Source organism: Micromys minutus (genome assembly GCF_963924665.1).
Source record: "Micromys minutus genome assembly, chromosome: 29".
NCBI classification, from domain to species: domain Eukaryota; kingdom Metazoa; phylum Chordata; class Mammalia; order Rodentia; family Muridae; genus Micromys; species Micromys minutus.
Genome location: NC_137964.1, coordinates 27531719 through 27812565, shown reverse-complemented (window position 1 = coordinate 27812565; position 280847 = coordinate 27531719). Strand labels below are relative to the sequence as shown.

Here is a 280847-nt window from a genome sequence, read left to right as displayed (position 1 = left end):
CTCACATAAGCTACAGAGTAAATTCAAGGCCAACCTAAAGAACTTAGGGAGAATCTGTTTCAAATATAAAGTAAAAAGAAATATGGGGGTGGGGCTCACTGGCAGAGAGCTGGATGTGCACAAGAACATAGGTCCAATTCTTAGTACCAGGGATGGGACAACCATGGTGATAGTATTATCACACGTAGTGGGTGCTTTCTGTCACACCTAGTGGGCACTCACATGGGCTGAACAGGGTGGGATTCCTCATACTTAAGTCTTTGTTTTTTTGTTTTTCGAGACAGGGTCTCTCTTTGTAGCCCTGGATGTCTTGGAACTCGCTCTGTAGACCAGGCTGGCCTCGAACTCAGAGATATGCTTGCTTCAGCCTCCCGAGTGCTGGGATTCAAGACATGAACCGCCACACCCAACTTGAGTCATTTTCAGATTCCCTAATCCCTCTGACACAACTTACTTAATATGTGTAGTTCAGTAGATTCTGTCTTTTAATTTAGTTTAGTTCAGAACCTAGTGTGATGTCACACAACTCTCATCCTAGTGCCTGGGAGACTGAGACAGGAGCTGGAGATGGCTCAGTGGTTAAGAGCACCAACTGCCCTTGCACAAGACCCAGGATCATTCACAGTGCTCACACCAGCTCACTAACACATGAATCTCCAGCTCCAAGGAATCTGGCACCCTCTTCTGGACTCTATAGGCACCTACACGCATGTGGTACACATAAACTCACACAGGCACACACAAACAAACAAGCAAACAAAGAGCTCAAGGCCAGCCTCTGCCACACAATAATGAGTTCAAGGCCAATATGTGCTGCATGAGATCCTGTCTCAAAAATATAAATAAATAAAAGGCAAACAAATAAACTAATTTTAGAAGGACGCTTCTGATCTCAAATTGGAAAGTATCCAAATGCCATAATAAGAAAGTAACAATAAAAAAAGACATCGCTAAAGAAATAAATGTTGTAAAAGAAGAGCCAAGCCCAGGTGCCTGCAGAGGTATCCCTGACCTGGCTCTGTTGCACCGGGAGGAAACTGGGGTTGTCACCAGCATTGATGTGGTGCCCAAGGCCAGGCAATACCAACCTGAGTCCTGCGCTGGATGCATTCTTCTGTTAGAGGAGAATTGTTTCAGGACCAGGAGACATCCCCTGCATGTAGTAGTGAAAACCCTGTGGGTAAGCTCTAGGGTTACTCACCCTGAGATGGCTGGTGCGTAGATAGGCACAGGCTTAGAGAGATAGATTGGTGGAGAGAGGGAGGGAGAGAAACAGAGGAGGGGAAGTTGTATGGAGGGATCAGAGGAAAGATGAGGAGAGGTAAAAATGAATAATGGATAAATAATGGAGGCATGGATGTGGATGGATGGATGGATGGATGGGTGGGTGGGTGGGTGGGCGGGTGGGTGGGTGGGTGGATGGATGAATGGATGGATGGTTGGATGGATGGATGGATGGATGGATGGATGGTTGGATGGTTGGATGGTTGGATGAATGGATGGATGGATGGATGGATGGATGGATGGATGGATGGATTGATGGATGGTTGGATGGATGGATGGATGTATGGGTGGGTGGGTGGGTGGATAAATGGATGGATGGATGGATGGATGGATGGATGGATGGATGGATGGATTGATAGATGGTTGGATGGATGGATTGATGAATGGTTGGATGGATGGATGGATGGATGGATGGATGGGTGGGTGGGTGGGTGGGTGGGTGGATGGATGGATGGGTGGGTGGATAGATGGATGGGTGTATGGGTGGATGGATGGATGGTTGGATGGGTGTATGGGTGGGTGGGTGGGTGGGTGGATGGATGGATGGTTGGATGGGTGTATGGGCAGGTGAATGGATGGGCAGATATATGGTAGATAAAAAGAGATGGATGATAGATGAATGGTGGGTGATGAATAGATGAATGGATATAGGAATAATAGATATGAATGAGGGGTAGATGGATGATGGATGAATAGAGGGATGGATGATGGGTGGACAGATGATGGATGAACAGATGATGGATGGATGATGGGTGGATAAATGGGGGATAGATGATGGATGGGTGGATGATGGATGGGTGGATGGATGGATGGTGGGTGGATGGATGGGTGGATGATGGGTGGATGGATGATGGGTAAATGGATGATGGATGGGTCACTTGATCATAAAATTAAATAAACAACAAGTGGCCATTCCAGAGTTTCCCTGTCCAGCAGCACACACTTCTATCATCTGTGTAACATCTGGGCACCTGGTTCTCTATAATCTCCACACTTCTAGTTAGACCTGTGGGGCTACAGAGTGAGGGTGTCAGTGGATGTGGTACCCAGGCCCATTTCACTACTGGAAGCCGTCGTAGTAAGTTATCCTTGAACCTTAGAAAGAGGCCATCTCATCCCAAAGTCCAGAGTCACAACCACACCCCCAAATTCCAGAACATGTCACCCACACACTCTCTAAGATCATAGCACCTACCTTCATTTTGTATGGGTGATGCTGTTACAGTGCACAAGAAACCACCTTGACAAATGTATTCCTTGCATCCATGAGAAGCAGGATTTGGTCCAACCTTTTGTAAGTGAACAGCTGGGGTACAGAGCTGCCTCTGGTTCACAGGGGGAACCGTGCACTCGAGAGTATGGGAAGCAGAAACAGATAGGGACGCCAAGGCCTGTCTTGTTCAAGCCCTCATGGTCCAAAACAAACAAACCAAGATGGGGGAGAACTCGGGAAGCCAGCAGGTTGTGCATCCGCACCTGACACCATGGCAGGGACTCCTCATTGCCTGGTCTCCATGTTGCTTAGAACTGTCCCTTTCGTGTGCAGGTGCTGTAGCAGGGAGCCTTCGGGTGCTTCTTGGAAGGAGCAGGAAAGATCTGGGACCTTGAGCCAGCAGAAGCTCCTCTGAGGGGAGCAGAGTCACATCCTGCTGGTGGAGGATGAGGGGCAGGGATCTGCAAGTCGCCTGCAGGGCTGGAGTTGTGCATGATTCTTTCTGTTCCTGGCTAGGAAGGCTGGCAGGGTTGGCTGCAAGCCCTGTCCCTGGAATTTGCTGTCTCAATTAGGATCCAGGATGAGTACAACATCTGACAGGGAGATGGAGAGGCACAGAAAAGAGCAGGGATGGAAGATGTCCAGTCAGGCTGGACTCCAAGAAGCAAAGAGCCAATGACAGGACATGAGAAGAGGCCTCAAAGCCCCATACCTTCTCCTGCTAGGGAGCGGGGAGAATGGAGCCAAGGCCAGGAGCCCAACTCAGGCTGGACCAGCTCTGTCCCTCCTGCCTAGTTCCCAACTCCAGTGACCACCTACCTTGTGCACAGGAGAATGCTAGACATTTGACATATAGTATCTAATCTTCCTTGTAACGGTTACAGAATATATATTCATTCGTTCGTTCACCAATCTGTTCACTCCCACAAAGGATTTCTGAAGTCCAGGCCCTGTCCTCCATCCTGGGGAGTTGTAGGTGTTCTTTCTAAACTGACACAGCCATCTTCCTCTGTGGACTTTAAAATCTGCTTAGAGGATGCTGGGAATAGACCAAAGTGCAGGGGTTTGGGAAGGGGCGGTCTCTAGAATAAGCAGGTGACATTTGGACAGGATAAAGAAGAAAAAAAGTCAAACGGATGGGGGAAAGGTGAACAAGGTCAAGGGAAAGCAATGCAAAGGCCCTGGGGTGGAAACAGCTTGATCACAGGACCGGGGCAGCTGGCTCATGGGAGCAATGGCACACTGTGGGAATCAGAGCAGGAGACATCAGTCAGCAAGGCTGGGCCTGGGTAGCTCTGGATGTGGAGAGGATGTAGGAGTAGGAAAGGTTTGAATTAGGGAGTGATATATAACTGCAGGTGGTTCACCAAGGCCTCTTTGGTAAGGTTCTAGGGGAGTATGTGAGCCCAGGGTGGGAAGATAACATCTTAGAACAAGGGGAGAATATGGCAGCTTGGACCAGTGAAGACAAACAGAAGAGATATAAGACTTGAAATTCAGTTTGGAGATAAAAGCCAGTGGTGGGGGCGGGGGACACAAATATGCTTAAGATCAGAGGAGCAAACAAAAACTTAGATGAAATCTGATCCCCCCCCCCGTGTGTGTGTGTGTGTGTGTGTGTGTGTGTGTGTGTGTGTGTGCATATAGGTGACCCCAAATGCCAGAAGGTATCTGATGCAGCTTTTCTGAACCATTCTATGTGAGTTCTGACAATCAAATCAGGACCCTCTGGAAAAGCAGCAAGAGTTCTTGGTCATGATCCATCTTCTCAGCCCTCTTGGTTTGTAAGACGAGTCTCCCACTACTCTGGGGCTCACTCATTAAGGGAAGCTGGCTGGCTATCGATCCCCAGGGATCCTCCTGTTTCTGCCTTCCCAGAGCTCGGCTCCAAGTGCACTCCCCCATGATTCCTTTCTTCACCTGCTTGCTTCGAATGGAACTCAGGGCTCCATGCTTGCTCAGCAAGAGCTTACCCAGTGACCTCCCCTGCACTCTGTCCCCATAGAAGCTCTCCGTGAGGAATTATATCTGACCTTGTAGCCCTCACAGCCTTCATTCTACCACAGCGTTTTCAGAGCAGCCAACACGGTGTGCAAAGGAAGGGCTGGCGGGTGCCAATAAAACTTTATTTACAAAGACAGGTGGTTGGCCATAAGGGGCTATAGTTTGCTGAATTTAATCTTCAATACCTGGGAACATATAGGTGCAATGACAGATGCTTAGCATTCCTGCACTTAGGTGGCTAAGGCAGGAGAATCACCATGAGTTTGAAACCATCCTGGGCTGTATTGCAAGATATTGCAAAATATCGATCAATAGATAATAAATAAATAAATAAATAAATAGTTCGGTGTGTACAAACAAAGACCTTAGCATCCCCACCTAAGCTAGGAGACCCCCCAGCTTTGCTGAAAAACTCATCTCAAACCCTCTGAGAGGAAGGAGTTGACAAGAGCCCTGCTGGCTGGTGACGGGACCTCCGGAGGTGGGCAGTCCTCGATATCCCGAAGCCATTAGCATCACAGATGTGTGCTGGCGATGCCTACAGACTGTTGGCACTCTGCAAGGTCCCAGGAGGGAGAATGGAACACAGATGCTCTTCCTGGGCAGAGAACGGTCCGGAGGCAGGAGGCAGAGCTGGGGTGGGAAGGCTCACTCCTGTCTGTCATTTGCATCGAGAAGGTTGCCACTCACTGCAGAGCAGACAGACCTTGCTCTTCTGGCTTTGGTTTGCTTGAGGGTTGTGTGTTTTCCTCTTTAGCTTTCTTCTTAAGGTTGCCATAAGCACCTCAGCACAGGCCAGGTCTTTGAGCTGTTCCCATCTTTGTCGAGAGCACAGCCTGGCCATGGTTAATTTGCAGATTCCTTCTCTTTTCCTCACCCATTCCGAACAGGGTTTCCATGTAGCCCAGGCTAGCCTCCAACTCTCTGTATAGCAGAAAATGACCTTGAACTTCTGGTCCTCCTGCCTCTTCCTCCTGAGTGCTGAGAGGACACCAAGCTAGTTTATACCCTGCTAGAGATGGAACCCAGGGCTCAGTAGTACGCTAGACAAATACTCTACCAACTGAGCTACATCCCCAACCTTCTTTTTTTTCTTTTTGCAAAGTCTTGCTATGTAGCCCAGGTTGGGGTCAAACTCCCGATCTGATTCTCCTGCCTCAGCCTTTGAAAGCTGGTGTAAGCCACCAGCATTTGCTTCAGATTCGCCCTGAACCAGGAAGTAAGCAGGAAGTAGCATCTGACTAGGTCATGGGATGCTTTCCCCTACAGTTGCAGCACCTCAGACTCCCTGGGAAAATCCAAAACTCCCCTTTGCAAGGCCTCCCCCCAGGGACCCACCACAGCCATCCAGGGTAGGATGCAGCTATCCGGCTGTTCCAGTCAGTTCTCAAAGTGTGGCTGGAACACAGGACCTGGACACTGGGTGGCCCTCTGCTGGGACAGTTCGGCCTGCAGGGTACATTGGTGACGTGTAGAGATACTTAGGTGATGACAGCTTTGGGTGTGGCGCAGCATCCCAGGGATCTTTTCACCATCTTCCAGTGCACTGCACAGTCCCACAACACAGAAAGAAGGACACTTGCCAAGATGGACCTAGGAAAGGAACTGTTACCTGACAAGACAGGGAAAGACCCAAACGGGCTGCTCTGATGAAAAGAGGTCAGCAAGGCTCCTCTCTCGTCCTTGTGTTCCCCCCAGAAGCCTGTACTGCTTCCTGCCCCATGTGCAACTTCTTCCAGCCCCTCAAATCCCAAGTAGGTCCACAGAGGATACTAAAGCCACCATGGGTGTTTTGTGAAGGGGGAGCAGAACTTATTCCATGGTGCTAGGGAAACTGGGAGCTCAGGCAGGGACATCAAGGGGACATTGATGCTGCTCCACCATCACATAAGAGACAGCAGCTGGGGTCTGGTGACTGGAGCCTGACCTAGTGACTGGCAGCTCTCCAAAAGAGGCTGGTACCACAGAAGATTAACTGCCTAGAAAGTTGTCCTGGTGGGCAGAGGTGGTGTGCCGTGGCTTCACCATCCTTCCAGTCAGCAGACAGAAGGGGAATCAGCAGAGGGTGGGCAACCTCCAGACACAACCTTTCAGCTTGCATTCTAGAACAGTGGTTCTTACCCTCCCTGAGGCTGCGCTTTAATACAGTTCCTCACGTTGTAGTGACCACCCCCCCAACCACAATGTTATTTTTGTTGGTACTGCATTAACTCCATTTTTGCCCTTGTTGTGGATCGAACGGTAAACATCTGATATCTCTCATGGTCCTAGGTGACCCCTGTGAAATGTCACCGCAACCCACATGTTAACACTGTAACCACTACACCAGCTGAGATATAATCCCAGCCCAACTTCAGAGCTGGGAGAGACAGGCCTGATGATATGATTAAAGCCAATGGGGAAGGTGGTGAGGGGCTCCACTTCTGGTCAACCGAAGCCGAGATAAAACTTGGACGAGAAAAGTCCTGTTACCATGGAAGCAGGGCATCCCAGGCAGAGAAATAGCATGTTCAAAGGCCCTGGGGTGGAGCTTCATTGGGTGTGTCTAGAGACAAACAGAACCTAGAGGAAGGTATACTAACAAAAGAGCCAAGGTCTATGGGTCTCACAGACCCCAGTTCTAGTTTAAGAGATATGCAAGGGTGTGTCTGGGCACAGTGGCACATGCCTCTAATGCCAACACTTAGGAGATGGAGAAGACAAGGGAACGAAAGTTGGAGGCCAGCCTTGGCTACACGTTAAGCTGGAGATCAGATGTTTCTGAAAGCCGAAAGAAGGCTTTCCATCAGGAAAACATTTGCCACACCTGTGTGATGACCTAAATTAAGTCCCCAGAAGCCACATAAATGGCAGGCATTTTGCTGAATGTTCGAAATCCCAGCGATGATCAGAAGGAAGGCAGAGATAGGGGCATCCCCAGGGGTTGGCTAACCAGGTAGGCTACTTAGTGCCATTCCACACCAATAGGGAACCTTGTCTCAAAGAATTCAGAATGTGTCCAAGAGCCAGAAACTTCTGACCTCCACATATGTACTCAAATGTGAGAATATGGGGGGCCGGGTGAGACCTGAGCCTCATCTGCCCCATTCCCTAGCCTGAGGTTGTTCATGTTATGCTGTAGAAATGCAGGCCACCCTGGATGAATGAAACATAGCTTCAATCCATTTGGACTTGTGAATTCTCTATCCCCTGAGCTCCACCCTCCCGCCCCCCCCCCAATGAGGGCTCATTATAAGACTGTCAACCCTTCATCTCCCCAAGATTGAATACATATTTCAAATACTAGCCTTCCATATTATTTTTACAATACAGGGAACATTTTAGTATATAAAAACAGAAAGGACTGAAACCCCTGAAACGGTTTAATGTCTACGTATTAGCAATATCAGCTCTATACAAAGCTCCTTCTCCCTCTGGATACACTTCTCTCTCCAGATGCTCTCCCTGTCCCCCTGAGAATGGGTGGCTGCCTCCACAAATTTCAGTATCTCTGTCGATCCTCACAGCTGCCTAGGAAGCCAGAGTCAAGAGAAGATCTAGCTCAGCCCTGTGGCCATTGTCAACAGCATGCAGCACAATGCACGTGACCTCTGCAGAATTCTGTAACAATGTCCTGTTGGGCAGCTGCCTCTGGGTTAGGGTGAAAAGTCTGTGGCACAGAGAGCTTAAGCAATTCCCCTATGGTCACACAGCACATAGGTGGTAATGACAGGGTTTGAACCCATATGGGATCAACTCCTTAACTTTTAACTTTCCTGCTTTGCTGCTTGGATTTTTCTCCTTCCAAGCATGAAGTGGAACTGCTGTGTCAAATGTGTCTTTTCAAGCTACATGTGTCTCCAAGATTTCTACCATGATGTCGTGGAAGGGCTTCTACAGGGTGCTGGGGGAGGGGCAGCTGCGCAAAGGCTGGAGGTAGAAATAGGGCAGGAAGGACAGACAGTTCAAGGTTAGAGGGAGACAGGTTCAGAGGAGGACAAGAGGATGAATTTAAAAGCCAAGCTTTATTTATGAGAGAACTTCTCTTTGAAAAGGCCCCCTCATCCCTGCCTGAAAGGACAAGCTGGTGACACCCTGCCAAGCCCCATAGATTCTTCTCAGAGGTCATCTTTCTCTTAGCAAAGTTGTCCTGTATGATGGCCCCGTGAAGTGCCGAATGCAGGCATATACCTGGGAACCAGGCAGATGGCAAAGACACATGTCACCCAAACACGCGTGGCCGGGACCTGAGGAGGTGGGGAAGAGCACAGCACCTAAACAGACTGTTCCAAGGCACTTTATCTAACCCAGGGGTGTCAAAGCTGGCTGGTCCAAGAGACCTGAACCCTCCGGGACTTCACAGACACTGGAGGGGGTTGAAATATACACACAGGATCCCTTCTCATGGAGGCGTGGATGTGAGTGTTTAAAACCTGCCCACATGGGTCAAGCATGCTCAATGGACCAAGAAAAGAAGGCATCCAGGCCAGGCGTGGACTGCAGCAAAGAACCTGGAGCAACAGTTTAAGGCCTGCTGAGCTAGAGCAGGAGGGCAGGGGCAGGTCAACTGAGGATATCTTTTAGGCTACAGGAGGCCTGGCTCCTTAGCTGGGGAGAGAATGTTTGAATTCTCCCATTTTTTAGGTTTCATTTGTTCTTGCGTTGGTTTTTGATGTTGCATCTCAAGTAGTGCAGGCTGACCTTGAACTCACTATGTACCGGAAGCTGGCCTTGAATTCCTTATCTTCCCACCTCCAGCTCTCAGGTGTTGGGAATCCATTTATGCAATATCTTGTGTGTGTGTGTGTGTGTGTGTGTGTGTGTGTGTGTGTTCTTTATCCCTAGGCTGAGAAACTGAAGACATGAATCCCTACTGACACTGATGGAACTTTCTAGAATCCCATGGCTAGCTGGACATTCCTCCCTACAGTTCTCTTGTGTCCTCTCAGCAACCTGAAAACCAGCTCTAAACCCAGCCATCGATCTATCAAACTCCTCAGCACATCAGAGCCTCCGTTTCTCCATCAGTCCCATGAGGATGATGCTTCTTGACTCCCAGAAATGGGTCTGAGAGAGCAAGTGTTCTCTGTGTTCCAGAAGATGTAAGGCTGGAGGCCACCCCACCCCACTCCTGAGCTTTTAGGGAAGATTAGAAGTAAGTACCAGGAGAGGTGCTGGGCCCTGACTGGTACCTTTTTACCCTGCACTAAGTAGAGAGGAGGCCCAGAGGTTGGGCCAGCAAGCATGGTGTTCAATCAGGATGTAGGGCCAAAAGAGATGGAGAGCCAAAGGAGTGGGACACCTTGCCTAGAAAAACCAGGCACACAAAGACTGCAACAGACAGCGGGGAAGAGCCCAGCGCAATCCTTTAAAAAACAATAACAGCTCAATGACAGATGCCCTCCTCGAGAGAGAGTGGCTCTGGGGCCCTGGCCCTTTCTTCTAATCACTTAAAGACCCCCAAGAGGATGAAGGGGACTCAGGCACAGACCCCCTCCTCCCAAACCTCTCTACACAGAGGTCTTTAAGAGACGCTGGCTCCTTAAAGAGGGCCCCTAATGGGAGGCGGCAGAGCTCCGGGGTGACACCCTTCTGGTCCCAGACAAGGGTCATGAGAAAGGAATTGGTTGCGGAGACTCAGCACATGAGCTCCACCAGCCCGGAGAACGCCCGCCCAGCCTCTCCTGCCAGGAGCCCCACGGCTGGCATGCTCCCCTCCTCCCTCCGTGTATTTATTCTGTGTGCCCCCCCATTGTCTGGGCCTCCCCCTCCACAGCCACCCCTACGGCCCGCCCTCCGCCTGCACCCAACCTCCCTCATAATAGCATCCTTTTCACAGAGACAGATTGTCCAGCCTGGGGACGCACCTGAGGACTTGCGCCCCTTAACAAATGGTCTTTTAATTTTCTACCATAAGGGCAGGGGGAGGGGGGCACGGAATCAATCACACATCCATCTTCATCATCGCTGCCGAGGGACTCTTTTTCCTGGCTGACTGCCCCTGGGGAAGATGGGGTGAAAAGAGGAAGGGGGGCAGCCCGACGGAGGGACCGTGGGGGAGGGGCAGCTGCAGGGAAGCTAGCTGTCTCTCCACACCCTGAGTACCTGACCTACGGGAGAGATTTGAGTCCAACCAGCACAAGCCTGGGAACAAGGTGTTGCTGGGTGGGCAGGTGGGGAAACTGAGGCCTGCCTAGTCTTACAGAGGGAATGGGAAAGAAAGCCGGCACATAAGGCTCTTTGCTGGGTGTAGCTCTCTTTGGAGTCTGATGTTAGTACCATCCCCCACTTGACAGCCGGGGCTGGCCAACCGCACTTTTTCAGCCTTCTCCTCAAGCGGACTAAAAGGGAGTGCCACCTCCTAAGGATGTTACAAAAACTGAGTGAGACTGACCAAGGGCATGCTGGGTAGGCCCAGGCATTGAGGGAGTCTGGGATACAGGAAAGCTGTGTGATCCTTGAAGATCCCTGTACAACTCACAATAATAGTTATGATGGAGATGTGGCTTCCTGGAACCTGGGGTGCTGGTGTCTGTTTTGAGGTCCACTACACTCTGCATTGTCCTTCCTGCTTTCTGTAGGCATACCCCCCCACCTTGAACCCCTGAGGTCTGTGTTCCAGCATCATCTCCCCAGGGGTGGAGGAGGCCTTTATAGATCAGCTCCCCACTGTAAAATAGCTCCAGTTTCTTTTTCTCTAGAGCATAGACAATGGTCTATCACTGTGTGTGTGTGTGTGTGTGTGTGTGTGTGTGTGTGTGTGTGTGTGTGTGTGTGTTACATATATTTGCACGGGTTTTATGGATGTTATGTCTGTCTGGGTAGGTTCTGAAGGCATAGCAGATGCTGGGCCCTAATATCTTCATATGACCCAGGAAATGGGGAGGGTTGTGTGATATTTCTCAGCTGAAGACTTAGAGGCTCCCAGATAGATCCACAGAAGGACCTACATTTGATGGTACCTAGTGACTCCAGATTGTGGCTTCTACTCACCATTTCAAGCTAAAAAAAAGAAAAAAAACAGGGACCCTTGGAGACATGGCTGGCAACTGGGCAGCATCAGGGACATGACGGGAAAGGCTAAAATGCACCACCTGTCCTACACAGACAGTTAATGCTGGAAAATTATGGGGGGCGTGTATCAATCAAGGGTCTCTAGAGTCACAGAACTTATCGGTAGTCTGTATATAGTAAGGGAATTTGTTGGTGGCTTGCAGTCTGTAGTCGTCCAACTCCCCAACAATGGTCAGCAGCAGCTGTGAATAAAAGTCTAAGGATCTAGCAGTTGCTCAGTCCCACAAGGTAAGCAGGCAAAGAAGAGAAAGAATCTTCCTTCTTCCAATGTCTCTATGGAGGTCTCTAGCAGAAAGTGTGTCTCAGATTAAAGGTGTGTACCATCATGCCTGGATCTGGGACTTGCTTTGTCCCAGATGACCTTGAATTTAGAGATCTCCTTGCCTTAGTCTCCTGGGATTCATAGCCACTATGCCTCAAGATCTCCATGTCAAGATCCAGATCAGAAACTTGTATCTCCCAGCCTCACGATCAGGATCACAGCTGAGCCTTCCAATTCTGGACTGTGGTTCATTCCAGATATAGTCAAGTTGACAACCAGGAATAACCACGCCAGGTGGGTAGGATGTTAGAACATAACAGCTGCAGGAAATGGTGTTCCTTGGCCAAATGCAAGGCATCAGAGTGGTCATAGGCAATGACTGCTGTCATCAAGAGAACCTCTGCTGCCATGAGTAAGTGGATGGATGGATGGATGATATATGAACTAATGAATAGGTGGATGGATTGGTGAATAAATGGATAGATAGATTGGTGGATAGATGGGTTGATGGACAGATGGATGGATGAATGGATGGATGGGTGGGTGGGTGGATGGGTGGGTGGGTGGATGGATGGATGGATGGATAGATGGATGGGTGGGTGGATGGGTGGGTGGATGGATGGATGGATGGATGGATGTATAGATGAATGGATGATGGATGGATAAATGGATGGATAAATGGATGCATGGATGGATGGATGGATGGGTGGGTGGGTGGGTGGGTGGATGGATGGATGGATGGATGGATGGATGGATGGATGGGTGAGTGGATGGGTGGGTGGATGGATGGGTGGGTGGATGGATATTTTTCCTCTTTACAAAGAAAAGCCATCTGATAAACCCAGAGGGAATTTGGATTGAGCAAATATGTTTTTAGGAAATATAGTCATGGACCCCAGGGAAAAAATCTTCAAGCAAAGTCTCAAAGTCTGAGAGCCACAGTGTATGTGTCACCTCAAAATATTGCCCCCAAAAGTACTTCTTACTTATAGGAGGGAAAAGAGTGAAGTTCCAGCTGGGAAACCCAGCAGGCACCAGCTAAGCCCTGGCCATGACAGAATTCAGAGCTCGGGCCTCCTGGCATGATGATGCACAGAGATGAACGTGGCATCCAGCATGCAAGGCAGCTGGACACACCTCACCAGAGCCAGAGTACAGTGGCTTCAAACAAATCTCTTTTGTTTTGTTTTGAGACAGGGTCTTGCATAGGCCAGGCTGGCCTTGAACTCACTACCAGCAAAGAATGACTTTGAACTTCTGGTCTTCCACCTCCACCTCCCAAGTGCTAAGATTATGGGTGTGTCCTACCACACTGGGTTTACACAGTATTGTGCAGACCAGGGGAGCGCTCTAGCTACTGAGCCATAGTCCTAACCCAGAATGCAGCTGTTTTAAAAAACATCTTCCTGAGCGGGTGGTCTGGAGGCTTGAACCTGAGAAAACCTAAGATGGAGAACACAGTTCTGTCCAAAGGAGCCTGAAGATACATAACAATTGAATACCCACCCCAACTGGACACAGGTACCTGCATCACGCAAGTACTCGGGGAACTGGGCATGGGTTCAGCAAATGCTCTACCTACAAGCTCTAAACTAACCCTTAAGAAGGGATTTTGCTGCCGGTCCTGACTAGGCATGTGATCAAGGTGTTGTGTCCTCATGGCTCTCCTAACTCTGAGCATCCTTCTGGGACTTTATAAAGAAATGTCTTTGTGTTGTGTGGTAGGAAACAGGCAGTGGATGAAACTAGTAGCTAGATGCTATATGCAATTTACTCTCAAAAAGGGTTTAGAAAAAATAACTGGAGACCATCGGGCGGTAGGGGAGCACACCTTTAATCCCTGCACACACACTGGAGGCAGAGGCTGGTGTATCTCTGAATTCAAGGCCAGCCTGATCTACAGAGCAAGTTCCAGAACAGCCAGGGCTACAAAGAGAGACCCTGTCTAGAAAATGAATTAATTTATTGTTTTTTTTTTTTCTCAAGCTCTTTGCATAGTGGTATTTAAAACTGAAGAAGAAAAGGTAAACTGAGTCCAGCAGTATGGGACAGTTGTGAAGGGAACTCGGGTCCCAGCCAGCATCCACAACCTAGGACACCCATCTCCTGGCCTCCTGCCCAAGATCCAGCAGAGGACAGTTTTTGCCCATGGGGTTGGTTTTTTTAGGGGTATTGGGTGCTATCTGTTTATTGTTCTACCTCATTGCTGGAACAGTGGCTGGTACACAGTAGGCACTTACTAGATATCTATTGCACAAAATTATGACAGAGAGTTACCTCCAAGAGCTGGGGATGGGAGGGACTTGCAGGCGAAGGAGCTTCAGCAGTTAATTGGTCCGCTGAGGTCCAGGGAGTTTTCATAAGAAAGAGGCTTTAGGGAGAAAGCAGGACATGTGGGTTAGGAAACTAAGTTCACAAATTCTCCATCTCAGGGGCTGACTGTGCAGTCTCAGGCCTGACCTGAAGAACAGAATGGGGTTTTCTGCTGGGGCCCTTTACCTGGGAAAGCACAGAATCAACTCAGCCCAATGGAGGGAGAAAGAGAGGGAGGCAGGGAGAGAGAGAGGGAAAAGAAAGGCTAAAGGAGAAAGAGGAGAGAGGCAGGAACAGAGACACAGAAAGAGACAGAGACACAGAGACAGAGAGAAGGAGAAACAGAGAAGAGAGGGACACAGAAAGACAGAGACAAAGAGGAGAGAGCGAGAGAGAGACAGAGGAGAGAGGGACACAGAGAGACATAGAGACAGAGAGGAGAGAGACAGAGAGACAGAGATGGAGAGACAGAGAGAAACACAGAGGTAGAGAGGAGAGACAGAGAGAGAAGAAAGGCCTCCACTGTTTCCCCCCTCCTCCCACTCCCTGCTGGCCCCTCCTCTCCTCCCCTAAATCCATCCCTGAGGGAAGACCGTGCTAGGAGCCCAGGGAGGGCTGCCTATGGGAGGGAACTGAGGGAGAAGGTTAATTAGATGTTTGCATCCAATTTACGTCTTGTTTGTGAACGCTCCATTCTCAGCTGCAGCCCGGGCGGTGCCCTCGCCCTCCATCACATCCCGGGAGTTGTGGCAGCTCCAAAGCCTGTCCCCCGGTCAAAACGGCGCCATTATCATCTTAGCGTTGTCGCCTCTCCCTCTGTAATTATGGAGCTGAGCACTGCCCCCTGCCCTGAGGTTGTGAGAGCCCCTTCTTGCCCTCCCAGGACACCCCATCTGCAGCAGTCCTGGTGAAGCCCGGGTAGACGGGTGCCCACTCTCTTTCACTGTTGGGACCACTGACAAGGCAAAGGTCAGAGATTCTGCAACCCCAGAGGCCTGTTGGAATGAGGACAGAAGCAGCTAAGGAGGACAGGGGCCTAAAGGGGTCCCATGAATTCCTGTTCGGCAGATAGAAGAGTCTTTGGCCATGGGGTGAGGTGGGCAGAGGAGCTAGGGTCCAGAGAGCAGACCACTAGGAGGGACGGACTTAACGCAGGATAGCTAGATGAACCTAAGGGTAAAGCCAGTGTGGTTTGATTGTGTGACCCCATGACAGAAGGAAATGACAAAAACCTTACAAACAGTAGTGAAAACTACTATCACCAAAAGGAGGGAAAGAAAGGGAAGGAGGAGGAAGCAGGAGGAGGCAGAAGAGAGGAAGAAGCGTCTAGAAAGTGAGACTTTTATGCCTCTTGCCTCCTGTGACTCCCCAGTACCTCACAGACCACCCAGAACCTAATAAGTGCTCAATTTGTGTTTGTCGAATGAATGAATGAGCAAAGGAATGACTGACAGCCCTTGAAAATACATTCAATTTAACACTAACCATCCACCACCACGTCCCCAGCCCTTCAGGGAAGGTTCTTTCCTAAAAGTAACCCCAGCCAGCTCCCTTCCATTTCTAGATTTCACCCCACACCCCACAGCCAATGTCTCTTTCAGTGTAGGTCCCAGCCAGGGCCAACTGTGGCCTGTCAGTCACCTCAAGTCTGGAAGGCATGGACCAGAGACCAGATGGAGCCTTGTGCCCATTCTGCCTGTCAGGAGAGCCCCTGCAGGTGGGGTCTGGGGACAGGGTTATTAACCCCTTCACCTATGCCTGTTCCATCTAAGAGGGCTGTGATTTGTGGGCTCTTCCTTCTGGTGAAGTCTCAGGCATTTGCCTAGCAACATCTGGGCCTTACCGCTTGCTCCTTGGGAGATAAAACATGGTTCTGCCTTAATCTCCGAAGCTCCCCTCCCCCTCCTTCTTCCTCTCAAAGAAGCCTAAGAGAAATCTTGTTTTCAGTCGGGGAAACTGAGGCTCAGAGTGAGGGAAGTATGAAGTCTCCAGACAGGTCTGAACCTCCCATGGTTATGATCTTGTGTGTTCCCAGTGGTGGAGCCCCCCAATCTCAGGTCCCCTGGTCCTGCTGCGACTCCCAGGCCCAGGCTCTTTCCTTGTTCAGCTCTCTGGAGAACGTAAGCCACAGGGAGATACAGAGGCCTCCATTTGTGACATTCTCAAGTGCTGATGACCCTGCTTGAAGGTATGAAAGAAAAATTATTCTCTGCCTCAGTTTCCCCTTCTGCCAGCCTTTGGTTTCTGTGGGCAGGAGCCGTCCCCTGGCTGCAACACTGAGGACATTGAAGAAGGGAAGGTAAGTTTTGCCAGAAGGCATCAGATGATGTGGTGCAGTGTGGGAGCATCAGTGGGGGTGGGGGAGCAGGTGGGGGTAGGCAGGGGCAGGGAGTCACATTTCAATACCCATCAACTGGCTTTGTGAGATGCTGGTGGCAACTTCCTCAAGACCCCTCAGCATCTCTAAGAGACCAGATTTTGAAAGACCCCTGAGTTCTTCCCAGGAGACGGATGGTGGGTAGGAACGTGCTGGACTCTGACTGGTAAGTTCCTAAAGTACCTATCCCCACCCCTGCCTGCAGCATACACACCCTATTTCAACTGGGGAGATCAGAGAGTCTCAAGCTGGGAGAAGGAAGGGAGGGGTCCTAATTGCCTCTATGACAGTATAATGGCAGGACTATTAATAAGAGATTAAAATCCAATTCATAATGGGGCCTAATAACTCTTACCGCTGGGCCAGCTGCTGGGCGGGGTGCTGTAATGCAGCCAGCTCAGCCTTGGGGAGGGTCTGGCATGGCGGTGCAGGCCCGTTAGCCTGGAGCTGGGGAGGCTGAAGCAGGAAGATCCTGAGTTCAACAACAGCCTGTGGTACACAGCAAAATCCTATCTCAAAAATAAACTGGGGTCAGCAAGGTGGCTTTACGGCTAAAGGTGCTTGCTGCACGGGCCCAGGATTTGAGTTCGATCCGGGGAGCCCAGGTAAAGGTGGAAGGACAGAACCGACCCCACATCACTGTCCTCTGCCCTCCACATGTTCACCTTCGCACGCACAAACGTAAACTAAATAAATGTTAATTAAAGGGAATAAATATTTGGACAGCAAGGCTGAGGAAAGGAGAATAGGAAAGAATTTCTCACAGGAACAGAGGACGGGGCGGCAAGATGAGATTAGAGATTCATCCTTTGTGGTGATGGCAAAGCTCTAGCAGCTGGGGCAAGCCAGGGAGGCACCCTGTGGGCTGTAGTCTGCTTCTGAGAAAACGTTCATCCTCCTAAGCTGCTGGTGCCCCGTGGACAGCAGCCCTAAGACACCGACACAGTGCACTGTCCCCAACAGAAAGCCAAAGTCCTGAGCCGGCCCCTTCTCAGATGGAGGGCCTCTGCAAGGGACTGCCTCAGCTCTCAGAACCTGGACTTTGGAGGGTTCTATTATGCACCTGCCTCCTGGTGTCACAGTGAAGATCAGCCAGGCCACAGCAGGGGGGATTGACAATCTCAGAAAGAGGTTTATAGAGACCCACCCAGGAGGGACAAGGCAGGGCAGATGTAGGAAGGAAGTGAACGTGAAAGTTGTCCTTGAGAATGGTGACTCTGTAGTCACTGAGTGAGGGGCCCACGTCACAGTGGATAAACACCGTTCCTGAGTTTCTATCCCGGCTCCATCAGGACCAGCCGCATGACTTTGGACAAGTCCTACAACCTTTCTGTGCCCTCCCCTCCCCCATTTAAAATGGAGAGAATACTCACACAGACATCGAAGGGCTGCTCTGAGAAATCAAAACAAGTTGCAAATGAGCTCTTTTGAGCCATTTACAACCCAGATGCAACGGAGAAGCTTGTGCTACAGGGGCTGCATGTGTCTGACTTTACCTGTCAATTTCATAAACAAAAGATGCTGACCGGGGAGGTGGTGCAAACTGCACTGTGCTCACCACACAGATGTGATCTGTGTTGGATCCTCAGCAACTACAGAAGGGGAAATCTGAGTGTATTAGCAGGAACCTGTAATCACACACACACACACACACACACACACACACAGGCACACAAAAATGTTTACAAAGATCATCTAAAACATGTTGCTGTCCAGATAAGCAGCTATGAAGTAAATTATGTGTTTGGTCTGCCTGACAGTGAGGTGGCCCTTCTGGCTGCATCCCACCCAACTGTCTCCAGAGAAACCCTGCCTGGAGTCCTCTCCCTAGCAATACAATAATAAAGATGGAAGTGCAGAAACATTCCACAGTGAGGAAGGCGAGCCTCTGAGCGCCTTCCCTGGAGGAACTCAGATGGGGATTATGCTTCATAGGGCCCCCGTCCCTGCTGCTGGCCTCAGTGACACAGATGGTAACAATAGACCTGGTGAATTTATTGGGCCCCTGTCACAAAGCGATTTGGAAGAGAAACAGGTTGAGGATCAATGGGGAGTGGGCAGGGGAGTGGTTTCAAATGGCTTAGTGGGGGGGGGGACCCTGGCACATCTGGGTTAGTTGTAGACCCAGATAAGTCTTTTGGGAAATGACCTTAATCCTGGCAGTGTAAAATTATTGTACAATTTGGAAAACTGAGAGCATACACACACATGCACCCATGCACACACACGAATGTACACACAGTGCACATACACAGTGCACATGCATGTATCCATATGTGTGCACATGCTCATAGGAGCATGCATGTACATGCAAATGCACACAACATGCATGTACATGAACACATGCATCCATGAACTCACACAGCAGACAAGATAGAAATTGACCCAATGTTATGATGTTCTCCTTCTGTAATCCCAACTATTTTGAGGATTGATTCCCCCATGTGGAAACCCCCCCACCCCTGAGCTATAAGAGTCTTGTTTTCCTCACATCCAATGCTGACCACTCAAACCTCACCTTAGGGGGAGGCAGCCTACGTACATGAAGAAAAATCCTTGCTTCAATCAATTGCTTGCTTTAATTAACTTGGCCATGACGATTTGGGCTGGTGGCCTTTCTCCTCCCGTCGTTGGAATCAACAACAGCAAGTAATGTTTATATCATACTAAACGTGTTAATCTGAAGTTAGACCAAATAAAATGTAAGATTGAAAAAAAGAAAAAAGAAAGAGAGAGAGAGAGAGAGAGAGAGAGAGAGAGAGAGAGAGAGAGAGAAAGAAAGAAAGAAAGAAAGAAATTGACCCGAGAAGAGTCAGAATTCAAAGATGGTGAGATCCAGCCAGAACCACCTCAGCACTTCCTAAATATGAGGTTTCTGCTGCTGCCAGGGGATAAATAGCTACAAGCCCATGGCTTAAAGTCACAAGCATATGTCACCCTACCTTCTGGTTGTAGAGGTCAGAAGTCCCACATATCCAGTTGCCACAGCATCCACAGGACAGTGTCTCTCCACAGGCTCCAGTAACCTCTTTCTGCCTTTCTGTCTTCTTGAGGCTGCCTGCATCCCTCATCATCTTCCATCATCAAAGCCAGCTGCAGTCACTCCTTTGTTCCTGGTGCCTTTGTTTCCCTCCTTACATCCCTGACATTGCTGCCATGCAATTACACAGATCCTTGGGATGCCACTGTACCCACCATAATCCGTAGTCATGTAAGACTCGTGCTCCTTAGTACCATATGCTAAGTCCTCACTGTGCACGGTGATTGTCACAATCTTTTATTCTCCCTGAGGCTGGCGAGCTCATTTCTCCCTTCTTCTAGGAAACTGTGGACTGTCCTTTGGGCAGGCCTCAGGGCCTGGAGAAAGAGGCCTGGGACCCAGCGGGGCCTGAAATCATGATAAACTAACAAACTTCACTCTCTGGCTCAGCTTTCCTGTTCTGTATCCTTAAGAGATGCTGTCTCAGGAAGACATCAGGAGCTACACCCACTTCCCCACCGCAGGCAAAGGGCAAGGGTTGCAAGTGGTTCATCTTTAAGATACAAAGTATCTCCCATCCGTTGGGGCAACACCTCCTGTAACAACCGACCCACAGTAGCCTGGGAACCTTCCAGTCTGGGAAGGCAGCTCCTTTGTGAACAGCCAGCCTGTGGAATCTTAGTTTTGCCAGCCCTTCTGGTGGCACTGATGAGCTCCTGCAGAGCAAAAGCACCCAGGCAACGACCCGAGGGACCAGGCACCGCTGGCTTCCAATACAACTCCACTGTCAAACACAAGTGTGGGTCAGCTTTGTCCAGGGTCTGTTCCAATAAATGGTAAACTTGAGCCTGTGGCGGCAGCTCGGCTTGTGAGTGTGCTGACTACACACTCCTGGGGGCTTGAGTTCAGTCCACACTCCCCATGGAGAAGGCCAGGAATGGCGGTGTGTGCTTGTAACCTCAGATCCAGGAGAGACAGATAGGAGGATCCTGGGGACCCACGCCCAGTGAGAGAGCTGGTGTCACAAAATGAGGTAAAGAAGAGATGGGGGGGAGCCTGACATCAACTTCTGGACTCAAAAGCACATGTGTACACCTGCACATATGGGAAGATGTACACACACACACACACACACAGAGAGAGAGAGAGAGAGAGAGAGAGAGAGAGAGAGAGAGAGAGCATGATGAGCTCGTACATGTGGACAAAGTATCCATCGAAAGCTCTGGCATCCTGAACTTTCAACAAACAGGGGATAAGTATTTGTACCTGGGCAGGGGATGGGGCATGAGCCAGGGAGGCAGGAAGGACATTTTATTTGTTTATTTATTAAAACTTTTTAAACACTGTCTGTATATGTGTGTGCATATACACAAGTGTGTGTGCATGTGCGATTGTGTGTTTGTGATTGTGTTTGTGTGTATATTCAAAGATGACCTGCAGGAGTTGCTTCTCTCCTTCCACAGCATGGGTTTCAGAGACAAAATTCCAACCCTCAGAACTGTTGGCAAGTGCCTTTATGCCTGAGCCATCTCTCGAACTAACAGGAAGGGCATTTTAACCTAGAGACCAGCAGGTGCAAAACACCTAGAGGCAGAATCATGTTTGTAGAGTATGAGAAACCGCCAGGAGAAGGAGATGGACCAATGTAAAGAGGAGACAGGGAGTCAGAGGGTCCTAGAGTTGTAGGACAAGTATCAGGCTTGCAGGCCGTAGCCACATGGCCTGACCTGAGAGTCTGGGGCTGAGAGGTGACAGGAGCAGCTCTTGCCTTGTAGAGGCACTTATGGCCACCGAATGGGGACTGGGCTAAAAACTGAGCTCAAAGGCAGGAAGGCCAGTAGTCAGGAGAGACCCAGGCCTCAGCGGAAGGAAGCAGAAGACATTGGGGGAGGAGCTATGATTCAGGGTCAGTGTTCAAGGTCCGTCTGACCGAATTGTCTGGTGGTCCACCCTGACCCAAGTCTTGCTTTCTATTCCCCTGTGGCTGACCCTGCCCACTCCCCCACCACAGGGAAAATGGCTGTCAAGATTTCTTCTGTTCTTGAGCATGGGGGAAAAAGAAAAGAAAAAAGAAAGCCAACAACCTCTAAACTCATCAATACTGAGCCACGCCAATCTGTCTATCAGTTGACCGCCATCGAGAATGTCATCTAAAAGGAAAATGAAATATTTATAACTTCTTAAGGGACAAGGGCCTTTCCCAAGGTGAGAGCTTCAGGTCCAATCACATTATAACTCCCGTGACAGCACAGCCTCCCTGACTCGGGCTGACATCTCAGGGCAGAGGCCCAACAGAGCTGCAGATCTGACACTCGCCTCAGAGAGAAGGCCCTGACCTGAACCTGGTTATTGACATCATTCAGCTGCTGTGTGACTCAGGGCAAATCAATTACCCTCTCTGAGCCTCGGCAGCTCTGTAAAATGGGATGGCGAGATTACCCATAGGGCTCTTGAGAAGATGAAGTGGGGTGACGTGTGTGAGGGCCCTACGATGTAAACGTGATGTGGTAAAAAGCTTGAGACAGGTATTTTCTGGGGTTGATCTCAGTAAGTAAGTAGAACTAACCACAGGTAGGGCATACCAGAAGGGAGGGATCAGTGTAGGCAAAGGCCTCAGGGAGGAAGGGCCAAGGTGGTAAAGAACTGCAAGGCATGATGGGAAGGTCAGATCCTAGGTGACTTTGCTCCTGTGTCTGCTCTGCAGACTCTCAGATCCTGCCCTCAGGAAGGAGGCTGGAAGGCAGAACCCTCCAGCTTCGGGTAAGGAAAGACAGAACTCGGCCTAATTGTGCTGCCAGGAAGTGAGAGAATCCTGGGAGATCTCAGGAACAGGGTCTTTCTACCCCTGAGGTGCGGAGATTCGTCCCCACTCCTAAAGGAATGGGTCTACACAGCCAAATAAGGCACTTCTCTATGTGTTAGCCTATTACCCACTCGCCTTTCTTCCTGTCCCAGTCAGCTGTCACTATAATTACTCTCTGTAACAAATAAATATGTGGGGACCAGCAAGATGGCTCGGACGACCTGAGTTCAATACCCAAAACCTACATGATGGAAGGAGAGAGTCAGCTGCTGCAAGTTGTTCGCTGGCTTCAACTCATTCAGTATGGCAAGTGCATGCCCCCATACACACACACACACACACACACACCTGCACATGTACATGTACACACACACACACACCTGCACATGTGCATGTACACACACACACACCTGCACATGTGCATGTACACACACACACAGAGTATGCAGACTCTGAAGCTTACAGCAGCCACTGTGCATCTGGCCTCCTCACTCCACACAACAATGATTCCGGTGTGACTTAATCATCCAGGATGTCCAGTTGTGTAGCTTGGATCCAGACTTCCTGAAGGGCACAGGTAACAGACTAAAAGGGAAGTTTGTCATGGAAACATGGAAAAGCTTACACTTCCTCCCCCAGCCCACTGTAAAAGACCAAGAAGCACAATTCTGTAATAAGGGGAAAAGTGGCTACAGACTATAGCATCCCCAAAACTTCATATAAACATGGAAGGACAGATGAACTGATAATAGGTAGATTGGTAGATGCTAAAGAGATGATAGAAAGAAAGAAAGAAAGAAAGATAGATAGATAGATAGATAGATAGACAGATAGATAGATAGGGTCTTAATTGGGGTTTCAATTGCTGCGAAGAGACACCATGACCAAGGCAACTCTTATAAAGAAAAACATTTCATTCAAGCTGGCTTAGGTTCAGTCAATTGTCATCAAGGCAGGAAGCATGACAATGTCCAGGCAGGCATAGTACTGAGAGTTCTACACCTTGTTCCAAAGACAAACAGAAGACTGGCTTCCAGGCAGCTAGGAGAAGGATCTCAAAGCCCACACCCACAGTGGCACACCTACACCAACAAGGCCACACTCCCTGGACCACACATATTTAAACCACTACAGATAGATAGATAGATAGATAGATAGATAGATAGATAGACAGACAGAGGGACAGGCAGATAGATATGCATAGGTGGATAGGTGAAGATATGGATAGAGAGATGAATAGATAGATAAATGGATATAGATAATAGGCACAGAAATCAATATTTGATAGTTATGTAGATTGAAGCCGATGTATAAATGATCCTTGAGTTGGTGGTTGAGAGACTGTAGCCTATGTTCTGAGAAACCGTGGGGGACGTTTCTCTAGCATCGAGATTGAGTGCACAGCCTCGTGCCTTGGTTTCTTCTTGTCTTCTGATGACTCCCCGTGAGTTTACCTGTTTGCCAACATGAGCCCAAGCGTTCTCCGAGTGTGCCTGCAACAGTCCAGCCGGTACCCAGGAACTGAGCAAGCCTGACTGGCTGACCCGGAGCCTACACCTGCCCCAGGGCTTGATGGTCCTAATCCTTTCCACCATAGCAGATTGTTCTCATGCCCGTATGCATTTTCTCAGACAGCCACCGAGTTTCTTCTTGTGTTCTCTTGTCTAGAACTCACAACTTTCTGTCAAAGCCATGAGGTGAGCAGCTTCTCTCTTTTTCTTCTTGTTTTGTGTTGGGTTTTGTGACTTTTTGTTTGTCAAGACAGGGGTTTTTTCCTATAGCCATGGCTGTCTGTAGACCAGGCTGGCCTTGAACTCAGAGATCCACCTGCCTTTGTCCCACTAAGTGCTGGGATTAAAAGCGTGACCCACCACTGCCCAGCCAATTTCTCTTTTCTTCCAGAACAGTGAGTATAATATAATAACCCCTTGCCTGTCATTATCTTGTGCAGAATTCACCTATAAGTTCATCCAAACCAGGTGCCTTTTTGTGGTAGGGTGGGGTGAGGTATAATTGCCCTTAGAGTTACTTTCTGAGGACACTCAACTAGCTTTGGGGATGCCTATCAGAAATGCCTGGAAGGGCTGATGCTTCCAGATTGGCAGAGAACGAACAAAACTGGGTGGTCACTGAGTGTCAGGGTGCAGAAAGACCACCAGGGTTTGCTTTCAATATCACAAGCACACTTAGTTCAGGTGACAGGTCTCCCAACCCTGGCCTGGGGACTTTTTACTTTTTTTTTTTTTTTTTAAATAGGGTGTCACTATGTAGCCTCAGACTCTCTGAGATTCACCTGCCTCTGCCTTCTGTGTTTTGGGACTAAACGCATAAACCACATATTCTGTTTGTGAGCCTGCAGGTGCTTGGTGTTGACACAGGATGCTGTGTCTACGCTATCCTACACCATGCCCAAGGTCTCCTCGGAGCTTAGGCTGTGCTTCATATGTGTATTTTTCTGTGTGTCCACCAATACACACTCCTCCCATCCACCAGGACCCACTAGCACAGCTGTGCACAGCGCCCGAGCACACGCAGAACTGTCTATTTATTCTTTGTATTATCTAAACGTCGCACCATCTCCTGCCTGTGCTGTCTGTGGTGACATTGGTGAGGATGGGGTCTGGGGTGTCTCGAGGGGGGGTGTATCACCTAGGCGGAGTGTCTCATTATGTGGATCTGTTTGCTAAACAAAAACGTGCATGTGTGCACACATGTGTTCGTATGTGTGTGTGTGTGTGTGTGTGTGTGTGTGTGTGTGTGTGTGGAGGGTGTTTCCACCCCGTCTGTCTCCACAGACACCCCACACTGCTTCTGCCTGTTGGCGTCTGTCCCCTGCACCCACGCAGCCTTCCCTCCCCCCCTCCCACATCACCAGTCTGTTTGCAAAGACACCGGCACAATGGGGCCTCGCGTGTGGACGTGCGCGCCTTCCTTTTATTTTGCCCACTGTTCTGTGACAGCAGCAGGCTCCCAGCTACCTCCTCTTCCACAGCGGCGCTCCTTTGGGGATATCAAGGGCAAGCCAGAGAAGGGTTACCTGGAGAAAAGGGTTGCTAGGCAACCAAACACCCACCACCCCGGAGCACCACCAACCCAAAACTCCGTTCCAGGCCTGCAACCAGATTAGCATATTAATGAGGCTGTAATTTCCCCCGAATTGTCTGCGCTGCGCACACTCACCTCACCGCACACTGGCCCAGGAGTTTGCTATGCAAATAAACTGGTTTTACAGACTGCGACTTAATTAACCCATCAAGTCTATCCACCTAACAGGAAAGACAGACGAACTACAGATTAATGAACCCCTGTTTGCCTACCCTTCTCCCCCTGCAACAGCAAGCTGCCTCTCGCCTTTTTCTCCCTTCCTTTCTCTCCCCTGTGGGGTGCCCACAGGCTCACCTGGAGTCCCCCCTTTCTTCCTCCAACCCGGCTTTCCTTGTATCCCCAGCCTCATTCTCTGACCCCTGCCTGGAACCCGAAAGTCCCCACGTCCAGCCTGGCCTCAGGGCTTTTCCAAGGCGTCGGTCCCTTCTCTATCACTGGCTGCCGGAGGAGCAGAGCCCTGTAAATGGAGCGCTGTCTCTTTAACGAGAGGAGCACGCAGGCTTTATTTTTGACTCATAGTTTAGCCTCGGCCCTGATATTCAATCAGCTGAATACAGAGTCGGGAAGAAGAGAGAGCGTTCTCCCCGCCTGCGTGTTAATTAGAAACGCCAGCCCTGGCTGCCGCCCACACTAATCAACTTTGTCCACATCTTGATGGAAGACACACACCCAGGAGGGGTCCTGGGGACTCTCAGGGGGACCCAGGAAGCTGAGCACAGGATGCAGGAGACCCCTCTGGAGGAGGACGCTTTGAACATTCCGCCTTCATCTTTTTTTTTTTTTTTTTTTCTGTCTTCCTGGTTCGCCTCTCCCTGAGGGCAGTGCCACTGCCTCCAGGAAGCCTTCTCAGGGTTATAAATCTAAAGACACCCCCATGTTAGAACATCTCTCCACCATTGCCCCGCCTAACACCCATAGGCGCATACACGCACACAAGCGCGCGCGCACGCACACACACGCGCGCGCGCACACACACACACACACACACAGAAACACACTCACACTCAGAAACCACCTACTGTCTATTTTCCTTTCTGCCAGTTTCTCCTCTGCTTGAAAATCTTGAAGCGCTCCCTTCGACCTGCACCACCCAGTCTCCCTCAGGTGTTTCTACCAACACGTTCAGGCCTGTGGCGTCAACAATGAGTCTAAAACCATCTCCAAATATTCTGCTTCCGGGGCCCGGGGGTCCATGCCCCCAGCTTTTGCCTCCTCTTAATTCTGACCACCCGGCCTAAGGCTCGGCCGGGCCTTGTCTTCTGAACATGGAGCTCCTTGATACAGCCCACCCTGAACTCCTTCCACAGGTCTCACCAAGGATGAGCCGTTCCACCCTGGGTTCCCTGTCCCTATGGTCCTCAGGTCTCCTGGTCTGTGGGCAAGGGACACCAGCAGACAGACCCCACAGTGCTATGCAGCTGTGAAGGCTTCAGCAGGGACTTTTCTGTTCCAGAGGAGCAGGGGGTGGAACCCAGGAGGACAAGAAGCAAACATTCTACCAGACTTTACACCCCTGATCTGGGATATGGATTTTAGTTTTGGTTTTGATTTGTGTGTGTGTGTGTGTGTGTGTGTTATTTTGTTTCGAATGCTTTGCTTTTATTTTATGGGTATCAGTATTCTGTTTCCATGTGTGTCTGTGTGAGGGCGTCAGATCCCCTGGAGTTACAGACAGGTGTGAGCTGCCCCTGTGGGAAGTAAATCTGGGTCCTCTGGAAGAGCAGTCAGGGCTCTTAACCACTGAGGGGATTTTCGGGGGGGGGGTTGGTTTGTTTGTTCTGTTCTGTTCTGTTTTGTTTTTAACTGTTTCTCTCAAAACCAAAGATGTTTTTAATTTAAAAAAAAATTTTTTTAACTTAAAATAGCCAAAAAACAAACAAAAACCTGATGGCTGAGTGGATGGTCTTTGGTCCATGAACAAATAAATGTCTTTCGTATGGATAAAATCACTTTTGCTGGGGCTGGGGAAATGGCTCAGCAGTTAAGAGCACTGACTGCTCCCCCGCCCCCCAGGATCTAGGTTTACTTCCCAGCAACCACGTGGCAGTTCACACTTGTCTCTAACTCCAGTTCCAGGGCATCCAACACCCTCACACAGACATACATGCAGGCAAAACACCAATGCACGTGAAAATAAATAAATAAATAGATAAAATGCATTCTAGAGTTCTTCCTGGGTTCACTTGTTGTGTGATCTTAGGCAAATAACTTGCCTTCTCTGAGCTGCCCTATATATACTTAAAGTGAAGTTGACTATGGCTTTCACGTTTTAGTGAGCACAAAATTTTGGGGTGTACCTGAGTCCCCCAGCTAGTGCTCAGTCATAAATGGAGCTGACAGTTCGTCCCTCTGTTCTCCTCCGGACCCGTGGACACAGCTCTCTCACCCACTGGGCCTGGCTTTGATGTCTCTTACACTGTTCCATCATCCATCATGAAGCTGTTCGCTCAGCCACACAATAGCCAGACACGCAGGAGAGGGGTGCTGACTTGAGAGATAGAAAGTTCTAGGCCAGCCTGGGGTACAAGGAGAGACTCTGTCTTGAAAAACTCAAACGAACAAGTAGAGGAGCAAACATGAGCACAGGCAGACCACACAGGACATGCCATCAGGCATGTGAAGAAAGATACACAAAGGCCATAACAGTGCACATGCTGATATACCACCGACACCTGCTCACAGATGCATGCACACTGACTCTCTGACACACTGCTTACACGGGCATACAGAAGTGCGCATGTGCCAGTGTGCACCCACACCAACACTTAAACTCACAGTCACCTACATACAATGACACCTGCACACACTGATATGTGCACTCACTGGCACCTGCACACACTGACACCTGCACTCACTGACACCTGCACTCACTGACACCTGCACTCACTGACACCTGCACACACTGACACCTGCACACACTGACACCTGCACTCACTGACACCTGCACACACTGACCTGCCCCCACCACACACTGACATTTGCACAGCGCACTGAGCCCTCTGACCTCAGCCGCAGCCCCAGCCTCCCACCTCACTCCAGGCCAGTGTTCATTTGACCTGTCCAGAGGTCACTTCACAGCACTCAAGAACCTAGTGCCCTCCAGTCTCCTCCCAGTATGAATCCACCATCCACTCATCATGCCTGGAACGCCAGCCACGGGGTCTTATGCAGCTGCCCCACCCCCACTCCCACCCCCAGCCAGCAAGTCCACGCTGTAAGGATCCATCCCTAAATCCCTGCCTCTGCCCTGTCTTTGGGCCCCACCCAGGGATTGCTGCACCCACTTCCTACAAGACAGGGCACACCCTGTCTGAGATTGAGAGCTGGGAGGTGGCTCAGTGGGTGGCCGTACGAGCCCGAGGCCCTGAGTTCAGATCCCAAGCGCCCTTATAAAAGTCCAGGCACCTCTAACTCCAGCATTTGGGAGGCTGGTTACAGAGGATCCCCAAGGAATCCGGATGGCTAGACTAATTAAGGTGTCAGGGAGATGCCCTGCCTCAGTAGATAAAGTGGAGTAAGTGGTACTCCAGCCCCATCCCCACCTCACCCCTACACACACACACACACACACACACACACATACACACATGAACACTGCAAAGAAGATGTTTTGAGTAAGGTGCAGGGAGAAGAACTGTATCCACAGAGCATTATTACATTGTTTGAATCGCTTTGGTTCATTAGCTACTGTTGCTAATTTCTTACTGTGCCTCATTTACAAAGTAAACCTTCCCCTGACGTGTGTCTGTTCGCCCTAAACAGGGCTCTGGCAACACTAAATATACGACTCCCCTGCAGCGTAGGCCAGTGAGCCAATGAGTCTATTGATGAACCCCAGCATCTCCCTACACCCAGTCCTCCTTCCAAACTTAACAGATGTAAGTTTGTTCTGCATTGGCTACATTGTCTGTCAGTCCAGCACCGGTGAGTATGGTGCCCTCTACTGGCCCACAGGTGCACCTACACTCATGTGCACACACACCCACACACAGGTCCACAGACCCACAATTAAAATAATCATTTTTAAAGATTTTCATAGGTGTGATCCCGTTCTGTGTCGCCCAGCTGCTGCTTCCTCTCCAAAGTATTTCACAATGACTTAAAGTTCCTCCCAGAAGACGATAAAAACAGCTCTAGCCAAGGCTGCTGCAGAAACACACTTCCATTCCTATGACAACATTAGAACACTTCAAGGCTTCTGAGAAGGAACGCCCATTTGCACGAACCTTCTCTCAGTCCTCCTGTATGACTCCTGACCTGATGGGGCCATGTTGACCATGAACCATGGTCAGCTCCACTGAGCATGCAAAACTGGCTTCTCAAAAGACAAGATTCACTATTCTGAGCACCAAGACCCCTCTGCATGGTTGGCAGGCAGGGAACCCACACAGGACCGGGTGAGTCTCAACATCTCTGACCACTCAAAAGCAACCCAAGCTGATGTCTACCACACCCCAGACTGTCTATACCCTGGAAGAGGTTATCTTTGAAGGTTACACTTACACCTTCCTGTCACCCAGGGAAACTCACAACTCTTAATGCCATCCCTACCCTGGAGTGCTAACAGGAGTCTCAGGAGATAGCCACTCTTCACCACTGTCCCACCCGACCCGTTTTCTGGTGCTTTCTACTAAGTTTTCAAACAGCAAGCCTCCATATTTTCCGAGAATGCCCATAGGAAAACACTAGAAGGAGAATGTGGTGGGAAACACAGAGGAGGAACTGTTGACCTCCCTCCGGGGGTCCCTGTCAGCCACACCCACTGGAGGGCATAGAGAGAGAGCCCAGTCTTGCAGTGCTGAGCCTGGGGAGCCAGACATAGGTATTGAGCAAAAGAGAGATGCCTGGCCAACTCATCTGTGACCTTGTGTTTGTGAGCTACTGTGCTCACTGTGGTCTCCGACTCCTCTCTTACTCAAGGTCGAACCATCTAGAATAGCACAGCCCGAGGCTAACCCAGACACTAAAGACTGAGTACCATGTACCTCCACTTGTACTAAAGGTAGATCTGGGTGTGGGGTGCAGAGGAGGAGAAAGAGGGGGCTCTTCAAGAGACTCAGAATCTTTGAACACATGCAGTTTATCCCACATCCTTGAACCTAGAAACCAGGCCAAAACTCTATCTCCCCCATCACTTCCGGTGCCTCCTAAAACCCCTGGACTCCTGGTTCTCAGCATGTCTGCATTCATTCATTCACCCTCCCACTCCATGTTGGCATTCATCTGTCCATTCATTCATTCCTTGCCCATTTTCACTCATCCATTCATTCATTCATCCTTGCTTGCACTCTCTTTTGTCTGTTAGGATTCATTCATTCATTCATTCATTTCATACTTCATTCATTCATTCTATGCTTGCATCCTATTGGTGCATTAGGCTTGCTCTAATTCCTTCATTCATTCACCCCTGGCTTGCACCCATTCATTCATTTCTTATTTATATCCATCTGTTTATTCATTCATTCCTGTTTCCTTGGATAACATTGGAAGGGACTGTGGGGTTGGGAGAATGAAGGTACAGCAGACACTCAGCACAGGACTAGGTTAGTCAGGTTGCCCTGGCTGAGGTATAAAAGACAGGCAGGGAAGAAGGATTAGAAGCATAAGCCTGTAGAAGGCAGCTTTGGCCAGAGGGAGGAGGGAAGAGAGGGGGAGAGAACTTGAGACCAGTGTGCTCAGGGAGCTATGATCAATCTGACCTATTTTCTCTACTAACAGATGTTTGTTGACTGACCCACTGCTGAGTTCTTTCCCTGAGTTTCCCTGGCTCCAAGGAGTCTGCAGGTCTCCACAGCACCACAGGCTGGTAGTTCTCCTTCTAACAGGAGAATCCGGTCAGTGTAAACTGCACTAAAGACAAATCATCTCCAACCCACAGATGCTGACAGTCAGAACAGAGAGTTCTGTCAGCTCTCCCAAGACCACACAGTAAACCTAGAGGCAGAAATCAGGCCTCGAATATGGGCAACTTATGTAACTCTAGCATCTCCTCCAACCTACTACATCTGCCTTTGGGGACAAATACAGCTTCCAATTAGAGAAACCATGAGGTGCTTAGGAGTAGGAAGGGTTTGCCCAGTCTCATAGGGAGGAAGCAATGGGTCTGGGAGCTTTTCCTGAAGCAAAGTTTCCTCTACCTCCCCCACTTGCAACCACCCTCAGCCACCCACAGTCACCCTCAGCCTCCTATTGCAACCCCCTCCCCCACTCCACCCCCATCCCCACCATGTATCTGTTCCTGGATTCATGGTTAATCGCCTTCCTCCAAACTCCAAGGGCAGGAATGGAGTCTGATCAGTTCCTTCCTCAGCCACCACCACCTTGGGGCTCAACAAATATCCGCTGATCTGTTTGATTCTTTGCTGAGACAGAGAGGAAAGCTTCGAAGGAGGGATGGTGTGAGCCATGGCAAGTACTGCCCATAGCACACAGCAAATCTGCCATCAAGAAACTGATATTGGGCTGGAGAGATGGCTCAGTGGTTAAGAGCACAAACTGTTTCTCCAGAGTTCTTGAGTTCAAATCCCAGTAACCACATGGTGGCTCACAACCATCTGTAATAGGGTCTGACACCCTCTTCTGGTGTGTCTGAAGACAGCTGCAGTGTGCTCCTATAAATAAGGTAAATGAATCTTTTTTTTTTTTTAAAGAAAAGAAAAGAAAAGAAATTGCTTTCAGGGAAGAACCATCTGGAAGATATGTTCGCCAACTTTCCCACAGCCTACAAACGACATAGCCCTCCAGAGCAGAGGAACAGTTCAAAATGGCCACGCCGGGCTGTGGCTTCAGGTCCACCCCCTCTACTTCCCAGATTGGTGCCCAGAGAAGTGGGGTAAGTCTCCCCAGCTCACACAGCAAGGGGCTGATGGGCTTGAGCAGCCTGAGACTACTTAAGAAGGTAAGTAACAAGTGACTGACTATGAGGTAGGGTGAGACTCCATCTTTCCTCTTCATTGTTGTAAGAACTAATGTGATAAACCAACCCCTGGACACCATGTATAGTAAGGAAAAAACAAATCATGTTTCTATATCTTTAATTTTTTTCATTTTTATCATTAATGGTCTATATGTATTGAGTACACCCATACCACAGCAAATATCCAAATGTCAGAGGATAACAACTCTAAGGATCCGTTCTCTCTTCCATTTTGTGGGTCCTGGGTCATCACTCTTGGTGGTAAGCACCTTCATCTGCGGAGCCATCTTCCCTACCCATTTCTTTTGCTTTTAACCTGGCATTTGGAGGAAACCAGACCTGCCGAAGCTGTCATTGGTCTCTTCCTGAAGACACCGATGGTCTGTGAGCTGTCATTCACCTGGTCGGGTCCCTGGAGAACCTGAGAGATGAGTAGACACAAGACAGGACAGACATCTGCTTGGGAGGCTGGAAGGTCCCCAGAATCCCTCGAGATTTAGGCTCTCCCAGTCTCCTTGGTTACCCCAAATATCCCCACTCGGGTGACTTCAGGAAAGTAGAAAGCCAATGAACGACCCTGGAGATTGCAGAAGGGGGCTCTCTTGGTGTTCCCTGATGACCCTAACTTGTTCTGTTAGGGGATCAAGAAGTTGCTTCTATCCTTAAAGAAGCCTCCTCTCTGTTCTCAGGCTCCTTTGTCCCCTCAAGATGGCCACCAACTCTTAAATATACACCATGGTGTGTTTCCTCTGACTCTCTCTGTCTCTGTTTCTGATTCTCTCTGTCTCTCTGTCTCTGTCTCTCTCTGTCTTTCTGTCTCTGTCTCTCTCTGTCTCTCTGTCTCTGTCTCTCTCTCTATTTATTTATTTTATTTGTGTGGACATGCTATGTGTGCTCATACAAAGTTTCGCAACTATGAACCACCATGTGGATGCTGGTTACTGAACCAAGTTTGTGCAAGCAGCAAGCACTCTGAACTACCTGACCACCTCTCCAGGTCTGTTTGTTTGTTTAAGGCTGAGTGTGGGGGTTTGGGAACAGCTCTGTGGTTAACAGCATTTGTTGCTCCTGGAGAGGATCCGGGTTCAGTCTCCAGCATGTACAACAAGGCTCACACCATCAGTTACTCCAGTTTCAGGGGATCCCGTGCCGTCTTCTGGCTTGCTGGGGCACTAGGCATGCTCACAGTACACATAAATACAACAGGGAAACATTCAGACACACAAAATAAAATAAATAAACATTGTATTTTTTAAAACAAGCCAGGTTTGGTAGCTCATGCCTTTAATCCCAGTACCCGGGGACAGAAACAGGAGGATATCTGTGAGTTCGAGGCTAGCTGAGGCTTACACAGTGAGACCAGAAAGAAAAAGTGTGTTTTTTTTTAACAATAAAATAGAAGCAGAGTGACAAATGGATATCGTGTAGGTGACCTGGGGGCTTCCCACTGGCTCCCAGGAAAGTGGAAGAGGCAGTCAGTGAACCTGTCCTCTACCCAGATAATCCTTCAGTGCTCTGACCTCAATGGATGGAACCTGGCCTCTACCACCCCAGGTTCAGTACAGACACTTGGTCCAGGGCTCAGGGGTAATCTCTCCTCACACTGAAGGACTGGCATCCTCAGGTTTCTTGTTTTTGGTTTTGTTTTGTTTGTTTGTTTGTTTTTTATTCCTAAGGGCTTGATCCCAGTGCATAAGTTGTCAATGTTTCTGCTCCGTGAAGACAAGACATTGACTCCAAATGCCTCTGGTGCATTTATTATTCTTTATTCAGTCTTGGCATTTGTCATCCATCACTAAAGGGACACTCACTTGGTGCCAGCACTGTAGGATCCACCCTCATCGACGTGGAGTTAGGAGTTTCTTTTATTGCTATGGTTTCTTTTCTCCCCTTGGTTTCTAAACAATGTGAGCCTTGGGGAGATTTAGCACCTGGCTAAAGCCACTAGGTTTAGCCTACTTTCCATACAGGGAGCATCAAGGGGATGTAAATAAGGAGCTGGGCAGGTTGGAGCTTGTGGAGGGAGGAGTCAGGGCGAGGAGTCTAGATCTCTTCCTCTCCTGATACCCACAGTGACCTATAGAAAGCTGAGCTTGAGGCTCAGTGACAGACACTTTTCCAGTATGGGTAACATGCAGAACTGATCCCAGAACTGTCAAAAAGGTAAAGTTATAAAATTAGAAAATTGTAATAAGAGCTGAGGGTGGGTGGAGAGAGAGGAGAGAGAGAGAGAGAGAGAGAGAGAGAGAGTCCAGCGTACACCAAGACTTGACTTTGATGTCCAGAATTCCATAAACCAGGCATGCGGCTTGTGACTGTAATCCCAGCACCCAGGAGTGTGAAGAAGGAGAATCAGAAGTTCAAGCTCATCCTCAGCTACATATCAAGCTTAGGGACAGCCTGAGCTACATAGTGGGACATCTTAGCAAAACAAGCAATGTCAAAAAGGAAGCAGGATGACATGTGGCTAATGTGTGGAAATTCATGCTGGTGTGGCTGGGTCCTCTTGTCAGGCTCCAAGCAGCTGGGATACAGGATACGGTGGCCATTGATAGCAACATCTGCCACCTCTAAAACAGCCCTTTGCACACAGTAGGTGCTTGTGCTATAGCAACATCTGCCGCCTCTAGAACAGCCCTTTGCACACAGTAGGTGCTTGTGCTTAGCATGCACCTCATTAGCCTTGCATAAGCCACGCCCCCATATCCAGCCATCCTCATGGTTGGGGCCCTGCATCACCATGGTTTGTTCTGGACAACAGACAAGAGATGAAGACACATCCTTGTAGACATTTTTATTTTGTCATAAGAGGGTGCTCTGTGGAACAACATTGGCCATATTTGAGCCAAAGGAAACCCCAGTTAGGTCATCCTCAGCTCTGGGTCCAAGCAAGACTTAATGGTACACACACATAGCTCATGAGGAATGACCCTGAAAACAGGCAGCCTTTCTCCTCTTTCATCTCTTCCAGGCTCAACAGAGTGAATCCACGTGTACCGGTTCAGCTTCTCTTTCCAGAGAAGAAAGGCAGCTCCTGAACAGATCCAGAAACTCCAAGAGCTGGGAGACAGTTCAGTTAGGAAACTGCTTGATGTGTGAGGACGAGGATCTGAGTTGCATTCCCAACACTCGTGTAAAAATAAATAAATAGATAAATAAATAAATAAATAAATAATTCAAGGCATCAGTGCGCGTCCCGGCAGATACAGATAATTCCTGGTGGCTGCTGACCAGACGCTCTAGTGGAATTGGCGAGCTCCGGCTTCAACAGAAGATCCTGTCTCAAAATAAATCAACAAATAAGGCAGAACATGACTCACTGATGCTTGGCCTCCACATACATGAACATACATCCACACGTGTGTGCACACTCATGCATACTGACAGAACACGCAAAGCAATCCATCTGGCACGCGTGGAGCTTTCCAGTTCTGACCTCCCCAAGGCTCCCACACAACCCTGCGAGACAGCCACAATTTCTGTCCCATTGGACAGATGAGGGGACAGATTCCTCCCCACAGCCACCGGCCACCACTGAGCTTCTCCTCACCCTCCACAAATAAAAGACATGGAGGAACAAGGGAGACCCGGACATTAAACCTGAGCCTCCTGTTTTCCTCCCTCTGCCTGCTCCCCTGGTACTCTAACTCCCTTCTCCGTTCCTACTTAAGGCTGTAGAGATACTGAGGCACAGCACAGAGCCTAGTGCCCACTCTGTCTCCATCCCACAGATGCAGAACCCAAAGTACAGGAAGACTAAGGGGCTCACCTAAGTCACGGGGATGGGCCAAGAGCCCCAGAGTCCTGTAACCAGGACATGGATTCTAAGTCTGAACCTATATCCTGTACCCAGCTAATAAAAACTGAGCGCAGAAGCCTTCCACTAAAGGAGGCGTTCTCAACCTTCCTAATGCTAGGACTCTTTAATGCAGTTCCTCATCTTGTGGTGACCTCCCCCAACCATAAAATGATTTCATTGCTATGGTTATGAACCACAATGGAGATATCTGATATGCAGGATATCTGATGTGCAAACCCCGGTGGGTCTCGACCCACAGGTTGAGAACCCCTGCTCTAAAGTGTCTAATGTCCATGTTTTCCTTGAGGGTAGTTTTTCCCGTTATCATGCTCTTACCTATAAGCAAAAAAAAAAAAAAAAAAAAAAAAAAAAAAAAAAAAGATTTGAGAACCCCAACCCTAACGAGTTAAAAAAAAAAAAAACAAAACAAAACTAAGTCACAGATGCTTGGATCTCATCTCTTCTGATCCCCTGTCTGGTGAACATCCTCTTGGGATAATCCCTTTCCCAACCTGGGATCCCACACAGTCAGCTCACAGACCCAAGAAAATGGGTCCCTTCTCAGATCCGCCCATCCATACCTTCTCGCTTTCTGGAGCTCTTAGCCCCTGTCTGCGAGTTTCATTTATTTATTATACATCCAGTCAACAAGTGTGTGTTGAGCAGCTGTGCTGCAGGTACTGAGTCAAGCATAGGAAACCCAACAATCAACAAGACAACCTCACCCTGGCATCGTGGAATGAGTATTATAAGGAAGCTAGACAATATGCAGCCAAATATAACAAGAGGATATATATATCCATATATATGTGGAACAGATAGGTAGGAAGTGGTTGGGGGTAGACCAGCTCTAATAAACTGATGGGGGAGACTGGATGGATGGATGGATTGGGTTGAGCTGAATGACAAAGGCAGGGCCAACCCTGCAAGGATTTGAGGGCAGAAGGGGCCAGCCAAGTGAGAAGGTCCTGAGGTGAGAAAACTAGTCTGTGTGAGACACAGCAGGGGAGCTGATGTGGCTGGTACAGAGAAGGCAAGGGGGGCATGTTAAGAGTGAGAGGCAGGAGCCTTCACAAAAGGCCCCGCACAGCAGGGTGGGAAGTATGGATTTTATTCGAGATGCAGTGAGGAGTTGTTGGAGGGTCAGAGGCAGAATGACAAGCTTTAATGTATGGTTCTAAAATATAACCTCAGACATGGTATAGAGAATAGAAGAGAGAGAAGGGGAGTTAAGAGAGTCCAGTTAGAAGGCTACTACCATAAAACAGGCTGGGTGGTGCTGGCTGGAACCAGCATGACAGGAAAGGGAAGGGGGTGAATGGGAAATGGTCTGGGGACACAATGAACCCAACTTGCTGATGCACTGGAGCCAAGACAGGAGAGAAAGAAGGAATAAAGATGATCTAAGCTGGAGCTCTAAGAGATTGCTCATCCCAACCTGTCAAACACCCACCCAAGCCTGGCAGGGGAGATGTGACTGGCTTCTCGCCACATTTGTGTCTTGTTTCCAAAGTTAGTACTTAGCTACACCAACTTCAGAAGTCCAGACCACAGCCCACAGCCCACATGGTCCAGAAAGCCAAAGAGACTATGCTAAATGAAGAAATAGCATCATAAGCACTCGGTGAGGTCCCCAAGAAAACACAAGTTCTCGAAGCACATTCGTGGGCAGGGTAACAAGCACAGAGCTTGGTTGTGTAACTGTAACATTCATCAGCATCTCTAGGACTCGGTGTCCTTGGGGTAACATGGGAACAAGATCAACATCTACCTCTCTTCAAGCTACAGTAAAGACCAGGAAATCACACACATACACACACACACACACTCTCTCTCTCTCTCTCTCTCTCTCTCACACACACACACACACACACATTACATACACACATTACACAAATTCACACATACATACATATATACACACACACATTATACACACTCACACATACAATACACACACTCACACACATTACACACATTCACACATACACATATACACACAGACAGACACACTCATACACACACACTATAACTATACCCTTGTTTTTTTTTTTATTCTTAGCCAGCCAAGGTCAAGGGCAACTGTCCTGACACCACAAGGTTGTGTATTCTTTGGTGTTCGGTGGTCTTAATGACAAAGCCTCTGGGATTGGAATAAGAAGATAACAGCCAGGGTCTAGAAGAATTGAAGTTCTATTTGTCCCGAGTCACAATGCAGTCTTTGTTGCAAACTGTTCTACTTTGAGAGTTCAGGTCCTTCTGAACCTCACTCCCTGTGAAGTGAATCCATGGACCTAATTGACACCCACAATAAGGAGACTTGGAGGTACTGTGGAGAGCAGATGGAGGGGGTCACCAGGGTGCCTGGGGTGGTGGTGATTCTCTGAAACAACAGAGGGCAAATATTCAGATCCTATGCACTGGCAAAAGTGCTTGGTCCCCAGGATGGAATAGGCTGGGGGGAGGGGTTCAACTTCCCCTACACAAACATATTCAGACATGTTGACACATATAGAGAACTGGTTGCCTATTCATGTGCCGTGCCAAATACCTGTATGACACCTAAAAAAAATGTCTGGAAAATGAAGCACTGGCTAATCCTTTTGCGTCCAAATTTTCCATAAGAATGGTCCCCTTAATAACTCTGAAGAGGGAGGCTGCAGAGATGGCTCAGCAGCTGTCTTCTCTTCCAGAGGACCCTGGTCCAATTCCCAGCACCCACATGATGGCTCACACCTGTCTGTAACCACAGCTCTGGGGCTTCTAACACCCTATACAGACATACATGCAGAAAAAAACACCAATAAGCATTAAAATTAAAGAAATAATAATTTTAAAAAATTCTGAAGTGTTTGGCAGCAAGCCTTAGCATGTCTGAAAGTTTTAGATTGGTTTATTCTCCCACCCTTCTGCCCTCATAAGCCCCACTTCTTCACAGGGTAGGAGTCTAGGTCTGCACCCCTTCACACAAAGTTTCTCTAGCTCTCATATTTCCCTGCCCATGAAGATGTGTCCCCAAGTTGGCATTTTAAAACGCAACCCTCTGCCTCTTCCCCAGAATAAATGCAAGGGCAGATTCCTGGTATTCCTTGTGTTTGGGTTTTATTGTCTTAAATACACACTTCCACTTCTTTGCTGGGAGTAGAGAGGGTGATGAACTGCTTGGAACTATTGTGAGTGTAATTAAAAGAAACCTTTCTTGTGTCCTGTGGAAAGAAGAAATTGCTTTTAACCAGCTGGTTTGCTCTTCAAGATGGATGGATGGATGGATGGATGGATGGATGGATGGATGGATGGATGGATGAATAGATAGACAAACAGACAGACAAATAGACAGACCCCCCCCATTAAAGACTTCGATTCAAAGAAGAAGCCCTCCCAAAAGTGAAATGAACACGGGAGACCCGGAGCAAAGATGGGATCAGAAGGCAGGAAGTTCTGAGAGAGCAGGGCGGTTACAGGAGCCCTTCTGCGCGGCTTCAGCACCGCGGACAGCTCGTGTCTTTGTCTGGTTCCCAACTCCCACGTCCGTACAGAGCCCGGCTGCCACCACTGGCACACCCCTGCCTCCGCCGACAGACCTGCAGGGGAGACAAAGAGAGAACGAGAGGGAGAAAGGGAGGGGGAAGAAGAGACGGGAGAGCGAGCTATAGGCTTTCCAGTATTCCCGTGTCCTCCGAATTTGATCCCACAGCAGCTAGTGAACTGCTTTTAACTTGGTTTCCCGCTCAATCTCGCTTCTAACTACAAAACAGATTAGAGAGGAAATTAGAGGTTCTGAGTGTCCCACAAGAGTTCAGCTTGGGTTTTCAATTCGTTCTATAGCCTCCTTCAGCCTGTCTCTTGACAATGCCTAGACAAAAGGGGGAAAAAATGAAGAAAAATAAACAGGAGACACACATACAGGTGAGGATTACAATTTCCGACTCCAGGCAGGTACATGTTTTCCAAACTAGGGTACCCAGACTCGCTGAGTCTCACCCCAAGATAAGCAATGTCAAAGCCAAGGAAGAGAAAACCAGAATGGAAAGACCCAGAAAGAAGAGAAAGCCTCACCCCGCCCCGCCCCGCGCACACACACATGCATGCACCTCCACAAATAAAGAAAAATTCGATTGAATAGTCTCACGATGAGCGCCAATCCATCTCCCTCGCAAGAATATGACAGTGTTCTTTCTCCCTTTCATCGGCAAAGGGGGGGTCTAATTCCGAGTTCAACAAGGTCACCCACTGAGCCTACTGAAAAATTTTCCCCCAGGTCCTTTCGTATGACCCAGGATAAAAAGGGATTTTTTTTTTTTCTCAAATCGACTCAGCCACAAACCTAGCTTTTCGCAGAGGGATAGAGTAAAAAATGCCAACTTCGGAGGAGACCTAGTCTCTGAATCCTCCACGTTCGGACACCAACACAAACAAGAGCGGGCACCCCTCTAGTCCCGGGTCAACAAAGTTACACCTGCTATGCTATGCGGAAGTAGGCCAGCTAGATACAGGTTTAGCCTCCCAAATTCGTTCCCAGTGAAGCCTTAGGAAAAATGGATAGGTGAGAAAAACTTTCAAAATTAAGGGCCCAAAGGACATCTGAGAACAAGTTGGGGGAGATGGGGGAGAGATTCCCCGACGACCCCTTAAAGCTTGGGGTGTCTTTGGCATGAACTTGAGATTGCTAGAACACACCAACCCAGAGACTCCGTATCGCACCCAACTAGTCTGTAGTCGCCTTTAAAATAAATCACCGCATCCCGACCCTCAAAAAAAAAAAAAAAATCTTCGTTTTTCCTCTTATTTTGAAACAGCATTCTGCCAACCCCCAACCCCACACCCTCACACACATCCTGACCAAGAAACCTGGGAAAGACCACGGAGCCCCGCAGAGCAGCTCCCAGGAGTTTTGGAGCCAGCGCTGTCCCCCGCTGGGGTCCCCACCGAGTCGAGGGCGCTCAGCGGGGGGTAAACACACCCGCCTCGGGAGGCCGGAGCTGGAGTCGCCTCCCGCCCCCTCCCCCTCCCTAGAGGATGGGCGCGGGTCCGCCTCGCCCCTGCCCGCTGTGTGGCTCGGGGTTCAGCCACGCTGCTGTGTAAACCGCCGCTTTCTGAGACGGATCTCCCTTTTAACACCTTCTAAACAAAGGCTAATGAGGCCACCGCATTACTCTATCAACACACAATCATTAGCAACTGAGAAATACACACACGCGTGCGCGCGCGCAAGCACACACACACACACAGAGACACACACACGCACGCACACACACGTGCACACACTCGCGCACTCACACCCAGAGCTGCCAAAGTCGGGCCAATTCTAAAGCTACCCAAATTAGGTTAACAAAAAGAAGGTAGGAAGTGGAGGGGTGGGGAGAGAGGGGGGGGAGGCGGGGAGGGAGGGCGGGAGGGAGAGAACAAATGAGTACCAAAACCAAAACTCAAAAGCATCCTAGGTGTGCCAGGGACTCTTCATTTGAAGGAGTAAAGCAGGCCAACTGCCCTCTTTGGACTTCAGAGAAGCCACTCCCAGGCCCCGTGGATGATTCTACGTGCTATGCAACCAGGGGGGTCCCAGACTTGGGGTTGGGCCCCACCAAGCAGCATCCAGCCCCGTTCCCTGGATAATAGAAGAACAAGATTCTCTGCTGCGCTCAGCTCTCAACCCTGGAGGGTAGTGGAAACCAGCAACCCGGAATTCAAGGACGACCTTAAGTGAGGGGGGTTTCCCCTCTAAGCAAAATGTCAGTTGGCTTACAAGTGGGGAGGGGGAGCGTCGTCTGATCTCTTCCAAGTCCCCTTCGTGCTGAGAGGGATCGAGCCAGGCTTTGGCTTCGGTGGAGCCTAAACTCTGCCCTGTGAACCACTGTCTTACAACCCAAGGATGAGCCTGCTGGTGGTGGTGGGGTCCCAAGAGCTTAAGGGTGGGTCCTCTGAGGAAGGTAAGGAGGGAGGTAACTCCCTGCCCTGCGTACTTGGTATCTCTGGACCATGGGGCCTTAGCATAACCAAAACAGTGCTGAACTTCCCAGGTGTCTTTCACTATCTGGTAACCCAGGGCTGCTGCCGTCCTGTTCCTCTTTCCCTCTTTGTCGCCCCCACCACCCCATCCCACTGCCCAACAGTCTGGGCAGTAGGTTCAGATCTGTAAGGCTCAGATATTGGACCAGATGTTTTTCAGACTTAGCATCTCTCCGCTATGTCTCCGGAAACGGCCTTACTGGTGTTATCTCCCAACCCTCGGAGGGCTCTCCCCAGAAAGGAGAATGAACGGAAGAGGGGGTGAGGATGAAATCCCTGCCGGTTTGGAAATGTCCCGTGACGCCCCCTCCCCGGCCTCCTGCACAGTTTAAAACCCAGTTCATTCCGAAGTGAAGTGTTCATGGTACAGAAGAACCCGGTGGCCTGCAAAGATGCTCTGAAAACCCAGTAGTCCACAGTGTTGCGCTAGGAGAGCACTTCGGCCTTCCCAAGTCGGCACCCGCTTCCCTCTTACTCCAGGACTCGGTCCCTACTTGGACCTGGGCTCCGGACTCCATTCAGGTCTGCGGGTCTTGCGGGAACCCAAGAATTCTCAGCCATTCGCACTCCACCTCATTCTTCTGGGCCTGACCCTGGACCTTGACCCACACAGAACAGCACAGGAGAGCACCCCGCTGGGCTTGGAAACCCAAGGTTCGTGGCTCCTAAGGCAGAGACTGGAGACAGGGTTGTCCTCCAGTACCAGGCGGGCGCTTCGCTCCGGCCTGGTCTCCACGCCCGCTCCTACCCCGGGCCCATGCCTCTGGGCGGCGGGCCGTGCGCGACGGGATGCTGAGTGTCTATGCGCGGGGCCGCCTATATTTACACCCAAAACAAAATAATTACACTCTTGTCGGAGGGAGAAAGCCAGTGATTAGGCGCAGGCTCTTTGCGGCAAAGCAGTTTCTCAGTGGTACACCAGTATAATTTTTCACGGCTGGCTGAAATCAAAGAGGGGAAGTAATGAATCCAGAGAGCAATTTAAATTTACAATTTGTAACGCCGCCGCCGCTGCCGCGCAGACCCGGCCGAGAGCGCAGCTCCCAGGCGCTCGCTGCGTTTGTTTAATGTTAAAGCTTCGCTGGCTCTTGGTGGGGGAGTGGGGGGAGATGAGGATACATGATGGGGGGGTAATGATCGAGGTCGGGAGAGGACCGGCTGCTGCGACACCTGAGATGCTTCCGGGAGAAAAGGGCAGGAGCCGAACCTCCTGGATTCTCCCTCCCACCCCCCGCCCCCGCCCCCTGCGCTGGCGGGACCTCCAGCTTGCCCCTTCTCAAAAAAATTAAAATAAAAAGTAAACCAGGCCATTTTGATGGATCAGAGACTTAAGAAGACTAGAAGGACCCAAGCAGTTGGAGGTGGCCCCTTTCTTGTTAGCTGAAGAATCTCAGAGGGAGAGGGAGGGGAGAAAAGGCGCGACAAGAAAAATGTCCTTTTCGAATGGCTCAAGAGGCACCTCCTTTCTCCACTGCTGTCCAGTGTCCCCATCTGGAGACCGGGAGAAAGACACCCCCCCACGCCCAAGCACTCCGGGCCTTGAAACTCCCACTCCAGCCGGGAGGTGTGCGTCTCTTCTCCAGTAATTAATTACCGAACTCAAGGGAGAATATGCAAGCAACATTTTACTAACTCTACAGGGCTTAAGTGATTGGAAACAGATTATTATCTTGTTTGTCTTTTGTCTGTTTCATTTATCCCCGTACCGTCTGTCGAGCTGTAATGTTGATACTCTTTACTCTAGAAGGGAGATTTTTTTTTATATAGTAAATTCCATCAACATCTTGTATAAGTGACATTGAGTCTTGGCGCATCACCCTGTTAAGACACAAGCGTTTATTAGTTACATATAGGAGGGAATTTCACTGCCGGGTGGCCATCTGTCAGTGCTGTTGGAGTGGGATAGTATATAAAATAGCTGGTCTGCTATTTTTCCGAGAGCTATGGTGATGTGGAGGAAGCTGCCCTGGCTGCCAGGCTGGCATGGGGGGTGTAAATGAGGGTGGACCATATGAATGGGTGAAACACCCGGGTGACTCTGAAGGGCTGTGACAAGGCAAGTCCTTTGAGCCCTTGTGGGGTTTCTATAAGCCCAACCAACCCTCACGTGCTACAGCCATCGGTTCAGCCCCAGGTGGCCCACCCACAGCCAGGCTAGGGGACCCCCAGGGTAGTTGCTCTCCACTCCAGTTCCGTCCTTTGCTGGGGTGGAACTGCACGTTGACATTCAGGGACATTCCAAAAGAAGTGGGCTGATGGGTTTGTCCAAGAGTCTCTGAGACTCAACCAGGGCTGGGTGGGGAGAACTCTGGCTGGGGACACAGGAGTGGCCAGGCACCAGAGATTCCTTCTGGTGGCTTGAGGGAGCGTGTGGCCACAAATGGGGGGAGTGGTAGGGGGTGCCAAAGTGGAGGAGTGAAGCATTAGGGTGTGTGTTTTCCCCACACGCCTCAGCAGCAAGGCATAATGAAAGCGGCCTTTGAAGTGTTTTTGACGGGTGCCAGAGTCCAAATCTGACAAAAAAGCAGAGGGAGAAGGAAGCCACCACCGGAGAGAGGGAAATCCAGAAAGGAGGAGAGGAAGGATGATAGGGGCCAGGGTAACAGGAAAAGGAGAGCTACTGAGCTTAGGAGAGAAGCACTCCAGGAGAATGGGGAGACGAGGAGAAACCTCCGAGAGACAAAGGCGGAGGGCAGTGGGCTCGGCTCAGTGGGCAGCCTATGTCTTCTCTGGGCCCTTCCGCATCCAGTTGGGCATCAAGGAGCACTCGTTCCTCAGGCAAACAGGCTGGGTATTGCCACAGAGCTTCTTTTGGAGGCTTCCGGAATCTCTGTCCACAGGCCTAGGAGGCACAAGTGTGGTCCAGCCTGGTCCTGGTTACTACAGTGCAGGTGCCAGTTTCCCTGACAAAGGAGTGACCAGGTGATGGGCCCACATACAGAGGCTACCCAAGATGGGGAAACACTTTCCCAAAGGTTCAGCTGATGAGACTCTTGAAGTCTTTCCCCCTAATCCATAAAGAGAATCCCTACGACTGATACACAGACATTTCTTCCTCTCCTACAAGAGGCATGTAAATAAAAACGTACTGTACACACACACACACACACACACACACGGGGGGGGGGGCACACACATCGACGAAATTTTGTGTCCAGGCCTCACTTCATTACACATAGGATCTCTAGTAGGAACACACATATTTACACACACACACACACACACACACACACACACACACACATTAAAATATACCTTCCATATCAGGATAAGCACACGCAGGGTAAGCACATGCTTGTTCTGTACTCTTTCACAAACAAGCCTCTCCTCTCACACGACTCTCATAAGCAGACACATAAAGAGACAGACCAACAAAAAAAATTTAATGCACACTTTAACACACAACCCGAGCAACACCACGGGAAATTATAAATAGGAAAATTTGCACGCCAAAAACAAAAAGAAAAAGAAACAAAAGACAAAAATCTCTCCACGCCCCAGGATTTAATCGTGAACACACTATAAATGCAACAAAGTGATCATTTTCAAGCAGTGGGTGTTTACTAACTAACTCAGTAAATATGCCCAAACAAATATTCTCAGCCAAGTCTTGGCACAACTCCTCTATGGCTCCAACCCTTGGGCCCCAGTCCCACACCATCAGCGCTCCTCTCGGCTGCAAGCAGATATCCAGAAACATTCTCCCATCCTACCTCTGCCCGAAGCAGGCAGTGGCCTGGCTGGCCTCACAGAAACAAGGCCTGAACCCCTTCTTCCTTCTAGGCCCAGGCCGCCCCTCAGCAGCATAGCCTGCAAGCTCCCACACACCTGAGAGGCTGCCTTTGGCTCTAGGAGGGAGCCAGAACTTGGGAGCATCTCGGTGGCCCGGGAGTATTTATGGCGCCCAGCCGTGGCCAGCTTCCCTCGCTCTGCAGAGTGACCCACTCGCCACGGTTCCCACCAGCCTGGCCTGGAATATAGACGATGTGGTAGGGACAGTCAGACAGACAGACACATCTTCTCTACCTGCCCGAACACCCATCCCAGGAAGACCACCCACTTCTCCACACCTCCTCCAGTGCCCGGTGAACTGGGCACTTAGAAACGACATTCGGGATTCCAAGAACAGACCAGGTGACATCCCTGAGTCAACCTGGCTGGGGGGTGGAGGGTGGAGGCACGTAATTACCCGCGCTTCCCGCCTTCAGTCTTTCCGTGAGAAAAGCCCTGCTGGGCCCTAGCCCCGTGACTGACAAAAGAAACCACGGCAGGGAGAAGTGCAGGGTCTCCCAACTCCTTCGCTCAGAGCCCGAGCGAGCCGCGGTCTAAAGCCAGAGGGAGCTGGGCGGGTTCGGAAGCCAGGGGACCACGGCGCACTCCCTGCCTGGGCAACTTCTACAGGTTGCCAGGGTAGCAAACCTGGTGGGAGGTCCTCCCTGACTAGGCCTTAGAACTCTGCCCCCAAAAAATATTTGTGGAGAGAGAGAGAAAAAGAACCCTCGTTTTCAGATCGCGCCCCCACCCCTCCAGGCCCAAACTAGAAGGTAAATACTTACTTAGCTTGGGAACCAGGTACTAGCAAATACTCGGCAATACTGATGTCTTGTTTTTTTTGCTCTGTCCTGACCGCAACGCTGTAGCCAATTTAGATATGCTATAAATTTAAGAGGTTGCTATGGCCACGGCGCGCCCATTGGCCGCCCGGCCCCCTACGTGCCGCACCACGTCACCAAATCTGAATAAGGATGCGCGAATTAGGCGGCGGCCAGACAAAGATGAGGATCGGGACTGCTTGAAAGTGGGGGAAAGTGCCGGCGCCTCCGCCAACCCGGAAAGCAGCTCGCCAGTGCCGAAGCCAGCAGTCGCCGAGGACACCTGCTCAAAGCTGGAGCGAGCGCCCGGGCGCGACCCGTGACATGAGGCTGTGACCGCCGCCGCCCTCCACGCCACTCTGGGCAGTGCAGCGCCAGGCCGGAGAGCGTCTGAGGACCTGACCCCGAGAAGTCTTGGTTGATCTGTATCGGACTCGCCCCTACCGAAGCCCACAGACCAGGGAGGCTGAGAGCCACAGCAGCGGGGACCGAGAGGCCCTAAGGGCCCAGGGGCCCCAAAGAGGACGAGGCGGCCGAGCCGCCGGGACGCGCGGCTATGATGGTGCACTGTGCCGGCTGTGAGCGGCCCATCCTCGACCGCTTTCTGCTGAACGTGCTGGACCGCGCGTGGCATATCAAATGTGTTCAATGCTGCGAGTGCAAAACCAACCTCTCGGAGAAGTGCTTCTCCCGGGAGGGCAAGCTGTACTGTAAAAACGACTTCTTCAGGTAAGAGGCCCTGCCGCGCCCCGCTGCCTACCACCGGCTCGCCCGAGCTCCACCCTGGCTCTTTGGGAAATTAAGGGACCAAGAGACGCACTCCAGCTTGGAGGGTGGGTGGGCAGATAGGCCTCTCCGCTCCTCAAGCCCTGTCCTCTGCTTGTGGGATGCTGAGGCTGAGGTGAGGAAGGAGGACGCTGTTTGGCTGCCTCACCTTGGGTCTGCGGGGCAGCAGCAGAGATCGGCCAGATGGCAGAGGCCGGAAGCTCAGCAACTTGCTCTGGGCCCCTTCCCCACACCTGAGTCCCCAGGACAGAAGCTTCAAGACTCCCCTTCCCAGATCCCAAAGGTGCGCAGCCAGGAGTTCAGAGCAGCTGGAAGCGTCTGGTTCCAAGCAGAAATCCTAAACCCAGAGGGTAATCTGAGGACAAACAGAAACTTCCCACTCCCAAAGGACCCTAGCTAAGAAGGGTTCTTCTGGAGATGGGGGATGAGAACCTTCCCCTAGCTCCCAACCTCACCTATGGTTCATTTTCTCCCTAGTTGGAAAGACGCTCAAGAAGTGAAAGCTGGGATCCAGCAGATCTGTCCTGAGATGTCTCATCTCCGTTCCTATGTCCACATGGCCCCTCAGGCAGGCCAGGACCCAGTATCTCTGTGGGCCTCAGTTTCCCCAAATGGAAAATGCTAAGGGAAAGCCTAAAAACACGAGGGGATTTTTCTGGTAGCCGAGCTTTTTGCCTCTCTCCACCCGGCACCCAGACTGGCTTTGTGAGTCTGAATTCCAAGCACTGAGGGGGCGTGATTAGCTCGGCTGAGGAGAAAGGCAGCTGCCTGCCCCAGTGGCCGGGCACTTGGGAATTTGAATAGGAGAAAATGTCAGCCTCGCCTTTACACGTGTAAACTCCCCGGCCCCAGAGGCCCTGGCGCCCCTAATGTGGCATGCTTGCAAAGCACCTAATGATTTTTGATAAGGTGTATATAGCCAATTATGCTGCCGGATAAGGCCAAAAGTGACTTATGGTTTCTAATGCCCTCACTGCATCAATGTCACCCAAATTCCCTCTGTTTGGAGACATGGGTGTGAGTAAATGAAGGGGTTCCCCCCGGGGTTCTGAGCCCTCTTCTTACTCTCCACACAAACTGTACCCCTTCCTTTAGCTTCTGCACCACCTATTGTGTGTGCATGGGGGTACTTTCTTCCAGAGCCCAAGGAAGAAAAAGGATTTGTTCAGAGGCAAGGGAAAGAGGGCTTTGGAGTGATTCCCAGGTCTTGGCTGGGCAAGACTTAAGATTAGCTTCTGTTCTCCCTCTTCTGCTGCCTGCCAGGGCTGTGTGTGTGTGTGTGTGTGTGTGTGTGTGTGTGTGTGTGTGTGTGTGTAAACTGACTTCCTGTTTCCAGAATGCACTCCTCCAAGAGCCTTCTGTTCCCAGCTCCTGATGGCTGGGGGGCGGGGGTGTCTAGTGGATCTCTAGGGTAATACTAGAAAGGAAGAGGAAGGTTCTGGCCTTTCTGCTCAGATCTTCCACCTTGATGCTAAAGACAGACAGGCAGGCAGGCAGACGACAGACAGAGACATGGTGGTCCCATCTGAGACACACACACACACCCCAATCAAGGAGACACAGCTAAAAATACTGAAAACCTACTCCACGGGCATAAAACCCTTTGTAGGTTCCTGAGACCAACTAAAGCAGATTTGGTGGAGACTCGAGGGAAAAGGTGATATTTTGGGACCCCCTACACCCTTACCTACACTCAAGGCTGAACACCACCTCGCCCCCAAACAAGCCCTGACTCAGGAAACCAGAATTAGGCTTCCCCTGGACAGATATAGAAATTACGGATTTCTGGGAAGCCATAGGGGAATGGAAGAGGTCAGTGCTGAAGAGGACCTGGATATCAGTACCACGTCCCCACCTCACACTGACAGGAGCCTTGTATCCACAGGCGCTTTGGCACAAAGTGCGCTGGCTGTGCGCAAGGTATCTCTCCCAGCGATCTGGTGCGCAAAGCCCGGAGCAAAGTCTTCCACCTCAACTGCTTCACCTGCATGGTGTGCAACAAGCAGCTGTCCACCGGAGAAGAACTTTACGTGATCGACGAGAACAAGTTTGTATGCAAGGACGACTATTTAAGCTCTTCTAGCCTCAAGGAGGGAAGCCTCAACTCAGGTATGCTGCCTCTGCCCTTCCCCAGCTTCCCTCGACCGGGCTGCAGCAACCAGCTGGCTCACCCGTGCTTGCCCTGGGCTGAGGCTAGTCTGGTATAATTTCGGCCTGGAATTCATTTGCTAGGGGGCTTCGGGGATGGGGAGACAGGAGCCGGTTCTACAGGGGAAACCCGAGCCAGGCCAGTCTTCTGGGGCCCTCACCAACCCAGTTTAGAACAACAAAAGTCTCCCTTCGGCGTCAAGTTAATGTCCTGGCAAATTCTAGAAGGACCGGCAGGCTCAGACCTATTTAGAAGAAAGAGAGATGGGGTGTGGAATGAGAGGGAACAGTGTGTATGACCTTCTTTACTTCTATTCCTGAAGAAAGGGTTCTTCAGAGGGTGTGCCCCATTTTCCGGGAGCTTGAGGAGGTCCTTTCAAACCAAACCCGGGCTGAAGAGAGTAAGCGGGCGCCGAGTCCAGAGGGAGGGGTGCTCCTTGATTTGGGAGGGAACCCAGCGACCAAGGCAAAGAGCCTGGCCTTCCGGGACCGGTTTCTGAATTGGAGACAAATCGCGCTGACGCTGCTGCCCTGTCCCAATCCATCCATTCCGCAGTGTCATCTTGTACGGACCGCAGTTTGTCCCCGGACCTCCAGGATCCGTTACAGGACGACCCCAAAGAGACCGACAACTCGACCTCATCCGACAAGGAGACCGCTAACAATGAGAATGAGGAACAGAACTCCGGCACCAAACGGCGCGGCCCACGCACCACCATCAAGGCCAAGCAGCTGGAGACGCTCAAGGCGGCCTTCGCAGCCACGCCCAAACCCACGCGCCACATCCGCGAACAGCTGGCACAGGAGACCGGCCTCAACATGAGGGTCATTCAGGTACGACCGATGGGCCAGCCCTCCAGACCAGCGGGCGTACCTCCCGTCGAGCAGCGTCGCCTTGCGTAAAGACAGTGGTGCACCCGAGGTTGGAGACCATCTGGGCACCCTTTGGAGGCGGGAAAATTTTAGCCAAAAGATTCGATTCAGTCCCTCAGTCCTAGCGGTGTCATTTTTTAAAACAAGGTCGCCAGACCTCTCTGAATTCCGTTCACCTCCTCACCCCACCCTAACTAGCTAATGGCTTAAGCCTCTCTGGCCTCCAGGACCCCTTCCTCTTCAAGCACAGAAAAAGGAGATGTCCTCACGCCGTGGCGCTGGCAAAGCGACAATCGGCTGGAGCTTGGCTCCGCAGTGGCGGGGCGAGGTCCTGGCAGGGCAGGAGGCCTTTATAAAGCCGTCTGGCCGCGGGCAAGCCGAGGACCAGGAAGCCGGGGTCTTTATGAATCACCCCACGGGTCCACAAAATCCTTCACCCTTGGCTGGTTCGCCGAAGCCCCTCTCCGCCCCTCCTGGGCTAATCCGGCCCAGCCTTCGCTTGGGGGGGAGTTGTGGTGTGCCCGAGGCGCTAGGACCCAGCAGGACCAGCCCCAGCAGGAGAAGGGGGGGACATTCCTGACACCACCCTCACTGCCCTTTCCTTCGCCCCAGGTGTGGTTTCAGAACCGAAGGTCCAAAGAACGCCGCATGAAACAGCTGAGCGCTCTGGGCGCCCGGAGACACGCCTTCTTCCGGAGTCCGCGGCGCATGCGTCCCCTGGGCGGCCGCTTGGACGAGTCTGAGATGTTGGGGTCTACCCCATACACTTATTACGGAGGTAAGGGGCACCTAGGGACGCTTTGCTACTTGCCCGTCGCACAGCTCTTCTGGGCTTCCTGGAGTTTGGAGCCACGGTAGGGCAGCCCTTATTGTTTTTCCACCCACGCAGGATATACACAAAGCCATTCCTAGACAGACTCATTAGCACAGGCTACTCACCCACAGGTACGCACACCCACACAGGACCCATGGACACACACACATTCACACACACACACACACACACACACACACACACAAGTGAATCAGCTTGAGGTAAGATTGCAGACAGCCATATACAGGTACTTTCCACTCCCCTCAGGAGAGGCACATTTCCCGGGTCATGTGGGGGCAGGGCTGGCAAACGCCAAGCAACCCTCTCTCTCCACCGCCTCACTGCCTAACTTCCACTGTTCGTGGCCTGTAGCATTGGTGAGCGTGAGGAAGACTGGAACCCCGCCGGCTTGAAGTGGGGGAGAAGGGAGCCTGCATGCTCGCAGCTTGCTTCAAAGGCAAGCAATTCTGTTCTGTGACAGGCGCCCTGGCTTCCAAATGGACTGGTCTAGATGTGGGGAGGGAGGGGCTGATGCTCCGGACTGATCTTTGAGTCTGAGGAGAGCGACCGGCTACTTTGCACTGAGGAAGTTGTTAATAGACTAAACCCTGCTTCCTCAGCCCCTTCCTTCTCTTGTTCCCTGGGACTCACGTCCCGTTCCAGCACCCCATCTTCCTCCCAGCTCCTCGGTGTGACTAGTTCCCTGGGGAAGGAAGGGACTGCCTGGCTACCCTCCCCTGTCTCAGAGGCCTCTGTGGGGAGATGCATTTCTCTGGATCCCAAGCCTTTTCAATCTGTGGAGCCATCGGGAGTGCCTAGCCAAGGCCACTGAGCTGTTGGCCTGCTTGGGGGCTCCAAACCCAGTGTCAGAGGCAAAAAAAAAAAAAAAAAAAAAAAAAAAAGCAATTCCCTTTAAAAAGTGGGTTCGGGAACAATGCTGGGGTGGAGAGGCGGTAAAGCCAGCCAAAGCGGGATAGAGAAAGTAAGAAGACCACAGGCCGGACCTCCATATGCCGAAGTCTAAAATTTTAATCTGTAGACCAGGCCGAGGCCCCCGAAAATTGCTGGCAAAACGTGAAACGGGGATTTTAATGTGATGGGGGGGGAGGGCTGATTGGGGAACCGGAACTGTACGGTGATGGGCGTGTCCTAGGGTGTCTAATCTTTCCACCTAGCTTGTCCTCTGTACCAAAAAAAAAAAAAAAAAAAAAAAAAAAAAAAACTCAACACGAAGCCCGGAGATAGTGGGGGCGCTACCAACCTGGAATCTCCCCCCCGCCCCAACCTGAGTAGTTAATCAAGGTTTCTGGAAGACTAGACCACCCTGCACTGCACTGACCCTGCAGACCTGCGGGATAGAGTGGGGGACAGAACACTAGAACCCCCTTTTTCCTCTGAAAACGGGATGGGGGCGCAGGACCTCCAGCCCCCAGCCCGGTAGCCCCGCCTAATCCGCACTGGGAGATCCCGGTAGCGGCGGCCGTCAGCGGGCGAAAAAGGGGCCGGGTGACGGGGCCCGCGGCTCCCCGTGGGAGCTCGGACAAAGCCCCAGCTGCGGCTTTTGTGCCCTTTTCAGACAGCGTTTGTTCCAATTACCTCCGGCCCGGCCGCCATATGGGCGGAGGCGGCGCGCACGGCTCTAGGGCCGCGGCCTTCCCTGCTTAGCGCGCTTCCTTTCCGTTCCTTTGAGGGCCTCCAAATTCGTCTCTCTCAACCTTCCTCGCTTTCGGCCACACTGGAATTTGAGGCTTTTCAAAAAGTAGCTGGCGACCGTTCGCTGTTACCTAAACTACCTTCACTCCAGAAAGGTCTCCAGACAACCTTCCTCCCAACCCCGATTTGGATGTTTCAAGATTTCCGAAAAGAAAAGGGGGGGGGGGGAGAGAGTGTGACGGTGACATTCGGAACCGGCCTGTGAACTCGGACCCCGGAACTGAGCAAAGGGTTAAGTTTTCAGAAGAGACCCTGGCCTCGGGGTCTCCGGTTTTCCCCGCTCTACAAAGCGGGTTGTCCAACAGGCTGTTAGGCGCTCTTGTTGGTGGGGTCCTGCGCCCCAATCTTAGAGGGGCCAATCTGGAGGTGGAGGAAGCTGTGACCCAGGAGGAGGCCAGAGGGTGCTCACAGAAGCAATTTCTTGTGGTGGTTTGAGCGCCTGACCATATGAATCCTGCATCCCTGAATTTGTGGGGTGTGCGGTTATTCGTGTCAAGTCTTCCAAAGGTCTCTGTCTCCAAATACTTCAAAATATCCTGGGCGTCCTAGCAAGACCCACGAGGCTCTACCCACACACCCCCAGAAACCAGCAAGTGGTCCTGACCTGGGGCGTGGGGGCTTGCTGTCACTGAGCTTGGCTTTCTCAGTTCTAGGCAAGGCTAGGGGAGGAGCCTGAGGAGACACTGAGGCTGTCCCTCGCTCTGCGCTCTTTGCGCTCCGGGGTCCAGACCTCCTGCCGGCTCGCTCCGCGAGGCTCTGGCGGCTTCGGGCTCCTGCTTCTCCTGCTGGGGCCGCAACCCCGGTCTGAACCTCTTTGATGCTTTGCGCTGTAGCAGCCGCTTGGTCCCCCGCGCTCCTTTCCGAGTCTTGCAGCCCACCCAGCCTAAAGCGATTCCTGGTCCTCCCGGTCTCACTTTCTCTGAGCGCATCCGTCTTCTTACCCACACAGTCTTTCTTTCACCTTGCACTCTCACCGCGGCTTGTTTGTCTCCCTCTTCTGTGCTTGCGCTTTCGTCTCTGCGTGGACTTCGCTGTTCAGAGTACGGTGGCACGTCAGGGGCTAGTCTCTACAACCTCCCCACCAGCCCCGCGTCGCTGCGGATCTCTCGTTCATCTCCATCTCTCGTTCAGACTTCCCTTGGCTTTGCGCCTCTGGCCTCTACCGGCTATCTTCTCCTCTCCGTGTGTTTGGGAGCCAGCGATTCCTCAGTCTCACCGCCCTCGCTGCCTGTGTCCCTCAGGGCGCTGCTCGGCGCCCTGGTCTCTCCCAACCCCTCGGCCTTTCTGTATTTCTCTCTCTTACTTCTCAGCCTTACTTGTGGCCCTCCCTGGTCTCCATCCATCCTCAGGGTGCCAGGCTTCCTCTCAGAGCCACCTATGTCTCAGTCTAACCTAAGGTCAGTGGTATTCTCTCCCGCGCCCTCCGTACATCTCCACCAAGAAAGATCCCAATCTGGGTGCCTTCACGTCCTCCAGTCCTTTTCGCGTGGTCCCCTAGGTCCCTGCCGGCTCTGGCAGTCTGTCCTCACGCTATCTCTTATCCCTTGTCCCTCCCCGCAGACTACCAAAGCGACTACTACGCTCCAGGAGGCAACTACGATTTCTTCGCGCACGGTCCGCCGTCGCAGGCTCAGTCCCCGGCCGACTCGAGCTTCCTAGCAGCATCGGGACCTGGCTCGACGCCTCTGGGCGCACTGGAACCACCGCTAGCCGGGCCTCACGGCTCGGACAACCCCAGGTTCACCGACATGATCTCGCACCCGGACACGCCTAGCCCTGAGCCGGGCTTGCCCGGCGCGCTGCACCCCATGCCGGGAGAGGTGTTCAGCGGCGGGCCCAGCCCGCCCTTCCCCATGAGCGGCACCAGCGGCTACAGCGGACCCCTGTCGCACCCCAACCCAGAGCTCAACGAAGCGGCCGTATGGTAAGGCCGAGGGACCGAGTTGTCCCTGCCACCAAGCCCGGGACGCCGCCTGGGTAAGCCTCAAGAGTCCTCTCTTTGGGTTCGCACCCACCAGGCAACTCGTATCACCACACCCTCAGAGCTTCGGCACGCGCCTGCGCAATTTCTCGGGACCAAAGTCAATATTCTGGAGGGTCGAGATTCCAAGTACACCCTAGAAGCCCTCCGGACCCCCACCCACCATCACCTCTTTGAACTAAGAGGGGAGGTGAGAACAAGGAGAGAAGGTGGTACTACCCTCCCTGCGAGCCGAGGCATTGTGATATCCTTTTTCTCACTTTCTCTTTAAAAAGAAAGAAGGAAGGAAGGAGAAAAAGAAAGATGTTGAGAGGGAGAGAGAAAAGGGAGAGAGAGAGAGATGAGAAAAGCCTCAGCCGGAGAAGAAAAATGAGGAGGACCGCGGTCAATGGTGGCTTTGCTGGAAGACAAATCCACCTACGAGTTGGCGCCCCCTGGTGGCTCAAGGTCAGCTTGTCTCGGAAGCTGCGGGGTCAGGGCCCGGCCTTCCCGATCCCAACTCCCTGCTCCCCCAAACGCTGAGTCTGAGGGGCCTGGCAGGATTCGAACCCACGCACCCTGCTCTAACCCTGAGCCGGGCGCCAAGTCATTGGGCATTTGCCCACGGATCCCTCTCCCTGCCCGGGGCCTGGAGGCTGGGCCATCAGGACGAACAGTATTATACTTTTTTGGAAGTCGGACGCTCCTAGTTTCCTTATTTTGTATAAAGAAGAAACAAATAAAGTATGTTTTTGTGTCTACTGTTTATTTATTGTACTCTAGTTATCTGGGGCTGAACAATTTTATATTTTTAAGAGGAGGGTAGGGCAGAGTTGGGGAGGGGAGCCAGAAAGAGGTTTACCAAAAAAAAAAAAAAAAAAACACAAAAAACCAAAACACACACAAAAAAATACAAAAACAAACAAAACAAAAAACAAAAAAAACTTTTTTTTTTATAAAAGAAAGATTAATAAAAAAGTCTTTTCTCCCTCAGTTCTGTGTGGTCGTTTTTTTCATCCAGTATCCTGAGGGTTAGGGTAGGTGTCTCCCACACCACCACTTGACAGCTTACAGACTCCCCTCCCCCACCCGCTAGGGTAGTGATTCTCAAACCTATAGCTCGAGACCCCACCCACCCCAGGAAACAAAACCAGCCCTTTCACGGGGCTCACATGAGACCATCAGAAAACACAGATGTTTACATTGTCGTTACATAGTTACAGGTATGAAGTAGCCCAGGGTATCATTCTATGGTCAGGGGTCACTACAACATGACGAACTCTATTAAAAAGTCACAATGTAAGGAAGGTCGAGAACCGCTGAACAAGGGGCTTCAGTTTTTGGTTTTGCTCTTATTGGATGGGGTTTTTTTTCATTTTTTATTTCATTTTTTACCGTGTGTGCACACACATAATGTGTGTGTGCAGAGTCCAGAGGACAACATTCAGGAGTCGGCTCTGGCCTTCCTCTCCGTGGGTCTCAGGGATGAAACTCGTTTAAATCATCAGGCTTTGCAGCAAGCCCTCCTACCAGAGAGGCCTCTTGCTGATCCCATTTGGGGAGTTTCTGTGATGGACAACTTTTCTCTCCTACTTTTATCCAGATCACAAGCCAGTAGGCCTTCAGGATGACTGAGGAATGAACAGGTGCTCGTTTCCGGCTGCCTCGATTACATCAAAAGAAGCATAGTCTGGCATGCTGGGTGTACACCTGAAAACTCAGCACTTGGGAAGCTGAGCATGGCAGGTTCTAGGCCAGTCTGGGCTGCAAAGTGAGACCTTGTCTCAGAGTGGGGGCAGGGGAGATTGGTCGTTTCAGGGGGGAAGCTGGGTGGGATTCTAATTTATTTATTTTTATTTATTTAAAATGCTCATTGGTGTTTTGCCTGCATGAATGATCTGAGTGGGGGGGGGGTGTTAAATCTTGGAGTTACCTTGACAGCTGTGGGCAGCCATGTGGTTGCTGGGAACTGAACTCAGGACCTCTGGAAGAGCAGTCGGTGCTCTAACCGCTGAGCCATCCCTCCAGCCCTGGGGTTCTAATTCCATCCCCGACTGTAGTGCATGGGATTCCAGACAGCTGGAAACAAAAGCAGAAAGTGCTGCGGCCTTGTGCGCAGCAGGTGCAGTCATCTCTAAGGCTGCTGCTAGGGCAAGAATGAGCCTGTGGCTCTCCAAGCCTGCGCTGTCTTTAGACAGATGGGGCTGGCTACGACTTTAGTTGTTGTTGGTGACAATGATGCCGTTGCTGTTTTGTGCCTGGGAACAGATTCTTGCTATATAACCCCAGGCCTCGAACTTGGGGCAACACCTCCTTAGCACAGAGATTACAGGTGTGACTGCTGTGCGAGGGCGGGGGGGGGCTGGGAGGATTGAACCCCTTCATGTATGCTGGGTGAGTACTCTGCCCACTGAGCTTCATATCAGGGCCCTGAATATGATATAGGAGGCCTGAAACAAGGCCTCTCTCTTCTCTGCCTCAGTTTCCTCACTGGAGAAGTGGGTGCTGAGGCAACTGCTTCTTTCCTTCCCTTTCTACTCAGGCCTGATAGGCCTAGAAGGGCAGGAAAGGTGTGGAAATGACTGGAAGGCTCTGCTTTTGGGTCCGCTGTGACTCACGCTCAGGAGGGGGGCTGGCCCACTTCAGCATCGGTGAAGAGGGTTTGGGGATGGGGAGAGTGAGGTGTTTGGAACAAGAACAGGAACCTGTCCAGTTGTCCTTATGGCCCTCAAAAGATGCCCTCAAGGAGGCTAGAATCCCCCCCTTGCACGCAGCTCTTGGACTTTCACCAGGTAACAGCCAGGTGTTCATTATGGAGAACTGTGAGAGTTCAGATCAACAAAAGGCGAGAAAACCCGTCACCCAGGATGCCGGGCCCTGTGGTGAGGTGGACCTCTCAGCCTCTTTTTCCTGGGCATTCTCTCCCCCAAGCCCCTTCTCACGCTTCAAGTCTCTGAGAGGTTAGGTGCTTCCTTTCCCACTGAGGGCAGACAAGGCGGCCCAGCCAGAGGAACACACCCCACAGACAGGCAACAGCTTTTGGGACAGCCCCTGCTCCGGTGGTTTCGGATCCACCTGAAGGTCAAACGGCACATTGGCTACATATGAGAGGTCTAGGTCCAGACCCTGTATGTTCTTTGGTTGGTGGTTCAGACTCTGAGAGCCCCAAGGGTCCGGCTTAGTTGGCTCTGTTGGTTTTCCTTTTTCTTTTGAAACCCAACACTCAGAACATCTTTCAGGTTCGTGACAACATTCTAGACCAGTGGTTCTCAACCTGTGGACAGGACCCCTTTGCGGGGGGGTCACATATCAAATATTTACACTGTGACTCATAAAGGTAGCAAAATTACAGTTACGAAGTAGCAATGAAGTGATTGTATGGGAGAGGGGGGTCGCCACAACATGAGGAACTCTCTTAAAGGGTCGCAGCATTAGGAAGGTTGAGAACCACAGGTCTGGACAGAGCCATGTTTAGTCTTTATTTCCTTGAGCAGATGAACTTCCTGGATTTGTGTAGGTTTTGTTGTTTTGATTTTTAACAAACCTATCAGGCCTTGCCTAGTTCCTGCTGGTTCACCAGCACTAGAATAAACATCCTCACAGTGACTTCTCCTCAAAGGTCCTGGAAGGTGTTGTTACCCCCTTGGGATGCTAACAAAGGTCCAGGGATTTGCCCAACGTCTCACAGCTTCGGAGTGGCAGAGGCGGGACTCAACCTACGCGTGTGTCAGGTCCCCTTTCTATTCCTCTGGGGTGCCCTGGCTGTGGTAGATCCTAGAAGCACTGTTGTTGGGAGAGGGGGTTGTAACCCCTCCCCATCTCCACCAGGACCCCTGATGGTTTTCTGGCAGTGTGTGAGGTTTGCAGAGAGACCCGTTTAGAACAGAGCTGAGGCTGAGGACTCTTCCCTGGCTCTTCTGAAGACAGGATGTGACAATAGCTGGGGATGAGAAAATAAAAGAAAGGATGTTGGGAAAGATGAGAAAGAGTAAAGGAGTAGGAGAGGGGACTCCAGAGGGAAAGGAGGAGTCTCCTGCAGCTCAGGTACCCCAACACCCTGTGTATGAGACACTGGAGCCCCAGGCTGTCATGGAGCTGTCATTCACGGGCACAGCAGAGCTCACACACGGATGCAAGTACACATGTGCAAACACACCACAGACATGTATGGGCCACACCTCTTCCCTTGCAGACACATATGGGCACCAACAGAAGCATCATAAAGACAGATGTTTGAGGGTACACACACCAATCCCTTCAACACACAGTCGAATATACACATAGAGACATACACGCTCTGAAGATGGGCATGTGGTAAAACGCAAAGACACACGCATGCATTGCCTATGAGCATATACACACCAAGGGGCATGTGGCTACACACACACACACACACACACACACACACACATACGTAAAGTGTCTAATCCTGGAGCTGCCCCTCCACTGTTCATACCCTTCAAACAGGGGAACAGAGGAGGGGGCTACCTTTACTCAGAGGATGATTAATCCAGGGGTCCATCAAAATCTCAAAGGGGTTTCAGAAGCCTATTCAGTGGGAAGCTCTGGGTCCCCAAAATTATTTGCTTGGAGAACAAATCCAGAGGACAGTCACTGCTCACCATTCTGAGCCTCCGTTTGCTTTACTGTGAAGTGGGCTCAGGGTGGTTTCATCAAAGGAGTGTGCTAGATATGGAAGAGAAAGATTCAGGGAATTGGTTCCTGTGTTCAGACCTCATTCCCAACTCTCACCCACCCACCCAGGTACACCCACACACACATGCACACCCCACACATACATGTACATACCACAACACACATGTACATGTACACATACACATGCCAGACAACTTAAAGAGTAAGTTCTTGGAGAAAGCCTTACTTGGCCCAACCCACTCTCATGAGCTCATTTTAGCATCCTAGATGCCTACAAGGGCCCAGGGTCACAGGGGGGACAAACTATACCCTCACCTGCCCCAAGACAGTGTCCTACAGGTGCCATTGGAGGGCCAGGGACACTTGGTGAAGCAAAGTCTATGAAAGGCTGGGTGGGGAGCTGGGAAGATCGTGTGTCTCCTAGAACTCACAGTTCTTCTCTTGAAGTAGAACCAAAAGAACGCATCTGCTAAAACGCATGTTTTGGTCCCCAGTACCCATAGCCAGAGTGAAGCCCACAAAGCCTTACATTCATCAGGCTCCCCAGAGGTCCCCAGGTCCCCCCTATACTTGCTGGACTACAGTTCAACCCAACAGCCTTAACTCTTTAGCTTGTGTCTCTCTTGGAATCCAGTCCCCTCCTAGACAAGTATTGTCACCCCCACCTTACAGGAGGAGGTCCAGTCCTAGCAGGTACAGTGAGCTCCCTAGAGGCCACACAAAAAAGGCCAGAGCCAGGTGCTCAGCCAAGGACTTGAGCTCTGAGAGTCTGTGTTATCCCTGAACCCAAAAAGGAACCCAGAACAGCTGTGTAGAGGCAGGGTGTATGAATGGAGGATGGATGGATGAATGGATGGATGGATGGATGGATGGATGGATGGATGGATGGATGAATGGAGGATGGATGGATGGATGGATGGATGGATGAATGGAAGATGGATGGGTGGGTGGGTGGATGGATGGATGGACAAACAGATGGGTGGGAGGATGGGTGGGTGGGTGGATGGATGGATGGGTGGGTGGATGGATGGATGGATGGATGGATGGATGGATGGGTGAGTGGGTGGGTGGGTGGATAGATGGATGGTAGATATGTGCAGATAAAAAGATAGATGGACAGATGAGCGAATGGTGGATGAGTGCTGATAAGGAGATGGACAGATGAAATCCAGGGACTCTTTGCTGGCCATGGTGGCACATGTATATAATCCCAACTACTTTACATAATTCCAGCTACTTCGGAAGCTGAGGCTGGAGGACTGCTAGTTCAAGGCCAGCCCCAGCCTGTTCAAGACTCTGTTTCAAAAGTAAAATAAAAACCAAAAAACCACAAGCAAGCAGCTTGGTTGTAGAACACTCGCTTAGCCCATGCAGGCTCTGAGTTCAGTAACACCCAGTCCTGTGAAGGGGAGGTGGATTCCTGACAGAGCCACTGGTAGAAAAGTGACAGAGTTTGTTTAAAGTCCCCTGCAGAGTTCAACACAGCTAACCAAAGAGACAAAGCACATGAGAGTCACCAAGACCAAAAGACATAAGGACACACCCGATCTCACCCCACCATTTTATTCTCTCTGCCCCCCCTTTTATACCTCTAGTTGATCCTTCCACCGATGTCTCTGATAATGTCCAGCTACCTCCCCAGCACTTAAATTCAAAAGTAAAAAACTTCCAAGAATTAAAGGGGCTGGAGAGGTGGCTCCGAGGTTAAGAGCACTGGCTGCTCTTGCAGAGGACCTGGGTTCGATTCCCAGCAACCACATGGTGGCTCACAACTGTGTACTCCAGCAGAAGGAGATCCTCTGATCTCAGTTGGCAGCTGCCCTCACCTGGCATACACAGGGACAGACAGACATATAGACAGACAGACAAAGAGAAAAATAAAAACAAAAATTAATCTTTAATAAGAATTTTTAAATCCAGGTTATGGTGGCACACACCTTTGATCCCAGCACTTGGGAGGCAGAGGCAGGCTGATCTCTGTGATTTTGAGGCCAGCCTGGTCTACAGAGTGAGTTCCAGGATAGCCAGGGCTACACAGAGAAACTGTGTCTTAAAAAAAAAAAAAGAAACAGCAAAACAAAACAATTTTTTAAAAATACATACAGGTAAGGAAGTGAGTCGAGCTCTGGCTATGTCCCTAGCTTTGGAAAAAGAAAACATCATCTACCCCCCAGTGCCCTTAGAAACATGTGGGCCCTAGACAGTTAAACTCTGACCAGCACTGGACATTAGTTAAGCCATTTGGGCTCCAACGCCAGAATGCATTTGCTTCTGCAGCCCCTGTCCCCTATTCTGCCATTCAGAGCATTAGAGCTGACCCCTTCCCATCCTCGGGACTAATATTTAAGATGCGGAGTGGCTATGGTGGCTCTGCTCTCCAGCCTTGTCATGCAGTAAAAACATATAAACAGGATAAATCCCCTTTGCGGTTCTGATGAGGAGAGCACCAGGTCCCTGACTGGAATTTTAACTCTCGCCTCGGTCGCTGCGCCTCGCACAGCTGATTTATGTGAACCCGGGTGCTCCTCTGCATATCTTTCCTGCTCAGCTCAATGGCAGGGTCCCCTTCCCATCCCATTAGCGTTATTAACACCTGGGCGGCCAATCACTGACAATGAGCCGTCACCGAGATGGACGGAAACATCTCTAACCCCGCATCCAGTCTGGCTTCAGCCCTAACCTAGACCCTCCTGCTTAAGTTCGATCTGAGCAGGTCAGGTCTGTCTCTATCTGCCCACACCCCAACACCGGATAATGGGATCCTGAGAACTTTGGAGGGACATCTTTTACCCCATCACATGCCTATAGCTTCCTGGGGACATATGTGGTGTGACTCTTAGACATTTCTTCACATAAATTCCTCTCAACTTTTCTATTAAGTCATGATTTCTTTTAATTACTCATGTGTGTGTGTGTGTGTGTGTGTGTGTGTGTGTGTGTGAGCACGCACTCACGCACAGAAGCCAGCTGCACCAGACCTCCCTGAAACTGGTGTTACCGGCAGTTCCGAGGCCCATGATGTATGGGTGCTGGGAATCAAACTCAGGCCCTTTAGGAAAGCAGTAGGTACTCTTAATGACTGAGACATCTCTTCATCTCCACACCCCCAGCCCTCTTACATGTTCTTAAATGTTTGATTATATTTGTTTATTGGAGGCGGGGCGGGGCTGCCCGAGGGCTGACACATGTGTGGTGGTCAGAGTGATAATCCTCTTTCTGTCAAGCAAGGATCAAATACAGCAAATGCCTTTACCCTCTGAGCCATCACACACACACACACACACACACACACACACCGATTTTTAATACTTGAAGCATCCAGGAGCATTCGATACACCCACTGGGCCAGGGATGGAATTGAGACCAAGGAAGGACGAGAGTGTGGTCTAGATTCTCACAAAGACTTCACAGTGGTTTTGGATCTGCCAGCCTCATGCTGTTCAAGCTTTGACCCTTGGTGGCAGGAGCCAGAGGCACAGCTGCAGGGGGCAGGGGAGGGGGACATTGCAGACTGTGAGCTCCAGGACAACCACAGGCATGTCCGTTGGATTATACATGCACACCCAAACATCAAACTCAGGTCCCTGCTGCCTCTCTTCCACTGCAGTGAAATCTTCTAAGGTTAATTCTCTTGGTTCAGAAATGTCTGGGAATCTACACTGGGATTCCAGGATACTCTACCAGGTAGAGTACTCGCGCAGGATGCATGGACCCCCCCCCTTGCGCCTTCCATTCCCAACATGATATAAAAAGGACATGGTACAAAACCCTGAAATCCCAGCCCTGAGGCTGAAGAAGGAGGATCAGGAGCTCAAGGCCATCTTCAACTACACTGCAAGTTTGAGGCCAGCCTGGGGTGGGGTATAGGAAATCCTGTCTCATCAAAGAAAAGTGGGGTGGATGAGAACCAGAGGAAAAGAAGAGAGAGAAAACAAATTAGGTCTCCAGGCATGGTGGTGTGTGTATTCAATCTCAGCATTCAAGAGACAGGCAGAAGGAGTTGGGTGAGTTGGAGCCAACCTGGTCTACACAGTGAGTTCTACAACAGCCAGAGATATGTACAAAGAACCTGTCTCAGGTAGATTGATGGATGATAGACAGACAGACAGATATAATAGATAGATGATAGACAGACAGATAAGTAGATAGATGATTGATAGATAGATAGAAGATAGACAGATGATAGATAGATAAGTAGATGATTGATAGATGACAGATGATAGATAAGTAAATAGAAGATAGATAGATGATAGATAGACAAATGATAGATAGATGATAGACAGACAGACAGATATAATAGATGATAGATAGATAGATAGATAGGCAGATAGACAGATAAGTATATAGATGATAGATAGATAGGTAGATAGGTAGATAGATAGGTAGATAGATAAGTAGATAGGTAGATAGGTAGATAGATAGGAAGGTAGATAGATAGGTAGATAGGTAGATAGATAAGTAGATAGATAGATAGACAGATAGATAGATAGATAGATAGATAGATAGATAGATAGATAGGTAGATAGATAGATAGATAGATAGATAGATAGATAGATAGATAGATAGGTAGGTAGATAGATAGGTAGATCGTCAAGGTTATACAAGGGCATGTATAATACAGTCCTATCAGAACCTTCACAAGGGGATCGGCCAAGAAAGACCTGGTAGGGCTAATGATCTCCATTTGCAGCAAAGGGTGATTACTGCCATCTGTTCAATTTTCTTCTTTGAGAAAATGCTTCGAACATTTTTAAGCCAGCACTAACCTGGTGGGGCAGGTGCATGTGCCACTCCCGCTCTCGGGAGGCCCACTGGGTGACACAGTGAGACCCAGAATCTAAAAAATAAATGGAGACCAGGGATATCACTCAGGGGAAGAGTTCTCGCCTAGCATCCACCATGGCATGGGTCTGATCTTAGCTCTGAAAAAAGTAATCGGTAAATATGTAAGTGGCATTTTGTTAGCTTCAGAAACCCCGTTAACAAGGACCTAGCAATCAGAATCTTTTAAAATATTATCTCTTTCCACTTCAGTCTCTTTGGGGATATCATGGGATGAACATGGCCCACCCCATATATTTATTTTCTCTCTCTCCCTCCTCTTCTCCCTCTTCCTCTTCCTCTTTCCCTCCCTCCTCCCCTCTTTTCTCCCCTCCCTTACTCCCTCTCCAGGATGTCTCTGTGTAGCTCTAGCTGTCTTGAAACTCCACACTTTGTAGAGCAGGCCAGCCTTGAACTCAAAGATCTACCTGCCTCTGCCTGCCAAGTGCTGGGATAAGAGGTGTGTTCCACCACCATCCGACACATTTATTTTCTCACTATTTGCCTATATATATCAGTTTACTGCTGTTCTTTTTTGCATGATGGAAAAACAAACAAACAAATCTACTTGGGTTTCTTTAAAGAAGACAGACAAATGCCCTGTGCTGAGAGCCACAGGCTCCCTGGTTAATGCCGGGGACCATTGCGAGTTTCTTCTCCCGAGCTACAGATGATGTCTGCTTTGCATGATGGTCTGGGATCTTTGACATCAAAAGTTAGCATCATCGGGTAAAGCCTCTGTTATCTGGACAAATGGCTCCTGCAGGAGGGGCAAGCCCCACTTCAGTGACTGGCATCCTCTGAAGGCCTGACACCCCAGAAGGAATTCTCTCGTCTCTATTTTCTGAGCCTTCTGGCTGCTTGGAGTAATGCCCTGATGATGACACAGTGTCCTCAGTGTCCCCTGGGCTTCCTTATCAAACAGGCAGAGGGCTCGGCTTGGGAACTAGCTGGAAGCCTCGAAGCCACCTTCCTCATCCTGCCTCTGTCTAATGCTCAGGATTGCCTAGTTCTAGGAAGGCAGGTTTCCAGTTTCCAGTAGGAATGAAACCTTCTTTCCAAAGGACATGGAGAGTAGATCTATTGCTGAGACCATCAAAGACACATCTCGGTGATTAAGAGCACCAACTGCTCTTGCAGAGGACCTGGGTTCGATTCCCAGCACCGATATGTCATCTCATAACTGTCCGTAACTCCAGTTCCAGAGGATCAGACATCCCTTTTGGCCCCCGAGCATACTGACACATACGCAGGCAAACACTCGTAGAGCCGAAAGCTTTCAAAAGAATCTTTAGAGATAATGCAGAGATGGATAAGCCCTTGGAAGATAATATAGGCTGGAGGTGACATTTCAAGAATGTGTCTGTCCAGAGAGCTGGCCCCTAGGTGGTCCCACTGTGCTGAACTGAAAACATCCGTACTTGCAACATCTCAATTTGAGACTGACTTTGGCACATTTGTGTTGTGTTGTATGTATCTCTGGTGTCAGCTAGAAATCCCGAAGACCTCCCCACCCCACCCCTCATACTTATTCAACTACTCACCCAGGGTCTGCACACAGTGTGGCCACAGGATGCTCCTCTAAATCAGGATACAGTCTTGACTATTTGGTTTTTCTGTGTTGTTCAGAAAGACACCATAGCCATGAAAATGAAGGAGTAGTAACCGCAGGTGACAAGAAAAGAGGGTGACACCCAGTGTGGTGGCACACCACTGCCATCTCAGAATTCGGAAGGCTGAAACAGGAGGATGGTGAACTTGAATGTGACCATATAGTGAGACCCTGTCTAATAGCAGAAGGGTAACACAGAGGTTCTAACATCTGTGTTGAGAGGATATTCTGCCCTGATCTAGGAATGCTAGCTTTGGGTACCACAAAAAAAAAAGTCACTAAACATGATAAGTTAACTTTAGAATACATTTTTGAAACAAAAGTGAACAATGTAGCAATATTTTAAGCAAAGGAGAATCTGCCTGACTTGCTTTGAGCAAAGATGTAGAGCCAGGAGGGCCCAGCTACAATGTTTTGTTCTGTTTTTTTTTTAATTCCTGTTTGCATTCTTTAAAATTTTGGGGGGTTGTTTTGTTCTTTGCTTGTTTGTTTTCTCTTCTTCAAGACAGGGTTTCTTTGTGTATCCTCCTGGACTGCCCTGTAACCTCCTCTGTAAACCGGAGGTAGAGATTCATCAACCTCTGCCTCCCCAGGGCTGGGATTAAAGGCTCCTGCCATCACTGCCTGGCACCGTGCCCTTTTATTTTAAAATACACCTGTTTTGTTTTGGTGTGTGTGTGTGTGTGTGTGTGTGTGTGTGTGTGTGTGTGTGTGTGTGTATGCTATGTGTGTCCAGGAGCCCACAGAGAGGGTCCTCTGGAGCTAGAGTTACAGAGGGCTGTGTAAGTGTTGTGAGATTCTCTCTAAGAGCAGCCTGTGCTATTAACTGCAGAGCCATCTCTCCATCCATCTCTCCACTTATCTCTCCTTCTCTCCATCTCTCCATCCATCTCTCCCTCCATCTCTTCATCTATCTCTCCATCTATCTCTCCTTCTATCAATCTCTTCATCTCTCCACCTATCTCTCCATCTCTCCAGCTTCATTACTCTTGTATTGTTTTTCACGTGCAGTGTTCTGCCTGTGTATATGCCTGTTGGCCAGAAGAGGGCGCCAGATCCCATTACAGATGGTTGTGAGGCACCATGTGGTTGCTGGGAATTGAACTCAGGACCTGGAAACTGACCACTGAGCCATCTCTCCAGCCCCAGGCGCATTGTTCTCTTCATTGAGACGCCCAAGGCTGTATTTCCCTGCAGGACAAGTGTCTCCTTGTCTCTCCAGATCCAGATCTGAGAGGCAGGCCTCAGGCCGGAAGGGTCCACAGTGGAGACACTGGAGCCAAGGCCTGAATGAAGCCAACTAGGCTTTGCTGACCTGAGGGAACAGTGTGCCTTACAGAGGAACCCATTAATCACGGCGCTCGTCAACCTTCCTGACGCTTGGAACCTTGAATACAGTTCTTCATGGGGTGGTGACCCCCCAACTGTAAAACTAGTTTGTTGCTCCTCTCTAATTGTGATTTTGCTGCAGTTATGAATCATAATGTAAATATCTGAGTTCTGGGATGTCGAATATTCGACTTCTGAAGGGGTAGCGCCCCCCCCCCCAGGCTGAGAGCCATGACTCTAGAATAAGTTCTGAGGCCTTTGGTGTCTGTGAGAAGACTGCAGGCAGGGCATGGGCTGCAGTTTTGGGAGTCTGAGGAGAGCGGTGGCTGCAAGATCAAGGGGCGATCGATTAAACCCATTCTATAGGCCAAGGGAAGGTGCTGCCCCACATACTCAGCACAGTGAGGGGGGTCACTTCTGTAAGGGAGGGGCATCCATAATCTTCCATGGGTTTAAAGCCCTCTGACATGGGGGCTGGACAGATGGCTCAGTGGTTAAGAGCACTGACTGCTCTTCCAGAGGTCCTGAGTTCAAATCCCAGCAACTACATGGTGGCTCACGACCATCTGTAATGAGATCTGATGCCCTCTTCTTCTGGTGTGTTTGAAGACAGCTACAGTGTGTGTGTGTGTGTGTGTGTGTGTGTGTGTGTGTGTGTGTGTGTGTGATGATTAAAGTCCTCTGATTGCCTGTTGGCAAGCAGACAGGGGTAAAGGCAATATGAACAAGCCGCCAGTCACCCTGGCAGGGGACACACTATTCCAGGAAGCTGTCAAGATCTTACTTTCCACTCTGCAGAAACTAAGGCTCTGAAGGGGGGAGGGTCATCCACCTGCTTTGTAGCCCATTGCCTGCTCTGTGGCCCGTTGTGTGTGTGTGTGGGGGGGGGGTTGGTGATCTGAAAGAACTAGAGGTAGGATTCGAACCCAGGTCTCATTACCCAGCATAGTGCATTTTCTACCTACCTCCACATCAAGAACAAGCCAAGCTGTGACTGACTCCAGTTTCTTTCTGTGTAACGTGAGACTGGTTGTCAAGCCCACTTCCAGGGACTTGGGGAGTCCACTGTACCAGGCCCCGTGAGGTCTCCATCACTTTTACCTCCGAGGAATAAGAGAGACTCCACTTCCCATCCCCAACCCCCTCCCCGCCAGGCTGATTGTGAAAGGAGCAGTTTGGCCATTTGTTCTTCAAACACTGATTTTTTTTTTCCTCTTCAGATCTTTTTGGCGGGGAAGGGTTGGGGACGGCAATCAGTTTTCGGACTTAAGATAAAAAATCGCAGGAAAGGGTCTGCTTGACTCTCTATAATTAATGGGGCGGCCTGTAATAGGATTCTCCTGCCCATGGCGCTCCCAGGAAACACCTTTTTACATAAGATATTGCCCACGCCGGAGTGGCAGTGGGTGATTTATGGGGTTCCCTGCTGCACAAAGCGTCTCCCGGGGTTGCCAACCGCTGGATTTATCAGGGAATTTGGAAGCCGGGCGCAGAGCCCGCCTGTGACATTTTTGGTGGAATTTAAACGGCACAAACACTGAGGAAGAGAGGAGCAGGTGAGTCAGGAGAGAGCTCCGTTCAGACCACAGGGCCAGAGCAGGAGAGTCCAGGGGCCATGATTTATAGCTGGAAGACACGGGCAAGAAAGCCAAGCTATAGACTGAGCATGCGTCTGGGGTAGTGGTTCTCAACCTGTGGGTCACGACCCCTTAGAGGTGGAACGATTCCTTCCCAGGGGGTCCCATTTCAGACATCCCGCATGTCAGATCTTTACCTTATGCCGTATAAGAACAGCAAAATCACAGTTACGGAGTAGCAACAAGATAATTTTATGGTTAGGGGCAGCGGGGAGGTCGCATGTTGGGAAAGCTGAGATCCACTCTGAGTGACTTGGTCTGGCTGGGACCCAGCGGCTTGCTATCCCAGATCTTTGTATGTGTGCTCATCCATCCACTGTGGCCCACGCATACCAGGGGGCCACTCCACGCTATAGGCGGCCAGTCCTCCTAGTAGCCGAGGACTAACTTTACCCTCACTTAAGGAGTTCTGAAGGGGGAGTGGGGGTCTTTGCCCATTCAGTGGCCAAGTTTGCTCAAGATGAAGAGTGACTCGTAAGCTGGACACAGGGCCGAGGAAGGCAGCCTGTGGGTATAGGATCCTGCCTCAGGACCTTTGCACATGCTGCTACTACAGCTCTTCCCATTTCCCCTCATTGCTTTTGGGCCTCGGTACACATTCGACCTTTTCAGAAGTGTGGTTGTGGCTCAGTGGTAAGGTGCTTGCCTAGAGAGTGTAAGAGCTGGCTTGGCTCCCTAGTGCTATCAAAAAAAAAAAAAAAAATTAAAACAGCTTTCCTTCTCACCTGCTAGAGACTCCTATCAACGTGGGCTATGAGCCAGCCCATCAGAAGGTCAGGACTCCTTACTCCATCGTAAGCAAACAGCCTGTGTGGCTTCTGCAACACCCCCTCTCCCGTCTTCCTTGCCTCTCTTTAAAATGCCCTTTAGTAAGACATTGTGTGTGTGTGTGTGTGTGTGTGTGTGTGTGCGTGTGCGTGTGCGAGCGCTCATGCACGCGCACATATGGAAGCCAGAGGTCACCCTCAGGTGTCATTTCACAGGACACCATCCCAACCAAAAGGGCCAAGCAACTGCCAGCTGACTCTTCCTTCCTCCCTCCTCCTTCCTGCTCCAGGGGGATGACTGCCCCTTTGTCAGCGGCAGAGAGTCTGGATGGACCCTGGTAGCTGAGGAGGAGCAGTGGACAGCCAAAAGTAAGGCCAGCAGGATGCGTGTCCACAGGAACACACATTTGCAGACGTGAGTTGCAATGGCCCTGGGCATCCCCAGGCAAATGCCCTCTGGCCTGGATCCAGTTCCAGGATCCATTGTCCTGAGAGCTCAGACTTAATGTCTGGCCCTGGGCATCCCCAGGCAAATGCCCTCTGGCCTGGATCCAGTTCCAGGATCCATTGTCCTGAGAGCTCAGACTTAATGTCTGCCCACTGCCTGCCCCTGTCCCTGTCCCAGCAAGTCCTAGCGGCAGGGCTGCAGTATCCTTTGTCCTCTGACTCCCCCCCCCAGGTCCCCTCCCCGCTTTCAAAATGCCTTGGGTGTCAACAGGGGAGTTTCAGCTGAGCTTGGGGACACACACGCTATCAGGATGGGTCAACAGCCCTCTGGGGCTCTTATCTGCAGCTCCGGAGAGCAGGTAAGCAGCAAAGAGCAGCTGACAGGTCTCTCAGAAGAACAACCACCGGCTGAGGCCGGACAAGGGCTATCTGGGATCTGGAGCACCTGGACGGCAGACAGAGTCTGCCACTCAGACACGGGGACAAGGGAAGGAAGAAACCTTGCCAGCCTGAGCAGTCTGGGGAGGCTTCAGGGAGGAGGCGGTCATAATGGAGGGCTTGAGGGATGTATATGAGTCAGCAAGCATAGAGAGCAAAGTCAACGGGGGACACAGGCAGAACAAAGGGCAGGTGTGGAGGTGAGAGAGGGGGCACAGTAGAGAGTCTACGCATGAGTTGTGTGGCCCAAACCAAGTGAGTGGTTCGACGGCTCTAATTCCATTTCCTCGGGTGCTCAGTGGTTGGGCCCTTGGGTCCTCTTGCCTCCCACAGTTGGACTTCACAGTGAAATCACTGAAGGACACACTAAAGGCCACCCTCTCCCAGCAGGCTTTGTCACAGCCCAGAATACAGGGACAGTGAGAACAAGAGCAAGAGGGGGAGGGGGAGGGGGAGAGACAGAGAGACAGAGACAGACACAGAGAGGGGGGGAGAGAGGGAGGGAGGGAGGAAGAGAGAGAGAGAGAAAGAGAGAGAGAGAGACAGAGAGCGGGGGAGAGAGGGAGGGAGGGAGGAAGAGAGAGAGAGACAGAGAGAGAGAGAGAGAGAGCACTACTTAACTAGAGTAGAGCTCCAGTCAGGTCTGGCTGCATCCAGCTTCAGGACCCTTAACGCCAAAATCTCTATCCTGGCTGATTCACAATTTGTGGCCCCAAGGAAACAGGATTGGGTCCCCAGCGTCTGTTGGGGAATTCTTGGCAAGTGAGGGCCATCTCTGGGGTTCAAGAGAGAACACAGTGTAGGCAGCACATTTGAGAGCGGAGGTCACTGCTGCCTGAATCCTGCCCTTGAGAAAGAATTCGGCCTGTGCTCTGCAGGCCCAGAGAGGATAGGACATTTGCCCAAGGCCACACAGCCCACATGCCCCAGGGAACTGAGTCTCATCCTGGGTCATGATTACCCAAGCTGAGCTCTGACCCCTGGGAGGTTGTGTGGCGAATCGGAAGATCCCATACAAAGGTGAAGTGGGTCCCAGACCCTCTAGGGCTTCAGCAACCCCCACCTCCTGACACACACACACACCTTGTGTTAGAGCCAAGGAGGATCCCAGGGCTGCAGGGACACAAATCTGCCTTGAGCTGGCTTCCCCATAGGAGACACTCTGCTGCCCCCTTGTGGTGTCAATGGAGTTGACGTCATCTTGTTTGCTACAAGATTTCCTAGGTCTGGAGGGCCTGACCCCACAGGGGACGGGGCAGAAGACACAGGATAGGACTCTGCCACAATCCCTGCTACCTCCAGCACCCACTAATGTAACTAACCAAGTGACACCGAGAATTAGTGTCTGCACCTGGCTGGGTCACATGACAGCCGCATGACCTTGGTGCATTGTGTCACCTTCACATACACACACACACACACACACACACACACACACAGTGGCAGGGCCTTAGTGAATGTGGATATTGAAAAGGACTCAGGGGCTCTTAGCAAAGTTCCTCGCAGTTAAGCATGTGAGTAGGGCTAGTGACATCATCCCCTTAGAGGGACACATTTCAAGATTTCAGGGAATGGCCCATGCTGTGACATGAAGTCATTTTCTCAAAACCTGCTTTGGGTTGTGTAGCTCGAGGGATAAAAACACAGAACCCCTGGGAGCCACATGCTCGGCTCAGGCAAGTTTATTTTTATTCTTTTTTAAAGATTTATTTATTTATTATATATGTGTCCACTGCAGCTGTCTTCAGACACACCAGAAGAGGGCATCAGATCTCACTACAGATGGTTGTGAGCCATGTGGATGCTGGGATTTGGACTCAGGACCTCTGGAAGAGCAGTCAGTGCTCTAACCACTGAGCCATCTCTCCAGCCCTCCAGCAGGTTTATTCACCGGACTGCAGGGTGCCACACAGAGCAATCCAGGAGGGCTACCTGAAGGAAGAGGACAGGACGGCAGGAAACGAGGCCCCCTGGGTGACCACCAGGGTGTCCAGCATCCTCTGGGAGCCCTGGGATTCTTCAGCTGCAGCCCAACTGGGTTTTCAGCTCCTGAAGCTGTTGGCTGCTAATATTGCTGCCACCACACACGATGACCACAACGGAAGCCAGGGCCGGACTCAGGCGGCCCTCAGCCTGGAGCCTCCCCAGGATGCCTGAGTAGACAGCAGCCAGGGCAGCCCCGCAGGCCGGCTCCACCAGCATGCGCTCATCATCTGTGGGGAGGACGGGGGGGGGGGCTGTCAGTTAGTGCTCAGCAGGAGGTGTCCATCCATCCCTGTCCTCAGCAGTCACAGGTCTGACTTCCTACAGATCCGCTCCTTACTCCATCACTTGTCGGTCTGTCTGTCCATCCATCAGGGTAGCCTTTGTCTGTAACAGCAGCCATCCAACCAGGAGCGGATCCATCTCCTGCCCATCACTTGATTGGTCATCCATCAGCCTGCTCGTCAGTGTTCATCTTCTCACCAATCAATCCACCCGTCCATTCATCCTCCTGTCCATCTACCCACTCGTCCATCCACTCATCCTCCTGTCCATCTACCCACTCGCCCATCCATTCATCCTCCTGTCCATCTACCCACTCGTCCATCCATTCATCCTCCTGTCCATCTACCCACTCGTCCATCCATTCATCCTTCTGTCCATCTACCCACTCGCCCATCCATTCATCCTCCTGTCCATCTACCCACTCGTCCATCCACTCATCCTCCTGTCCATCTACCCACTCGCCCATCCATTCATCCTCCTGTCCATCTACCCACTCGCCCATCCATTCATCCTTCTGTCCATCCATCCACTCGCCCATCCATTCATCCTTCTGTCCATCCATCCACTCGTCCATCCATTCATCCTCCTGTCCATCTACCCACTCGTCCATCCACTCATCCTCCTGTTCATCCATCCACTCGTCCATCCACTCATCCTCCTGTCCATCTACCCACTCGTCCATCCACTCATCCTCCTGTCCATCTACCCACTCGTCCATCCACTCATCCTCCTGTCCATCTACCCACTCGCCCATCCATTCATCCTCCTGTCCATATACCCACTCGTCCATCCACTCATCCTCCTGTCCATCTACCCACTCGCCCATCCATTCATCCTCCTGTCCATCTACCCACTCGTCCATCCACTCATCCTCCTGTCCATCCATCCACTCGTCCATCCATTCATCCTCCTGTCCATCCATCCACTCGTCTATCCATTCATCCTCCATCCATCCTTCTTTCCCTCCACTGCCCACCTATCCATTACTAATCTTCCCCACTCATACATTTATCCACTCACTCAACAAACACCTCACTCTCTGCCTGGCTCTGTGCTAGGAAGGCCTTCAGGACGTAATAGTGGCTAAGACTCAAAGCCCCACCCCCACCCACTCACACCCCAACAGGAAGTAAAAACCAGGCACCTGCTGACAGAGGGGTTAGTGTATTGGAAGTCTCTGGTTAATGAGGTGTTGTGGGGAGAGCAGGGTGGCTTCCTGGAGGAGGCGCCATAACGGATAACTAGTCATCACGAGGGTAAGCAGTAGGGGATAGGGCCAGGACAGACATCCAGAGGCAGGAATGTGGGAAGGGCATGTGCAAAGATCCTGAAGCTGCTGAGACTTCTCCTCCTCCCATCCACGACTGGACACAGCCCATAACATCACCACTGCCCAGTCACCGACACTGGGGACACGGTTGAGTGGCAGAGCGCCAGGCCTCGCTCACCCAGGAACCTCTGCACGGCTCTGACAGCCTCCCGGTCTTCTACCACCTCAGAGAGTATCTCACACTCCTTTGCACACTCCAAGGTCCGTGCAGCCACTGTCTTGGCTCCCAGGCTCCTGGCTACGCTGCAGGATGGAGGGAGGGGTGAAAGAACAGATGCATCAGAGCCCCCCCTTCTGTCCCCAGGTTACCCACATCCTGCGATGGCTGGGTCCCTGTCAGGAGGCCCAGGCACACTCAGGTGTGTGTGTGTGTGTCGCTCGCAAGTGTGCTCACCTATGTGAGCACATGCAGAGCTCAGAGGTTGACATCCGGCCTTTTCCTTGCTCACCTCGACTATACATGTTTTTGAAGCAGGGTCTCTCTACACTAGCCCAGGCTAGACCCTCAATCTCAAGCCTCCTGCCTCGGCCTCTCAAGCACCAGGGTGCACCCACAAACCTGGCTTTTTTTTCACACTCTCTAACTTGAATCCTCGTGACAACTGTTGGAACAAGCAGACATATGGGGGTGCCTGCACCTCCCCACACACAGCAGCTTGGACAAATAGACCATAGGCTAAAGACGTCCCCACCCTCTACCCCCTCAGATGCCCACCCAGGCTTACCTGGTGATGTCTGGTAGAGTGACCAGCCTGCCTGCCTGCAAGGCCACGTTGAAACTGTGTGCCCCGCGGGTCTCCATGGCAACGATGGGCACGTGCTGCCAGCCTACCTCCAGGAGGCCAGCAGTCACACCTGCCAGGAGCCCTCCACCCCCCACGGCCAGCACCACGGCGCCTGGAGGGGTCCCCAGCGACTCCTTCAGCTCCTTCACTAGGCTGGCGTTGCCTTCCCTGTGGGGTAAGAGGAGGACACGTGATGGGACTTCCGGGGTAGGTGACCCCTCCTGGGCCACTCAGAGGCAGGATGATGCAGGGGGACCCCCTGGACTTCACCCTTGATCTCCTTCACTCCTTCACCCACCCACGTGTCTCTCCATCATCCTCCCAGCCTCTTTCTTGCCTTTCCCATCCGGTCCTCCCCACTTGGGGAAGGAATACCCTTCCAAATGGGGTCCTGGAAGCAAAACCCTGTCTCTGCCACCTGACCAGCTGTGAGCCCTTGAACAAGTGTCTTGACCTCTCTGTGCCCCAGCAGGCTTCCCAGTAGCTATCTAGTCCTTGCAGAAGGGGAGCAGACATTTAGGGGATGCCAGCAGCCTGCGCCCAGCCCTAAGTACATATTCAATAGAGGACACTTTGTGTTACAGTGTCCATTTCACCAGTGGGGAAACTGAGGCCCAGGTGGTAAGGCTGCTGCTCTACATGAAACACAGTTCCCAAGCAGCTAGGTTTGAACCCGTGCCTGCCTGGCTTAGAAGTCTCTTCTCCTTTCTGAGCCTCAGTTTCCTCTTCTGTGCAATGAGGGTCCCACACTCTGGCTCCCCAGGAACACAGCCACAGCCTTACCATATCAGGGGATGGTCAAATGGGGAGACGTTCACCCAGCCGTCCCTCGTGGCCAGTTCTTGTGCCCTTACATTGGCTTCATCCCAGACCTAAAGAGAAGTAGAGGCTCCACAGGGACTGTGGTGGAGACCCCTGACTCTAATAGGTCCCCCGAGGGAGACCACACCTCCCAGGATAAGGACAGCAACCTTCAAATGGGCCAAAGGACGACGTGTGTCCCCCTCAAACTCAAAGGGACCCTAATGCTGTGTGACCGCAGGGCCAGAACAGCTCAGGGTGTGCAGAACCATTGTACTCCAGGGCTGGTCCCCTGGGGCCCACGTCAGGCCCACAGGAGGGGACAAGCCACTCACACCATGATCTGTGATAGCCTCTGTTGCCTGGTGGTGGCACCGGACTGACCTGAAGCATAGGTGAGCCTGGTCCTGACACCTGTGTCTACTACAGGTCACTCGGAGGTCACCTTCTGGGGGGGTCCCCTGATCATGGGGCTTGCCTGGGATGTGACCAAGGTGAGCTGTGCCTGGGACAGACTCCACCAATAAGGATTAGGAATTGTGGGCCATAACTGCCGTGTCCCACTCAGGGGCACAGTCCTGCTGAGCCCAGAGGGGTAAAGCCCAGGTGGTGTAGACATGCTCGCCCTGTTCCAGAATAGATGGATGGATGGGTGAGTGGGGAGCAAGTCGAGAAGGAGAAGGAAGTAGAGAAGCAGAACTGAGTGGGGTGTGGTGGCGCACACCTTTAAGCCTTGTGCTCGGGAGGCAGAGGCAGGCAGATCTCTGAGTTTGAGGCCAGCCTGATCTACAGACCGAGTTCCAGGACAGCCAGGGCTACACAGAGAAACGCTTGTGTCTTGGAAAACCAAATCAAACAAACAGAAGGACACAGAAAAGAAGAGCAAAGGGGTGGGGCAGGGAGCTGCACAGTGCGCTGGTTAGAGGCAGCTTTGGGGACTGTGGCTCGGGCAGGGCTTCAAGTGCTGTCCCATTATTTTCTCACTGGGGTCTCCGGACAAGAAACAGCACAGTCATCACCCACCAGCTTATCAGCTGCTAGCCTGTCAGGTCCCAGTAAGCCTGTGAAGACAGGGGTGGGGAGGACACCCCCCCCCAGGCCTCTGACAGGAGTCTTCTCAGTGTGGGACAGAGGTCTATGAGCCCTGAAAGTGCAACACCCTTGTCCTGCCCCTTCTCCCTAATCTCTGTCCTCCTGAGAGAAGACTGAAGACTTTCTGGCCAGTGTTCACCCAAAGTGGAGAATCCCCTCCCCCAGCCCCTCCCCCGCCCTCCCACCCTTTCCCCAGCCCCTTCCCCATGTTTCTGCCAGCACTACCTCCTTACCTTCCCAGTCAGCTGGACCTCGGCCCCCTCCCCCTCCAGCCGCCTCACCACCTGCACGGAGGTGCCCTCTGGGAGCACGATGGTGACAGGGATGCCCAGCTTCCGAGCGGAGTATGCAGCCGCAATGCCTGCATTGCCCCCTGGGAGCAACGGGGAAAGGAGTTCCTCAGACTTCACACGCCTCCCCCAAAATTCACCTGTGTGTCTGGGTCCCACCCACCTACCTTGCTGACCCCGTGACTGCTACAGACATGAGTGTGTCACCCAGTGTGTCACCCAGGCTACTGTGGGGCCTGGGCGGGAAGAAAGAGGAAAGGAAAAGCAAGAGCAAGGCTGGATTCGGCCAATTCTGAAAGCCATTTATCCTAAGAGTGTTCAGAACTTGAGGCCAATGGCTTAATCCTCTGTGAGGTGGGTCTCTGTTGTGCGTGACCACGAGTCTCAGATTATGGGGAAGGGACTTCAGAACAGATGATGTGGCTGTCTGAGACTTTGACTGATGAGGTCAATCATTAAGAAGAACCTTAGTTGGGCCTGGTGATGCAGATCTGTAATCCCAGCACTCGGGAGATGGAGACAGGAGGGTCCAGAGTCCTGTCACCTGTAACAAAGGGAAGAAGGAAGGACAGAAGGAAGGAAGGAAGGAAAGATGGAAGGAAGGAAGGAAGGAAGGAAGGAAGGAAGGAAAGATGGAAGGAAGGATGGAAGGAAGGAAGGAAGGATGGAAGAAAAGAAGGAAGGAAGGATGGAAGGAAGGAAGGAGGGAAGAAGGAAGGAAGGAAGGATGGATGGAAGGAAGGATGGAAGGAAGGAAGGAAAGAAGGATGGAAGGAAGGAAGGAGGGAAGAAAAGAAGGAAGGAAGGAAGGATGGAAGAAAAGAAGGAAGGAAGGATGGAAGGAAGGAAGGAGGGAAGGAAGGAAGGAGGGAAGGAAGGAAGGTGGGAAGGAAGGAAGGATGGAAGGAAGGATAGATGGAAGGAAGGATGGAAGGAAGGAAGGTGGGAAGGAAGGAAGGATGGAAGGAAGGATAGATGGAAGGAAGGATGGAAGGAAGGAAGGAAGGAAGGATGGAAGGAAGGAAGGAGGGAAGAAAAGAAGGAAGGATGGAAGGAAGGAAGGAAGGAAGGAGGGAAGGAAGGAAGGAAGGATGGAAGGAAGGAAGGATGGAAGGAAGGATGGATGGAAGGAAGGATGGAAGGAAGGAAGGAGGGAAGGAAGGAAGGAGGGAAGGAAGGAAGGTGGGAAGGAAGGAAGGATGGAAGGAAGGATAGATGGAAGGAAGGATGGAAGGAAGGAAGGTGGGAAGGAAGGAAGGATGGAAGGAAGGATAGATGGAAGGAAGGATGGAAGGAAGGAAGGAAGGAAGGATGGAAGGAAGGAAGGAAGGAGGGAAGAAAAGAAGGAAGGATGGAAGGAAGGAAGGAAGGAAGGAGGGAAGGAAGGAAGGAAGGATGGAAGGAAGGAAGGATGGAAGGAAGGATGGATGGAAGGAAGGATGGAAGGAAGGAAGGAGGGAAGGAGGGAAGGAAGGAGGGAAGGATGGAAGGAAGGATGGAAGGAAGGAAGGAAGGAAGGAAGGAAGCGAAACCAAGCCCTGGACATTGAACGTTGCTCTAGGCTCCCCCGCCCCCACCCCAATCCCAAGGACTCCCAATAAAACAGAGGGGTGGAGTCACCTGAGGAGCACACCAGATGTCTGCATCCCCTCTTGGCCATCTGGACAGAGAAATGATGGAGTTGGTATCACTCCAGTCATGAAAGAAAACCCTTGTGGGATGTGGCCAGGTGCTCCACCCACACCCGACAGACAGTCCTTCCCCATATGGTGCCCACACTTTCACCACAGCCCCGCGCCCACCGTCCCTCACCTGCTGACAGAAATGTCCGATGCCCCGGATCTTAAAGGAGCCAGCTATCTGCACGTTCTCGTATTTGAGGAAGACGGGCACGCCTGCCACCTGAGACAGCGCCCAGCTCTCCAGCAGGGGCGTGACCCTGTGGAAAGGCTCTGCTACGTCTCTCTCCATCCCAGCAGCATGCAGACAGCCTGCAAGGAGGCATCAGGGGTTCGCCCTGTTCAGACTCTTTAGCCATGACAGGGAGAGGGAGGACCGGAGGTCCCTGAGCCCAAGCGCCCCAAATCTTACCCAGCACCCAACCTTCAAAGTCCAGACAAGTATCTAGCCCTCTCTGTAGCCTGATTTCTCAATATAAACAAGGCAGATTGTCCAGTGTACCCTGGGGACACAGAGTGTGGCCAAAGGGTAGTTAAAACTTTCATTCGTTCATTCATTCATTCATTCATTCATTGTTTTTGCATAAAAACACCAGTTAAGCAGGTGCCTTCCTTACCCCTTCACCTTTGCCCTTAGAGGTCTTAACGCCCTTCTCCCAGTTATCCAATCTGTAGGAGACACAACCCATGTCTCTAAAAGCAAAGATGCTTTTATCATAGCTGCTGTTGAGGAATAGGCCGTGTATAGCCCAGGCTAGCTTGGAACCCACCATCCCCCTGCCTCCACTTCCATGGCGTTGGGATTATAATGGTATGACACCTCACTGGCCCGTGAGGTTTGTGTTTTGCCTTTTACGTGTGTATGTAGCTTTACTGTGCCTTACATTTGTCCAAACTTACTGAGTCGATGACTTTATGTTGGCTACATGACAAGTTTCAAGCTAGCCAGGGCTAGCTGTCTCGGGACAAAAAAAGGGGGGGGAAGCTAGAAAGATAGCTCATCTGTTAAGTGCACTTGCTGCTCTCCCAAAGGACCCAGGTTCAGTTCCCTGGCGTGCTCACAGCCTATGGCGCCAGGGAACCAGGGAACCAGGGAACCAGGGAGAGCCTGTCCAGAGGAGAAGTGGGCGGAGTTGTGTCCAACCCCAGAATCCTTGAGATAGGAAGGAATGGTACCACCCCCTTCCTGCCTCAGTCCTGCATGCCCCTGCCCACACCGGAAGAGATCACTAGTCACAGTCAGGTTAAACTTCTCTCCTTATAAGGTCATGTCCAGCTGGAACTCCTCCCTATGCAAATGAGGCATTTCCAGCACTCCAGCCCCGCACCAATGCTGTACACCCCCATACCTCATATTCACTCCAAAAGGTTTAAGAAGCCTTTGTTTCCCCCCCCATTCCACCCCAATTAAAGGAGTTGCTCCCTGAAACCTGTCTCCCTAGAGTCTGTTCTCTCCACGCGCTCACCACCACCTGAGGTCCCCTCACCCTGTCTGTTCTCAGGTCTCTCCGGTTCTAGGAGCTCTGATGCCCTCTTGTGGCCATTTTTAGTCATTGCATGTACGTGGTGAACAGACATACACACCAGCAAACACACACACACACACACACACACACACACACACACATATACACACACACACATAATTTATAAAAAGTGTAGTAAGAGGGTTCTGGTGAGATGGCTCAGCAGATGTCACGGGAGCCCGATAACCTCTGTTCGATCCCCAGGAACCACTTTAAGGTGGAAGGAGAAAACACATTTAAGAGGGGAGAGGCAGGCATGGTGACGGACATGCCACCCATCCATCCCACAGGAGACAGAAGCTGGGGGATCTATAAATTCAGGACCAGCCTGGGCTACAAAGTAAGTATCCTCAAGGCTAGCCTCAGCTGCGTATTGGGAAAACTTTGTTTCAAACCATTAAACCAAAGGGACGAAAAAACTAAAAGTAAAACTACCCTACCCTTTTTTTATATCTACAGCAGAAAAGATTGGTCAAACCCTTTGCAGTTCCAAGATGGACCACCAGGGGGCGTGAGCTGCACCCCATCCCTCCTGCCCAGGAACCCGGACCTCTTATTTATTTAAGTGACTGGGGGTCTGTTCATGAATCTGTTGGAGTGGGCCTGGAACTCCCAAGACAAGGCAGAGGCGACACAGACCGTCTCATCCCCTTCAGCACCTCTCACAAGGAAAGGGGCCAATGATCTGTTCCCGGTCTCCAGACTCCGTGTGCTGGCTAGTTTTTATGTCACTTGACACAAGCTAGAGTTGTTTTTGAAGAGGGCCCCTCAACTGAGAAGATGACCCTACAAGACTGGACTGTGGGAAAGCCCTTGGTGTATTTTCTTCATGGGTGCTTGATGTGCGATGGTCCAGCCCACTGTTTGCGATTCCATCCCTAGGCTGGCAGACACACTATAATATGGTGTCATATCCCACTACAGATATTTGTGAGCCACCATATGGTTGCTGGGACTTGAACTCAAGATCTCTAGAAAAGCAGTCAATGCTCTTAACCACTGAGCCATCTCTCCAGCCCCAGGGTCCTGGGTTCTATAAGAAAGCAGACTGGGCAAGCCATGGGGAGCAAGCCAGTGAGCAGCACCCCTCCATGGCCTCTGCTTCAGCTCCTGCCTCCAGGTTCCTGCCCTGACTTCCTTTGATGATGAACAGTGATGTGGAAGTGTAAGCTGAATAAACCCTTTCCTCCCCAAGTTGCTTTTGGTCCTGGTGTTTAGCACAGCAATAGAAACCCTAACCAAGACAGCCTGGCCCGACTCTAACCTCAATCTTGCAAGCCCAGATCATAGGCTTGGGCGTTAAACGCTGTGTAACCCAAGCATGTGCCCATTTCCTCATCTGTAAAATGGGAACAAATCCACACTCCCATCTCACAGCCTGTGGAACAGACAAAGCGCCCACTGGCATTCTCCCGGCTTGAATTCTCTAGAGAAGTTGCCTCATGAGGACCATCTCCTAGTGCAGGCATACACACCCTACACATACACATCTAGAGAGCATGGTCAAGGTCCAGGCTGGGGCCTGGGACCCAAGGGTGGCTTAGTGGGGAGGACAAACACCTACCTCTGGGCTGACTTGTGGTTTGATGAGATTTACAGACCAACATAATAGTAGGAAACTGAATTTTAGGGATTAAATAAAAGAGTCTCCTTTGGGGCTGGAGGGATGGCTCAGTGGTAAAGAGAGCTAACATCTCTTCCAAAAGTTCCAAGTTCAATTCCCAGCAGCCACATGGCGGCTCACAACCGTCTGTAATGGGATCCGATGCCCTCTTCTGCTGTGTCTGAAGACAGCCACAGTGTACTCACATACATAAAATAAATAAGTAAATCTTTTTAAAAAGCCTCCTTTGCAAACGGAGTCAGGAAAGGCCTCTTGGACCAGAGAGATAAAAACGAGCTGATTGTGACCCAGGTCACACACTGGACCGCTCTGGACAGCACAGGGCCCTTGAGAGGGTTAGGTTCAACCATGAAGTGGAGGTCCACAGTGTCCCCTGTGCCCTGCATTGCTTGATAAAAGCTACAACTGTTGTGTGGGGCTTGCTGAGAGCCGGGCACCATGCCCAGTTCCCTCCTTCTTATCTCAGAAGGCACTGAGAAACCCTGACAGAGGCCTGCATTTAACTCCATTTTATAACTGCGGACCCAGAGAGGTTGGTGCACAAGGCCACAGGCTCAGAGTTCACACACAGGTGTGGGCTTCCACGCGGTGCGGTGTCTTAACCATTGGATCGTTGATATCATCATCGTTATCATCGCCGCCAGCGCCTCCGCCATTATTCAATAAAATGAGGCTATTTGGTACTTAGTTGCCAATTATCTGTAAGAGCTGAAATTTTCCAGGTGGTGGTGGCACACACCTTCAGTCCCAGCACTCAGGAGACATAGGCAGTTAGTCCCCTGTGAGTTCGAGGGCCTGCCTGTTCTACACAGTGAGTTCCGGCACAGCTAGGGCCACACAGAAAAACCCTCTCCTGAACAAATGAGAAAGGAAAAAGTGCTGAAATGCTTGGCCCTGTCCCCAGGCCTCTCTGCTCCTCCTGAGGACAGCCACCTCACCACTGTCAGGGTGGGGACCCAGCTGAGCCTTGGACCCCACCTCTCACCACCGAAGCAGGTTCCGAAGCAGTAAGAGCCCAAGTCCAGGGCCCTGTGACTTTCTTACTAGAACCCACTTGCGAGGACTGCTCATCTGGTCCAACCCTCACTCTGACCCTGACAATCCTGGGATCCTTTCCCCGCAGCGGGTTATTTAGTGGCTTACAGCAGCTAAACCAGGAAAACAACTCCAGCCAACACAATCTGCTATCTACCCTCAGGGTCCACGGGGCCTGCCTCCTGTGGGCAGACAAATAGGACAAATGCTACCAGGCTAGTAAACACCCTCACACCTACTCACCACCCAACACACTGCCCCATGGTTCTTAGCCACTCCCACAATGCCTTCCTTACCTTCCAAGACAGTCCCAAACCAGCACAGCACAGCCAGAATCAACCTGGACTCAACAGACTTCCGCTCCCAAGGCCTGGCTCCTCCTCCCTATTAAAGGGACAGAGCCTGATTCTGGGGTCCTGGTGAGGACTCACAACAAAAATTACCAAGATGAACATGTGGGGATATTCTACCCTCTCTGTCTTCTTCATGAAGCTCATGGTTCATGAATGACCTGGGCTCCTGGAGGGTGACGAAATGGAGGTTCAGTTCTGACTTTGGGATTAGAGAGAGCTGTTGCTGGGTCAGGCTACTTGCCATGGTCCACACTGGGGTCAGCTTATGTTTGAGGCAAGAAAGCAAAGATGCAGGCCAGTCATGTTAGTGCATGTCTTTAATGCCAGTACTTGGGTGACAGAGGCAAATGGATCTCTGTGAGCTTCCATTTGATATATAATGGAATGTTTTAGGACAGCTGGGGCTACATAGAGAGACCCTGTTGAAAGAAAGAAAGAAAGAAAGAAAGAAAGAAAGAAAGAAAGAAAGAAAGAAAGAAAGAAAGAAAAGGGAGAAGAGAGGAAGAGAGGAAGGAAGGAGGGAGGGAAGGAAAGAGAGGGAAGGAAGGAGAGAGGGAGGGAGGGAGAGAGGGAAGGAGGGAAGGAGGGTCGGAAGACAGGATGAGCCAGCAGCTGTCCTGTCTTCCAGGCTGGAAAGGAAGAGTGACTTTCCCATCATGTTGCCTTCCCAGCCAGCAGAGGAAGCCTGGCTGTTCAGAGCAATGGCTTTTCACTCCTTCGTGCACTCAATAAATAAATATTTACCAGACACCTACCACCCGCCAAGTCCTGAGACCTTTAACCTCAAACAAGATAGTGTGTCCCCTGCCTTCTCCCAGCCCTCAGTATGCCCTTGCTATAGGAGGTGGGAGCCGGTGGGATGTTGAGGAAGGGGTTGGCAGGGAATGGAAAGTCATGCTGAGTTCTGGGGTCACAGAAGGACTGAGAGACTGAAGAGGACCCATGTTCGGCTCTCCAGAACCCATGGAAAAAGGCCAGATGAGGTAATGTGTCTCCAATCCCAGCACTATGGAGATAGAAGCAGAAAGATCTCTGAACTTTCTACCTACTTAGTCCAATCAAATCTGTGTGCTCCAAGCTCCACGATCAGATTCTCATGGCCCTTCTGTCCCCAACATGCCTACTGGACAAGGCTAAAACCCTGGAGTGTGTCCTGAGCCTCAGTTTCCCCAGATATAAAATGAGAGGCGAGATTCAGAAAGGACCAAGCAACCCAAGTGTCCTGTGTCTTCTTTGGGGACTTGTGACCTCTCCCCTCCTAGGATTGATAATTAAGCCCTGGCTACCTGGAGTGAGGTGGAGCTGCTTAGCCATGATCTATGACTAGGACCCCGCCCAACTCACCTCTGCCCTCACGCTAACCCCTCCCCCACCCTTGACAAGTAGCCAACCTTGCATGAGGCACTAAGGACACAAAAGGACAGACAGCAGGGTCTCCATAGTGCCCGTAAGATGGAATCTAGAGAGGGCTTCCTGGTGGAGTACCTCAGCTACATACACAAATCTGCATTTATAATATGCCTATGGTATACCAGTAGCAAACTCCCAAGGCTCTCCCACATCAGACAAACTCTCTACCACAAGCCTCTAGGAATAGAGTCTCTTTAGATTTTCCTGAAATGGATTTTGTGTAGTCCAGGCTAGCCTTAAACTTGCTATACAGATGAAGAAGACAATGAACGTCTTAACTTCTCACCTCCACCATCCATATGCTAGGATTACAACTGCACAAACTTGTGCTCACATGTGTGTGTGTGTGTGTGTGTGTGTGACACACACACACAAGTAAAAATAATAAGCTGGGTTGGGGTGGTATACACCTTTAATCCCAGCACCTGGGAGACAGAGACAAGCAGATCTCTGTGAGTCCGAGGCCTTGTCTATATAAAGAGTTGCAGTACAGCCAGGGCAACACAGAAAAACCCAGTCTCCAAAAACCAAAAGTAGTACTAATAATAATACCTTTTTGTTTGTTGAGACAGGGTCTCCCTATGTAACCCTGGCTGGTTTAGAATTCACTATGTAGATCAAGCTGGTCCTGAACTCAAAGAGATCTTCCTGCCTCAGACTTCCCAGTGCTAGGATTAAAGACATGCACCACTACGTCAAACTAAACCTTTTTTAAAAAGAAACAATAGGAGCAGCTTGTTCTTCATGTGGGTCCCTTAACAATGAGGGTAGGGGGTGTCTCTGGCTCTCTTGCCTGCCTTTAGATCCCTTTCCCGTAGCTGGGCTGCCTTGCCTGGCCTCATTGGGAAAGGATGCACTTAATCCTGCTGTGATCTGATATGTCAGGGTGGATTGGTACCATGGCCTCCCCTTCTTTGAGGAAAGGGGGGTGGGAGAATGGGGGAGGGGTGTGAGGGTGAGACTGGGAGAAAAGACAGAAGGGGTTGTGATCAGGCTATAAGTTGAATAAATTAATTAATTAATGAGGAAAAAGAAAAAATATTAAGTAGCAGAACAAGCCAAGTGCTGCTACACCTGTAATCTCAGCACCCCGGGGGCTGAGACAGTAGGATTGCCGTGAGTTCAACATCAGTAAATGGCTGCATAGCAAAACTGTCTCAAAACAATCACACACACACACACACACACACACACACACACACACACTGAGATGGTTTGCCAGGTACAAACACTTGTCACCAAGCTGATGACCTGAATTCAGTTCCCAAGACCAACATGGTATAAGGATAGAATTACTGCCCAAAAAAACCTCTTATCTACACATACACATATGCACACACATATGAACATGCACACATAGAGATACACACAGATGCACACAAATATACACACATGCATACACATATACACATGCACATATATACACACATGGGCACACATATGCACGCATGCACATACATACACATTCACACATATACATACACATAAACATACATGCACACAGATATACACATGCACACATGTATATACACATACATACACATGTACATACACATATACACACACATACACACATATAAACACATACACACATCCAAACAGAGATAAATGAACAAATGTAATTTTTTAATTTCCAGTGAGAACAGAAATGAAATAGCAGACTAGGCACAGGGCTCCTACGAGGAGGCGGTGCACTCGACGTTTAGAACACAGATTTGGTTGGAGCCAGGCCCCGGTGCCCACAGGAGCTACACCACTTCCTGGCTGAATAACCCTAGGGAAGTCAGTCAGCCTCTCTGAGCCTTGGCTTAGCTGTGGGTAGAGATACAGGCTCCTCTCCTGGTAGAGCTGATGTGTGTGAGACACCAGGCCTGCAGTTGGTGCTCCACTGTCATTCCGATGGTTGTCAAAGAAGCCACCCGAGATGGCAGGAGAGGTGGCACCGCAGCTGTGATGTCATCCCATCACAGAACGTACAACTACCTAGACAAAAACATTCCAGTGATCCGGAACATGTTCGGAGAAACAAAGTCCATTGCTCAGTCACACCGTTGCTGGCTGTGAAGGCAGAGGAGGGGAGTGGAGGGGCTGGCATGGACAGCCAGCTACTATGTTTGTCAGCCAGCTCCTGTCCCTGACACCTCAGGCCACCAAGCAGCCTCCATGTGCAGTCCTGTGGGTTGCTCATTAATCCTCACCTCAGCCCAGCTGTGCACCCTGTTCCCAGGACAAACGGGCCTTTCGGCTGAGGTGGGTGGAGCCTCAGAAATTTGCCAGCCACCCTCAGCCACAAGCCTCACCTTATACCCTTCCTTGAAGGACATCTGAGCCACGAGGAGAGAACAAGGACCGGGCAGGTTAAGCTGCCAGGGATCCAGGTCTTCAGACACACAGCACAGTTTAAATACCTGACCAAGAAGTTTGACCACTGGAGACCAGAGAACCCTACCTTAGGGCATTATTTCCATCAGCCACGCTGGGCTGTATCATCCATTCTGGAAGGCCACTGTCCTGTGGTCACTGTGTCCCCTCTCACTGTTGCCCTTGACTGAACCTTGGGTGTATTTGAATTTGAAACCCTGGCAGAGACACTTCTCCAACACAGCTTAGCAAAAAAGCTAAAGTGACTACTTGGCTCAGCCAGCCCAGAGACCAGGGACCAAGCTCTGAGGGACATTTAATCCTGGTCCGCATCCTAAGAGACTTAAAAACCAACTCATAGCTAAGCATTGGGTTTAGTGCTGAATGCCTGTAATCCCGGCACTTGGGTCGTGGCGGCAAGATAAGGATATCCTTGGCTACAAAGGAAACTCAAGGCCAGCCTGGGCTACTTGAGACACTGCCTTAAAACAAACAAGCTTCATAGATAATATGGGCACAAAGATGTGTATACACCTCTAATCTCAGCACCTGGAAAGCTGAAGCTGAAAGAATGAGGAGTTGGGGGCCAGCCTGGGCTACATAGTGAGACCCTGTCTCATAGAACAAAACCCCTTGGACTTTCAGAGAAATGGAAAGAGCTGGTGACAGGAAACATTGGAATGGAGGGGCAGGGAGGCCTGGAGCTTGGGCGGAGGAACAGAAGGTTCCCAGGTAACTGAACAGTTAACACCCAGCTGCTCTGGCTCTGGGATGTTGCTGCAATCCCCTAGGAGAAGGGGGAAAAAATTGACAATTTTGTCACCTCAAATGAAGCACCCACCTTAACTAAGAACGAACGAAGCCACGTGAGGCAGAATCAGGAAGGCTTCGTCTGCACGTGCTCTTGGGGTGCGATGTTTTCTGTCAAGGTCCTCGCTTCACTTTCCAGTGTCTTTCTCGGGGCGTTTGACCTGGCTGGTTCCCCATGACCATCATAGGTCACCATAGGTAATGATAACCCCGGGGAGAGGCTCCGATGATTGCCAAGTCCTGACCTTGGCTTCCTGGCTGATTTTACACATTAGCAAAGACTGTTTGTCACTGGGAATGACGCACAGTGGGAGTCAGCAGCAGGCAGTGTCACCAGAAAAACCCAGGAGGGTTCTGGAAGGTCCCCCCACCCATCCAGTGAGGGTTGCAGCAGGTAACCCCAGAGAAAAGAGCTCAATGGCCAGGTACTCAGCCGGTGCCACAGAGGTTAGACTTAGAGTCCAAAACAAGTTCAGGAAAACTCTCTCTCTCTCTCTCTCTCTCTCTCTCTCTCTCTCTCTCTCTCTCTCTCTCACACACACACACACACACACACACACACACACACACACACAAACACACACACATTTGGTCGGTTTGCTTTGCTTTTTTTGGTTTTTGATTTTTTGGCACAGGGCTTTTCTATGTACCAGCCCTGGCTTTCCTGGAACTCACTCCATAGACCAGGCTGACCTCATAGTCAGAGATCCCCCTGCCTCTGCCTCCAGGGTGCTGGGATGAAAGGCATGTGCCACCAGGCCTGGCTTCTTTTCTCTTTAAAAGAATGTTTTTTAAAAATTGGTTTTAGTCAGGCAGAGGTGGCAAACACCTTTAATCCCAGCACTCGGGAGGCAGAGGCAGGCGGATCTCTGAGTTCAAGGCCAGCCTGGTCTACAGAGTAAGAAATCTACTAGGTAGCTGAGGATAACCACAAATTCCTGATCCTCCTGTCTCTGCCTCCGCTTATGGATGTGTGTCACGACACCCGGCCACTTGTTTTCTCATTAGAGGCACAGCCTCTTTCTGCATCCCAGTCTGGTCCCAAACTTGCATCAATTCCCCTGCCTCAACCTCCCATGTGCTAGGATGACAGGTGTGAGCCAACGTGCCCATTTGACACCTCTCAGGGATATGTTTCAGTAGCAGCTGAATAAAACATGTTTTGCAAAACCAGGTTTAGAAGTGGGCAGCTTTAATCCCAGCACTCGGGAGGCTGAGGCAGGCGGATCTCTGTGAGTTCGAGACCAGCCTCGTCTCCAGAGCGAGTTCCAGGACAGCCCAGGCTACACCGTACGTTGAAAATCCAGAAAAACAAACAAACAACAGCAAAGCTTGTTCCGTACACTTGAGTCCTGGCCACAGCACCATGAAAAGAGGTCAAATGTTACTCCTGTCACCCAGCGAAATTCCTCAGACACAGCCGTTGGAGTCTGGATGGAGCTGCAGTACAACAGCCGCCCCGGAATTGTGCGTCACTGAGCATGAAGTTCTTCACTCTGATGGCACCCAAGAAACATCTCCAGATTGTCCAGTGTCCCCCCGCCCCCCGTACAAAAATCACACCGCTGTGCTGAGTCGAGCTGTGGGAAGGAGGCGTGTGCAAACGGGTTAGCAAAGCCAGTGAGTGTGGGGGCTGGGAATCCGGCTCAGCTGGTAGAAGGCTTTCCCGGCATTCCCCAGGACCCGAGTCTGACATGTAACATGAAGTGGGCGTGGCTGGTACTCGCCTGAAACGTCAGCATGCTGAAGGTGGAGTCAGGAGGATCCGGAGTTGAAGAGCATCTTCAGCTACTCGGTGAATCGGAGGCCAGCCTGGGCTACATGAGACCCTGACTCAAAGTTAATCTAAAAACTGAAATCTAGACCCGTCAGTCAGGTGTGTCCAAACTGCCCCGTCACCTGTCTTCAGTCCACCACTCCTCATCAGCTCCGCAAGTGCGTGTGTGTGTGTGTGCGTGTGTGTGTGTGTGTGTGTGCGCGTGTGTGTGTGTGTGTGTGTGTGTGTGTGTGTGCGCGTGTGTGTGTGTGTGTGTGTGTGTGTGTTTACCCCTGTGGATACACAGGCCTCTGCACACAGCCAGGAACAGGCCAGAGGTTTGGAGTAGAAATGAGCAAGTTTTCTCAATGTAAGACCTCTCAGTTCTAGGTAATGGTGGTGGTGCTGGTGGTGATGATGGTGATGTTGGTGATGATGGTGATGATGGTGGTGGTGGTGGTGGTTACTGGTACTGATCCCGACAGCAGTGGTGACGGTGTTGTCAGTGGGGTCAATAGTGAAAAGTGACAGCGATGATGAAGGCTACTAACACTGGCTGCCCCTTCAGTTTCAAGTCTCTCACCTAACACAGGCCCACCTCTTCAAAGTCTGAAACAGGAATTCATGTCATCCCCCTTCACACACAAACGGAGGCCGTTGAGGCCAAGGTTCTTGCACAGAGCCATGTATGTAGTAATGGCAGAGCCAGGACTTTTGAACCCAGATCCCCTTTGCCTCAGCCATATGTCCTTTTATATAAAGAGGATGGGGGGGTGGTAAGTGAGGGGTGTCAACCCCCTAAGTCCCACGGTTCTGAGGCTGAGCCCCATAATCCCCGCCCCTTTTCTTTCTCTTTTGAGACAGGATCTCACTCCTTCGTCCAGGCTGTCCCCAAACTTGTAGTCCTCTTGCCTCAGCTTCTATGGTGTTGGGGTCGAAGGTGTGAGCTGCCATGTGGCTGGGCTGTGGCTGTTTTCTTAGCCTTCTACTATGTGTCCAGCGACTGCCCGACTTTTCTGTTATTCAGGGATTGACCCTTGGGACTCTGGCAGGGGCTCTTCAGCAGTGCGCCGCCGCCCATGGTCCTTGAGAGATGAGTGTCTTCATTTGCAAGTGAAAAATGGGGGGGGGGGAGGTAAGGCGGACAGAGCTGGAGGACAGAATGCAGTGGGAACTGGAGGCCAGGCCTGAACGCCCTCCCCTACGGCCGGCCGCTGCAGTCTGGACCAGAGGGCAGGGCTTTCTGGGGGCGGGGCCTGTCTGGGCCCTCATTGGCTGCCCGGAGGCTCAGCCCGGAGAATAAAGCCCTGAGGTGTCCTGCCAACTTTCCACTCTCCCAGGACACAGACACAATCTACCCCTCTCGCTCGCTCTATCCAGCTCCTGTGCCGGGTATGTGGCCCCCAGCCTCAGCCTCGCCCCAAGATTGACAGCCAGGGACAGCCAGAGCAGGGCACGGGGAAGGGGAGAGGGACTGGGGCTCATCCAGTTCAAGTCTCCATGTACTGATCTGCAAAATGGGACGATGGTAGGACCCTCTAGATCAGAACGTCGCTGCGGTGGCATGTGATAAGCTGTCTTGGCTGAGGGTTCGCATGAGTCAAATGACAAGGAAGGAATTTCTGTCCTGGAGCCCATGATGACCCCCCCCCCGTGCCTTTTTCTCTCTCAAGTCATACCACCTATGAAGCTGGATGGGACTGGCCTCTGGGTTTGGAGTCCCCTGCCCATTTTCCCAAAGGTTTCCAATGCTGCAGCCTGGGACAGGGTGGGGTGGGGGGAGTTCCCCAGACCTACCATGGTGGAAACTATCCACTAGCCAGAGGCTGCATCAGCTGAGCCTTTTAGGTCCAGAGAAGACCCAGTATACCAGGATGCGGCTAGCTAGGACAAAGCAAACAACAGATCTGGGGGTACTCTTGATGTGTGTATGTATTCTTTCTGACTGTCTTTCATGAGGTCTACTAGAAGGAGGAGTCCGGTGGGCTTGCCTATAATCTCAGCACTTGAGAGACTGAGGCAGGAGGATTACAAAGAGTCGAGTCTCTCTTAAGACAGAAGCAGGAGGATCATAAGGACTTTGAGTCTCTCTCTCTGTCCTCCGTCCCCCCCCCCCGCCCCCGAGGCAGGAGTATCACAGGCGTTTGAGACTCTCCTACATTCATACACATGCACCTGAATTCCTGCAGATGCTGGGAAGAGTCACCATCTGCCTGAGTTTGATCCCACCTGGCTCTGGATCTCTCTGGGGGCTTTTCACGGGGGTCCCCAAGGTGACAGGGGTCAAGCCAGTGTTAACCCAAAGGTTTCCTCACTGTCATGGCTACCGAAGGGACCTCAGGGTGCCATTAACCAAACTTGAACTTGTCCCGCAGGCCCTCCTGTGTGGAGGTTCCCCTCAGTGTGGGAGCCGTATGACGAGGGTGGGCCAGGGCTCTCTGTTGCTTCTTCCCCGTGCCAGAAAAAAAAATTCTATAATTCTATCTTTTTAAAAGAACAAGAGCCTTTCAGAGCTCAATACTGGATTTCCAAGGTTTTTGTTGTTGTTATTGTTGTTGTTGGTTTTGTTTTATTTTGTTTTGAAACAGGCTCCTGTGTAGCCCAGGGTGGCCTCAAACTCCCTACATTCCCAAGGTTGACCTTGAATGCCTAATCCTCTTGCCTTCACCTCCCAAGTGATGAGATTACAGGCCTGCACCAAACCCCAAAGGCTCTTTTTTTTTTTTTCTTTCAAAATATGTATTTGTTGGTCACCAGGCATGGCAGGACACACCTGTGATCCTGGGAGACTGAGACAGGAGGAGCCAACGGTCAAAGCTAGCCTAGGCTACATCCTTGCACTGGGAAGCACAAGACAGGAAGACCTCAGGGAACCTCAAGAGACCTCAGGGGACCTCAGGGAACTTCAAGGAGCCTTCCCTGACCAACCAGTTGGACTGAATCAGGGCGCTCCCAGCCCCGTGCAAGACCCTTCCTCAAAAAATAAGCTGGAGGATAACTGAGGAGGATGCCAACTGATATTGACTTCTGGCTTCTGCACACACACACACACACACACACACACACACTCACATACACTCACATACACACACTCACATACACTCACATACACACACTCACATACACTCACATACACACACTCACATACACTCACATACACACACTCACATACACTCACATACACACACATGCACACACATACACAAAACACACACATACACAAAAACACACACATATACACATACAAACACACACATACACACACAATGTGTTAAGTAATATATAATAGGGCAAAATGCTGAGCGTTGGGGGGTGCAGTGAACTCAAGGGCCACTCTTCATGGGCACCCCACTTGGCCCATTGTGTGTGTGTGTGTGTCAGCTGACATGCTCTGAGTTCATGGGGACAGGTCACCTGGGGTTGTTTCCTGAGGACTTTGCAGAAACAGACTCTGGCTGACCCTGGCTGTGCTTCCTCCACATATTGTGGCTCATTCTGAGCCAGTTTGAACAAGCTCTTTCCCCTGAACTTGCCCAAGGCTGCAGCTTAAGGACATTTCTGAGCTCATGATCCCACTTTGAGGGGACAAAGTTGAGGGCTTGGCCACCTATTTGGCCACTGGGTAGTTGTAGCTGAGATTTGATTCAGTGTCCTTTCCTTCTCATTATGGGTATGAAAGAAGGGTCATAGAGCCCAGGAGGGCAGCCTGTCTTGACCCTCTGTATCTCCTCCCTGCCCCCTAGCCATGGCCGCCCAGGAGTCCCTACACGTGAAGACCCCTCTGCGTGACAGCATGGCATTGTCCAAAGTGGCCGGCACTAGCGTGTTCCTAAAGATGGACAGCTCCCAGCCGTCTGGCTCCTTCAAGATCCGAGGCATTGGGCATCTCTGCAAGATGGTACAAGGCAGGGTGGCATCCTGGCAGGAGGGGCAGTCCTACCTGACAGTTAGAGGCAGGTGTGCAGATTTACACCCAGGATTCCAAACTGAGGCAGGGGAGTGGAACGTGGATGGCTTCCCAGAGTGTGCAGCAAGAACCTGTCCCTAAGGAAATAATCATCATTTTAAGGACTGGGGTTTAGACAGCTCAGCAGTGAAGAGCAGTGGCTTCTCTTGCAGAGGCCCTGAGCTCAGTTCCCAGCACCCACATGGTGGTGGCTCACAGCCAACTATAACTCCAGTTCCAGGGGATCCAATACCCTCTTCTGATTTCCAGGAGCAACTGCACTCACATGCATATAATTCAAAATAAGTAAATACTGGGCTGGAGAGATAGTTCAGCCGTTAGGAATACTTAAAGCTCTTTCAGAAGAACCATGCTCACCCCCAGCATCCAACTCAGTGAGTAGCTCACCTGTAATTCCAGCTCCAGGGCATCTAATGTCCTCCTCTGCCCTCCACAGGCAATATGTAGATACAGACACACAGACACATAAATGAAGCAAATCTTGGATAAATTAACAAAATTTTTAAAAGAAAATAAAAAATAATTTTAGAACAGGTTTCATATATCTGGGCTATCTCTGGCTAAGGGGTGCCCACCCCCACAGGTCCCTACAGACTGACACCTGCCTCCTTCCCCTGGTTAATCTCTTTAGGGAAGATAAGCCTAAGGGAGAGTGGTTCAGATACTAAGTGGGTGGGCTCAGCATAGATAGAGTTCCCAGTAGGAGGGATGAGCCTAGGCAGGGACTTGGGGGTGTCCTGATCCTTCCTCTTGTCCCCACAGAAGGCAAAACAAGGCTGCAAACAATTTGTCTGCTCTTCCGGTGAGTACCCAGGTAGCTTTCTTTCCCTTCCTACCCCGGTCAGTGCGGCCCGTGGCCCAGCCAGGAACTTCTCACTGGGCATCACATCCACTCATAATCGTCCAGATCTGGGGTTCCGGGATGAGGCCGAAGTCATTCGGGGGCTGACACACCCACCTTCCTCCCTGACACACCCTCTCCACTGACAGCGGGCAACGCGGGAATGGCAACCGCCTACGCTGCCAGGAGGCTGGGCATCCCAGCCACTATTGTTGTGCCGAACACCACACCCGCCCTCACCATCGAGCGGCTCAAGAATGAAGGCGCCACAGTTGAAGTGGTGGGAGAGGTGAGTGTGGGCCGCAGGGCTGGGGGGTGGGGCCGATAACTGGATAGAGTCCTCTGTCATCTCAATCTCTTCCTGCCCCACCCCTGCAGATGCTGGATGAAGCCATCCAAAAGGCCAAGGCTCTGGAAAAGAACAACCCAGGTTGGGTGTACATCTCCCCCTTCGATGACCCACTCATCTGGTAAGTCGGAGCCACCCCGCTGCCCACTGCATGCGTGGTTTCTGCTCATGCCCAGTGTGTGCGGGAGAGAACGAGAACACACAAACACACAGATGTACACACCAGAGATGTCAGTTCACCTGGGGTGACTAGGAACAAAGGAGCTAGGGAAGCATCTCTGGGGCTGGCTTTTGTGTGCAAGCATCTGCCCTGAGCAACTGAAGCCGGGCCCCTGGAGACCCTGGGAGTCTGTGGGGAATGAGCATCCAAGGATGGGTCCAATGGTGGGCAGGAAATGGGGGTTTTTCCACCAACCCACAGAGCCATTTCCTCTCTCGGGAGGGGGGGGTGGTCTTGTCTTCTACACAATTAGTGTCCTGTGAGGCTTGGGCTGGGCAGTGGGGAGGTCAGAGGCCAGGTTCATCATTGCCTGGGATCCAAGGGAGTACAGACCTTAGCTGGCATCTTAGGCCAGCCATCGGGAAGACCTGACCTGACCTGCCACCCTTCTCGTGCCCAGGGAAGGCCACACTTCCCTTGTGAAGGAGCTGAAGGAGACACTGAGTGCCAAGCCCGGGGCCATTGTGCTGTCTGTGGGCGGTGGAGGCCTGCTGTGTGGAGTGGTCCAGGGTCTTCGGGAGGTGGGCTGGGAGGATGTGCCCATCATCGCCATGGAGACCTTCGGCGCCCACAGCTTCCATGCCGCCATCAAGGAAGGAAAGCTGGTTACCCTGTCTAAGATCACCAGGTGAGCCTGAGCACCTCTCCATCACTCAAGTAGTGGAACTGAGTCTGCTCTTTATGGAACAGTGTTTAAGTGGTGTTACTTCTTTCTTGAGGTCCTCCAGCGCCTCATTTCTTTGCTGCTGTTTTATCTGGCCTCCGAAATGTCCCGGACCCTGGCTGATCTGGACCCAGCAAGGGGAAAACACCCTCTTGTCTGGAAAGAATTTATAACCAAATCCCACACCAGCAGCTTAAACCAAATTGAACTCTACTTCTATTTAAGACAATTAAAGGCAACTCCTTGAACTAGGGGCTGAGTTCCTTTAGTCTCTTATCCCACCACTCTGAATGTGTTGACCTGGGGTCCAAAGTGGCTGCTTCTGTGCCAGCCACCACACCCACACTCCATCTGAAAAAAGAAAGTGAGAGCAGAAGGATGCTACTAAACATTAAAGACAAAGTGGAGCAGCTCCCCAGCTGACAATGGGGTCACACCCAGAAAACCAGTCATTAGATTGATGGATGAGTTGAACCTGGTCTGCTGGATGCCTTACCTAAGCTGTTTGGCACACAGCAGGGAAGTGGCTGTTTCTGGCTGATTGGCTGGTGGAGAGCTGTGGCTCCAGGCTGCCACCCAGCATCCCAAGAGCAGATTGAACGGCAAACCCATAGTCTGGGAAAAGGTCCAAGTTCAACTCTTGAAGTCTGGTTTCTGCCAAGTGTGGATGGTTGTTTGTGACACCACAATGTTAAACTCTCAGACCAACCCTCAGAAAACAGAGCTGCCTGTACTTCCTCTTATGCATTAGGCAGAGCTTGGTTACATGGCCAGACCTAGCTGCAAGGGAGGCTGTGCGGGATTTGCACTAGGTATCCACAGGTACAGCCAGACAAGATTTCTAGGAAGATGGCTTCTGCCATAGGTAGGGAAACACTGAATCAGTTAAGAGATTCTTCCAGATTTCTGAGCACAATGTCCCTATTGGGACTGATGCTGGCCCACTACCAGTATTCTTTCCTGCCAGATGGAATATGGATGCAGTAGCTGGCACTCAAGCAGCCATTTTGGACCCTAAGTTAACATGACCCTAGGGCAGCCTCATCTGTTTCCCATTCTATACAACTGAGCTTGGAAAGTGTGTGACACCTGATACTTTAGGAAGGACTCACTCTGTTTGGGTGTAGGAAAGATGTTTGAAAGCCTCAGCTAATCCATGGGACCAAGGAGTCCCTCTGGGAGGCTCCCTGGAACAGGAAGCAAGTGGGCAAAGTGGGCAGAGATTACAAGCCGGTATGGGGGTAAGGGGGACAGCAGTCTTCGACTATCTGAGTCAGGCCAGTTTGATGCCCAGACCACTGTGCAGGTTCCTGGGGCTGGGCAGGGGTCCCCAGCCCCACTGCTCACCTGTAGTCCCCACCTCTCACGTGCATCCTTCTACCTTCTCTCCCCGTGTCCACCCCCCCTCCTCATTCCCACCTCCTAGTGTCGCCAAGGCCTTGGGTGTGAACACCGTGGGGGCGCAGACCCTGAAGCTGTTTTACGAACACCCCATTTTCTCTGAGGTCATCTCAGACCAGGAGGCTGTGACTGCTATTGAGAAGTTTGTGGGTATGTTCTGTGGGATCTTTAGGCCCTTGATTTCATCCCTCAGCCTAGACTTGTCTCGTGCGTGGTAGCCAAAGCCAGTCAGCGGTGAACTCAAAAGCTGCTCATGAAAATGTGAGCCTGGTAACCAGGGCAACGGAGAAGGCAAGTTTTCAAAGCGCCAGTTTTGAGCTTTCTGGAAGTCAGGGTCAAAAGGGAAAGGACCAAGATGAGCTGGCAGGGTCTGTAACGGAACCTCTGGGTTTAGCCTGAGCAAGAGTCACACACAATGCCATTGATAATCTCAGCTTGCTACCACATGAGTGGCCTTCTCGGGTGCCTGGGAATTCCTAGCACAGGCTCAGAACAAACATTCCCAGCCTCGAACTGCTCGGAACTGATGAGCCCCCTCCCCTCCCCCACAGACGATGAAAAGATCCTGGTGGAACCAGCGTGTGGCGCTGCACTGGCCGCAGTGTACAGCGGTGTGGTGTGCAGGCTGCAGAAGGAGGGCCGGCTGCAAACCCCCCTGCCCTCGCTGGTTGTCATCGTGTGTGGAGGCAGCAACATCAGCCTGGCGCAGCTGCAGGCGCTCAAGGTGCAGCTGGGCCTGAATGGGCTGCCCCAGTGATATCTGCTGCTGTCCTGGCCACCCTGACGGGGTCACCAGCACCCCCGAGTAAGATGGGTGGGCATGCCTCTTACAGTGGCCCACCTTCCTTTACCCGTGTTTATAATATACACTTTTTCACTGTAAATAAAAAATAAATATATATTTATAAAGCAAAGATCTTTTGAGTTGTTTGTTCTTGACATGGCGTCCATGTGCAGCCCAGGGTGGCCTCAAACTGGAGATCCTCCTGCCTCGTCCTCTGAGTGCTGGGAAGACAGGCGTTGGCTACCCTGCCTTGCTCAGTCTCCGTCTACACCCTGCCACATCTTCCCGGCTCTCAGAGGCGCAATGCTCCCCTGTCCCTGAGGACTGGGGTCTCCCAGTGGTCTGGAGTAAGAGTGGGACCCAACCACTCATAAGACAGGAGTGGCCACACAGGGACTTAGGGTTGGGAGAGGCACAGGTAAGGCCACCACATGCAGTGGCCCCACCCTGAAAACCAACCCTGTCCACTTGCCTGTAGGGCAGGGAGGGTAGAGGCAAACCTGACAGAAAACACAACCCCTTGAGTTTTGACTATCAACAAAACTCAGAACATAGGGCAGGCCTGGCCTGACTGGGGTAAAGCTCCCCCCATCTCAGGGCCTCTGGTTCACAGGCTGTGAGCTCTTGCTGCCCCACGCAGGGGGACCTGGTTTCATGTGGGTGTCTGGGTCTAGGATTTAGCAGAGTAGACCAGATGAGGACCCACAATATAGCACTTGAGACGGATGCTAAGCAGAAGGGCTGACGAACTGAAGGACTAACAGGGATAAATGGATGAAGCAATGGAGGGACAGATAGACAGGTGGACTGATGCAAAACAGGAAAAAAGGCATGGCAGCCCGTACATGTAAATCCAGCAATGTGAGTGTTGAAGGCAGGCAGCCACAAGTTCAAAACCACACTGATGTGCAGTTCTGGGTGGACAGACAAACGGACAGGCAGGTGACTGGTGATATGGATGGACAGTAGGTGTGTGGACACAGGAGAGAAAGGACAGACAGAAGGAGACAGCAGTGGGCAAGGCCCATGTAACAGAAGCACAGCCTGGGTGTGGCTGGGATGGGGCAGGAGTATGGGGTGATAGTCCCTCCCTCCTGCAGAAAGAAGACTCCAGACCTTCTAGCTACAAGCAGCCAGAAACTTTGGTTTTTGTTTTCAAGCTCCTGCACTTAGGAAAGCTGCCCAGAGAACAGGACACAGGGGCTGCTCCTGAGGTGATGGGCCCACAGGCCAGTAGTGACACCCACGAGCCCCGTCAGTTCACACACACGCTGCGGGAGCAGCACTGGGAGAATGCCACCCAGGACCCCACCAGGCCCACAGCCAAGCATGAGTCCCAGTCTCTGGTGACAGGGACAGAGAGGAAGAGCCATAAAGGGGCAGAGGGCTCAGGGAGAGGCAGCTGAGTCCACTGGGTTGTGTCCTTGTGAAATAAACCACTAGGACCAGAGTCTAGTGAAGACAGAACCCCGAGGGGTGGGTGGCAGGTGTGGGACCCCACCGGCCACACAAAATGAAGGCAGCTGGTGGAGGCAGAGTCTCAGTCCCATGGGACCCTGATGGGTGAGAATTTCCAGAGATCGGGCTGGCCCATGTGCAGCACATTGTGGAACGGTGATTTACTCCACTGGAACGGTGGCAACTGGTCCCACGTGGGGCCACTGGCTGCGAGCATGCTCATGTACCTAGCCAGTGTGAAGCTGGTCACCTGAGGGTCAGAGAGCACACCACTGAGCTGAGAGACCCAACTCTCACTGCCACCTCTCTTTAAAACACCATTCTGAAGCTGACCCCAAAGCAGATGTCCCCTTTAACTGACCCAACTTCAGCCCAGGTCTGATCTCTGACCCTGCACCTGTCCCAACCATCCTTCCCCAGGGCACATGACAACTGGCTTAGGTGGCAAACCTTCACATCAATGCCACCATGGGCGCGCTGACGCAGGGCCTCAAATGGGTAGGAGCCATTGGCGGGGTTGAGGTCAGAGCGGGCAGAGATGGCGTTCTCTGCATTGGGCTTCGGGCTGCAGGCTTCACACAACGACAGAGGGTCGTGAAGGAAGTCATTGTACCTGGGTGCGGAAGGAAGGGATGGAAGTCACCCTATTGAAAGGCCAAGCTCCTCCTGCCTCAGAGTGGTCCTGAACTTTCTGGACTTATCCCAACACCAGCCTTGGCTTGGGCAGGGCCAGATGTAGACCGCCCTCGCCCTCCACCGACAGATCATCCAAGACTTAGCACTCAGCTCTTCCTGGGGAGGCTCTCCAAGACCCTCCTCCAAGCCCATCAGACACCTGGTCTGTTCCTTGACAGCATCTGAAGGATGCCCAGCAACACTTCAGCTCCAGCTTCGGTTCTGGGCAGGCATCTCCACCTCCCAGGAGAAAGGGCATCCCCAAGGATGGTAGAGAGCAGGCCCCCATCTACAGACCAAGGCCCGCTGGTGGCAAGGTCCAATGGTACTGTCATGCAGAGGTGGCTCTCCACCCCAGGCCTGGAATATGATGACCCACCTCATGAGCCGGATCATGGTGTCTACATCCTCCACCAGTGACTGGTCCCTCCTGAAGATCTTGGCCCGAGGGTTCTTGGTGTATGAGAACCAGTCTCCATACTGGGCCACCAGGGCCTGCAGCCCACTAGCGTTGAATACAGACTCAAAGTACCTGCTGGGACAAGAGTGGTCACCCAGGACTCCCACTGGCCACACACTTCGTTGTGGCTGACATGGGGGTGAGGGTCACAGTGGGACAGCTGTCACTGCAGTCAGACTGTGGCAAGGCCCTGTTGTCCTACAGGGGATAAACCTGGGCTCTCAGGTCAAATCTCACTGCACTATTCTCTGACCAAGAGCTGTGAGTAAGCCAGGATCCCTGCCTCAGCCTCCACGTCTGCGGAATGAGAATCAGTGGCTGCACTCATGTGTCATGGTCATAGGGACCCAATGCCAGCCAGGAAAGCACAGGACATATGATAACTCTGAGGAATCCAGCTAAGGCTGGCTTCATGGGACTCAGGCAACCCTGCCACACTTCAGCTTCAGCCTGGGTGTTGCATGGGCAGATCCAGCTGAATGCCTGCATTGCCCAGTCCCAAGGTGTGGCCACCCCAAACCGCTTTCCCCAAAGGAGACTGTTCTTGCTCTGAATTTTTAAAATGTTACCAGGGGAAGGATCTGCCTCACAGAGGACAGATCAGGGGGGAGGTGGCGACATAAAAAAAGCAAGGACACATACGGGATGTTGTAGCTAGCCCAGTAGGTGGTCTTGTAGAGCTCTGCAGTCTTGTCAGCCACCACCACCATGCCCCTGTGACCAAGAGAGATGGACAAAGCAAGTGAGGAGATACTTGGGGGCTCAGCCAGTGTGAGGGCCCTCGGAACGCTGGACAGGAACTGTGTCGTGTGCCAAACCTCCTGTTCCCATCAGGGGCACCCCTCCTTTGTCCTCCTATTCCCATCAGGGGCACCCCTCCTTTGTCCTCCCATTCCCACCTCTGCCCCAGAGACTCACGGGATCTGTTCTAAGATGGTGAGCACCTGGCTTCCAGGGCTGGGCCTGCCGGGGATGAATTCCTTGTAGTTCACAATCATCCACTGGTTATTATACCTGCCAGGCACAAGGAGAGTCACGTCAAGCCTGGAACCCTTCTCCAGCTCTCTCCTGCCCCAGTACCTCAGACAGCCAGGATTCAGGGACAACACCCTAACTTGCAGCTTAACTGGGAGCCCACAAAACCCTCTTGCTGTACAAGCTGTCACTCTGTTCAAACACAGCCCACGGCTTCCTAGAGTTTGCTAAAGTCAAGGACGGTTACGGTTAGGCGCTCCTAGACCTACCCACTTCCTGTGCCTGGTGTCCAGGCCTTGCCCCATAGATGCTCTGAGACCTACCTACTTCCAGCACTTGGTTCCCAGGCCCAACCCATGCTCATTCTCTTCCACCACACATCTGGGCCCTCATGTTAAATTTCGTCCAAGGGGACAACCCCAAGAGGAGGAGACTGCAGAAGAGGAAAGAAAATCCTCTTTTATGAGCCTGTTTCCCCACGTATACAAGGAAGGGGCTTGAACTATCTCAGTGAGCATCTCCAAGAAGGGGCTGAGCAGAGGGCCCTGGAGCCCCATGGGTCCGCTCTGGTCTGAGTACTAAATGGTCCCCAAGTAAGGGCCGTGGATCAGGATCGCACTCACGTGCCGCTATTGAACCGCTGGAAGACATCTGCCCAGGTGGCCCCATCGAAGGCCAGGCGGTTGGCCACGATGTTTCGAATCCACTCCAGCACACAGCCCTGGGGCTGGACGTACTTCCACAGGGCTGGGTTCTTGTTGCCAATGGTGGTCTCCAGGGTGACCTGTGAGAGAGACAAGGTAGGCTTCAGCCTCTACACGGCGGCCTTGCAGGTCTTGGCTCAGAAGTCAGTATTTCTGCCTTCCTCACAACCCTAGGCTGCTTTGGTGCACACCCCTCAGGGATTCCTTGGAAAAGTACTTGGCTTGAGAGAGACTCAGGATCTTACATCCAGTTCTGCCTTGGGGACTAGAGTGCCATTCCCAGGTGCCCCTCCTATCATAGGGGGAGCTCCCCCAAGAGACGGCATCCCACCCTTCCTTTCTCTCAGTTCTACAGGGAGAGGCTGTTCACCTGGAGCCCCAGCAGCCATCTTGGAAAGACCCCAGCCCGCCTCGCTCTGTCTCACAGTCACAAGCCGTCCATGCTGCTTATGAAGCCTCTCTCCTCACTGTCCCTGGAGCCCTCGTGTCTGCATAAACACGCCTCGTTCTCGTTAGTTAAAGCCAGGCATGGTGGCACATGCACTAACCCAGTACTCTAGAGGCAGAGGCAGGAAGAACTGCCACAAGCTAAAGGTGAGTCTGGTCTTGAACAAACAACAGAACTTGGATCAACAGCCAAGCAGAGCCCATGAAACTTAACTTGCAGAAGGCCACATCAGGAAGCTGGTGGCCCTGCAGTAGGAAAATCTAGACAGCTAAGTCCCAGTCAGCTCTTCCCACCCTCCCCAGAGACCCAGCAAGGCACAGATGCCTCCCCTGGAAGACAGCTGTACTGAGACCAGGAGAAGCTAAGAACCAGCTGTTTGTGGCTGACGAGCACTTGGCCAGGCTCCTATCAACCCCCTACCCCCAAGCCAGAGTTCAGTCCCCTGTGCCCCTGAAGGGTGCTGGCCTGAGCCTTCCTTTACACAAAGAGGCTAAAAAGAGCCGGAAGCTGGCAGGACCCACCTAGGAGAGTGTTTTCAAGTTCGGCTTATTTTGAAGGCATTCAACAATCTCACACTGTAGTCCACGCTAGTTTCAAACTCTTTTTGGTTATTCTCCTGCCTCCAAGTTCCAAGTGATAGGAGTTCAGATGTGAGCTTAGGCTAATGTTTTAAAGAAGCCATTGAGGGCTGGAGAGATGGCTCAGTGGTTAAGAGCACTGAGCACTGGCTGCTCTTCCAAAGGTCCTGAGTTCAAATCCCAGCAACCACATGGTGGCTCACAACCATCTGTAATGAGATCTGATGCCCTCTTCTGCTGTGTCTGAAGACAGCTACAATGTACTCATATACGTAAAATAAATAAATAATTTTTTTATAAAAAGGCATCAAAGCCAGGCACAGTGCTGCCTACCTTTAACCCCCTCAGCTACGTAAGCCAACCTGGGCTAGATAAGACCCTGCTTTAGAAAATAAAAAGGAAAGCTGGGTTTAGTGGCCCATGCCTTTAACCTCAGCATTTGGGAATCTGTCTGAGTTCAAGTCCAGCCTGGTCTACAGAGCGAAGTCTAAAACAGCCAGAGCTACATAGCAAGACTGTGTCTCATAATAAATAAACAAACAATTAAATAAGGGGTGTGAGAAAGTCACCAGCATTCTACACTGTGAAAGACATCTAGGACACAAACACAAGGAAAGGGAGTGGGTTCCGTAGCCTCCTGTGCTGGGCTAGTGATAGGCCCACAGTTCCATTCCCCACCCCTTTCTCTCTGTCTTCCTTTGTTTCTCTCTCTGTCTCTCTCTGCAACCCTATGGGAAGTGGGGGGAGGGAGCTTGTTGGCCTAGGGCTCCTGCGACTCTCCCACACTAGGAAGAAGCAATACAGAACACAGGGACAGGAGCCCCACCATGCCCAATAGAGCCCAGCACATCCGCGGCACCAGGGCACACCCAGCACATCCGCGGCACCAGGGCAGTAGCTAAGTGTGTCTCCTGGCAGCATCAGTGTGAGATCCCAGGCGCCAGGAACAGATTTCTAAAGGGGGCTGGATGCCAGCCAGGGGAGCAGGAGAAACAAAGTGCTGTAAACAGCAGCTCCTCAGGACAGGGCCAGGTTAGGGGGTGGGGAGAGGGGAAGGCAGGGCAGATCAAGGTCACTGACAAAAAGGAGGTGTTTGCACTGAGCACAGAAAAGCAAACAAGGTCACTGCACTCACTTCCCAAAGGCCCCTAAGACCAGTAGCTCCAGAGGCCTAGGTGCTCTCAGGGCTCAGAAGCCCTGCTGCCTCATCTTTATGTCACCCCAGAGCCTCTATGTTCCATGTCCCCAGGAAACATGTGACTCAGCCACTCACCAGCCCACTGCCCAGGATGTAGAAGTCATCGCCGGAGAAGATGGTGCCCGGGTAAGATGAAAAAACCACGTTGTTGCCAGCAATCATGGGGGACTCCTCTGGTGGGGGGCAGGAGCTGGTCAGGCAGGCCCTGTAGGTACCCTATCCCCCAACCCACAAGGCTGGGGTCTTAAGTGAGGAACAAGCAGTCCTCAGGAGGCCACTCTCATCCCTTCAAAAGGAACCCACAAAGGTGTGGGTGCCACCTGCCAGGAATGCTACCCAGGCTACACTTGAGACTCTGATTCAAAAAGGAAGGGGAGGAGGAGGAGGGGAAAGGGAGGAAGAAAAGGTGGCAAGCAGGAGAAACAGGAAAAGGAATCAGGGAAAGCGCCCTACTGACTGTCTCTACTGCTCCCGTAACAACCTTGCAGTATGATGAACAGCAAGATGTTCCCCAGTGTAGCTGGAAACAGGTTTTCCTAAAACACCGCTGAATAGTGGATTCGTTTTTAAAAGGTTCAGATAAATAACTTTGTCACAGGGTGTGTGGTGAGGAGCTCGGAGCGGGACAGGTGTCCCCTCTGAACCCATGGGATCTGTGACTGCACACAACGGATGCCACAGGACAAACAAAGCAATGCAAAGTCAAAAGCTACCTTAGAATATTGGCAAGAGAACAACCAAGGGCTGTGGACGTCACGGTTTGGCAGGATCTCCTCTACACATGGCTTCCACAACGTGTTGGTGGTACTGTTTCCGGGAGACTTGCTCAGGTAGGCATTCTGCCATGGAGCTTCATCCCCAGCCCTCAAACAGGGCTTTAAAGACTTAAAAATATCAGAAACCATCGTGGTGAGTACCTGTCATCCCAATAAGACAGCAGCTGAGGCAGGAGGATTTCTAATTCGGTAGCACCCTACTATGTGCAACTGTTGCCTCTGTTTGCCTGCCTCATTGGGTGATGGTCTATGTTGGGCACACACTAGGGTTCAAGGCCAGCTGGGACACAGAGCTCAGTGGTACAGCGCCTTCCGGGCAAGAGGCCCAGGAACAGAGTGGGAGAGAGGTAGAAGGGTAGGTGCAGGCAGAGGGAGATGGTAACCTTGGGAGCCAGCCGAAAGAAATGCCTTGCTTGCCAAGAACTCCACCCAGAGCCTCATCCCTGTGTGCGCCCATGCTCCCTCAAGGATGCTCCCTCCTCCCACCTTGCGGCCCCTCCTGGAACTGCAGCCGGTACTGCTTGATGATGCGTAACATGTTCTGGTAGGAGTTCCACGTGTTGTGCGCCACCAGGAGATCATGTCCTCCAGGCAGCAGCTTGATGAGGGCAGAGCACGAACCGGAGCCCAGGGAAAACTTGGTGCTGGTCTTATTCAGGGCTGGCTCCAGGTCTTCCAGGTCTCCAGCAATCTGCAGCAGGCTTAAGGGGCAGGATGGGAGGGAGGGTCAGCGGCTACTCTGCCTCGTGCCACAGCTGGGACTCTGTGGATCAATCGACCTGCTGTGCTGGGGAGTAGGAAGGGGCAGAGTTGCCATGGAACCAGGATAGTCAGGAAGTTCATGGCTCCTTACCCACCCTGCCCAGGCTGAGGGGAGACACTTACAGGAACCCCAAGGGTTTGATGGTGAACTTCCCAGTTGGGAAGGCTAAACGGCCTTCATAGCTGTCTTCCAGGCCTTTCAGCTGCAAGAGGGTCAGCCGCACCTAGGGGAGGGGGAGAGGGAGGATGAGACTCCCAGTTCACCCTTCTACATAACTGCAGGGACTCTGACCTGGCTCGGGGTGCTCCACAGGTTCCAGCCAGCCCTGACTCCTCTCCTGCTTTCAGTGAATACACACTATGACACATCCTCATACTGGTCAAAAGCTATCTCTTCAGCAGAGCCTTCCAGTTTGGCTGAACCCCTGCCAACACCTCCCTAGTCTAGACACTGGCTGTGTGGCAACCCCTGCCACCCATGCTTTCTTCCTGATGTCTGTTCTGCCTCAGCAATGTAAATAGAGGCATCACTCTGACCCTTGCTGGGTCTCGACTGGTGCTGGGCATGTACCAGGAATTTAGTTAAGTACAGACAAGAGAGACAGATGACAGACAGGATGGGAATGGATAGTTAGGTGGGCAGACAGAATGATGGATGGATGGATGGATGGATGGATGGATGGATGAATAGGAGTAGTTGCATGGTTTGAGGAGTGGATGAGTTGATGTGTGCACGTGTGGGTGACTATGTAGATGTATTGTTCAGTAAATGGATACCTTAGTAAGTAGGTGCATGGATGGATGGATGGATGGATGGACAGACGGATGAATGAATGGGACAGAAGGGAGCAGGCACACAGGTGGTCTGGAGGGTAGATGGGTTGCTGTGTGTAGGTGGGTAAGCAGACATAGGGAAGGGTGGGTGAGTATGTGAGGGAAGAGAATCTGAAGCAGCGAGGGCAGGAGGTGGGTTGGCAGGGAGAGCCGTGTGTGGGGATAATGGCGTGAGCACTGGAGAGCACACAGACAGGCAGCAGGGTCATCCACAGAGGCTACCGCCTGTGCCGCACAGCTAAACCCTCATGTCTGCAGAGAATCCAGAGTCTGTAACTTCTGCACTGAGAACCACACCAGCCACCCAGGACCTGGCCCTCAGCATCCAGTCTGTGCAAGCTCAGCCCAGGGAGGGAACACAAGGCTCGGTTATGTTGTGTGCTTTCATCTCTCTCCTCCCTCCTCTACTGAAATAATGTCCGCCTGTGGCCAGCCTTCTGCTGCCTTCTTGACAGTGAGAGCCACATGCCACCACTTAGCTAGGTTCTGTGACAGCAGGAAAGCAGGGCTGGGCATCTGGGCCAGAATGGGCAGCTGGAGGTCCATCAAGTGGGCAGATGGAAGCATGGCAGCGTGGGGAGGAGGGTGCAGATGCTCACGGACACTAGAATGGGCTGGGTTTCTGGCTCACTCAGAGCCAGCCAGAGACTGCACAGGAGACGGGCACACCCAGAAGAGCCACCCTCCTTCCCACAGGCAGGGCAACCTGGCCTACCTGGTGCCAGTATGGAGTGTCTGGGTTAAGCTCCATCTCCCTCTGCATCCACTCCAGGTTGGCCTCCAGAAAGCTCTTAAGCTTCTCACAGTAGCCGACTTCGTACTCAAAGGGGCCGCAGTAATTGACCACCGTGTTCATCCAGTGCATGTAGATGAGCTGTGGAGAGGACAGTGCAGCTGCTCTGTGCAGGTCCCTGAGGAGCAGACCCCAGGCTAGAGGACAACCATGCCTACAACATGGCTCTCGGCCAGCTTGAGGCCCACATCCCCTTAGGCCTCCCTGCTCTGGGGCCTGTGATGTGGAGGGTCTAGACAAAACTGTACCGCCTCTGTTGCTGGGGCCTGAACTGAGCATGTGCCCTGCTGTCAGACATGGGGGCCATGGGTTGTTTCTGTCAGGGTTGTCGTACCAGGGATTGGACCCTGAGCTTCAGGGGGACAGGGCAAATGTTCTACAAGGCCACTGGCCACTGGACCATAGCCTAGCCCTTAAGGTCTGATTTTGTTTTCTTTTGTTTGGGTTGTTTAGAGGTGGGGTTGTCCACATTTGAGACTGGCCTTGAATACTGACTCTTCCTGCCTCCCCAGCCAAGTGCTGGTCAGAGGTGTGCACTATCAAGCCTGATTATGGAACGCTGGGGATGGACCCTGCGCACGCCCAGCTCACACTCCTTAGCCTGCTAGGATGACGCCGGGCACTGCACACATGTACTGCAACTGGCAGCCAGATGAATGTGTTTTTGAGCAGCTCCCCGCTCTGTTCCAGGCATGGAGGAAACAAAACAAGCCTCCTGCTGACCCACCAGGCCAGAGAAGTGTGCCAGGCTGGTGGCATGCCCAGGTGCAGTGTGGATGGGCTTGGGCTGGGGGAAGAAACCATAGCCAGCATACCCTGCCCCCCAGCTACTGGTCAAGAATGACATTAGCCCAGGCCACCGAGCCGACTGACTGCAGCAGCACAGGCGAGCACAGCAAGGTCAGCCTGATCCACAATGATGCTTCCTGGGGGCTGGGGGTGGGGCTGCTGGCCTGTGGCTCATGCTAGTGAGCAGCATCAGACAGGAGAACATGCTGCAGCCTCCAGTGCTCTGAGCAAGGCAGTGTAGATGCCATCCCCACATAGTGGTCCAGCCTGGGCTGGCTGTTCAGAAGCTGTTATGGGGTTGGTCCACTGGGTGGCACTGCTAGAAAGCAGGATCTAGAGGGAGAGCCTCTGAGGTTTGTCCTGGAAGGGGACTCTGGGTTCCCACTCTCTTCCTCTCCATGTTTGCCTCTGGTTCAGGAGGGAACATCTTGCTCTGCCGTGTGTCCCTGCCGCTGCTGTCCAGACCCCACCAGAGGCCTAAGACAATGATCTGCCCAGCCTTGGGCTACAACTGTAAAAGCCATGAGGCTTTATGAGCTCCCTGTCTTTGGTATTTCCTTATAGGCAAGTGAAACCAACACACCCACTTTACAGCTGGGGAAACTGAGACAAGGGTAGGCAAGTACCTGTGTCCCCAAAACACCCAGACATCAAATCACAGGCCTGACTAAGGCCCATGCCAAGATGTGGGTGGGTTTTTTTTCTTTTTTTTTTCCTTTTTTTGGTTTTGTTTGTTTGTTTGTTTGTTTGTTTGTTTTATGTTTTGTTTTGCAAAATCCCAAATCCCCACACTGGCCAACTGCTGAAGGAAACTTTCCCACCCCACCCAGGAGGGCCACCCGCCCAGTGACACATACCAAACCCTGCTCAGGCCCAGGCCCCATTAATGCGCTTTGTCACCTTGTACCTTGCAGGGCCTCTAGAGCACTGCTCACTGACCTGACTGGAGACTTGGGCCAGACAGAGCTGGATTCTAAAGCTGCTCCTCAGCTTAACCTTTAACCTTAACAGGCCCCTTCACCTCCCAGGACCTGAGCCTTATCTCTCCCCAGTGTACACAGCCAGGCCACCTTCTGAGGCTTGGGTGGGGACCCTGTAGGATGACACTGGCAAAGCATCAGGCACATCCCTTGGGGTTCTGGCACACCTCAGTGTCCCCAACTGTTTCCCCATATGCAAAGGCTCCTGGGAAACCTAGACAGTGTTTAAACATATTAAAGAATCCCATGGAGGCTGCTTCTGTGACTCCCCCACCCCCACAGCCTTTCGCACAGCCTCATGGTCCCCCACCTTCAGTCACTGCTCTACCAGGAAGGACCCTCAGCCTGGTCCCACCTAAGTAGTGACAAGCCTGGAACTTTGGTTTCTCTCAAAAACAAAGGATTATTGTAAGAATATGTTTACCTTTTAATCCCAGGTGCAGGGATGTAGGGCTGCTTCAGACTGTCTACAGCAGCTGACTATGATTTGCCTCAGCCTTTAGCAGGAGTATGATTTTTGACAGCTGAAGATAGTTTTAACAATCATGTGACATTTGGAGTTCTGGGTATTTTTCAGGGGTCTGTAAATGCTAGAGCCCTGAGAGGTGTTGGTGGTTGTTGGTTCATCAGGGGGTTGGATGAGGTTTGTTGGTAGTTGTGCTCAAAGAAGGAACAAGAAAGAAATTAGATTCAGGGATACCCCCCATCCTTCTTTCTCTATCTAGTAAAATGGGGGCTGAGGTGGGAAAAACGAAGGACCCACAAAGTAGCAAAGACCAGCTATACATCTGCCATGTTGGGGGTTCTTACTGAAAACCACTTGGGACATCCTTTGCATGTCCCTGGATCACCAATGGAACACATACTCAAATAGTGGCCACTGGACCATGAGCGGAGTTCAGTCTGTAAATTGATGCCAGTAATTTCCCAAAGTGGGTGTCCATTTCCCACTTGACCCAGTGTGGGGAAAAGCTGCTACCCACAGCCAAGCTGACTTCTCATGGGTGGAACTCTGGACAGTGACTGCCATTTTGATAGTTCCAAACCAGATAAGCAAGAGACTGTGCTCTTTGGGGTCTTGACACGTACAGGAGAGCTAGTCTAACCAAAGTAGGTGATGTGGATCAGTGCTCAAAACCACGGAGGCAGGACGGCCGCAAGTTCAAGGCCAGCCTGGACTATAGAGTGGCTTCAAGGTCAGGCTAGGTAAACTTGTGAGACTGTCCCAAAGTAGTGCAAAGAAGCACGGGAGTAGAGATCAGAGGGAGAGTGCATACCCAGCACGCAGGAGGTCCTGGGCTTAATCTACAGTATAGAAAGGTAGAGGTGGGAGGGCACACCTCTATAATTCCAGCCTAGGAGGTTGAGGCAGGAGGATCTTAAGTTAAAAATCAGCCTGGGCCATGCAGTGAAACCCTGTCTCTAAACACCTGAAAATGGTGCTCGAAAGATGGCTGCATGGTGCTTGCTTCTCTTGTGGAAGACCAGGGTCTGGTTCCTTGCAGCTCTGTAAAATAACTCCAACTCTGGGATGGATGGATGGATGGATGGATGGATGGATGGATGGATGGATGAGATGAAGGCAGAGGAGGGACCATGGACCACTTAGTTGAAAAGTGGGTGCCTGGGGCATGTGAAGAAGAATAGAGAACACAGCAGGAGACACGGGTAAAATATAGAAACATGTATGTATAAAAATGTTATATTGGAGTCACTGAGATGGCTCAGAAGGTAAAAGAGCTTGCCACCAAGCCTGATACCCTGAGCTCAGTCCTTAGGGCTCACATAATGAAAAGAAGAGACCCCAGAAAGTTGTCTTCTGACTTCCATGTATGAATCCTGACATACAGGCACACACCCACACACAGACACAAAAATGCAGAAAGTAAGTTAAAATGCAACCATCAATTTTAAAATGCCATCAAGAAACCTATTATTTCGTACATGAACTAAAAAACATGTCTTTATAATATATAAATACAACAAAGAAACCATTATCCCAAGTGACAGTTATAGAAAGGTTTTCACTTCCCTTTCCGGCATGCATGGTGAGCCCTAGGCTCCATCCCCACACAGTACAGACCAGTGGTGACCCACTACTGTGGCTCTAGCAATGGGAATCGGAGAATCAAAAGTTCCTAGACATCCTTGGCTACACAATGAGGTTGCGGCCAGATTACACGTTTTCCAGGGTTTTGTTGTTGTTGTTTAGGAGGTGGGGAAAATTAGTCACAGCTGGTTCTGAACTACTGACCCTTGACGTCCCTCTGTCCCCCAAGTGCTAGGACAACAGGTATGAATCACAGTCTGGAAGGTTTTGTTTCTTGTCTCTAACCCAGGTTTCCCTTAAAGTCAGCCTCAGCCTCCCAAGTCATGCGATAGCACGTGCGTTTCACCACGCCCACCTTATGTACTGTCTTTGAAGAACAAACTTTTTCTCCCCTAACAGAGAACAGGGGATGGGACCCCTTCTCAGCACATGCATCAACCCCCTCTAAAGGCCCTAAGGATACCGTGGTTTGGCCAGAAGCAGGCAGCTGGGACTCTGGACTCCCTCACTGGCCTTACCTCCTCGGACACAGAGGCCTCCACCACACCAGCTGCATAGGCCTGCAGGCTGTCGTTGTAGCTGCCATTTGTGCCCAGGTTCAGATAGGCCCACCTAGAGAGAGAAACACATTCAGTCAGCAGCAGGGGCCCCTACAAAGCCAGCCACCACAGCCAGACCCACAGCTGTAGGCAGACACAGGTTTGGGTTTTTGTTTGTTACACTACAGATGGAATCCAGGCCCTCGTATGCCAGGCAACTGCTCCAGCCCCTTTTTCAAACATGGTCTCACTATGTAGCCTAGGCTGGCCTGGGACTCCAATCCTCCTGCCTCAGCTTTCCAAGTGCTGAGATCACAGATGTATGTACCATGCCTGCCTAGCCTCTAGTTTTAGGCCATGAAAACAGCCTGGTGAGCAGCAGCCACCCACACAGATGGTGACCTGCCTGTCTGCACCTGCACACCTGCTGGGCTACATCCCCGAGACAGGAAGTGCTGGGTCAGAGGATGCACTTCAAACAAAGACTAAACAGGCCTCCTCTCCACCACCTATGCCAACTGATGTTCCCGATCATGCTGGACAACCCTCTGGGCTTGTCCGACTTGTCCGACTTGTCCAGTGGCAACCGCACACTCTCACCCGTCCCACGGCGTGAAGGAAGAGGGAACTGAGGCACAGCACTCATCATCACAGTGATGGATGCCCTGTGTCTCCTGTTCTGTATCTGCAAGGGCCCTGCCCACATGTCTACCTGTGCTGGGTCACATATGTGGCTTGCTCTGACCAGTGGACAAGGGAAGAACTGACACATTCCTGTTAAGAACAAAAGGCCTCACAACTCGCCGATGTCCTTCTGTGCCTCTGCCACTGTCATGGGAGGACAGTGTGTCCTTGTCCGTGGGTCCCAGGAATGGAAAATATCCAGAGCAGAGCAGGTCTGCAGATCTGAAGCACAGTGGCCTCAGAGCTCAGCTCCTGAAGGGTCAGCAACTGTCGGGACTGTTATTATGGGGCACTGCTGCCCAGTGCCTGACTGATACAGGGTCAGAGGGCACCAAGGGCAGAACAAGATTCCTGTCAAGTCAAGCTGCCATCTTTTGTTTGTTTGATTTCCCTGAACCTCCGCCTCCCCCAGCATTGAGGGTGTTATAAATTACCGCCTCCACCCTCATTCTCAGTTTTTTCATAGAACTGCCTTTCAAATATTTCTCCAGAGGCTAGACATATGGCTCAGCAGTTCTGAGCGTATGCCACCCTTGCAGAGGACCCAAGTTCAGTTCCCAACACTCCCATCAGGTACCTCACAAGAGCACGTGAGTTCAGTTCCATTAACCTAGAGCCTCTCAGGCACCAGCATGTACATGCCACGCATAACCTCACACAAACACACAGACACAAATAAACCATTTTTTAATTTTGATTTGGAGACAGGGTTTCTCTGTGTAGCTATCACTGGAACTCACTTTGCAGACCATGCTGGCTTCGAACTACCTGAGTGTCGGGGTTAAAGGCATGCATTACCACACCCTGCTTAAATATATCTTTTAAGAAAGAAACCCATTTGACAGGAGGTGAGATGCAGCTCAGGTAGCACAGTGTCTGTTCCCAGCCATGCATAAACTAGGCATCGTGGTACATGACCATATTCTCCGCATTCAGGAGGGGGACGTAGGAGGATCGCAAGTTCACAGTCACTGTGATGGTCTGTATCACTGTGATGGCTTGGGCCAGAGAATGGCACTATTAGGAGGTGTGACCTTGTTGAAGTAGGTGTGTCACTGTGGGCGTGGCTTTAAGACCCTAGTCCTAGCTGTCTAGAAGCCAGTATTCCAGCAGCCTTCAGATGGAGATATAGAACTCTCAGCTCCTCCTACAGCATGCCTGCCTGGATGCTGCCATGCTCCCACCTTGACGATAGTGGACTGAACCTGAGAACCTGTAAGCCAGCCCCAGTTAAATGTTGTCCTTATTATAAAATGAGTTGTCTTGGTCATGGTGTCTGCTCAGAGCAGTAAAGCTCTAAACTAAGACAGTCACTGAGAACAGGCTGAGTTCTCAAAACAAAAGACGGTGCGCAATGGAAAGACAGACGGTTCAGTCAGTGGAGTGTCACACTCCAAGCATGGAGGTCCATGGAAAAAGCTGGACATGGTGATAAGTGTTTATAATTCCAACATTGAGACAAGGGCACAGGCAAATCTCGGGGGTTCTGTGGCCAGCCAGCTTCACCTAATCCAGGAGCCTTGTCTTTAAGGACCTGAGCAACAACACCCAAGATAGATCTGTGTGCATGTGACTCCCCTCCACAAACAAACACACACACACACACACACACACACACACACACACTACCACTGCTACCACCAACAGACGCCCAAGAGGGGGGTGGCAAAACAGCTTACCTCATCATGACTGGCTCCAAGAGAGCTTACTGATTAGCGTTGATAAGAGTGTCAGAGGCCTAACTCCCAAAGGGGTGGTGGCCACAGCCAAGCCAGCATAGGTTCTGCAATGGGACATCTCATCTCTTACACACCAAAATCCTAACAGTCTCAGGGCTGTATTTGGGTGATGGGCCAAAATCAGACTCATGGGCCAGCAAGATGGCTCGGTGGGTAAAGGTGATTACCACCAGGACTAACAACCTGAGTTTGATCCCCAGGACTTAATGGAAGGAGAGACATGATTCTTCAAGTTGTCCTGACCTCCACACACACCACAGTACATGTGACCCCCCCACCCCTGGTAAAATATTATTTTTTACATGTAAAAATATTATTATTTCATGAATAAATAAATGAAATAAAGCAATAGAAAGCCAAACTCGGAACAGCAAAAAGGGAGGAAAGGAGGGGGAGGAGCTCAGAATTGACAAGGGGAAACCCCCAGAAAGGGGGGCTACTAATCCCAGGAGAGTCTAGCTCCTGACCTCTGCCCTCCAAAAAAGTGAGCCAGACACCCCCAGGCTGAAGCTCCCATTGACGGGGGACAAGGACAGGCCAGATGTCTTCTATTTGACCCAAGTCTTCAAGGGTCTGCTTCCCTGCCTGTAAATGGGGGTCTCCCTCCATGAACTCCCTGTACTGCTGGCGACTCACAGTGAAGGGCCATGTGCCATAGGAGAGGACAGAAAATATGCCAGCATGGTGACAGGCCTCAGTTTCCCCAATTGAAAAATGGCCGAAGGACCTTACTCCTTCTCTTCCTTCATCTCACATCAGCAGTGGTACTAAGTTCCAATGAAACTGTGGGACCCTTTGGTCTCAGGCAAGAAAACAGGCTCAGAGAAGGGGAGTCACTTGCCCTGGGTCATACAATGATGGATCTGAGGCTGCAAGAAATTGCCAACACAACCACAAGTAAGACCCATCCCCACACATTTATAAGTCCCGTAACTGGAAGCATTCCCAGCCCACTTGATGTCCTCCTGAATCCTCCTAACCACACACACACACACACACACACACACACACCTCACTCCTGTGCCTCCACATGCAAGCAGGGTTCGTCATGCCCTCTCAGCTCTGCTAAACAAGCAGAACTATGTGAGTCAGCAGAGAACAGGCCACCACATCAAGTCACAGGGGGTTCCCCTGATGCCAGCCAGAGCTGTGGTTCCCTTCAAATATCAGCCAAGTCTGTGGCCTTCTCTTCCTGGAAGCTTTCCCAAGATTGACCCACGGAACTGTGATGTCTGAGGCAATCTTCCAAGGACCACCAACACTGGAGATGTCTTTAGCATCTTGTATTCCCCAAACTCGTGAGAACCCATACTGCAGGAGACTGTGTTCTCTGAGAATGAGTACATCGAGGACCGATGAGAACAGCCCAAATCTGGGTCTCCAGGCAGATTGCTGGTTCCCGTTTCCTGTGGGACTTGCCCATGTCTCTCTCAGCCTGAATCTTGTTTGGCTCTGGGTCCTTAAGACCACACAGCAGGGAAGAATAACTGAGCCGGAGTCGTTATTCCTGGTGCAGACCCCAGCAAGAACCCACAATCAAGTTCTGGGATCACAGTGTCGTGATGGGCAGACCCAGAGAAGCAGAAGAGCTAGTGAGAGACAACAGATCACAGGGCCAGCCTGTTCCAAGAGCGACCGAGATCACACTGAGCACCTAGCTCTGGAGCATCCGACCATGAACTTGTCCTTGGATGGACAGGAACAGCAACATCTAACAAGTATACTGACTACTCTTGTGAATTTAGGGACCTGCAACTTTCCCTCTGGCTTGGAGCCAGTTCACTCCAGCTACCCTGAAGGTAAGAAGACAAGGGCCTGGGCTCCTGACAACTGTCACTATCCCTCAGGCTGGGGACAAAAGAGCAGTAGAGTAATAAGCATTTAGTCCCAGAACTCCCAGGAGGCAGAGGCAGGCGGGTCTATGTGATTTCCAGGGCAGCCTGTTCTACATGGCGAGCTCTAATCCAGTTCGCCTTAAGCGTTGGGGCCCATGTGGACAGAGGGCAGGTCCCCTGGCCCCTTGGGGGAGAACCCCTGTGGCTGGGGACAGGAGTTACTGCGTCACCCACCAGCTCTGGGCCAGACCCGGCTGTGGACTTCCCAGGGCGGCAGGGCCGCAGTCCAGGGCCCTGTCACTCGCCAGGCCGTGGCGGGGACGTCCAACCCTTACCCGGTCTCGCGAATGCCGTTGGTGAGGTTGGCCCAGGCCACCGCATCAGGGTGGAAGCCGTCCTCCAGGCGCAGCTGGCCCGAAGCGGCGTTCAGCAGTACAGAGCGGGTGCGGGAGACGGGCGGGTCGGGGTTTGGGCGCTGCCAGCCAGGCTCCGGGGTGGGGAGGGCACCCGCCGGGCCACTCAGCAACAGCCCGGCCAGCAAGGCCAGCGAGGCCAGCGCCAGCGCCGAACGCAGCGCCTGGGCAGCCCAGCCGCCAGGGCTCCGGTCCATGGGGGCCGCCATAGCGAGCCGCAGCCGGACCACGTGACTGTACCCGAGGGTGTGGCCAGGGCGGGGTCTGTGTCTGGGCTTCCGGGGTGGGCGGAGTCTGTGGCCGGGCAGGGACAGGGCCTGCCTTAAAGGGCTCGTGCTTTCTCGGGAAAGCCGGCTCAACATCCTTCCCTCCCCAAGAATTAGTATATTCTTTTTTCTTTCTTTCTGGTTTTTGTTTGTTTGTTTTTGGTTTTGTTTTTAATTATCCTTCCTCTTCCTCGCCTTTTTAAAATTTTTTACTACTTCTAGATCTTTTTCTTTTATGTGTATGAGTGTTGTGCCCACATGTGCCTGCATGTGACAGCACCCATGTGTGCATGTGTGTTTAAGAACGTGAACGCCGGTGGAGGCCAGAAAACAGTGCTACATTCCCTGAGGCTCTGTTATGTACTGCCTGAATGTGGGTGCTGGGATTCAAATTCAAGTCCTCTGCAAGAACATCAAGCGTTCTTTACTGCTGAGTCACCTCCCAGCCCAAAAGTTCTTTTTCCTATTTGTCTTTCCATGAATGAAGTATTCTATTCTAATGTGACCCAGGCTAGCCTGAGCTACAGAGTTAATTCCAGGCTAGCCTAGGACACAGTATGAGACCCTGTCTCAAAATGATTTTTTTTTAAAGTTGGGTGTATTGGAGTTCCTGTTCCTGTGCTCTTGTAGATTGTAAAACCCAGCTGAGATAAAAAGTGAACATCTCTCTCCCTCAAAAAACAAATAATAATAACATGAAGGGGGCTGAAGAGATGGCTCAGCGGTTAAGAGCACTGGCTGCTGAGGATCTGAGTTCAATCCCCAGCAACCACATGGTGGCTCAGAACCGCCTGTAATGGGATCTGATGCCCTCTTCTGGTGTGTCTGACAGTGTACTCACATACATATAATTAATTAACTAATTAATTAAAAAGAAGACTTTAAAAAAAACACAAAGGGAGGGTAGTGATTGGCGTCTCAGTGCTGTTCAGAGGTCAACCTGCAGCATCAGACCCCAGAAGCCAAGGACTTGGGCATACAAGCAGATCTACATCTTTGGTCAAGTCACTGACCAACTTTGCCTCTGGCCAACCAGTGACAAATCCCACGGGTTCAGGTGTACAAAGTGACTCACACCTACGATTCTAGCACTGAGGAGGTCTGAGGCAGAAGGATTGCAAAATGTCCAGACCAGACCTGACTGCAGTGTGAGACCTTGTCCCCATACCAAAAAAGAACTCACTATGTCCCTCCACCCCTACTTGGATGCATATTTCAAGAATACCTCACAGGACAGAAAAGGTGCTTCCTGAAGGACATATTTAATGCCACACACCCAGCAGTCACTTGGCTGAGGCAGGAGGATCACCAGCTTGAGACTTACCTGGACTAAATAATAAGACCCCATCATTTAAAACAAAACAAAACAAAAAACCATTTGAATGGGTGGTTTGCTTGAAGGTTGTGTGGACACCAGGCAGGTCTCAGTTCTCTTGGAGCCACTGTTGGGTGCTGGGAATTGAACCCAGGTCCGCTGAAAGAGTAGCCATTGCTTGTAACTGCTGAGCCATCTCTCCAGCCCAGACCCATCTTTAAAAAAGAGAAAAATCCAAGGTCCCTTATTGGACATAGTTCATGCTTGTAAACCCATCATTCTAGAGGCAGGGGCAGAAGGATCAAGAATCCAAAGTTATCCTCAGCTACACACTAAGTTAAAGGACATTTTTGGGGGACATTAGACCCTACCTAAAAATATAAACAAGATATACAGAAGGCTAACCTAAAACCACACAATTGCCAGTTTACCCTAGAGGTATTCCCCTGGCATTCCCTGGCATAAATCTGAGACACTGCTGTCATCTGTTAATCCCTTACTGAAAATCCTTTCTGTCACCAAGTCCCTATCAGGCTGGAGAAACTGAGGCCCAAGCAAGTAAAATTACTTCTAGTCACAAAACTAGAACCTTCAGCACTGGGAGAACAGCTGGGAAGCACCACGAACACTTGCCCTTCCCAGCCACCAGGGGGCACACACAACCACAGCCACGCTTGACTTTTCTGCCTTCCTCCCAAAGGCCGGACCCTGGTTGGAGGGGGAGGAGCCTGCTTTGGGTTCCAATCCTCCCTTCCTGAGGCCATTGGCCATAGGTGATGTCTGGATCATAACCTTGCTGGACTCACCTCTGCGGTGGACCCAAGGAGCACAGCCTAACCTACAGGAAAGCTGCCAGATGCTAGGCACACCAGAGAGGCACAGCAGGGGTTGTGATTGCTGGCACACAAACACTTGCTAACACAGGTCCGTGCTATTCCCCAGCCTAAGCACCTTAGTCGAAATCAGTGATTATCAAGCCTTTAGTACAGTTCCTTATGTTGTGATCACCCCCCCACACACACACACACCCACACACACACCATAAAATTATTTCCTCACTACTTATTATTTTCTTATACTGTTAATTTCACTGCTGTTGCGAATCGTAATATAATGCAAATATCAGATATGGTACGTGACCCCCGTGAAATGATTGTTCAACCCCCACAAAGTGGTGCCAATCTACGGGTTGAGAACCACTTCTCTAAAGACACTACAAAGGGGAACGCATCCATGAGAACCTGAATTAAGACCCCAGCACCCACATAACAAGCTAGGCACAGTCTTCCACGCACCATAATCCCAACGCAGAAGGAGTCAGGGACAGAAAGGTCGCTGAAGCTCACCAGCCAGCCAGCCTTGCTGAATGAATATCCCCCAGGCTCAATAAGATACTCTCTCAAAAAATAAGGTGGAGCCAGACATACTGGCTCTGTGAGTTCCAGGCCAGACCTACTAATATTAATGATTGACATAATATATACATAATATATTTATATAAAATAATATATAGTATGTTATATGTTTATAGTATATAAATGCATTTAATATAAACTATATAATATAATATGCTTATATAATATATAATATAAGTATATTATTATTAAGGTGGAGAGTAATTGAGAAAGATACATAGTTTTAACCTTTGGTCTCCACATGTGAGTTTGGGAATTAGCATATGTTTAGCAGTCTGAGGCCACTGGGGCTGGAGAGATGGCTCAGCGGTTAAGAGCACTGGCTGCTCTTCCAGAGGTCCTGAGTTCAATTCCCAGCAACCACATGGTGGCTCACAACCATCTGTAATGGGATGCAATGCCCCCTTGTGGTATATCTGGAGAGAGCAACAGTGTGCTTAAATTTTTTAAAGTTTACTCAAATACATTAAATAATTTTTTAAAAAGAACCTGAGGGCCCAGGCTCAATATTACATGAATGGGGTTACATCCTTACTTCTTTGGTACATGTATAGTTGTATGAGTTTGGGTTTGTTGTTTGCTGTTTGTTTGTTTGATGTTTTTGCTTGTTTCAGTCAGGGTCTCACTACACAGCCCTGGATAGCCTGGAACTCACTTTGCACAGCAGCCTGGCCTAGAGCTCATGGAGATCCTCCTGCCTCTACCTCCCAAGCTCTGGAACAAGAGGTGTGTGCCGCCATGCCAGGCAGTCGCTCAGCTTTATAGTCACTGAAACAGCGTCCACGGGCGAGCTGCGGAATTGGCATCCAATCCCCCGTGCGGAGCTCGGCTCGCTCCGGTAATTGTACGAGTGTGCTGTCGGACTGCTGTGGCCCGCGCTCTCCTTCTGAGCCGTGTCCGACCTTTCTTGCCTGACGGTGCTTCAAAAAAAGCACCGAGTTACACGGACAAGACAAAGGAGGCATGCGTTCTCAAGGCCCTTGTGATCCACAAGGGCCGTTTTCAACAGTTTCCTGAAGGGATGTTCCAGCTGCGGAGCACCTAGCAGCCAGGCGGGGCCCATGAGAAACTTCTCTTGCAAAACACCTTCGCCTACCTCTCCAGCTCCCAAGACAGTAAGGAGCTCCTGACTCTGGGTGGATTTAACCACATGCCCTGTGACTGCCCAGGGAAGCTACCGTCATTGAGAAGGGTACTAGTTAAGATGAAGGTGTCACTGGGAAGGGTACTAGTTAAGTAAGGTGAGGGCATCATTGAGAAGGGTACCAGTTAAGGTGTGGTTCATGAATCTTTAAGGAACCTGTTGGTCTCAAGGCCTCTTACAGACTGAAATAGAAAGCTCCGTTTCTCTTTCCACTTTAGCTACCCCCTTACCACTTCTGCTAGAACTGTCCCCAGGCTCTTTGCACTATGTCCCAGCTGCCACCCACACCCTGACCTCTGAAAGTGGTGGGCATGCCAACTAAGTATAGGGGCAGATCTGTCCTTACCTGTGTGTGAACAAGCATGTCAAGCCTGCCGTCCAGATTGTTCCTCTTCCCAGGGCGGGCCCTGGGGGTTGGGCACCTCACCTCCGAACATCTGTGAACATCAGTGACCATCAATGAAATGGCACATGCACTGCAGGGCACATACACACGAGTGTTGTAGGTCTCCAGTCAATAGCTGCAGTTTGCTTTGTACACTGCAGCTCTCTTCAGACTCACCAGAAGAGGGCGCCAGATCCCATTGCAGATGGTTGTGAGCCACCACCTGGTTGCTGGGAACTGAACTCAGGACCTCTGGAAGAGCAGTCAGTGCTCTTAACCACTGAGCCGTCTCTCCTGCCTCTGCAGTTTGCTTTGTTTGCTTGGTTTTGGTTGTGATGGTTGAAACAAGGTCTCTCTGCGTGGCCCTGGCTGTCCTGGAAGTCCCTCTGTAGAGCAGGCTGGTCTTGAACTTAGAGATCCACTTGGCTTTTGCTTCTGAGGTGTGCAAGTGCCTCTGCCGCCCACCACCACCACCACCCAGCTCTGTTTTGAGATTTTTTTTTTGAAATGATATCTTTTGTGGCCCAGGCTGCCCTTGAATTTACTCAGTAGCCAAGGCTAACCTAGACCTCCTGGAATTCTTGGTTGTCAATTTGACTATATCTGGGATGAGCTACAATCCAAAATTGGAGGGCTCACTTGTGATCCGGATCTTGAGTCTGGAAGACACATGTTTCTGACCTGGATCATGAGGTGGAGATCTTGAGGCATAGTGGCCATGAAAATCTTAAGCCCGGGCAAGGTAGTGCTTGATCCCAGGACCCCAAGGCAAGGAGATCTCCAAATTCAAGGTCAGCCTGGGACAAAATGTGTCCCAGATCCAGGTGTCAGAGTACACACCTTTAATCTGGGCCATACCTTCTGCTAGACATTGGAAGAAGGAAGATTGGCTCTTTTTCGCCTGCTTGCACTTACTTGCCAGCACATCTGTTGGAATCCACTTCTACAGAAGACCAGCTAAAACAATTAGCCTTGTGGGACTGAGCAACTACTAGTTTTGATCTTTGGAATGTCCCATTCACTGCCGACATTGTTGGGGATAGTTAGACTACAGACCATAAGTCATCACAACAAATATATAGAGACGTTCCCTAAGTTCTGTGATTCTAGAGAACCCTGACTAATAGACCTCCCAATCCTCTCCTGAGCGCTGAGATTACAGCTGTGCCCCCCAGAACACCAGGCTTATGTAATACTGGGGATGGAACCCAGGGCTTCAGAGATGCTGGTCATATAAACTGCAGGCCAGCCCAGCTTTTGTTTATTTTGGGTTAGTTCATAAGGGACTGGGGTCAGGAACTGCATGCCAGCACATGCCTGTGATCCAAGCGCTGGGGAGACTGAGGCAGGAGGATCAAAAATCTAAGGCAGTCTAGTCTACACAGAGAGACCTTGTCTCAAAACAGAGACTGAAGACAGGACAAGGCCATATATGATGCCATAGGCAATCATCTACTCAGTGGGACTAGGGGTCTTTCCCTTCCTGGCACACAATATAGTCCCATTCTGGTCCTTACAAAAGCCCCTGCTGGACACTTCTGTAGACCAAAATGCAGTGGCAACCGATACTTTCCAAATAAGGTCACATCAGAGTGTTGGGTCTCACATGCCCTGAGCGAGTCAGGGGTTGTTTCCTCTCCTCGGTGGCTATGAAGGAAGTGGTGCTACTCTGAGCTCTTAACTTCTGCCACAGATTCCCAGAAGGGGGTATAGCTCCCCCTTTGCTCTCCAGGCCCTTGTGCTGACTCCCCCGAGGTATCCCATGAACATACATCTACTCTGGTGTGGCCTTGTGCTGGGGAAGCCCAGGAATCAGCTATGCAGAGGGGACCACTACGTGGAGAGAACCCCTGAGGCTATGTGGAGAAAGGCAAACTTCTGAGCAGCCTGTCTCAGGCTGGGGATGAAAACAGCAGAAGACTGTGGGCCAGAACCTTTACACAGAGTCTCTCCCAAAAACCACGCCTCTCAGACTCTCAGACATATATTAAGATGCTGGTGGATTAGATTTGTGACTTCCGGGGTGGTGTTAGGCAGTAAGACATAACTGATCCATGTAGCAGATTGTAGCAGATCTTCCCCTTCGAGGAGAGGAGTTCAATACTGTCGCTTGCTCTTTGTGACATGTGACACATTGAAGTGGGTACTGTACATGCAAGAATTGGGGTAATAATGGTAGAGCTTGGTGGTACACACCTTTAACCCTAGCACCAGGGGCCTGGAGAGATGGCTCAGTGGTTAAGAGCACTGACTGCTCTTCCAGAGGTCCTGAGTTCAATTCCCGGCAACCACATGGTGGCTCACAACCATCTGTAATGGGATCTGATGCCCTCTTCTGGTGTGTGTCTGAAAGCAGTGACAGTGTACTTATATAAATAAAATAAATAATTCAAAAAGAAAAAGAGAAAATTTAAAATCCTAACACTATGGAGGCAGAGGAAAACAGATCTGTGTGAGCTTGGTCTACATGGATGATTTTGGGACAGCGAGGGATTATTATTATTATTATTAAATTTATTTATTTTACATCCTGACCAAAGTTTCCCCTCCCTCCCACCTGCTCAGCTTAACATGCCAGATGTTGTAATACATGCGGCTTACTTAATAATACATTTGTTTAGTTGGCATATGTGTGCGCACGTGTGTGCGTGCGTGCACATGCATATGCCATGGTGCACGCGTGGAAGTCAGAGGATAACCTCCAGTAGTCAGATCTCCATCACTGTTGGGTCCCAGGGATCAAGCTCAGGTTGTGGGGCTTAGCGTCAGTGCCTTCATTACTTACTGAGCTATCTCTGCAGCTCAGGTGTGCTCTTTAATTAATCGTGGTTCTGGGTACTAATCCTATGGCTGAGAACAGAGCGCGCCTTGCCACTGATTTTCCAGCCTCACCTCAGCTCCCTCTTTCATGTTGCATTCTGGGAAACGGTCTTACTAAATGCTGAGGCTGCCCTTGAACTGGAACCCGGACAGGCTTTGGATTTACTTTTAATCCCATCGGCCTCTTGAGAAGCTGAGGTTGCAGGGCTATACCACTGCCCATCTTCATGTTTGCTGTAGTCTTCGAGCCTGAGGTGCCGCTCAGTGGCTTAGTGTGTGCCTATAGCCAAGGGATGCTGTGGAGGGGAATGCTGGGGAACCTCTGAGAAACTTCAGATCCAGGTGTTCCACCATCGTACTGAGAAAACGTCTCAGTACTGGCCTTAATATCACAATCCTCCAGCCACTGCCTCGGAGTGCCAGGACTATGGGCACACATTATCACACCCTATTTCCCCTTACAGCTCTCACTCTTGCCTGCCATCCTCAGTAACAGAAGCTCCAAGCTTCCCCCTCAGACTTCTCTCGGGCCTCCTGAAGTCTATAACCCATGTGCTTTCAGGATAGTTTCTGCCTGAAAGCAGAAGTGACAGACTGGGGACAGAAAGTAGGAAGAGAATGGGGAAGACTGCAGCCCCAGTTTATACACCTACTCCCACCCTCGGCTGGGAGACTGTGTCTTTAAGAGCTGGGGCGGGGCGAGCCTTAAAGGGTGTGTCCTAGGTGGGGCTAGAGGAACCTGGGCGTGACCCTGCTGGTAAGTGGGCGGGGCGGGGTTTGTGGGGGGCGTGACCCGGCAGCTCGGGGCCGGGACTCTAGGGGCGGAAGGTTGTGGCGCTGGCAGTCCGACTAGAGGAAGACTCCGAGCTCCTGTATCCAGGCCCCGCCCGAGGTAAGAGGAGCTTCGTAGCCCGAGCACCCGCCACCTCAACTTCAGCTTCTCAAACCGGGTTCCCGCTGGGACCCCAGATCAGGAAGCGCTGCCCTGTCCCCATCCGCATCCTTCGCCATCAAGCCTGCACACAGGTGTCTGCACTTCGGAGGCGCTCAGTAAGTGCCTACTTGGAAATGAGTGAAAGAAACCGGCGGCCAGTGTAGAGGTGACTTGTGTCTGGCTGCCCCTTGGGTGGACGCTGAAGTCCATTTCACAGATGCGGGACCCAGAGACCATAAACCCAGCCTTTCCCCCAAGGCTGCCTTCACAGAAAATGCAGAGAGGGAACTGGAGGGCTCTGTGTTTTTCCACTCCACGTCCGTGCCAACTGGAGTAGCTAGAAAAAAGGAGGGAAGAGACTTATCCCCTGTCAACAGGTGGGGAAACGACTGGGTTCCCTTTTCTGGGGGTCTCAGGTGGGGAAACGACTGGGTTCCCTTTTCTGGGGGTCTCATCTTGTCTTTTTCCCTCCTCCCCCCCCCCCCGGGGGGGGGAAGATTTAGAAATGCTTTTGCAAAGAATCACACCCCCTCAAAAACAAAAATCTGATGGCCTTGACCCCTGATTGCAAAAAATAAAATGCACAAAACATTTGAGGCAGTTTGCCTAAGACTTGGAGCCAGTTTTCTGCTTGGACAGAAAACTTAAGCTCCTGCTTCCTGGCTGGAGGAAGTGGGTTATTCCTACTGCAGCCCCACCCACCGCCTCAGCTGGTCCCAGTTTAGGTGGCTTTGAGCAACTCACTTCCCTCTGGGCCTCGATTTCCCCATCCAAGAACTGTTGGCCTGTGGCTTTCTTCCTTGCTACATGACTCTGGGCAGCCTGGTGAACTTTTATCCTCAACCCTCTGAACACTCAGAGAGGGCAACGGGATGTCACATTTCAGCTGACAGTGAAGAATGAGAGTGCCGCCTCCGGTGCCTCAGTTTCCCCCATGAAGGATACAACAGCAGGTTGTGAGGTTGTGATGCACCGGCCACCTTGGTCACACTTCAGAAATATGCTTTTTTAAGGCTGCGACCCAGTGACTGGTGCACATCTGACATCTCAGCCACTAAGGAGGCTGAGGTAAAAGAAATAGGAGCTGAAGGTGAACTGAAATAAAAAAAGTAGGAAGGGGGCTAGAAGTGGGTCGTGCTTCAAATTTATAATCCCAACGCTTCCAAACCAGAAGCAAGACTGTCACTAGCTCAAGGGCGGCCTGGGCTACCTAGTGAATTTCAGGCTAGCCTGTCTCAAAAACCAACCAAACAACTAAAAATCATCAAGGCTGGAGATTGTAGCCCAGCGGTAGAGTGCTTGTCTAGCATATGTAAGTCCCTGGTGTCCATCTTTGATGTCCTACTCAAAAAAGCAAAAAGCAAACAACAAAAACCAACTCGAAAGTCTGAGTTTCTGATAAATCTCACACTGGTCTGGTTCAGCTCTCTGGCTCACTTCTAAGCCTCCTGCAGGCTTGATATCCTGGTGAGGGGCAGGTCTCCGAGAGACACCTAGGGGGTGAATGGTGGTGGGGCACTCTAGAACAGGAAGCAGCCCAGGAGGGCTCCGGAAGTGCTGCTGGGGAAGAGGGGTTCTTTATGGGTAGGACAGGGACTTGGTTTTGCAGGAAAAGGTATCTGGGCTCCTCCTCCTGAAGCCTGCAGTGATAAAAATCCCCTCCTCTTACCCCACCCTGCAGGCACTGGAGTGGCCAACCCGTGGATTCTGAAGTGAGCAGAGGGCGCTGGTCAGGCCCCAAGGGGCCCATGGCAGGCAGCTGGCTGCATCTGCTCTGGACACCTGGCTTCCTCTGTGTGGCTCTGATACTGGAGACGGCATCTGGGGCCGGAGACCCATCCACAAAAGCCCATGGATACATCCAATTTTCAGCCGAAGGTGTCAACGTGGCAGACGTGAGTACCCTGGCAGGGCAGGAAGGTGAGTCGGGTGGGGGCCTGTCTGTTCCATTCCCAGCTAATCACTGCACATGTGACTCCTGGGATCCACAGGAGCTCAGCTGGCCCCCAGCTGACAGATAAAGTTAGAGATTTCAGGGAACAGTGAGCCATTAACACTGTGTGGGGAGGTTGTGATTGTCCGCAGGGGTCGGCGGTCTGGGACAAACTTGTTCTGTGAACCAGTAAAGGAAGGGAGGAAGGAAGCCCCTTTCACAGACAGACATGTGGGGGAAAGGCCAAGAACAAGTGCAAAGGCCCTGTGGCAGGTTCTAGCTCAGTGTGTTCCAGAACAGCAAGGGGGTGTGCTGATCATAAGAGGTTAAACCAGGTGAATAGAGAGGTAATGTTGGCCTGATTATAAAAGGCCTTGTGGACTGAGGCTGGGGGTTAGGGGTGAAAATCGGGAGCTAGAGGAAAAGTTTAAGCAGGGACGGTCAGACCTTGATTTATAGAATCCTCTCTGGCTGCTTTGGAGAGGCTGGCTTAAGAGGGGAGAGTGTGGTCACTCAGAGACCAGTAAAGGGACAGGAGAGCCCCCACCACCTCCAGGCTGGGAGCCTGGTAACATGGTGGTTAGGTTTGGAGTAGTGCTGGAGACAGAGAGGATACGGTGGAGAGCAGGCGGAGGTGAGGATGACGTCACCATGGCTCCAGCCTGATCAGCTGAGGGTGTCCTAGTGTTTGGGGGTCCCCGGGGGAGCAGTGGTGGGCTAGACAAAGGCAGATGGACAGGGAGTAGAGGAGGCCACAGTGTATCATAAGACCTGGGATCTCTACCTGCATTTTGTTTTGTGCATGTGAGTGCTCGTGAGTGTGTGTGTGTGTGTGTGTGTGTTAGATGTGTATGTATATGTGAGAGGAGATGTGTAGTGTGATATGCATGTGTATGTATGCATGTTTGCATATGTGAGGCTTGCACATGGTGAGTGCACATGAACACACGTGCAGGAGCCTGTGGAAGCCTGTGGTTGATTTCAAGATGGCGTGTTCTTCCTCTATGCTCACTCTGTTAAACCCAGAGCTCACCGATCTGGCCATGCTGGCTAGCCACCTTGTGCTTTGGATTCCCCTCTTCCTTCTGAGGTTGGAATTACAGGTGGCTTCACGGTCACCCGGCATGTATGTGGTTTCTGGGGGGCCTCCACACCCCATGCTGGACGAGTAGCTCTAACTACTGAGAAATCTGCTCAGACCTTTCTTTTGTTCATCCGAGACAGGCTTTTGTGTTTGGGTTCAAACTCACAACCTAGTGAATAACCTGAGCCGATGATTCAGCTCCTGGAGAGCTGGGGTGACAGGCAGGTGTCACCGTGCCTGGTTGCTTTATGTGGATCTGTGGGTGGAACGCAGGGCCTCGAGCATGCTGGACACGTAGTCCTACCCACTGAGTCATGCCCTGACATAGGAGTTTTCTGTGTCAGAGATCTCAGGCTCAGGCCACCTGCTCTGACAGTCCTGTGGCCTACACCAAGTTTGCAGGCAGGGTGTCTCCGCCCTGCCCTCGGAGAAGGTAACTGAGCCCTTAAGCCCGGTTTACAGATGGGTGGGAAGTTTGCAGTTAGTGGCCTAAAAACTTGGTTGCTGCTTCCCTGACTCTGAGGGTCAAGGATCTGAAGTTGGCTGTGAGCCAAGTGGCCATGTGCGATTTCCCCATGACAAACCAAACCTTCCTCTTGAGGACATCGGCCTCCAGGACAGACTCCGTCAACAGAGACCCAGTGCTGGACACATGACTCTAAGCCTGGAGCCTGAGGGTCATCACCCTCAGTGTGTGCCATTGTGAAGCCTCTGCTCTTGGTTTTCTTGGTTTTTTTTTTTTGTTTTGTTCTTACACAAAAACTCATGCTGTAGCCCAGGCTACCCAGGCTGGCCTAAACTCAGAGTTTTACTGTTTACTGTTTAAGCTTACTGAGTACTGGGGTTACAGACTTGAGTTGCCATGCTGGTAGTGGGTGTGGGTGTGTCTGTGTGTGTGTGTGTGTGTGTGTGTGTGTGTATGAGTGAGTATGTGCCTGCGAGTGTGTGTGGGAGAATATGAGTGAGTGTGTGTGAAAGTGTGTGTATGTATATGAGAGAGAGAGAGTGTGTGTGGGTGTGGGTGTGGGTGTGTGAGTGTATGTGTGTTTAAGACAGGGTCTCAATATGCAGACAGGCTGACCTGGAACTTTGCCTCCTGAGTACTGGGACTAGGTTGTTTGTGCTACCATGCCTAGTCAGGTACCTGATGTTTATTGAGCCCTTCAAGTGTGCAAAAGTTGGACAGAGAACTTAGGGAACCACCCCCCTGTGGCTTCCTCTGCCCTGGAAACAGGCCCAGAAATAGATCATAGAATAACAAAGAAGAAAAGAACTGGGGATAACAAAACATGTGTGGATATGGTTCGAGATAGAGGAAGGCCGGCCGCTTCGCCTTGGGCCATCAGGGAAGGGCTCTGAGAGGCCGGCTTTTCATCTTCTTTTCTTTTTTTCTTGGGTTTCAGAGACAGGATTGTTCCATGTAGCCCTGGGATTCTCCCTGTACACCAGGCTGGCCTCAGGCTTTGGAATCAGTTTGCCTCTGCCTCCGGACCAAAGGCGCACTGTGATGTTTTCACTGAGGCCTGATCAGTAGGCGCAGAGACCCTGGGGCAGGGTCGAGGCATGATTTTTTTTTTCACTAACTGTGGGAGGGCCCCATGACTGGAATACTGTGCAAAAGGGAGAAAGAGGGAGACCTCAGTTCAAAAGCAGGTGGCTCAACTCAGGAATTTCAAACCGCTATAGTACCTTCTTTTTTTATCTTTACATTTATCTGCGTTCTGCGTGTGTGAACCTGTGCGTGTCATGCCTGTGCACACGTATGTTCATGTGTATATGTGTGCATGTGTGTATGCATGCAAGTCACAGCAGGCTTGTGGAGGCCAGAGTTCAATGTACAAGAGTCACTTCTTATCATGTGAGTTCTGGGGATTAAGCCCAGGCCATTAGGTGCCCCCTGTCGATTCAGGGGAGGCAGGATTGCTACAAGCTCAAAACAACAAAGCTCCTGGTTGTGGTGGTGCACATCAATAATCCCAGCAGTTGGAACCTGGAACATGGAGGGTCAGGAATTCCAGGCCATCTTCGGCTATGTGAGACCCTGCCTCAACACAGTAACAAAATATTGGCAAACGCACAGGTTACCCGATTCTGGGACTTGGCCTGGGATGGGTGGGGCCCTGTCCTGAGACTCCTCCTGTGGTCGTCTTGCCTTGCTAGTCTCCAGGAGCTGTATTGTGCTGGATCCGAGTCCTTATTCTATTCCCCCTATGGTCTCTCTCACATCGCCTTCCTCCGTTCTGACCCTCCTGCTAACTCTCTCTGGAGGATCTCTGGGGACACCAGCTAATCTCAGAGAACAGTGTCCTCAGACCCTCATCTTAACTATGACCACAGTCATCAGCACATAGGTCCAGGGCGTGGCTATTTGGGCCACCATTTCCATGAGCACAGCTTGGGTGGGGGGTGTCAAGTGGCTGTGCAGTCTGTCTGTCTGGGTCTGTGTAGCTCTGTCGGTATGCAGGTCGGACTGTCTGGCACTTTGGGGACATCTCAGCACACAAAAGAGTCAGCTTTCCTGGCTGCTGCAGACAAGGGTTTGAAAGTTCTTGCCTTCCTAGTTGATCGATTGGCCTCTTCCTGGAGTCCAGAGCTGGCAACCTCAATCCCCATTGGACTGCATGGGGGGGGGGGGTGCAGGGGAGGAGGACACAGGGACAAATGGCAAAGAGGTGACAGTGGCCAGAGCACTTTGAGATAGGAAACCAGAGTTCAGAGACAGCCACTGTTTGCAGAGATCACACGGCTGAGACACTCAGGGTCTCCTGACCCAGCTGTTGCCATCCCTCACAATAGCCCTGCTGGACAGAGGAAGACGCTGTGGTCCCGGGCCACATCTGGTTCACCACTTGTCTGGCTCTGTGGGTTCCGAGGGACAGGAGGTTGTTTTTGCTGTAGAACTTGGATGCCTTTCAGAAGGGCATGTGACTTCCCAGAAGTCCAAGCGGCCCTGTGTGTTTAGCATTTCAGCAATCTGTGTGGTTCCCAGGCATGGAACTGGCTGCCCATGCCTGACCCCAGTGTCCTTTAAATCCTCCTGGGCTGAAGTGGAGCCTCAGGGAAGAGGGTGGCAGAGTTGTAGGGAGGTGGAATGGTCCCTTAGGCCAGACCTAGAGCACTGCCAAACTGGTACTGAGCTACTGAGTGCATGCTGGGAGAGGGCTGGGCATGGAGGGGGTGGAGAGGAGTATCCAGCTCAGGCAGGGGCTGGGCCCGGCAGGCCATGTGACAGGGGGCCACTGTCAGGAACTTGCCTTGCTGACTCATTCTAGTGTCTCTGAGACACTGGGAGTGTCCCACATGTTATGGCCCTGTGTGTGTGTGTGTGTGTGTGTGTGTGTGTTCCTTAGGCTGACCCTGAGGATGGGGATGAGGGATCAGGAGAGACTGAACAAGAGGAACGCTGTAGCTGTCCGTTGCCAGGCAGCTGGGTGAAACACATCTAGCAACAGCTGGCTGGCTGTGTGGTTGCAGGGGCAGGGTTTTCTCCTCTCTGTGCCTCAGTTTCTCACTTATGAGAAACATTGAGCTATTTCCCAGGTTTTTTGTGTGCCCCTCAGTGTGGCAGACCAAGTCTGTGAGCCCACAAAGGGTAACATTTTGGACCACGAAATGCTCATAGAGTGCTTTCCCAGAGTGCTGTTGTGGTCCCATAAGGCCCTGGGTTCCCTCCCTGGCACTGCATAAACCATGGTAGTGCTTGCCTGGGATCCAAGTGCAGGGAGGTGGAGGCAGGAGGATCAGAAATGCAAGGTCATCCCTTTGGTAGCACAGTCCATGCAAGCATTCGCTACGGAAGACCCTACCTCTGCAAGATTCTTTGGTTTGCTCCACTGAGGACGGAGAAGCGCTGGCTCCCTCCTGACTCCCTCCCCAGTGCTAGGACCCCTGGAGTCCCAGTGGCAGGGTGTCCCAGTGGTAGCGACCACCCCTGCTTTCTCAATGCTGCTGTGTCCATTCCTAACCTCCTCTGACCTGTCATGACATCGTGTATGCCTCTCGAGCACACCTCGTGCTGTGAAATTCTCGTTCCTCTCAGCTTCTAGAGGCCACAGCCCAGCCAGGGACATGTCACTCAGGACTTTCACTTCTTGGGCTTTTCCCTGACAAAATATTCTGACTTGTGTATCAAGTCTTGTGCAAGGAAGTTCACTGTGGGCCACTTAGGGAGTGAGTCACTCCCTAAGGGGAACTTCCAGGTATCCTAAGAGTGTGAGAACTGAGAATGGGGCTGGAGAGATGGCTCAGTGGTTAGGAGCAGGGACTGCTCTTGCAGAGGTCCTGAGTTCAATTCCCAGCAACCACATGGTGGCTCACAACCATCGGTAACGGGATCTGACTCCCTCTTCTGGTGTGTCTGAAGAGTGACAGCATACCCATATACATTAAATAAATAAATCTTAAAAAAAAAAAAAAAAGAATGTGAGAACGGAATGCAGCCACTGTAATGCAGCCACTGTCATGCAAAATTCTACAGTGGGGAGGGGGAGGGGCCAGAGGGATGAACAATGACTTGCCCAGCCCTAGAATCCCACATATGCACTTGGGAGGCAGTGGCAGGTAGATCTCTGAGTTTGAGGCTAGTCTGGTCGACTTAGCGAGGTCCAGGACAGCCAGGCCTGCACAGGAGAGCCAGAAAAAGAAGGGGCCTAAGAAGGAAGAGAGGGATAGCTATAGAGTGTATGTCTGTCTGTCCTGATCCCAGCAGGACCCTTCAATGTTGTCATAGTTTCCTTACAGGACTTGCCCTTCGTCCATGTTTGAAGCCCCTGACACTGTGCCCGGTGTACTTAGTCACTGTCGTGGTTTCTCTCTATGAATGTTACTTATATGTGATGTTTGTCGGTAATAAAAGCAAACTGCAGGAATGAGATTGACTCAGGGTCTCCTGATTTCTGTAGAGCAAGTGACAGACCATAGGTACTAACATGAAGGGAAAGCTTCCGCAAGGCTGTGTGTGCTTGGAAGTAGCAACTGTGCAAGTAGAGGAAGGAGGGGCTGGGGACAGGAGATGTAGTCATCTTTAGATATTGTCTTTTAAACATGTATATTTTTATTAAATTTTTAAAAGAATTGTTTATTTTATGTATATAAGTACACTGTAGCTGTCTTTAGACACACCAGAAGAGGGCATCTGATCCCATTACAGATGGTTGTGAGCCACCATGTAATTGCTGGGAATTGAACTCAGGACCTCTGGAAGAGCAGCCAGTGCTCTTAACCACTGAGCCATCTCTCCAGCCCCGTTTTTATTATTTTTAATTATGTATTTGTTGGGGTGGGGGTATGGACACATGACACGGGTGCCCCAGCAGGCCAGAGGCATGAGATCCTCTGACAGATGTAAGCTGCCTGATGTAGGTGCCGGGAACTTAACTCTGCTCCCCTGCTCTTAGCCACTGAGCCGTCTGTCTCTTCAGCTCATATTGCTTTCTTTCGGAACAAACACGTATTTGTGAATTGCTGTGCTAAGTTGAATTTATCACGTTGAATTGATCTGTTTATTTTAAGTAAATGGTGGGCACGAATATGGAGATCAGAGGACAGAATCATTTCCACCGCCTGGGACCTGGCAATCAAATTCAGGTCACCAGGCTTGGTGCTCACCGAGCACCTTTACCCACTGAGAGATCTTGCTGACCCACAAGTTTATATTTTTAAAACAAAAACGCCCGGTAGACTCCTTTGGCTTGAAGGGGGTTAGGGACAGACTGAATGGAGACCGTACTCAAGTGCTTACATGGCTCCAAATCAGCCCCCCTTGGTGGCTTTGTCACCCATATCCCCTTCCTTCCTTCTCTGCAGTGCCGAGCCGTGTGTGGCCTCAACACATCTGACCGCTGTGACTTTGTCAGGAGGAATCCCGACTGCCACAGTGAGGGGGGCTACCTGGACTACCTCGAGGGCATCTTCTGCTACTTTTCCCCCAAGCTCCTCCCTCTGGCCATCACCCTCTATGTAAGTCTGTGCCCTGGGACCTGGTAATGGGCATGAGTCTGCGGAGGGATGTAACTCTGTCTCCTTTTCTGATCCCCACCAGGTTTTCTGGCTCCTTTACCTCTTTCTGATCCTGGGAGTCACCGCGGCCAAGTTGTGAGTGTGGCCTGGGCTCGCGTCCAGCTTATAGATGGGAAACTGCAATCCTGAGAGCTGAGATGCAGTGACATGCTTTTGGGATATGATAGGGCAGGGGCCACTCACGCGTGGGCACGCTCGTTGGTGGCCATGCTTGGCGAAAGGGCCTCACGCATGCGTACGCGCGTGCCTATGGCAGGCGGTCCTCGCGCATGCGTATGCCTGTGCTTACGGCTGACGGTCCTCGCGCATGCGTATATACCTGCTTTGTGGCGACCGGAGATCAATCTGAGTTGTTGGGGATTTTTTGTTTGTTTGTTTTTCAAGTCAAGGTTGCTGTGTGTAGCTCTGGCTGTCCTGGAACTCACTCTGTAGCCCAGGCTGGTGTTGAACTCAGAGATCTGCCTGCCTCTGCCTCCTGAGTTCTGGGATTAAAGACCTGTGCCACCGCTGCTTGGCTGCAGGCGTTTTTCTTAAGGATGCTAGGCATTCTGTTTTTTGAGAAGGGAGTCTCTCACTGGCCTGGCGCACTGACTGGTCTAGACTGGCTGGCCAGTGAACCCCTGTCTCTCCATCACTAAAGACGCGTCACCATGCCCAGGATTTTCACGTGTGTCCCCGGGATTGAATACAATACTCATGTTAACAAGGCAAACACTTAATGGCCGGCCGAGTAGCCTCCCAGCAGACCCTGACAGCCGGCTCTTCCCCCTCTAGCTTCTGCCCTAACCTGTCAGCCGTCTCCACCAGCCTCAAACTCACCCACAATGTGGCAGTATCCTTTGATCCAGTTCCCTGCGGGAGAGGATGGTCGAGGAGGCAGGGACAATGGGTGGGTGACGGCCATGGGGCCAGGACATGGTCTTTATGGAATTCCCTTGACATACTCTCCCATGGTGTCACCTTCCTGGCCTTTGGGAATGGCGCTCCAGACATCTTCAGCGCTCTAGTGGCGTTCTCAGACCCACGTACTGCTGGCCTGGCCATCGGGGCTCTGTTTGGTGAGCATAGCCTCACTGGGGTATGGAGGTATTGGGGATCTCCAAGAGTGCTGCTTCCTGAGCTCTGGTCTCCTGTCTTCCAGGTGCAGGGGTGCTGGTCACGACTGTGGTGGCCGGAGGCATTACCATCCTGCACCCCTTCATGGCTGCCTCCAGGCCCTTCCTCAGGGACATCACTTTCTATATGGTGGCTGTGTTCCTAACCTTCACTGCGCTCTATCTCGGCAGGATCACGCTGGCGTGGGCACTGGGTGAGCAGTTCAGGGCATTCCAGGACAGCGTCTCTGGAAATGTCCGGGGAAAGAGTTGATTATATTCAAAGTGACAAACACTCCTTAAGCCATTGAGGAGAATGGGGTGAGAAGGGGGAGGGGTGGAGCCTGGTAGCTTTCAGATGTGATTGTGAACCCAGGGGCCTCACAGCAAACTGGGTCAATTCTGATTAAGAGAGGCCCATAAGAAGTACAGGGAAGCCAGGAAGAGACACACAGAGGGGACTATCACTCCCCCATTTTCCTGGCAAGAAGGTAGGGGTAGATAAATGGGAGCCTCACCATAGAAGAGAACTGGCAGGGCAGCCCAGCAGGGGGTATCAAGGACTGCATCCCATTCTCTTGCTGCTCTGGGCTCTTGCATGGGACTTAAGGGTTACTGAGCGCCCATGCTTTCTTCTCTGACTCTGGGTTCTTGGCATATAGGCAGGAAAGGAGAGCCTAGAATAGCAAAAAAAAGGTAGAGCCACAGAGATGGCCACTCACCCCCCCAGGACTGTGCTAGGCCTATGCCTGCAGCCCAGATGATACCTGGTGTCAGTCTGCACCTCTGCCTGCAGGTTACCTGGGCCTCTACCTGTTCTACGTGGTCACGGTCGTCATCTGCACTTGGGTCTACCAAAGGCAGCGAAGCAGGTCTCTGATCCACTCCATATCGGAGACACCAGGTGAGGAACACATCGCCACAGGGGGATGCAGGGAGCACGGGGAGTATGGGGGAGGGACAGAGAGGACCGGTGCCTCTGTTCTTCACTTCTGCCTCCTGTCCCCCAAAGCCAGTCCATATCCTGCCTGAGTTTTTGCTGGCGAGCTACAGAACCTTCTCGTCCACGCATTGCTACAGTTGGCTTCACTAGTACAAGTTGTGTGCGCCCCAGCTCTTGGGAAGACTCCAGATGAGCCCTATAGGCACATGTGCAGAGCCCAGGTACACACATACACACAAGTGCACCGCACCTCCACACATGCTCATATGTACATAACACATACAAAATACACAAAGGCACATGGCACGAAAAACAGGGTCCACAGAAGGCATACATGAGTGCACACCTGCACACATGCAATATGCTACACACATGTACCTGCATGCATGCACACATGCAATACACTGCATGCACACAATACACTGCACAATGCAATACACTACATGCGTGCACACATGAAATATGCTGTATGCATTCAATACAGTACACACATCCACAGATGCAATACACTGCATACATGCACACAAACATGCATTCACACACACTGCACATATGCAAACAAACGCACTCGGAAATACCAACCCGACACACCCATGGGAGTAGCACATGGGACTCAAGTGTTTACGGCTGGCCAGGCATGTTGTGTGACTCCATCTCCTTGGTGACACTTGTTTGGTACGGGGACTCTTACTTCACTCCTGTCCTGGGAGGAAATAGACACAGGGAGAAATGAAGGCCTCTCAAAGCCAAGTTGCTGGAGTAAGCTACAAAGAGTATTCCAACACAGGGTGCTGAGCTAGACCCCAAAGGCCACCATCGGGAACCTGCCAGCCATTCCGTTACCAGTCTGCATGAAGCCTGTGTGTACCTTGCAGAGGGCAGCACTGTCTCATTCTTGGCATAGAGCAGGGACTGAGGGGCCCTCCTCCCGGAAGCCCACTAGGAATTCACCCCTCTCCACTAAGCAAGCTATTAGACTTCAGAGCCTTCTCCACTATTGGGTCTGCAGATACTCGAAAGCTTGGCAGGTTGGGATGGGAAGAGACAAGTGATTCTGAGAGAGGCCGAGGTCACAGAGAGGCACAAAGAAGTCTGGACCTGCCCCTGTCTGGTGAAGGGTGGGGGCCACTTTCTCCTGAGGCTTCTCTTCCCAGATTCCAGGCCTAGTGAGAGCGGAGACTTTTAGAGGAACGTTCTGGACAAACCGGAAGTTGTTTGTCGGGTGTGCTGGCATGTACCTGCAACCCGGCACATGGGAGGCAGAAGCAGGAGATTCAGAAGCTCAGGGTAGGGGCAGCAAGATGGCTCAGCACGTAAAGATGCTTGCCGCCAAGCCTGAGGACCTGAGTTCAAGGGGACCCGGGATCCTTATATTGGAGGGAAAAAGCCAAGTTAGTCATCCTCTGGCCTCCACACGGGTGCACATGTAAACATGCATACACATACACACAATAAATAAATATTATGTGTGTGTGTATTTATATATTCAAGGTTAGCCTAGAATACATGGCAGAGAGAGAGAGAGAGACAGACAGACACATAGAGACAGCTTAGCTACCAAGCACTGACCTGCCTGTTTGGTACTGAACTGCGCATTGCCACAGCCTGAGGTTTGAGGATATTCTACAAGGCATTCGTCCACAGTGTAGGGATTTCTGAGTGGGTGTAGCCATTGCCGAGAAAGCAAAAGTGAAGGGCTCAGGCGGAGTGTGTCTGGTGTGGTGGTGTGACCCTATTATCCCAGCGCTAGGGTGATAAGGTGGGAAGAAGTTCAGGGCCAGCCTGGGGTACATAAGACCCTGCCAAGGAAAGGGGGCAGGAGATTATAGAGGGAGGGAGGAAGGCCCGGACACTTGTATATTAACTCTACCCTGTCCCAGGGGTGAGCCCCCGACCAGGCATGGTTCTGGAAGGTTCTGGGATGTCATGGGGGCATGATGACTATGCCTGCCCTGATCCTGTTTCCCACAGAGTTGCTGTCTGATTCAGAGGAGGACCAGATGTCTTCCAACACCAACAGCTATGACTATGGTGAGGCTGGGCCCTAGACCCACGGGCATAAGGACACCAGGGGCCAGCCTTCCCTGGGCTGAGCTGGGGCTTAGTTCAGGGGCCCTCTGCTGGGCTGGGAGAGCAGGGGAGGCAAGGGGAAGAGGCCACATTCCTCACCCTACCTGGACCACACAGGAGATGAATACCGGCCTCTGTTGCTGGGTCAGGAGACCACTGCCCAGATCCTGCTCCAAGCCCTGAATCCCTTGGACTACAGGAAGTGGCGGACTCAGTCAGTGTCCTGGAGGCTCCTGAAAGTGGCCAAGGTAAGAGGGGCCCAGGCTCCAGGCTCTCAGCCCTGTGACTGTAGCACAGTGTGGGTTTTTGTTTTGCTTCTTAGTTAGGGCTTTACTGCTGTGGCCATGTGACCAAGGCACTCTTATAAAGACAACATTTAACTGGGGCTGGCTGACACGTTCACAGAGGTTCAGTCCACTATCATCAAGGTGGGAGCATGGCAGCATCCAGGCAGGCATGGCATAGGAGGAGCTGAGAGTTCTACATCTTCAGCTGAAGGCTGCTAGGAGAAGACTGGCTTCCAGGCAGCTTGAATGAGGATCTTAAAGCCCACACCCACAGTGACGCACCTCCTCCAATAAGGCCACACCTACTCCAACAGGGCCACATTTTCTTTTTTTTTTTCTTTTTAAGATTTATTTATGTATATGAATACACTTCTTCAGACACACCAGAAGAGGGCATCAGATCCCATTACAGATGGTTATGAGCCACCATGTGGTTGCTGGGAATTTGAACTCAGGACCTCTGGAAGAACAGCCAGTGCTCTTAACCTCTGAGCCATCTCTCCAGTCTTTATGCCACGTTTTTTAATAGTACCACACTTCCTGAGCCAAGCAATACAAACCATTACAGGGACTGTGGGGAGCATTCCTCTAGATCTGGCTCTGAGGAGGTGGAAGCAAAGATGGGGACAGCCTGCATGCCAGCAAAGGGCTAGGCCTGCTTGTGGGTGCTTTGCAGCAACTGAACACTCTGGAGTAGTAAGGGAGTGTCTGCTGAACCCCCACTCCAGCTGACACCCTCCCACTCCCCCAGTTGCCTGTGGAGTTCTTGTTGCTGCTCACAGTACCTGTTGTGGATCCTGACAAGGATGATCGGAATTGGAAACGGCCACTCAACTGTCTGCAGCTGGTTATCAGCCCCCTGGTCCTGGTCCTGACCCTGCAGTCGGGGGTCTGTGAGTATCCCTCCCCCACTGTCTCCATCTTCCTCTTCCTCCTCCTCCCCTTCCTCCTCCAATCCCAGAGTCTCATCAGACCAGGGCATGCTTATCCAAGAGTCTTTCCTATTGTTACTGCTGCCTGCAAAGGAAGCTATAGACAGGTGACCCTCAGGCCAGGTCCTGCCTTCAGCCCATCAATGACTTGAGATAGACCTCTTGCCTGAGATAGACCATTTGCCTGGCAGGTGAGGTGCTGGATTTCATGTCTGGTTCTACAGGCTGCACATGGTAGCAAATTTTTTTTAATCAACCCCAACCCTCGAGGGGTAGATCTCTGATTCTGAGGCCAGTCTGGTCTACACAGTGAGTTCCAAGATAGCCAGAACTATACAGTGAGACCCTGTCTTTAAATAAATAAATAAATGAATGAATGAATGAATGAATGAATGAATACAGAATGAGAGCTTTCACAATCATTCCGGCTTTATCATCTTGAGATCTGAACCTGGGTCCTGAAGGAAAAACAGGCAGAGCCCAGAGGTGGCTCTTGACAGAGGTGGCGCTTGACAGGGCAAGGGCAGCTCGTGTGACCCCAGAACCCTCCATTTTCCTCAGAGTGACTTGCTGGCCCCACCACACTGGCTTTCCTCATCAGTCCTGGCACGGCCATTTCATTTCTGCCTGGTTTTGGCTGAAGAGGGCCTTTTTCTGGTTTTGCCCCTGTTTTTTACTATGCTCCGGGGTAACACATGCCTCATTTCCTCTCTCTTCTGGCACTTCCGCTCAACCCAAGGTCGGGGTGGGTGGGAGTCTGCGGCCAATGAGTGTGCATCGACTTTTGTGGCCATGGTGAACCCAGAATCACATTTGTGTGACATGTGCCCAGTTTATGGTGGGATGTAGGGTAGGGGAGGAGGATGGCAGATGGGGTTCCTGGGAGCCTAGTTCCCTGCAGCCTCTGACCCCAGGGGAGTTGTGGCCCTGTCTCCCACAGGGGGAAGTCTGGAGCCGACTTTCCAGCCACTGACTGGGGCTTTCTCTAGAATGGGACCTCACACAGCTAAATGTGAACACGTCTGTGCTTTGACCCTGGCTCTCACTTTTTATTTTATCTTATTTTTTCTAATGTGCATTTTTTTAAAATTTTGCCTGCATCTGTGTCTGTGCGAGGGCTACAGATGGTTGTGAGCCACCATGTGGGTGCTGGGAATTGAACTCAGGACCCCCAGGAGAGCAGCCAGTGCTCTTAACCACTGAGCCATCTCTCCAGCCCCTTACTTTAAAAAAAAAAAAGTTTTTTTTTTTTAGTAGGTACCGCAGGCTGTCCTCGAACTCACTGTATAGCAGAGGATGGACCATAAACTCCTGATCTTTCTGTTTCCGTCTCCTGAGAGCTAAGATCCCAGACGTGTACCGGCATGTCTGGTTTATGTGATACTGGAGAAAGAACCCAGGCTTCATTTGTGCTAAGTTCACTGGCTACTGAACCAGCTGCTTCTTCAGCCTGCTGACCCCACCCCCTTTTCTGGCATTTTTGAGACAGTGTCTAATTTCTATCATGGCAGCCTTTAGCTGAGGCTAGTCTTGAACTTCCAAACCTATTCTAAACCTGGGTCACTGTAGGGGCTAACGGGAGGATGTGGGCGAGCCAAGCCTCGGGGGTCTCAGGTCCCTTTCTTGCCCCACAGATGGCATTTATGAGATTGGTGGCCTCCTTCCTGTCTGGGCTGTGGTGGTGATTGTGGGCACAGCCCTGGCTTCAGTGACCTTCTTTGCCACATCTAACAGAGAACCCCCAAGACTGCACTGGGTAAGAACTACCTCTATGGGTAGCATGGGTGTGTTTCTGGGGTGATACTGTGAATGGTAGAGTCCTCCCCAGACGTGAGCCAAACCCCAAGCCATTTGCCTGTTCGGGGCTCTTTTTTACTTTGAGGAGACTAGGCTTATTTTTATTGAGATATTACATCCCTTTTAGTTCTTACATTTGGTTTTTACTTTTTTTTGCTCCATTATTTTTTGTGTTTTTTTTAGATATATTTATTTTTATATGTGTGACTGTAGGACTTGCATGTGTGTCTGTGCACCGTGTGTGTCCAGTACCCTAAGAGGCCAGAAGAGGGCGATGGAACCCCTGTGACAGACTCTGCCTGCTGTTATGGGTACCAGGAACTGACCTACCCTGCAGGTGGCCACAAATGCTCTTTTTAAAATATTTGTTTATTTTATGTATCCAAATACACTGTAGCTGTGTCTTCAGACACACCAGAAGAGAGCATCCTACTACAGATGGTTGTGAGCCACCATGTGGACTTCTAGAAGAGCAGTCAGTGCTCTTAACCACTGAGCCAACCCTTCCAGCCCCTACTTTCTGCTTTTTTTTTTGACACAAAGCCTTATGTAGCCCAGAATGACCTTGGACTCATGATCCTCCTGCCTCTGACTCCCAGTGCTGGGATCAGGTGTGATTGTGCTTTGGGGTGCTGAGGCTAGAACTCAAGGTTCAAGCACACTAGGCCGGTGCTCTCCTAAGCCCCAGCGCCAGTGGGTTTGTTTCATCCAGAGCTGTGTGGGCCGTTTGGAGCCATCTCACCTCCTCAGAACCGTGTGCCTTGTAGCCTCGGCCTCACCAGACCTTGCAACCTTTTCTGTCTCTCTAGGTTTGTTGATGTCCTGTTTCTTTCTTTCTTTCTTTCTTTCTTTCTTTAAATCCTTTTATTACATTTGTGTGTGTGTGCGCGTGTGTGTGTATGTGTGTGTGTGTAGGTCAGAGACAACCTGTGGAAGCAGGCTTTCTCCTTCTACCTTGTGGATTTGGAAGCTGAGTATAGGTTGTCAGACTTGAGAGCAAGTTTCTTTGACCATCCTCCCTCTGTTGGTTCATCCGTCTGTCTGTCTGTCCTCTATCTGTCCCTCCATCCATCCATCCTCCCCTCCCTCCTTTGTGGTGCTAGATAAGCATTCACCACTGAGCCATATCCCCAGCTTTCTTTTGGGGTCTTGCTATGCAGGCTGGATTTGAACTTGAGATGCTCTCGCCTGGGCCCCTCTGCAGTGCCCATCACACTCCAGCTGCATTCGGGACATCTAGGGCATCCTAGTAGACCGTGTCTAGTGTCTTTTGATGGCAGGTGTCTTCATGGCCATCCCCGCTCTCATAGGTAGCTCCTTCCTTTTCTGAAGAAGACGGCCCACACTGGGATGGCACCCAGGGCCTCAGGCCTGCCGGCGAGTATCCTCAAACCCAGCCCCCTTCATCAGTCTGGGTCCCACCACCACCGCTAAGGCCATTCCTCAGCGACATCATGCCCTTTGCTTTGTCTAGTCAGCCATTAGAAATATAATAATATATAATTAACCGTTTTACTTTTAAATAAGTATTTGAATAAAAAGCCTAGGGCAGATTTTTTTTTTCCTTGTGAACTTTGCTGGGAGTGCAGTCGCTGGGTTGTGGTAACTGCGAGTTTTGCTCTCTGAGGAACCTGGGGCTGTTGTTGGAGGGCACACCTGATCGATCGCCTCATGGCCCTAGCCTTCCTTGTCGGGTGTTTCTCTTTCCACTCTTTCTGGCCTCCAGGGCGCTCTGTGATGTTTAGGTGTTGGTCCAGAGATGTTTCCTCCAAAACTTTAAACTCATTTATTTCAGTGTTTTGAGATCTAGACTCTCATAGCCCGGACTAGCTTCAGGTTGTTTTGTTGTTGTTTGTTTTATTTTTTAACAACAGATTTATTTATTTAATGTATATGAGTACACTGTAGCTATCTTCAGACACACCAGAAGAGGGCATCAGATCTCATTACAGATGGCTGTGAGCCACCATGTGGTTGCTGGGATTTGAACTCAGGACCTCTGGAAGAGCAGTCAGTGCTCTTAACCACTGAGCCATCTCTCCAGCCCCCTTAAACAGTTATTAATAGGAGGAAAAAATTCGGAACAGCCAGGATGGCTCAGGAAGTAAAGGCGCTTACCAAAGTCTGATCACATGAGTTGTTTCCCAGAAGCCACATGGTGGGGAGGGGGAAGGAAGAAGGGAAGGAGGGAGGGAGGGGGAGAGAGAGAACACTGACTGCTAGATGTGTGCTCCACCCCTCGAGTACATGTGCTTCCTCCCCACACAAAATAAATAAATGTCAAAAAAATATTCTTTTAAAAATGTAGAAAGCCAGGTGTGCTAGCATGTGCCTCTAATCCCAGCACTGGGGAGCACAGGCAGGAAGATCAGATGTTCAGGATCATCATTGGCCATGTAGGGAGTTCGAAGCCAGCCTGTGTGTCATGAGACTCTCTACCCAAAATGAATGAATGAATGAATATAATGAAAAATTAAAAAAAAAAAATCTCTACCAAGTAGCACCAAGCTAACCTTTTATTGACTACTTACTATTTAGTAAGCACTAACTCACTCACTGTCAGGCAAATAGTCTGCTACTGGGTCACCCTCTGGCCTGGTGTGTAGGTACCTGCTATACCCAGTTTACAGATAGAACGAGTCCTGCTGGGGACCAGCCCGGGTCCCATCAGGAACCCCATTCCCTCGGCAGCTCTTTGCTTTCCTGGGTTTCCTGACCAGTGCCCTGTGGATCAATGCAGCTGCCACGGAGGTAGTGAACATCTTGCGGTCCCTGGGTGTAGTCTTCCACCTGAGCAACACCGTCCTGGGACTGACCCTCCTGGCCTGGGGGAACAGCATTGGAGGTAACTTGGAGCTCTGGGGTGTCTCTTTTCCTTCCCAGCCATATTCCTAGCTAGAGAGGACATCCATCCGGGGTGTGTTTCCTCTGCACCAGCGGGGTGCCCACTGTCACTTTTGAGTCTCAGGAGCATGTCATTAAGCCACCACTGGACTGGAGCATCCTAAAGAGGCTTTCCTAGTCTGATGCTTGAAACACTCCACAGATCCCCAGAGTTGTGGCGGGATGTGGAACTCATTACAGACTACCATGTTTAGTGTGTGTATGTGTGTGTGTGTGTGTGTGTGTGTGTGTGTGTTGGGGCGGGGTTGATACACATATACACATACAAACCTACTGCACTTGTTTAACCACAGAAGCCAGTTATGGTTGGCCAGGTTTCACACTCTGAACAGGATCATTCCAGCGTGGAGCTGGGAGTCTAGAATCTAGCTATTCTCAGTTCAGTTCTTTGAGCATCTCACCTAAAGCACACAAAGGTGCCCCGAGAGATTGTGGGGTATAGCGCCACACCCCTAAGGGGGCAGGCCTTTATCCTCCTTCATTGACTGACTAGTTATGTAAACAGGAGCCTATATATTCTCTCTCTGCACAGATGCTTTCTCGGATTTCACGCTGGCCCGCCAGGGATACCCTCGGATGGCCTTCTCCGCCTGTTTTGGTGGCATCATCTTCAGTATCCTTTGAGGGGCTCCTCTGAGTCTCTGTGTGGTGTCTTAGCTGAGGGTCACAGGTGGACTAGGGACGGTGGCCTTGTCCCCTAGTCTGCCCCGTCCACAGCTTCTGTGAGGTACAGGGGTGTGGTCACTTAGCCTCAGTTTTCCCCAACTGCTCTTAGGTAGCAGGCATATCTAACACTCCATTTGACTCCCATAGACCGAGAGCAAACTGGGTTCTTGATATCCAGTTTATTAGAGGCATTAACACTGGGGCCCAGGGAGGGAAGCCCATGTGCTGAGGGGCCTCTGAGCCCAAGGGTTGAGCCACTGTGAGGTAGGGCTGCAAGGTTGGGCACGGGCTCCAGCAAAGCTTCCTGAACCTACGGCAGACATCCTGGTTGGTGTGGGGCTGGGCTGCTTGCTGCAGATAGTCTGGACCCATGCTACAGAGGTGAAGGTCAGTGGTGTGATTGATTGCAGAATATTTGAAAATATTTTTGCATGGGGGTTGGAAAGGGGTTTCCCTGCAAGCAGGACAAGTAACTGAGACACAGCCTGCGTAGAATGAGCAGGTGTCCTGAGGCTTTGATCCTGGGCCCATGACTGGAGTCTTTGATGTGTATGTGGGTTTGGTGTCTCTGGGCTTTGCCAGTGAAGTGGAACAATAGCACACCCCAACTTCCTGGGTAGCTCCAGGGAGGAACCTGGAGAAGAGTAGGCGGGGTCCAGCATACTACGGGAGGGGTTTTAAGCACACGGGACAGCCTGGGCTCTCGTGAATGCTAAGACGTGTGTTTTGGGGAGTGGAGTCTGGGAGTCTGTAGTTTGTGGAACCCTGGAGAGTCGAACCCGTGGCTCACAAGCTCAAAGCCAGGTCGGTGGGTGACTGTCTTAGGGTTTCTATTCCTACATGAAACATCATGACCAAGAAGCAAGTTGGGGAAGAAAGGGTTTATTCAGCTTACACTTCCACGTTGCTATTCATCACCAGAGGAAGTCAGGACTGGAACTCAAGCAGGTCAGGAAGCAGGGCCTGATGCAGAAGCCGTGGAGCGATGTCACTTACTGGCTTGCTTCCCACGGCTTGCTCAGCCTGCTTTTTATAGAACCCAGGTCTACCAGCCCAGGGATGGCACCACCCACAATGGGCTGGGCCTTCCCACCTTGATCACTAGTTGAGAAAATGCCTTACAGCTGGATCTCATGGAGGCATTTTCTCAACTGAGGCTCCTTTCTCTGTGATAACTCCAGTTTGTGTCAAGTTGACACAAAACCAGCCAGTACAGTGTGACTGAGAGGATGTGGTTCAGTCAGCAGGGTGTTTGCCTAGCATGCATGAGGCTCTAGGTTTGAGTCCCCAGCACCCCCCAGAATAGAGTGTGTTAACGCATGTCTGTCATTGCTAACATGGGAAACCAGGAAGAAAAGCCCAAGCAGGTGGACGTGGAAACTGAGGGATAAGGTCCCCTCTGCTTTGGAGTCTAGAAGTTTGTAACTACAAAACCGAGTCTTGACATCCCACATGGCAATCCCAGAGCCAAGGGGACCAAGGACCCAACAGCCCCCTTCTTGGTGCACATGGCCCAGAAGGCTCCCACAGTGGATACTGTACAACTCCTATTCTCCCCACAGCTGATGCCAGACGGACTGCTGGTGTGGGTGCTGGCCAGTGCGCTGGGCCTCAGCCTGGTCTTCTCCCTGGTCTCGGTTCCACTTCAGTGTTTCCGGCTCAGCAAGGGCTACGGCTTCTGCCTCCTCCTCTTCTATCTCTGTTTCATCATCGTGGTCCTACTCACGGAATTTGGGGTGATCCACCTGAAGACTGACTGAAGAGGCTTGGCCTGGAGGTTTAGGGGTGATTCTGCCTCTTGAGGGGAAGAACAGGAGTTGGGGGGACCCTCCGTAGTCCCCCCCACACCCACAAAAGCTCCTGCATGGATGGGAAGATCCTGGCTGCCGGCACCCAACAGTCTTAGTGTGGGGATCTGGAGGCTGGCTTTGCTGGGGACAATCCCAGGTGGGAAATTGGGGGGACCTGAATGACAGCGGAGGCTCTGGGAGGGCAGCTCATCAGTCCCCCATCCCTGCTGGGTTCTGGGCAGCCTGTGGCTCCCTGGCAGGCTCTTCTCTCTGGTGTCAGCTGAGTCCCTGCACCAGCAGAATTGGCTGAACAGACCCCACCCATGGAGACCAGCCGTGGCCTCTCAGCCTCTGTGTCACAGGTCAGCCAGAGGAAACTGTCATGTTGATGATAGCAACAGGCAGTGTGCTGGGTCCGGTGGCTCAGAACCACGCAGGCTCTACCCTTCCCGCTCCGTGACTGCCCCATTGGACTGTGGATCTAAATGCTTCTAGAACTTTGTGTTCAGGACTCTGGCTCCCCCAACTACAAAACAGGAGCCAGTCTGGGCCCTGTGCCTACCTCGAGGGGAGCTGGGGGTGGGGGGTAGATGACCCTCCCCAGGGTTGTCTTGCAAGTGGCGTGACCAGCCTTTTAAAAATGTCACCCATTCCCTGACCGCCTTCAGCTGTAACTAGGAGACTTGTTTTTTTGTTGTTGTTTGCCCCCCCCCTCCAAAAAAGAGTTACTTCAAGTGTACAAGAAGCGTTCCTCGGGGCTCCTTGGTTCTTTGCCTGGGCAGGTGACCTTAAGACTGGGTAAGGGGTGGCGTGTGGTCAGTAGTGGCCCAATCTGTAAGTCAAAGGCTGCAGCCATGTCTAGAAAGCAGAGGCTCTTTATTGGCACACCAGAAATCTGGGCACAGTGGGTTCCCAGGTAACAAATCGCTGTATAAAACCTTCCGACGTGGCTCGTAACCCATACAAAATGATTGTGATTGTCTGCACGGTGTGGAGTAAGGCTGGGGTGGGGAGAGGAGAAGCAAGGAGGAGGGGCTGGACGCTGCTCCCACAGAGTGCCTCATCCCAGGCGGGGTGGTGGGGGAGCAGTGGTTCCATAGCTGCCCCTGCTAGGCTGTGACACCCATGGTGCCACCAGTTCCCACTCAGCTGAATTGAGGGCATCTGGGTTAGATGGGATCCCAGGGGCCTCGGCTTACATCCCTGGGCGACACAGTCTGTTTCCTGCTCGGATGGCAAGTTTGAAGGTCAGCTTGGTGTGTGCTCAAGGTGACTCTGTGGGGACAGGTTTTCTCAGGCTAAAGGACAGACTGCAGCTTGGCCTAAGAGTCCTGTCTCCCTCAGGCACGTGACTGGTATGTGCTAAACCTTTAGTACCACTACATCAAGCCCAAGACCAGTCCTGAGCCCGCTCCCCCAGGCTGAGGGCACCTGGGGTAGTGGCAGGGCCTAGAACCAGGCTGGTTAATCAGAGGCCCTGGGCCCTCCTTATAGGCCTTCCCTCTTTCTGCTTCCGAAATGTCATACACAGAAGCTATGGCAGCCGGCTATGTAAATGAAGCTTCTCAGGGCTGTGGCCTAGAGTCCAGGTTGAGCTCTGGTGGAGGCCAAGAGCTCTTCAACGTGGAAGGGACTTTGCCAGTCTCCTGACTCAATAGAAACCAGTGGTTTTCCTGGGGGGGCAATGTGGGGGACTGTGCTTTATTTAAAGTAAAGACATCTTTCCAGCTTGGGCCCCTGGTTCAGCAACTGGGAGAACAGGAGGAGGCCTGTGTCTGCCCACTGTTAACTGCCACGCATCAGCAGGTTCGGATGGCCAGGTTCGCAGGGCTGCCAGACAACTTCAGCCCCTTGTGGATAAGAGAGCAGGATGGAGTGACCAGGGCTCCATCCCTGCTAACTTCTGCCTCTGCCACCTCACTACCCAACCACCACCTTGCGGTGGGGTGGTGGTGGTGGCAAAAGAACTCCCACACGTCACCCTACAAGGCATCACGGATGTTCGCCTGACCCCCCCCCCCTTCTCTAGCTTATAAGAACCTTGGAGGAAACCAGTATTCATTGTGCCTTAGATCCCTTGAAAAGCAGCTACCGGTGGTGAGGTGGCTGGCCAGGGACTGCTGTGACGGGCAGTAAGTGTCCCTTATACTGTGTGTGGCTTCCTCTCCGAACACAGCCACAGCGGTCTACTGTGTGTGTGAAAGTGTTGGCTTGAGGGGCGGGGTGCCTTCAGCACCAGTTCAAATGAACTCTCCTGAGCAAATCAAATTCCCAGGGCCTCCAGTCGGCTTGCTCCTGCTGGGAGGGCTTCCCCATGAGGTTGTGGTAGGGTTTCAGCAACAGGAAAGGACCAGAGGCCTGAGAGGGAGCCTCCTCTGCCATCTCCCTCCTCAGGCTTCCCATGGGGTCCCAGCCACTGACCCTTCAAGGGGACCTTCTAGCACTTTGTCATCTACAGATGCCATCCTGCAGTATATGGGCTTTCTTCCTAGTGGTTTTGTCCCTAATACCAGACACAGACACCCGTGGCTGGAGGACAAGTAGACAGTGATTCGGGGACGAAGCCCGAGGCCACAGCAAGGTCCCCCAGGGAAGCCGGCATTTCTGAGATGAGACAGCCTATTTAAGGAGCTTCCTGAGCAGAGGGATTCCAGAGTTTTCCACGGGAGGAGCTCAGCCAGGCCTGGGCCTCAAGCCTAAGCCGATTTCTGGAGCTCAGGAAGACAGAAGGAGGTGGTTCAAACGGACCCTGGCTAGTCCTTTTTCTGTCTCTGTGTAAATATGTGCATATATGTGGGTGTGTCTACATACACCCATGGTTTCCATACATCGTCGTACATAATACTATGGTGTTATTGCATAGAAGAGGCTGGCTTCACGGAACCCAGCTAGGTGACTGTCTGCGAGCGCTGGCGACTGCCAGGGGGCTGCTGGGCTGCGGGGCCGGACACGCTGCCCCCGAGCTGCTGCTCTTGCTCCCGGGCATGCTCCTCGTACCACTCCTAGAGAAGAGGCGGGTGCTGCTGAGGGTGGCTCACCCGCCAGCCCTTCCACTCCCCCAGCTGATGTGAGGGACACACAGTCCAGAGGGATAGCTTTAGAATCTCTGCTGGGGGGGGGGGGCAGCAGAGGCAGAGCAAGGCCTACCCAGTGAGATGACCACCCACCACAACCCTGGAGATACAGACAATGGCCCCCAATAGAAAAGAGGCCACTAGACTGTTAAGAGGCCTGAGCCAGGTCCCAGGTCCCAGGTCCCAGGCCCACTGCCTTTCAGTGGGCCACAGGGATGCCTTTAACTCCCAGCTTCCCCAGAAAGCCAGGGTCTGAGGCAGGACAAGCATTAAACAGCACCGCCCCCCACCCCGTATTTAAACAAACAGTACCCAAGCCACAGGCCTTCGGGGCTTAAGGAATTCTCCAGAGATGGCCCATGGCTGTGCCCTTATTAGCAGAGGGGAAACTGACAAGAGAGAGGCTGGGAGAGGATGCGGGTGGCCTGACCTCTAGGTGCCTTCTGGACAGTTGTACCTACTGCTCTTCGAGGCTCAGACTGTCACTTGGGGTGGGGGGGGTCTGTCAGTGACACCAAGGCTCAGTGGCCTTCACATATGTAAGGGGGACAACCATAAAGTCTTGTGATAATGAAGCTGCCGCTGAGGAAGTCCCAGAGACCCCCAGAGAAGGAGAGCCTCGTGTCTTGGGGTTCTGCTAGAAGGACTTGTTGTCAACCCACATGGTGTTTATACTTTTAACAGCTGCTTATATGGGAGGACGGGTGGGGGGAGGGTGGAGCAGAAGGAAAGGAGGAAGGGATTGACTTTATACTTCTTAAAATCAAAAGGCCCCAAGTCAAAATGCCATCGCCCTGAGCTTATTCCCGTTAGGCAACAGGGGCAGAAGGAGGGGAACAGCACCTTGTCTGGGCAGCAGGTCTTGCAGGGGCCCTGGATTCTTCCCACCTGTCACTCAGATCTCTAGAAAGATCCACAGGGGGGGCACTGGACACCCTCCAAGGGGCAGAGTGGCCGTGCAGTGGACAGGATGGGAGAGCAGCCACCCAGGAACGCAGCAAAGCATCAGAAGATGCTTAAGCATGGAGGCTGTCATTGGAACCTTCCAGAGCCCTCCACTAGACGGGTGCCTCCCAGAGTGTCGGCCCTACCTGGATCTCCTCCTGGTACATCTTCAGGCTCAGGTCACTCTTGGTTCTCGATCGCCGTCCCAGAAACACCATGGAATTTTGCTGGGGAGGAACGGAGGTGTGAGAAGTGTACGTGGCTGCAGGTGGCACGGACTCACCCGGGGCTGAGCCACAGAGGCTACTTCTACACCGCTGACGTTTCTGCAAGGGTGCCACTGGCTCGAGGTGGCAGGCCCTGCCCCCTTTGCAGCTGCAGAGCTTGTGTCCCCTCACCTGGTATTTCTCCATCTGAGAGAGGGTGTCCAGCAGCCGGGTGACATCAGAGGAGGTGCCTCGTGCCTCTCGATAAAGCTCCAGGATGGCCCGAAGCTCCTCCTTGGACATTTCCTTCTCAATGATGATGCCACTGTCCACTGAGGGTGGGGAGAGCCGGGTCCCATAACCGCTTTCCCCTACTGTGGAGTCCGATCTTCCCTCCCAAGCAGTGGTCCCTCCCCCTCCTCCCCTCGCTAGCAGGGTGCGTGCATCAGGAAGGTACTGCATCTAGCTGACAGCTTACGGGGCATCAGGGAGAGCAGGGTGTAGTAATCTCAGTATTTGGGTATGGAGAGTGGATGGACCACCTCAGGGCCAGCCTCGGCTGCCTAGTTAGTCTGAGGCCAGCCTTGGCTGCTACATGAGCACCTATTTCACAGAGAGGGGCTTGAAGAAAAAGTCTTAAAAAAAAAAAAAAAAAGCATCAGGTGGCATTGAGGATGCAGAGATTTGGGGATCCCTTATATATCAGGACTAATCACACACGTTTGTGCGCACATATAAAATCAGCTAGCTCACTACCGTGCCGATTTTAAGAACAGGCAGGAACCAGAGTTCTGCTCTAATGTGCGTTCCCTTTCCTTTCTTCAGTTGGGGGTTGTAAACTAGGGGCTTTTGTACATGCTGCGTACGGAAACACTGAGCTGCCGCTCCGCTAGGTAGGAAGACGGCCGCACACACAGGCAGCAGCGAGCGCAGCCAGGCCCTGGGCTGCAGAAAGGGCACCGTTCACCTCTGCGGTGAACTGCTCACACGTGGCATTGGGATCTGTCTGAGCGTGTTACAGAGGACTCAGCTTACGCTGGAGGCTCACACTGGGAGTCGGGAGCTGTGGTATATTATAGGGAAATGTGGCATTGGCTGACAGGCAGGGCTGGCTGTCCTACTGTCCTGGCTCTTAGCAATGTATGCTGGTGAGAGTCTGTACAGCGTTGGGAGGGAGAGTCAGGGCTTCTCCTCCCACAGCCTTTCCCACTCGGGACGAAGGCATGGCTGCTGCTTGTTATACATTTAGGAACTGTGAGCATTTTTCTATTCGATTTCTAACAACGGATACGGGTGAGACCTGGACAGACCAGGCAAACGCAAAAGCTGGGCTGCTGTAGTGAACAGCGGGCCTGGGGACGGCCAGTGGGACTCGGGGTGTGGCCTGCACAGACCTTCCGAGTCCTGGCTCTTGCGGCTGTAGTTCATGCGGAAGACGAAGGCCTCCAGGATGAAGGCCACGATAATGGTCATCACCACCTGGCCAGAGAGAGGCAGTGTGGCTCCGTTAGATGTGGCTCTCGGACACTGCAGCCCGGGGGGTGGGGGCGGGGGGGGGTGCGAGAATGGCTGTGGCGGGGACCTACCATGGTCACAATGTAAAAGGTCATGAAGTACAGGCGGCTCCAGTGGGAAGTCTGCGAGGTGACACCTTCCTGGAGGGGGCAGTGAGTGAGTTTGTGGGCAGCACGGACCCCACCCCCACCCCACTCCCTTCTCTTGAGTCTGTCAGCCCAGGCCCAAAGCCAAGCGCTTCCCTGGCCCTCCCTGTGGGTGTGGGGACCTGAGGCGAGGGCCTCTTGCTCCTTGAATCTGAGTGTTCCTTTCTGTAGCATCAGATCCCAGCCCTCTCCAGCATGGCTGACTGGGGCCCAGGTCAGCACAGACAGGCTTCAGATGGAGAGAATTTAAGGAATCGAGGAAAGAAAGCCCTGCCCCCATAGTCTCTTTCCTTTATTTTAGGGACAGAGTCTGTGGACTAAAGTGATTCTCCTGCCTCAGCCTCCCAAGCAGCTGACACTACAGGTTCACATCACAGGGCCTGACATGGCACCCTGTTGACCAACAGTCAGATACCCAGAGGCTGTCGGGGTGCACAGGGAGGGGACACAGCCAGAGGCACGGAGCAGAGGGGTGGTGCCACCCACACTGGGACCTTCTACTATTGCATGATAAAAGATCCCACACCCTGTGGGGACAGGAAGAGAAATGGCTTGGGCCCTGAGAGAGAACAGAGGTGTATAGGAGGGAGCCCCAGAGCTTACCATGATGATGTACCAATTGTTGACAACGGTGAGCTCAAACAAAGTCACTGCAGGAGAAATGGGGGTATGCTGATGTCAGAGGTCCTCTCCTGGATAACTGCCACCCAACCTCTTCCCTCAAAGGCGTGCCTTTTGACTAAAGAGCCCATGCGAGCTAGCTCTAGCTAAGGCTGGTGGCAAGGAGAGAGCGGCAGACTTTATGGGGTATAGATGGGAACCAAGAGGGGCTCTCCCTTCCCTTGAGGCTACCTCCAGGACGGGGATATTCTCCCCTCACAGGCTTCAAGGACCCAGGGAGCAGAGAGGAGCCTCGGGACCTCCGTCAGGGGCTACGAGACTACTGAATGGCAGCAGTAGGCTGGGTCCCCTCGGCTGGCACTGCTGACACCGCAGCTCTCCAGCAGGGACCTCCAGTTTCCCTGTCACTGTGAGGTCTGGTGCCTGGATCTGCCTATTCTACGGTCACACAGAACTGCTACAGAAGGGACCCCAGGAAGGGCACCAGTGGCTAGGGAGCAAGGGAGACCTTATGCAATTCTGAGCCAGACTGAGAGGCTGGGAGTACCCTCTGGGACTCGCTCACCGAAGCTGTTGAGGATGTTGTCAAAGTTGTTGAGATAGTAGTAACCTTCCTCCACCTTGGTCTTATTGCCCACAGTGTGGTTGATGAATCGGTAGGCGTCGGCCACTGTGCTAGAGCTAGCGAGGGAGATGAGGAGGCAGGAGGGTTACAAGAATGACTGACCGCCTTCACTGGGACAAGCACTCAAACCAAGGCCTGGCTAGGGGTCTCCTTGCCTCTCCGAGCCACCCATATCTTGCCCCGTGCACCATTACTAGGCAGGTGTACAACCTGCAGAGGAGGCAGAGGTGGTGAGAAGGGGACCTCCCCTGCCCTCCCAGGCTCCAAGCACTAACCCATGTGCCCTCGCTTTGACCCAGTTGCTCCACTTGACGGGGACCCTGATTGCCACACTCCGGTTTTATATACTCTTCTATCATTTGTAAGAGTTAGGTGTCCATAACTCCAGGGAGCTCACTAGCAAGGCTATGCCCTGTGTCCCCAGCCTGATAGTACACAGACCACGGAGGACTGGAATAAGCTGTGGTGACCATCAGTATGGGCTCTTGGTGCAGCCGTCATCTGGATACATACAAGGGTCACTGGTGACCTATCAGCGCCCAAGGCTGCGTGGGCAGTCATAACTGGACACAGTGATGGCGGGTCATGCTCATTTCCTTTTGGAGGGGAGGGGAAGGGCCAGGGCCACAGAGGAGTCACCCTCCCTCTTCATCCCTCAGCCCTGTGACCTTCTTGCCATGTGCCATCTTCTAGTCTCTTGCCAGGTCCCGGTGTCTCCTGGACAGTATATGGGGGAGGTGAGGGTTGCCCTGGTTCTGGGGAGGGGGTGTGTCGGCTGAGGCCTGAGCCCTACTATGGATGGGTGATGCTGGCTCCCTCACTGTCACACAGCAGCAAAGCCCGTGCTGGGCAGGCCCAAAGCCACTTGAGCCACTTACTTGCAGCAGTTGGGGGTCAGTCGCCCGCTGAAGAACTCCATGCCCACGATGGCGAAGGAATAGTAGAACGTGAGCAGCGTGAGGCCGAGGCTGGGGAGGCAGAGGGACAGGGCGGTCAGGGCGGGAGGGGACAGGGGCAGCTGTAGCGCGTCCTGTTCCCCTGGCAGTGACTGCAGGGAGGCATGCCCCTAGACCTGGCCACGTGGGCATCGAAAAGTGTCTGCAGGGGAGGGGCCGCGTTGCTCATGGTGGGGGACGCTAGGGACAGATGCCCCTTGACCAGAGATGCACCCCTTACCTGTGAAGGGAGGCTCACAGGTGACCCCTTACCTGTGAACGTAGACACAGGTGGTAAGTCGACAGCTCCCTGCCCTCCCCACTAGACAATTCAGCCAGGCCAGTACTGCTGAGGGGACCTGCAGGGTCCGGATTCTGTCTCTTTGAAGACCACCCCAAACCCCTGAACACAGCCTCCCTGATTTCTCCTTGTTCCCACTTCCCTTAACCCCTACATGAGCCTGGTGCCACCTGGACCTGCAGGCTGAGAGGCGGGCAGTACCTGGCCATTCTTGGCAGCAGCTCAAACATGGTGTCCAATACGTTGCGGTAGCGTTTCTTCAGTTTAAATAGCCTGGGCAGCGAGAACAGTGTTGCTGAGACCACAGAGGCAGGGGCATGGCCACACAGCCTCTTCCTCAGATGGGCCAGAATCTTGTAAGCTCTCCTCAACCCCTCGTCAAGACAAGGCTAAGAAGCTTTGCACTGCTGAGCTCACTTCCCTTGGGACTCATAAACTGTGGCACTGGACGGGACAGACCTGGGACACTGGGGGCAGACCTGGGACTCTCTGAGGAGCCACAGACTGGGCTAGCCTCATCATGTCATGCAACTTTAAAAAATAATGCAGCAAGTCCCCCACTGGAGTGGACAGATGAAGCCAGTGGCTCACATAACATGACAAGCTCGGGAAAGGGGGTGTACAACTGGACATGCTCAGGAAAGGGGGTGCACAATCAATCAACAGCAGACTTGTTCTAGTCCCTCAAAGGTAAGATGCTCTGACTGATACTGGGCAAGTGGGCAGTGTGGCTCTTCCTAGGCTGCAGGCTGGGCCATTCTGCCCATCGAGAGCACTGGGTGCCCCTATTCTGAATAGCTCAGGCTAAGGATGGGGGGCCCTGCCACCAGCTGGCAAATCTCGTGGGCTAGTCCCAAGGGTCCCCACTCCCAAGCCCTGCATGTCACCTCAGCAGCTGAAGGGGACGCAGGACCACAATAAAATAGAAGGGCTCCATGTTGAGCGTCAGCGCGAGTAGTCCCAGGAAGGCAAACGCTGTGACCGAGAAATCAAACCTGGGGCCAGGGAAGAAGCCAACGGTTTGTCGTTGATATTCTAGGCTTCCCTTCTACAGTTTTCTCCTTCACCCCTGCTCTTAGCTGGCTTCCACAGAGACCTGACTAGCCACAGCATACAGTGGGGCTTGTGCCTGCCTGGTGTGCTCGGGACAATGCCCTATAGCTGGCTATCCCCCAGCCTCAGCTCAGGTCTGAGAGTCGTCCTTGGGCATTCTGACTCCAGGGTGCATGTGCCTGGAAACTGCTTCGGCAGGCAGAGGCAGACACATCCCTATTGAGTTTGAGGCTAGCCTGGTCTACATATTGAGTTCCAGGACAGCCAGGGCTGTTACAGAGAAACCCCGGGTTCTCTCAAACAAAACAAAGCAGGACAAAACGAACAAAACAACCAGGATCTGGCATAGCCTAGCTAGGTACAAATATTAAGCTGTTTGCTGGGAATGGCTGTGGACTCCTGATCTTCCTGCCTCCACTTCCAGAGCACAGGGATGACAGCCCTGTGCTGTGGGTCTGGCTCTGCCACACCGGTTCTGCCCCGTGGTTTTTTCAATGCCAGCCAAGAGGAGGTGATACTTTCTGTGGCCCTTGTGAAAATGACAAAACCTGATGGCTAGGAAGAGCCAGCTTTGAGGACTGTAGGGACTGGTGTGGGTGGCCCCAGAGCAGGTCCCCAGAGCCACCTGCCCTTTGGGTGTGGGGAGAATAGTCAACATGGACACCTGCCTCAGGGTTATCATGAGCTGTACTTACAGGTTCCATCCAGAGGACAGGTACTCCACAGGGCCCAGGCCAGCCACCTTCATGAACAGTTCAACTCCATAGACTAAGACAAGAGGGAGGCGTCAGGGGCTAATCTGGGTTCTCCCCAGCCCACTGGGGGAGAAGGCCAGCTAGAGGCCAGACTGAGGGACATGTTGGGGGAGGGGACAGCTAGAGGCCAGACTGAGGGACATGGTGGAATGCCATATATAACCAGGGGACAGTGAAAAGTGCATGGATTTGAAGCAGGGTAGAGAAGTCAGACCAAACCTCTAAGATGGGGGTCCTTCAAGGTTCTGTTTTAGGGAAGGGCCATGAAATGCTGTAGGTGACTGGGCCGAGCCACAAAGCACACTTACTGGTAAGAAACACGAGGTAACTCCAGGGTACGTGCTTTGAGATGAAATTCCCACCTAGAAGACAGAGGGACGGCAGAAGCGGTGGCTGCGGTCAGCCAGGGGCTCTGTGTAAAGCGGGGCGGGGCCCCAGCCGGAGCTCACCTTTCAACATGAACGTCTCCACCAGAATCCAGACACCATTGACAGCCACCACCAAGTCTGCGATAGAGAAGGACTGTGAGAGGGGGTCAGAAGGGCAGGCCTACAGGGCTGGGGGTAGGACTTCCTGGGGTGTGAACAGAAGAGGGGCGCAGGGGGGGCACAATCATTCCTGGAGGAGTCCCACATCTGCTTAGAGTTCTCCCTATGGACCAACATCAACCAGGGAATTCCTCTAAGAAACATATAGGAATGGCCGAAGGCACAGTTAACATCCCTATGGTAACTGGGTTCAGAGGAGGAGACCAAGTTGTCTCAACACAGATAGCCGGCATGCATGGGCTTGTCTGCCTTTAAGATGACCACGATGCTAAGAGCAGTTGCTCTCATGGAGGGCCAGGGTTCCCAGAACCAAGATGGTGATTCATGACTATCCGTAACTCCAGTCCCAGAGATCTGACATCCTCTTCTGACCCCCAATGCTCCAGTACACACGGTACACAGATGCTCAGGCAGGCAAAACACTCGTAAAATAAATAATAAAGTAAAACTCCCCCCTCAAAATGACTACATGAACACAGCCATGCCACATAGTCAATGGACCGTCTACCCAATGTCTTCCTTCTGGACCCATCCCAGGAGCAGAATCTAGAAATGGGGGAGATGTGTATGTATGGGGGTCAGAGATTGGTTGAGCAGATGGGCACATTCACCAAGGGGCATGCCACCTATGCCATCCCTCTGTGTGTTACTGTGCTGTGGTCTCTACTCCCTGCCCATGGGAACACATGACAGAGGAGGAAGGATGCCTAACTGTGCTCCCATACTAAGCTATTTACATATACCTCCTGCCTCGGCACTTGGAGGGCTAGACTTAACAGGCTTCAGCCACTATGTCCAGTTCTTACAGCTTTAAAACACACACACACACACACACACACACACACACACACACACACACACACGTCTACTTGTTTGTTATTTATTTGTGGGGAGCAGGGAGGGACAAGTGTCACCAGGTGCCTGAGGTAGTCAGAGGACAACTTGTGAGAGCTGGTTTCTTCCTTCCACTGTGTGGGTTCCAGGGAACTGAACTCAGACCTTCAGACCTGGCCACAAGCTCCATTAGCCCCTGAGCCATCTACTAAAGCTTTTAAATAACAGGGGTGGGGGGGGGGGGCCGGGAGCTGTAATAAAAGTCAGCCACTGGGAAGCAATGGATATTCTCTATACCTTTATACCTTATTCTGCTCTGAAAGTATGACTTAAAGCCATATAAAATGTGCTACGGAATTATGATACAGAGTCCAGTGAGAGAAGGGAAGCCCCAAAGATCTGAAATAAAATGAAATGAAGATGGGAGGTATGGTAGCACAGGCTTTTTGCCCCACACCTGGGAAAGCAGAGGCAGGAGGATTTCTCTGGGTTCCAGACCAGCCAGGGCTGCACAGTGAGACCCTGTCTCAGAACAATAAGACTTGGCAAGGTGTCCACATATAGAGACAGGAACTTTTTCTGGGGGCCTGAGGCACACTAAGCAAACCTGGGTGACACTCCAGCTGACACAGCCCTGTGGAGGGGCTGCTGCTGGCACCTGCGGTTTAAAATTGGGAGTCAAGACATGCCAGAGTAGTGAGTTAGGTAAAAGCCCTGGGGTTGAAAATCTGAACCATCAGCTGAGCCATTCACGCCTTTAATCCCAGCTCTTAGGAGGCAGAGGCAGGCAGATTTCTGTGAGTTTAAGAAGGGCCTGGTCTACAGAGCTAGCTCCAGGACAGCTGAGGCTGCTTAAAGAAAATCTACAGAGGAGGTGTGTTTCTATATGGGTTTCTGCCTCCACGCTTCAAATCAGACCTCTGAATAAGATGATCACTTTCACAAGTACTCAGTAAATTATTAACGAACAAAACCCTGGCTGTGTCTGAAGAAAGCCTGAGAACAGTCAGTGCCAAGCAGCGAGCCCTCAGACCTGAACATCATTTCTTCTCAGACAGAATCCGCAGAAGCTCTGAGAGTGTGTGAGCCTGGCTGGGGACTTGAACTGTCACTCTGTTACTACTTCCGTGTGATGCTGGAGACTCCCTGTGTACCAACTGGTATCTCCAGCTCCCGAATTGTTTTTCCTTCAGGTAAGAACTTGCTGTTGAGCCAGGCTAGCCTCGAACTCAGCCTCCCTCGTGCTGGGACTGTGCTCATGAGCCACCACTCTCAGCTAGGTTCCCCGCCTCCCAGCTGCCTTAAATGTTGAGAATTACATGTTGCTATGGCTACTGTGTCAGACCACAGGACTCTGGACTAGGGTACCAAGTGATAAGGACCTAGGTATGTGGGGAACACAGGCAGAGTGTAGACAGATCTGGTTCCTTAACTAAGCGCGGTGGCAGACTCATGCCTGCTGAGCAAGCATCCTGAAAACATCCTGAAACAGGAGGGGCCCTAACAACACTTGGTCCCAACAGACACTGGCCTGCCACAGAGACACAGGACTGAAGTGAGGGAGCAGAGGAAGTGACCACAGCTGATCACTTCTGTATGTAATAAGCGTGTCAATCTCAGAATTTTTCTTTTTCTTTTTCTTTTTTCTTTTCTTTTTTTTTTTTTTCTTTTTCTTTTTGAGGAGTACTGGGGACAGGACCCTGTGCTTGGCACCTTCTGGTCTCTCTACCTTCAAGAAGGAAGGACTCAGGAGGACAGGGGCCCCGGCCCAGAGCTGTGATGGTTCACACTTACACATGAAATACTGGAAGGCCTTGGAATTCACAAGGATGTTAATCCCTGTTTGAAGAGAAGAAAGTGTAAAGGTTAGAGGGTCCAAGGTAGGCTGGGCATGGGCGCGCACTGTTAGCCCTAGCACTCAGCACTCGGGAGGCAGAGGAAGGTGGATCTCTGAGTTAGAGGCCAGCCTGGTCTACAGAGTCCCAGGACAGCCAGGGCTATGCAAGGAAAGCCTGTGTCAAAACAAAGCAATCCTGGCCTTCCACTAAAAGGTGACTATCCCGTGAAGAACAGCAGGCATCTGACTTAAGGTGCTTTTATTTATTTGTTTGTTCATTTTCGAGATGGGGCTTGCTAGGAGGACCCGAATAATCACAGACTTGTCATCTGCCAGTCTGAGCTTCTGCAGTGCGGTGGTTATGGGCACCTGCCTGGCACTTGGATTTTGAATTACTAATTAGGGTCCTTCCTGAGCTAACTGCTTACTTCCTACCTTGGTTGCACACACTGACCTTTAAAGATGAGGAAGGCTGTCCGGGGAAGCTCATCAAACCAGTGTTGTCTGTTCTTCTTTGCCTGCAGTTCAGAGGATCCAGGAAGATGAGGTCAGGGCCAGGGACCAGAACCTAACCCAGATCTCCACAGGGGCTAGCCTCCTGCTCCTGCTGCTAAACTGGGAACGGCAGTGACATTTAAAGATCTGGATGATAGATTGGAGGCTGAGGTTCATGTATGGACCACATTTGCATGTGGTCTCTCTGAGAAGCCTTGGGAAGGCTGAGTCATGGGGTCTGGATTCCTGTTGTGGCTGAGGTACACGCACCATTGAAGGCTGAGCTGCCTTCCTCACCTGCTGGGTGCGGATGCAGAGACACTCACCTTCCACTGCAGAGCTGCGACCTCGTAAATATCATAGAAGTCCTTGAGGCTGTCACAGGCAAAGTGAAAGGATGGTCACACGCAGGCCTGTCACCCAGTGACACTCACCCTCTGTTCCTCCCACCTGCCCAAGGCTGCCTCTCACAGGAAGATGGATGCCTTATGGGACCTAGCCCTGAGCCAGGTCCTCACCTGCCTGATTGCCAGTGTTTTCCAAAGGCGAGGATGACTCAGTCCACACTGACCACCTCTGCCCTGCAGAGGCTGCCCCTGAGGGAAGAGAAGCTTCCAGGGCCTGACAGAGTAGCAATGGCTCAAAGAGCCTGCTGCCCACACTTTCAGAGCAGGGGGAACCCGGCTGAGAGGGCAGCACCCTTGGTGCTTACGGGACTCAAGGCCAGCACCGAAACTGGACATCTCTCGGGCTCAGTCCCTCCAAGCTTCGGTGTGCATGCACATGCATGTGTGCAGGGGGAATGTTTTTCCTTTAGGTTGGAGAACAACTTTCAGGGGTTGATTCTCTCCTTCCACCTCAGGCTTGGCAAAGGCACTTTTACCTGCTGAGCCATCTTGCCCTCTCCTGTTTTCTATTATTATTATTATTATTATTATTATTATTATTATTATTATTATTATTATTATTATTATTATTATTATTATTATTATTATTATTATTGACAAAATCTGAAATAGTCCAAGCTGGCCTCAAACTCTCTACATTAAGTTTCCAACCCTCCTGGCTCCGGCCTTCGAGACATGCATCAGCACACCCAGCCTCAAACATTTCTTTCCAACCAAACCGGACTGAAACGGGCTGCTGTTTGGCTTCTGTGGTTTGTAAGAGAGCACTAAGGAACATGACCATGTGAGAGCTGTGGTGTAATCTGCATCCCTCAAAGGCCTCCCTAAACCCACCTAATAATGCCCAAAACCCATCCACTTCAGGACGGGAAGGTCTGTCCCCGCTGCCCCGACACGGCCCCCGGCTCTTACCTGAGCAGAGGTGTGTTGCTCTGATTCAGGGCCTTGAAGGTCAGGAAGCGCTCCCTTGCACTCATCCGGGGCTTGTAGAAGCGCATCAAGCCTTCGAACTGCCTGTAGGTGATGCCGGCTGGCCTCTGCGGGAGAGGGAAGGCAGTTCGGTAGAACACGGGGACACAGGACGGCACCTGCATTTCTCCCATGGGCAGTACGGCAGCCACAGGTTCGCCAGCCCTGCCGAGCCCAAAGGGGTGCTTTTGGTAGGGAGAGAGAATGAAGTCCCTCTTCGTGGCCCTGTCCCCACTGCCCTACCCTTTGGCTGACGAGCAGGTGGTACGCGTGCTGGATGGCAGTCCGCTTATGCAGCAGCAGAGACTTGAACTTGTGCTTTTCGATGTCGTTGAAGGTGTCAAACACCACGGCCAGGAGCTGTGATGAACAAGGAAGGTCCTCTGTTCTGTTCAGACAAACTCTCACGGCAGAGTTGCCACAGGACAGGTTTGGTGTCACCTTGATCTGTGTCCCCAGGCCATGGCCTCTCTTATTAAGTTCCGTATTAGATGGTCTCCTATCCCCACACAGGTGAGTGACAGTGGACAGTACCACACTGTATTGGGGATACCAGTCAGCTGTGGCATTGCTTTCTGGTTGGTGGGGAGAAGCCCCGCCCCTTGTGGGGTTTCTCGAGTCTCCCGGGACTATGGGGAGAGCAGAGGAAAAGTCTGCTTCTCCTGGTGCCTCTCAGTAGACAGACAATTTAAAACCACTACAGGAGGCAGCTGGTGTGTTACATTGTGATTTGAGGGAAGGAAGGAAGAAAGGAAGGAAGGAAGGAAAAAAACTTATTTCTTTGTTAAGTCTTCAAATTTCCTATTTCACCAAACCACACAGAGAGTGTTTCCACTCCTTGTCTTCCTTTTGATTTTGTGTGTGTGCGCCTGAGGAGGTGTGTGTGCACCGTGTGCCTGAATGTATGTGTGTGTCATTGTTACTGCTGGGAACCAAGCCCTGGTCCTCTCCAAGGGCATTTGCTCAGCGAGCAGAGTATTTACCTAACATGGAGGCTCCCAGTTCCATCCCCAGCACCACATAAAGTCAGATGTGGTGGCACATGCCTGTAACCTCAGATCCAATGGGCTGGGGGTGGTCCAGGGGTACAGAGGTTGGCCAGCATCTGAGAGGATTTGGGTTTGATTCACAGCACCACGAAACTCAAAGGCTATGGGATGCCCTGGTCTCTGTTCACTCTGCTGTTGCTGTGGGTCTTGACCTGTGTTGGCTGTAGTCTCTGATGGCAGAAAACATTTCTGGTGGCCCTGGGCAAGTGTCTCGGCAGCATCAATGTGCATGGGAGCTTCGTGCCCCTCACAGGATGCACTGTGCGTAGATTTTTCTCATGATTCACGAGAAACCAGGCAGAAGTTCCTTACACACGGAGGGACGGGATGCAGTGCCAAGCTACCCTGAGCTGTGTGGTGATGGGCACGTGTGTCCCTGTAAAGTCTGACACTCAGCTGCCTACCCTGCACATGACGGTAACATGACGAACATGTACCTGTGTACAGTCCTCTCCGCACAGAGCCTGACTTCCTTAGGGCAAGATTTTCACTGTGAGGCTAGAAAGGTCCAGCACCATCTACAAAGTGGCGGCGCAGAGCCAGGGAACCCTGGCCATCCTCACAGCTTTCTGCAGGGTACCACACCAGACGGCGGACCTGGGATACGGTGTCCCCACGTCTCCATCCGAGGGGCCCACTACTGCAGTGGAGCCAAGAGGGACACTCACCAGGTTCATGATGAAGTACAGCTCAATGGAGAGGTACACTATGAAGAAGACACAGGACCAGGGGTTCCGGGAGTAGGAGGGCATCATAACGTCCGGAAAGCTGTGTGCGTGGCAGAGGGTCACCTTAGCCTCTAAGAATGCACCTTTCGAGGGTCAGCTGCTTCCCGGCACTCCCGGACAGCCCCTCCCTGTGCGCACGGATATAGGGGCGGGGCAGGGAGGGATGACGGACATCCCGGGGCTGGAGTGAGGACAGAGGTCAGTGGTGGGAGTGAACCCGGACTTACTTGGCTGTGGTCAGGAGAACGAACAGGTTGACGATGCTGTTCTCCAGGGTGTTGAAGTACTACAGGGAAAGGGTGGGGATGCTTTGCCAGGTCTGGACAGTCGCTCCCAGAGCTCCTCTACCCCTTCCACCTCAGAATGCAAGGGGCATCGGGGCAGAGGTGCAGCGCACACGGGAGCCTGCGCTAATGGAAGGAGCTGGCCACCAACTAAGGGAGTGAGGCTGTTTCCCTGGGAGTCCCAACCCGATCCTGGAAGCTTTGCCCATAAAAAGGGGGTGTCCCCTCAGCTCTCAGGGTAAGTGGTGGCTCTCTTGGGAGCCAGAAACCAGGCAGGGTACCCTTCCTAACATAGCCGGTGACCTCCCAGCTACTCTGTCTGACAGGAAGCAAGGCCTCCCCATAGACAAGGGACCAAGAACTCATGACTTACGGGGTCAGAAGGGTTTGTGGAGAATAAGTAGAAACCTAGAATGTGGTAGAAAAACAGACCAAGAGTGGAGTTAGAGCGGGGCCAGGTGGGAGGCGGGGGAGGCCACTAGGGTCCAGTGAGGACTGCAGGGCTCTGGAGAACACACATGCTGGCTAACGGGGGTCATGCCAAAGTGTGCGAGCCTGCTGACACCTAGGGACCAGTGCTGGCACTGTCAGGTCTATTCTTTTAAAAGGGCTATTATTATCATTATTATCATCATCATCATTATTATCATTATTATTATTACTATTATTGCATAAGATTGAATTTTAAGCTGGTGGTTTGAGGTTTTCAAACCAAACAAACCATATCTGTGGGCTGGATCACAGATGCAGGCTGCTGACAGGAGTGTCTCTGTGCTCCGAGGACACGGCAGCCAAGTCATGCAAAGGGATGTTAGCCCTTCCTCAGGAGACTGAGGCAAGACATTCAAGGGTTCTAAGCCAGCCTGGGCTACGCAGTGAGACCCAGCTGCCCGGCCCCTCTACCACGTGGGGGTGTAGTGAGAAGCACTGGGTTTGCAGCCGTCTCGGCCTAGGGGGTCTGGAGACTGACTGTCAGGATGCAGGGTGCTCACCGAGGATGGCGAAGATGATCATGAAGAAGAGCAGCAACAGGAGGATGTCCATGAAGGGTGGCAGTGACTGGAAGATCTGCCGCAGGTTGCTGGGGAGAAAGACAGCCAGCTGAGGGGCGGAGGGGGTGGGAGGGCAGATCTGTGCCTTGAGGTAGGGGACACACTAGTGGAGATGTATCTGGTATACTTGACCTACTGACCCAGGAGGGCACCAGGCTTAGTGCATGCATGTGTGTGTGTGCACGAATGTGTGTGTGTGTGTGTGTGTGTGCAGCCACCTCCACCAAGTGACAGTCTCTGAAGAGGGAAGGGGTGGTAGGAGGCCACATCACCTGGAGGACCAAAGTCACCTTCCACAGCAAGGAGTGGGCATGCACACGTAAAGCCTTACCGTCGCACGCCGCCGCAGTACCGACAGTCCACCAGGAAAATGCAGCGGAGTGCCCGGGTCACCCGCATGTGGGAAGTCTGCCGTACCAGCACCACGATGGCTTCAATGAACTGCACCACCAAGACTGACGTCTGGAGATGACAGGTCAGAACAGGGTTAGCTCCCTGACCAAGCCTCTAACATACTGAGCAGACACAGATGCACACAGCCCACAGGGACCAGCAGGGTTCCTTCCATTTCTGCCTCTCTCAATGGCGATAGTGAGTCCTCCTGTGGCCAGTAAAGATGCGTGGCCGGGGATGAACTGGTGTGCGGGTCCTCTCTACAGTGAAGCGCCACCCAGGGCGCCCACCTATGTTCTCCTGACAACCTCAGGCACCAGGAAGCCCTTCAGAACTCAGCTCATTCCATCTCTGCTCAATTGGGGACGTGGAAGAAGAAGGCCAGGGCACGTGACCCTATAGGTTCCTGGCCTATGCAAATCACTTCACCAGGCTGTCCTCTCGAGCACACACTGGGGACAAGAACTTTTAAAGGGAGCCATAGACAAAGGTGTGACAGGGACCCGGGAGGAATCACCGCAATGGGATGGACGGACTGATATGTTACCTTGACCATGGTGCGCTTGTGCCTGACGAACGTGTGGAAGCCCAGCCACCGCAATTTCATGCAGAGTTCAAATACCACCACCATGAGGGCGAACAGCTCCAGGGTGGCGTGGACCTGCAGCCACAGAGGTGACAAGTGTCTTCAAGGAGGCCGTGCATGTCTCCTCCCCTCTCCTGGGACTTCTCCCAAGGTGTTCAAGTGCGCGCACACACACACACACACACACCAAAGAGAGAGAGAGAGAGATGACACACAAGGCTTGGACACAAGGCTTTTCCCAGATGGCTAAGAATAAACCTGACATTCAAGAGATAAAAATGCAGACCCACATAGTATAAAGTTAGGAAGGAGTCTGAGGCCTTAAGAGAGGGGAAAAAAGTCTTGTTCTGGGGAGAACCGTGTGGTACTTATACAACAAACAAAATCTACAAAAGGCATTCGGGAAGCAAAAATGGGGGATTAAAAACAAAAAGAAGGCAAAGGCACCAAATGTAACTGTCATCTAGTCTAAGCCGGCTTTGAGGGCTGGGGAGATGGCTCAGTGGGTAGACACCTGCACCCAGAAACAGACAGACAGAGAACCCGCTCCACAGTTGTCCCCATACATGTGTCATGGTATGAGTGCAGGTACACACTCACATATACACCCACACCCAGACACACGTGCACTCATGTATACACACTCACACAGACACACACACAGATATTCACACATATGCACAGACATACACAGAGACACAGACACACTATACAAATGCATTCACACAGATATTCCCACTCACAGATAAACAGACACTTACACAGACACACACACACAGACAATCAAACATAGACACTCAAAGCACAGACAACACAGACATACACACTCATACACAGATACACTCAGACATTCATAGACACCTCACACACACACTCACAAATACAGACACTCATATAGATACAGACACACACACACACTCATACACAGAGACACACACGAACTCACACATCTCACACAAACACACTCAGACACACAGACACTCTGACAGACACACACACGCTAATAATAGCTAATTTCTTTTAAAAAGAAGAACGTATGAACACCCAACACTCTAACAGTGCTTCCCCATAGGATAGAAGGGCAATGGCCCCAGGAAGACCCGCAGTGGGCCTTCACCTACACCCACGTGGGCTGTGGCTCTCCCGGGCCTGACCACAGGGTAGCCCAGTGGGACAGGCCTCTGAGTGAGCTCTGAAAGGCCTGCCTGTTCACGGAATCACTGGGAAACAGAGGCGCACCCCCTTCAGCTTCGAGCAGGGAGCAGCTGCATCCTCTCTGTGTTTCTAGAATGTTCTGCGTTAGGTCCCCTGAAATCACGGACAGGGCGTCCTTTCTCGCGGCACTCACGTAAGTGCGGAGCTTGAGCACAGGGACAGCGGGTGACTCGCACAGTGACAGCAGCAGCAGAAGCAGGGCTGTGAACAGCTCCATCATGTAGAAGAAGTGGTTGTGGACAAAGAGGTAGGCCGCCAGCGCTCTGGCATCCTTGGGGTGGGTGAAGAACTTGTCGTTGTTCTGGCCTTCCTACAAAGACAGGGGATCCTGAGCTCGAGAGCACGGAGGGTCCGGGCTTGGGAGGCGGTGGGGCAGAACATGGGGCAGGTCACGGAGGCTAAGACACAGTTCAGGCGGCAGACAGGTTAGTCCCAGCTCTGATGACTCAACAACCGCTGCTTAAGTCTGCGGAACCCGGAGGGCTAGGGGAGCTCGGGGAGTTATCTGGTCCTTACAGGGGATGGATTCTTAGGCTTGAAGTATAGAGCTTACGCGTAGGCCAAACTAGCAGTATGGGGCAGGCTTCCTCAGCCTTCTCTGTGGTGGGCACAGTAAAGCGCAGGACAAGGCTGGAATTCCCAGGAGTTCAAAGAAAGGGGAACTTATGGCAGGAATCTGACGACCGGGCACACCAAGCAGTGGCCACCGGATGCTGAGTGACAGTTTCACTTGGGAGGAAACTATAGCACTCCTATAGCACAGCCCTGCCCAGTAAAGCCTCGGTTGCACTCTGTGCACACTTGAAATCCCAGCACTCCTGAGGCAGAGGCAGGCAGGGCTCTGTGAGATTGAGGTTAGCCAGATCTGCATAATACGTTTCTGGGCAGCCAGGGCTATGCGGTGAGATCGGGTTCCTTAAACAAAAGGGGAAAACTATGTTGCCCGAGACTGTCTGAACTTAGGTTAACACACACGTAATGGTTTTAAAGAAAAGTATTGCTTTAAAAAAAAAAATCCCTAAACACTACCAGGATCCCTTTGATCCCAACACTCAGGAGGCAGAGGCAGGAGAATCTCTGAGTTCTAGACTACATAAAGCGACCCTTTCTCAAAAACCAAAGACAAAATCAAAAACCCTTCCCCCAAAACAACCATGAACTATCGGGCCAGACAGCAGCAACAAGGCACACAGAAGACCAGACCATGCACTGCATGGACCACCCTTTGCTATAGTACAAGGCAGACAAAACGGTCCCTAAGGGCTGGGTCCGTGTGTGTGTGTGTGTGTGTGTGTGTGTGTGTGTGTGTGTGTGTGTGTGTGTGTATGTGTGGTCCTGGAAGACAAAAGAGACAGACTGGGGTCCTAGGGCAGACACAGTCACAAATGGGCCTCAGAGGAGGACCGGGCACACAAGCTCCTATGGCACAACCAGTGAGCTTCCCACCCCCGTACCCCCTATTCTCCACCTCCTGACCCCTGCTCCTAATTTGGAGCAGAGCAACCATGCAGACCACAGCCATTCCTCTGAGCTTCTGAGCTGAGCACGCCCCTCCCCCTCCTTCTGGCTTCCAATGCCCACCCCCAGGCACTAACCCAGAATCACTTACCTGGAGGTAGATTGCAGCCTCCTGATAATTCATCTCCCAGTTGTGTCCAGGCGGACTAGAGGGAGATCTGTCGGCTCCAGAGACCAGGCTGGGCACCTGGGAGTTGTGGACGCCGTGGCTGCCCCCATCTGTGTTAGAAGAGGAGAGAAACTCAGAAGCTGTAGTGGTTTGAATAGGAATGGACCCCATACAATCATGTATTCCAATCCTTGGCTCAGGGAGTGGCACCAGTAGGTGGTGTGGCCTTCTTAGAGAAAGTGTGTCACTGTGGGGGCGGGCTATGAGATCTCCTATGCTCAAGCTACACCCAGTGCAGCACAGTCTCCAGTTGCCTGTGGATCAAGATGTAGAACTCTCGGTACCATGGCTGCTTCCTGCCACTGTACTTCCTGCCATGATGATAATGAACTAAGCCTCCGAAACTGTGAGCCAGCCCCAAGTAAGTGTTGTCCTTTAGGAGAGTTGCCTTGGTCCTGCAATAGGACACTGACTAAGACAGAGGCCGGGCTTAAGATGACACAGAACCGCTTCAGCGTGAGAAAGCCCGGTCTGTGGTCCGTCTGTCAGTGTGCCAACCTGGACTGCTAGCAACAAGCATTAGGGTGGCTGGTCAAAAACACTTTCTCTTAAATAAGAAAAAAAAAAAAAAAAAAAAAAAAAAAAAACCTATGCCAGCAAGGTGGCTCAGCAGATAAAGGTGCTTGTCACCAAGACCTGAAGTTAGTCCCTGGGACTCCCATGGTGAGAGGAGGGGCATATAGACATGCCAACCCCTTCAATAAACAAATACATGTAATTCTCTTAAGAAGAAGAAGCACAGACGACCCGGGGGAGTTGAGGAGGGAACGGCTAAACCTACACATGTCTATATATATTTAGAAAAGAAACCCAGGAAGAAAAACAAGAAGGAATCTGTCTATGAGGACGGAGGACAGGCAGAAGAAAGCAGGGCTCCGCTGCTTAGACTTTTGACTTCTGGAAGCTTGTGGAGATCTGGCTTCGTCAAACATTTAACCGTAGGGAGTCCACTCCCCTCCCTTCCCCCTCCCCCAGGAGGAGAGAGGGCAGGGACAGGACCATCTGTTGCTTTCCTCCCACCCTTGCTCACCTCTCCCAGAACCCTGCCCTCTCCCACCCTCGGCCACAGTGTTTGGCTTGGAGAGAGGCAGCTCTGGCTCACAGGCAGCTGACCCGGGCTTGCCAGGAGAGCCAGGGATCACAGTGAGAACTGGAGCCAGCCAACTGGAGCTGAGTCTGGCACTTGTCCTGGGTCAGCTGGGAAAGAGGAGCTAGGGTCAAAAAAAGCTCATTAGCCTGGCTTGTCACAAGCCGCAGTCTCTCCTGATCTCCCTTGGTGAATTTGAACACGGGGCAGTGAGTCCCATGTGGTTAATTTACTGAGAAGAAAATTAATCTATGACAGTCTGGTTCCCTGCAACCCACAGCAAACGAGGCTTCAACAGGAGGAACCCGGATGTTTAGGTACTGTTATTTGCATGGCTGGTGGGAAGCAGCTGTGTGGTGCACACCTGTGAAAACAGCAGCTAAATCAAGAAGTTAAGGGCTGGAGAGAGGGCTCAGCGGTTAAGAGCACCGACTGCTCTTTCAGAGGTCCTGAGTTCAATTCCCAGCAACCACATGGTGGCTCACAACCATCTGTAATGGGATCTGATGCCCTCTTCTGGTGTGTCTGAAGACAGCTTACAGTGTACATATATAATAAATACATAAATCTTAAAAAAATAAAAAAGTTCCGCCTTTGTGAGAGGCCTGAGGTCTGCAAACTCAGAGCCTGTCTGGGTTACAGCCCAGACCTGAAATCTCTGCCGCAGAATAAAACGTAGGACCCACTGGAGAGATGGGCGGAGGGTTAGGTTAAGGCTGCCAAGCTTGATGACCTGAGTTTGATCCCCAGGACCCACCATGGTTGAAGCTGAGAGGTGATCCCCACATTCGACTCTAACTTCCATACGTGCGGGACGTACAAACGGACACGGTAAATAAGCATGTGTTAGGAGTTTTAAAATGAGCCAAGTCTCATGGCAAATGCTTTTAGTCATAACCTTAAGAGGTGGAGGCAGGTGAAGCCTTCTAAGGTCAAGGCTAGTCTGGTCTACACAGCAAGGTCTGATCAGCCAGGCCTATAACAAGACTCTGTCTCCTTAGATGGATGGGTAGATGGATGGATGGATGGATGGATGGATGGATGGATGGATGGATGGATGGATGGGTAGATGGATGGATGGATGGATGGATGGATGGATGATGGATGGATGGATGGATGGATGGATAGATATGTCAAAAGCAAAAGTGGGTCAGACATAGCAAGATGCTGTCTCAAACAAGGAAGTTAAAAGTAAGTAGGCCAGAAGCACAGCTGAGCGGGAGAGTACTTACTAGCTTAGTGTGCACAAGGCCCACAGTCAACCCCCAGGACCATAAAAACTAAATTAAAAAGATGGGGAAAAAAAAGGTCAGGTGGAGGTGGTGGTGCACACCTTTAATCCCAGCACTCAGGAGACAGAAGCAGTCAGATCTTTGAATTCAAGGCCAGCCTGGTCTACAGAGTGAGTTCCAGGAGCGCCTGGGCTACATAGAGAAACCCTGCCTTGAAAGACCTAAAATAGATAAATACATACATAAAACTAAATGGAAGGGTGAGAGAGCCAAGGCTTCCCCTGCCTCCGTCCGGCCGCAGAGACTCACTCAGCCGCCGCCCTGCCCGATGACCCTGCACGTCTTAGAACTTTCTTTCTGTTAGAGGAGTATCCTCCATCCAATCTGCGCATCCACCTGCCTCCTCCCCTTCATCACTGAAATGCATTCTCGCTGTGTGGTAAGTATGTCAGTTCTGGGTCACCAAGTATGTGCCGTCCTGTAACTGTGCCCCGGGGATCCAGTGTCTGTCCCGACTTCCAGTGACACTGACTCCGGTGTAGCCTCCGAGGGCCAGGCCGTGGAGTGTGTGTTCATTCCTTAGGAGTCAGGTGACCGGTCACAAGTGTAACTTCTGAAGCATAAACTAGGCCAGGCACGGTGGCTGGCCCGATGCAATCCCAGAGCCTTGGGGACTGGGGCAGGAAGACCCTTAACAAGCTTGGGTTACAGTGAGACCCTGCCTCCAAAAGAAGAAGAAAAATCCACCAAACAAATTCCTAGTAATAATCCTTCTCGACTCCTACCAGCTGCCTGAGCTTCATAAAACCACCACCATCAACAACAACCCCCCAAACCAACCAACCAACAAAGCAGGCAGATGCGGGTGGCCCAGGAAACAACCCCCACACTCAGGGACTGCTCTGAGGGGTGAGCAGCTCTCGGTCTGTGCCCGGGGCAGAGGCCTGCCAACCACACTGCCTAGCTGCTCGGCTCCAAGAGAACCGTAACAGTGATAGCACACGTGAGCCTGAACCACAGCCCACCAGCCAGTCTAGCCTGTACTAACACAGGGCCTGGCTTGTGCACCAGGCACTTTACTGAGCCCAGATGTGAGTAACTTTGTCTGGACGCAGAGGATGGATGACTGGGTTCTTGGGGTGTGCCCGGGGAGCGCAGGAATGGGTCCTCTGTGTGGAGGCAGGCTGGGGGTGCTGAGAGTGTACCTCTCGGCTTGTGACTGTACAGGCAACAGCTGAATCAGCACAGGCCCAGGGCGCCTCAGGAAGTTGACAGGCCCCGCCCCTAGGATCAAAATGATTACACGCAGATTTCCTGCTTCAAACCCTCCCCCCATCTGGCCACAGCCAACAAGCACCAGATAGGGCCAGGGAGACAGCTCAGCTGAGAAGGCGCTTGCAGGATAAACACCAAGACCCCCAGAGCTGCACGTGGTGGGGCTATAACACCAGCACTGAGGCGGGGGGAGTCGGGTGAGCCCTGGGGGCTCCCTGGCCAACCAGTCTAGCTGAAAATGTGAGCATCAGGTTCAGTGAGAGACTCAATATCTCAAATAGGACATTGGAATGCAATCTCTGGCCTCTACATAAATACATAGGCATGAAAGTCCACCACCACCACATGCATAGCACTCGCATACACACACATAAACACGTACACACACACACACACACACACACACACACACTCACACAACACTAAGCCAGTTGGTATTAGTCTTCTGCTTCAGAAATACAGTGTCTGCCTCCCTGGGAAACCGTAAGCATTTACTCTCAACACACACTCCAATTAAAAAGGCCATTTGTCATGTCTTCTTATCCCTTTTACGTCTTCTCCACCACTATCCTGGCCCCTAGTTATTCTGGAATTTTTCTGCCTAAGGGACCTTTAAGCGGTCAACTTGCCATCCTCACGCTGTCTCGGGAGAGACTGCCCTTGGCTCCTCTGTTAATCCCATGACTGTCTGTCCCTGACCTCTGACCCCTACATGGTCCTGGGAATGCACAATCAGTGGTGTGTTTCCCTGTTCCCCTGGCCAAATGTCAGCTCCATAGGAACATGGGCCTTTGTCATAGTGTCTGTGGTATCCCCAAAGCACAGAATATGTGTGTTTGTGTGTGTGTGTGTGTGTGTGTGTGTGTGTGTGTGTGAGTCCAGTGTATAAAGAGTCGACAAATCTATCAGGACTGATGTAAAATAGAGGATCTTGCCTGAAGATCACATACTCCCACAGCCTCAGAACAACAGGTGACCAAGAGCAGAGGGCACAGAACCAGGCAGCGTTTACCCAGAGTGCACTAGGCAGCACCCAGGGGTGTTAAGGGGTACGCCACGGTCCCTCAGTATTCTTTTAAAGACTGGTTGCAAAGTATCTATACAAAGGTGATCCAGGACAAACCTTTCAGAAAGCACAGAGAGGAAAAACATGGTTCTGGTGTCCGGGTAGGGGGGCTGAACTTTCCCTCCCACAACTGTGCGCCAAGCTTTTAACCCTTCGCCCTGGAGAATGCAACAGGGAGCTTGGCAAGGCCTGGGACTTGTTAGTGGCTCTCACACGGGGACAGGCCTGAGAGGATCTGGGTAACCTGGGTCACTGAAGGGCTTTTCAAGGAAGCCACAGGTGACTCCGCAAAGCCTCCTTCAGCCATGCAGGTGGCTGGGTAGGAATATTTAGGGATTACAGAAAGGTCATAAGTGCTGGGCAGGGAGCCACCAGCCCTCCCAGTTCTTTCATGTGGAGGTTTTGGTGGCTTCAGGTCCAAAACCCCTTGCAGTCTAAGCTGCAAACCCCTGCCTGAGCCCGTCTGTCTGCCTAGCTCTGAGGCTGGAGTCGCTCCAGCTCCTAAGGGCCTATTGTCCCTCGTGTGAGCTGTGCGGAGGGGCTTGGCAGTGTTCCACAGAGAAAGGACAATTAAGAACCCCATGGAAGGGCAGAAGGGATGTGTCACAGCTCAGAGGGTAGGCCCTGTGGCCAGCAAATTCAGGTGGGGAACTGATCCCTGGGCCTGGCTCCGATGAGCTCGGCCCAGTTTGGAAGTAAACGGAGAACTCCCTGTGACTCTTCCGAGTGTCACCACAGTACATGATGTACCCCCTGATCCCACTGAGGCCAGACTCCCTGAATCTGTTGTAGAATCCCTGGCTGCACAGTCCCAGCCCCAGTGACCACTGGCACTCCCTCACACTGGTGAAAGGGCCTGCCCACCCTCCTCATGAAGAGCCCCCCCATGAGAAACAGGTGACAGGTCTTCAGGTAAAAGAGCTGGGCTCACACAATATCACAGACTCTCACTGTGGTCTGCTGCAACAGGCCCTCTGCAACCCAGACTTTTAAAGACCCCCATCAGCCCCCAGGACTTCTGGTACACCTGAAAGAACCTTCCAGATGACTAGCATGGTCAGGGGGCAAGGCATACCGCAAGAGACACGATGGAGGGGCCAGGATGACATCATCAGAGAACGGTCCTAGAGAGCTAGCCTTCCCCAGCCTTCTCAAGACAACTGCTGACCTTGGCCTCTGAATTTCCACTTGTCTGGGAGGCAGTTAGAAATTCGCAGGGATGCAGGGACCAGCCTTCGTGGGCAGTGGGAGCTCAGATTCCCTGGCTCTGGCACCCACCGTTTGGAATAAACCAGAGAAGGTGGCTGGGTGGATGGGTGGGAGCATTCGGCCACCAGGAAGTTGACGCCCTGAGCCCGAGGGAAAGTTCCCTAGAGGTACACAGTGTGTTCAGTGCTGCCGGTGCCCTGGGCGGGACTCGTTGGAAATTCAGGCTGAGCAGACAGACATGAAGACCTCTAAAGATCTGTATGGTCCGTGCCCCGGAACTCCATCCTTAAACCCTGGCCACGGGCCCAGAGACAAGAACACAACGTTATCGGAGAACAGAGAGGGGGATTGGAAAGCAATAGGCCAGAAAACAACTACCCAGACGTGGGCGGAACACGCACCGCCTCCAACCCTGAGACTCAGACAGCCCTGGATGACCCACGCGCGCAGATGGCCATGCCGCCTCTACGCTGATGTAACGGGCCCAGGCGCTCCCCGCAAACAGCTGGCTGCTTCGCAGGCAGCCTCTGAAATGGCCCTGCGGGGAATCCGAGGATTCCGCTCGCTGGAGCACAGCAAGAAGCAGCCTCCTGGTGCTGTGGATAAATAGAAATGGCTTCCATATGCCAGCCATAAAGCCGGGGAAGAGAGGCGAGGGAGGGAGAAAGATGAGGGAGAGGGTGGGCAGGAAAGAGGGGCTGCTCTGCCTCCACACATCCAGCAGGCAGGTCAGCCCCGGTTGGCCTCGAGGCCTGGAGAGGCAGTTTTGGGTAGAAAAAGCCTGAGAGCTGCCGGCAGGAGCTCTGATCCAAAAGGCAGCACCGAGCCCACTTGGCTCGACCCGAGACACTAGTATTGGAAATCCGTGACACTCTCTCCTTTCAAAGGTGCCCTCCCAGCCTCACCCACTCTTAATAAAACACACCAGGCATGTGTGCCCCTCTTCGATGGCAAAAATACCCCTGCCACACACGGTAACCCTCTTCCATGGAGCCTCAGTTTCTCCGCCCTGCGCCGGGACCCGTGCCAGCTGTGCTCTGGGACGCAGCAGAAATGAATGCGAATACCCAGAAAGCGCTCGGAGCCCTCCGGAAACGGGAGCCGGCCAGAATGACAATGAGCAGCCAGCCACGCAACTGCCTGCCAGTTGTCACTGAGAGTCACACTCCATGGGCAAGAGCTTGAGGAATAGAGGGGGAAATAAAACAGAGCAAGCGTTCCTGGAGCGTTCGCAGGGGCCATGGCGCCGCGCCGCTCCTGGGCAGAAGGCATTTCCAGGACTCCCAGATAGAAACCGAGCAAAGTGCGGAGAAGCCAGGAGGCGCGCTGCCCTCGTCCAACCCTCTGCTTTCTGGTAGTTGGCTTCGAGGTGGGGTAGAGCGTGGACCCCAGTATCAGCTTGTCTAGTGAAGGCATACTCAGGCTGGCCTCTAGGGCCCAGGGGCCCTCCCTAGTTCAATGGCTGGCACTAACCCAGTGGCGGTCCTGCCAAAAGCTTACTTGGTCCCAGGAAGGCTCTGTGGGAGACTCCTGGGTCAAGCTCTGTTATAGAAGAAATTCTGGCTCGGAAGCGGTCAGGATAAAGCTGTTTGCCACCTCTAGCTGTCTTCAACCACCTGACTGGGATTGAAGTGCCAAATCCAAAGGGATTCATCCGTGCAGCTTTGCCCTCCCAGGACTTGGCAGGCAAAGGGCCAGAAGGTTGAAAGCAATAAACTTAAGAAGGGGAGGGCAGGAGGGAGCAGGACAGAAACAGCTGGCCTAGGGAGTCTAGAAGGAGTGGGGGAGGGGTGCGGGCAGGCAGGGGCTGCAGGGAGGGGAGACCGACAGTGCCACCCATTGTCACCTACACAGCAGGTGGTACTGCCTGAGGTGCACACCCCCAAACCACACAAGAGGAGGCGCCAGCCATGTCTTATAACTCCCGACAGGCAGCTTGCTCTAGAACGGAGGAGGGGGAATAGAAGAGAGGGAAGCAAACCAGCATCGAGCAAGGTGTGTTTGCAAAGCCACAGACCGGTCCAAAATCCAGAAGCTTAAAGAGTCACAGAGAAGAGGTAAGGCGGAGGCAGGGGACTGACAACAGTGAAGCTAGCCACTCACACTGGAGCCCCTTGGGACCATGCCCCACTCTCAGGGCTCGGCTCGCCAGGGGTTAGTTCCAGAACAATAAATAACCCAAAACCCAGCTCAGGAGCTGGATGCTGCTGCTTCCCCACCATCCACAGAATGGGGGCGCTGTTGTGCAAAAAGGAGACCCAAGGTCAGAGATGGAGCCCGAGTTCTCATCCCTCCTCTGCTGCTTCTGACAGCCCAAGGTTGTGAGATGGGAGAGTGGCGCACAAGCGCATTGGTAGATACGGACTTGGGCCACTGGCTTCCAGGGAAGGCTCGGGCCACGCAGCAGTGAGCCACCTGAGGACATCTCATTCAAGCCCATCTGTGCTCACTCTGCCTGAGTCAAGCTACGGCCGCACCAGAGTAATCCATACGTGACACCATCTTCTTCCGGTCCTGAACTTTGAAGTCCAGCCTGGGCCTGTTAACACCTGCTCTCCAGTCCTGGGGGTGTGCCCCAAAGTGGGTCTCTATGCCCACCACTACCCCTTGTTAGTGAGTGCCTAGCCAGTGCTAAGAATATCACAAATATCACAAACATGTAAGGGCTCAAAACATACATGTGCACACATGCACACTAATCCAACCAATGCTTCTGATAGGCGATGTCAGTATCTATACAGACACCTGACCTTGAGAGCACCTGGGATACTGTGAGGCACACCTCGGGAAATAGGACAGGTGTGCTCTTTGGGTCCCTTTAAGAGACCAGCAGGGCTGGAGAGATGGCTCAATGGTTAAGAGCACTGACTGCTCTTCCAGAGGTCCTGAATTCAAATCCCAGCAACCACATGGTGGCTCACAACCATCTGTAATGGGATCCGATGCCCTCTTCTGGTTTCTTTGAATACAGCTACAGTGTACTTATACATAATAAATAAATCTTAAAAAAAAAAAAAAAAAAAAAAAGAGGCCAGCAGACAGCCCATGCTCAGAAGGCAGACTGGCTCAAAACTCAGCCAGTCCAAAGCTTCAACTGTGCCCTGACAAAACCCACATAGTCCCTTCCCAGGGGCTACCAGGGCCACTCACAAAGAAAGCTGCCTGGATCCAGCTCTGTGAATGCTTCCTTCACCCCCAGCATCTGGGGCTGCTGCTGCTGCAAGCCACTCAGTTCAGAAGAGCAGCAGTCAGGGACTTCCTGGACTTCCTGGTACAGGCACCTTGAGAAAGTGACATTCTGAGCAAGTCTAAATCCTAAAAGAGCTAGATGTTGGAGAGCAATGGGCACCCCAGAGAGCTGAAACCCTGGGTGATCAGTTGAGCAGGCCTGAGCTGAATACTATTTCCTTTTGCCTCAGTTTCCCTTTCTGTCTAGTAGGACAACAGCTTGAGACATTATGAAGAAACCCACTCTGGAGTCCTGGAAGGGAGCTCTGATTATCCAGGGCATGGTGGGGAGGGGGGCGGCATGGCTAGGGAGGGTGGATTGGGGAACCAAGGAAGTTAACTATCCTCAGATGCTCAGCCGGGATAATGGGAGTCAGAAAAGAAGCTCCCATTCCCTAAGAGGAAGTCAGAATTCAGAATGAGGAAGAGCTGGGATCAGAGAGGAAGCTTCCCCTGTGACTCCGGACTCAAGAGGGCAATACCTACATTGTGGCTACTTTGTTGATGATGGAACCTTGACACTTTGTTACTAAGCTTCTGAAGCCCGGCCTTCCCTCCCGCCTTCCCTTGTGACTGGATTACACAGTGAATCTCCCATTTAATCCGTTTAATCTCCACACGGACTCTCACTTAGCTGTTCATGAGATCATCTCGCAGATGAAGAATTGAGGCTCAGCGCGCGCGCACACACACACACACACACACACACGTTTACAGCTTTGTTCCAAGTTGTTCAGCTGGTGCACCAACTTCTTTCTTGCGCTGAAGAAGCAGACTGGGCAACTGCAGAAACATTAAATCCCTGACTATCTGTGGCCAGTCCCAAAACCCTACCCCTCCACCACAGATTCCTACAGCCTAAGAATTCTCCAAAGCCATCCTCTGCTCCAGGTTCAGCTGCCCTCCACATTCTGGGACACTGTCCGGTCTCCAAATAGAAATGAGGGGAAGAAACCCACCATGTAACAGACTGAAATGACCGACTGGCCTAGGGACCAAGTGGCTTCAATACTAATAAAATCTTGGTGAGGTTCCAGATCTGCTTCAGGGTCCGAACGACGATCGCGCCTGCAAATGAGGAGGCAGGCCAGCCAAGTGTGAGCAGCCGAGCTCGTGAGAAGAGGGGACCCTCGAGAGCCACAGAGAGGAGATAGAATGTTTGCTGTCGACCCCCCACAAGTGCAAGCCGATGCAGCCGGTGGCCTGGAGCAGCTCCAGGCCATTAGCTAGGGCCGAGTTCAGTTGTCACCCAGCTGACTTTTCCACAAGAGGTAAGGGAAAAGAAAAATGTGTAGCATTCTGCCAGAGGAAGAGAGCTTTGAGCTATGGCAGGCGGTCACCAGACGGCAGGGTTGGGGAGCTCAGTGGGAAGGTGGGGGGCACCAAGCAGTCTAGGCTGACGCTGTATCTACAGTACATGCAGTCTGGAGGCTGAGTGAGATCTTCATGTTCCAAATGCAGGCTGCTCTAGGGAAGTAGGCCTCACCCAGACTATTCTACGGTGGTCACCTGGACTCGAGGGAATCTTCTCCTTACCCCAGGGACTCCAGGGGCTGGTGAAACTGTGAGTCCATTTCAAATATTAAGTGCACAGGGAAGGTGTGCAAGGCCTGGCCTTGTCTTTGTAAAGCCTTGTAGGGCCAGGAAGAGCCAGGAAGAGCCAGAACTGTGTGACCAACAGCTCAGAAACAGCAGTCACCTACCCAGGGAGCACTCAACCTCCCCACCCCATCCCAGCCAGCCGGTTCCAACTGGTGTCACCAACTGGAATATATTGACAAACCCAGCCTGAGCTGTGTGAATGAGGAGGGGGTAATCATCCTGTCAGCCGGCCAAAATTCCATTTTCTCACAACTGTTAGGACTCCACCCCTCTGCAGAGGGAACCCAGATTAGATAACAACAAACGGGGTTCTCCGGGGACTGGGCTGTGGGTGGCCACTGTGTGGTGGGGTAGAGCCCGGTGTGGACAGGATCTGGGATCGGCTCCATGCCAGCATGGCAAGGCTGGGAAGAAAAGGAGCCAGGCCTCTAGGACAGGAAGAACACTAGAGACATAAACCCCAGATGGGGACAGTGAAGGAACAGGAAGTGGGTGTGGAGCAGCATTCGTGTCAGCCTAATAAATCGTCAGTGAGGCAGGGCAACTGGACGAGGAGACAAGAGGAATGAAGAGAGTTCTAGGCCAGCCTGGGCTAATGTTGAGAAACCCCGCCTCAAAAAAAAAAAAAACAAAAAACAAAAACAAACAAACAAAAAACCAAAAAAAAAAAAAAAATGAAGCTGCACCGAGTGTGGTAGCGCATGTCTTTAATCCTTAGGAAGCTGAAACAGGAGGATTTCTCTGAGTTTGAGGCCAGCCTGGTCTACAAACCCCAGGCCAGTCAGAGTTACATCATGAAACTCTGTCTCAAACAAACAAACAAACAAACAAACAATAAACAAGGGGCTTCCAAGATGGCTCACTGGGCACAGGTGCCCAAGGGCACACCGGACAGGCTGAGTTCCATCTCTGGGGCCCACAGGTGGAAGAGGAGAAGTGACACCCACAAGCTGTCCTGTGGTCCCCTCATGTGAGCCCTAGCGCAGCCATACATATGCATGCACACACACGCGAGCGCGTGTGCGCGCACACACACACACACACACACACACAAATACATAATAAAAAAGTCAATCAATAAAAGCAATTTCTAAAAAAGAAAGCAAAAATGGGGCTGGACAGATGGTTCAGTGCTTAAAGCATTTGCTGTTCTTGCAGAGGACCGGAGTTCAACGCCCAGCGCTGGGGTGAGGCAGTTCACAGCTGTAAGGCCAGCTACAGAGGATCCGAAGACCTCTTCTGGCCTTTGGAGGTACCCACCCCCATATGTACACACACGGGAACACACACAGGTGCACACACCAGCAAACAATGGAATACTTGTCTCACTCTCCATGAAAACATGACCCAGGGGCCCTGGCTTATCTTGAACTCTACAAGCCTCCTGCCTCTGCCTCTTGAGTGCTGCTGGGCTCACAGACCTGCACTTTCTGGTTTATGGCATGCTGGGGACAGGACCGTCTGCCAATTGTCTACCAGTTGAGCTACAAACAAAGACTACCATACAAAGACTTGAATAGACTAGCAAGGCAGGGTCCACAGAAGTAAGGTGTTGGTGCTAAAAAGTCACACGGCATTTTTGTCATTTTTAAAAACCAGTATTCATTATTGTACGGGGTGGGGTGGGTGTGTACCATACACTGTGTCTGAGAACAACACTGTGAAGCCGTTGCTCATATTCTCTCTCTCTCTCTCTCTCTCTCTCTCTCTCTCTCTCTCTCTCTCTCTCTCTCCTTTATGCAGGCTCCGGGAATTGAACCCAGGTCACCGGGCTTGTGTAGCAAGCCCCTTTACCTACTGAGCCATCTTGCTGACCAGAATCTACTATTTTTTAGAGTCAGCTTATATTAATTGTATAGATTTAGTTCATGAGCAGCAGATAAGATAAGCAGGCTGTCAACAACCAGACTCAGAAACTTTTCCACCCATAACTTCAAGAAAAAAAACAAGCCAAACTTAATCAGCTGGGTTTGGAACACACACTTGTGCTCCCACACACTCAGGAGGTGGAGGCAGAAGGATCAGAAATTCAAGATCATTCTTAGTTACACAGGGGGTTTGAGGCCAGCCTGAGCTACAAGTCATCCTCTCCCCCCAAAAAAGTATACTATTTATTGTTAGCTGAGGCCTAGTGTCGCTCTGTATGGTCTGTGAAAGACTACCAACACACTTAGTAATTAAAACAATCCCCCTGGACTGAAGAGACGGCTCAGCGGCTAAGAGCACTGACTGCTCTTCCAGAGGTCAAGTTCAAATCCCAGCAACCACATGGTGACTCACAACCATCTGTAATGGATCTGATGCCCTCTTCTGGTGTGTCTGAAGACAGATATAGTGTGTATAATAAATAAATCTTAAGAAACAAAACAAAACAAAAATCCTCCTTATCTAACTCAGGTGGGCACACGGCTGGGAACTTGGCTTCCAGTCTTCTGGGCTGTCAACGACATTCTGCCCCTTGCTGCCAGCCAGCCTGAAGCTTGAACTAGTCAGGAGGCTGCCCCTCCAGCCAGCTTCTTCTCTAGGTTGAGAATCTACCTTTCTGGACTCACTCAGGATTCAGGCATCTCCTCTTATCTGCTAACATCAACTTCTCTCCTCTCTTTTGTTTGTTCTGAGATAAGGTCACAGTGCAATAACCCAGGTCGGCCTTGAACTCAGAAAAGGCCCCTGAGGCTTGATGCCTGTCTGAGGTGGAAGCCTTCCTCCCACATTGTAGTGAGAATTCTGAAACTCTGATTTCTTTAAAAAAAAAAACACAGAAATATTTATAAGAATATGTTTCTGTTTTAATCCTAGATGTGTGGATAGAGGGCTGCTTCGGATGGTCGGCAGTAGCCACCGTGATTTGCCTCATGCTCTAGCAGAGGCATGGTTGTACCTGCTGCAGACAGTTTCTGCAATTGTGTGACCTTTGGAATTCTGGGAACTTTCAGGAGGGTCTGTAAATGCTAGGGCCCCTAATAGGCAGGGTGGGTTGCTGGTCATTCGAGGGGGTTGGAGCTGGTTTGTTAGTAGTTATGCTCAAAGAAGAAACAAGAAAATCTCTCTTTCCTCTATCCTTTCTCTTTCTGAATGAGGGGACCCAAGCTGAGGGATGTGCTGGCCAGGCGCTTGGGTTCACACTCAGCTGATGTGACCCTAGAGCCCAGGCTCAACCCACAACCTACGCCCTCTGACCTTACTACACCCATCTCCATCCTGTCCCAAAAGCCACACCACACTTCCTGTCTAGGTTGTACCCCTGCCAGAGAGGCCCGACCCCTCATCCCAGCCTTGACCCCTACCCTTCCCTCATCCCACTTTTAAAAACTGGAGGTGACCTAAGGGAATACAGGGTTCTAGTTATGAAAAACAAAGACTCTAACTTCTTTTCCTGTTGCTATTCGCCAACATATCTCTTTGGACTGTACTGTCAGAACGTTCATTTTTAAATGTTGACGTTTGGGTTGCTAACTTGGGTTTCTTAGATTTAAAGAAGTAAAAAAAAAAGTCACTTAAATCAATTCCGGTTTAGGATTAGGACAGAGATTGTCAACCATTTGAGAGGAACCTAAGCTTGCTCCTGCCTCTGTGCACGAAGTATTTATACAAAGCAGTGTCTTTGTATTGACTACCACTCTACATATTGATCAGCTCTCGGAAACGGAGTCCCTGTATCCTTCAATGTCAAGTACTCAGCCAAGATTTCATTCTGCCTGTAGAAGGAAACCATCAAATCAGTCTTACTTGGGATGCAGATCTGCCTTCATCTTTAATAAATGGCAAAATTATGCATACCAAAGGATTGTTTTAAAACAAATTTTCTTGGGCCACCGTGATGACCCAGTAGATAAAGCCCTTGCCTTCAGACCCTGACAGCCTGTGTTTGATGCTCACGACCCACGTGTTGGCAGGAGAGAACTGACTCCCCTAAGTCATCCTCTGCCACAGGCGTGTGTGCGTGCACATGTGCACACACACACAGTGAATAAATGCCTAAAAATGTTGTAAAGAAGGGTTTGTAAGGCGGCTGGAGAGATGGCTCAGTGGTTAAGAGCAAAGAGGTCCTGAGCTCAATTCCCAGCAACCACATGGTGGCTCACAGCCATCTGTAATGGGATCTGATGCTCTCTTCTGGTGTGTCTGAAGACAGCTACAGTGTACTCATATACATAAAATAAATAAATCTTTAAAATTTTTTTTAAAAAGAAGGGGTTGTAAATAGAAAGTTTGAGAAGCCCCACCTCGCGCACCCACATGAATGGATCTGGCCCTCTCTAACTAAGTGATGTCTTCCCGTGCTCTAACGTCTCCTACCAGAGGGACAATCAGAACTCACTGCAAGGGCTATAAACGCTGTGCCTAAGGCACCAGGCACACACGAGATGTGGGAAACAGGTTTCAGAAGGTAAGGCTGAGGCCAGAACAAACACAATGCCTACTTGACTACCCAGGTGCCCCCTAAACACCGACCCCAACCAAATGGGCACGGTGGTGTCCTGGACCGCTGCCATGTTGTCACTTCCTCCTCCCCTGCTCCCTTTCCCTTTTGTGGCTGGCTGGGATTGAACCCATGTCCTTGTACATGCTCCACCACGCCCCCGGTCCCCGCCTGGTCCTTTCCGGAGGCAGATGGGGCGCGTCTTCAGAGCCCTGCAGCATGACAGTAGCCCCTGCTTGGGGCATCTGTGGCCTTCTCCATCCCTCTGGTGCTCTCTCACATCTTAGCACAGGCCTGGGGTGGAGGCAAGGCACCCTCAGAATGCTGGCTGCCCACCCCACCCTGTAGTGAAAACAGTGCTGTGCCGTTCACCCACAATGGCGCAGCTCTCCCTGCCTCCTTCTCCAGGGACAGACTTTCCCTTCCTGGTCACCATCCCTTTAAATGCACTCCACCTTAAATCTCTAGGGTGGCGATTCTCAACCTGTGGGTCACGACCCCCTTCTGGCAAACCTCTAGTAAAGTGACACACAACAAAATGGGTACACTACATGCTCCCTGATAGCCTGTCAACACCTCCACAAGCCATTTCCTGCAGCTACCAGGGTGCTGTCCTAAAGACAAACGAGCTGGCCATTAGAAAGTGCCACCTTCTTAGCTAACGAAGATAGCAAAGGTTTTAAAAGGGGCAAGACAGCAAATTGTTACTTTAAAAAAAAAACTTTTAAAAAATATTTATTTTTACTTGTGCGTGTGTATGTATAAGCACCATGTGAGTGCAGGAACCCGTGGAGGCCAAAAGAGGGCGCCATTTCACCCTGGACCTGTAGTTACAAGTGGCTGTGATCCGCCTAATGTGGGAACAGAACCTCAGGTCCTCTGCCAGAGCAACCAGAGCTTCTAACCACACTCTCTAACTCCAACACAATTATTAGTTTAAACCTGTAACTCCTCCTCGGATCTTCATTATAGATCCCAAAGTCATAGACAGAACACACACACACACATAAACGCCTTTAGACAGGGTGTAGCTCAGCTGCAAAGTCCTCAATTAGCATGGTTGTGGCTATAATTCCCAGCACTGTCAATAAATAAATACATAAATAAAGGTAGATAATAAATAAACCCTCATTACCATCTAAGGCAAGTCACAGAAAGAGGGGTGTGGCTCAGTGCAGCACCCTGTGGCATACAAGGGGTTTGGGGTTGGAGCACAGAAAACAAAACCTGGTGAAGAACGAAGATGGCCTGAAACCAGGCAGGCCAGAAACTGGTCCCTCTGCCCTCTCCATTTCCCGCCCGACAGGCTAAGCCTGTCTCAACTGGTTCTGAAGCTTGCTGAATGATACCCAGGGGAGGTGACCTCAGACCAGGACAGGTGGCTGGCCACGTGGGCATTATTTTCCTTGACCTGATGTGCAGAAGTGAGCCAGCTGGCATGAGGACGCAGCCCAGCCGGTGTTAAAGCATCCTTAGCTGGCTCTGACACTGGACAGAGCAGGGTGGCAGCTACCCCTGCGGAGCGCGTGTGCGCGCACACACACACACACACACACACACACACACACACACACACCAGCATGTCCAAGGTGCTTCTTCAATCACCAAAGCCTCGAGAGTTCAGAACTACACTTTCTGTGTTTGACCTAATGATCCACCTGCCTTAGCCTTCTGGGTCCTGGATTATACACACAACTACGCCTGGCCCAAGACTTCCAATACCAGCTACACACTCTGACAGAAAGCAAACAGGGTCAAGAGAAGACGGTCTCAGGAACCAAAGACACAACCACCAGCGGCCCCCAGACTGGGGCATCTCCCAACCCATCTCCATATTGGTTGCTTGTCACAGGGATCCAACATCTGAGCTCCACATGGCCTATGGCAACCCCCCCCACACACACACCCCACACCCACACTACTCCAAGTGCATCCTACCTGGTCCTTCCTTTCCTGGTCCTTAATCTTGGTTCCCGACACACCTTATTTTCATAGCCAAAACAAACCCAGAGGCTCTAGCGTGGAGCCTGGCATAAGGGGATGGTGGTGGAGGCAGGTGGGCGAGGACCCATGGAGAAAGAAGCCCTGGCTCACAGAAGGAAGCTGGGGTTTTCCCTTAGCCCTCTGTCTCGGCACCGGGTGATTCCACAGACACTGTACAACAAAACACCACCAGGGTGGCCATTCAGACAATAAAACACCACCAGAGTGGCCATTCAGACAACATGGAATACCGCCTTGGATGCCAGCCAGTACCGTGGAACAGCACACACTTTGGAAAACCGAAGCTAGAAACCAACTTGGGGAGGACAGGGGTGAGACCCCAGTAGGATTATTGGATCCAAGTGTGCCAGAGCACCTTTATAACACGGGACAGGTTTCGACCTCTGAAAACCTCAGATTCCTCTCAGTGGGAGGATCTTGAAAGCCCTGACCTAGATGTCTGCAGGGTCACAGTGCCACAGGGGACATGCTCACAGCCGTCCAGGTGCCGCCTCACAGTGGCAGCTCACCACGACTTTTCGGTGAACTTTCTCACTCAGACTGACTTGGCAGCAAGAGAGAGGAGTCTGAACCAGAGAATGGTCACATCAGGGAATCAGCTCAGCCAAGATCAGAAGGAAGAGCTACCTACCCCTCAGGTCCCTGAGCATGACGGGTCCCAATGCTTCTGGCTTCAGTCTTGGTTCCTTTCTGTAAGAGTATTGTGTGGGGTTTCCTCCAGGGGCCTCATGCTGTTACTCAAGACAGTCCCAGGAGGCACTGTGGCCAGAAACCACCATATCAACGGCACTGTAAATCCTCCAGCTGCTCCTATATCCCTCCCCTCCCTGACTTGGAGGCTGGGAAGTCAACTGTTCTGGTTCATAAAATACTTCCAGAGCACATGTGATCTCAGACCTCCTTCGGGTGGTTGGTGGAACAGGGCAGCAGGCGCCAGCCCGCACCCAGCTGCTGTGCTGGCCATTTAGATGCAGTGGCTTTCTCTGTGCAGAGGAAGAGATGGCATTTCCTGGCAGGGGGCCCCCAAGGCAACAGACAGGATCCCGCCATGAAGATGCAGAGGACCAGGAAGTGGAAGGCTTAGAGTCTACATTATGAGGCTCCATCTCAGCATGCCGGGTGCTCCCTCGTTTTAATTGGTAGCACCAGCAATCTGGTGACACCTGGCATTCTGCCTTGGTAAAGCCCCATAAAAGCCAGAGGAATGACTCCAGCAGGGCCAGGTGGCCGGGACAAGTGGGAGGTTGGGGAAACTTAATTGTTCTTGGTTTCCAACCGCTACACTGTCTCTTGGCGTCCTTGTGTGGGGGTAGGTGCTTGCTGGGATGGGAGTGAGGAGATAAAGGGTTCTCCTCTCAGACACTCCAGACGTTCAAGGAAGAGCCCTGTCTGTGGCCTCATCACCTACCTATGTCATGGCTGGCCCCGCACAGACCATGTGACCTGCAGCATGTCACCAAGTCCCTGCCTTCCTGGCTGGGGGACTCTAAGATCCCTGCCCTACTACTAGGATGCTGTAGAAGTTAGTTACATACTCAGCTTGGAATGGAGGCCTGGGACTTGACTCCAGAACCCATACAGCCACCCCACCACACAGGACCCTTGGGGGTCCTTGCCTCTTTGACAAGCATGCTGGAACATTGGGTCCAAGCGCTATACAGGGAGACTGCAGCACGGAACTGTTGAGCTGACCGTCCTTCAGACAGTCCCGGGACTCCATCCCAGCTTCTCTTGGCCACATCCACTAGAGGCCAGCAGCTCTGGTCATCTAGAATGGTACCTGGGGCCAGCTGGCGAGGAGCCTGAGTGTCACACACAGGCCCCTGTGGGGACAGTGGCCCTCCCTATAGATATGGCACAGTATCCTGAATATCAAGACTCTCTGCTCTGTCCCCTTAGGCCCCATCCCCAACCATCTTGTCACCTCAAAACAACAGCAGTGTCATACCAAAGCAGACAGAAGATGGAGGTACAACCATTCTTACATCTCTAATCTGCTCCTCACCAAAAAAAAAAAAAAAAAAAAAAAAAAAAAAAAAAAAGCATTTGTGGGCTAAGGGGGCGGGGGACAAATCCTAGTGTGAAGGGGCAAATCCTAGTGTGAACTGCCAGGACCTGTTGGGCATGCCCACCGTATGGACTGGCATGCACACATAGCCAAGGTCACCGCCCCGAACCCATGCAGATTATTAGTTGCCTCTAACCACCCTGCCACCCATCAGCCCCAGGACCCTTTTTAAGGTTCTCCCTCATCTCCAAGTTTTAAATACCTCACCCCTAATGACCTCCTTTATCGTCAGCCTGTGAGTCTCTCAGCAGCATCTCACCAGCACCCTTAGAGCCAAAGATGTTAGAGTCTTATATAAAATCCACACAGCAACATATCCAAGCCGTGCATTTCCTAAACTGAAGGCACCACACGAAGTCAGGGGACACTGGGGGAAAGGTTATAAGCACCGTGGGCCTCAAAGGCCACGTGAGACGGGTGCGGTGGCCTGTAACTCAAGGGAGGCAGGAGGATTCTGAGTTCCCAAGTCAGCCTTAGCAACCCAGACAGACCCAGTCTCAAACCCCTCTCTCCCCCTCAACAAAACAATGAAAAAAAAAGTCCCGGCGCTGTGGAGATGGCCCAGTGGGCAGAGGTCCTGGCCACCAAGTCCGATGACCAGAGTTTGATTCCTGGGACGCACACTGTGGACAGAACCAAGTCCCGCAGGGGGTCCTCTGACATCCACACATGCACACATACCTATGCACCCACACGAAATCAAATGAAGTCAACGTATGGTAAAATGAATCTCTACGTAGAAGTGTTGACTCCCAGAGCTTCAGAATATGGTGCTTAGGTTTCAAGATGGTATCTTCAGAGGGAACTGAGGTAAAATGAAGGTCTCCAGGGTTTGCAGCCACGGTACACTGGGGCCTGGGGCCTCCAGGACCATGACGTATTTATTGGGAGAGAGGAGACTCTAGCCACTGGTTCTAGACAAGGCAGGAGGATGTCATTCACCTCTGACAAGGGCCATTTGTCAGCCACACCTACCAGCTTCGAGGCGCCAGAACTCAGCTCAGTTCATTTCCGCCATGGCCTAAGAAATCCCTGCTCCTGTAGGCACTAAGCTAGGATCTGAAGATGACGGAAGTCTGGGCCCAGCAGGTGACCAGATGGCTGAATCCTTACCACAGGTTGCTATCTCCCTGCCCATCGAGATGGTGATTCACTAACTCTCTCTAAAAGGAGGCTTAGGAGATCCCAAAGGACTGTGAGCAGGAGGAATTTTTCAGCTCGAACCGGAACCCTTGAGCAAACAGAAGGCTCAGGAATGTCTTCCGGACAGACTGCCAGGCCAAAGCCCGGCCTCGGCACAGCGCTGGGGACTCACTGAACTGGAAGCTGGCTGACACCCTTGGCTATCCCTGGAAACAGGACCAGGCAAGAAAAAAGGCTGATCAAAACCGCTTGAGTCTACCATGTAGGGAAGGGACAGTCCCCAGACAGTTTTAGGACAGGCGGAAATTGTCGTTGGGTGTGGTTCATGTGGACAGCTCAGATGGTGAGGAACCTCAGGACAATGCGACAATCAAAGCATGAGAAGGCTATGCCCGGACCAAGGTCTGCGGGCTTCCTATATCACCTGGAGATAAACCAATCTCACTTGAGAAAATGCTGCCTGTCGGACTGCCCTCTAGGAAGTCTGCAGTATATTTTCTTAACTGATTGATGTGGGAGGGCCTAGATCACTGTGGGCGGGGCCATGCCTGGGCTGGTGGTCCTGGGTTCTATAAGAAAGCAGGCTGAGGGAGCCATGGGAAGCAAGCCAGTAAGCAACACCCCTCCATGGCCTCTGCATCAGCTCCTGCCTCTGGGGTTCCTGCCTTTCGATCCTTCCGTTATGGGTGCTACCTAGAAATCTTTCCCATCCCAAGTTGCCTTTGCTTATGGTGTTTTATCATAGCAACAGAAACCATGACTAAGACAACATCTGTCCTTAAAGAGGCCCTGCCTTTCTGCCAGCTTTGGGGGACATAGCCTCTGCTTCTCAGAGTTCTTAGAAAGCACCCTGTAACACTGTGAAAGGGGAAACTGAGGCATGGGTACCCGGAGCAGAAAGCACAATGCCCTGTGGTGAGGGATGACGTAATTTTCTGTTCTGAAGAGAGACTCAGGAACAAACTTCGGCAAGATCCGGTGGCCCACTGGTGGCCCCAAGCCGAAGGCCTGCTTCTGGTACAGAACTGGGTCTCTCAGAAAGTTCCTGGCATGGGAAAACAGGATCTCGCCCCCCCAGCCCAGACTCTCTGGAGAGATCAAAGAGTTTGAAGACAGCCAAGGTTCCCATTTAGAAACAGGCCCACCTCTAGGCAGGCACAAGCAAGCCACCCCTACCCCATTCAGTCCACTCCCTTTTGCAGGTGTCCCCTGAAAGTGACTCATTTGTATCTCCCCCTCCCTCCAGAGCAGCTCCACAGTGGTATGGGAGAAACAAGCAGAGAGGACTCTGCCCCTGACTGTGTGACCCTGGCCAAGTTAGCTCAGCTATCTGAGGTCGTTTCCTCCTCTGTAAAATGTACATAGCAATAACTGTCTTGAAGTCACATGACAAGCTTGGCTTCTGCCAGGCCCTGGGTTGAAACTTCAAGACAGCAAATAAATGAACTCAAATAAAAATAACAGCCAACCCCTAAGGGCCTTCCCTGCCCATGTGTGTTAAAAGCTGGTGAAGAAAAATGGAGGAGGAGGAAAGAGAGGGAGGACTTTGAGGAGGAAAAAAAAAAAACAGAGGAAAGAGAAGGGAAGAAATTTTAGTTAGACAGACTGGCGTTCAAATCTTTTCTCACTCACTAGCTGGCTGTGTGGCCTTGGGAAACTTACTCAACATCTCTGGCCCTCAAGATACCTGCATTCCCTGAAGGAGCTCTTGGAAAGAAAGCTGGTTAAGACTGGGAGGCAGAGCCAGGGTTCTGCAGGCCTGCATGGCCTTTTGGGGAAACAGGTCTCTCTTCCCTGCTTGATCCTCTAGGACCACTCGGCACAGCCACTTAGGATGGCAGTGAGCACGAGGGGGCAGCTGTGGTAGTTTGTAGGGAGTCAGCCTCTCCAGCATCCTCACCCTGGAACACTGCTCTCCTTTCAACCCTTCCCAGGGAACCTCCGAGATCCCCCAAAGCCCAACTGTATTCTCTGTGGACAAAGGAGACGGGAGGTACCAGGCTCAATGATGCTCAATCCACGGCATCTTCCCCTATCAGTGTGCGGTATCCTCGGACCCTCCACCCTGGCAGGCTCTCTGCACTTACTGGGAAGCCTTGAAGACCTGCTCCCTAACTTCTCAGGACCCTCCGCAAAGGCGAGTTATTTTCAGCCTCTCCTGAACCCTCATCCTGAGCACATGAAGAGATGGTTTCGGGACGGGGACCAGGAAGGGTTTTAAGGCCTCTCCCTCTGCCAGAAAGACACTTAACGCCGACGATGAGGATAGTTCATCCCCTCTGTAGCAGGCTTCAATTCCCAGAAAGACAATGTGAAACCCCGAAGGCCTGATCAATATACCACAAGGCTCCCCTCCACCCCATCCTGAGACAGCAGAGAGCAGCTCATCTCCTCTACCGGCTTCAGGTGGGGACCCACAGAGATGTTTTCATTAACAAGGATTGAGGGAAGGAAGAGAGGCCTGCCTGAAGTCTCCTGACACAGGGTCAAAGCCGTGTCAGAAGAGAGGGTGCCCCAAGGGACCCCAAAAGCATTGCAGGGCAGGACTGCCTGCGGCAGAAGACACCCACAGTCTCCTAGGAGCGAAGTCTGTGAAAGCCCACCCACCGTCTCTCACTCCCCGAACATACAAGCTCTGATCCCCCGCCCGCCCGGCAGCCCGCTTACTTTTGCTGGGCAGCTCTTCTTGGCTCAGGCCGTTGGAAGGAGCCAGCGGAGCGCTCTCAGTCTCGTCCAAGGTCAGGATGAGCGGCACGTCATCATCTAAACTTACAGCCATCTTCTCCCGACCTGCAGTCCTCAGGACACAATGGCCAGGGCCTTAAGTGGCCTCCAGCTTGAGCTTCTGTTCAAAGCCACGGGGCCAGAGAAGTTTCCCAAGGCCTGGTCCATCAGAGGCATCTTCTAGGGTCTGAAGGATTAAAAAGAAGAAAGGTAACGATTAAAACATTGTCGTTACTGATGGACAAGTTCTAGAGTCAGGTAGAAGCAAGGGCTGTGCAAACAGTGGTCAGGCTAAAACCACAGGCTCTTTTGTCATGGAAACTTACAGTATACAAGCTCTGTGTGTGTGTGTGTGTGTGTGTGTGTGTGTACTCACATATGTATATTATGTATATGTACACATGTATATACACACACACACATATATATATACATACATATATATGAATGACAGAGTCTTATGCAGCCCACATTGGTTTCAAACTTGCTATAAAGGATGATTCTGAACGACTGTTCCCCGTGCCTTCGCTGGGATGATGAGTGTGTGCCACAACTGGTTTACAGGGCACCGGGGCCTGAACCCAGGGCTATGTGTTAGGCATCACTCCACCTGCTGAGCCACAACCCACACCACCACTGTATTTTAACTTAAAAAAAAAAAATCAAAGAGTTAGGAATTGCCACATCTGCTGTGATTGAGGGGTTGAGGCAGGAGAGTGACAGAGTTTAAGGACTTAAAGATGGTTGTACTATATAGTGAGTCTACTTACACACACACACACACACACACACACACAGAGAGAGAGAGAGAGAGAGAGAGAGAGAGAGAGAGAGAATGAATATTATAGTGATATAGGCACACTAACATACAAAGAAGCTAAAACCAGGTGTGGTGACCCAGGCTTGTAATCCCTGTGCCTGTGAAGGCTGAGGCAGGAAGGTCAGAGTTCAAGGCCAGCCTTGGCTACTCACTGAGCTCAAATCCAGCCCGACTTATAAGAACCCGTCTCAACAAATAAAATCAGAGTCAGTTGTGCACATGCCTTTAATCCTAGCACTCAGAGTCAGAAGCAGGTGGATCTCTGTGAGTTCCAGGCCAGCCTGGTCTACAGAGTGAGTTCCAGGATAGCCAGGACTACACAACTGAAAAATCCAAAAACAAAAACAACAAGGAAAACCTCTACACATCAGGTAGGGACAGAGCCAACCTATAGGTAACTTTCCTGAGTGCCCACAGCCAGAAAACCAAGCTTTGCCTTGTACAGCATGACCCCAGCTCAGCCAGGTATGGTGCCTCCAAGTCTTGTGCTCAGAGAGCAGTAATTACTCTTGGGAATATACAAGATCATCCTGGCTTTGCTGGCGGCCGATACAGGTGGTTCCTTCGTGGACTTTGCGAGGTCCTCCTCGGGGGAGATGTTCGATAAGGAAAGAGCACATGTACCTTCTTTACAACTTAGAATCAGAATCCTTTTCATCCTCCCCTCCAGGTTTAAACCCTCGGGACTGGCCTGTTCCAGCAGCTGTTTACCCAGCCCACTTCTGCTTACTGAGATAAAAGAGAAAGGGCGAGCTCAGCAGCTCTGCCTGGTGACCTTTGAACTTGGAGACAGCAGCAGGTTGCTGCCTCCAGCTGTGCTTCCAAACCAACCCACTGCAGGACAACTGGGCAATGCCTCCTTTCCGGAGAAGATGGGAACATCACCAAACACACACAGAGGCGGTGGCAGAGATAAACACCACTCTCCGAAGCAGCCCCAGCTAAGCCCCAAACACTCTGCCTGGCAAACTTCCAGCAAGTGAAGTTTGTCGAGGGAGGTTTTTTGTTTGTTTGTCTTTTGTTTTGTTTTTTTTTTTTCTTTTCCTCCAGATTGGAGGATTTGTTTTGCTTTGAAATCTCAACAAGGGGAGACAGAAGAGGAACTTCCACAAGATATCATCATTTGGCTGTATAAGGAACTGCAGTGTTTTGAATTTTGGCTTAACTCTCTCTTCCCCCAGTGCCTGGTGCAGACTAGCTTCTAACACACTCCACAGCAGGGGGATTACAAGAATGTACTTCGAAGTCTAGAGGAGGAGGTTCTAAGAGTGTACTCTCTATTCACATGGAATGCAAGGAACTCTCCCAGCTCTTGACAACAGGTTTCTAATGTTTGTCACTAGCATCCTAGTGACACCTTCCCCAGGGGGATTTACATTTTAACAGCTGAATATAGGACTCCATTCTTGCACGCCTTGTCTCACCTCAAAGGCTCCCTCCTGACGTGACTTTGTCCCCACCCAAGTCAGAACTTGGGGACGATGTTGAGGGAGGCCAGAGAGGCCACTGAATATCTACAGCTCACAGCTGAGACCCCACCCACAGGAAACAACCGCCTGGCTCTGTCTCAACAGTTCTGCCCTCAGTAGTGCCCACTTTATAGATGGCAGCTTAGCTTGGCTAACTCGCCTCTCACGAGTAAACAGCCACAAGTAGTCATGAAACGCAGGTGGCACTTCCCACTTGAGCGCGGTCCCACAACTATTCCTAGAAACTGCAACTCCACTTAAGTAAAATCCACCAACCGCTTTCGTGTTTATCTTCTGTGGCAGGGAGAGCCCTGTCGAGCCTTGGGTAGCCTTGAAGTTGCCATCCTCCTGCCTCTGCCTCCCAAGGAACCTATGGGGGGCCCAGAGAGGGGAAGGAAACTGTCCAAGGTCACACAGCAGGCTTTGACTCGGAAATCCTCAGGTTTTGCCCTTTGGCAGACCTCGGTTCTCACTCTAGCGAGGACCCAGAGAGTCACTCCTGGGGTAAGGTCATCCCCGGAGGAAGGTCCGGGAATCAGACAGCTAGTTGCCATCCTTTGGTTTGTCTCCCTGGGGCAGACTGACTGGGGCAGGAATCCCCGGTCGGGTCACAAGAGGACGCAGCCGGGAGGTGAGCGGGGAGGGAAGGCGGGAGGAAGGGGTTGCTCGGGGGCTCCAGCGCCCCACGATCCCCGTCGTCCCAGGAAGTCAGCCCAAAGAAAAGGGGTGCAGAGATTGCAGAGATTATGGGATCTGCAAAGAGAGAGAACTCGGGTCACCTCCCAAGGCCCCGCCTCGGGTTTCGGGAGCAACCAGTCCCAGCCCCTTCTTTGCACCCTCTGACCCCTGACCCCTACCCTCGGGCCAAGATCGCGTACCCCTTGGATTCTTACACGCGCCGTCCCGGGATCCCGCACTGTGCACCGGTTCTGCACAGCGCAGCGCAGCTCGCAGCTGCTACCGCCAATATCCCCACAGCGGAGCCTCAGCAGCCGCCACCACCGCCTCACCGCTGCCACAGCGGCAGCTGCGCCAGCCCTCGCATCCGCCGACTCCTGTCACTCAGCCCTGCAAGACCCGCCCACTGCCATACACCACAGCCTATTGGCCATCAGAGAGGTCGCAATGAAATTTGACACGGTAAACTACACGTCGCTCACCGTTCTCACAGCCCTCCTCCCAGGGGGAGGGCGGGGCAAGAAAGCACCACCCCTTTCCTCCCCCTCCTCCCCTCGCCCCACCTCAGCCTCACTCGCACAACCAACAGGAATCTCGGGTCTATCCATTGGCGAAACGTCAGAGAGGTGGTGATTTTGATTGGCTACCTTTTCGGAGGCGGAGCCAAAGCAACCCGAGTAGAAGTTGAGTGGGGAAAGAGGAGATCAGTCAAAAGTAAAGTCCCGCCTTCTAGGAGTAGCTCGTAACCTAGCAACACAGGAGCAGCCGACTTGGTTAACTGTGGGCCCGAGAAACTCTGTGGGCAGAGAAACTTGCATCTTGAGGAGCAGGTGAGTGACAGTGGGAAAGCACGGGGCTGCAGGCTGTGTGCACCTAGTAGGCACAACGTCCAGTGACCGCCCCCCGAGGGGTCCGCGCCCCACTGCCATCCCATCCATCCAGGGCCTCACTCCCCTCCCCTACCTCCAACCAGTCCTCCTCTAGGTCTTCTGCAAGGATCACCGAGCATCCTCTTGTGATAGTCCTGTCTCCTGGTCCACCTATGATTTCTTAGCTCCATTCCCCATTCCTCAGTGGTACCATTTATGAAGACATCGAGTGAACTCAGCTCAATTAATAGGATGGGTTGGGGGATTTTTTTTTGGCGCCACTACGTTCCGAGGTGAGCTTGCCAGGTGCACGGTCCCCTTCAGTGTATGCTTAAAATAAGGGTTTGTTGTTTGTTTTTGTTGTTGAAGCAGGGTCTCACTGTGCAGCCCCGAACTCATTCTGTAGACCAGGCTAGCTACAGACTCAAAAAGATCTTTGCCTTGGAGTGCTGGGATTAAAGACATGTGCCCTAGTCTAATTACTTTTTCTTTTCTTTAATTGTTTGTTAAAGTTTATTATTATTATTATTATTATTATTATCACTATGCTTGCATTGGCAGGGTATGTGAATGTGAACACACACACACACACACACACACACAAGAAAGAAAAAGGAAAAAAAAGGGGGTTTTCGACCCTCTGGAGCCCGGAGCTAAAAATAATTACTGGCAGGCAGTTGTGAGCTGCCTGACATAGGAGCAGGGAACTAAACTCTGGTCCTCTGAAGGAGCCGTGCATGCTCTTTTAAAGGAACTTAAAGATTTGTTTAGTTTTACTTTTATTTGTATCTGTGAGTGGCATGTATGTGTGTACACAGTGTATGTGCATGGTGTGTGTGTGTGTGTGTGTGTGTGTGTGTGTGTGTGTGTGTGCTGTGACTGAGGAGGCCAGATCTCCTGGTTGTGAGTTGGTATGTCTATGCTCAGGACTGAGCCTAGATCCTCTGCAAGCACACATCCAGTATTATTATTATTATTATTATTATTATTATTATTATTATTATTATTATTAATGAGACACCTCTCCAGCCTGGTTATATTCTTTATGCACAGACTTTTGCTTTGAGGCTAACTTTACATTTTAGCTCACATCCTTAAAGTGTGATTTCCTTTCGAATCCTGAAGACAAAGAAGAAATTCTTGGGAAGATTGAATGAGACAAGGCCAAAAGAGTCGGGATGGGCCCAGCCACAGAGTGACTTAGCTCACTGCAGGGATTCCTGAAATGACTCATTGTACTTCCTCTCTGTCGACACATTTCCTAGGACATGCTCCTGGCTCATACAGCGAATAATTCACATAGTTAACATGGGTTTATTGAGCGCTTGGTGTGGTTAGTGGGGACAGTCTGAGCTACATGAAATCCTGTCTCAGAAGACAGTAAGAGCACAGTCTGCTCTCGCAGAGGACCTCTGTTTCCAGCATCCACATCAAGGGGGTGTCAACTGCCTGTAACCCGACTTCCAGGTGATCCAGTGCCCTCTTCTGGCCCCAAAGACATCTGCATTCATATGGACCTTACACACACACACACACACACACACACACACACACACACACAAGCATGCACATGCACACTTTTTCTTTGAGGCCCTAGTGAGTGTTCTTGGAATTCAAAGTGATTACAAATCAAGAACATTTGAAAAAGAGCATGGGGGGGGAGTATCTCTGAACCTCAGCATTTATTATAACAACTTAGATCCTGTAGCCTACGAAACTATTTTAACCCTAATGTTTTCAAATGCAGGAGACTTTTCTTTTCTTAAGCGACAAGGACATGCACTTCCTTCTAGCCTCAGCGCAGGCGTAATTATTGAGAGAGGAACGCGGGCTCGAACTGCAGTTGGCTGGCACTGAGTGCATCTCACATGTGAGGCCCTAAGATTAATCCCCAGCACCAAAACACCAGGAAAATAGGACTTCTGTGCTTCCTACATGTGTCAATTACATTGATACCTTCCACTCTGGTAACTAACATTTTTTAAAGATGAAGGATTTATTTTTATTCAGTGTGTCACCTGGCTTTTACATGGGTGTGAAGGAGCTTCACATTCAAGCAGCAGGCATACTTAAGCACCAGGAATTTTACTCACTGAGCCATTTCTCTAGCCTGCGTTTTAAATTCTGTTTTATTTACTTAGTGTGTGTGTGTGTGTGTGTGTGTGTGTGTGTGTGTGCATGTGTGTATGTGCTATGCATGGATGGGTGTACATGGATGTGCATGCATGTGTCTCTGTGTGTGTGCTTTTGTGTATTTATGTGCATGATATGAGTGTATGCATATGTCTGTGTGTGTATGTGTATAGTGTATGTATGTGTATGCATGTATGTATATGAATGTGCATTATGTGTGTATGTGCATTGTGTGTGCATGTGTATTATGTGTGTGTATGTGAAATGCATGTATGTGTGTGCATGTGTATGTGCTTCCTTGTATGTGTATGCATGATATTTGTCTATGCATACGCCTGTGTGTGTATGTGTGTAGTATGCACATGCATGTATGTATGTGTGCATATGTGCATACAAGTATATGCATGTATGTGCATACATGTATATATGTGTATGCATGTATAAGTATATTCATATGATTGTGTTTATGTGTGTGAATGTTTATGTGTATGCATGTGTGTGTGCACATGTACATGTGCACGTACATTAGTGCTATAATGGAACCCAGGACCTCACACATGCTAATCAGATGAGTCAAGCTCAGCCCTTCCTTCCTTTTGAAACACCAAAATAATCCACTGTCAAAATAATTCCCTCTTAACCTGGGGCTCGAGTTTCTCATCTAGGTTGGAAGCCAACAACTCGAGCATCCTCCTGCATCAGCTCCTATTCTGTCCAGTCTGCAGAATGGCATACCATAGCCATACTGTGAGACTTCTTTTGATATTTTTATTTAATGCATATGAGTATTTTGCCTGCATGTGTGTGCATCATGTTGTGCGGTACTATCAGTGGCCAGAAGAGGGCACTGTATCCTCCTGAAACTAGAAATGAAAATGGTTGAGCCTCCATGTATGTGCTGAGAACCAAACCTTGATCAGCATCAAGAGCAGCAGGTGCTTTTAACCACTGAGCCATCTTCCCAGCTCCTAACTGCCATTTTTTCATTAGTAATAAAAGTCATAAAAGCTGGACATACTTGGTAGTATTACATTCATACAAGAGTTCTGTAAAATCCCGTCCGTCCCCATTTTACAGAAGGGCAGCCAAAGCCTAGAGAGGGTGATCAGCTCACAAAAACCCATGTGACTGGGTGGGAGTCACAGGGATCAGGCTCCAAGTGACTCAGTTACCACACAGCGAGCCCCTGGTTTCCTCTTTTCACTTTGGAACTAGTAGAAGGTCAGGTGACCATGCCAAGGACAGGTCTGTCCCAAGCTGCAGAAAGTTGTTGGCCAGGGCAAGCAGCAGTGTGGGCAGCTATCCCCAGTTGCTACAGACCACCGTCTGTCTGTCTCTGGTGCTCTGCAGCCTCTGGCCACAGCAGAGGCGCTATTTCTTGACAAGTCCACTTCCAGCACCTTTGCCACAAGCCTGTCGCAGGGGCCTCCAGAAACCACATAAAGTCCATAGGATGTAGTTCCCAGCTACTTGGGAGGCTAAGGCTGGGCATCACATGGTCTAGGACAGCCTGGGCAATGTAGTGAGATCCTGTCTAGCAAACAAAACCAAACACAAATGTGGTGGTTTGAAGAGGTATGGTTCCCAGAGAGTCATGTGTTTGAATCTTTGGCCATAGGAAGTGTCACGATTAGGAGGTGTGGTCTTATTGGAGGTGGCATGGCCTTGTTAGAGGAAGTGTGTCACTGTGGAGGCGGGGCTTTGAGGTTCAAAGGTTCACCAGTGTGGTACAGAGCCCACTTCTGCTGCCTGTGGACCAAGATGCAGAACTCTCAGCTCCCGCAGCACCCTGTGTACCTGCAGGCAGCCGTGCTTCCCACCATGGTGATAATGGGCTGGACCTCCGAACTGTAAGCCAGCCCCAATCAAATGTTTTCCAAAGTAAGAGTTGCCTTGGTCACGGCGTCTCGTCACAGCAGTGACACAGTGAGTGGCTCTAATGGAGGACATGATCTGGCTTGTGATCTCATTACTGCATCTGCATCGTCCTGCAGGAAATGATGGGAAGGCAGGGCCACTGTCTCCTCGTCTACCAATAACCAAGCATTTTCTGGGCATCTACTATGTGCTAGCTGCTTAAGATAAAAGTGGCAGTAGTATTTTGGGGAGTGTGTATGTGCATATGAGTGTGTGTGCATGCACACATAATGCGTGTGTGTGAGTGCTGGAAGCCATTGCACATATATGGAGGTCAAGAAAAACTCTCAGGAGTTGGTTTTCTCCTTCCACTATAGGTTGCAGGACTCGAACCTGGGTCCTCAGTGTTGGTAACCAGCATCTTTGCCTACTGAGCATGAATGGATGTTTCTAGCATGATTGACTGGACTCCTGTACCTCTCCCTCAGCTCCCTTTTCCTACCTGTGAGTTGGAGAAAACAGCATGACCTTGCGGAGTGATAAGGACCAAAAGCACTCATCCACGGAGAGCACTTCTTAGCTCAGCAGTAGTGATGCCCACCTTTGATCCCAGCACTCGGAAGGCAGAGGCAGACTGATCTCTCTGGGTTCAAGACCAGCCTGGTCTACCGAGTGTGTTTCAGGACAGCCAGGGCTACACAGAGAAACTCTGCCTGAAAATAAACAAACAAACAAAAGACAAAGCAGAGAGTACTTCTTAATTTTTATTTATTCTGAGAGAGAGTCTCCCTATGTAGCCCAAGATGGCATTCAACTCCCTGTGTAGCCTTGGGTGGTCTTGAACTTCTAATCCTGCCCCCCCCCACCTCCAGAGAGGTGGGGTATCTTGTAGACCTTGGGCACATATGTAAGTTCTAACCAAAAAAAAAAAAAAAAAAAAAAAGTCTTAAGCCAAGATACCTTTCTCTACCTGGCCTCCCCACCAGACAGTGAACTAGTCACAGGTGATGGGGTTTCTTCCAGCTTCTCTCCAAGTGTTTTCGGAGGATCCTTTAGCTGATTTTTTTTTTTTTTTCAAAATAAGAGCGCAGTAATAAATATCCAACAGGCCAATCTGAATGAAGTAGAGGCACATTTGCATGATAAGGATGAATCGATAGAATTCATGACAATTAAAGCCACCGTCCACCAGCAGCCCTGCTTCACTCTCTGGGCAGGAATCTTACAAAGGGAGGCTGGGTTGGCAACAATTTCAAAATGAAGGTTGGTGGCATCGAAAAGGACAGGGAACAATCACATTAGAATTCAAGGAGCCGACCCTTGGGTAATTTTCGCTGGCGTCATCATCTACCCCCTCCCTCCTCCCCACACGGTCCCCTTCTCCCATTTTCTTCCCCTGTTCACCCAAATGAGCTGTCAGGATCTGATGGGCGTCTTGGTAATCAAAGAAAACAAGCTTGCCCTTTAAAGCAAAAGAGGCAATTTGGCTGAAAGCAAATTGGAAGCATTCCCCGTGGCTCTGAGTTCCCAGCCTCTGTCTCCCGGGGAATGCTGGGAGTTTTGATTGATTCCCGGCAGAAGACAACATGGAAAAGTGCGCCCATCTCTCCGTCCAACACTTCCTTCCTTCTTCCTGTTGCCTCAGCGCAGGGACCCTTCCTCCGAGGGTCTGGGGAGAGGCACCACAGCTGCCCAGAACACTTTATAGTTAGGAAAAGGCCCCTGGGGAGCTCTCTGTGGGATGAGAGAGCAGGAAGAGGGAGTAAGTGAGTCCCAGGGAAGCAAGATGGCGCCACCTCCGGCTGGGGTCTTCAGTCTCTAAGCCGGTCTGGCTCTGGGTGCGTTTTGATTGGAGACCTTCACAACAGACCTGGCGCCTCTCTGTACTCAGACGCATTACATACCCGATTGCTTTGCCGTCTGCGGTCTGATGAGCTAAAGATAGTCTTCCGTGGCTTCACATAGCGCTGTGTCCCCCATCTTGATCATCATCAGCGCCTAGGCTCTTTGATTGCATACGTGCTAAGCTGAGCTTGTCTCACGGCAAACAACAGAAACAAATGGGGGCTGGATGCAGCAACAAAAGCAAGGAGCCGGAAGCTTGGCATTCCCCACCCCTGTGGCTTCCCCTCAGCCAGAGTCCCTGCTCCCCAGAGACAGTTCCACCAAGACTACAGTGTCATTCAGCTTTCTCACCATGGCAAAGCCCCTTAGGCGAATGACTTGTAAGGGAGAAAGGTTGGTCTGGTATGTGGTTGGAGGCTCCACTGTTTAGGAGGCTGTGGTGAGACTATGAGAGGAACTTGCCGGGGACAGGAGTGGGGACGGGAGAGAGAGACAAAGATACAGGGACATGGTGTGAGTGTTCCCTTTAAGGGCACACCCCTAAAGACCCAAGAACCTTGAGCCAGTTAAGTGTGGTATGGTTACCAACGCCTTTCAGTCCCAACACTCAGGAGGCAGAGGCAGGTGGATCTCTGTGAGTCTTACAGCTACACAGTAAGACTCAGTCTCAACATTCACCCATCCCCCCAAAAGCAAGTCCCCACCAGACCCCACCTCTTAAAGAAATGTCTCACCATCCCTGCATAGCTCCGAGGGATGGGAACACACGCCTGTGGGGTTCTGTACAAACCACAAGTGCCTATGACAGGGATAGAAGCTACTGCCTGAAGGAAACCTGAGTGCCTTTACCCGACAAGCACACAGATCTCCGCAGACAGACCTCAGTGCCACTGTCCCCTCCAGTGCCGGCAACTAAGACCTCAAGGAGTCCGAGGTCCAAGGCTGAGGTTGAGGAGCCTGAGTCTGAGAGTGAGCCCTCTGCCCTCCTCCCCCACCCCAAATACTCTCTCCCTGCTTCCCCAAGTCACAGGAGTGTGTAACACACCCTGACAAGCCCCTGCAGGTGATGGCAGACCCTGCTTCTTCAGAGAAGAGAAAAGAGAGTGAACAGTTAATCAGGTCCAATTTCAGAACCAGTCAACAGGGCAAGGGGCATGAAGAAGGGGCGGGCTGAGCAATAGAGGTAGGTACCGGGCTGTGGCCGGCATTCATGCAGGACACCATGGTGTCCCAGGCTCACTCTTCGGTTTCCCTGGGCCTACAATGTAATATTAGCTGTCTGTTGAAGACACATTATGCCCGAGCCTTGTGCTAGAAGCTTCCTTCCTGTTGAAACCCAAGGAGTCTCACCCTACAATGAAGGGAGCCCAGCCTCCTCAGAGTAACCAGACCTAGGTCCCCCAGCAAGGACTGGAAGTCAGCCACTGTGCTACCAAAGCCACGGAAATTGTCGTAAGTCTATTCTTTAGAGCCATGGTTCCTCTGTAGTTCTGGCTGTCCTGGAACTCACTCTACAGACCAAGGTGGCCTTGAACTCAGAGACCTGCCCGTGTTAGCTTCCTGGGTGTGTGCCCCTATGCCCAGCTTGGTCATCATTGAGTTCAAGACAGATTTTCACATCATAACAATGTGGATAATATAGATTCTTGGCATCCTTCCTTCAGCTTCCTCAATGTTGCTTTATAGGTCAGAAGTGACCCAGGATCTTGAGTTGGTTTCCTGCTGGTTTAGGGTCAACATGGGGAGGAAATGCAATTAGGAGCAGGGCGCATTTCCACTCTGGTCAGACAGCACCTCCAGCCACAGCCTCAACTCCTCTGAGGTCTGCTGCCCCTGGTGAGCCCTACACATGTGGCTTCTTGTTGCTGACACTGCTGGGTGACCTCAGCTGCCTGAAGCTGTCCTCTCTGTTTCTGCCTCTTGGGTAACCCCCATATGTTAGAGCTCAGAAGAGTGGCTGCTTCTTGCCTGATATATGTGCCTGGGACTCACCTCCACCCTCAGCTCTCTTACCCTGTTGGCTAAAGCACCATCATGAAGCTAGAGGATAAGTTTGACAGGGTGGCACACGCCTACATTCATAGCCCTCTCAGATGGGGGGGCGGCAGGGGAAGGGGAAGGAACAGCCTAGGCTATAAGAGAGCCTATCTCAAAGCCAAACCAAAGCAAACCTCAAAGACAAAAGGGCTAAAAGTAGCTTTGAGGTTCTGTACAGTGGCTGTTATGGCCAGTGGTGATGTGCCTAACAGCTACCCCTTCCTTTGCAGGGTTGTTGGAGATTGTGAAATCCAGGAGAGCCTTGAGTTGGCTGCCGCCTCAGTGTCAGATTATACAGAGGCAAAGGCTGCTGCTCCGGAGATGGCTTTGGACCTCTTAAGCATTCCTCCTTCCTACCAAGGACTGGCCATCCAAAGAATCCCACTGAAGACAAGTATAGTCCCAGCAGAGCTGATGAAGACCTTAGTCCCATCCAAATCCAAGCTCAACACCATTGAGGCCAAAAGGATCATGTCGGTCCTGGATGAGGCCATATACAAGGTAGATCTGATAACCCTGATGTCCTACATGGAGTCCCACCCAGAGGCTCTGGAGGGCACTTTGCCCGAGGATTTTGTAAGAGCCATAAGAGAGCATTTGGACATTGGCCAGGCCCTGGTGGAGAAGGCTAACATCCTGCAGAGGAAACAAAAACATCTGGAAGAGGAAGAGGAAGAAGCTGAGGAAGCCTGGAGCCAGGAACGCCGGCTGTCCATAGAGCAACTCAAGGCCAGCATGTGGCCCCTGACACACCAGTTCCGAGACTCCACCAAGACGGTGCTGAGGCTCCTGCTCAGCGAGCCCCAGCTCACTAGGCTGCTGCAGGTCCAGGCACCAGGCAGAAGCCCAGGGGCCCAGCGCCTCCTCGACAGCCTGGTGGAGCTTCGCGGTTTCCTCTTTGAGAAGCTTCTCACCAGTCCCATGGAAGTAAGGGAGAAGAACCAATTCATCCAGGACATCAGCCGGAGGAATGAGAGGAACCAGGAGGTCATCGACGGCCTCCAAGCTGAGCTGGCCGAGGTGCTGAAGAACAAGGAGGCAGAGGTATACCTCCTTAGCATCCCCCAGGCTAGGGAAGAAACCTCGCAGGAACAGGCCAACCCTTTGGGACTTGGGTTTTCTCTCATGGGTTTCAGTAGCTTTCCCTCCATTTATTTCTTAGAGATTGTTCTGAGCCTTTTACTAGGTTTGTCTGTAGGTGAGCCCATCCTCCAGAGCTCAGAGAAGGACAAGGACAGGGCGCTATCAAGGGATGATACAAGAGAACTGGATTCCGGCCAGAGGACCAAGGGCAGGGTCACTAAGACAAGGAGGATACAGAAAGCAGGGGCACGCCAGACAAGCGAGAAAGACCTTCCCAGCCAGGGGTTGGCAAAGTGTCACTAGCTAAGTGGGTCCTTTGTCTCGGGTAAGATAGATACCAGACATGTAGGGGTGGAGTTGGAGAGGCTCAAAGGTTAAAAGTGCATGTTGTGCCTTTGTTTGAGACAAGGTCTCACTATACAGACTCGACTGGCCAGGAATCCATAGACCAGGCAAGCCTGGAACTCACAGAGATCTACCTGCCCATGCCTCCCAAGTGTTGGGATTAAAGGCGTGCACCACCACACCCGATGCGCATTACTCTTACAGGGCAGGAGAGGTCCAGCAGCTTGCAAACGTCTGTAAGTCCAGCTCCTGGGGAATCTCACGCCCTATTCTGGACACCACAGGCACCTGCATTCACACGCAAAGGGCTCCGCATGGTTTAAGCCAGGGGACCTGAGTGTGGGCCTCAAAGCCACCCCTTTTTCTTTATAAAGCTGGCATGGTGGTGTACCTCTGTCATCTCAGCACTGGGCAGGCAAGGACCCGTGGGAGTCAGTGGCCCACCAGCCTAGCATAGCCAACAAGCTCGAGGCCAAAGAAAGAGGTGGATGCACACGCGCGCACAAACACACACACACACACACACACACACACACACACACACACACGCATTCAGGCCACTGTATATCTGCAAACACAGAGCTGTGTTTCAGCTTACAGAAGGGCTTGAATATTTGAACATCCAAAGCTTCCTCAGGCATCGTAGATCGCACCTGTATGTGCATTTAATAGGCCCCACCCCCACCCAGATTTTACTAGTTAACGTATTTATACTCAGTCCTAGATATGTTGCACCTTGGTGGCTATGGGTCCTCCATGGTGACTGTCTTCCTGTACACTTGCCACAGGTGAGCATCAGCAGCCAGCTTTCCTTCTGGCTCTGTGCCCCATCTCCAGAGAGTCATACATCCCACACGCTGGGCTCAACATGCCTCTGCTGCTAGTGTGGAAGCAGCCACGGACAGTATCAGGACTAAGGGACTGTGTCCCGATAATACTTTACTGACAGACCCGTCTGGCTGTATTTGGCCTGTAGGCCTTAGTTGGTCAACTCCTTTCCTAAGAGGAGGGGAGCGTGTGGTCCCAGGCCGGAGATAAGCATAAGCCTAGCTGGTTTGGAACCTTATGGGGGGGTGTGCGCAGCCAAAGGCCAGCTGCCCTGTGGTTGTGGGGGCCCATGGGGCTATCAATAGGACCCTGTCGTCATTTGTTGCGGCCTAGGTGGAGAAGGAGAACTTTGTGATCCGGGAACTGAAGAACCATCTGCACCAGGTGTTCAAGTTTTCGGAGAACAGCCTCCTCCGCACGAAGCAGGAGGCAGAGAAACAGCAGAAGGTAGATTTCCGGGCCTCCCAGGCCAGGCAGGCCAAGACGCAGCAAGACATCCTGGCGCTCCGTGCACAGTACCACAACCTGGTCCTGGAGAACCGGGAGGCGGAGCAGGCACTGAGGAAGGTGCCCTGAGGGCTCAGGGGTACGGTGGGGCGGGGGGGGGGGGGGGGAGGAGCAGGGCAGGCCCAGGGCTTCGGAGACCAAGATAGGTGGTATCTCCTGGGAGGCAGGAGGAAGAAGCACCCAAGCCAAGGGTTGGGAGCTAGGAGGCCAAATCCCTATCCCAGAATTAGGGCATCGAAGCTCAGTGACCATCAGAACGTTCCTTGACTCCCCTGAGCCCTAGGGATGATGACCCCATACTTGAAGTAGTTCGTGACCCTCAGGCAAACGGAGCAGGACCCCTCTGTGTCTGGGTCCAATGAGTACTGAGTTAACATGGGCGGAAGTCTGGGCATAGCGTGTGCACTGGGCATGTGCCAAGCATGGCTGCTTCATTTGCTCCCTGTCTCAGCGATGCCCTGACCACCTTTCGAGTCTCTTTTGGAGGACACCTTCTTACAGAGCAGTCCCCAGTCTTTTCCAGTGTCCTGACCCTTCCAGCGTCTCACAGAAGTTGTATGTCTCTAGACAAAAGGCCAAGGTCTGCATTTGATTAGTGGACACTCCCATATGGTTACAGTCCCCCCCAAATCCAGCCTGTCTTCAGTGCCCACACTGAGACCATCTAGGACTTTTTTTTTGTTTGTTTGTTTTTTAAAGACAAGGTGGAGCTGGGAAGTTGGCTCAGTAGGGAAAGGATTTGCAGTCAAGCCTGATACCCTGAGTTCAATTTCCAGGACCCATGTGGTAGGAGGGAACTAGTTCCTGCAAGTTGTCCTCTGCCCACAGCCCACTATTGCTTTTGTGCATGCTTGCACACACACACACACACACACACACACACCAAAGAAAAGACCATGTCAGTCAGTGTACCCCAAGGAAGTCTCCCACTCACAGCAGGCGCTACCCCTCGTTGCCAAGGGCTGTAATGTGATCACAGTCGCCCATCACGACACCCAGGTACCTGCTTCTTCTCGTTTGAGGTGAAAAGCCCCATAAAATACAAATGTCCATTTAAAAGTGGTCTACTCAGTGCCACCCCTACTGTTTCCTGCAACCTGTCTAATTCCAAACTATTTCATCACCTCATAACATAGCACTGGGAGTGGTGCTCTTTCAATTTTGATTTTATGCACACAGTTCTACTGCCTACGTGGGTGCCTGTGCACTCAGCAGAGGCCCAGAAGACGATGTGGGTCCTCTGGAACTGGGGTTACACTAGGTCGTGAAATACTATGTGGTTGCTGGGAATTGAACCTCGGTCCTCTGGAAGAGAGACTAGTGCTCTTAACTGCTGAGCCCTCTCTTCAGCCGCAAACGGTTTTTAATTTAATTAGTAAGTACTAGGGATCCTGTTAAGCAAAGGTTTTGTGTTTCAACTCAAGCCGAGTTAACCCCTTAAAAATTATTATTATGTGTGTGCCTGTTGTGTTTGTGTGTGCAGGCATGTGCCTGTGTACATACATGTACCACAATGCCTGAGTGGAGAACAGGTCCCTTCATCGGCTCCCTGCTGCCCCCTTGTGGCGCCCTGTCATCGGCTCCCTGCTGCCCCTTGTGGCGCAAGAGTTAAACTCAAGTCCTAATTGCCTCTACCCCCCTACTGAGCCAACTTATCCAGGCCCTGGACTTTTTTTTTGTTTTAAGAAAAAATACAAAGTGGAGACAGAAATTGAGAACTGGATCCAGAAATATGACATGGAGATGAACGAAAAGCAGGTATGTGCCAGGGTCCTCCTGAGGGCTCGAGAGGGGGCGGGGACTGGTAGAAACTCCTCAAGGTGGCCTGGGTAAGAGCCTCCCCTGGAGACCCTCTGCCTAGAGGCATGTCTAGGTGTGGGTGGTGGGTATATGGGAGGTGTGTCTGTGTGTGTGTGTGTGTGTGTGTGTGTAGGATGCAGGGTAGGAAGGGAGGAAAAGTAGAAACTGCTGAAATCCAGATACATCCTGAAGCACGTGGCTCCACCTAATAGCCACCTCCCAAGGTCCTCTCCTCCAGCCCAGCTCAGCTCCTGCCTGCTCCCCCGCCCCCCATCACTCTGAACCCAAAAGGTCCAGGCTCCACGCTCCAGGATAAGGCAGGGAAGCAAGATAGTCCTCACCGTTGTCTGAAGGTTTCACACCCGCACTGCTCCTGAGCTGTGCCCCCGATACACCAGTTGGGCTCTTCCAGCTTGTCTGACCGTGCAGAACACAGGCTGTGGCTTCTGTCCTGGGATCCCGGTGGGAGGGTCACTGAGACACGGTTGCTGAATCTGAGCTCTGAACTGGGTTAGACGAAATCCTGGTCTGCAGTGGGAGCCTGTATGACCCCAGCCACTTGCAGGTGACACAGGTGGCCCTGCCCAAAGGAAGTCAAGCTGGGTCCCTCTCAGCCTGACCATGGTGCCTTCCTTATACAGGAGCTGCAAGGCTGTTGGTCTTGTTCCGTGGGCCCCAGTGGAGGGTGTGTGGGTGGGAAACTCGGCTGAGTGGTTCAGCGTCTGCCTAATGTCCAGAGGGTCTAGTTCTACAAAACAAACCCTGCAGGACAGAGTCCTTTGAGAGCCACAGGGCCCTTTCTAGCAGGGACTCTGTCTGCCTAGCTCTTGTCCTCAAAGCGTTCTACCCATCTTAGCCGATGCCGGCGGAAGGGAGGTATGGAGAGAAAGAAGGAGGGGACAGAGTAGCTGGGAATAAGAGAGGAAAGAGGAGAAAGAGGAGGAGGAGGGGAGGAGGGGGAAGAGGAGGAGGAGAGAGACACAGATCAAGAAGATATTCTTCAAGGGCCTGCCCCACTCCCTTTCCGCGAACTACTTCCTCCCACAAGGGCCCTCCTTCTGTCTGTTCAGTGCTCAGAGTATCCACTGGGTAACCCACAGATGAGGTTGGAGCGTTCATGATCCAGTCACTACTCAACAGCGCCACCTAGTGGGCACCATGCCTCCCTCCAATCAGGTGTCTGTGAGGGGCCAGTTCACACTGAAAGGTCACTTGATCCCAGAAACTGGCCCTTGGTATTTGGAACTGTCGCAGTGTTTCAAATGAGGAAAACCAGAAACTTAAAGAGGAATATCCTAAGGGTGAAGAGAAGCTAGACTGCAAAACTAGGTCCTAGCTCAGTAGGACGCCAGGCATGCAAACATGAGGACCTGAGTTCGAATCCCCAGCCCCCATGTAAGAAGTGAAAGGTAGCAATGTAATCATGGCGCCGGACAGGCAGAGAAAGGCTGATGCTAGGAGTTTGCTGTCCAGCTAGCTCAGTCACATCTGCAAGCTCCAGGTTCAGAGAGAGAGCCTGCCTCAGAAAGTAGTGTGGAGAGACCCCCGAGCCTCCATCTATATTCACACACACACACACACACACACACACGCACGCACGCACGCACGCACAGAGCATTCATTCACATGTGCGTTTACACAAAAAGCACACGGGTTTGCACAACTCAACAACCGGTGTTCCTCCCTCCATTCTGAGATCCGCTCAGTCGGGTCTTTCCTAGAGCAAGCCCGGATATAAATATGTAGACAGACTCCGCATCTCACCCGGGTGGGATGGAAGCCGGGCGCATGGGGAGCAAGGAGGCCATGCCAGATGCTGTGGACCTCCAGCCGTGCCCCTCGCCTAGGAAGAATTCGAGGACCTTGAGAGCATCCACAAGGAGGAGAAGCAGCAACTGGAGGAGCTGAAGGAGAGGCATGCGGTGCTGGTGGAGGAGTTCTCTCAGATCCGGGCCGAGAGCGAGATCAATTCCAAGAAGCGGGTAGAGGCAGAGCGCGAGATGGTGCGCATGGTCAGAGCGGCCACGCTTATCCAGGCCGTGTGGAAGGGCTACCTGGTGCGCTCCATGCTCAAGTCCAAGAAGAAGAAGCGGGGCAAGGGCAAGGGCAAAGACAAGGGGAAGAGCAAGGAAAAGCCCAAGGAAGAGAAGGGCAAGGAGAAGAAAGCCAAGGGCAAGGGCAAAAGCAAGAAATGACCGTTGCCTAGTCTGGCCCCGCCCCTGCCCAGCTTTAACCACGCCCTACCCGGTCAAGACCATGCCCTGGTTCTGCCCCAGCTCTTCTACCCCTGGCTTTAATGATGTTTAAAATAAAAAAAAAAAAAAAGCAAACAATAGGACTGGAGAGATATAGCTCAGCAGTTAAGCACCAACTGCTCTTCCAGAAGTACTGAGTTCAATTCCCAACAACCACATGGTGGTTCATAACCATCTGTAAGGGGGTCTGATGCCATTTTCTGATGTGTCTGAGGACAGCAACACTGTACTCACAAATAATAACATAAACAAATCTTAATAATAATAAAAACAAACAACAAAGCCATACTCAATGGCCCACCCATCAACAGATGTGTCTGCCCCAGACTGAGGCTGAGTGTGTGCTCGTGGGTGCAAAATCCAGAGGAGGGTGTAAACGTTGGATTCCATCCTCCCACATCTTTATTGAAAAAAACGGGGCCCTAGTCCTAGCCCAGAAGCTACGGTGGCTGCCATGGGACATTACCACCAGGCTGCCCTGGCAGTCCCCACCGTTTGCCACTCATGGCCTCTGAACTGTCAGGAGGCCGGCAGAGGGGGTAGGGGTGGGGTGGGGGGTTTGGGGGCAGCAATATGTGGCCCATTCCTGGGCTTTAATCCCTCCACTCAGGTAGAGGCAGGCACATCTCTGTGCATTTGAAGCTAGCCTGGTGTGCAAAGCTAGTTCTAGGACAGCAAGAGCTAGTTACACAGGGGAAACCCTGTCTTGCAAAAACAGAAAAAGGTTTTATTTATGTGGGTGTGCCTACGGAGGCCACAGCTGGCTGCCTAACTCATTGGAACTGGAGCTAAAGGGGTTGTGGACCACTTGAAGGGGGTGCTGAGATCTGAACTCGGGCTCTCTGCCAGAGCAGGAAGTTCTTCTAACCCATGAGCCACCTCTTCCTTTCCTACCTTTTTCTTAAAATATGCATGTGGGCATGCTCACCCAAGCATGCCTTTATATATATACATCACATGTGTGCCTGGTGCCCGAAGAGGTCAGAGGGCGCTGGCTCTCCTGGAACTGGAGTTACAGGCAGTTATGAGCCATCTGATGTGGGTGCCGGGAACCAAACCCAGGTCTTCCGGAAGAGCAGTAAGCTCTTAGCTGCTGTGTCCTCTCTCCAGCCTCCCTTCCTCCACCTTTTGTGGGATCTGCTACCTGGTGGCATCACCCTGGGCTTCGGCTAGCCTTTAGAGTAGACAGGAAAGAACACGTTTCTATTTCTAGCCCGTGTTTATCAACATGGAAGACAGGACAGAAAGACGAGGTAAATGGAGCAGCTTTTTTCGGAAGTTCTAGAAGCTTAAATACCCTAAATGGCTGAAGTGCAGAGAGTGTCCGTGCCCAGACGTGACTGTGGCACCTCTGCAGGTGATTATTTGTGTCCCTGGGCCTAGCTACCCAACTTCTTGTGGAGTGGAAGGACTGAGACAGGCCTTGGGCAGACAATTACTTAAGACCTCAGCAGCCACTGACGTTTCTGTCCCATCAAATCACATTCTGATCACCCGTTGTCCTGTTTAATTAACGCCACTGAAATTGACTGAGGCCTTTACTTAAGGGGAGGTAACATGCTACTGGGTTTTGGTGATCCGAATACATTTAATACATGGAATAAATACATGAATATTAAAATTATGTCTCCCCAGGTTCCACCCCTGGGCTCCATACACAGCCCAGGACACTCCCTTAAGGTCTCCAGACCCCTGCAGAAACTGAATCCTTTGCAGGGAGCTTGGGTGGGTCTTGGCACCAATGCAGAAGGTGGCTGAGACATGGCTAGAGAGACATCTCAATGACTGCAGAGAAGGCTGGGGACATCCTGAGCTTGTGGGGACTAAGGGGAAATATGGCCCGTCCTCACCACGGAGCCCCAAAGAGGCTTCTCCAGTCTTTGGAGTCCCTGAGGACCATTGTCTCCAGAGGACCCCACCTGAGTTTGAGTCCTGGCTTGGAGTCAAAGGCTTAGCTGGCAAGACTCTCATTTCCAAGGAGGCTTTGGCTTTTGGGAACAGGCCCCTCGCTGAGGGGTGGCTGGCCCTGAAACACTGCCTGAGCGTGCCTTACGAGTGACCAGGGGACTCTGGACAGTCGCCCCTGATGTGTAAGGCCGGGGACTCCAAGGCCCATTGGTCTGGGGGGCACTGGAAACTGGATGACCCGTGCTGGGGACAGTAAGGTGGGTGAGTGAACGGGAACGCCTCTGTCCCAGAGAGCGGGGAACATCCAACCCATCCTGGGACATCATCTGGGAGCCTGTGGCCCCTCCGGGCTCTGTCCTGGAGGGTCCAGCTGGGTGAATGGCCCGCAGTGGGGTCTCCCTGGGGCGAGGTGAGCGGGCGCCCCTAGGGGTGGCTGGTGGGGTCCAGAAAAGGGTTCGGAGCTTGGCAGCATCCTCCATGGCTGTTCGAGGCCTCTCTTTGCCGGTGCCCCGTGGCTGGGAGCTGAACAGTGATTCGTCGCAGTAGGATGGGGTGTGGCCAATCAACCTGGAAAAGAGAAGGGTGACCCACCAAAGCCCTCTAGGACCTCCCTCCCCAGCACATACTGAGGCAGAAAAGTCTGCCTGGTACCCTCAGAATAAGCCTGACTTGCCTTTTAATACAGGTTATCAGCCCGGAACAGCTTGGGGCTTCTCTGAAGAGGAGGGGAGAGGTCCTAAGAGGGACTTTCACCCAGAGCACCTCATATGAGCCTCACCACCAAGAGCCCCAATATGGCCATTCAGTGGTATGGTAGGGATGGGGGGCAGGATAGACCACTCCAAGCACCCCTGTGAATTTCTATCTGTACATGCTCAAATGTTGCGCATCAAATGACAGACACTCTCCTGAACATGCTCAGCTCCAGATTAACGGACTGACTGGGTCCACTAAGTGCTTCATAAACAGAAGTGGCAGATGCTGCTGTTTACAAAAACCCCCACAGGAGTGTGGGCCAGCAAGATGGTTCAGTGGGTAAGGGTGCTTGTGGCCAAGACTGACAGCCAGAGTTTTGATCTTCAGGATCCGCATGGTAGAAGGAAAGAAATGACTCCTACAAGTTGTGCTTTGACATCTACCAGTATAAGTCCCTCCCATCCAAAAGCAACAGAATACAAATGTACTTTTTCAAAAAAAGTCTGTATGAGCTCAGCAGAGATACAAGATCTTTTTTTTTTTTTTACTTGAATAGGTTATTTATTTATTTATTTTTATTTATATGAGTACACTGCAGCCATCTTCAGACACACCAGAAGAGGTCAGCTGATCCCATGACAGATGGTTGTGAGACACCATGTGGTTTCTGGGCAATTGAACTCAGGACCTCTGGAAGAGCAGTCGGTGCTCTTAACCACTGAGCCACCTCTCCAGCCCTTGAATGGTCCCCCCCCCCCCAAGAATCTCCTTTAAAATTTTTAAAAATGTATTATTACTACTGTATGTGTATGGTGTGGATGTATGCAACAGAGGCACACAAGTGGAGGTCAGAGGTCAACTGTGGAGTCAGTTCTCTTCCACCTTTAGGAAGGTCCCAGCAATAATAGGTCACCAGGCTTTCGAGGTGAGAACCTTTACCCACTGAATCGTCCTACCAGCCCATTAGTGTCCATCAAGACCTTACTAAGCATCAGTCGCTGTGCAGAGGTTGCCCCCACTCTCATGTGACAGGGACACTCCTCCCATGTGCCGTGAGGAAACACACAGCTCAGAGAATCAAGGCACTTGGCCATGGCCACACAGTAGGTCCCTAGCACGCTGTCCCAGGCCTGACAGCTACTCTGCTAGTCAGTTTCAGCTGTCAGCTTGGCAGAATCTGAAGTCACCGGGGAGGAGATCGGCCGGCCGAGAGCTAAGTCAGGCTGGCCCACGGACATGCCTACAACAGGTCTTCCTCTTAGTTAACACTTCTGTTTTATGTGCATGCGCCCACAAGCAAGTCTATGTGCACCGTGCGGGGTGTGAGATGCGCAGACCTGGGATGTCAGAAGCCCTGGGACTGAATGAAGGGAAGAGAGGGTGCTGAGCAGCCAGCAGGCAATGTGACCGACCAGCTGTCTCCACTCTACACTGCTGCGACTTCTTATAACTACAGAGAGCAACTCAAACCATGGGTCAGAATAAACCCAAGTTTCTTCTGCCAGGAGGATTTTATCATGGCAACCAGGAAAGGGACCAAGACAGCCACCCTCAGTACAGGAGTGCACCCCACCCTCTACCTACCTGTATTTGTTTTTCTTCCTTGGCGTGAGGTTTGGGGTGCTGCCCCTGGAAGAGGGGGACTCACAGTCTCTCTTGGCCAGAGAGACCTTCGGTGGTCCTGGGCTCACTCCTCTGGACCTGTTACAATTCTGCACCCACGGTGGGTCAAAATCTGGCACAGTTGGCCGGGTTCCTGTTGGGCTGCCAAACAGGGTCTCATCCACATAGGATGCCCTGGCCTTGACCCTGTAGCTGCTGGGGCTGCGGTGCTGAAGGTGGAATGCCTGCATTGCGCCGCTGGGCCAACTCCTCGGGGTCTTCAGGCTGCCGGGAGGGGGCGGTGTTGGTTATGTGCCTGCCAGACTCAGCTTCCAGGACTCCCTGTGAAAAAGGGTCAGACTGAACTATGAGCAGGGTCGAGTAAAAGTAGCAGATTGGAATAACAAGCCTAAGGGCAAAAAGGGCTTTTTCTTGCTGAGGGAAAACGAATGGTTTTTCTCAAAGGACGACTGTTGTTCAGTGGGCACCTTGAAAATTCTTCGCTTTCTTGCCCCTCCCCCACCCGGTTTCAGTAGTCCAAGGAGGCCTGAAACTCACGTTATTAAACTTTATTATATAGCCAAGAATGACCTTTAACTCCGGATCCTTCCGCCTCTGCTTCCCACGTAAGAACTCCACGACCGCCTGGCGCCTGAGGTGCATGCGTTCGAACCCCGTGCTTTGTGCATGCCGCAGGCTAAGCGGGCACTCCTGTCTTTTCAGTTGTGAAGACTGGGTGGGGGGGGATGCCTTCAGCAAATACTTAACGAATAAGTAAATACACAATTATAGCCTACAGTGTATGCTCAACAAATATTGATAGTACGACTACGGGCGCGCAGGGGAATGGCACTAACCAGACAAACTGATTATGGTGGAAGAGGGAAAGGGGCTCCCAAACCACTGTCGCCCCCATGCCTACCTTGTGCAAAGCGCTTTGCAAGCGTGGTGCGTTCTAGTCCTCGCCAACGGGTCTCTCAGATTAAATCCATTTTCCCAGATTACAACCCAGGCTCCAAATAGCAGAGTAGCACGCACAGGACATCCTACAAAGCCGAAAGCGCAGGCGTCACGGAAACTTCATGCCCCGCACTTTTCCTACTGGGGCCTCTGAGCACCAAGCTCCATCTCCGACACAGATGCCCGCACAGGACAGAATTCCCAGCCGCACCACGGCGACACGCGCCCACCCGCATCCTGTGCTGGGCAACAGAAGCGATGCCCCGCCCCTGCGCACTGGTACGTCCCTACAACCTGCGCCCGCGCTGATGGTACGTTCCACAGGCCACACTCCCTTCTCAGTCCTGCATACATTTGGCTCCGCCTCTTCAGGGGGTCACTCTGAGTAGTTGGTACATTCCTTCAGTTCTTCCACACATTGAATTGAATGTACCTCAGTTCCTGCTCTCTCTAAAAGTTATTACACCTCTTAGAGCTTGGCGTTCGCAATATTAGTAGGCTCTTTAAGCATCTATCACGGTTCAGTTAGTACATCCCACCCCGATTAGTTGGTATGTCCCTCGGGCTCCGCCTCCGCCTGGCTAGTACAAGGTCTAGGCTCCGCCTCCGTTCTGTTGATTCGTTCTTATGGCTTTGCTCATTGGTCAAGCCACGATGACGCTCCATCAACGAAGTTGGTTGGTCCCTCAGGCCGCGCCCTACGAATAAAGCCTAGATCTTGCGCAAGCGTCCCATAGGTTCCGCCCCCACGCAGCCTGTGCGTCCTGCAGGCCCCGCCCTCTTCCGGGTCCGAGTGCCCGGCCCGCATGGCTGCCGGCAGACGCGTGGGACCTGGCCCGAGGTCGCGTCCCGCCATGGCGCTGTGGAAGAAGAAGAGGCTGCGGAAACGCAGGACTGGGGCTTCCCAGGCCCGCGACAGCGATTCGGAGGACGGCGAGTTCGAGATCCAGGCGGAGGATGACGCCCGGGCGCGAAAGGTAACAGTTTGGGGTCCCTAGCAGGGCCCTCGGCCTGCGCCCTTCCGCCTGTCCGTCTCACTAATCGCGGGCTCCCATTGGGTCCCTTTGCGTCGGGGGCGGGGTCCAGTTTAAGCAGCCAATAGAAAGTGCAAGTGCGGAAGGTCCGCCTGAGTTTGGGGCGGTTTTAGGTGATAAAATTTCAGGAGAGGCCGGACCACTCTACTGAGAAGGCGTTTTTTAAAACTGAGCTAATATTTACGGGCTTTTGTCACGCTTCAGCTATGCAAAGCACAACTGAACTGACAGTGGGGAACAGCAGGATTGAAACTGGGGATGGTCTGGTTCCAAATGTATCCATCTGGGGAGGACAGGTCTGGGCACCAAGTGGGGCGTTCATGACCCTCAACGTCGTGTGCTAAGCAGGTATTATCTAGTTCTCAGTTTCTCCTTCCCAGCTCAGTCAACGAGCTGCACTCATTAGGTGGTCAGCAAATGTGCAGACTGCTAGAGGCAATGAGGACGCAAGTGCTCATTCGGCAAATACAAGAAGGCCGCTCACGTGGTTCAGACCAAGGGTTTTGCTGAGGCTCAGCCCGGCACCGGCTGTAGTAAGACATAAAGAAGTTGCTCAACTTTTTTTTTTTTTTTTAACAAGTCAAAACACAGCCTGTGGGCTCTGAATGTAGCTCAATGGGTAGAGCTGGCCTACCCTCCACCAAAATAAATAAATAAACACATACATATGAAAAAACAAAAAGTATCTTTGTGCAATGAAATGAAACCAGAATCCTGCATCGGGAGCAGAGTCTGTCGACAAACGTAGGATCAGTGGGGACAGCCTTTATCGTTCCTCCCTCCCCCACCTTCATTTTTGGCAGAATTTGAGACCAAACCCAGGGCACCTGTCTGTGCTAGGCATGCCTGTGCCTTTCAACTAATCTTGACCCCAAACAGAATGTTTAAGCTAGTAACAAAAATTCCAATGAGCAAAGCTTAACACTTGTTATTTGCCTTATATTAAAGTTCTTTTGTATTTCTTTACTTATTTTGATTGGAGACAGGGTCTCCCTGTGTAGTTAAGGGATCCTCCCGCCTTTGCCTCTCAAAAGCTGGAGCTCCTGGGGTAACTGCCATAGCCCATCATATTAAAGTGTCGGGCAGGGGCTTGTGTAGCCCTAAGTAGCCGTGGACTCATGAGGAGACAAGGATGAGTTGATCTCTCCATCCTCCTGCTTCCCTAGAGCTACATTCTTTTCAGAAGGTGGAGGCAAGAGGGTTGGGGGTTCAGAGGGCCAGCTGGACTGGGCATGGGAGACCCTGTCTGGAAAAGATCAAAAACAAAACAGATCGGGAAAGTCAGAGAGGTGGTCCAGGAGGTAGAAACACTTGCCTTTCAAACTCCATAGCCTGGTTTGATCCCCGGAACCTACTTTACAAGGCTGGAGGGAAAAGCAGATCGGGACCTAGTTCACCCAGGATCCGCCCGCCCTCTTGTGGTCTCCTTGGGTACTGCATGCGTCTGGTGCTCATAATCTATGCAGGCAAAACATTTAAAAAGCTGGACATGGTGGCATGCATCTGTAACCCCAACCTCCCTAGGGTGAGATGGAAAGTGGAGACAGGAGAATTGCTGAGAAGCTCACGGGCCAGCTATCATGGAGAAACAAGAGCAGAAACACGAGAGACCCTGCTTCACCAGAGTGGAGAGAGGGCTGACTCTTGAAAGTTGGCCACAGCCACCGCACACTTGGGTGTGCATGCACATGTGCAGTAATGATACATTTTAACAGGACAACATGGAAGCACAGACGGTAGCACTGTGTTTAGTGAGCATTTCTATTGAAGGAAATGGTCTGTGTCTCTGGTGTTGGGCATCGTAGCCACCAAACACCGCATCTTACATGTCTGTGTTTGGCTTGCACCACCAAATCCCCGGTATTTAGTTACAGAATCTGGGTTCATCTTTTATTTATAGCTGCGTGACAGTAGGCTTCGAGTCTCTTCTCCGACAGATGAGACAATGCAAGCATTTCAAGATGAAAGGGATAGAAATAGATGGGGTCTGACGGTCTGTGATTCCAGCTGCTTAGGGTCACAAGTTCGAGGCCAGCCTGGACAATGTTGAGAGACTTTGTCTCAAAAATAGAGAGTAAGAAGAGGGCCGGGGATGTAGTTCAGTGTTAAGAGTGTTGCCTCGTGTACAGGGCCCTGGGTTCCGTCCTTGGTACTGCCAGAACAACAGGAGCAGACGGTGGGGGAGGGAGGAAGTCCTAACCTCTGCCAGAAAGTGGGATAAGAATTTTTATAAGGAACAGAAAAGAGAAATAAATTGCTATTAAGGAATTAGAAATAGGAAATGAGATCCAAATATGGTAGTATAGGCCTTTGACAGTAGTACTCGAGAGACAGGGGCAGGTGGGTCTTGGAGTTTGAGGCCAGCCTGGGTGAGTTCCAGGACAGCTGGTTCCACAGGCACACCCCAAACTACTACTGTTCCTCACAACTACACACACATACACACAAATTGGCACACACCCCTAAGTCCTCAGCATTTGGCTCTCCTGGCCAAGTCTGGATCTTTACACACTCCACAGCCTGAGCTCAGTTTCTAGGGCTCTCAGGCTCAGGGAGGGGGCTGGCTGCTGGTAAGGGGCGGGGCCCAGCTGGCAAGCCCCAGAGCCTCTTTGCAGACGCAGTCTGCACCTTTGCCCCAGCCTGGTCCAAGGAGAGCTTTCAGACCTTCCACCCTGTGGTCAGAGCTGGAGCGAAACCATCTCTCCATTCCTCCCCGACAGCTGGGCCCTGGCAGAGCCTTGCCCTCATTTCCCACCTCAGAGTGTGTATCAGATGTGGAGCCGGACACCCGGGAGATGGTACGAGCCCAGAACAAGAAGAAGAAGAAGTCTGGAGGCTTCCAGTCCATGGGTGGGTAAACAGTCTGGGTCAGCCGGCCTGCACTGGGGGTGGAGGTGGTATTGTTATGCCCTCTCTCCTTAGCCGCCGGTGTCTACCTTAGGCCTGGCAGTGTGGACGGTGTCAAGTAGACTGAGGTAGTTCAGTCTTAAAGGCAGGCCTGGAAAGGCAGCCCTGCAGGCGCGGGAGGAGCTTCAGTGCTGGGTGAGAGCACAGCCTTGAAGAGATGGCCACAGGATGATGGAGTGCTGTCGGGACACTCGTGCGGGAAGTGCCGCACAGGTGTTCTGCTCTTGACACCGTAGTAGCCGCCAGGGCAAGGACTGAGGTCCCCGCTGAGTGACTTCTAATAGGAGCTGGGCCTGGCTACATAATAAAGCCCTGTCTCACAACAAAGCAAAAAATATCTATCTACACTATGCAAAGAGTTCTTACAGATCAACAAGCAAAGGACAGAAGCCCCGGGAGAACGGAGTAGAGACTGAGTGGTTGACTCACAGAAGTGAGGGAGGTGGCTGTTCAGATCAAGAGCACAGTGCTGGCTCTTGATAATGAGGGGATAACCAGAGACAGGGGCCATGGCAAAGATGAAGAAAGATTGACCAGACAACGGGTAAAACTGTTCACTGGTCTTTGGGCCTTCAGTGGGCTCCCAGCTCCTCCGTCCCGGTCTGTTTGGTCCCCAGGGGCCACTCTCCTACCCATACTGACCCCATTTTCCAACACCTGTCCCTACCACACTTGTCAGAGTGGCCCAAGCCTGTGATCCCAGCACCCGGGCAGAGGCAGAGACCACAAGTTCAAGGCCAGTGCGGGGTACATAGCAAGGCCTTATCTTAGACTGAGAAATTGACGGGAGTGTACTCCAGCAGAGGTCAGGCCGGGCGCCCCTGCCCCGGGTTAGTTCTGCTTTCTGGTTTTCCCTCTGGGTCAGCACACAGCAGAGTCCTCTGTCCTGGTGACTGCTGGGGCCCCCAGCCCCTGACCACTCCCATGTCTCTCCCAGGCTTGAGCTACCCTGTGTTCAAGGGGATCATGAAAAAGGGCTACAAGGTGCCAACGCCCATCCAGAGGAAGGTAAGACGATAGGGGGCAGCCATGAACAGCGGCCGCGTGACAGCCCTTCCTGGACCCAGCGGTCATCTTGCTTGCCGTCTTCCGTGGCTGAAGCTCCACACAGCTTAGCCATTTTACAGGGGAGGAGGTTGGGCTGTACCGAGGTTCCCTGCTCTTGTCATGCTGAGCCTTCCTAGGTAGCACACAGCACCCCATGATCGCCCAACACGCGCAGCTAGCTGTGTGGGAGACAAGGTGGAAACCCAACTTGGGAGGCAGAGTCTCCCTAGCACCGGGGCTGGGGACGCTTGTTCCTGGAGGTGTGCTGATTGGCCTGTGGCTCACCTGTGCCCAGCCATGCTGGGGCCAGAGCAGACAGTGCCTCCATCCTGTATTTGACAGACCATCCCTGTGATCTTGGATGGCAAGGATGTGGTGGCCATGGCCCGGACGGGCAGTGGCAAGACAGCCTGCTTCCTCCTCCCGATGTTTGAGCGGCTCAAGGTACGCAATGCACAGACGGGGGCTCGGGCCCTGATCCTCTCACCCACCCGGGAGCTGGCATTGCAGACCATGAAGTTCACTAAAGAGGTAAGGGTGACTGGGCCTGGTGGGGAGCCATGAGGAGGCTGAGGCAGGCAGCCCCTCACCTGCCTTTGATCCCTCTGTCCCTCTCTCTCCACAGCTAGGCAAGTTCACTGGCCTCAAGACTGCCTTGATCCTGGGTGGAGACAAGTAAGGACTCCCAGCTTCCCTGTGCAGGCACACCCCTGTGCCTCGAGGGTTCCCTTTGTGGGCCTGAGTTGCTAGTCAGTAACAGCAGCTTCTCTGTGTATCCAGACAAGCTGGCCAGGGGGTCGTGTGGTGAAAGCTGGGACCAGGACAGGGGCAGAGGGACCTGTCAGCTCACAGTGTTGGGTCAGGGAGTTTGGTGAGAGATGGGTTGGTGTAGGATATGTCATTCTCGGGGTGCTGAGGCTGCAGTTAGTCTGCCCCGATCCCCTGTTCTAGCCTCTACCAAGGGGTGTAGTCTGTGGTTGTCAGAAAGCCTAGCCTCCCCAAGCTACACGGAGCCAGGAATCCCCACTTCTACAGCTGCACCAGAGGTGATTCATGGGAAGCCAGGAGCAGATACTCAGCCAGAACAGAACTTAGGGTGAAGTGGTAATTCTAGGCTGAGTCACTAGGTGGCACTGTGGGTTGGCGGCACTTTGATGTGTCTGGAGCCAGAGAGGAAGCCATGTCTAAGGTTCTCCCTTGTTTCTCAGCAGGGGCAGGTTTAGGCGTTTTTCACTTCAGTACCTGTAGTGTGTTCCATGGCGAGGTGTGGGCGGGTGCTTGTCTGTGGGGGAGGGGAGGGACAGACTCAAGCTCTGTGCTCTCAGGCTGCCCTTGCTTTCCTCCTAGAATGGAAGACCAGTTTGCGGCCCTGCACGAGAACCCTGACATGTGAGTTTGTTGATGGAAGGTGATGCTCTGGGATCCCTTTCCAGAGAGTGGCCCTGAGCCCCGGGGTGACCTGGCCTGTGCATTCCTTCTAGAATCATTGCCACCCCTGGGCGGCTGGTGCATGTGGCTGTGGAGATGAACTTGAAGCTCCAGAGTGTGGAGTATGTGGTCTTCGATGAAGCGGACAGGTAAGGCCACGGATACACCCCGGAGCAGCTGACAAGGTTGTTCCGAGGGCCCAGGAAGCACATAGGAGAACAGGTTTTCCCTGGGGAGACCTGGATGTATGTGTGAGCTGTCCCTTCCTGGAACACCTGTGCTGGTTGTAAGTTTGTCTCCGTGCTGAAAGGAATGTGCATTCCGCGCTGGCTGTGAACAGTGGACAGTGCTCGCTGAGGATGCAGGGGTGGGGGGGGGTGAGCTCCTCCCGAACGGTAGAGAAACACACACACACACACACACACACACACACACACACACACGGAGATCAACAGTGCCACATGGCAGGGGTCCTGGAGTGAGGGTAGCCAGGCCCTCAAGCTCTTTAGAGTAGAAGCCTACCATCGACCCTCATTTCCTGCAGGCTCTTTGAGATGGGCTTTGCTGAGCAGCTCCAGGAGATCATAGGCCGCCTTCCTGGGGGCCACCAGACAGTGCTGTTCTCAGCCACTCTGCCCAAACTGCTGGTGGAATTTGCGAGGGCAGGTAAGCCAGTGGGGCATGGTGCTGGACTCAGGGTGGGGCCTGGGGTCTGCCCCTTGGTGACCTCTGCAATCTCCTCTTCACCCCAACAGGCCTCACAGAGCCTGTGCTCATCCGCCTGGATGTAGACACCAAGCTTAATGAGCAACTCAAGGTGAGGCAGTGTGGGGCCCCTTCCTCTGGCTAGTGGCCAGGCAGAGTCGGCCAGCCCATGGCCGGGAGCCCACATCTATCCCTCTCCTCGCAGACCTCCTTCCTCCTTGTGCGTGAGGACACCAAGGCTGCTGTGCTCCTCTACCTGCTGCATAATGTCGTTCGGCCCCAGGACCAAACTGTGGTGTTTGTGTCCACAAAGCACCATGCAGAGTACCTCACAGAGGTGAGCCAGGGCTCCAGGGGATGGAGAAACCCATGGGGTCTCAAACCTCCTTCGTTCAGCACCCAGAGTTGCACTTCCAAGGAAGGCCACCAGAGGGCGGCAACAGAGCACCCACGAGCCTGGGTGGGGCCTTTTCCATACACTGACATCAGAAGACACTGGTGAACTGTCAGTACCACTGGTGAGGGTGCATCTACTGTCAGCACACCCAAGTTGGCTTTGGCCTGTCTGGCTCTCTGTCCAGATAGATCACTGCAGCAACTCCCAGTGGACCTGGATCTTTTTGGGTGATGTGCCTGGCATCTAGGCATAATGCTAGCACGTTAGCGGGGTGGTGTGTGCCTTTGGCCTTCTCTGTACCCTCACACCAGTGTGACCCTCAGCTACACTCAAGTCTGGGGAGTCCAAGCAGCCTGGAAGGCTGGGGGAGGGGCCGCTCAGCAACCGTCTCACCCCAGTAGGCACACCTGGGCACTGTTGAGGACACGGGCGCCTGAGTCTCATTTACCCGACATGTTAACGGTGCTTCCTCCCCCGAGTGTCTGAGACTAAAATAGTAACATGGTGAGAGTGGTTGATGCTCTCATGGGCTTCCTGTGTTTTCAGGCTCGTTTCCCAATGGTGCATTAACCACTTGGTCCTGCGAGGCTCAGAGAGCCTGAGTCATTTGCCCATGGTCACACAGGACCCTTAAGCCAGCCTTCTGTATGCGCCCTTTGATGCTCCAGCAGCCTTACCGAGCTGGGAGGTAGTGCTTTTGTGCTGATGCAGGGAGCAGTCGGGCCGATTAGCAGTGCTGGGGTTCAGACCCACAGCGTATGGTGCCCTGGCCTAGGCCCAGCCTCCAGCCCTCGCTCCTGTACGCTTCCCCATCTCACCACCTTCGCTCTGAACAGTTGCTGACGGGCCAGGGTGTGAGCTGCGCCCACATCTACAGTGCCTTGGACCAGACGGCCCGCAAGATCAATTTGGCAAAGTTCACACACAACAAATGTTCCACCCTCATCGTGACTGACCTGGCCGCCCGGGGCCTGGACATCCCCCTGCTGGATAACGTCATCAACTATAGCTTCCCTGCCAAGGGCAAGCTTTTCCTACACCGAGTGGGTGAGGAGCCTGGCTGGGCTGGTGGGCTTAGGGAGGGGCACTGTACCATGCTAGCAGCTGGGATTTTGGGGAAACTGAGGCCTTAAGTAATGTTCATTAGGTGGATCCTGACTGGTAGCCCTCAGCTCCCAGAGTTTTCTTTCTCTATTGGGACCAGAACCCATGGTGTTGCTCTTGCTGGGCAGACTGCCACAGACCAAATTGTGTGCTGTGTTCATAAATGCAGCTAGGTTAGAATATGCACGGGAGAGAAACTGGGCACAGGGTGTCTTAGAGTTGTTGTGTGTGTGTGTGTGTGTGTGTGTGTGTGTGTGTGTGTGGTTGGAATTGTGCACATCTGCTGGGCAGAGGAGGGGAAGCTGTTGGGTGTCTGTCCTGATGAGGGTGTCTGTCCTGATGCTTCACTGTAAGGCCTGTCTCCTGCTGTGAGTCCCTGACCTTGCTGGTGGCTGCCTGCTGTCTCCAAGTCTCCATTGCTCTGGGGACAGCTGGCTTTCTGTCTGGGGAGTTTCCCGAGCTGCTGGTAGGGGAATTCCTCAGGTGCTGCGTGACAGACCATTCGCACCGAAACCTGCAAATGAAGGGAGACAAGGGAGAAAGCTGGGCGTGGCGGGGCATGTCTGCTCATAGCACTTAGGATGCGGAAGCAGGAGGATCAGGAGTTCAAGGCCAGCCAAGGCTACATAGACCCTGTCACAAACAATAAACCCAGTTGAAATGTACAATTCACTCCACATGGCGCTGGGGTCGTGTTGGGCTGTTTCCCACCAGCTGCTGCTGCTGAAGACTCTGTAGCATTTACAGATGTTTTCATTTACTGTGACGTCCTTCTTCATGGGTGGCACATCTTCAGCAAAGGGCCGAGTAGTGACTGCACTATACCAGTTTACCGTCTCTGTTGGAGCTAATTCAGTCTACAGGGTTAGCTGGGAAGTTCCTTTGAGAATGTGTAAATGAGCGGGCCTGGCTATGTGCCCATAAAACTTTATTGTGCAAGCAAGTGGTGGGCCAGATGGAATTCCCCCTCTCCTCAGCTCTGTAATCCCCTAGTGGCCATCGGCTTGTTGACCAGTCAGTCCTCTGTCCTGACACACCTTTTGGAAGTTCCGGCCTAAACCTTTTTTGTGAGAATTTGCAGTCTTAATTATTCCTTGGGGAAAAAAATCTTTCCAAAGTGGGAGTGTCCAGGACTTTGTTTCCTGGTCATGAGTGGTACTTGCCCTGCCTTTGACCGCTCTGTATCAACCTGTGCCCACCCCTGCCATCTACCCTGTGGGTGGGGACAGCAGTGCAGAGAAGGCCCTGGCCTAGCCCTAGCCTTCAGGGAGTTGGGCTCCCTTGTCTGAAACTGAACTTTTCCCCCACAGGCCGTGTGGCCCGAGCAGGCCGAAGTGGCACAGCTTATTCCCTGGTGGCCCCAGACGAGGTCCCCTACCTGCTTGACCTGCACCTGTTCCTGGGTCGCTCTGTCACCCTAGCCCGGCCTCATGAGGAGCCTTCAGGTGAGGCTGAACAGGGCTCAGGGGTTCATGAGCAGACGGGGGTGCGGTGGCTGTGGCGTCTGACCATATGTCCTGAGGTAGCCACAGGCATCTTGGGTGCTTTGGTTGCCAGAGTGGGGGTCTGGTTGAGCATACCCGTCTAAATGTCCTCCTTGTCTGTGCCTGTCCTGGGGTCCATAGGCCATGAGGGACAGAGTATAGGCTACCTCCTCAGTGTGCCCTGTTGCTAGCAGGTGCAGCTGGCAAGGATGGCGTGCTGGGTCGGGTGCCGCAGAGTATAGTGGATGACGAGGACAGCAGCCTGCAGGCCGCCCTGGAGGCCTCACTGGATCTTCAGGGCCTGCACCGTGTGGCCAACAACGCTCAGCAGCAGTACGTGCGCTCACGGCCAGCGCCCTCGCCTGAGTCCGTCAAGAGAGCCAAAGACCTGGACCTGGCCGAGCTGGGCTTGCACCCTCTCTTCAGTGAGATTGGGCAGGGTGGAGTAGGTGAGGGCGGACTGGCCCTTCAGAACCCAGCCCGGCCTTACACACTTCCTTCCCCTGCAGGCTCGTGCTTTGAGGAGGGAGAGCTCCAGCGCCTGAGGCTAGTGGACAGCATTAAGAACTATCGCACGCGCACAGTGAGTGGACCCAGGGCCACGCAGTGGGGGTTTCCTTGTGAGCTCCCAGCTTCTTGATGTGCCACGTGGGCTCTGTTGGCCATTCATAGGCCCCTCCCCTCTTGTTCTAGAGCATTCCCGTGGTCCACGGTGGGTTACCACTTTCTACCACCCAAAGATAGAGTGAATCTGAATCCCCTTAGGGGTGTGCTGTGTTTTCTGCCTTCCAGAGGCCTGAAGAGCCATCCATCCCCAGCCTTGATCCTCCCTACCTGTTCATTCCCCCTGAGTATCCTTGGGCAGGCATGGGCAACAGGGTTCAGGTACAGAGGCAAGGAGAGCCCAACCAGGTGGCCAGGTGGCCGTAACTACTAGTTCAAAGCCCAGTGCCCTCAGTGTGAGGTCCGGGTTCTGGCTTTTCCTAGCTGTGTGGCCTTGGGCAAGACACTCACTTCATCTGGACCTTCCTCTAATTGTTATTACTAATATCAAGGGTCCCTCTTCCCATAGTGAAGAATTGAGGAGTGCTCCCATACAGGTTGAAACTGGCTTAGGGTTAGGTGGGTAGTAGTCAATAAACATGATATCCTTTTGCAGACTATCTTTGAGATCAATGCCTCCAGCAAGGACCCAAGCAGCCAGATGATGCGTGCCAAGCGGCAGAGGGACCGAAAAGCTATTAGCAGCTTCCAGCGGGGGCGTCGGGAAAGGCAGGAAGGCCCAGCTGACCCAGTCCCCCAAAAGGAGCTGCCACAGAAGGAAGAAGAAGAGGAGGACATGGCTGAGACTGTGGAGGTGCGGGCTTCAGGGGCAGCTGATGCTGGGGAACACACAGCTAGGTCCCAGGACGGGGTGTAGAGATACGATAAAGACTGGAGGAAAGCCACAAGTTCAGGGCCAGCCTAAGCTACAGAGTGGTACTGTTTGGATAACCCAAGAGCTGCCTCTGCAGTTAGGCAGCTAAGAGCCTGTCTTCCACAGGGTGTCTGCCAGCATAAGCCTTTGATGCCAGCTTGTGGGCAGCAGAGGCGTCTGCATGTCTGTAAGTTCAAGGCCAGCCTGTAAACAACAAGTCTCTATACTAAGACCATGTCTCAGACTCAACAAAGGCCTTCTGCTCTCACGGGGGATTGGAGTTCAGTTCCCAGCATCACATTGCATACACACAACTGCCTGTATCCAGTTCCAGAGGATCCAGCACCCCTCCAGCCCCCACACCCCACACACAGACACACACAAATTAAAATCTTAAGAACAAAAAGGCAGAGCCCCTTTCCCAGATGTTGTGGCCTGGGCTGTGGCTCAGTGGTTAAGCCTCAGCCTGAGGTCCTGTTGGAGAGATGGCCAGCAGGTGGGACTGGAGGATGGCATTCCACTCACATGGCAGAGGCCCCTTCTCCCCCTCCACTCCATCTCTCCTGAAGGCCCAGTCACAAAACCCTGGGTGCAAGTGTGGCCAAGGCTGGGACTGAAGGGAGCATTGCCAGCATCAGCCCTAACCCTGTAGCTCACGATACTCTCCAGGGAAGGGGTCAGGGTGCTCAGGTGAGGACACAGCGAGATGTCTTCTGGCAGAGGAAAAGGGAAGTCCTGGCCCCTTGGTTCTAGTGGGACTCTTAAAGGCCACTAGAATGTCAACAGTGACACTGGGTCTCTGCCTGCCAGGGTGTCTTCACAGAGGTTGTGGGCCAGAAACGGCCAAGGCCAGGACCCAACCAAGGAGCCAAGAGGCGGAGGAAGGAGGCCCATCAGCGAGACCAGGAGTTTTATGTCCCCTACCGGCCCAAGGATTTCGACAGTGAGCGGGGGTGAGTGTGTGCCTAGGGCCGAGTGTGGGGTGAGCAGAGGGTCTGGGCCCCATTAATCAAATCTCCCACTTGAACTTGCAGGCTGAGTGTCAGTGGGGCTGGAGGGGCCTTTGAGCAGCAGGTGGCTGGTGCTGTCCTTGACCTAATGGGGGATGAAGCACAGAACATGAGCCGGGGTCGGCAGCAGCTCAAATGGTGAGTGATTAGTCCCTGTGCCTTCAGGCATGGCCTTCAGTTTCCCCTTTTGACTGCTCAGAGCAAGGTGGCGACTCCTCCCCGCCCCTTACCCTCAGAGTTTGGTAGCTGTTTCCTGGCAGGCCTCTTACCTGCTGTGCCCACGAGGACTCTGGTGCAGCTCCCCAACACACACAGAGCTTGAATGTGGGGATTAAGGACCAAGTCTCCAACCCCACGCTCCTTTTGAGACTTGGGCTGTCCAGGGAAGGGGAAGAGGTGGTTGAGGAATTGTGAGTGTCTGGTGCAGACCAGGTGTGGCTGGCTGTTTTCCTTTAATCCTCTGTTGACTACAGTTGACAGGTAAGTGATGGAACGGGTTCCTCAAAGTAGAACCTCCCATTTCCCTCTTAGGGACCGGAAGAAGAAGCGGTTTGTGGGGCAGTCAGGCCAAGAGGACAAGAAAAAAATCAAGACAGAGAGCGGCCGATATATCAGCAGCTCCTACAAGCGCGATCTGTATCCTGAGGGGCAGGGCTACCTGTTACTGCTCCTATAGGAGGGGCTGTGTCTGGGGCGGGGCCGGGTATCCAGCTGCTGCGCCTATAGGAGGGGCTACACCTGCGGTGGGGCCAAGTGGCTTCCTTAGCATCCCCTTAATACGGAGCCTTCCCTCAACTGGGGAGCTGCTTGTTAATTCCTTAACGAGGCTCTCAGCTACCAGAAGTGGAAGCAGAAGCAGAAAATTGATGACCGGGACTCCGAGGAAGAAGGACCATCCAACCAGCTAGGCCCTGGACCCCGCAGAGGTGGAAAGCGAGGGCGTAGTCAAGGTGGGCATGGCAGGTGGTATGGTGTGAATAGGGAGAAAGCCAGGCGCGGCGAGTTGCAGGGATGAACATGGGTTGAAGGCTGAGCTCCCCGATATCCCTTTGATGACAGGTGCGTCCCAGCCCCGAGCGTCCAGTGCTCCCACAGGCCGCATGCGCTCAGAACTCAAGACCAAGGAACAGATCCTCAAGCAGCGCCGTCAAGCCCAGAAGCAGCGCTTCCTGCAGCGAGGGGGCCTGAAGCAGCTTTCAGCACGCAACCGCCGCCGAGCCCAGGAGCTGCGCCAGAGCGCCTTTGGCCGGGGAGCTCCCTCCAGGAAGGGCAAGATGAGGAAAAGGATGTAAGGAGCTTCTTAGCAGCTCAGGTGTGGGCATCAGGGACATGTTTCCATGCGCTGTTGGCAGAGCCTTCCACAGGAGCCAGTGTCTATGAGGAGCAGTGCCGTATGGCCACAGAAAGCAACAGCTGCTTTCGATGGGGACACTGGGTGAACTCTTAAAGGATACAGAGGAGTCCAGCTATGCAAAGCAGGCAGACCGAGTCCTGAGCCTGCAAGTCAGCTGCTTCTGTTTCCGTGCATCCAGGGTTCAGAGGTCAGGGCCATGTGGATGCCTCTGAACTATTACTGAGTTTTAATGTAATAAACTCTGCTGCCTCTAGTAGACCAGGAGGGTAGCTTACTTAGGATGTTGGAAGGTGTCCCTGTTGTGGAGGCTGAAAGCAGGTGGCTGTGCCTGCGTGCCCCTCCTGGCTGCTGAACTGAGGGAAATGAGACTGGATCCAGTCGCCCCTGGCAGCTCAGGGCAGAGGAAGGCTATGTGGGTGGCATTGCCCTTCTGCACGTGGAAGAACCAGCCTGCACCATCCTCCGGTGCTCCATTTCTGCTGGTGGCTTTCCCCACCTCTTGCTTGAGATTTGGAGGGCAGGTGTCAAGTATCCTCCAGCCGCTGGACCCCAGTGCAGGCAAAAGGGCAGATGAAGGCTGTTCAACCAACACCCCTCTGCTGCTCAGGCCCACTGCACACACCAAGCGGCCATCTTGGTGTGTACCAGCCCTGCCTGAGCTTGTCCAATGCCCCCAGGCAGCTGGGAGAGGCCTGTCCCCATCCTGTGAGGTTGAGAAAGTGATCAGCACAGCTGTCCACCCCATTGTCTACTTAAATGAGTTCATACTGAGTGTCCTGTGGAAGGTTCACAGTGGTGTGAGCTGTCACCGCTCCATCTTGCCCAGGAGAAAGGATATTCAGAGAGCAGTTGTGTTGAGCCTGCACACTATGAAGTGTGGGACTTGGTCCTTCAGGTCCCCTTCACTGTCTGCCTGGGGCCGGACTAGGAGGCAGTAGCTGTGGGCTTAGCCTGGGCAGAGTTGGCCAGTGTGGCAGAGGCGTTCATGATAAACAGCTTCACCTGGAGGCAGGGATAACATGGCCAGATTACACCCTCTCCCCAACCCCACAAAGGGAGCTCCAGGGCAGGGGCAGGCCTGGAAACCCCACTGGAGAGGCACTGATAGCCTCTTGAAAGTATCCTTTGTTTTATCTATTGGTAAAGTACAACTCAAACTTGGCCTCTAACTCCTTGGCAATCCTCCTGCCTCAGTTTTCCAAGTGTTGAAAATGATTGTGTATAACACAGATTTTGTTTTGTTGTTTTTGTGTTTGGAGACAGGGTGTCTATAGGGTCCTGGCTGTCCCGGCAGTCACTCTGTGAACCAGGCTGGCCTCAGACTCAAGAGTTCTGCCTGGTTCTGCCTCCAGAGTGCTGGGGTTAAAGGCGTATGCTGCCTCGCCACTTTCCTGCTGGCTCCCGGCCAGCCTGGGGTCATGTTTCCCTTGGATCGGGCTCGTTTGTTGGCTTATAACCTCATCGACGTAGCATCTTTCATTTTGTGCTAATTGCACACGTCCAGGGAACTTAACGGACACATGGGCCCTCTGCCGTGAGCTGGAGGCCAGTGCATACCCGGCAGCCCGTGGGAGCCTCTGTCTCACCTGAGTAAATACTGAGGCCACAACACAAAGGAAAAAGTGGGACAGCCATCCCCTACCATAACATTGACAGTGATTCTTGGCCTTGAGAGGAACAGGAGCCCCAGCCCCCTCCTGAGTTCCTCACAGGAGCAGAGGGCTCCAGCAGAGGGACTGACTCAGCTGGTCAGACACGCCTGTAATTCCCAGCACCCAGGAGGAGGAGGAATTCAGGAGCATCAGCTTCATAAGGAGTCTGGGGTAAGCCTGGGCTACCTGAGACCCTCCCAAAGACTGCCTGGTTCACATGACCCTGAGACCCTCCTGGATTTGGCATGTGCTGAAGGACCAGGGCAACTCATGATCAAATTATGGCCTCCGTGAATCGAGCCAACGCTGCATGGGACGCACTGATCCATTTGCAGTCCTGGTGGATACAGTCCTGGCTGCACAGTAGGGCTCTACCTGTAAAGGGCTTCCTTAGCCTCTAGGTGTCCCAACAGTGGGCTTTCCCAGAAAGGGTGTTGAGCAGTGAGTGATGCAGAGCCTCTCACCTCCTCCAGCTGCCCCTCCACGTCCTCCACTTCCCGGGCTTGCCTCCGACCCTGTTTCAGGCGAACAAGCTGGTACAGGTTGAGCACGGCCATCCTAGCTCGTCCCAGGAGCAGCGTCTTTTCCGACGCCGTGTTCTGAATTTCAGTCAACCTGGATTCCTGTGGACCATAACACCCAGACCACCACTGAATGGGGACCTGGCCCCACAGGGTCCGGAGGCCCACTATCTGCCTAACAGGCGCACCCTGGTGTTCTGCAAAATGGTGACAAGCACCCTCTGGTGCCCAGTGGCGAAGTAGTGCCTCAGACCCCTGGCTAGCACAGCGGGTGGGTCCCCGGGGAGGCGCACCCACTGCTGTGTGAGCTCTCTCGCGGCCTCCAACTGCTCGCGCAGTTCCGTACGTTGCTGGCTCAGACGTAGCAGCTCTTTCTGCCTCGCTTCCTGCAGACTAAGCAGCCGCGCGCGGGTCGCCTCCATCTCCGCCTGTTGATTGAGCTCCACCTGCTTCAGGGCTGCCTGTGTGTCAATCAGGCTCTCAAAGCGCGCCACCAGGTCGGAAACTTCCTGAAACTGAGGAGGAGGGCGGGGGGGGGGGGGGGACTCACGTGGCCTGCAATCTTCCTCCCCTGCCTACCTGGCTTGCCAACACACCCTGGGAGCGTCCTCAGTCCAGGTGTGCCATGCGACAACTCAGGCTCTGAGATGAATAGGGATTTGAGCCCTGTTCACGCCCTTCCCTGCCCCCATGATGAAGCCTAGCTAACTGAGCTGGCTAGGTGCCACCACTTGTCCTCGACACCTCCTCGTTGTTGATTGGGAGAACTTTGTAGGTGATGCCTGGAATGTCAGCACTTGGGAGGCTGAGGCAGGAGGGTTACCTGGAGCTCTACTATTGAGTACCTGGTTAGCTTGGGCTACAGAATGGGACTTTGTCTCAGTGCCCTCCCCCATCCCCCAATGGAGCTGAGCGTGGTGGCAGAACAAGCCTAAAGTAGTGAGAGTTGAAGGTAGGGGCATGGTGGCACACACGCCTTCAATCCCAGCACCCAGAAAGCAGAAGCAGGTGAATATCCGAGTTCAAGGCCAGCCAGGGCTACACAGAGAAAAACTGTTTTGGGAACCGTTTCTCTATGTAGGGAGTCCAAGACCAGCCTGGGCTATATTCTCATGTCTCAAAAATAAATAAATCAACCAAACCTGTCTTCCACAAATAATAAATTTTATACTATTGTTTGTCTGTCCTCATGCTCTCTCTCTCTCTCTCTCTCTTTCTCTCTCTCTCTCTCTCTCTCTCTCTTTCTCTCTCTCTCATGCACACACATGCACACCTGCTTAACTTCGTGATCTTGAGTGTGAATGAACTTTCTAGAAAACAAAGCAGGTCCCTCGTATTCAGTGAGCCCCTCTCAGTGACTGCTGTCTCTTGTATACAGTCAGAGTTGGACGAGTGCCCTCCCCCCCCACCCCCACCCCCACCCCCACCCCCCAACAAATCGCTTCCCAGGCCCTCAGCACCGCTCACCTCGGGCATTTGCTCACGGGCGCGCTCCAGCACGCGCGCGCCTGGCTCCAGGCGCCGCACTCTCCACTGCAGCCGCGCGCGTTGCAGCCCCAGCTCCTTCAGCTGCGTACGCAGCCGCAGCGCCTCTGCCTCCAGGTTGTGCATTCCGTGCCGCTGCTCCATGGCTTTCCGCGCCGCACGCCGGGCCTCAGCTTCCTGGGAAGGAGGGTGGCGATCGGGAAAAGCCTCCGAACTCTGGGGCTTGGGGTGCTCTTCCGCCTCCACCAGACCACAACATTTGCACTCTAAGCCACCCGAGCTGGGATTCCTGGTCCTTGCGTCTCTCCTCATACTTCTGACAACCTGATCTGCACACACACCCCGCCCCATGTCATTATCCATGTGGCTTTCCTAGTTGAGGCTACTTTAGAGTGGCAAACAGGAGGCCCTGCAACCTCCGGCCCTCAGCCTCCACTGACCTTGAGGAGTTTGTCAAAGTAGAAGACAGACCCCTTTAGCGCCTGGTCTTTCTTCTCCAGCTCTATCCAACGCTGGTTCACGGACTTCATCGTGCTGTGGAATTCCTTGGAGCAGGCAGGATGCAGTTAGAGGTGTGTGTCTGCTCACCCAATACCCCAGCTGCAGCTGCTCCCTTGCTTACACACAACACTTTCCTCCCCATCCCTCTTGCTAGTGTACCCATCTGTTCTCCCAACCTCTTTTCCTCTAGACACTCCATGTTCCAGTTACCTGACGCCTGAACTTTTAAAAAAGATTTATTTGTTTATTTTTATGTATATAAGTACATTGTAACTGTCTTCAGACACACCAGACAAGGGCATCAGATCCCATTACAGATGGTTGTGAGCCACTGTGTGGTTGCTGGGATTTGAACTCAGAACCTCTGGAAGAGCAGTTAGTGCTCTTAACCACTGAGCCATCACTCCAGCCTCCCTGAGTTTTTTTTTTTTTTTTTTTTTTTTTTTTTTTTTTTTTTTAACGTATTTTTATATTTTAAATTGTGTGTATTTAGGGAAGGGTTGTGTGCATGTGAGTGTAGTGTCCTTAGAGGCCAGAAGGGGGCGCTGGATCCCCTGGAGCTGAAGTTGCAGGCTGTTGGGAGCCACCTGATACAGGTGCAGGAACTCTGGAAAAGCCAGTGCTGTTAACTTCTGAGCTGTCTCTCCAGCCAGAAGACTCTCTGAGCTTTGTCCCCTAGAGGAACCCTTGCCTGTCTGTTCCATCGGTGAGTCGTGGTCCCCCCAGAGTCCAACAGCCCGGTGCCTTCCAGCACAGCCACCTCCACCCTGACACCCATTCCCCTCCAGACTGAAACCCTGGGGGTCAATGGCCAGTAGGTGCTCAATGCACACACACACACACACACACACACACACACACACACACACACGTTTGTACCAAGTGTTCTCACATTCTCTTCCTTGGACAGGTAAGGCTATCAGAGTTTAGATGTGTAACCCGCATTGGCCATCACCGGTGTGTGTGTGTGAGAAACCCTCAAATTTTAGCAGCTCAGACTCACCTTCTTCTGGGCCTGCAGACCCCGATCTGCAGCTGCTAGCTCCTGCTTCTTCAATATGAGCTGTAAAGCTGAACTGTTCTCATTCTGCTCCAGCTGCTTCCTGTGGGGACCCAAAGGGAAGGGGTTAATGAGAGGAGGGGGCAGACTCCCGGGGGGGTGCCTGAGATCCCCTCCCCACTACCTACAGCGTTAGTTTGCTTTTGTTTGAAGAGGTCTCACATAGGCCAGGCTAGCCTTGAACTCTTTTTTTTTTTTGTTTGTTTGTTTTTAATAGTTATTTACTTTATGTATATGAGTGCACTGTAGCTGTCTTCAGACACACCAGAAGAGGGCATCAGATCTCATTACAGATGGTTGTGAGCCATCATATGGTTGCTGGGATTTGAACCCAGGATCTCTGGAAGAGCAGTCAGTGCTCTCAACCACTGAGCCATCTCTCCAGCCCCCCTTGAACTCTTGATGCTCAAGACTCTACCTCTTGAGTGTTAGAATGACAGGCACAGGGCCGGCACTCTGGATTTTTAATTGGTCCACTAAGTTTACTGAGCACTTGCTCTGTCTAGGCAATGTCCTTGTCACAGAGGGTGCAACTGTCGAGAAGACAGACAGAAGCCCATGATCCTGAGAGCTGTACTCCCCTGAGGACCACAGGCAGCTGAAAGAGACGGTAATAGCAAGCTCTGCCTGGACACAGTATACTCTGGGATATAAAAGTTAGTAGATCAGAGGCAATTTTCAACATGGAGTCAGGAAGTCTCTCTGATGGAAAGGCACCATTGTACTGACAACTTTAGGGAACAGAGTCCAGGTCAACGGAATGGCCAAGAAACATCCAGTCTCCCAGTGAAGCACCCGGATACGTTGAGTCTTAGAAGAGAAAGGAGACAGTAGACTGAAACTAAAATCAGAGCTCTCCAAGGTCAGACGGTGGCAGGCTACAGGGAAAGAAAACAATGGCCATGACCCTGGCTCAAGATGAGAACCATGGGAAAGTTTTAAGTGGAGGAGAAGACCCTTTGTAGGTGCTGTGAGGAGCTGGGAACCCTGAGTACTCAGTGGTGGTGGCGTTTAGGGTGCTCCAAAGAGCATGCTGTTCTGATCTGGGGAGGCATGATGGGGAAGTGAGGATGGACCTGTTCTGGGTACCGCTTGACAGCAGAGCTGATGGAGCAGGGTAGGGTGAGAGCGGGGTGAAGGTGATCTCACTCTGTAGCATTGGCCAAGGTGGGATGGTTCAGACAGGTTCGTGCTCTGACAACAAAGTGAAAGCATCTCTGTGGGGAGTGGTCCAAGAGAGGCTGTCTGTGGGAGCCTGGCTCTCTCCGGGTCGGGGGCTGGGGGTGGGGATGGGAGGAAGTCAGAGTCTGACATCTCATTCAACAATCCAGCTCTGTATCAGAAGGATCTACCCTTCCCCCTCCCCCAACTTGACAAATACAGGTCCAACTCCCTCCAGTCATTGCATTACAGAGTTGACATCCTTAAAATTGCAGCTTCTCCGCTGGACAGCAGCTCACAGGAAAATTCCTTTCCGCCTCGGTTCAAGGATTTCATCTCTGTGAGATATTGGTGACCAAGGGCTGAGGGCAGGAGCATGCTAACCATCTCAGAAGCTTAGAGCCCCGGGCTGCCGGCCAACTCAGCTCTAACTTGCTCACCGAGACCTTGGAGGGGAGACCTATCTGAATTACAGATTCTCTTAGGGCTTTTGCACCCCACCCCAAAACTGCCCAATGCAATGAGGCTGCAGTAACCCTAGAAGGGATGAGCTCTCTCTCTCTCTCTCTCTCTCTCTCTCTCTTTCTCTGCCTGTTCCTTCCATCTTCCCCATTCAGCCTCTCTTGAACCCACTTACAGCAGCAGTTTCTCTCCGAAGGCCAGCCGGAAATATTCCTCCCAGGCCACTGCCATTTTCTCCCAGGTGTCTCCAGCCACCTTAGCACAGGCTGAGGGACTGCCCTGTCTGGAAATCCCAGAAGCCCAAGGCTGACCAAGTCTCAGTTGCCTGGGCAGCCAACAGTACACATTCTGTTGCCAGGCAGCAGCCTAGGACACACCCCTGGTGGGGACAGACAGCAGCCAGGAAGGGAGGCCGTCCTCTAATCTAAATTTGGAGGCAGTGGACAGGATGTGGGTCATGGGTCAATATTTCCTTTTATGGGGGTGGGGGCTGTGTCTAGCCAAGCCTCTTCTCAGCAGGAAAGAGTTTGGCATCACCATGTCACAGACTGCTCCTTCATCCACACCAGAGAATAATAGGTGGGCTGGGGTTCGGGGCTATAGCTCTCATCTGCAGTATGAAGGCCCTGGGTTTCATCTCTAGTATTGCACCTCCCCCCACGAGTAATTATTAAGTGCCCACTGTTTGCCCAGCTCTATGTACTGTCAGCCATTCTGGGCAGAACTGCTGAGGAGGGTCCATAGAGCTCCTTGCCCTTGCTGGTGATGGGGCTATCCTGATCATGTCTCATGGAACCTCAGGCTGGTCTGGAAAACATGCTGCTCTGAAGAAGCGCCCTTGGAAGGGCAGGTGATTTGCACTTGACGGGTGAGGGAGGGAGAGGCTGTCCCCATCTGAGTAATTACTGTGGGTCAGACAGGATGCCCTCCATTGTACAGTACTGCCATTTTAATCCAGGGCACTGGTCCTAGGGGAAAGGACTCTGCAACAAATGCTCACAGCATATCCAACTGAACTAGCAAGCAGTAACTGGTTCCACTGTTCCAACTCCCCCCTGCTCCTCCCCACCCCTTCCCCACCTCCACTATGTAGCCAAGGCTGGCCTCTAACTCATGGTGATTCTCCTGCGTTCATTTCCTGTCATTTTCCCCCTTCAAAAGAATATATTTCTTTTGTTTACCTTTAATTATCTTTTGAATCGCTGGACACAGTGGCTTATACCTTTAATTCCAGAACATGGAAGACAGAGGCTGGCGAATCTTTATGAGTTTGGGACAGCTAGGCTACACACACACACACACACACACACACACACACACACACACAAAGCCCTATCTTGGAAAAAAAAAAACAAGAACTAATTCATTACATTATTTAGTGTGTGTGTGTGTGTGTGTGTGTGAGCACAACCTGTGAGACTTGTTTCTCTCTTAACCTCATGAGACCTAGGGATTGAGCCTCCTATCTCCATCTCACAGATGCTGTGATTACAGGCATGCTGGATAGCTTTGTGCCAACTTCACACACGGTAACATCATCTGAGGGGAGGGAACCTCAATGGAGAAAAGACCTCCAAAAGATGTACCAAGAAAACTGTCTACCAGTAGACAAGCCTGTAGGTCATTTTCTTAATTAGTGGTATATGGGGGTGGGCTCTGCCCACTGTGGGTGGTGTCATTCCCTAGGCTAGTGGTCCTGGTCCTGGGGTCTATGAGAAAGCCAGCTGAGCAAGTCATGAGGAGCAGTCCAGTAAGCAGCATCCCTCCATGGCCTCTGCACCAGGTCCTGTCTCCAGGTTCCTGCCCTGTCTGATTGCCTTGATTGACATTGGTAGTGAACAGTTATCCGGAGGTGTGGGTGAAATAAATCCTTCCCTCCCCAAGTCTCTTTTGGTCATGGTGTTCCATCACAGAAACAATAACCCTAACTAAGACAGCCGCCCTACTCTATTTAATTGATTGGTGGATTTAAGGCTCTCACTGTGGAGCCTAGGCTGGCCCCAGATTCACGAGCCTTCCTCAGCCTCTAGCATCGTGATTCCAGCGCCGTGCCAACCTATGCTTATTTGCAATGCCTACACTGCTTAAAACCACTCCTCAGGAGTTTTGTTAGAAGATATTTTTAAAAAGCGATCTAAAATAACGCGAGTTCTCCCTTTGGAGCTCTTTGCATTAAATTACCCACATTATCTTTCTGTGTAACCCGATGTGAGGCCTTAGCAAGAAACATGAGCTCATTTTTCTTAATTAAAAAAAATGGAGGTGTAATTTCTACCTCTTGAAATTCACCCCTTTCTTCACACACGTTTTATGGGCTGTGGCAAATGTCTAAAGCTTGTGTAGCTACCACACCTAAGGCTAAAACCTCAAGATTCTGGGCCCCATTTATAATCTGACTGGGGTAAACATCCTATGGTGGTACATATCTGTAATCCTGGTATTCAGGGGGCTGAGGCAGGAGGATCAAAGCCAGCCTGGGATACATGTCAAAGCCCTGTCTAAAACATAGCAGGAGGTAGACATCCAGGTTACCCTTGGCCACGACGAAGGTTAAAGGCCAGCCTGAGCTGCCTACTGACATCCTGTCTCGAAAGGAAAAGTCATGAAGAAAAAGGAGGGCTGAGGAAGGAGCTCAGTCAGAGTACTTGTTGAGGGAGAGAGAGGCAGAGAGATAGAGACAGGGAGAGACAGAGACAGACACACAGAGAGAGATAGAAACAGACAGACAGACAGATACACACACAGAGAGACAGAGATTGTCAGAGACACAGAGAGAGAGACAGACAGAAATGCATATATATTCCTTTATGATTTTTCCCTTTTCCAGAATGTCAAAATGGGTATAGCGCTCAGGGGTAGGGGGCTTGTCCAGCATTCACGAGAAGCTGGGTTCCACCCCCAGTATGGAACTGCTGTGAAGTCAGCCCTGTCTTGTTCCTGCGTGAGTACTGCTTACAGTATAGTCAGTTTTTGTCACGCAAGCTAGAGTCATCTGGGAAGAGGAGCCTTCAGTTGAGGAAACGCCTCCATTGGACTGTGTGTGGGGTTCTTAATTAGTGATTGACAGGGAGGGCCCAGGCCACTGTGGGTGGAGCCATCTCTGGGCTGGTGGTCCTGGGGTCTATAAGAAATCAGGCTGAGCAAGCCACAGGAAGCAAGGTGTGAGCAGCTTCCAGCCCTGACGTCCCTCCGTGATGGATTTGAGTCCTGAGATGAAGGAAGCCCTTTCCTCCTCAGACTGATTTAGGTCATGATGTTGGTTTTCTGAGACAAGGTTTCTCTGTGTAGCCCTGGCTGTCCTGGAACTTGCTTTATAGATCAGGCTGGCCTCAAACTCACAGAGATTCACCTGCCTCTGCTTCCGAGTGCTGGGATTAAAGGCGTGTGAGGCCACCACCTGGAGTGATCACGGTGTCTTATCAAAACAAGGAAAAGCAAGCCAGGATGGCTATGGGTGCTGTGTGGCTTCTTACTTCAGTCCTTCAGCGGAGGACAGTGGAGGACAGCTCAGTTGCAGCCCTAGTGTCCAGGGTGGGCTTCATGTCACTCTAAGTGAGGTTGGGCCCTGTTCCTGTCAGCTAAGCACATGGTCCTGTGTTCAGTGCACTGAGCCACACTTAAGGGTTGTTTCCCATCATCCACTGAGATGCTCAGCTTCTTGTTTTGTTTATACAGAGTTTTATGTAGTCCAGGCTGGCCTTACTGTAGCTGAAGATGACCTTAACTTTTACTATTACTATTATTATTATTTTGTTTGCTCTTTGAGATAGGGTTTTTCTGTGTAGCCTGGGCTGTTCCGTCCTGGGATTAACTCTGGAGACTAGCCTGCCCTTGAACTCAGCGATCTTCATTGATTGATTGATTGATTGGTTGGGTGACTTGTGGGGCAACTCCTAGTACATTTGCGGAGGTCAAAGGTTACCTTGAGCTGGCTTTTTCCTTTCACCACGAGGCTTTGAGGATGGGGTAGGAGTTGGATTTAGGTCATCAGGCTTGGTGGTGAGTGCCGTTACCAGATGGGCCATCACACACACACACACACACACACACACACACACACCACTAAACTGAGGATCTCAGAGCTCCTCCTGGGGTTACAGGTACCTGATGCTCTGCCTGGATACTTGGGTTGATACTACTGTCCAAGCTCAAGTCCCTCTGCAGTCACGGAAAGCAATTCTCTGAGTGAACGATCTCTCTAGCCTCAGCTCCTCCCCCCATTTTTGAATTCTAGAATCAAGGGAACACTTTATTCCACAAAACAGAATAAATGTTCCAATAGTTGGAACAAAGGAGGGTGGCTGAACAGGAGAGGGAGGCGTGAAGAAAGCCGGAGCAGAAACAGAGATGGGCGGGGCCGGAAGCCATGAAAGCCGGAGGACCTGAGTTTGGGTCCTTAGCTCCTGAAGAAAAACCTAGGAGCACAGTAATCTCAGAGCTGGGGAAGTAAGGACAGGGTTCACTAGGCAGGCAGCCACAATGGATGGATGACCTCCTAGGTCAGTGAGAGAGACCCTGTCTCAAAACATAAGGTGGAGAGTGACTGAGGACCACCAGACATAGACCTCTGTCCTCCACACATATGTGAACTCACACTCGCGCACACACACACACTCCGACACGGACACATGCACAGGCATGCACATGCACACACTGACTCACATTCTCATACACATTCACACACACATACACTCACACACTCATCCACGAACACACCCATGCACATGTGCACATGCACACTCACGCATAAGTGTGCAACACACACACACACACACACACACACACACACAAAGGGTTATTTCCCAGTTTCTCCCCCTGTACAGCAGGGACCGGGAAAGCGATATAGGAAGGTGCCTGATGAGCGAACATCCTGCTGTTCCCGGCTCTTTTGTGTGAGGATTAAAGTAGAGAAATCTCTCTCATAATTTCCCATGGAAACCCGCCTGCTTGGAAACTTGGGTTGTTATTGCCAATCCCCATTTCTGGGAAGGCCAGACAAACAGCTTAATTTAGCTCCGGGATGTCGAGCCTTAGCTTGACTGACTCCATTTTGATTTTTAGCCTGGTTTCACAGCCACAACTTCCTGGAATATTTACCAGCATCTTATTCTAGCCCACGTTTCCCCCCCTCCCCCCACCATGTCCTGTAACAACCATTTGCTCCCTCGCTGGCAGGATCAGCACAGATTTACCAGCTCAAGAATGTTGGACTGGGGCTGGGGTTGTAGCCTAGCAGGTAGAATGTTTGTCAAAGCCATAGGTTCAAGCCCCAGCACTGCACAAACCCTATATTGTGTGTGACACATGTCATGCCAGTCCTTAGGAGGATCAGAAGTTCAAGGTCATCCTTGGCTACATAGTGAGATCAAGGACAGCCTGGGCTACATGAGACAACAGCCTAAAAACAAAACACATTATAGGGGCTGAAGAGATAGCTCAGCAGTTGAGTGCTGGCTGACCAGACAGCTCACAACCAACCATCTGTAACTCCAGCCCCAGTGGATTGGACACACTCTTCTGGCCTCTGTAGGCACCGGCATGCACATGGTACCCAAACACTCATACACGTAAAATGAAAATTAATCTTTAAAAAGTTATATAACATTATATAAAGCATACAACGTGTATAACTCTTTGAGACCTCTAAAAAGTGTTTTGTTTTAATTGTCTCACTATGGCCTGGAACTTACCATCCTCCTGCCTCAGCTTCTTAAGTGCTAAGGTGACAGGTAGGTGTGAGCCATGCTGCCAGTTGCCTCTAGCTTTGGACCATAAAGAACAAGGCTTTGAGGTGGGCAGTGGTGGCGCATACCTTTAGACCCATCGGAGTCAGGTGGATCGATGTGAGTTCGGAGTTCCGAGGCAGAGTCAGGTAGATACCTGAGTTCAAGGACAGCCTAGTCTGGAGAAGAGGTTTGGGTGAATGTACGCCTTTATTTCTGCCATTGTAAGTGCCCTAGACCAGACTTTTTTAAAGTCCTAAAATGATTGTATATTTATCTTTTAAGAAGAGACCACCACCGCCCCTCCCACATGCTGCTGGAAGGGAGGTGAAACCAGGTCACCTCTGAGGAGCCGGTGATGGTTTGGAGATGTGGTTTGAAATTCTCCCTGGTCTTGCCATTATGGAGGTGTGTTTGATCATCCCCTGGTGTCCATTGCACACAAGTTTACCAGCTGGAGCAAGGAAAAAAGAGTTACTTGAGTTCAGTATCAATGGTCTTTGATGGAACTTGATAGATGTTATCTCTGGAGTCAGTCACTACTATGTGTCTAGGGCCTGAAGAACGCTGACTAAGGAGACATTTTCCTGGCTGATGAATAAAATTACTCAGCTACGGTCATGTTCCTGCTAGAAGGCTATGCAGCATGTTGTAAAATGCACATAAAAAATTGAGAGGGGGCTGGAGAGATGGCTCAGTGATTAGAGCACCGACTGATCTTCCAGAGGTCCTGAGTTCAATTCCCAGCAACCACATGGTGGCTCACAACCATCTGTAATGGGATCTGCTGCCCTCTTCTGGTGTGTCTGAACACAGCGACAGTGTACTCATACATAAAATAAATAAATCTTTAAAAAAATCATTTTGATCTATGTGTAGCGATGCCTCCTTTGTGTGTGTGCACGGTGCACATTAGGTATCAGGTCCTTGACTTTATGTGGAAAGCCCTTTACTGACCACGCTATCTCCCCAGCTCAGTTTTGCAAATGCTTATTGAGTGCCTACTATGTGTCTGTCCTACACTGTTATAGATGCCAAAGATACATCTGCTCTCAGAGCCAAGTGAAACCTGTCCTCAGGCTCACAGACGTTTCGCAGGAGGTCAGATAAAGTTATGGATTCTGGGGAAAAGTCACCAAATTGCCATGAGAGTCCCTAGAAGGGGGAGGCACTTGAAAAAGCTCACACACAAACTCAAAGGACCCAAGACTTGAGGCTAGCAGAAGAGTGGTCTGGATAGAGGCACAGCATGTGCAAAGGTCCTGTGGCTGCAAGAGAAGGCAGATCAGGTTGGCGTGTGGGATTCACACAGGAAGGGGTCAGGGTTCAGACCTGTGCTGTGGCTGCCTCAGGAGGAGCTAGAAGACCAAGGGACTCTCTTGAGGACCTGGAATTAGTTGTTTTTGTTTCCTTTTTTAGAGATAGGGTCTTGCTTTGTGGCCTTGGGCTGGCCTCATAGTAGCTGCAATCCTCCTGCCTCTGCCTGGAGTGCTGGTGTTCCAGGTGTACTCTATCACAGCAAGCATTCTGGTTTGCCTGTATACAGGTAGCCACCTCAGCCCTGAGATTCCACATGGCTTGAAGGTCTTAAGCCACCAGCATGTCTTCCACTGTGGAGGGCTGCGCCTTTAGCAGCACACAGGCCTCCCTCCGATCTCCCCCCTCTGTTGACTGGGAAGATGTTTCTGGTTGATTCGAACTCCACTGCTATGTCGTGAATTGAGCCCTTTCTGCCTGTCTCTGTCCCCGGCTAGGGTAGGGGGAGAGGGACGTTGGTTTGAGTTGTGCGCTGAGTGACAGCAGGGACACTTTCCCAGCTGTCCTTGCCTTTGGCCACAAACTCACAGGCTCTGGAAATATCCACTGCCCCCCTCCCCCAGCCTCACGGTCCAGCGGCTTCCCTTCCTACTTCTTCATTCCAAGGCGTGGGTGGGGGAGGACATCACAGACCTGTTTCCTGGGCAGGCAGCCTGCCTGGTGAAGGGGGTAGTACTTTCTGCCGTGGCTGCCTGTCCCTGGGGCATCTTGCCCAGAATCACACGCAGCCATCACAAACTCGGCTTTGTGTCTAGAGACAAAGACCTCACTCTCATCCCTGCCCCACCTGTGCCTGACCCCTGCCAGCCTTCCCCAGCCATGGCCTCGGACAGGTGTTTCCCTAGGATGGGAGACTGATCCTTGGCAGGGCTCGGTGGGGAAGGAGGTATACAGGGCAGGACTAAGTTGCTGAAGGTCAGGATGCCATCCTAGGTACCTTGGGGACAGAGAAGTAACAGTGGAGAGAACAAGGGTCACAGAAATACTGGGCTCCGGCTCCTGGTGGCTTCTACCCATCAAGTGTGTTTTGAGTCTCTGTGCCAAGGGTGTGGGAGGCGGTGGCATGAATCAGACATTGTCCCTGACATTTAGGAGATAAGACTGGTGGGTAAATCACCACAAAACAAACCACCAGAAAACCGAGGTCATGAAAATGGAGGGAGGACTCCACAGCTCTCCACGACTCCCCACCTCTCTACCTGGGTTTCCCAGATTCTAGGGGCCAAGTGGCAAGGGTTGGAAGGCAAGAATGTGTTTTAGAAACTGAAGGAAGGGGCTGGAGAGATGGCTCAGTGGTTAAGAGCACTGACTGCTCTTCCAGAGGCGCTGAGCTCAATTCCCAGCAACCACATGGTGGCTCACAACCATCTGTCATGGGATCTGATGCCCTCTTCTGGTGTGTCTGAAGACAGCGACAGTGTACTCACATATGTTAAATAAATAAATAAATAAATAAAACCAAACAAGAACAACAACAAAAACTGAAGGAAGCATGGAATAATTTCCAAATTTTTGTTTTTCTTTTTCGAACAGAGTCTCCAGCCGTAGCCCAGGCTGGCCTCAAACCTATATATAGTCTTCCTTTAAATAACAATAGAAAGTGCGTACACTCATCAGGTGTCTGTTGCGCGCCCCATTTCCCACCAGTAGGAAAAGGCATGCAACCACAGGATTCTTCTGCGAACAACCTTTATTGTACAATACTCTGAGCAGGGGATCTCCCTGAGCAGGGGACTTCTCCTTTGAGCAGGGGACTTCTCCTCGTGGGAGAGAAAAGCATTGCTTATACATGCCTAGGAGACTTGTGTCGCTACCTGATTGGTGCGCCCTCCAGTAACTCAATAGTATGCCCCGAGAGCGGGCTATGACGTATGTGGCGCATGCGCATTAAGTCTCTTGGCTGGGCAACAGCTCTGTTTGCTGAGTTCTTGGCGGGAAGCCGGCGCCATGTTTGGGTGCGGCACAAACAGCTCCCTACAGGTGTCTGCTTGTGTTTTTCTTCCTCTCGATCATTGAGCCCAGAGCTCTCTGGGTCTGTCAGATGGGCTGTGAGTCCCGAGGGTGCACCTGCCTCAGCCCCAACACCTCCTCCCAGCCCTGGGTCACAGACCAGCCATAACAGTTGGCTTTTTACACTGGCATGTTCACAGCCTGAGCTCTGCCTGCTGGGCCGGCTCCCAGCCCCCAAACGCCTTTTTGACGGTTGCATATTATTCCGTTGGTGGCTGAACTGTCTCTCCATTCTTCACAGGTCTGCTCAGTTGTACATAAGTAATGGAAGGGGTGGCTCTAAAGGCTTTATTGGAGTGGGTGGGAATTGGCAAAGGCAGAGTTGGGGTGGGCTTTGCTTGTTTTCACAAGGTCATATAGCCCAGGTTGGCCTGAAAGTTGTTACATAGCTGAGGTTATCCTCCAGGAGCTGGGGTTATAGACACACCCCCACACCCAGCTTGGGAAAAACCTTAAAGGTGCATTCAGCAGTCCTAACCCTAGTGATGGATTAGTGAAGGGATTGAACATCATAAAGAGCCAGAATCTCAACACCCGGATCCCAGCGTTCAGTCAGTTCAGGCACGAGGATGGTGAGTTCAAGACCAGCCTGGCCTCCGTTGTGGGACTCTGTCTCAAAACCAAACCCAAGTCCATTGTCTTGGTTTCCAGTTTCCATAGAGTAAGCTTTCCCATCATGGTTTGTGGTTTGGAGGGTGGGGTTCCTAAGCATGGGGCTTCAAAGACGGTTAAAACCAGTCAGATCTCATTGGTCAGAAAAGCCCCCTGTGACACAGCTCCTCCTGCCTGGACCCAGTCTGTGAGCTCCCCTGGGCCCTGGCAGAGCGTGTCACACACGGGAGTGAGGTGCTGGTTTCAGCCAGATCTGGGCAATGAGGCTGCAAGGGCGGGTAGATCTCTGATCTTGGGATCTCTCTGCTTGGATTAAAAGAACGAAAAAACAAAATCCGGATTCCCCCAGATCTGCAGTCCAGAACGGGAACTTCCTCCTGCCAATGGAACTCGACACTCCCTCCATCCCTGGAATTTGGGGCTGGGGCTGGCACACTACTTGGGCACATCCTCAGGTCCCAGCCTCCGTGTTAAGCCAAATGGGATTTCCAGGCTCTAGAGTGAGCTGGGATTCCTCATGATGGCCGTGACACTTAGTGGGCACTTGCTGTGTGCCAAACATGCTGAAGTCTCTGACATTTCCTTCATGTCCTCATTCGTTCGGTGAAATGGGTGCTGCTAGCATCTTCTACTCACACCGGAAGCAGCAGAGGCATGGGGAAGGTAACTCACTGAGAGTACCCAGTGCTAAGAAGACCCCTTCCCCAGACCTTCAGCTAGAACTTTCCTTACCTAAGGCTTTACTTATTTAGAGCTGTAGCCCAGGCTAGCCTTGAACTTACCAAATAGCCAAAGATGAACCGAAGCTTCTAATCCTCTCGCCTCTGCCTTTGAAGTGCTGGTCTTACCAACTGGGCAGCAGCCCCAGACCCTTATTTATCTATTTATTTTAGAAAGGAATCTGCCTTTGTAGCCCAGGCTAGCCTTCAGGATCCTTCCGGTCCAGCCGCCCGTTCTGCCATTACAGGTGTACACTGTCACTATGTGACCGTTTAGCCAGCGTGTCACAGAATCCAGGGACTCCATGATGGTCCCCGAAGATCTGGATGACTCTTCTGGGGTCTTTATAACCCTAGGGACAAAATATCCAGGCAGAGGTGTTTGCCCAGGTGTGTGTGTGTGTGTGTGTGTGTGTGTGTGTGTGTGTGTGTAGGGGACCCACAGGGCCACAGGGCAACCAACTCTTCTTCCTCCCCAGGGAAATGTGGAGTGACAGACGGTGGAAGGCGGGGTGGGTGGGAGGCTACGGCAGCTTTGGACTCAACCCCGGAGCCCCCCTGGGTTGGCCTGCTGTGGTCTCCCCAGAAACCCACTGGGATAGAACTCCAGGGCACCAGCTCACTTCCATCTGGGCTGGAAGTGGAGGAAGGAGGGGATTCAGATCACTAGGTGGCTCCTGCTCCAGGGGCTGGGCAGGTGCTCCAGTCCTGCCAGTCTGGGCAGTGGCAGGTGACCTCATTCTGCACTCCCATGGGTGCCCGGCCCTAAGTTGTCCTTGCCAGCTTCCGAATGCTCTCCAGTGAGTTAAACCACAGACTCCAAGAGGAAGGTAGCCGCGCCAGCCCAGCGTCTACCCTGGGACAAGCCTTCTGTTTACATGATCCCATTTAAAACTTGCAAACGCACAAAGCATCTTGGGAACGGAGCAAAAAGGAAGAAGAGCTTTGCGTGGGGTGGAAGGGCCTCCCGAAAGCCTTGCCAGGAGATGTGACATTTAAGACACACCTTGAAGAAGAAGAAGAAAAACAACAACAAAAATACCAAATACTCTGGTTGATTAGGTTGTGTTCCACTGTTCTGAGGCCCGTGTGGGAGTATCTCATTTAATTCTCTCCAAACCCTGTGAATGAGACACGTGTCTTGCTCACTGAGCAGATGAGAAAACTAAACGGAGGCAACAGAGAGGTTAAGTGACTGACTCATCGAAGACCAGGCATCACTAAATCTACCAACTGGCATAGTCAGAACTCAAACCCAGCAAGGAGACTTCTAGCAAGCGATTTCCTCGCCCCCCCCCCCACTCCACCTCTCAGAACCCCAGGTTTTGTTGCGTGCGCGTTTGGCTGGTTTTTCCTTCTGTTGTTTTGTTTTGAAGTCCATAGATGGAGGGCATGCGTGACAGAGTTGCCGAGGGCTCGACACTGAGATAATCCCCACGAAAGGCTCAAGCCGTGCCTGGCACACGGTTAAGTGTTCGAGGATTGCAGATGGCTCTTATCCTGTCGCCCCGGCGGTGTTATCTCCGCGCCTCCCCTCCCCCTGCGGCCGCGGCTTCCTCCCCCGCAGTGGCAGCCGGTGACGTGGGAGCCTCCGCTGGCACACTCCGGGTTTAATTGGAGACGAAGAGACGGTGCAAGGGGATGTTCGAGCTCCCTCCCTCCACTCGCATCAGACCCCCAGGGAGCGTGCGCCGCCTGCCGCCCAGAGAGAGTACAGTTCCGGGACCCCGAGGCTGGTGTTGGGGGTGGCAGGTGGCAGAGGTGGGAGAGGTGTGGAGGTGCTCGGTTGAGGGCAGGCAGGAGACACCCAGGTTCTTGGAGGGCCCGATACCAGGCTCAATAACAGCCTGTCGCCTTGCCTGACTGCTCGCGCCTCCCCCACACCCACCCCCTGACCCCATAGCGCCTGGGTGTCCCCGGCTGAGTGCAGTGGCGTGGGGTGCCAGCAGGGGGCGCTCGCGTAGGGGCTCAGAGCGGGCGGGGCAGCTGCGGGGGGCGGGATCGGGAGGGACCTCCCGGGCTGCAGACGCCAGGCTCAGCCTGCCCAGATCGCAGCGCACAGCTACCTGTGGCTTTGGACGCATGTTCCCTTCCGGGATCCAGCACTTCTCCCTCCTAGCCCTGCATCCAGCCCACTCGCACCCGAGACCCGGACCTGTGGGAACCCGCGGACAGCGTGCTTGGCCCGCAGCTGATGACATGTAGGATCACCCCCTGGTCCAGCCTTGAAACCGCGGCAGACTCCTTGCCTGCAAAGTTTGGTACTGTGCGCCATGGCCAAGAGCGGCTCGCTGAGTATCCGCGTGGTGGAGGGACGGGCGCTGCCCGCCAAGGACGTGTAAGTCCCTGGGTGCCCACTGGGGTGCGTAGAAGGGTTGTGGGGAACCCAGTCTAGGACCCGCTATTGGGGATCCGCCCTCCCTGTCCTGTGGCGAGGGGGCTCCTAGGCTTAGCAGGTGCCGCACCCTGTTATCCTCACCCCCGGGAAGGAGGGTGTCTTTGTTCTAGGATGTCTCCAAGTGGGTCTTCCAGGACGGGTTAAGGGAATCTCTGGATTGGGTCCTCTAAGAGCCTAGGAGGGGGTTGAACGATCCCTTCCTTAGAGCTCTAGCAGGTGTCGGAGGTGGGGCTTCTCCGAGAGACCGAGGGGGTTATCCAGAGAACAGGGGTAGAGTCCCCGAGGACTGTGGTTCAGATGGACCCCAAGATTTTTAATGCCTTAGGGGTGTTTAGGTTTGCAGAGCTTCACCAGGTGGTCCTCTAACCCCGAACCCCAGTTTTGTACCTGCACACCTAAGGTGGACTGTCTCAGATCCCCAACTGCTCTAGGAGACGCTCGCCTGCATGTGCCACATATAATGGGACTGGGGGTGCTGGGCTCCTCTGCCTCTGTCCTTGGCTCTGGTTCTCCGGGGCGGAGTCAGCAAGTGCTGACTCAGCAGAATGGGGCTGGGGGCCGGCGGAGGGAGCAGGTTCCCTCTCCTGTTTGGTCCAAAGCCAGAAGGGGCTGGAGGTGTCAGCACCTTAGACAGGTGTCAAGATCCTAGGGAGGAAGTGTGTTGAGTGACCTTGAACCTGCCTCTTGCTGGCCCTTTGGTGTCCCATCTGGGTAGGGCAGAGCTAGAAGGAGCTGCTGTCTGATCCTGTGTCCAGCTGGGGGGGGGGGTGGAGGACACTGGCTAGGGGCGGCTGTGGAAAGGTGAGCAGGCAGGTGGGACCTGGAGGCCTTCTTTGCTTGGGTGAAAGTCCCAACTACCGGAGCTGCAGATCCTGCATCTGTCTTTGATTTGGGGAACCTTCTTGACCCCTAACACTGCAACGGTGCCAAGAGGGGAGCTGTTTAGAGTAGTTTTAGTGCCCCCACCTTCCTGGTTAGCAACCACAAAATAAATACACGCCTGAAGTAAAAGCTTTGAGCTACCCTCTTCAAGATGAGCGATTACAGAACTGCGGGGCACGAGTGGAGATTGGGCAGGTCGTAGCTGGAGGAAGGAACCTGCCTAGAAACAGGGCTTTTGCCTCACTGACCTCCAGCTGGTCCACCCGTCTTGGGAAAGTGTTATGAGCTGGTGGCAGATGTTGCCACACAGGCTCAAGGGCTCCCTGCTTCTTCTGGAAGGGGCTTGGCTCACCCCTCTCCCTCTGGTTTCCTGGCCAAGGTAAGCTCTGGGATGGACTGTGGCCCAGAGCAAGGCTGAAGAGGTATCACTGTGGCCTGCTGGGCATCACAAGCCCCAGTTTCTCTCGTGGTCGGCTTCCTTCTTTAGAAGAGATCTTCTCAGAGCAAGCTGTGGTTCCCTTGTCTTCAAGCGAGGCGTTAGTTCTGAGGTCTTCTAGTTCTGAGCCTGACTGTCGAGGCTAAGTGGGTGGCGGGCTCTGTCTGTCATTAATGAGGGCTTACCTGGCACAGGTATCATATCTAACACTTTATACCAAAGTGGTTTCTGTTTTACGCATGGAGAAATTAAGGACCAGATAGGCAGTTATGGTCATAAGACCATACAGCTGGAATCTAAGCACTGATGGCTTTAATCTATGAATAGTACCAGGTAGACAAGTGATGGTTGAGGGTTTGCATTTCCCATGCTTGACTCAGGCAGGGGCCATGGGAGAGGCCAGGAGTCTGGGAGAGGCCAAGAGTTTGGGAGAGGCCAGGGCCTGGGAGAGGCCAGCTCTGCCTGCCACCCTGGCCCCTACCTGATAGGGGCCTGATAAGACTATGTGCGTCACGGCCCTGGAGCAGATGTGTTGAACCTTGCTCCCTTCAGGGACCTGGGGTCAACTAGGTTGCCTGGGAGAGGCTGTATCTTCAAGCCTTGGTGCCAGCTGATCTGTTGGTCCCTGGGCCACGTCTACTCTGGGTGGGGGGGAGGGATGAAGAAGGAGGCTTTGGAGGGAAACTGAGGGACTGGGAAAGATTCAGCCAGCCAGCCGAGGACCAAGTTGCAGACAACACGCGCCTTGTTCCCTGTGGTTGGGTGTGTGTGGGTGGCAGAGAGAAGGTGGCTGGAGTAGCAGAGGGGACATGGTTAGAAGATCTTGGCTGAAGTCCTGTCGGTACAATCTGTCTCTGCGCCTGCTCGCCACATCTCCATTCACCCTGAGCCTTCCCTGCAGGATCACCCTCAGACCCGTGGAGAAGGGACAGCTGGCACCCCAAGGAGGTCACAGTTCAGGGGTTGTAGGAAGGCAGAGACCGTTAAACTTCATGCAAGATGATTTAGTTCTGGGCATGGGGGCGGGGTGGCACCCATTTATTTATTTATATGAGGCTTGCTTTCACGATGTTGTCCAAACTGGTTTTGAACTCCTGGATTCAGGTAAACCTCGGGATTCAGCCTCCCAGGAGCTGGGACTGTGGTTATGGCTTACCCCAAATAGCTTGGAGGGTCCTTTTAGACAGCGGTGCTGAGAGGCGGCCTCTCCAAGGAGGGAGGTAATAGAGACCCAGGTAGGCAGCCTGGGGTTTGCTGGTGACTACTATTATAAAGGAGTGGGGTGGGTGGGGCTGGCTTTACCAGGAAAACAGCATGTGTCTTTTGGGATTTGGTTATGTTTTGTTTTTTCCTACCGGGAACAGGACCCGGGGTTTGAACATGCCAGGCAAGCTCTCTGCCCCGAAGACAGACTTCAGCCCTACAGCCATCTCTGTGGGTTCGATTTTGAGGTCCTGGACCCTGGCATGTGCCTGCAGCTCCTTCCTGCGAGGGTGGAGGGGCAGGCTGAAGAGCAAAGCGCTTAGCTCAGAAGTTGGCATTAGGGTCTTGTCTGGGAGCACAAGGTGACAAAGCAGTCGCAGAAGCAGAAGGACTATACTGCCTGTGGGTGGTGGGCAAGTGGCCAGGGCCGTGGCGACATAACCTGCTGATGTTCCCCAAGGTCTTGCCTCTTTGTAGGACTTGCTGTGTGACCCAGGGTAGGTCCCCGTTCCCTTTCTGGACCTCAGTTTCTCTTGGCTTAAGGTAGGGACTGGGTCTCCCACTATGGCTGCCCTTCCAACAGCCTTCTTGATCTCCTCCCCCAACAGGTCTGGGAGCAGTGACCCCTATTGTCTGGTGAAAGTGGATGATGAGGTGGTGGCCAGGTATGTAGTCAGCGGGGACTGGAGCGGGGAAGGGACCCAGGAAGGAGGGCCAGTTCTTCCCAGGGAGCAGAGAGTGCAGCCCCTCCTGAGGGGACATGTTCTTTAGGCTTCAAGGGGACTGCTTGTGCGTACCTTGGACATACCACTGGGGCTGATGCTAACTGGCCAGTATCCTTTGTCTGGGGACCCATGATGTCACTGTGGCTCCCAGGGGCTGACTCAGCCACCACCAGGCCGTGCCTCCCCAGAGGCTTCTGGGTGGGGGCATCTCATGCTTGGCTGGCTCCCGGTCTCCGGGTGCTGCGGGTGCCCGGGTACCTGGGTGTGTTGTAGTTGCACTAATGTTCAAGCGGAAATGTGTGTATGTGTGTTTGTGTGCATGTGTACGCTCACGCTCGTGTGTGCATACCAGCCTGCCCATCTGGGGTGGCACGGAGCTGGTGTGAATGCTTCTGCCCATGTGTGAGCGCCCATGTGGGTGTGCAGGCCCACAGCACTCCTGTGGGTACCAGAGCGGGGATGTGTGCATGTGCCTTGGTGGGCACACAGAAGCAGGTGTGAATGCACGGGAGGGTGTGTGGATATCTGTGGGCACTCAGTCTGGATGGGACATCAGCCGATCTGGGCTTCTGCCCCCGCAGGTGAAGGGACAGCACTCAGCCCCCGCAGACCTGAGGGGGTGGGTGGGTGGGTGGGTGGCTGAAGCCTTGGTTTCTATGGTAACGGCAGGATTCAGGATGCTCCTGGCACTAGTTCTGGTCCAGATGGGCTGGTAGTTGGGGGTGGGGATCCCCCAGGGAAGGCTGACCCCTCCCATGGCTCCCTCTGTCTGCCCTGTTATAAGACACTAACCCTCAAGCCTCAGACTGGCTTGCTTTATGCCTTCAAGCAGACGTTCTCCCTTCTCTGGGCTGCAAGGAACCAACGGAAGAAAACACGCTTTTGCACACTTGGGTTTGGTTGGGGTGTCACTGGGCGAAGTAGAGTCTTTATTCCCAGGAGCAGCCATGATGGGAGCCATGTCAGGGTGCTAGGCCCAGGCGTTGGACACACATACATGTGCCTGTCTGGCTTAATCCTAGCATCCCCTGAGTTTCTGAGTACTATGAAGCCCTGCACACTCTGTGACCACTGTCCGTTCCACAGTGACCTGGCTCTGCTCACACATGCCTGCCTCAGGACCTTTACACACGCTGTTCCAGCCATCTGGGAAGCTTGTTTTCCCAGACCCAGTTCTCTTTGGCCTGACCGATCTGAGTGAGAAGCCCTCTCCTATTCCCAGCCCCAGCCCCACCCCCACCCAGGCATCACTGAGCTCACCCCAATTACAGATGATGTCTACCGTCTTGGTGGCTGGTAGGGACGGGCATGAATGAGTGGGGCACTTGGTATTGGTGACTTGTTCCAGACTTGTGTCTATTTGGGACACTGTGTCTCTATTTACAAACAGTTTCTAGATGCTTCTGTGGATGCATGGGTGTATATCTGTGTGTGAGTGGGACTCTCTGTGTCTCTGGCTTCCTCAGTGTGTGTGTGTGTGTGTGTGTGTGTGTGTGTGGTGTGTGTGTGTGTGTGTGTGTGTGTGTGTGTGTGGTGGGTGTGTAGTCATGTGTATGGATCCATGGATCTCTGTGTACATTTTGGTCTACTTGTGAAATACACACACACACACACACACACACACACACACACACACACACACACACACCACGGGCAAGCATGCATGCATATGTGCACATTTCAAGTCCCTACGGCTATGCTGCATTTCTTTGCATCTCTGGTGTGTGTGCACATGCGTGTGTGTGTGTGTGTGTGTGTGTGTGTGTGTGTGTGTTGGGTCTGGGTGCACTTCTCTGCCTAGGCTTACAGGTCTGAGTGTATTTGCTCTATTTCTGGGATGGGGACATGTGTAGACTCTAGGAGTGTGTGTGTGACCACATCTGTACTCATGTGTGTGTCCATAGCCGTGTCTGTGGGGAACCCCCAGGTCACCCACCATTTGAGGCCCTAGCCTAGCACCCCTCTTTCAGGACAGCAACCATCTGGAGGAGCCTGAGTCCCTTTTGGGGGGAGGAGTACACCGTTCACCTTCCACTGGACTTCCACCACCTGGCCTTCTACGTGCTCGATGAGGACACCGTTGGGTGTGTGGTGGGTGGGTGGGTGGGTGGGTGGTGGGTAGGGTGTGCATGGGGGTCCCAAGCCTGCACAGCAAGAGGAAGTGTGCCACCTCTAACCCCCGGTCTGTCCCCAAGGCTCCAGGGGATGGTGTGGGTCCAGGCCTGACCGTCTCCTACCTTCCCACAGACACGACGACATCATTGGGAAGATCTCCTTAAGCAAGGAAGCAATCACGGCTGACCCTCGAGGTGAGCAGGGCGTGGCGTGCAGCAGAGGGGAACGGTCTGACCCACAGGGGCCTCACAAGGATAGAGGGAGCAGGGGCGGGGATGGTGGGGGACCTTACGTCTTTAATATGCGGTTCGGTTCATTTATTGAGCACCTAATTCATCTTCCTACTCCCGAGGCTCACACAGAAGCAGGGCACCCCTTCTTATTTGGAGGTCTGCTCCCCATTCTGTGTAGTCAGCAACTCCGGTTTGGTCTCCCCCCACCCCTTGGTCTTTTCTATCTAGCCCTAGATAGCCTTCAAGTTGTGATCCCCTGCCTCAGTTTCCCCCCATGCTGGTGTTCCAGTGCAGAACATCATGCCTGGCCAAGGCCAGCTGCCTCATGTTTTTCCAGACATTATATTTGCATGTTGGAGATGAACCCAGAGCCTAGCAAGTGTTCTACCTCTAAGCCGTACCCCAGCCCTGAAATGCTTAAAAAATACATAAGAAATAACAATAGCAGCACCCCCATCCTGACACAGCATACATGTGTGCGTATGTGCACTGTGAATGCATGCTGACCCCCCCTCTAAGGTGGGGACCTTTATTTACTCATGTTTTCCCCATGACAGCAGCCTAAAGGGTTCAGGGATTTGCTCACAGTCACAAAGGATTTGTGACAACCAGGACTTGGGATCAAGGTTGTTTGTGTCCAGGGTTTGAGCTCACCATGTTGTACTGTATGTGTGTGTGTGTGTGTGTTTGTGTTGTGTGAGTATGTGTGTGTTGTGTGAGTGTGTGTAAGCATTGGTTTTCTCAACCCACGTGGTATCCTGTTACACTCTGTGTTTACGTGTGTATTTGAGTATGTGAGTGTGTATGAGTGTGTGTATCTGTGTGAGTGCATGTGAGTATGTTTTTCTCAGCCCACATGCTATCTTGTTATACTCTATGTGTGTATGTGCATGTCTGTGTGTATATGAGTGTGTATGTGCACCAGTGTGTGTGTCTGAGTGTGTGTAAGCATGGGTTTCCTCAGTCCACGTGGTATTCCTCTACACTTGCTTTTTCCTAGTTGCCTTTCTTACCTCATCGTGTATTTTTAAATTTTTGTTTATTTTTCTTTTACGTGTGTTTTGCTGGCTCGTCTGAGCATCTTGTGTGCAGTGCCTGCAGAGGCCAGGAGAGGGCGATAGATCCCCTGGAACTGGAGTTTCAGATGACTGTGAATAGGGGTGTTGGGAACAGAACCCAGAGCTTCTGGAAGAGCAGCTGGTGTGAGCTGTCTCTCCGGCCCGTTACCGCGGAGACAGGGTACCCCAGGCTGGCGGTAAGGCACACTGGGACGGCAGGCGTTCGCCTCTGTGCCTAGCAGCTTCAGTGTCCTTAGGTCTTTACGTAACCGTGCTGGAAGGATTTCCGAGTTCTGGAGTCACTGAATTCTTCTGCAATGTCCCATCATGCCAGGCTCCCTGGTGAAGCATCTGGGGTGTTGGCAACGCGTTTCCAGCTCACGCAGTTGCAGCAAACAGCCCGGCACTCACTAGCAATGTCACACCTTCAGGTCCCGTCAGTCAGAGAAACTCCTGGGAGTTACTGAAGTTTATTCATTGCATCAGACGTACATTCTTGGGTGTGTTCTGTTGTCGTTGCTTTGGTTTTTCTATACAGGGTTTCTCTGTGTAGCCCTGGCTGTCCTGGAACTCACTCTGTAGACCAGGCTGGCCTCTGCCTACCGAATGTTGGGATTGAAGGCGTGAGCCCCCACCACCTGGCACCGTATGTGTTCTTTTTAATACATCTCAGACCCTGAGAGTTTTTAATGCCAAAGGAAAGAAGGATGCCTCAGGAGAGGGCACCTGTGGGCGCTAGGCAGGGGACATTGTCCTCATCTTGGTGGGGTAGAGGGATATCACATACACACTTTACTGCTGGGAGTATCAGCAAGGAGAGTATATGCTGGTAGGAGTGGCTTCCCAAGCTGTGTTTGGGGTACATGCCTGTCATCATAGCATTCGTGAGGGTAACCTTGCAGCGAGACCTCATTTACTCATTACATCATCATCACCACCATCATCATCATCACCACCACCACCATCGTCATCACCACCACCATCATCACCATCACCATCATCATCATCATCACCACCACCATCTTCATCATCACCACCACCATCATCACCACCACCATCATCATCATCACCACCACCACCATCACCACCACCATCACCATCACCATCGTCATCATCACTGCTATTTTTAGTGCTGGAAACCAATCAATGTCTCTGTCACCAAGATGCCCCATCCTCATGTTTGCTCCTTATTATACTAGAGCCACAGGGGCTGGGGAGGTGGCTCAGCAGTTAAGAGTGAGTGCCACAGCCAGGAGGTGGTGGCATGTGCCTTTAGTTCCAGCACTGGGAAGGCAGATCTCTGGGTTCTGAGTTTGAGGCCAGCCTAGTCTATGAACCGCTAAGGTTACTGTCTGGGGAAAAAAAGAAAGAAAAAAGAAAGAAAGGAAGGAAGGAAGGAAGAAAGAAAGAAAGAAAAGAAACACCACTATTCTAGAGATAGGTCAGAGTTCAGCTCCAAAGGTCAGAGTTCAGTTCCAAAGGTCAGAGTTCAGCTCCAAAGGTTCAGTTCCAATCACCTGCCTGTGACTCAACCCAGAGGGTCTGTAACTGCAGTCTCAGAACATTGGATTCTAGGTGTTCCTGTTGCGGCTCTGAGGGCCACTGACAGTTGCTTGCTTGTGCCTTTGTTTGAGACAGGGCCCCACTGTGTAGCCATGGCTGGGATTCACTTCACAGACCAGGCTGGCTTTGATTCATAAACCTGTGTCTGCCTCCTGGGACTGAAGATGTGTGTCACCATGCCTGGCCTCCATTGTTGTTGGTTTTTTTTTTTTTTTTAAATCAAGGCAGTGAAGAGATTGGAGGTCTAGTGTCACAAGCCAGGGTGGCAGCTTTGAAGGGATCTGGTCACATCAGGACAAGGCTAGACACAAAAGATCAGTGAGCTATCTGTGATGACCAAGTGACAGAAAATGGTAGATTCCTGGACCTGGGGGTGCTGGGGAGAGGAGGAGGCTCTTCTATGTCCTTCAACATGGAAGGGGGCGCACAATCCTCAGAAATGCCCCCCTTCCCCGAGACAGGATGATCCTGAGAAGGAAAATCTCTTATTTCTACCTTATATCTACTCAGTCAGGGGCTGAAGAGGAAGCCGGCCAGGGATCACGACTTTCCCTGATGAAAACATCTGAGTAAGGGACTCACGGTCAAGGGAGAAGATAGTGACCCAGGAACCCTTCCATCCCCAGAGGGACATACTCCCTGAGGTTTGCAGAGAGCGAGAATTCAGAGACCACCCAACACAAGGGAGCAGTCAGTCTGAGGGTCTCTAGCCGCTATAAAGGGATCAGAACCCAGCAAGACCTTAGAGCCCCAATTCCCAACCTTCCTAACACGGTGACCCTATGTCGTGCTGACCCTCAACCGTAAGATTCCTTTTGTTGCTCCTTCATAAGTATAATTTTGCTACTGTTATGAATCACAACGCAAATATCTGATTTGATTTGCAGGATGTCTGATATGTGACCCCTGTGAAAGGGTTGTTTGAACCCCCCAGGGTGAGAACCACTGCTTTGGTGTGTCAGTGTGTCAATGACCTCTGGGTGTCATGGTCTTAGTTTCTTCCCCGGGACTCTGGCAGCCACTGCTTAAGGGAGAGAGGATTTATTCTATTCACAGTCCAGAGAGCAGTTGGTTGTGGCAGGGAGGTTGAGGCAGCAGGAGCAGAGGAAGCTGGCCACATCCCACCCACAGTCAGAAAGCAGAGCGGACTGAGTGGACAGCTCAGGTGCAGCTGGATTCCTTCATCTTGGAGGGTCCAGGATTGCAGTCTAGGGAATGGACCCACCCGTGTTATCAAGGGTCTCCCCACCACAGTTCTGTAATCAAGGGTGTCCCCAGGGATTACAGGTGTGTAACCTTGATCTAGCTAATCCCTCCCCAGTGTGCCTGGAGGCCTCTCTTCCAGGTGACGCTAGAGTCTGTCCATTGATCACGCCAGCCACAGCTACAGGTGCTTTAAGAAGCCAGATGTTTAAAGAGCTAAAAGGGCAGCGGAGATTATTAAAGCATCAAGTCAGGCATGCTGGCCGAGGCTGTGACTCCTGCACTCAGAAGTGGGAGAAGCAGGAGTTCCGGGCTAGCCTGAGCTACATACAAAACCCTGTATGGAAACAAAACCAGAGAGAAACAAATGGGGAGGGAAAGATGTTTGCCAAAGAGGGGTTGGGTTGGAAGCAGGCTTCCCCTAGTTACAGTGGGAGTCAGAAGTTAGTGGCTATTTGTTATTTATTAGTTAATTTATTAATTTATTATGTATAAGTACACTGTTGGTGTCTTCAGACACACCAGAAGAGGGCATCAGATCTCATTACAGATGCTTGTGAGCCACCATGTGGTTGCTGGGATTTGAACCCAGAACCTCTGGAAGAGCAGTCAGTGTTCTTAACCGCTGAGCCTTCTCTCCAGCCCTCAATAACTGTTTCAAAGTATGATGAAAGGTGTGTGTGTTTCTCTGTGAGTGTGCATGAGTGTGTGTCTGTCTATGTCTGTGTGGGTGTACCTTTGTGTATGTGTCTGTGTGTGTTAGTGTATGTTTCTATGTGTGTGTTAAAGTGTGCTTCTATGTGTGAGTGTGTATCTGTGTGTAAGTGGGTGTGTCTGTGTGTGTGTGTGTGTGTGAGTGTGTGTGTTTGTTTGTGTGTGTGCCATTCATGTTCCAGGATGACCTGAGGCTCAGAATCAGCCCCAGAGCCGCATTGCCCATGTTGACTTGATCTCTGCTGTTTTCTAGCTGTGGGTCAAGGGGAGACAGCTAGTCTCCGTGCCTCAGTTTCCTCCTCTGACATGGGGCTGACTGCATGTTGTGCACAGCCATAATCAGTGACGGTTCTGAGATGACACAACACCCTAATGCGTGTCAGGCTCTTCCTAAACACTGTGTGTCCTCCAGGGATCGACAGCTGGATCAACCTGAGTCGAGTGGATCCAGACGCGGAAGTACAGGGTGAGGTCTGCCTGGCCGTGAAACTACTGGAGGATGCTCGGGGCCGCTGCCTCCGCTGCCACGTGAGGCAGGCCAGGTGTGCCGGGGGCTCTGAAAAGAGCAAGAGCCTGGGTGTGGCTCGGTCGGTAGTGTGCTCCTCTAGTATGCTTGAGGCCCTGGGTTCTATCCCCAGCACCACTTAAACTGTGCCTGGTGATACTCATCTCTAAGCCCGGCACTCAGGAGGTGAAGGCAGGAGGATTAGGAGTTAAAGGTCATCCTTAGGGAGGCAGACACTTTTAGGCTAGCCTGGGCTATAAGAGGCCCTGTTTCAACGAACTAAAACCCCACGCCAGGAATGAGCAGGAGAGCTGGTGGCTGTGGGGATGCTCTTGTCCTTCTTCTTGTCCTTCTTCTTGTCCTTCTTGGTCCCCCTCACCTACCCTGTTTTTTTTTTTTTTTTTTTTTTTAGATTTATTTATTTATTATATATATGCATACACCTTAGCTGTCTTCAGACACACCAGAAGAGGGCATCAGATACCATTACAGATGGTTGTGAGCCACCATGTGGTTGCTGGGATTTGAACTCAGGACCTCTGGAAGAACACTCAGTGCTCTTAACCACGAGCCATCTCTCCAGCCTGCCCACCCTGTTCTTAAACAACAGACTTATAAGTGCCAGCTTTCAGGGGGAGAAAGCAACATCTTTTGTTATTTTTGAGGGTTCCTCTATGTTACCTAGGCGGCCCTGACCCTCTCACACTGTAGAACAGGCTGGCCTTGAGTTCACAGAGATTCTTCTGCCTCTGCTTCCCAAGTGCTGAGATTAAAAGCCTGTGCCACCATGCTTGGCAAAAGCAAACTCTTAACCCAGGTGGTCATGGACCAAGGACAATCAGCTGTATATTGGGAACGGCAGATAGGTGAGTGAGTGAGTGAGTGTGAGTGTGTGTGTGTGTGTGTGTGTGTGTGTAATAGTTACATTTTAACAAGCTAGGGCTGGAGAGATGGTTCAGCAGGTAAATCACTTGCCAAGCCTGATGACCTGAGTTTGATCCCAGCAATGCACAATGGAAGGAGAGAACCAACTCTAGAAAGTTCTCTGACCTCCACACATGTGCATGCATCCACAGACAGACAGATACACACACACACACACACACACCAAACAGACAGACAGATACACACACACCATACATACACACATACACACTATCCAGAGATACACACACACACACATATACAGGCATACAGAGATACACACACATGCATATACACACACATACAGGCATACAGAGATACACACATACACACACATACAGGCATACAGACACACACACAGACACAGTAGTAATAAATAGCAGATTGTCATTAGCTCTCCAGAGTGACTGTGAGTACTTCAGGCATGATGGGTCCAGGAACCCAGAGGGTGAAGTCAGGCAGTGTCTCTGTGAGCCGGGACAAGATAGATCTCATGGCCCAAGGCTAGTGTTCTAATCTCAGGGTTAATTCTTTTTTGTTGTTGTTTGAGACAGGATCTTCCTGTGTAGCCCTGGCCGTCCTGGAACTCACTATGTAGACCAGGCTGGCCTCGAATTCACAGAGACCTGCCTGCCTCTGCCTCCTGAGTGCTGCGATTAAAGGCATTAATTTTTAATGGCTTAACTACGCTGGAGTCTTGTGGGCTGAGAGGAAGGGCGACGGAGGAAAACCTTTAAAAAGTCACCAGACCCAGGACCAGTAAAACCCAGAGACTGGCCCAGACACATCCATCTTCCATCTGGTGTCTCTCCCTACTTCCTCCTTTGGCCCTCCAATCACATCCTTCTGATCTCTTACATCTTCCTTCTTCCTCCCTCCACTTACCTCCCCTCCCGTTCTACCCCCACACACTAAGGACATTAAGGACCATCCATAGCTCTAGTTTGCTGTGTGACTGTAAGACACTTCCTTGCCTTCTCTGAGCTTCTCTTGCCACCTCTGGATCCTGGTCCAGGATGTGTTGAGAAGCAGGGATGAGGAATGATACATGGAGGATAGGAACCAGATAGCGGATCATCTACAGGGGTCTGAGCTCAGCTCTTCTGCCCATGACCCCTCCCCAGACACTAGGCTGTACAGGATCCTTTGTAAGCAGCAGAGGCCCCCCCCCCCGATTGCTGTCGCTTAGCAACTGTGTCGGTTCCTAGGAAACCAAAGGCTTTCCATGGCTGGGAAACAAGCTGAGGAAGAAACAGCTCCTGGTAGTGGTGGTGGTGGGGTGTTCCTGGGTTTGGGGGCCTTGAAAAGTGGGAGGGGGTATGGGGAAGCTGTCACAGGTGAGGCTTTGAGTTGTCATGGCAACTGCAGGCAAGATGTCTGTGTCTTCTTGCTTACCCTTTGTTCCTAAGCAAGCTGTGGGCATGGGTGTTTGTTGAATGAATAAGTGATCTGATCAGAGTGCTTTGCTAAATAAGTTGCCTGTGTCATGTCATTGGACCCTTGGCTCTGTGACTTGATCTGTTATTGTCTTTATTTTTTGGACTAAGCCCCAGGAGTGGAGGTGATTTTTCTTTTTTTCTTTATTTTCTTTTCTTTTCCTTTATTTTATTTTTGAGACAGGGTTTCTCAGTGTAGCCCTGGCTGTCCTGGAACTCACTCTGTAGACCAAGCTGGCCTCAAACTCAGGTCCATCTGCATCTGCCTCTTGAGAGCTGGGATTAAAGGCGTGAGCCCCTGACCTTCAGGCAGAGGAGACTTTCTCTAAAATCACCCAGCCAGTGAATGCATGGTCAGGCTTAGAATTTGTGCCTGTAGCTCCAGGTGTAGGAACTCTGCGGAAACTGAGGCATTCTTCCCCAATTGTGTCTTCCCTTGCTGGGCTTTGTGATGCACGCACCAATCCAGTGAGGACTAGGTATAAGCCCGTGTGATGGGCAGGCTTGTTGCCCTGGAGATACCACGTTGCCATTAGAATGATCTAGTTTGCACTCTCTTTCCTCGAGGGCCCGTGGTCACACACCCCTTTTCTTCATCTATCCCCAGGGATCTGGCTCCCCGGGACATTTCTGGCACATCGGATCCCTTTGCTCGTGTGTTCTGGGGCAGCCACAGTTTGGAAACTTCGGTGAGCAGTGAGCTCCCCCCCCCCCGCGGGAGTGGAATACCCCTTGGTGGGTGGAGCCGGTCTGGTCCCCCCTCCTACTCACAGCTCTTTCCGGCCCTTAGACCATCAAGAAGACCCGCTTCCCACACTGGGATGAGGTGCTGGAACTGCGAGAGGCTCCGGGGACCACGTCCCCACTGCGAGTGGAACTCTGGGATTGGGACATGGTGGGCAAGAATGACTTCCTGGGCATGGTGAGCGTCCTTCTCAGTAACGAACGCCCTCTGTAGCTCCCCAGTGTCTCCAACAAGCAGGCAGGCAAGATGGGGGCAGAGGGTGGGTGTTCAGCTGCCTCGAGTACCATGGTCAGCCTGGGTAGTGGAGTCTCACTGTCCTTGGGTCAGCCAAAGGATGTAGTGACCTGCCGAAGGCTACAGGGTGAGCCTAAAGCCATCTACGTTGATGTCACTTGGCTACCACCCTGTGCTGTTGACAGTCACTAGCCCCATCTGTGCATGAGTTAAGTGAGGTCTGGAGCAGTGTAGGGGCCTTGCTAAGACCCGGAGGCTCTTGGCTCTGCTCTGGAAAGATGGTAGTCAGGCTTGTCTGAGGTTGTGGCTGTGACAGTCTTACTGTGCTCACCACTGGGACACCGTGTGTCCCAGGACGAGCCATCTCACCAAGGCTTTTCTCAATTATAAGTGTCCCCTGGAAGCCCTAACTGCCCCTGAGAGAGAGGATGAAGTGGACCCTGGCTGGCCACATGACACCCCTGGATGGCGGTCCAAGCTCTTCCCTCCCGGGCTGGGTAAACCCTGTGTCAGGCAGGACAGGTCCTCCAGCTGAGGTCTGTGTGTCTCCTGCAGGTGGAATTCACCCCACAGACCCTCCAGCAGAAGCCACCCAATGGCTGGTTCCGTCTCCTGCCTTTTCCTAGAGCTGAAGATTCTGGGTAAACGTGGGTGCCTAGGGAGGGCTCCACCTGTGAGCAGGTTATTCTGGGTGCTGGCCCCAGCCTGCCCTGTCCCTCTGACACTTCACCGTCCAGTGGCCCCCTAGTCACGTGCCCCCAGGGTGTTTCTGCAGGTCTATACAGCGCTCCATCTGTTCTCGGCAGACAGGCTGGCCCACCCAGCGTGGGACGGAATGCTGGGTTTCCTCAGGCTGCCCTTGCTTTATCTCTTGCTTTATTATGCAGTGTCAGGGATTGAACCCAGGGCCTTGGCTGTGCTAGGCGAGACCTTTGCTACCACCCTTTGTAGCTGGGCCGCCAATGTCTGTGCACACTGACCACACAGCCCCCTGCCCCTCCATTCTTTCCCTGGTTACTCCTGTCTACGCCATTCACATACCTGACTACCCACTTTGTGCCCACAGCACCCGTGCTTTGCTTACGCCTGTCATTCTGTCCGTCCCGTGTGTGTCTGCACACCCGGCCATGGCCTCCACTGTGGCAACTCCACACACTGCCTCCCCCTCCCCCGTCCCATTCCTCTTCCTGTTCATTCCTGTCCTTTCTGCTCTCATTGGTCTTCCCCTTGTGACTCCTGCCCCTTCTTGTGCTCAAGTCTCTCACTCTGGGCTAGCCTGCACTCACATCCCCTTCCTTATGGTCTGCTCAAATCTGGGCTAGCCTGCACTCACATCCCCTTCCTTATGTTCTCCATCTAGGGGGAACCTGGGTGCCCTGCGGCTGAAGGTGCGCCTCACTGAGGACCGGGTCCTGCCTTCCCAGTACTACCAGCCTCTCATGGAACTGCTTCTGGAGTCTGTGCAAGGGCCAGCCGAGGTGGGCGTGGCAACTGGTGCCTGCTGGGTCCGGGGCATAGCTCTGTCCCCTTCCTGGGGAACCAGGGAATGCTGTGCTTTGGGACCTTGGGTCACCTGTCTGCTCTCCTGTCCCTGCTCAGGAGGACACCTCCAGCCCCCTGGCTCTGCTAGAGGAGCTGGCCTCTGGGGACTGTCGTCAGGACCTTGCCACCAAGCTGGTGAAGCTTTTCCTGGGCCGGGGCCAGGCTGGGCCCTTTCTAGATTACCTTACAAGGCGTGAGGTGGCTCGAACCAGTGAGTTTCCCGTAGGGTCCCAGATGCCACAACTCAAGAAAGGGTCTGCAGAGGATCTCCGGGGCGGGGGGAGAAATAGGGTCCCTCGATGACTCTTACGTGTTGGGGAGTCTATGCTGGGATTCCTGGAGGGCTGAGGATTCAGGTCCAGCTTCGGGTGCTGTGCAACCCAAGGCAGCTTTGCCAACCCACTCTGGGCTTCTAAGCTGTGAATGAAGTTGACGTTTTTGGTTCTTCCTGATTCTTGAGGCTGAAAGAATCAAATCCTCACCATGGGTGAGTGGGGTGACCTGGGTCCAGCCCCCTCCACCCCAGCAAACACATCTCCCTAACCTCCCAGATGACCCCAACACCCTATTCCGTTCTAACTCCTTGGCATCCAAGTCAATGGAACAGTTCATGAAGGTGAGTAGAGAGACCTGGCATGTCTGGGTGCAAGCGGCTTCCTCCCTTGCTCACGGCGGCCTCAGAGCCTGCTGGCCTCAAGTGGCTGAGCTGGGTGCTGGTGGCAGGTCCCTGGCTTCAGCCCTGGGCGGCACCCTTGGACACAGCTGGCCTGGCTCTGAAATCTCCCTGCACACCCCCCTCCCCCGCCCCAGCCCAGGGTGTTCCCTGCCACCCTTAGCCGCTCCGTGTGGCCCCTGCCCCCAGCTCGTGGGCATGCGCTACCTGCATGAGGTCCTGAGGCCGGTGATCAGCCGCATCTTCGAGGAGAAGAAATATATGGAGTTGGACCCGTGCAAGATGGACCTGAACCGCTCCCGGTGAGCGAGGCGGGGTGGCCCAGGCTTTCAGCTAGACAGGCTTCCCTGCGCTAGCTGCCGCTGGCCTAGGGAGTCACGTGTACCCTCCAAGCCTGTGGGCTGCTGCCCTCCCCCCGGGCTGTTGTGGGTGGGACTGGGAAACTCAGAGACCCCTGAGTTCAAATCCTGGCTCTGCCTCTCTCACACCCTGTGACTTGGCCTGACACTTGGGGAGTGCTGTGGGCGTGTCTGTGTGTAAAGCTCAAGAGAGGGTGAGACTGGAAGAGGCCCACATTGGGGTTGTCTGCAGAGTGGGTCCCAAGAATCTTCTGTGAGATTGGGAAGCATTAGGCTGTGAATAAAAACCACATCCCTGTGGGCCCCTCCTCCTTTCTTTCCAGAACATTCTTTCCTACGGTTAGAGGGCCGGCTTCTGTGCTGGACAATAGTGGAGCTAAGAGATTCCCCCACACCTCCTGACCATCCCCGGTGCAGGCCTCAGCATCGAGGGGAGCTCACTTCTGGGGAGGGGGTCATAGGTGCAGGCCTCAACATTGAGGGGTCACAGAACTGGGGAGTTGCAAAGTGGGAATTTGAACCCAAGCTCCAAGTAGAAGAGTAGCGTTATGTGTGAAAGTCCCAGGGGACCCATGGTGACCACACGCACCTCAGAGGCCCTCGTAGGGGAGGGAAACACTGAGGACCTCTGATTCTAGAGTCCGCCCTGACTTCTAATCTCAGGTTTGTCACCTGCTTGCAAAGTCACATTGATGGGCCTCGGTTCCCAAGTCCGTTAGATGGGAGGAGTCAGATATGCAGGAGTCACTGTAAGAGCCACACAGGGCAATGGCAGGGGTGATGTGCTGGACATAGGGACTGAGAACTTCTGGCTGGAGGACACCAGGCAGTCAGGACAGTATTTGCCAAGGCCCTGAGTTTGGAACATCTGACAGGTCCTTGCTGAAGACACCCAGAGCTAGAGTTTGTAACCACGAGTGACAGGGGTGGGGGTGGGAGGATGGCCATTCTGTGAAGGTGACAGCTGCTTGCCAGCACGTTCCCGGACAAAGGAACAGCCACAGAGGAACAGCCACATCGAAAGACTCTGAGATGTGACTCCCCTCTTGGTGTTCAAGCTCCAGCTGGGAGCCTGGAGTGAGGGGAGGGCGGGGCAGGTGGGAGGAGCCTGGAGTTAGGAGAGGGCGGGGCTGGCGGGAGGAGCCTGGAGTGAGGGGAGAGCGGGGCAGGTGGGAGGAGCCTGGAGTGAGGGGAGGGCGGGTCAGGTGGGAGGAGCCTGGAGTTAGGAGAGGGCGGGTCAGGTGGGAGGAGCCTGGAGTGAGGGGAAGGCGGAGCAGCTGGGAGGAGCCTGGAGTGAGGGGAGGGCGGGGCTGGTGGGAGGAGCCTGGAGTGAGGGGAGGGCGGGGCTGGTGGGAGGAGCCTGGAGTTAGGGGAGGGCGGGGCAGGTGGGAGGAGCCTGGAGTTAGGAGAGGGCGGGGCAGAGCAGCTGGGAGGAGCCTGGAGTGAGGGGAGGGCGGGTGGGAGGAGCCTGGAGTGAGGGGAGGGCGGGGCAGGCGGGAGGAACCTGGAGTGAGGGGAGGGCGGGTCAGGTGGGAGGAGCCTGGAGTTAGGAGAGGGCGGGTCAGGTGGGAGGAGCCTGGAGTGAGGGGAAGGCGGAGCAGCTGGGAGGAGCCTGGAGTGAGGGGAGGGCGGGGCTGGTGGGAGGAGCCTGGAGTGAGGGGAGGGCGGGGCTGGTGGGAGGAGCCTGGAGTTAGGGGAGGGCGGGGCAGGTGGGAGGAGCCTGGAGTTAGGAGAGGGCGGGGCAGAGCAGCTGGGAGGAGCCTGGAGTGAGGGGAGGGCGGGTGGGAGGAGCCTGGAGTGAGGGGAGGGCGGGGCAGGCGGGAGGAACCTGGAGTGAGGGGAGGGCGGGGCTGGTGGGAGGAGCCTGGAGTGAGGGGAGGGCAGGGCTGGTGGGAGGAACCTGGAGTGAGGGGAGGGCGGGGCTGGTGGGAGGAACCTGGAGTGAGGGGAGGGCGGGGCTGGTGGGAGGAACCTGGAGTGAGGGGAGGGCAGGGCTGGTGGGAGGAGCCTGGAGTGAGGGGAGGGCGGGGTTGGTGGAGGAGCTGGTATGAAGGTTGAGTGAGGCTGGTGGGGAAGCCTGGTGTGAGGGAGTGGTGGCTGGCAGAGCTTCTGAGGCAGCAAGTGGGGTGATCTGACCGGAAGTCCTGCCTGCTGCCTGCTTCCTGCAGGAGGATCTCCTTCAAGGGCACGCCCACGGAGGAGCAGGTGCGGGAGACCAGCCTGGGACTGCTGACCGGGTACCTGGGGTCCGTTGTGGATGCCATCGTGGGCTCTGCAGGGCGCTGCCCACTTGCCCTGCGCTTGGCCTTTAAGCAGCTCCAGCGGTGTGTGGAGAAGCGGTTCCCTGGGATGGAACATCAGGTGGGCTGGGCTCTGTGGGGGCCGATGCGGATGTTGGGCTGGGCCTGGGCCGGGGTACCTTGTCCAGGGTCACATGCAGAGCCAGGTCAAGGGTCAAAGGTGGCACCAAGACCTAGGCTGCTCAGACTTGAGTATGTGTGTCCTGGAGGAGGGACAGTATTTCTGGCGGGACCTGGAACCCAGGGGATCAATGATGATAGATGACTGATGGAGGTGATAAAGATGATGGTAATGATGATGATGATGATGATGGTGGTGGTGGTTGTGATGATGATGGTAGTGGTGAAGAGAGCAAAAGGGAGGGGAAGCACAGGACCATGATGAAGGCTGAGTGGTTTTGGCAGGTGCTGACCTTTCCCAGCTTGGATACAAAAGGTAAAAACTGGGAGCTGTGGCTTTGGGCCAGGCGAGGAACATGAAGAGAGCAGATGTAGGACTGGAGGGAGTGGTGGAGACTGTGGCAAAATGTGACCCCTCTCCCCCAGCTTGTCTACAGAGACCACTCAGGCCAATGTTCTACATAGGAATGGGGCCCATTCTCCCTGCTTCTGCAGAGCCCCTTTCTCACTACTATTTGGGGCTACAAACCCAGTCTCACAAACACCAGGCTTGTACTCTACCACTGAGTCATGGTCTAACCCTGTCTTTGCTTCTTTGAGATTAGACCTTGCTAAGTTTCCAAGGCAGGCCTTGAACTTGTGATCCTCTTGACTTAGTCTCTCACATATCTTGGCTGACAGACAAGCCTTTGCCCCAGGCTAGGCTGAGCTGGGCTGAGCTGGGTATCTTCCTTCCTTCTTTCCTTCCTTCTTCCTCCCCCTCCCTCTCTCCAGCTTTCTTGCCAACTTTTAGGATTCTACATAAAGTCTCCCAGGCTTGAAACACTGGGATTAATTAATTCACCCAGACAGAGTCATTCACCAAGCAAAAACCATTTGGTTGTCCCAGGCCAAGGGCTACCAGCCCCAGATCCCTGTTTTAACATAACAATGTTCAGTGCACAACCTGAGCTGGTTGTCATGGGAAGCTTGGTGGCACCAGCCTGTGATCTCAGGTCCCCAGGAGGCAGCAGAGGAGGGCTTAAGTTCAGCCTGCGCAACAGACGTTATGTCACAGCCCAGTTCTCGCAGCCTGAGCGGAGAGTTTGGACGCACAGCACACCTCTTTCTGTGCTTCCTGCTTACAGCGAGGGAAACTGAGCTCAGAGAGCTTGAGATATCCTCCCCAGATTTCCCATCCTCCCACACGGGGCTGAGCTTTGGCCTCCCATCTAGAGGTGGCAGCATTGCACCCCACTTTGCCTGGCTCTCACCTGGGCCAACTCATAGGTGTTAAGTGGGACACAGCAGAGAGAGGGAGGAGCGAAAGAGAGCAGGAGCCCTGTTCCCCAGTCAGCTCAGCCCGGGGGAACCAACATCAGTGACACCCACGTGTCCCCAGTGGGCAGGGACCATCGAATTTCTCAGATCATGAAGGTAGGGAGCCCTGGGCAACCCTTGAGTCACAGGATTCATTACAGCATTTTAATAAGTGTGTGTGTGTGTGTGTGTGTGTGTGTGTGTCATGTAGCCCAGGCTAGCCTCTTCTAGCTTATTATCTAGCCAAGGATGACTGTTCCAGTTTGATTTTTATTGCTGTGATGAACACCAAGATAAGTTGGGGGAGAAAAGTGTCCATCATGGAGAAAACTCAAGGTAGGAACTGGAGGGAGGCTATGGAGGGATGTTACTTACTGGTTTGTTCAGCCTCGTTCTTATAGAACCCAGGGCCACCAACCCAGGGATGGCCCCACCCACAGTGGGTTGGAGCCTCCCACATCAACCATTATTTAGAAAAAGGCCCCCACAGGTTTGCCCACAGGCAGTCTGAATTAGAGGTTTTCTCAACTGAGGGGTATCAAGTACACACACACACACACACACACACAAGTAGCACAGTGACTTTGAACTTGTGACTCCTCTGCCTTAACCTCCCACAGACTGGAGTCACAGATGCGTGCCACCACAGCCAGTTTCTGCGGCACTGGGGTGAGACCCGGGGTCTCATGCACACTAGACAAGCACTCCAGTCTCAGACGCACCCACAAACTTCTTTTAATTTTTCATTTTCAGACAGGGTATTATTAGGTAGCCTGGGCTGGCATGGAACCTGTGACCCTCCTGCTTCAGTCTATTGTAGATAAGATGACAGGCCTGTGTCACCAGCCCTGTACCTTGATGAGCTAATGTTGGGGGCCAAAATGACTTGGGGACCTGCTTGGGATAGAGTGGTGATTTGGGGACCGATCAGGGCTCTGGCTGGGAAGGACCCCTCTCACCGGAAGCCTGGGGTACAGTCATTGCAGGGCCCATTAGCAAGGCCGACATGCCCAGGAAGCTAGCACGCTCTAGGGCAGCTATTGTCATAGGTGTGACTGACACCCCGAAATAAACACAGGCATACATACTCAGGGGTGACATAGCCCTGGGGGAGCGAGCTGTGCCCAGTGTGGGGAGTCCGCAGGGGGACCCAGTGGGGCTGAGACAGTGTGTACTCAGGCGGGCTCTGCAGCCCGACAGCCCGGACTTTCAACTGAGCCTCAGTTTCCTTGGAAACCAAATGTGGCTAAAGGCACGATGCACGATGCACGTAGCTGCTGCTGAACGGTAGGGGAGTTGGTAAATCACAGTGCCTCTGCTGACTGCTCGGTAACCTCGGGTCTCAATTGTTGCCTCTCTAAAATGGGATGTAACACATCCCAGAGGGAGTGGTAAGTAAAGGCGTTAGGAGGAGAATATGGCCTGTTCTTGGGAACTGTGGGTCACAGATCTGGGTTCAAATTCTGACTCCTCTGCTGTGTGACCTTGAGCAAATTACTTGACCTCTCTGAGGCGGCCATGGCATCTCTTTCCTCTGGCTCTGTGTTCGGAGCACAGGGGTCTGCTAAAACCAGTTTTGCCAGATCAGTTCCTTCACCCTATTTCCTAGCAAGAGAAACTGAGGCAGAGAAGAGAACCCTCCTTGAGAGGCGAGGGATAAGCATTTGGACCCAACTCCTTCTTCCCTTCTGGATGGCTAGTCTTTGCTGCCTCAGTTTCCCCAGCTGGGATGTGGGCTTCAGGGCCTTTCACCTGTGATTTTCCGGCAGGACGTGAAGTACCTGGCCACCAGTGGCTTCCTCTTTCTGCGGTTCTTTGCACCCGCCATCCTCACACCGAAGCTGTTTGACCTCAGAGACCAGCACGCAGACCCCCAGACCAGCCGCTCCCTGCTGCTGCTTGCTAAGGTGTGTGTGTGTGTGTGTGTGTATGTGTGTGAGTATGTGTGTGTGAGTGTGAGTATGTGTGTGAGTGTGAGTATGTGTGTGTGTGTGTGAGTATGTGTGTGTATGTGTGTGAGTATGTGTGTGTATGTGTGTGAGTATGTGTATGTGTGTGTGTGAGTATGTGTGTGTATGTGTGTGAGTATATGTGTATGTGTGTGTGAATATGTGTGTGTGAGTATGTGTGTAAGTATGTGTGTGAGTATGTGTGTGTATGTATGTAGGTATGTGTACATGTGTGAATATATATGTGTGTATGTGTAGGTATGTGTGTGTGAGTGTGTGTGTATATGTTGGAGTATGTGTGTGCTTGTGTGTATGTGAGTGTGTTTATGTGTGTGTGAGTGTGTGATTGTGTGAAAGTGTGCATGTAAGTGTGTATGTGTGTGTGTTCGTGTGCATTTGTGTATTTGTATGTGTGTGTGTGTGTAGTGTGTGACTCCATCTGAGTCCTCTCAGCTGTGGAGAAGCATGGTGGGAAAGATCAGAAAGGTTGCCTGGGTGAAAACTCAAAGAAAGCTCCTTGTGTGTGTCTTTGTTTCTGTGATATGGACTTGTTGGGCCACTGAGACCTAGAACTAGCCAGGTCGCCCAAGGATTCAAGGCAATCCTCCTGCCTCAGCCTCTTAAGTGCTGAGATTCTAAATGTACCACCTTGCCTAACTTTGATTTTCTCCCTCCTTTTGGTGGTACTGGGAATTGAACACGGGGCCTTTGGTGTGGTGGGTTTTCTTCCTACCACAGAGCTCCAGCCCCAGCTCCTGACTCTCCCCCTCCTCCTCCTCTTAACAAAACCATCAAAACCCACTTCTTCCGATAGAAACAGGAGAAGCAAGGTAGCAGTCATGTGTGCCTTAGTATGAATTAAACTATTCTTGATTAGCTGGCTACGGCTTGGGGCTCCCAGGGGTCCCCAAGCACACATGGTAGCAATGGGTAGTGCCGGGTTCTGGGTGCAATCGTCTGGGCAGGAGCTAGGGCTACTGACCCCCAAAGGGGGGATCAGACAGCCCTCGAGGTGTGTGGATCACAGAAGCAGATTTGGGGCCACAGAGGGGGCTTGCCTCGCAGTGAATTTGGCCTCCTCTCTCCTTCGCTCCAGGCTGTGCAGAGCATTGGAAACCTGGGCCAGCAGCTGGGCCAGGGCAAGGAGCAGTGGCTCGCCCCCCTCCACCCCTTCCTGCTGCAGAGCATCTCGCGTGTGAGGGACTTCCTGGACCAGTTGGTGGATGTGGATGGGGATGAGGGTGAGTCCTGTGGTCCTGCCACTCCTGGCTTGTCCCCCGCAACCCCACTGGTAGCACTCAGCATCCCACTCCCTTAGTCTCCAGTACTAAGACTCTAGACCTACAGGTCAACTTGTCAGTCAGCTAACATTTTGTGTCGGGCTTGGTTAGGTCGTCTCTGCCAATGTGGCAGTGTGGTAGGGTTGTGGCATGGAATCTCTGGTATGGGCACGCTTATTAAGTCCCTGACATAGAACAGGCATCACACCAAAGGTCTGGGACTGTGACTTAGTGAAGCAGAGCTTGCCTTACATGTGTGAGGTCCTAGGTTCAACCCCAACACTGAAAAATAAAGAAAGAAGGAAAGGAAGGAAGGAAGGAAGAACAGATAGCTCCTCTGTAGGTTCTTTGGATAAAGTCATTTGATGAGGGAGAAATGGCTCAGTGGGTAAAGTGCTTCCTGAGCAAGCTTGAGGATCTGCGTTCAAATTCCCAGTCACCTAAAATCCAGGCCTGGCTATGCCTGCCTGTACCCCTGGCCTTGGTGGTGTGAAGACAGGCAGATCATCCAGGCCCCCCTGCCAGCCACTGTAGTCAAAATGATGAGCTCCAGGTTCAACAAGTGGGGCCCAGCCTCAAAATATTAACTGGGGAGCAACAGAGAGAGACCCAAGATGTTGACCTTGGGTCTCCACGTGCACACACTTGTACACACATGCCCACACATGCACCCAAATGCACACATACGCACACACATGTACACATGCATGTACCACACACACCAAAAAAAAAAAAAAATAGTGAGCAAGACAGAAGAAAATCCTGGACTTATAGAATTTCATTCTAGTGGGAGCCATGTTGTGAGACAGTAGCCAAGGGCTGAGGGGGTGGTGATGTAGGCCTTTAATCCCAGGAGGACAGAGGCAGGCAGATCTCTGAGTTCAAGCCCAGCCTCATCTACAGAGTGAGTTCCAGGACAGTGGGGTACAGAGAGACCCTGTCTCAGAACAAATGAATCAAGCTAGCAAACAAAACAAACCAGGCTGGAGAAGCCGCTCAGTGTTTGAGAGCATTGGGTGCTCTGCCGGAGGACCTGGGTTCATTCCCAACTCCTACATGGCGCCTCACGCCTGTCTTTAATTTCAGTTCCAGGGATCTGACACCCTCACAGAGACACACACGCAGGCTGACACTAATGCACATGAAATACAAATAAATAAAATCACTAAAAATTATTCTTAGAAAACCTCAAACCACCAGACTATCCCACCAACCAAATAAAGACAAAGCCAAGTTGATGGAGTGTCTGGGAGGTACCAAGGAGGGGAGAGTGGGCCTTTATTCCCATTCGGCAGACAGAGGCAAGAGAGGCCTGGTCCATGAGAGTTCTAGACCAGACAGAGTGTCACAGTGAGATCCAATCTAAAGAAGGGGGGGGAGAAGAGAAGAGATGGTCCCCCAGTGGGCCTCCCTAGTGCCACGGGAACGCGACTCTTTTGGAGTGTTGTTAAATTGACACCAGCTCCCAAATGGGGACGCTGCCAGGTGCCCAGAGAATGGAGTTAGAGTTTAGCTGGGCTGCTGTTTTTTTTTTTTTCTCAGAGTTTCTCATCTTCCCGACCCCCTAACTCTCCAAGCATCCATCTGCCCAAGCGTTGATGCAACCCTGGGTTCAGAGCGCCACCTAGTGTCAGTACCGCGGAATGACTGTGGACTCAGACAGCAGGGAGCTGACACAAATCAGGACGACAGAACACTCCATTTTACTCTTATCAGAGATTCTCTTGGCCTCAGAGATAGCGACAGAGGCGAGGGCGGATTTTTTTTTCTTTTTTCTTTTTCTTTTCCTTTGGCTTCTGTCTGGGCACGCAGAATAGTTAAATGGCGTCTCGGTGCAGGATGGAGCCACTCTGGCTAAGATTCGGAGAACTCGTGTCATTGTCACAGTGATCCAGTCAGGGAACAGCACATGCAAAGGTCCTGGGGAGGGAACAGAGAGCAACAGAAAGGCTAGTGCATTAGAGAGAAAGAGGAGGGAGGGATAAAGAAGGAAGGAAGTGGGGTGCGGGAGAGCAGGGGCTTGCGTTGGGAGAGTTGTATTGTGTAGCATTCTGAAATGGAGGACTTGACGCGGAGGGCACTTCAGAGTGGGGGACTCAGATCACATAGGGCTAACCTGGGCAGTGGAGTCCTGGTTGTGATGGTCTAGGGGTCTCTGGAGCTGTAACTGAGCTGGATTGACTGGGCCAGCTGTAGTCTCAGCGCAGGGCGCTGGCCTCTCAGAGGGACCTGGGTCCCCCTTCTTTGCCTCAGCGGTTGTGGGGATGTGGGGGAGGGGGAAAGGGAACGGCATCTGAGGTCATAGCCTTGGTCTTCCTGCCCTTTGGCAGGTGCTAGAGACCCCAGACCTGGCAAAGTCCCCCACCCCCTTTCTCTATTTCCCAGAGGCTGGGGGTCCAGCCTGCGCCCTGGTCCAACCCTCAACAATTGTTCGAGAAGGCTTCCTGCTGAAGCGCAAAGAGGAGCCCGCAGGCCTGGCCACGCGCTTTGCCTTCAAGAAGCGCTACTTCCGCCTGAGTGGGCGGGACCTCTCCTACTCTAAGACTCCGGAGTGGCAGGTGAGACTCCAACACGCCCCGCCCTCACGCCCCTCCCCATCAGAGAATCAGCTATTCCAAACTCTTGGCTTACTCCAAGCTTGGGGCCGGCCAGCCTGGCCCCGGGACAGAGACACTGGGCACACTCCCAGGTGTGGACACGCGGGGGTGGGGGCCACAAAGTCTACACCAGACATCATATACTAGCATATAGGATCCATCTGTTCTGACGTGTGCGTATGTATGTGTCTGTGCGCCCTTGTGCAGGGCTATGTGCTAGGCAGATAAGCCTCTGTCCTCCTATGCTAATCAGCGTAGCCCGAGGAAGACCAGGACTTGGCTTGTGGGCCTGACTTGCATTTCATCTGCTGTTTTGGTTGCCTGGCTGGGCCCGCAGATCAAAGTGTCTTTGGAAGGGTCATGTTCCTTCAGGCCTCAGTTTCCTCATTTTCTAACTGGGGAGAATAACAGACCCAGTCTCAGAAGGTGGTCGTGGTGGTTGAGTGAGCCCATGGAAGTACAGTTGTGAAAGCCACAGCCTAGCGCCCCTTAAGCAGCTGCTGTGTCGAGGATGAGGATGGTGATGATGATGCTGGTGGTGCTGATGCTGACGATAAAAGATTATAGTGATGGTGGTGATGATGGTGACAATGCTTGTGGGATGGTGGTCATGTTGCTGATGGTGTCGGTGATAACGATAAAAGCTTCTCAGACCTAAAAAAAAATCCAAAGTCACTCAGCAGGTGTCAGAGCAGGACTTTGAGGAGGACACAATGGAGCTATTGGGAATTGAATACAGGGCTTCGAGGACTCTGCCTGGTGCCACAGCCAATGGGCTGCTGTCCCTGGCCGCCCACAGGTTCACTCCTCCATCCCGCTGTCCTGCATCCGAGCTGTGGAGCGTGTGGATGAGGGTGCCTTCCAACTGCCACATGTCATGCAGGTGGTGACACAGGATGGCACCGGGGCGTCACACACCACCTACCTCCAGTGCAAGGTGAGGTGTGGGGCACAGTCATGGGCGGGTTCTGTGGCTCAGCCTCACCCATCTTCTTATGCCTCCATCTCTTGAAGAACGTGAATGACCTCAACCAATGGCTGTCAGCCCTGCGCAAAGCCAGCGCCCCCAACCCAGGCAAGCTGGCTGCCTGCCACCCTGGTGCCTTCCGCAGCGGGCGCTGGACCTGCTGCCTCCAGGCTGAGCGCTCAGGTGAGGTGGCGTGTGTGTCACAGACTCCATCTCCCCCATCTGCCAGTCAGCAGCATTGCATTTTCACCTGGGCATGCAGGGTAACCTTGAACTCCTGACTTAATTTTTCTGTGCCTCGGTATTCTTGGCTGGGAAGTGGGTTGAGGATAGCCCGGATATCCTTGGTCCTGTTAGCTGATACCAAGTTGACATATTCAAAGTACCATCTGCCCTGTACTATTAGCTACACACAGGTCTGGTTTCCGACAGTCCTACTATGTGCCAGCTGCCCAGAGCTGAGACGGTGAGACTTGTTGAAGTTAGATGGCCACGTGGTGACGTGTGACAGGCTGCTCTGCTGTTGCTAGGGATGAATCCCTGGCCCTGAGTGCTCTGCCACTGACCGGCATCCCAGTTCCACCCAGACAATTACAATGGTGTTAGAATGACCAACCTGAGGCTTTGTCTGAGGCCGAGCCCCAGGGTAGCAATTGGGAAGGCTTCCTGGAGGAGGTGTTGCTTTGAGTGTTGAGTGGCAAGGGTAAGGGAGGATGTACAGAGCAGGGATCGGGCTGAGCAGAGGGGGCTGAGGCGGGGCTAACGGATCAATATTGTCTGTTTGAGCTCTCCTCCTTCTGGGATAAAACACTGCTCAAAAGCAACTTAGGAGAAGAAAGGGTTAGTCTGGGTTGAACTTCCAGATCACTGTTCATCATTGCGGAAATCAGGGCAGGAACTTGAGGCAGAAACCACGGGGAGACACCAATTGCTGGTTTCTCTCATGGGCTCACACTCAGTCAGCTTTCTGACGCAGCCCAGAACCACTTACATAGGGAATGATGCCACCCACAGTGGGCTGGACCCACTAACACTACAGGATAATCCAGGGAGGATGGGAAGGAGGCTGGAACCCAGGCAGGAGCTACAGGGGGGACTTGACTAAGAGGAGGCTTGCACAGGTGTTGGGACAAGACTTTCCTGACAACGCTGTGTACCCTCAGCTGCTGGCTGTAGCCGCACACACTCAGCCGTCACACTTGGGGACTGGAGTGACCCACTGGATTCTGACGCCGAGGCCCAGGCAGTGTATCGTCAGCTGCTCCTGGGGCGGGACCAGCTCAGGTGGGTGTGGCCTCCTCACATTTATCCATCCCTGAAGAAGTGTTTCCCTCCCTCAGGGTTTCATGTAGCCCAGGCTAGCCTTGAACTCACCATGTGGCAGATGCCCTTAAACTTCAGATCCTCCTCCTGTCTGTATTTGCTCAGGGCTGGGCTTACCGGTGTGTGCCAGGACGCCTGGTTTCTGTGGCGCTGGGGGCCGAGCCTCCAGCTTCCTGCGTGTTAAGCAGACTCTACCAACTGAGCTGCAGGCTCAGCCATTTCCTTCCCTTTCTTTTTCTGTTCGCCCGTGCTGGGGATGGGACTCAGAGCCTTATACTCTGCTGAGTGGCAGCTCAGCCATGACCAAGGTGACCTCTAAAAGAAAGCTTTTAACTTGGGGCTTATGGTTTCAGAGGTTTAGAGTCCATGATGGTGGACAAAGACACAGCAGGAGGCAGAGAGAGATGACTGGGAATGGTTTGAATCTTTTGAAACCTTAACTCCCACTCCCACTGATGTACCTTCTTCCACAAGGCCACTCCTCCCCCCACAAGGCCACTCCTCCCACAAGACCACACCTTCTCACAAGGCCACTCCTCCTCCCACAAGGCCACACCTTTTCTCACAAGACCATTCCTCCTTCCATAAGGCCTTTCCTCCTTCCACAAGGCCACTCCTCCTTCTACAAGACCACACCTTCTCTCATAAGGCCACTCCTCCCACAAGACCACACCTCTTCTCACAAGGCCATTCCTCTTTCCATAAGGCCACTCCTCCTCCCACAAAGGCACACCTTCTCCCACAAGGCCACTCCTCCCACAAGGCCACTCCTCCTCCCACAAGGACACTCCTTCTAATTCTTCTCAAGCAGTTCCCCCTACTTGGGACCAAGCATTCAAACATGAGCCTGTGAGTGTCCTTCTCCTTCAGACCACCCAGGGAGCATGGGAATTTACAGTATGGGGGCTTCAGAGACTTAGGCATGGTTGGTCTAAAAGACTTGGCTTCTGAGCCTTCCTGGTACCTTGCACATCTCCCACTGGCCCCTCCCCTTCCCCACTTCCTTGCCTGAAGAGCTTTGTTATTTACTGATAGGTTTGTCTCATCCCGCTGTAGAGAAGGCTCTGTACTGAGCTGCCTGGATTCAGATTCCGGCCAATGAGGGGCTGTGTGGTTCTCAGCTGGTCCTTCGGCTTCTCTGTACCTCGTATAGAAAAGGAGGCGATAGAATACTGTCCGCATAATACTGTCCTAAGGGTCAGAAGCTGATCCAGTGAAAGGATACCACATGACCTCCCATATGTAGGAGCTATTGGTAGGCTGTGTGGCAAGTGTCAGAGGCTTATCTGAACAGGGTTCAGTACCTAGTACCTACCTCATGGAAGCTGGCTGTGTAAGTAAATGAATTCATGTGTGTGCAAGGCTTCTCAGAGTAGTGTCTGCTACTGTAGAAGGTTCTCGGTGACTGAGTGGTGGTAATGGTGATGATGGTGGTAGTGATGGTGATGATGATGGTGGTGATGATGATGGTGGTGGTGATGGTGGTGGTGATGATGGTAGTGGTGGTGATGGTGGTAGTGATAATGGTGGTGGTGATGATGGTAGTGGTGGTGGTGATGGTGGTAGTGATAATGGTGGTGGTGGTGGTGATGGTGATGGTGGTGATGGTGATGGTGGTGATGATGATAGTGGTGGGGATGGTGATGATGGTGGTGGTGGTGATGGTGATGATGGTGGTGGTGGTGATGGTGATGATGGTGGTGGTGGTGATGGTGATGATGGTGGTGATGATGATGATGGTGGTGGGAATGGTGGTGGTGATGATGGTAGTGGTGGTGGTGATGGTGGTGGTAGTGATAATGGTGGTGGTGTTGGTGGTGGTGATGGTGATGATGGTAACGAACCCGATTTCCTACAAGCAGCAGAGAATCTTGGGTAGGAGCAGCACTGTGCCTCAGAAACCAGCCTTGTCCCTTTTCCTATCAACCCTCAGGCTGAAACTGCTGGAGGAATCCAGCCTGGACTCAGCTCCAGATGTGGACGCTGGGAAGGACTCCAGTGCCACGGACGGTAAGGGAGGAGGGTTCCATTCTCGTCCCTTACGAATGTGTGCCCCGGTTTGCCAAGCACACCCCTCTGTCCTCCCGCATGCCCTCTTGTTTCCAGTTCACCATTGGGACCGATTCCTGGTGAATATGGGAATTCTTTCTGCATGGGATGGGGGACTACAGCTCCAGGAAGTGGGCTCTGGTGACAGCCACCAGGAGCCTGCTGAACCCATGGCCTTTTCTTCCCATCCAGGGCCCTGTGCTGAGGTTCTGGCCCAGCAGAGAGCGGCCATCACCCGCCTGCTGCAGGTACTTGAAGACTTGGAGCAAGCCCATGAAGAGTTCCAGAAACGGGGGCAAGTGGCCCTCTAGGACGCTGGATGCTGAGAAGGTGCCGGTTGGGGACAGAGACATGGGGCTTTTCTGAGTACACTCTGGCCCAGGCATCTCCTTGAGGTTGCCTTCTTCACTGCTGTGGCTTCGAGCCTCCCGGACAAAGGGTGGTCCTGCGTGCTCTGTAGCCAGCCAGGGCATAGGAGCATCTGGGAGGGCCCAGCCTTGTAATGACCAAACCTCACTTTCTTCTCTGAGCCTGGAGTCTCAGCTCCTCCAATACCTGTGGCGCCCATCTCTCCCCGAGCTGCTGGATACAGCTGTACCTGAACACCGACCCTGGCTGACTCAGAAAAGCACTCAATAGGCCTGACCAGGAACTTCCTGTTTTTTTTCTACTTCTGTGGGCCCCTGTGACCTCACAGAATCTTCTGTACCCCCACGCTCATCTGGCAGCCCCAAACTCAAGCTTCTGGAGCCAGGTGTTCTCGGAAGAACGGACTGGGAGCCCAGCATGCCAATTCAGAGGCTCGAAGCCGGACACAGGCTCTTCCTCCCTCACACACTCTGTATAAAGTGATGCATGAACATGCTTAGCTGTGAAGTGTTAAAAATCGGGGTACCCTAGGGGTGAGAAGCTTCTTGGCTAGGAATAGAGGTTCTCGGGCCCTGCCCCAGCCACTGAATGCATCTGAGGTTTTGGGGTGCAGGCATCTGAATTCTGGGGCTCAGTGGGTTTGAGCTGTGATTGGGGAGTGACCCACAGAGGGGACACAATAGGCTAGCAGAGCTAAAAGAGCCCGTGGAGTCTGGGTTTGCCTAAAGAGAGCTCTGGACGGAAAAAAACAAAACAAAAACAAAAAAACCCTCAGAGTCTATGAGGCTGGGTCCAGAGCACCAAGAAAGGTGTGGCGCTATCCCGCGTGTGGCCAGCAAGGGTCGCCTGTAGCTGGAGCATCTCCCACTGGCTACACCTGAGCTGCCAGAGCCTCCGCTAGGAGGGCTGCTTTTCATCTGCTTCTTGCTCCAGGGCAGGGTGGCATCAGCGAACAGATATAGTACCTCCCAGCTCTTCCACA

General features: G+C 52.1%; 11 protein-coding genes and 1 pseudogene across 17 annotated transcripts; 7 read left to right on the top strand and 5 right to left on the bottom strand.

Moving 5' to 3' along the window:
• Nucleotides 1-47263: 47263 nt before the first annotated feature.
• On the top strand, nucleotides 47264-54969 carry LHX5 (LIM homeobox 5; the record flags this gene model as incomplete). Its single annotated transcript, XM_080941465.1, has 5 exons — nucleotides 47264-47436; nucleotides 49379-49602; nucleotides 50198-50475; nucleotides 51127-51292; nucleotides 54602-54969. The coding sequence occupies 5 exons, from the start codon at nucleotides 47264-47266 to the stop codon at nucleotides 54967-54969; spliced, it is 1209 nt and encodes a 402-aa protein (XP_080797591.1).
• Nucleotides 54970-72536: 17567 nt separating this feature from the next.
• SDSL (serine dehydratase like) lies at nucleotides 72537-83456 on the bottom strand. Its single transcript, XM_080940603.1, has 8 exons — nucleotides 83435-83456; nucleotides 79087-79265; nucleotides 78895-78934; nucleotides 77218-77357; nucleotides 75875-75963; nucleotides 75032-75259; nucleotides 74425-74549; nucleotides 72537-72921 (listed from the first exon to the last, which is right to left on the bottom strand). Exons 2-8 carry the CDS (start codon nucleotides 79243-79245, stop codon nucleotides 72728-72730), a joined length of 975 nt encoding a protein of 324 aa, XP_080796729.1. The 5' UTR covers nucleotides 79246-79265; nucleotides 83435-83456; the 3' UTR covers nucleotides 72537-72727.
• A 10117-nt stretch (nucleotides 83457-93573) lies between these two features.
• On the top strand, nucleotides 93574-98027 carry SDS (serine dehydratase; the record flags this gene model as incomplete). Its single annotated transcript, XM_080941334.1, has 7 exons — nucleotides 93574-93726; nucleotides 94558-94597; nucleotides 94786-94925; nucleotides 95015-95106; nucleotides 95606-95833; nucleotides 97296-97420; nucleotides 97822-98027. 7 exons carry the CDS (start codon nucleotides 93574-93576, stop codon nucleotides 98025-98027), a joined length of 984 nt encoding a protein of 327 aa, XP_080797460.1.
• A 127-nt stretch (nucleotides 98028-98154) lies between these two features.
• PLBD2 (phospholipase B domain containing 2) lies at nucleotides 98155-116963 on the bottom strand. The gene is made up of 12 exons (XM_080940409.1): nucleotides 116667-116963; nucleotides 112053-112146; nucleotides 107638-107796; nucleotides 106212-106312; nucleotides 105813-106027; nucleotides 104626-104723; nucleotides 102246-102406; nucleotides 101566-101661; nucleotides 101290-101361; nucleotides 100567-100719; nucleotides 99963-100125; nucleotides 98155-99762 (listed from the first exon to the last, which is right to left on the bottom strand). The coding sequence occupies exons 1-12, from the start codon at nucleotides 116951-116953 to the stop codon at nucleotides 99595-99597; spliced, it is 1767 nt and encodes a 588-aa protein (XP_080796535.1). The 5' UTR covers nucleotides 116954-116963; the 3' UTR covers nucleotides 98155-99594.
• A 7959-nt stretch (nucleotides 116964-124922) lies between these two features.
• On the top strand, nucleotides 124923-147345 carry SLC8B1 (solute carrier family 8 member B1). The gene is made up of 15 exons (XM_080941333.1): nucleotides 124923-125139; nucleotides 126705-126918; nucleotides 133846-133998; nucleotides 134081-134133; nucleotides 134833-135116; nucleotides 135200-135367; nucleotides 135949-136056; nucleotides 138067-138126; nucleotides 138283-138413; nucleotides 139204-139345; nucleotides 141019-141140; nucleotides 143873-144026; nucleotides 144618-144698; nucleotides 145071-145138; nucleotides 146314-147345. Exons 2-15 carry the CDS (start codon nucleotides 126772-126774, stop codon nucleotides 146509-146511), a joined length of 1869 nt encoding a protein of 622 aa, XP_080797459.1. The 5' UTR covers nucleotides 124923-125139; nucleotides 126705-126771; the 3' UTR covers nucleotides 146512-147345.
• A 16-nt stretch (nucleotides 147346-147361) lies between these two features.
• Nucleotides 147362-195174, bottom strand: TPCN1 (two pore segment channel 1). 2 transcript variants are annotated; one of them, XM_080940844.1, is made up of 28 exons: nucleotides 195045-195174; nucleotides 191806-192049; nucleotides 168724-168851; nucleotides 167248-167424; nucleotides 165861-165974; nucleotides 165252-165382; nucleotides 164861-164949; nucleotides 164242-164276; nucleotides 163812-163870; nucleotides 163525-163624; nucleotides 162051-162167; nucleotides 161751-161875; nucleotides 160758-160806; nucleotides 160391-160454; nucleotides 159894-159938; nucleotides 157167-157223; nucleotides 157026-157079; nucleotides 156658-156730; nucleotides 155797-155904; nucleotides 155111-155182; nucleotides 154552-154641; nucleotides 153614-153729; nucleotides 153031-153077; nucleotides 152353-152421; nucleotides 152161-152245; nucleotides 150959-151098; nucleotides 150707-150787; nucleotides 147362-149543 (listed from the first exon to the last, which is right to left on the bottom strand). In XM_080940844.1, exons 2-28 carry the CDS (start codon nucleotides 191915-191917, stop codon nucleotides 149430-149432), a joined length of 2451 nt encoding a protein of 816 aa, XP_080796970.1. In that variant the 5' UTR covers nucleotides 191918-192049; nucleotides 195045-195174; the 3' UTR covers nucleotides 147362-149429. The 2 variants fall into 2 exon arrangements, with proteins under 2 accessions (XP_080796970.1, XP_080796969.1); XM_080940843.1 differs by having other exon boundaries at nucleotides 195030-195168.
• Nucleotides 195175-203891: 8717 nt separating this feature from the next.
• Nucleotides 203892-210403, top strand: DRC10 (dynein regulatory complex subunit 10; the record flags this gene model as incomplete). Its single annotated transcript, XM_080941235.1, has 4 exons — nucleotides 203892-204614; nucleotides 206160-206393; nucleotides 208020-208091; nucleotides 209981-210403. The coding sequence occupies 4 exons, from the start codon at nucleotides 203892-203894 to the stop codon at nucleotides 210326-210328; spliced, it is 1377 nt and encodes a 458-aa protein (XP_080797361.1). The 3' UTR covers nucleotides 210329-210403.
• A 1579-nt stretch (nucleotides 210404-211982) lies between these two features.
• RITA1 (RBPJ interacting and tubulin associated 1) lies at nucleotides 211983-215782 on the bottom strand. Of its 2 annotated transcripts, none has more exons than XM_080940800.1 (3): nucleotides 215517-215782; nucleotides 214577-214936; nucleotides 211983-212863 (listed from the first exon to the last, which is right to left on the bottom strand). In XM_080940800.1, exons 2-3 carry the CDS (start codon nucleotides 214843-214845, stop codon nucleotides 212356-212358), a joined length of 777 nt encoding a protein of 258 aa, XP_080796926.1. In that variant the 5' UTR covers nucleotides 214846-214936; nucleotides 215517-215782; the 3' UTR covers nucleotides 211983-212355. The 2 variants fall into 2 exon arrangements, with proteins under 2 accessions (XP_080796926.1, XP_080796927.1); XM_080940801.1 differs by lacking the exon at nucleotides 215517-215782 and adding an exon at nucleotides 215186-215349.
• Nucleotides 215783-216353: 571 nt separating this feature from the next.
• DDX54 (DEAD-box helicase 54) lies at nucleotides 216354-229699 on the top strand. 2 transcript variants are annotated; one of them, XM_080941360.1, is made up of 20 exons: nucleotides 216354-216531; nucleotides 219309-219438; nucleotides 220433-220503; nucleotides 220885-221073; nucleotides 221168-221217; nucleotides 221890-221931; nucleotides 222024-222119; nucleotides 222515-222636; nucleotides 222726-222787; nucleotides 222881-223012; nucleotides 223909-224119; nucleotides 225487-225621; nucleotides 225855-226085; nucleotides 226170-226243; nucleotides 226820-227017; nucleotides 227888-228030; nucleotides 228112-228225; nucleotides 228619-228723; nucleotides 228922-229037; nucleotides 229147-229699. In XM_080941360.1, exons 1-20 carry the CDS (start codon nucleotides 216361-216363, stop codon nucleotides 229377-229379), a joined length of 2625 nt encoding a protein of 874 aa, XP_080797486.1. In that variant the 5' UTR covers nucleotides 216354-216360; the 3' UTR covers nucleotides 229380-229699. The 2 variants fall into 2 exon arrangements, with proteins under 2 accessions (XP_080797486.1, XP_080797485.1); XM_080941359.1 differs by having other exon boundaries at nucleotides 225852-226085.
• A 119-nt stretch (nucleotides 229700-229818) lies between these two features.
• On the bottom strand, nucleotides 229819-236514 carry CFAP73 (cilia and flagella associated protein 73; the record flags this gene model as incomplete). The annotated part of the gene is made up of 7 exons (XM_080941332.1): nucleotides 229819-230443; nucleotides 231558-231716; nucleotides 231908-232129; nucleotides 233082-233276; nucleotides 233540-233644; nucleotides 234604-234703; nucleotides 236459-236514. 7 exons carry the CDS (start codon nucleotides 236512-236514, stop codon nucleotides 230366-230368), a joined length of 915 nt encoding a protein of 304 aa, XP_080797458.1. The 3' UTR covers nucleotides 229819-230365.
• A 5861-nt stretch (nucleotides 236515-242375) lies between these two features.
• LOC308439168 (NADH dehydrogenase [ubiquinone] 1 alpha subcomplex subunit 1-like) lies at nucleotides 242376-242581 on the top strand (annotated as a pseudogene). The gene has a single exon. The product of its transcript is annotated as an NADH dehydrogenase [ubiquinone] 1 alpha subcomplex subunit 1-like (transcript).
• Nucleotides 242582-248293: 5712 nt separating this feature from the next.
• Nucleotides 248294-280199, top strand: RASAL1 (RAS protein activator like 1). 3 transcript variants are annotated; one of them, XM_080941366.1, is made up of 22 exons: nucleotides 248294-248375; nucleotides 248784-249002; nucleotides 252192-252248; nucleotides 254279-254392; nucleotides 254556-254617; nucleotides 259607-259736; nucleotides 262667-262748; nucleotides 262850-262981; nucleotides 263594-263679; nucleotides 264399-264516; nucleotides 264638-264791; nucleotides 265132-265196; nucleotides 265443-265555; nucleotides 267781-267973; nucleotides 271101-271238; nucleotides 272377-272521; nucleotides 274946-275118; nucleotides 275957-276094; nucleotides 276172-276307; nucleotides 277288-277408; nucleotides 279381-279457; nucleotides 279689-280199. In XM_080941366.1, exons 2-22 carry the CDS (start codon nucleotides 248938-248940, stop codon nucleotides 279805-279807), a joined length of 2418 nt encoding a protein of 805 aa, XP_080797492.1. In that variant the 5' UTR covers nucleotides 248294-248375; nucleotides 248784-248937; the 3' UTR covers nucleotides 279808-280199. The 3 variants fall into 3 exon arrangements, with proteins under 3 accessions (XP_080797492.1, XP_080797493.1, XP_080797494.1); XM_080941367.1 differs by lacking the exons at nucleotides 248294-248375; nucleotides 248784-249002; nucleotides 252192-252248; nucleotides 254279-254392; nucleotides 254556-254617 and having other exon boundaries at nucleotides 259645-259660; XM_080941368.1 differs by lacking the exons at nucleotides 248294-248375; nucleotides 248784-249002; nucleotides 252192-252248; nucleotides 254279-254392; nucleotides 254556-254617 and having other exon boundaries at nucleotides 259687-259736; nucleotides 262850-262976.
• Nucleotides 280200-280847: the final 648 nt, after the last annotated feature.

Excerpts from the sequence above, each read along its gene's own strand:
- SDSL (XM_080940603.1), bottom strand. The coding sequence starts at position 79,245 with ATGGAGAGAGACGTAGCAGAGCCTTTCCACAGGGTCACGCCCCTGCTG. Across the intron at positions 78,935-79,086 it reads TCGGACATTTCTGTCAGCAG|ATGGCCAAGAGGGGATGCAG; the intron begins GTGAGGGACGGT and ends TTCTCTGTCCAG. Across the intron at positions 74,550-75,031 it reads ACTCTACCAGACATCACCAG|CGTAGCCAGGAGCCTGGGAG; the intron begins GTAAGCCTGGGT and ends TCCATCCTGCAG.
- PLBD2 (XM_080940409.1), bottom strand. The coding sequence starts at position 116,953 with ATGGCGGCCCCCATGGACCGGAGCCCTGGCGGCTGGGCTGCCCAGGCG. Across the intron at positions 102,407-104,625 it reads ACATCCTGGGCAGTGGGCTG|GTCACCCTGGAGACCACCAT; the intron begins GTGAGTGGCTGA and ends TCTCTCTCACAG. Across the intron at positions 100,126-100,566 it reads ACCATGATCCGGCTCATGAG|GTACAATGACTTCCTTCACG; the intron begins GTGGGTCATCAT and ends TTCCGCACCCAG.
- SLC8B1 (XM_080941333.1), top strand. The coding sequence starts at position 126,772 with ATGGCAGGCAGCTGGCTGCATCTGCTCTGGACACCTGGCTTCCTCTGT. Across the intron at positions 133,999-134,080 it reads CTCTGGCCATCACCCTCTAT|GTTTTCTGGCTCCTTTACCT; the intron begins GTAAGTCTGTGC and ends GATCCCCACCAG. Across the intron at positions 136,057-138,066 it reads CTCCATATCGGAGACACCAG|AGTTGCTGTCTGATTCAGAG; the intron begins GTGAGGAACACA and ends TGTTTCCCACAG.
- TPCN1 (XM_080940844.1), bottom strand. The coding sequence starts at position 191,917 with ATGGCTGTAAGTTTAGATGATGACGTGCCGCTCATCCTGACCTTGGAC. Across the intron at positions 163,625-163,811 it reads GTTCTCCTGACCACAGCCAA|CTTTCCGGACGTTATGATGC; the intron begins GTAAGTCCGGGT and ends CCACGCACACAG. Across the intron at positions 156,731-157,025 it reads TTACCTCGTGTTTCTTACCA|TCTATGGAGTTGAACTGTTC; the intron begins GTAAGTGTGCTT and ends CTCTTGTCTTAG.
- RITA1 (XM_080940800.1), bottom strand. The coding sequence starts at position 214,845 with ATGCAGGCATTCCACCTTCAGCACCGCAGCCCCAGCAGCTACAGGGTC. Across the intron at positions 212,864-214,576 it reads AGGAAGAAAAACAAATACAG|GTTGATTGGCCACACCCCAT; the intron begins GTAGGTAGAGGG and ends TCTCTTTTCCAG.
- DDX54 (XM_080941359.1), top strand. The coding sequence starts at position 216,361 with ATGGCTGCCGGCAGACGCGTGGGACCTGGCCCGAGGTCGCGTCCCGCC. Across the intron at positions 221,218-221,889 it reads TTGATCCTGGGTGGAGACAA|AATGGAAGACCAGTTTGCGG; the intron begins GTAAGGACTCCC and ends CTTTCCTCCTAG. Across the intron at positions 222,120-222,514 it reads GTCTTCGATGAAGCGGACAG|GCTCTTTGAGATGGGCTTTG; the intron begins GTAAGGCCACGG and ends CATTTCCTGCAG.
- RASAL1 (XM_080941366.1), top strand. The coding sequence starts at position 248,938 with ATGGCCAAGAGCGGCTCGCTGAGTATCCGCGTGGTGGAGGGACGGGCG. Across the intron at positions 263,680-264,398 it reads CCTAGAGCTGAAGATTCTGG|GGGGAACCTGGGTGCCCTGC; the intron begins GTAAACGTGGGT and ends TTCTCCATCTAG. Across the intron at positions 276,308-277,287 it reads CCTCCAGGCTGAGCGCTCAG|CTGCTGGCTGTAGCCGCACA; the intron begins GTGAGGTGGCGT and ends GTGTACCCTCAG.